The sequence below is a fragment of the Schistocerca cancellata genome, chromosome 3, assembly GCF_023864275.1.
Source record: "Schistocerca cancellata isolate TAMUIC-IGC-003103 chromosome 3, iqSchCanc2.1, whole genome shotgun sequence".
Lineage (NCBI taxonomy): Eukaryota > Metazoa > Arthropoda > Insecta > Orthoptera > Acrididae > Schistocerca > Schistocerca cancellata.
Genome location: NC_064628.1, coordinates 253,482,931 through 253,771,288, shown reverse-complemented (window position 1 = coordinate 253,771,288; position 288,358 = coordinate 253,482,931). Strand labels below are relative to the sequence as shown.

The following is a 288,358-nucleotide window of genomic DNA, read 5'->3' as shown; positions in this document are numbered from 1 at the left end:
CCAAGTAGGAATATTGACAATGTAGGAAAAGACAGACTGCTACTTCCCATACAGAAGATACATCAAATTGGAGATAGGGACGATTAAAAGACACCCACATATATCTTTCGGTCACAGCCTTCATCAGCAAACTGTGCATGAAGTGTGCTTGTGTGTGTGTGTGTGTGTGTGTGTGTGTGTGTGTGTGTGTGTGTGTGTGTGTGTGTCTTCACTGATGAAGGCGGTGACCAAAAGCTATATGTGAGGGTATTTTAATCATGCCTGTCTGCAACCTGACGTGTCTTCTTTACGGTAAGCAGCAATATGTCTTTTCCAACATTCTTGAAACAGTATATGAAATTTTTTAGCAAAGAAAATCTAAAACCATAAAAGCCAGTGTACAATAGAAGTTTTGTAAGTGCATTAATCTACAAAACGGTTTAAGAGTGAAATCAGACTGACAGAAAAAGCAGAAAAGAAAAAATTGCAACAGAGTGTGCATGTGGATTCTGGTATGGTTTTCCCTCTACAACACAGTCTGAAAAGATCTGCCTTAAAAAATGCCATTTCATACTCTACAGTCCTTCCATATAAGTTTTTAATACAAGAGACTAGTTAATCTGTCAATATCAGAAATATTTTTAGTAAACCATACTCATCCTAGTTCCAAATTTATTTTTGAGAACAAGAAACTTTACTCAAATAATTCACACTGCAACATGCAAATGCAACCATGTCTTTCTCTTCCTGATTCATTATTACAATACAGAAGGCATAAAAACTATGTATCTGCTAACAGTTCCCAAATAACCTTAGGAAACCACTACATAGCCCAGTATTTTGGTATGGTCAACATATATTTTTAAACCCAGATATATCAGCACCATAGAAGGAACTGATAAGAAAACACATTCTGCATAGTTTCTTTCTGATGTGGAATATTGTTGCTCCTTGCTACATCAATTTTTTTCTCTCTCTCATTGATAGGAAACTTGTTATATACATGATGATAAATTGATTATTGGCCACAGTACTTTGTAAAGCTTCATCTTCATTTGGCTCTTCAAACAATTTTGTGTGGCTATCACAAACTTTACTGCATTTTAAATGCAGACTTATGAATTACCTGGAAGTATGACATTTGGAAATTGGAACAACACATAGGGCTCCTGAATGTAATGTAAATGACTTTTTCTCAATTAATTTGTGAACTGATATTAAAATGCCACCTTAAATTATTGCAGCATCACAACTACCTTCAGTATCTAATTTTATTATCTGTCCAATATGTGAATCGTACATGCCACGACAATACTTCATGACATTCCACACATAAAAAAAAAAAAAAAAAAAAAAAAAAAAAAAAAAAAAAAAAAAAAAAACAGAGTTTGGAACTGTGAATAAACTTACATTATTTTTGATAACAAAAGCTGGCTGCAGTTAATGTTTTTGTAAAACGATGGATGTGACTATTTCAACAAGGACAGATATTCAGGAAAAACTTGGAATATAATAATTTTTGTTTCTCCACATAATAAAGTTTTTCCATGAGATTCCAATATCACATTTCCTGTGTATGTCACTGCTAATACTCTAACTATTCTGGGAAATATGGCTCAAATATGGTCTTATATTTACTAAAAATTCATCATTTCTTAAGACAAAAAAATCTAAACAAAGTTACACCACATGTCTAACAACATGTGGTCTACTGAACCTACCAACATCACACATCAGCTTCTGGTGACAGTCTGATCTGCAAAATTGCCTAAGGTATAGGTTAAGCTGATATGTGACAATTTGGTTGTAAATTGGTGAAGCCAACGAATGTGAACAGGAAATATAAGTTGTATTGGAATATTGATCTGTAGCGTTAGATTCAAAAGTGCCCGTTTATTATGAATTGGTGATGCAGTACTGAAGACTCCATTTAAACCACAACAAAGCCACAGCAACAAACATGAAAAACATGTGGGAGGATAAAAATCTTAACTGTGATTTAGTGTTGTCTTTTGTCAGAAAATATGCAGGATAGGAGCAAACCAATTAGTTTTAAGAAAATTGAAAAGTATTACTACAAAAGTTGTAAGATGTACGAGACACAGGGCTAAAAGTTCTATACCCATTAACATTCATCTAACACTTTTGTCGGCTCATTTTTTGTAGCAACTCAGTGAAGATAATTTTTCGCTATCCTATTAGAAATATGATCAGCGGACTCATTCATTTTTTGATAGTTTATTTTTGTGATTCAGCACCAAAAACTATGGTGGAACATACATAACCTTTGTGAGGTCTTAAAACTGATGGTAAATGGATTTCCCACTTCCTTTTTGTGTGCTGTTACGTGTTGCCATAACATGTAAAAAAAACATTAACACTAATTTCTGTTTTTATTTTGTTTTCTTTTACTTTATTTAAAAAATATTTGTTACTGATATTAAAGTTTACTTACCATATGAGAAAACAATCCTTGAAACTTACACAATAAAGATGTGAGCTGATACAGATCACAATAATGTACATTACAGAAGCAAAGCAATGTGTTCGGACAACAGCAGTAATCCCATGACAAACAGAAACTGATGGTTGTAGCAGTTTTCATACACTCGGTGCAGTGTACTACCACAAGATGTCAGGCATAGACTGAGATGGTAAAACATATCCCTAAAAGCTTTGAGAAACCCCCAAGTTAGTAAATGTGATTCCTAAGGACCACAAAGGACAGATTAATTTTGTGGTATGTGTACTTCCCAGGTCCCGTCCAGAAACCACACTGGTGGTAACCATACTTCCCAATAACCATTAAAACACCATTGTTTGGTGGGATATATACTTCCCACAGCCCTAAAGGCTATATTTGACTACAAACAGAAACTACAGCTGGTGCAGCGGACTATCAATTGATACAGGAGCATACAGACATGGTACCACATATTCCCTTAAATGCTGCAAAGAAATATGTTTAGTGGGAAGAATATCACCCACAGTCTGCAAAAGGGCTAAGAAATGTTGATGCAGGTAGTTGCTTCACATTTGTTCTCACATAATAAAATACTGCAAAAGTATTCAGTTGAAAATGTATATTCTTTATGTCATCAGTTTTTCAAATGGTCTAAGACAGAGTAATGATGCAAACTTTAACTGTCGACTTAACTAGTCAAATGAAACTGACACAGCACGAAGAGCTTACTGCACATTGTGTGCAATGCCTGGTGAATGGCAGCACAAGACTATTTTGCATAGGGGACCTGCACAGCTTAGTACAGAGGCTGGAGACATTAGATGCATGCCATGGCCAGTTGTTGGAAACAGAAGGCCAAGTTACTTGAAACACTGGCTCTTTTCTTCAACAATATAGTGTTTGCTTACTTTTGCTGTCTCCCACTGCCTGCCACAAACTTTTTATTTGAGCACTATTCAATTAAAATTGTTCACTTTGTTTTTTAACAAAGAACTTCTACTATTTCTCATTTGTTTACAGACCATCCTCCATTTTTGTCAGTTGGTTTAAGGGGAGGGGGGGGGGGGGGGAGAGACCAAACTGCTAGGTCATCAGTCCCTTCCATTTTTGTAAATCAGTTTCTACATCTACATCTATGTATATACTCCACTAGCCACCACGCGGTGTGTGGCAGAGGGCACAATTCGTGCCAAACTCATATTTGACCCCTTCTATTCCACACAGATTGCATGAGGGATAAACAACTGTCTGAACGCCTCAGTAAGAGCTGGAATTTCCCTTAACTTTGAATGGTGATCCTTGCGCGATTTGAAAGTTGGTGGTAATAATATATGCTCTACATCCTTGGTGAAGATTGATTTCCAAATTTAGTGAGCAGCCCCTTCCGTTTAGCATGCCATCTATCCGCAAGTGTGTCCCACTTCAAACTTTCTATGAGATTTGTAACGCTCTCACGATGGCTAAACGTACCGGTCACAAATGTTGCCGCTCTTCTTTGGACCTTCTCAATCTCTTGAATCAGACCCAACTGGTAAGGGTCCCGTACAAACGAATAACACTCTAAGACTGGACGAACTAACGTATTGTAAGCTATTTCCTTTGTTGAAGGACTGCATTGCTTCAGGATTCTACCAATGAACCGCAATCTAGAGTTCGCCTTACCCGTTACTTGTGTAATCTGATCATGTCATTTGAGATCATTTCAAAGAGTCACACCCAGATACTTGACGGATGTTACCACTTCCAAAGACTAGGCATTTATTTTGTACTCTTACGCTAATGGGGAGTTTTGCCTTGTTATATGCAGTAGGTTACACTTACTAATGTTGAGAGATAACTGCCTGTCATTACGCCACACATTTATTTTCTGCAAATCGTCATTGATTTGTTCACAACTTTCATGTGATACTACTTTCCTGTAGACTACAGCATCATTGGCAAACAGTCTAATGCCATTGTCAATACCATCAACCAGATCGTTTATGCACTCCCTGCGTCAGGAACAGCTGGTGCTACCCACAAGACAGCTCCGCCTAAACGGCCGGAATGAAGTCTGGTAAGTAAAAGAATCTGTGCTCCATCTTGAGCTGTACAATCCAGTTTCGAAGTGCTGCCAGTAACGCCACCCATCGTGCTTCTTCTCCCAGTGCTATCGCGTGGGCTGCGCTAATGCAGCCGGCACATCTTGTATGATCCCACGTTAGCAAATCGATCAGAAGTACCCATCATATTGATTAACTGTCCTAGGTAAGGCATGGCATCGTTCTGCAGACTTCAACACTGCAGCCACCACATTGAACTCCATCAAACTTTTCACACAAACATTCTAACAGAAATGTTTTTCACCACGGATCACAAAGCTCATCTGCAACATATATCAACACCAGTCCGTTTCCGACACTGTCAAGTAAATTACTGTCTTTGCTCCTCTCCTTGCATCTCCATACCTCAATGGTCAGTCAGTGTAGCTGGTATGCGGCGGACCCTGATTCAACTCCCAGGGATTTTCCTTTGGTGGGAGGTCTGATATGAGGTGCACTCAGCCTCATGAGGCCAGTTGAGGAGCTACTTGGATGAGAAGTAGTGGCTGAAGTGTCAAGAAAGCTGACAACAATAGGAAGAGCAGTGTGGCTGACCTCAAGTGACTCCATACGAGATAGAATGAGGCAATTGGTAGAAGATGACATGGTGCTCAGTTCGTCCCAACTGCCCCTTCAGGAGGTGACTGTGGAGATTTGATTTTTGGAGCACTGCCAACCACGAGAGTAAATACTATCCATTCAATAAACATGTATGCAACAGGATTTGCTGTACTGTTGCGGTAGAAATTAAGCTTATTGATCTCAATTTTATGTGGATGATAAGATTTTCGACTATGGCCCAATGGTTGGTTTTAACAATCCATTCAACTTCGGCGTTATGGTATTTCAGATTATACCTCGTGTTGCTGCAGTTTCTGCTATTGGTTTTACTATATGTAAAGAGATTATTACGTAGCGTGAGAACTGGGATATTCTATAGATTTTTGAATGCAGAGATAACCTAAAAAAATGAACAGCACTTGTACCCGCGTCTCCTCTTCTTTTTGTCCATTATACATTATGATTTCTCTATGAGAGCCTGAACTAATGAACAAAGCATTGTAATGAAGTTAGAAATACTCCTATGTTCTGGAACAGAAATCTATATGATCGCTGAGAAAAATATTGAACAGGCTGTGGAAATACTCCATTTAAAAAATCATTTTGTCTACAACCAATGTAATTAGCTGACATCTCTTCTTTCAAAATGATAGCTTACACAACATTGTTTAATTTATTTATTTATATCCCATAAATCCAACACAGCAAGACATTCATATGGATGTAGGATGTGTCAGATTATTACAAATTATACCAAAAGGAACACACAAAAAACCCTCTTGCAAGAGGAGTATACCAACGAGACAAAATACACATTAATAGGTACAGACAAAATTACACTAAAAAAATTAAAATAAAGGTAGATCTTAATACCTACATAAAACACATAGTAATGTTAACAATGATTCCAACTATCATAATGCATGTATATGAGATTTAATTAAAAGAAAAAATCAATTAGAGTTAACACGATTGAAATATTCTTCAACTGAATAAAAGGAATTATCCATTAGATAGGGTTTGAGCTGTTGTTTAAATTTGGGAAGCTTGTGGACAAGTGACTTCTGCAATAGTGGGAGAGCACTGAATGCCTTTAAGCTCATGTAGTGGTCTCCTCTTGTACAATGCTAAGGGGTTTTCTAGTACATCTTCCTCCTGCTATTGTGGATATGGTATGAATCCTTGGTTTTGTATGGATGCTCATTTTTACCAATGAAACAAAATAGGGAGTAGATATATTGATGTGCAGTTGTCAGTATCCCTAATTTTCTAAAAGATTTCTACAAGAATGTCTAGGTTGTATCTGCTCATTATCCTTGTAACTCTCTTTTGGGTAAAGAATACTTTTTTGGGAAGTGGCTGATTACCCAAGAAATCTACGCCACACAACAATAGTGCAAGGAAGTAATTAAAATAAGCAATTTTTGTAGTGAAATAAAATGTCGTGTGGTTAGGGCCTCCTGTCGGGTAGACCGTTCTCCAGGTGCAAGTCTTCTGAGTTGACGCCACTTTGGTGACTTGCATGTTGATGAGATGATGATGATTAGGACAACCCAACACCCAGTCCCTGAGTGGAGGAAAATCTCCAACCCAGCCGAGAATTGAACCCAGTCCCCTTAGCATGGCATTACATTGCGCTGACCACTCAGCTACCGGGGTGGACAGTTTTTGTAGTGTCTCAGTCACAGACAGTGCAACTAATGCAAATAGCGAATGTTGCTGAGCTGAGTTTTTTTGAGAATATGTAAGATATGTTCAGACCATTTTAAATTGCTGTCAATGTGTACACCCAGAAACTTGGACAGCTCATCTTTTAGTAACTTGCTATCATCATGCATTTAATACTTACTTGATACTTCACTTTTTTACTTACTTGGAAATGAATAAACTGGGTCTTGTTATCATTTAGTGTTGATTATTTTCAGATCAATTAAGTACTTCATTAAAGACAATACTGGCCGATTCCTCAAGATTTTGGTCGGGGTTATGTTGATGAGGATGGAGGCGTCATCAGCAAAAAGAGTAAAATTAGTTTTAAAGATAGTGCACAAGGGAAGGTCATTGATGAAGGTGAGGAAGAGAAGAAGGACAAGTACAGAGCCCCGAGGAACACATCAGCTAATAGAGCCCCAGCTAGATGACACAGAGTGCCCCTCAGTCACTCAACATGACCATATGCTTTCTTCCAGTTAGGTAGGATTTAATCCATGAACCAGCTGATCCACTTATACCATAATATTCCGCCTTTGCTAAGAGGATTTCATGGTTAACGCTATCACAGACCATCACATAAGATACCAACAGAAGATAATTCATTATTAAAAAAAGATTTGATGGGTGAAGAAGAAAATAGTTTGTTCTGTTGATACACCCTGTTGAAATCCAAAGTGGTTACTATTTAATACCTTATAATTAATGAGGCACTAAATAAGTCTTGTGAACCCATTTCTAAAGAATTTTAGAATAGATTGTTAAAAGGGAGATAGGCTGATAATTGGTAATGTCAGTTTTATCACCTTTTTTAAAGAAAGGTTTGGAAGTAGCATACTTTAGTCTCTCAGAAACAACCCCATGCTGGATGGATTCATTGAATATATGGCACAAAATTTTGCTTATTGGATTATAGCATTCGTTCAGTAATTTAGAAGTGATACCATCAATCCCAACAGTATTCTTCCTTTTCCATCTCTCTAATTAGATTCTCAATTTCATGTACTGTGACAGGAGACATTTTAATCTGCTTGGTTTTTTTTATTAATAACTTCTTGAAGGGATAACATGGCTTCATGAACAAGACATCGTTTTCTTTTTTTTTCAGTTTAAGCTGCTGATGCCAAAAAGTGGTTGTTTGAAATGTGAGTAATTATTTCAACATTATCATGAATTCTGTAACACAATGTATTAAACACTACGAAGAAGCACAGATACTGAAAAAGCAATGGTCGCAACAATATGAAAACTCGACTCCGAGATATTTCTAGTTGGCCTATAATGCCTTCGACGCATATTCCTGGTTCCAACTTACATAGAAACATAACACAAGTTCTTCAACTTTCAAAAAAGGAACGCCCGATATTATTCGCATTTTATGGAAATGTATTTTTGGTGTTTACCATACCACAGCACGTAAGGGCGAGGCAATATTTATTGCCACATTTGGAGACATGCACTATAAGTCACTCACGATACGTTTACATGAAATGGTACCACAGAATTACAGACAAGTTATTTACTAGCATAATCGGAAGCAACTATAACCGTGAACGAAGCATGCACACTACACGTAAATAAACATTTCGAAAATCTTGTCACGAGAATCTTTGAACGTGCGAGATGACTATCGATTTTTATTTGCAGTACTGACTTTGAAACAATTTAAACGTCAAAACGCCGGTATGTACATTGCAGGTATTTCAACGTCTTTCATAAACTTACCTTGTAGCTCTTCGAAGACCACATGTGCCACTAGAATTTTACTAAAAATTTCTCTATCGTATTGTGGAATATTTAGTTTTGTTTTCACTGTTTATATACACACACGAAAAAATCGAATTAATCCTTGCTCGCATTTTTCGTTACGCCATTAACACTCACTGAGTCAACTTCGATCTTTATTTCAAAGTAATCCCTCATGTGAGAGATTTTTTAATAGTGTCTGCGACCGGTTCACAAACAGATTCACACAACACTATTTAAAGTACATTGCTGAGATGTTTCAGTGACATAAAGCCTCTGCCGAAATTCAGTTTGCAGACAAACGCAGAAGAGGTATTTTCAAAGCGTGCGTCTCACCAGAGACCAGCTGCGCGCTGCATTTTCAAATACGATTTCAGCGCCGCAAGTGGTGTCAAATGACAGTATATATTCAATTAAGATATTCCGCGGAATTTCGCTTCAGTTACCACGACAGTCAGCATCATTTCAATAAATGCGAACCCATTGAAGAAATGAAATAAAACGCACAGTGTTATAAAGTAACAATATTCAGCTTACATTGATTTGGATTAAAAGAAATTTAGTTTCACTTCATTCATGTACTAGATGCAGCGTAATAAACAGGCTATTTACAATTATGTGAGCAAGAAATTTGAGCGGCAATGAGATGTCCACGAACCCGGATGTTGAAAGTTTGAGAAAAACTGCTCAAATCTCTGAGCGCAAAACATCTCCACAGACAAATCCTAGAGAGCCTATAGCTATATATGCGCTCTCATACAAATTGTAGTCGCAAAATGTGTTTCAGTTAGTTGTTTGATCAGTCTAGTTTTTCTCGTCTTTGCGTGCATACTAAATTATGAAATGACTGATATGCTTTAGTGTTGTAACGAATGTATAGCTGAATTTATTGGCATTAAAAAGTGATAACATTCAGCTTAGTGAAATGTATTCGTAGTTGCGAATATGAACTAACAACGGAATGACGACAAAGAAAATTTGTGCCGGATCAGGACACGAATACGAATTTCCCGCTTATCGCGAGCGGTCGCTGTACCACTTGGCTATTCGTGCACGACACATGGCCATACCCTAACTTCCACGTGTCGTCTACCATGTGTCTGAAACCTGTACTCGTACATCCTTTTTGAATGTTCCTGTACAGGGGAGACATTTTACTTGAATGTCGCTTGCCCGGTGTCGGCTGATAAATACGACATTGCAGTGCCTGTGTCGTTCCGAATTACGATATAAAGTTCCTTCGGACATGCATGCATGTCGTCACACTCAGCATACTTGACTTGAAAATTTAGTTTCACTTCACTCATGCATTAGATGGCAGTTTAATACACATATTATTTACAATATATGGGCAAGAAATTTGAGTAGCTGTGAGATGTAAACAAACCTGGACATTGAAGTTAAGATATGAGCAACATTTCTGAAATTTGTACAAATGGCTCTGAGCACTATGCGACTTAACTTCTGAGGTCATCAGTCACCTAGAACTTAGAACTACTTAAACCTAACTAACCTAAGGACATCACACACATCCATGCCCGAGGCAGGATTCGAACCTACGACCGTAGCGGTCGCTCGGTTCCAGACTAGCGCCTAGAACCGCACGGCCACTCCGGCCGGCCTGAAATTTGTGAACGCAAAACATCTGCACGACAAATCGTAGAGAGCCTGTAGCTATATACGTGCTCTCATACAAGTCGTAGTGTATGGACAAGAGATCATCTGTCGCGGGAAATGTGTTTCAGTCAGCTGTTTAATCAGGCTGGTGTTTCTCGTCTTTGCGTGCACACTGAATTCTGAAATGATTGTGACGCTGTAGTGCTCTGCCGAGTTTATTGCTGAATTTGTTGAAATATATGGTAGTAACACATGTTTATGGAAAGTTAAGAGCAATAATTACACCGACCATGATAAAAAGTCAACTTCATATAATACCAAAAGTCTTTAGTTGGTTACGGGTAGACGTCAGGCAGGGAATTGAAAAACCCAAACAATCACAAACAAAATAAAAGATACCTCATTGGCGACTCTTATACTTTATTGGAATGTATAGAATTACAGGCAGATCTAAAAAATAAAATAAAAACAATGAAAAAACTGTAAGCTCTCATAACTGGTATATTACATACCTGACTTACTCTAAAGAAATCCTTCTTCAGAACAGTGTATATAGCTTCGTGTGTATTCACTATTATTTCGTTCAGTAATTACTTGGTCATAGAAGTCGAAGATTCTAAATCTTTTGTAACTTCTTACTGTTGCCAGAAATCGTAATGTAGCTGTGAACAACTCATGTGGTAAAATTGTTTTCTTGCCACATTATGCGAGAAGTTACCTACAAGTGTCAATAGATATTAATGGCATCATGTCCATTTGCAGAAATGTTCTGTCAATCGTCAGGGTCGTCCTGTAACATGCGAAGTAAATTGCTATACACTATGTGATCAAAAGTATCTCGACATCCCCAAAAACATGCTTTTCCATATTAGGTGCATTGTGCTGCCACCTACTGCCAGGTACTCCACATCAGTGACCTCAGTAGTCATTAGACATCGTGATCCAGCGGAATGGGGCGTTCCACAGAGCTCACGGACTTTGAGTGTGGTCAGGTGATTGGGTGTCACTTGTGTCATACGTATGTACGCGAGATTTCCACACTCCTAAACATCCCAAGGTTTCTGATGTGATAGTGAAGTGGAAACGGGAAGGCACACGTACAGCACAAAAGCGTACAGGCCAACCTCGTCTGTTGACTGACTGAGGCTGCTGACAGTTGAAGAGAGTCGTAATGTGTAATAGGCAGATCTATTCAGACCATCACACAGGAATTCCAAACTGCATCAGGACCCACTGCAAGTACTATGACAGTTAGGCGGAAGATGAGAAAACATGGATTTCATGATTGAGCGGCTGCTCATAAGCCACACATCAAGCCGGTAAATGCCAAAAGACGCCTCACTTGGTGTAAGCAGCATAAACATTGGACTGTTGAACAGTAGTGGAGTGACGAATCACGGTACACAATGTGGCGATCCAATGGCAGGATGTGGGTATGGCAAATGCCCAGTGAACATCATCTGCCAGTGTGTGTAGCGCCAACAGTAAAATTCGGAGGCGGTGGTGTTATGGTGTGGTCGTATTTTTCATGGAGGGGGCTTGCACCCCTCGTTGTTTTGCATGGCAGTATCACGGCACAGGCCCACATGGATGTATTAAGCACCTTCTTGCTTCCCACTGTTGAAGAGCAATTCGCGGATGGCAGCTGTATAGTTCAACATGATTGAGAAACTGTTCATAATGCATGGCCTGTGGCAGAGTAGTTACACGACAATAACATTCCTGTAAAAGACTGGCCTGCACAGCGTCCTGTCCTGAATAATACGAGATGCATTCAAGTTCTAAGGCCTCCGATTTTTTTTCTAATTAACTACTCACCCGAAATCGATGAAACTGGCGTTACTTCTCGATGTAATCGCCCTGCAGACGTACACATTTTTCACAACGCTGACGCCATGATTCCATGGCAGCGGCGAAAGCTTCTTTAGGAGTCTGTTTTGACCACTGGAAAATCGCTGAGGCAATAGCAGCACGGCTGGTGAATGTGCGGCCACGGAGAGTGTCTTTCATTGTTGGAAAAAGCCAAAAGTCACTAGGAGCCAGGTCAGGTGAGTAGGGAGCATGAGGAATCACTTCAAAGTTGTTATCACGAAGAAACTGTTGCGTAACTTTAGCTCAATGTGCGGGTGCGTTGTCTTGGTGAAACAGCACACGCGCAGCCCTTCCCGGACGTTTTTGTTGCAGTGCAGGAAGGAATTTGTTCTTCAAAACATTTTCGTAGGATGCACCTGTTACCGTAGTGCCCTTTGGAACGCAATGGGTAAGGATTACACCCTCGCTGTCCCAGAACATGGACACCATCATTTTTTTCAGCACTGGCAGTTACCTGAAATTTTTTTTGTGGCAGTGAATCTGTGTGCTTCCATTGAGCTGACTGGCGCTTTGTTTCTGGATTGAAAAATGGCATCCATGTCTCATCCATTGTCACAACCGACGAAAAGAAAGTCCCATTCATGCCGTCGTTGCGCATCAACATTGCTTGGCAACATGCCACACGGGCAGCCATATGGTCGTCCGTCAGCATTCGTGGCACCCACCTGGATGACACTTTTCGCATTTTCAGGTCGTCATGCAAGATTGTGTGCACAGAACCCACAGAAATGCCAACTCTGGAGGCGATCTGTTTAACAGTCATTCGGCGATCCCCCAAAACAATTCTCTCCACTTTCTCGATCATGTCGTCAGACCGGCTTGTGCGAGCCCGAGGTTGTTTCGGTTTGTTGTCACACGATGTTCTGCCTTCATTAAACTGTCGCACCCACGAACGCACTTTCGACACATCCATAACTCCATCACCACATGTCTCCTTCAACTGTCGATGAATTTCAATTGGTTTCACACCACGCAAATTCAGAAAACGAATGATTGCACGCTGTTCAAGTAAGGAAAACGTCGCCATTTTAAGTATTTAAAACAGTTCTCATTCTCGCCGCTGGCGGTAAAATTCCATCTGCCGTACGGTGCTGCCATCTCTGGGACATATTGACAATGAACGCAGCCTCATTTTAAAACAATGCGCATGTTTCTATCTCTTTCCAGTCCGGAGAAAAGAAATCGGAGGCCTTAGAACTCGAATGCACCTCGTAGTGAACACCTTTGGGATGTTTTGGAATGTCAACTTAATGCCAGGTCTCACCAACCAATATCGATACCTATCCTCAGTGCAGCACTTAGTGAAGAATGGGCTGACATTCCCCAAGAAACCTTCCAGCACATGACTGAACATATACCTGCGAGAGTGGAAGATTCCAGAATAACCGATAGAGGGCGCCACAAACTTGTAAGTCATTTTCAGCCAGGTGTCCAGATACTTTTGATCACATAGTGTATCACTCACTATCCTGACGTCTTCCCACGGCTGAGAACAATGTGCGAGCCAAGATTTGGGATTTGCCCTAGACGGAATAGTTTGTGCTGTTCTAAAAAACATTTTTGTGAATATGATTACCTCAACATTGGAGTTGTGACTCACTTTAAAAGGTTTGAGCAACATAAGTATATCATATACACTGAAGTGCCAAAGAAACTGGTATAGGCATGCATATTCAAATACATAGATATGCAAACAGGCAGAATACGGCACTGCAGTTGGCAACGCCTGTATGAGACAAGTGTCAAGCACAGTTGTTAGATTGGTTACTGCTGCTACATTGACAAGTAATCAAGATTTAAGTGAGTCTAAACATGGTTTTATAGTCGGCGCACGAGCAGTGGGACACAGCATCTCTAAGGTAGCGATGAAGTGGGGATTTTCCCATACAACCATGTCAGGAGTGTACGTGAATACCAAGAATCTGGTAAAATCTCAAATCTCCAACATGACTGCGCCCCCAAAAACATCCTGCAAGAATGTGACCAACAACGACCAAAGAGAATCATTCAACATGACAAAAGTGCAACTCTTCCGCAAATTGCTTCACATTTCAATGTTGGGCCATCAACAGGTGTCAGTGTGCGAACCATTCAACGAAACATGATCGATATGGGCTTTTAGAGCTGGAGGCCCACTTGTGTACTCTTGATGACTGCACAACACAAGCTTTATGCCTCGATTGTTGATGACTAGAAACACGTTGGCTGGTCAGACGAGTCTCGTTTCTAATTGTATTGAGAGGATATATGTGTACAAGATTATGGTCCCTGCATGTCAGCAGGGTACTGTTCAAGCTGGTGGAGGCTCCGTAATGGGGTGGGGGGAGAGGGCTGTGCAGTTGGAGTGACATTGGGACCCCTGATATGTCTAGATATGACTCTGACAGGTGACAAGTACATAAGCATCCTCTCTGATCACCTGCATCCCTTCATATCCATTGTGCATTCTGACGGACTTGGAAAATTCCAGCAGGACAACATGACGCCCTGATGAGTATAAACACTCCCGCTGGCCACTAAACGCCCCAGACATGAACATTATTGAGCATATCTGGGATTCCTTGCAACGTGCTGTTCAGGAGAGACCTGCACTCCCTCATACTCTTAACAGATTTATGGGCAGCCCTGCAGGATTCATGGTGTCAGTTCCCTTCAGCACTACTCCCGACATTAGTCGGGTCCATGTTACGTTGTGTTGCAGCACTTCCACGTGCTAGCGGGGGCCATATGCAATATTAGGCAGGTGTACCAGTTTCTTTGGCTCTTCAGTGTATATTCATATGCTATAATTCCGAGTCACACACCACATTTTTCTGTTTGTATGTGTAAGCTAATCTGATAAAAAAAAGTGGTTTTGATATGGTTTTCACTAAAAGACTGATTCATGAGGAAGGTTTGTGTATAATTTTTTACCACTAAGCCAGTAAAGTTGCCAAGCTGTAGATGCTACCCGTGCAAAGCCAGGGTGGGTCACTAGTAGATACAGGGTGGTCAGAAACAGTCTGAAAAGCTCGTAAGGGTGCCACAGGGTAAGTTGTGTTAAGAAATAATTGTAAAATGTATACTTTTGCGGCCGGAAATGTCACAATTAATAAAATGTTATGGGCTATTATGCTGTGGTCAAATGGATTTCATGTTTAAGGTGAAATCCTCGACCACGGCATAATAGCCCAGAACATTTTATTAATTGTGAGAAATAATTGTTAAGATAAAAATTCGATACATTGCACAATTATTGAGCAAATTAGCATTGAAGTTAGTCAATGAAGCTGTTACACACGCAGATTTAAGCGGCCCGCCAGGTACAATTAGTGTCAGTTGTTCTCATAGCGTAGACAGTAGCATTTGAGACTACTCAGCCATTGTCTCAGGTTCGATACTTAGGCCTACTACCTTCACATGTCCAGTTATTGTATCACTCTCCTGATCGGTTGTAGGAAACCAAATGACATACATGTCTCTGGCAGGACACTTGAATCTGAGCATGCGACGATCTGATATGCTAATTAAGGCTTCGTACACAGTGGCCTGACAACGGTCGTCAGACACCATTGCCTTAGGTCACCCGGTAACATCAGCCGACAGAATGGTCTCAGTGTGTCCAATCTCCTCTGTCAGTTTTTGGCATGGTCAAGGAGATTAGGTTAGGTTAAATCTATTCTATGTATGAAGTAGGTCAGATTTTAACCTCATAGGGTGGGATAGATACTACGACACCTCTGTGCTTGGATACGAGTTCTGCATAGCTGCTACCGCTATTACAGAGATGCCAAATGCTTGTGAATGAGCTTTCCTGTCATGTAAAGAACATGGTTAGTACTATACACTCTCTCCTCAGTTATCACAATAACCAGACGAGTTTTACGAATACATGAGATGACGGGAGAAATGTTCTGTTAAATACTCGATATAATTCGTGGTGACATTGAAAAGCAAGTTATAAACACTCTGTTTCACTGTATTTATTTAAAGTTGTGCAGACATACATCAATTAACCTTCAGTGACTGTCATTTAGGACACGAGTGAAAGACAAGCATAAAGTGTAGCATAAGATATTATGCAAACCTAAAGCACTTGCAAGCAGAAATGCATACCGGACACATATTTGCAAACTGCTTCAGATTAACAGAATCACTACTCTACTGGCATAAAACTACAGTAAGAAGTAACAATAATTTGTAGACAACTAATGACAACCTACCACAAAAAAGATCTAGTACATCAGCTACAAGCATATAAAATGAACCACCCTATTCACTTGAACAAATTATTTTTTGAGGTTATAACCTATGCCCAAAATTTCCAATAAATATTTTGCCTACTTGAGTTTCAAATTAACCTCAGATTTCAGTCCATAGCTTCTGAACTATGTCCCAATTATGACATTTTCATCCTCAGGATCCCACAAACTCATTCTTTCTTGGACAAAACTTCACAGTTTCTCACGCTCCATATTTTGTGTGCTAGAATCTCAGTTGATGTGACCGAAGAAAAGAAACTGATTTGAATGTACCGATCCTCATCCGAAGTCTGTACTTTTGGGAGATAAGATTGGCTATAATGTTACCGAGCACATATTGGCGAACTGAACTGAAAAGATCAGCCATCTCTGGCCAATGTTGGTTGTTGGCGGAATCCACCAATATCGGAGCCACTGTGACCGCAGCCTAGCTCGGAAATGGCACAATATCATATTTTTTTCTTAATAGTTATTTTTCAGTACAATCTACTCTGCAACACTCCTAAAAGCTTTTCAGACTGATTCTGACCACCCTGCACACAGGGTGAAACAGAACTACACTCACAAACTTTCAGAGGGGGGACCAAGCACGGATTAATGAAGTTTTGTGGATAGGGTCAGTTGCCTAGAAGACCCAGGGGTCCTCTCTTGAAAGTTAACGAAAAACACCTTCAAAAACTAATCTTTCAAGCTGTTTTGATTCTTAAAAATGTAAAACAATTGCAAAATTGTGCTTTATTTTAGACAAAAGTGTTTCAAATTTTTTTAAATGTGTAGCATTCACAACCTTTTCTGAGTAACTGCCTCAATATAATTGTTAACACACAGCAACAAGCTCATAAGCCCTTTGTTAACACAGAGTTGATAAGCAAATTAAAAGCAAATAAACTGAAATTGGGGTAATATAATCCACTAAGACTCTAAATTCGCATGCTTACTATTACCATTCAATTTTAATTTAGTTTCAACTCTTTGATGGGGCGATTACCCTTCTCTTTCATAATTGTTTATCATCAGCTGAAAGGGGGGGGGGGGGTGTAGAAAATATCATCGGTGAGTAACATCAGTGCAGAAAGGTTGAAAGATAGATGGCAGAAATAACCTCTGAAGCAGTTTACATATTAGTAGAAGCCTATTGGTATCAAACATCGGCCTTAATTTGAGGAAAATGTGGATGTACACTTGGCACACAGCACTGTATGCAAGTGAATAATGGACTGTGGAAAAACAGGAAACGAAGAAAATCGGAGGATCTGAGGTGTGCTAATAATGAGGGATACTGAAAGTCAGGTGGCCTGATAAGGTAAGCAATTAGGTTATTCCGTCAAGGAGGGAAAAATGTGGAAAATACTGACAAGAAAATGGACCAGGATGGTGGAACTTGTGTTTCGACACTAGGGAATAGCTTCCATGGTACTAGAGTAAACTGTAGAGGACGACAAAGATTTGGAATATAACCAACAAATAATTCAGAATGTTCAGTGCAATTGCCATTTTGAGGTGAAGCAGTTGCCACAAGAACGAAATGGGCCACATCAAACCAGGCAGAATTTGGATGACTCTTCAAACAAAGTGATGGGAATTTTGAACATTTTTATTGCTTGTCTTTGGAAGATTTTGGACATTTGATCAATTTGACTGAATCAGTAATAAAGAAACAAGGCATTAACTATAGAGCTGTGGCATGTTCTAAAGAGAGAATGGAAATAACACAACTTTTTTATTTCTTTAAAGTTTGATGTATCTCTTCAGAGCATCTAAGAAAAGCATCTCAATGATTGTTCCTTAAGTTGCAGAGCTCTTAATGATGCACTGAAAAAAATATATTATTTATTTCAGATAGCTTTATTAATAGTACATCGTAGGAGGAAAAATGATTAACAAATTTTTGAAGAGAAGAACAGTTCTGGTGTGAAAGCAGATGTCCTCCTTGAACGAGGACTGCGATACCTGAAGTGAATAATATCCAGGTGAAGGGATCAGAGGTGATTGGCAAGACATTTGCACAGTGCTGTTGAATAGCATTATACTCAGCAGAGTGATTAGCATATCATTTTACATTTTTTATGTGGTAATCATTATATTTTAGATTCCACAATTTTGACTGTTCTCCTGTTTTATTTTTGCATCATCAGCCTTCTGGCTGGTTTGAATTGGCCTGCCACTGATGCCTCTCCTGTGTCACTCCCTTCAGCTCAGAGAAGCAATTGCAACATATGTCCTTTCTTCGCTGATTCTTCACAGAACCTCCTCAATCATTATGTCAACAATCTACCTAATTTTCAACATTCTTCTGTAGCACCATATCATATATGCTTCGATTCTCTTATGTTCCAGTTTTTCTCACTGCCATACAACACTGTGCTCCAAACATACATTCTCAGAAATTTCTTCCTCAAATTAAGACCTGTGTGTGATACTAGTAGACTTCTTTTGGCCAGGAATGACCTCTTTGTCTGTCCTAGCCTGCTTTTACATCATCCTTGGTTCATCTGTCATGGGTTATTTTGCTTCCAGGGTAGCTGAATCCCTTAACTTCATCTGCTGTGTGATCACCAGTTTTGGTGTTAAGCTTCTGGCAGTTTTCATTTCTTCTACTTCACATTGCTTTCTTCTTCTTTTAGTTTACTAAGTCAACATTTTGTACTCATTAGACTGTTCATTCCTTTCAACAGACACCATAATTCTTCTTCATTTTCACTGAGGATAGCAATATCATCAGCAAATCTTATTGTTGGTATCCGTTCACCCTGAGTTTTAATCCCACTCTTGAATCTTTCTTTTGTTTCCTTCATTGCTTTTTCAATGTGTAGATTGAACAGTAGGTGTGAAAAACTGCATCAGTGTCTTACACCCTTTTTAATCTCAGATTGGTTCTTGGTCTTCCATTCTTATTGTTCCCTCTTGGTTCTTGCACATATTGTGTTCAAATGGCTCTGAACACTATGGGACGTAACTTCTGAGGTCATCAGTCCCCTAGAACTTAGAACTACTTAAACCTAACTAACCTAAGGACATCACACACATCCATGCCTGAGGCAGGATTCGAACCTGCGACCGTAGCGGTCGCGCGGTTCCAGGCTGTAGCACCTAGAACTGCAGGGCCACACACATATTATGTATTATCCTTCTTTTCCTATAGCTTACTACTATTTTACTCAGAATTTTGAACAACTCGCATCATTTTACATTCATGAATGCTTTTTCCAGGTTGACAAATCCTATGACTCTGTCCATGCAGGTCAATTAATTTTTTATTGTCTGATGAGTCCACTCAAATGTATTAAGACAATACCTTCATGAACATTGAGACAAGTAGATTTTCTAGTGATCAGCACATAGATGTATGTACTTGTGAATTAATACTGAAAAATAGTTCACTTTTAGTTGTAATTGTGTAAAGATCCCCACTGGGAACTTTTCAACTGTTTATGAGGAATCTGGGTTGCTTTCCACTCTATTGTCAGACATCAGCGAGCAGTTTATAGTCTGTGGTGACTTCACTATAGATTTTCTAAAGGTTTCTGATAGGGAGAATATTTTTATTTTTATTTTGCTATTTGATAAACCATTACTTGGTTGTGAAACATCATGATTCTGCAATTTGTAACACATTTCAATATTACAGCAATGCATTATTTGCTGTAAAACAGTGTAAGGCTGAATGTAGTTCATGTAGTTGGATTTTTATATTCTTAAAATAAACTGTACAATATGTATAACCATTGAAAAAGTAATTTTTAGAATATAATACTTTAGTTAAAAAATTAATAAATCACTGATAAGCTCTTCATTGCACTTACTGTACTTATAGTACACTTGTATAGACAGCATAGGTATGACAAAACATTTCATGTAGAATAATTGTGTCTAGTGAACAAGTGGTTATCGTTCTACAGTTTTTAAGTTTCATGCAACATTTTACAAAAATTCTAAAAATTCTGGACATACCCATTCTCAGTTGCCATGATCTGATAACAGGTAAGTGTTTTTATATTTTGCATATGTTTGGGGCCTCAAACTCAAGACTACCTCTGAACATGTTTTGCCTTTATCTGGGATTTGATCAAAAAATGTCTCTTGCATGGCGGCCTCCAAATCTGGAGGCATTTGAGATTTTTAGCCCCCCCCCCCCCCCCTCTCCCCCTCCTCCCGTAGACCACAGGCCCAGGGCAGGCTGCCCTCTCTGTCCCCACTTAGTCTATCACTGAACCACATCAGTATGTTGAAAAACTAACTCTCATAAAATTCAGCCATACAAATTTATTATCAACTTCTCCTTCTGAAATCCAGAAAATTATACATTCTCTCAAAAATAAAGCTCATCTGGTTTTGAGAGTGTATCCAATAGAGTACTAAAATTTTGTTCTCTTATAATAAGCCTATCTTATCCAAAATATGTAACCCATTACTAACTCAAGGCATTTTTACAGAGAGACTGAAATACCTGTTTCACTGTTGACATAACTTTTCAAAATTTTTGAGAAGGTGTTTTATTCTAGAATAGTACCTCACATTAGCAACAATGATGTTCTTAGCATACAAAGTTTGGGTTTCAGACTGGTTTCTCTACTGAGAATGCCACTTACCTGTTCAGCAACAAAATTTTACATGCATTAAATAATAAAATAAGCATTGGTTGGTTTTTCTGCATGGTATCTAAAGCATTTGACTGTGTGAATTACAGTATTCTCCTAGATAAATTGAAATCCTATAAAACTTCAGTTGATGTTATAGCCAATTAATGGACAGTGTCACATATAATCAAAAGGATGCAGAAAGTTGTACTTAATAATTCAACCAAATAGGCTGGGGACATAATTCTGAATAATCACATTAGGGGATCCCCAAGGCTCAGTCTTAGGTCTTCTATTGTTCCTCATATGTGTAAACCATCTTACATCTAATATACAACAAGCAGAATTAGGTTTTTTTTTAAGACAGACAACACCAGTATTGCAATCCATCCAAGCATACATACAGAAGCAAAAGAAATGGTAGACAAAGTTCTTAAAAGTATCATTTTGTGACTGGTATAACCCTCAGTTTTAAAAAGACACAACATATTCAGTTCTGTACATCCACAGGTACTACACCAATAATAAGTGCAACAGAGGGTGAGAAAATAATAAATAGGGTGGGAATTTTAAAATTCTTAGGCATCTATATTGATGAAAATTTAAATGGGAAAAAGCACATTTTGGAACTCCTAAAACAAGTTAGTTTATCCACATTCCAAATCTTGGGGAGAGAATCAGTAAGTTGACATATTTTGAACACCTTCATTCAGTAATGTCATATGGAATAATGTTCTCAGTTAAAGTCTTCATTGCACAAAAACATGTTATAAGGATAATATCTGGTGCTCACCCATGATCATCTTGCCGACATCTGTTTAAGGAATTGGGCAGTCTGACTACTGCTTTCAGTATGTTAATTCCCTCATGAAGTTTGTTGTAAATGATAAACTACAGTACAAAAGAAACAATGGTATACATAATTACAATAGCAGAAAAAAGACAGTCAATTCTCCATGTTAAGGTTGTCTTTAGCACAAAAAGTGGTGCACAATGCTGCAACAAAAATTTTTGATCACCTATCCAGTGATACAAAATGTCTGACAGAGAGCAAAGTAAAATTTGAAAACAAACTGAGAAAGTTTCTCCTTGACAATTCCATAGAAGAAAAAAAACTTGCAGATGTTCAGAATGTAACCATGTGTAGAAATTACTTTGTGGTCTGACTGTAAAGCAACTTGTTCCATGTCACTCTGATCTATCATGAAAATGATCTGTGGAATATTTAACTAACTAGCTAACAAAACTCATTTTGAGATGGAATATGATTTAATTTACACACCTCCTGGAAGTACACTACCACCTCATTCTGGCTCAGTTGCAAGAAACCTCTCCAAATAGAGCGCGCATGAACAAATCTTTTCCTTCCAGCAAATACATTTCAGACTGCCCTACTCCTGCAGTTGAGATGGCAGTTCCTTCTGTTTGTGCATGGCAGAAATTGACAGCAAGAGTTGTCTTGGGCTGATAGAGCCCTACAAATAAAAGAGGTGTTGTGGAGCCCAAAGGACAGAGACAACAGGCATGAGGGTGCAGTAAGGACATATGCAGCAAAATGATGCCAATTCAGGAACTGAAAAAGAAAATTACATTGTTACTGGTTTTCTACCGAAGAGACAAGAACATTTCCCTCACTGTAATCACTTCTTGAATCTGGGTATCTGTTTTTCTTATTTTTGACTCAATCAATGCATTTAATTTTTCAAAATCATGTAACAGCAGTACTGCATTCTTTGATGATACAATTCTTTCCTCCACCAACACACTTTTTATTTCAGTTTCTTACTGTTTTCGATATTGCACTTGCCATATTCATGGAGTCCTAGCACTCACTAAGTAACCAGCAATTAGCAGCTAACACCTGCTGTAGGGTGAAAGCAGTACAACAGCTGCTTCGTGCAGAGGTGCACGAGTTTTCCACCCATCAATTATTGCACAAGGCAGCTGTGCTTAATCAATATGCACCTTTTCATATATCAACACTGTGCAGAATTTGTTCATGGTTACTCAAAATTGCACTGAGTAGTGTGATTTGCCATCTACATCATATGCACTGTGCTGCACCAAGCCTCTCATCTTGGTTTTGTGTAGCATAGCACAGCACACCTGGTGTGGACATGACTTAAAATGCACCATTTTGTGTCACAATGCTTCCCATACATCGCCATGTGAAGTTCTGTGCTCTTTTAAAATTTTCAGTACTCTATGTTTTGAATCTTGTTTTAAGCAACAACAATCATGAGAACATGTATGAGGCTACTAAGACCACATAAAATAATTATGATGGATGAAATGTGGTGAGCAGTCAGTTCTGCAACAGAACTTCAAATACTAAGAAAAATAAGTGAAACTTGATGAAATAACATTATGGTCAGCCTACATTGTCAATAGACAATTTAGGCCATATTTTCTTTATTATTATTATTATTTATTATTATTTATTTATTTTATGGCCTTCATTGGACCACTCTATTCAAAAATACAAAGTTGTAAACAAGTTGTTACACAGGGATACAATTTGGCTCAACAATAACTTAATATGATATTTAGGTAATATAGTTATTAGAGTCTATTCTAATATGAAAAGTGTTTTGCTCTTCTGTCTGCCCAATATTTTTTCATTCTTTCAGATATTTTCTTTCTTTCTTCATCTGAGACCACTCTTCCTGCACTCCTTTTATTGATTTTCATTTGTAGTCTGGTTTGCGGGTGTTGCAGTATTCTAGTTTTCTCTGTCTTGTTTTTTAGGTCATCTACTGTAATTTGGAGTTCTTTTATATCTTACTTAATTTCTGTGATCCATTTAATGTCACTCTTGCTATTCCACAATTTTTGTATTATTTTTTTTACTAATTCTGTTTTCTGGAGTTCTCATCAGATGTCCAAAGAATGAGATGCATTTCTTCCTGATTGTGCTCATGACTGGTTCTATTTTCTTATATACTGTTTCATTTGATGCTATTCTCCAATGTCTATTTATTTGCTGCATATGCTATTTCTGGTTGTACAACTGTTTTATAGTGTTTTAATTTTGCATCTATAGATAGGCTTTTTTTTGTTGTATGTAGTTTTGGTAATGTAATTTGCGTTGTTCAGTTTTTTAATTCTATTCTGCCATGATGGCTTCTCATTTAGATTGTATTTATTATTTCGCCTAAATATTTAAATTTATCAACAATTTTGATTTCCTGTTCTCCTATTGTAATTTTGTGTGCAAGTGGTGGATCAGTTAGCATAATCTCTGTTTTTTTCAAATGATATTCTAAGGCCTACTTTCTCTGCTATTTCTTGTAGTGATTTCACTTGTTGCCTGGCTTCTTGAACAGTGTTGGCTAGGAGAGCAAGATCATCAGTGAATCCCAAGCAGTTTAAGCTGATATCATCTTTTGCACTTCCAATTCTTATCATCTTTGGATTGTCCTTGTACCATTCTTTCATTATGTACTCCAGTGCACAGTTGAAGAGTAATGGTGATAGGCAGTCACCTTGTCTTAAGCCTGTTTTTATGAGGAATGGTTCCGAAATTTCTCCTCTAAACTTTACTTTTGATTTGGTGTTGGTTAGAGTGAGTTGTATTATTTTAATTAGTTTTGGATGGAGTCTTAGATTTCTTAAAATTTTTAATACTGAAGGTCTGTGGAGACAGTCATATGCCTTCTTAAAATCTACAAATGTTATTGCCAGAGGTTTTTTCCGTTTCTTGTAGTATGCCATAATCAATTTTAAACTAATCATCTGCTCTGCGCAGCTTCTCCATGGTCTGAAACCTTCCTGATATTCCCCTAACTCCTGTTCTAATTACTCCTTGATTCTTTCATATAGGATCTTGGATAGAATTTTGTATGTGCAATCTAAGAGAGAGATTCCTCTGTAGTTGTCTGGGTTGCTCTTATCTCCCTTTTTGTGTAGTGAGTGGATGATAGCTGTGGTCCAATGTTCAGGGAATCGTTCTGTTACCCAAATTTTTGTTAGAGCCATGTGTAAGGGGGTCTTGACTGTGTCACTTGCATATTTCCACATTTCAACAAAAACCTGATCTTCTCCACATGCCTTACAATTTTTTTGTTCTTTAAGAATTTTTTCTACTTCTTGGAAAGTTGGAGGGTCTAGTTTGTTAGGTTTGGTTTTTATTAAGGTATTTACGTTGATTTGTAAGGGTTCTTTGGGTTCCTCGCAATTCAGAAGTTTGTTAAATGCTTTTGTCATGATTTCTGCATTTTCCTTGTTACTGTGTGTCATTCATCCATCTTCATCTTTCAGTATTAGTGTAGGGGCCTCATATTGTTGTAGTTGTTTTCCAAATATTTTACAGTAGTTCCTGGACTTGGTTTTATGATAATTACCTTCTATAGAGTTAATAATATCTTTATGGAATCCTCTCTTGATTCTTCTAATATTTTGTGTGATTTTTTTTTCTTTCATTTTTTAGGTTGATGGCATTTTCTTCATTTTTATGTGTTTGAAACTTTAACCATGCTTGGTGTCTATCTTCATGGAATTTGTCACATTCTGATGTCCACCATGCATGTTTCCTTCGTGGGTTCAAGGGAGCTAGATTCTCTGCTTCTTTTTTAAGATTAGGCACTAGTTGTTCTAGATCATCTGTTAATTTGATGGTTTGTGTTATTGATTGGTATTTATTATTTTTAATTAGCTGATGTGGGTCAAACTTCCTTTTTATTTTATTAGTTTTTCCGGTCCTCTTCTTTAACGGAGTGAATTTGATTTTAATTTTAATCATATAATGATCTGAGCCTATATCTACTCCTCTCAGTACTTTAACATTGTGGGTCTCCTTATGAAAATTTTTGTCCATACAGACATGGTCTAGCTGCCACTCCTCCTTCCTCCAGTCTGGATGTTTCCATGTTTTAAGTTTACTTGGCTTCCTCTTAAAGTATGTTGATTTAGATATAAGGTTGTGTTCTCTGCAGAGTTCTACAAGTCTTTGACCGTTTTTGTTTGTAAATTTATGTGGCCTCCATTTTCCAATTATATCTTTATATTTCCTTTCTTTCCCCAACTGAGCATTGAAATCTCCCAATAAGATTTTTACATTCTTTTTATTTACTCTGTTCACAGTTTGCTCTAGAAAGTCCCAAAATTTATCTACCTCTTCCTTTGTTTTTGTTAGACATTTTTTTTCATTTATTGGGGCATGAGCATTTATTATTTTATAGGTTTTATTCATTGTTTTAAAGCTTAGAGTCACAATTCCTGGTGATTCTGCTTGGAAATCCGTTACTGAATCTATTATTTTTATGTTTACTAAAAAACCTGTTCCAAACTAGCGACATTGTTTCATTGCCCTCGGTCCTGGTTTCCCATTATAAATTCTGTATCCTTGTGATTCGAATTGGTCCTCTGTGGTGTTTCTCATATTTTCTTTATATGACTTAGCAAGTATTTATCTAGTACTGATTCTGGAGACAAACTTCAGACCACTGAGAAGTCTTCCAGGTAATCATGTTACACCTGAGGCAATTTTGCAATGTAAATTCGAGGTCACCCCACCCCACTCTCACCTGGGCCTTACTATCCTGCCCATGAACTCCTACGTGGGACATTAGAGGGAATCATGCTCCCCCTGGACCAATAAGATTCAAGCTTCCTCTCCCCTTCATCATCCTTTTATTACTAGAGCAAATGTGTGGGTTGCATCATTCGAGGTGTCTACCGTAGTGGAAGTACCATCACAAAGTGCCAGCAGAGCCCAGCCATAGCCCCCCCCCCCCCCAAGCAAAATAAAGAGGAGCCATTTAACCACATTTAGCCCCTTCCTCCCATAGTTAATTGCTCCTTACAATTTATAAGTAATTTGTTGCAGTTATACTGATTTTCCAAATACATCTTAATCCTGTGGTGTATGCAGGGCTGTGCTCCTGCATATTCATCCACCACACTTCAGTATATGCTACACAGGGCAGGAATGGCCCCTGCCTCACCTCAGAGGTCGTCTGTAAATAGTCACAGTACTGAGTGCAGTCAAGCCACCTACAGCTCTCACAGTGTCTGGGGCTGCTAGCATTGCCACTACAGGGCATTTAAGTTGCAGCTCACAGCACTGCAGTCAGGGGTCCTCTTTATGTCTGCATGGTCACATGTCCACTCGCCACAACAGCTGTATCCTTCTGCAGGCATCTGCTTAGGTCAGCACACCATGCTTCAAAAGTAAGTTACATTCTGGGCTCCAACAGCCACTCCAAGTCTCTGCTACAAGTCTCTGCTGCGGATACTGCATGCCACTCCTGCTGCGCACCAAGGTGTCACCTTGGCCTCGACATGAACCACATCTGCCACTGAACTTCCATCAGTGGCTCTCAAGGACATACAAGGCAGCATGCACGGGAGAAGAAACAACACAGCCACCAGTGCTGGCTGTCCAAACAACTGGAATGGAAACAATGGTGCATTCAGCCAATGCATAACATGTGCCTGAGAACTGATCATCAAGATGTTGAGTATTAACACAATCTTGCATTCTACAAGCACTGAACAGAACCAAAACTCTATGCGTAAAAAGAGCCTCAAACATAGCATGAACACATGAATAAAAATGCGAGATACAAAGAACAAGACTGCTGAGGAAAGGGTGTAGGATATATTACATCTGATATAAAAGAACAGGTAAAGCAAATAAACACTGCATAATAACTTCCAAAAGCTCAAGGCAAGGGACATGAATATACAGAAGCAAACTACCATACATTACAAGATATTGATCACAATACCACAAACACACCATGTCCTCATAGAGGAATGGCAACTGGCCCCCACATGCAATGCTGGACTGACCGTGTAAAAGCAGGACTTGCAGTGAAATTTCTATGAAGGCACAACCTGAGGCCTGGAAGAACACATTAGAGGATTGTTGATGCCAGCAGGAATGGTGAGACGAGCAGTTAGGTCAGCAGCAGTGCCAGCAGGGATGACAGGGCTGGCCACAGAGGTGGTAGCTGCAGGAGGTCGAGCCAAGATAAGGCCAGTGATGACAGGACTAGTGGCATCATCAACATGGTTGATGACAACAGAGGACCAAACATAAGAGTGCTGATGATGAATAGTCAGACTAGGAGGATTGCTGCAGCACCAACAGGATGGGTGATGACAGGAGGGCCTCCAAGGGCAGGGCCAACAATGTGTGGAGTGATGACTGCACTGATGTCATCGCTGACAGACTTGGTGACAGCAGGAGGGCTGCCCAAGACAGAACTGGTGTCAACAGGGCTGATGCCAAAAATGAGTGTTGGCGTCAATGATGTCACAGGCAAGAGCTGGGCTGAGAGTGGTGGAACTACTGCCATAGAACTCTGTGAATACAAAACAGAGGGCCACACCATACAATAACATTGCAAACAACCTGACTGAAGATGGGCTATCTTTGACGCACACAAAACTCCAGTCCAGAAACTGTTGACAATCAAGCTCACTCAGACGCTCAGAAGAAGACTGTCTGACCTTAACCAAGGATGTAGCGCATGCACTGCTTGGTCTGAGGTGCCTTTCACTACAAAAATGCACATTTAACCATCCCACAAACAAGTCACAGTCCATGTCCCCTGGATGAAAGTTTGGGAAAAATTGACAAAAGAAAAACTTCTGCACATGCACCGGCAATAAAGTGAGCACTGCATTGCATACCTTGAATGCCGTAAGCCATGAAGTTGGTGGTATAGGGTCCATTTCTCTTTCTGACCATCAAATGCCCAACAAGTCAGCACAGATGTGGGAGTGGGATGCTGAGAATTGGTTGTAGTAGCCAGAACTTGAGTGAGCTAGTTATGTCCTAAAGCAGTTTCTGTATTTGCTGCTCCTGTAACTGAATGACTACAGACAAAGGCAGTTACAATGATGGAACAGATATGCAAAGGCAAAATGACACTCTATCCTTATGAGCGAAGTGAAACCTGAACCTTGAATTACTGAAAACAACTCAGACAAATAGCATCAGCTGAGAGAATTCACACTGTTACAACACATTAACAGACATCTTGATCTACATTGAAAATTAAGACAACAACAAAGAAACTTGTTTCACTAACTTACTTAGACTGAGAAACTTGCCCTGTAGCACTCTAAAAATCATGGAATGCAACAAACACACTACATACAGACAACAAATGAAGCCTGAAAACACCGTCCCACCAAAATGAAGTAGCACACTAGTAAAAATCCACTCAGTTGAGAAACATATGAACAAACTTGAAAACAAAACCTGCGCCAGCAAAATGAACCAATACACAGCAAGGACAGTAAAACAGAGCTGAAGAATGCTGAAACATGAAACCTATTACCTCATCACCATTGAAGAGTATGCTAGATGAGAGGAGACAAGACAATGTCAAAAGGCACTTGTAACACATGTGCTAAACACACTTGTGTCAATGAGGTATTGCAAAATAAAGAAGAGCATTCAAATACCTCACAAAACCTTTCAACTCATCACCATTGAAGTATCCTGATACTAAGAAATGTTAAAAGACAGTTTGCAATGACAGCTATTTATTACTGATATAGAAAACTGAATTGAAATACAATATCTGTGGATGAATACCCTCACAACTGAAGTACAAACAGAACTTCCTCTTCTAGACTTTGCCTGAGGTGCACCTACATGATAAAGCTCACAATTCATGGTAGGCAGAGGAGCAAGAGAAGCCAAGTTTAATAGACATTAGGATCCAACCTGATACTCGGAGTATGTTCTTCAGACAGCACTACTTTCAGGAAGTTGGGCATTGACATTTGTTGGAGGTAATGACATAGATTATGATAGCTGCTGGTTGGATGACGTGTGGCATGGCACGGCACTGGGAAGCAGCAGATGGTAGTCCTGTGTAGCGTGAGTGACAGGTGCTCACAGTGATGGCAATGACTTCATATGGTGAATGACTGCTGCAGCCAGTGTGAAGCCCTGGCATACAAATCCTCCAGCATGGTCCAGTGGTGGCCAGAATAGTCTTCTGTGGAAGGATACCTCTGTGGTGTGTCGATAGCACATGATGTAGCATAGGAAAGTAGTGTCTTGTCTATAGTACTCTCTGTCACAATAGACATGCTGCCTATAGGCAAGATTGGCACCCTCAGATGCTGTGGCGGCTTGACTGTACACAGTACCATGACCCTGTTTACAAACAATGTATATGGTGAGCCAGGGGCCACACCTGTCCCACAAAGAATACATGTTAGTGTGGCAGTTGGGGACAGCACTGCATACATCACATTTCTATGTTACTTATTTTGACTCTTCTTCCAAAGCTCAGTTTGATGATCTTCTATTGGTTTTTTTTTTGTACTTTCATTAAGTGCCAGGGATTATTCTTAACAGACAATGAAACTATATGTTATTTTTCAGGTTATGTCCAAGTTACTACTAGTTAATTTATATTCTTGCTACTGATAGTCACATAAATTTTAAAATATTTATATTTTTCTTTCTTAATTCATCTATAAAGTAAATTTTTTTAGCTTCTTTACAAACTTGTGGCTGATCCTGGATGGAGTACCCACAATAATGTCCTACTCCTTTTACAAGGTAAGCACTTTTATAGATATTAAACTGAAATATGTGCTCTTCTAGCAATGGACACTGCTATGCAGTACATGTTTAATATTATCAGGAAGGTCAACACTAAATAAAGTTTGTATGAAAGTTATTACTTTGAGTATAATTTTGTACCCTCTGTACAGTAATTCCAAATTTGAGGCTCTTTTTCTTCACTGTCTAGGGACAAAAGAGAGGGTCTGGGTTTCCTAATTCATAGTAAAGAAGCTTTTCTTCAATAACAATATGTAATGTTTTTTTTTTCATATTTCTGGTTCTTGATAGCATACCAACATTTCACAAAGAAAATTCTTTTCATACGAAAGAGACCTTTGTTTCCATGATAACCACAGTTCATTAACATGTGTATAAACACAAGACTAAATATTCTCACATACACATTGCCAACTACTAACTGAGATAAATATTAAGTGCTGGGCTAACAAGTTGCATGCATGGTACATGTTGCCTCAACAATAACTGTAAATTGAATGCCTACTTTTCCACATTATTTGTTCTGTATGTTAGAATATGACTTTCTCGAATATTGTAGAAGCAGAAATGATTCAAAATACCATTTGTATTAATTTCCTGCTATTCAGTAGTAAATGATTTATACAAAGCTAAATCTCTCAAAGTTTACAAAAATGTAAGGATAAAATCAGTAACATAGTTTATTTTAAATAACTAAGAAACATAATATATAAAATTTCTAAATATGACACACGTGTAAGAAAATGAGTATTTGGCTTTTTCCAACGTGTGATTGTCTTTATGAAATATTAGGCCTGTTTTTGATACACAACAACAATTTTCCATTTGCTGAATAAATATGTTTTGTGAACATTTATGTAGATAATCTGTTGGCAGTATTTTGAAATAAGTGGCCATTTTGGTAACAATATGATAAATCAGTTTCTTAGCCCAAGAATTATTCATACAAATATGCAAAATTATTATTATTATTATTATTTTGTGTACATATTTGGAAAGATAGAAAGTTTTAGTAAATGCACCAGTGTATAACATAAAGATTTGGAAAACATGTATCACATAATTCATAGTTGAAAATCAGATAAATCATTACTAAAAAGAAGGTGATGTCACAAATTTCAGATTCCTCAAGAAGCCAGCATAAACCTCAGTTCATTGTACTGTGCATTGAAAGGTTGAATATCAGAGTTCAATATTTCATCTTCAAAGAGGTCACTAGAGATGCCACGCAAGTGTAGGATAGATATGACAAAACATATCACTCATGTTATTTTTCTGAGGAACCCTTCAAACATTTGCCTTATTTGACCTAAAAAATCACAGAAAATTAGAATCTGAATGGGTAGACACAGATATGACCCCCACTCCTTTCAAATGCAAAGTCAGTGGTTCAACATTAGTGACTTAAAAACATCAGTGGCTTAACAATAGCACTACCTTCGCCGGTGTAGATGTTTGTAGAATGAATGACTAGCACTGTGCGGGCACTTTGCTGTGTGCCCATGTCCCTTTAACAATGAGTTTAGGATGTCATGCTCCTACAGGGACCACATCTTCTTTTGTAGGCATTGGCATCATGATCCATTTAATGGTTTTCATTTTACAGCCTCCATTTTGTTTATTTTAGAATAACCCTAATAGAATTAGTCACACTAACATGTTGTAAGCAATTTCCTTTAGAGACGTGCTGCACTTTTCCAAACCACTTCCAACAAATCTAAATCTTCCATTTGCCTTCCCTAACATTGGGACTCAGCCAGGATTTGTCTGACAAAACCACAGGCAAGTCTAAAGTGAGCAAAATTGGGGGAGTATACACTGACAAGAAATGAAAGTGGGACGTACGTACTAAATATCTTGGAAGTGATAGGGCAGAACAATGAGAATATCAGAATCACAACAAGTTTGAGTAACCATGTAATGTTACTGAGCTGCACAGTTTGTGCCAGAAAGCAGGGAATGGGCAGGGTGTAATATCAGTCATGCAGCAGCAGCAATGCTCGGGCCTCATGCATCTTGAGGGAAGCAGCAGGACTTCAAAAGATAGGTACAAAAGCCAAAGTGTACTGTCTTGCTTAGCACTGCAAGTCAGAGAGTTTTCTTGCTTTCAGTGGGAATTTAAGAATTACTAAATCAAATGGATATTGTGTTAATGAAGCCAAGGACTGAGACTCTGAAATCAGTATAGGGGCACTGTATAGTTGTGTTTTGAAAATAAAGTTTGTAAATTTAACATTGTAAGCTGTAGCAAAAGTGAATGGACGAACAGCTGAAATCATGCAGAGTATTAGGGATTCAGGAGCTGAAACTGAGTTGTTTCATAATGGTAAAAATGTTGATGAGACAAAAGACTTTTTGGTGATGAAATCAGAGGCAGTAGATGGGGAAACAGAACTGAAACTGTAAAACCAAGGGGTTTATCAAAAACAGCTGCATTCATGGAAACCGTTGAAGGATATCAAGTAAGGAAAGTGGGTGGTGAAATAATGAAAATTGGAGATTTATGTGAAGTAATAAATCAGCAGCAGGTTGCAGATATAATAGTGGAGAATAATTAAATTTATGTAGAGAGACATACATGCAGAGGGACTGGGTAGAGTTTCCTTATTTATACTAGCAGATGTGTGAATTACTGGAAACCTACGGTTTTATATTTTTGTACTTTTGAAGGAATTCAGAATGATTTGTTGGAGGACAGAGAAGGGCTGTTCAAGTAATCAAGAAATAAGCTGCAAGAACATGATTATTTGTAAGTGATTAGATAGTAACATTTTCAAAAGTCCTAGAAAAAGCTCTGTACAACAGTATTGTGGCACACCTTGGTGACCTGAACATCATTAACAGTCAGCAGTTTGGTTTTCAAAAGGGAGTTTCAATAGATAACGCAATTTTCTCATTCACAAATGATGTTCTAGAGTCTATAAACAGCAAGAGGCTGCCAATTGGTGTCTTATGCGACCTATCAAAGGCGTTCGACTGTGTGGATCACCAGGTACTCTTCAAGAAGGCCTGTCATTATGGAATTACAGGACCTGTAGGGAACTGGTTAAAATTGTACCTCGAAAATAGGAAGCAGAAGATTATTCTAGATGTTTCAGATAGTGTATCACAATATATAGTGGACTCTGAGTGGGGAATTGTGCAGCAAGGAGTGCCACAGGGATCAGTGCTTGGGCCCTTGCTGTTCCTCATATATGTTAATGACCTGCCTTTATCCATCAATAAGCAGTGTAAATTTACAATGTTCGCTGATGATACGAGCATTGTGGTGGATAATGTGTCAACTACTGACGTAGAATCCGAGGTCAATGATATCCTTAAGGAAGTTCTGGGTTGGTTTAGTATTAACTCCCTTTCAATAAACCTGAAAAAAACCAACTTTATCCAGTTCCAGACAACCCACAAAAACGCAAAAGAAACAGTTATCACACAGAATGATCAGATGATAAAGCAAGTGTACTTACCAAAATTCCTAGGCATATACGTGGACAGTAGGCTGAACTGGGAACATCACGTTCTACAAACACTAAAACGGCTGACGTCGGCAACATTTGCTTTACGAATTTTGTCACGCTTCAATGACATTACCATCTCAAAGTCAGCTTACTTTGGCTATTTTCATTCAGTCATGTGTTATGGCATCATCTTCTGGGGCAATACACCTGCCACAAAGAAAATCCTCACAGCACAAAAAAGAGCAATGAGAATCATTTGTGGTGTACCCCCACGAACTTCATGTTGAAATCTTTTTAAACGACTTGAAATACTGACAGCAACATCTCAGTACATATATTCACTGATGTGCTTCATAATAAATAACCCCACTCTGTATGAAATGAATTGCCTACATCATGAACATAACACCAGAAGAAAAGAGGATTTCCACTGCGAGTTAAAGAACTTGACACTTATTCAGAAAGGGGTAAAGTACGCTGGAACGAAAATTTTCAATTCCCTACCCAACAGCATCAAAAGTATAAGGAGTAGTACATCAGTATTTAAACACAGCTTGGAAAATTATTTACTTGAGACATCACTTTATTCACTAGAGGAATTCTTTCAGAGAAATAAGTAAAACCCAGACTGGAAAGATGTTTTTAAATTTTTTGACACTGTTTACTGTTAAACTAATGTAATAATGCCCTAATGTAAAAATTCCTGTTTTTCTCATTTCCATTTTTGGGTCACTTTTAAACCCAAAGTGAGAAGTTTTGATTACTGTTCAAGGTTAAAATAGATGCAATAATGCCCTAAATATGAAACTGCTATCTTCACATTTATGTTGACTAGTTTTTAAGCTAATAAGTATGACTTTTGTGCACTGTTATTAATACTATAACAATGTCTATATTCTATGTATTTTATTATGTACATTGACACGTTCCACATCTGAGTGACTTGCTCGCATGTACAGATCTATGGAACAAGTATATAAATAAATAAATAAATAAATAGTACATTTTTTAACTTCAGCATTTGTCTTTTATGGCAGCAGACATACTCAGTCCAATTACCTAGAGACAAATTTATCCTCAGCCCAAGAAATGGCTGGGATTAAGAAACATTTGTGACATCAAGGCATATAAAAACCATAAAAAGTGGCCCAAATGTGTATGCTGCTTAATTTTCCTTAGCATCCAGATTAATTGATAGAAACTTCTCATTTTTGCTATTTTAATAGTTTATTGTTCTGGCAGTGGCCATATAGGCCATATATGATAGTAACCATATAAGCATTGCTTTGTTTTATTTTGTTTTCAGTTATATGAGTAAACACAGCTGGTGCAAAGCTGACATTCAATGAAAGGAAGACAGTTTTGGAGTAGTACATTAAGTTCAAAAATGTTAATGAGGTTCAACACCAGTGGCAAAATGAGTCTGGAACAGAGCCACTGACATATCAAACAATTGCACACTTTTGAGACAAATTTCAAATTGAAGGCTGTGTTATAGATAAACACAAACAACAATTTGGACAACCTGTAACATCAAAAAGTCTAGCAAACTCCCATGCTGTGTTACAACAGTTCGCTCGCTCATCACAGAAGTCTGTGAGACATGTGCCTTTGGAACCAGCGGGAGTCGCTCAAGTGTTCAGTGTATTTTGAAGACTGAGGATTTTAAGTATTATACCTCAAGATTGCTACATGAATGAATGGGAGTGAACCAAATATTTGTATGGAGTAATGCTGTAATTAATTATTTCACTCTGCAAAAATAAATTCGTGTAATACTACCACTATATTTCTACAGCTATCATTGCTGTTATTTTTTATGTTCGTCTTGCAAAATAAGAGAGGCACGAATCACCTCCTATCTGCTATTTGTCTTCATCTGCCTTCCAGAGTGTAAGCATCTCTTGTTATTCATTCAAACTATATTTGGAAATTCCAATTTAGTCTATGTTCACTAACTTTCACTAATGACATGTAGAGTTTTGTTATGATTCAGTCTGAAGATCAGTTTGGTGACATGTCGATTTGCATGCCATCCGCCTGCCATTATGTGCAGTTTTGCATGATAGCGAAAAAGTCAAACCTTGCAGTCTACATTTCTTTAATGAAGTCTGATTTATGTTTTCTAGTGTGACGCAAATTATTTTGTTGTATTATAATTCATACAATCACGGTCCACCATCACCAAACTTACTTGCTTGCCAACAAAGATTCTGAGCCTGACGACTATCAACGGAGGTAACCAAATTAACTTAAACTGACTGTCAGCAGTTGCGGTTTTGCAACATTGATATTATTTTTTAATTGTGCTTTTCACATTTTATTCCAGTGGTGGACACTGGTGTCTTGACTTCTGAACAATTAGACTTCAGAAGAATGTGACATCAACATTTCAGACAAAATTTCAAAACCTTTCATTTCCGATAGGGATACATTACATTCGTTACACCACGACATTACCATAACTTGTAAAAAACTTTGTCGTGTCATTTTATTATAGTCATTCTTTATTCTTTTTCGTGGAAACAATACTGGCAAACACTGAGAAAAAAATACATAACCTCAGTAATTAGAAGAATTGTACAAAAAGAATCTAACTAATTATTGAACATCTGATGCCGACACCAAACTGTAAAACAACAAGTAAGGAAGGCTTTGTCTACTTATTCCTTGCTTGAGCATAGAGTTGTCCTCTTTTACAAAGTGTGCGCATAAAAAATCAGATTCAACTTTAATTTTATAATAGTAGATAGTCTTAACAGTAATTAGTAGCTTAATTGTACGAGATAACTGCAATTGTGTCACACATGCATGTAATGATGCAGCAATGCTCAGTTGTTACATCTTATTAATGTCATATTTGAGACAATTCTTGCTCAGCAAACTTAGTTGTGTGCTGATATTAATTTTATTTACGTAATACATAACTTCAGTAGAGATCATGAAGTTACTTAACATGGACCAAAAATTAGCAGGAGATAGGATTTACAAATGAGAATTCAAATTTTGATACAGCTGTACATGTTGTGAATTGAATTGAACCGAATTGAATTTTATTTGATCCTGTAAGATTACATTGTGTACAGTAAATGTACGTGTTATATAGCACATGTCAAAGTATTAACATTCTTTATCACTTATTTTTCTACACCTTTAGCTTACATTTTTACATCACTGATAATGAGTAACAATATATACAAATTTAATGGCATAAGTATTCTGCAACACTGTAAAACTCTTTTTCAATGAGATAGTCTTTAAGTTTCTTTGGAAAGTCATTGTGAAGTACACTATCTTGCAGGTTTTTGGGCAGACTTCTTAGTAGTCTGATACCAGAGTACTGGGGTCCTTTTTCTAGCATTGCCAGTCGGTGGGGTATGCTCTGTACTTCATTCTTCTTTCTTGTATTGTGGGTGTGTACACTAGCATTTGTAATCCAGTCCTCACTACCTTTTGTGATGTACATTATTGTTTTGTATATATACAATGATGAAAAAGTTAAGATACCTAAATTCTTGAAACAGTTTCTGCATGTTTCAGAGGTCTTTCTTCTTAAAATGGTCCTAATTGCTTTTTTTTGTAATGTGAACACTCGTTTTGTCTCTTGTTTGTTTGAGTTTCCCCACACAGTCACTCCATACTGTAAGTATGGTTTGAAAAGTCCATGATACACTGTACACAGAAGGTTCTTGTCTGAATACTGTGATAGCTGCATCATTAAGAATATGACAGAGCTCAGTTTCTTACAGACATTATTAATATGTTTTTTCCATTTCAGTTCATTATCCACAACAATACATAAGAATCTAGCAGATTCTGCTTCTTCCAGCCTTGTTCCATCAACCTCTAAATCCATGCCTACAGCCTTTTCCTTGTTTTTAAACACTGCATGCATAGTCTTTTTTAGATTTATAACCAATTCATTTTCCAACAGCCATTGAGCTGTGACATTTGCAGATATGTATGCTCTTCTCTCAAGCTGTTCCATATTTTGGTCACTATTTAGTATTGTCATGTCATCAGCATACAATATTTTCTTTTCTTTCTCCTGAACACCTATATCATTAACAAATACATTAAACAACAATGGCCCCATTACCAAGCCCTGTGGCACTCCATATTTGATGGATTTGGTTTCTGATTGGTACGAGTTTCCTAATGATACATACTGCTTGCGGTTGCACAAGTATGATTTTATCCATTCACCTGGTTGCCCCCGAATTCCATAGTTGCTTAATTTTTGTATCAGCATTTCATGGTCAATGGTGTCAAATGCCTTTGAAAGATCCAGAAACATTGCAGAGACAACCTTTTTCTCATCTAAGGACTGTAAAATGTATTCTGTTAGACTGACAATTGCTGATTCTGTAGATTTACCCTTTCTGAAACCATGTTGTGAGGGCATGAGAATGTTATGTTTGTCCAAATAGTTAACTAATCTGGTATACATAAGCATTTCTAGGATTTTTGAGAAACCTGATATCAGTGAAACTGGTCTGTAGTTGTGGGGATCATCCTTTCACCCTTTCTTGTACACTGGCACTACCTTCGCTATCTTCAGTTTTTCTGGAAAAATTGCATCTCTGAAAGAACAGTTTGCTATGTTCAGCAGTGGTGTTATTATCTCCTCACATACCAGCTTTATTACATGATTTGATATTTCATCATCACCAGCTGATTTCTTGGACTTCAGTTTCTGTATAGTTCTCCGCAATTCATCTTCCGTGACTGGTCTTAAGAACATAGTACTGCATGATCTTTTTGGTACCTTAATACCCTTCTGTTTTTGACTATTTCTTTCCAATTTTAGGTTTTCTACTACAGTGATATAGTTATTATTCATTATGTTTGCTATTTCCATACCATCTGTGACCACTGTGTTGTCTATTTTAATTGACCTAATACCTTCTTCTTTGTTTGACCCATCTTTTTCCTTTCTTTCAGCATCGATTGCATTCCAAGCTGCCTTTGCCTTGTTTTTCGAGTTCGCTATAGTGGTGTCAATTGCTCTTGCTTTCGCTTCTCTTATTGTTTTTCTATACTTCTTTTTTAACATTTTATATTTTTCAGCTTCGCCCATTCGTCTCACGTCCTGAAGCTTCCTTCGCTGTTCTAGTATTTCACTGGTAATCCACTGTGTTTGATCTTGCTGCCTTTCTTGTCTCTTTACTTTGGGAAATGCTACATTAAAATGGTACTTAATTGTTGAAATAAATGCATCATATTTTTCATTTACACTCTGGGCCTGTAGGGTTTCATTCCAGGTTTCCTTACTTAACATTGTTCTAAAGATGTTGATATTTTGTTCACTGATGATCCTAATTTCTTTGGTTGTTTGTTTTGGTTCTGATACTGCGTCATTACTTCTGCAAAAGCTGATTAGTTGTCCATGATGATCAGATATTTCTGTCTGAACTACATGTGACTCATAGTTACACATATTAGTAATTATGTTGTCAATAATTGTCTCACTTTGTGAAGTCACTCTTGTTGGTGCAGTTATTGTCACTTTCATGTTATGCTGTATTAACAATTCTTCAAAATCCTGTCTTATTTTTGTGTCTTTTCCCATGTCAATGTTGAAGTCTCCACATATAATAAGATTTCTCTTCATATTCATTCTCAATAAGCTAGCAATTTTTTTTTTTAGAAAGATGCTAATATTGCCACATGGTGACCTGTACACACAAAACACTCTAAAATCCTCTGCCACTATACCAGTAACTTCAAAGTCTTTTTCTCTAGCTATGGGAAACGTAGCAGCTTCACTGTTAACATTCTTTGATAGAGTACCTGTTTTAATATATATACAAACGCCACCACCCTTATATTTAGATCTGCAGAAGTAATTAGCTAGTTTGTAGTCCTTTATTGCCACATTATGTATTTTACTTTCAGTTAGTCCATGTTCACTTATGCATAATATGTCTGGTCTTACTTCACTCAGGAGTACTTCTGCTTCTAGTTTTTTGTTACCAAAGTATTGAATATTTTGATGAAGTATTTTTATGTAATTTTTCTTTTGTTGATTTACATGTTGTGAGCTGTATTCTGGGGCAAATTCTTTAGTATCGTCTTTTTTTGTATGTTGCTTATATTTTTCTTTTCCAGCTGGAGTGTATGATTTTTCACCCCCTTCAGGCCATATTGTTTCCCTTGCATCTAATGATTTTGCAGACATCTGCAAACATTCTGCTGAACGTTACAGACCCCAGTCTATTTAAATGCAAGGTGGAATGCTTCAGCTCTAGAAACTGAATCACATGCTGAATGCAAAACAATTAATCCTACACTCAGTTACACCACTAGCCAAGAATTTTATATAAATACCATAACACTTAATAGTTTAACAAAGATGATCAGACATACATCAAATCACTTGTCATCAATTAATAGTAAAATAACAACCTTATGTAAGGAACAGTCAGCTGAATCACGTGATGAAATCTCAGCTCTGTGTGATGAAATGTGTACTAAAGGTGAAGCATCAACCATACGTAATAAACTGTCAGTGAAATCTGTAATGAAATAACAACTAAATTTAATGAATTCTCTTCTCAGATAATAAGCTTGAATACTCCCATGTCAAATTTAACCTTGCAAATTTAACCTGGCAAATTAGTCATTACAGTGTGACACAGTGACTACTGGAGTTACTGCTTTGAAAGACACACATAAGGGCCTACCCAGCACAATGAAACAATTGTCTGAAGAGCAATTGCAGATCAGCGAGTCATTCTGCCAGCTAAAACTCAAGGTGGAAACTTTTACTACAGAACATGAGGTTTAAAGTTAGATGTCAATTAATATACAGAGAGAAAACTTTGAGAAAGGTTATAATGAGTGGATTTCAAACAGGGAAACACATATTAATGAAAGGTTAAATTCAGAGCTACCACAGGTTTTAGAACAAACAGTAAGTGAAGTGATGTCACAAGGGGCAATATTGAGGTAGAATGTTAACAAAAACTTAAAGCGGTCAGTCAAACATGTACCCTATGGAATGGGTGGGGGGGAGGGGGAGCAGTGCCATATTTGCACTCAAACTTAATACGTAAATACTTGTTTGATAGCTGTCACAGGTATTAACAGAGCTAACACAAGCAATAAAAACAACAATAATAACATGAAGCACAACAACAATTGTGGTGCAGATTATTTCTCTACACCATGCTTAAAGTTTTGTTGTCACAGCACATCACGAGATGAGAACATCAGTCTGGTGGCACAGCCAATGACACCATCACTGTGTAACTCATGGCATATCAGACGCAGTCTGCCTGGCGTTAAAGAAATAGAATGTGATAGAAACCAGTCATTTACTGACCTTGCTCTGATCAGGACACAATCAGTAACCAAATGTACGTCACATACAATTACTTGGAATTTCTGTATGGCATGGTACCTTTAACATGAAGTGGCAAAGCAACCACCCCTTGTAAAATTAAGTGTGACCATAAATATTAAACTGTGGGATGGGGTGGAGGCAATCAATACAATAAAGTAAACCTGTTTAGTTATAATGATGATGTGGACATCCGAGAGAATCCAACAACAGATAATTCCAAATACCATGTTCAAAACAAAGATATTGTACAGGCTACAATATGTGCAGCCATGATAGGAATACCTACGATGGTCATGTTAGACAAGAGCACTATGTTGAGCATTTTGTCATCTAATTTATTCAATAAAATCCGTGACATCAGTATAGTATCCACGTATGCAGTACAGGAATGTAGAATTACGATACCAGAGCTCTTGGTGTGAAATTACGTAATGTCAAGATGCAGATTCAGATGGATATGAAAATAGGAAATGGAGTAATAAAATACCTGTCCCTAATTACTAGTGGATTAATAGGCAAATGCATTTTAGGCATTGATATTCTATGAGAGAAGGATGCAATAATTGACTTCTCTGCATGGAAATGCTTTTTAAGCATTGGTAGTTAGAAGGTTATCACAGACTAATAAAAACACAATTGAAGCATGGTAAATATGTCTAGGCTCCACTCAAGACTCAGATGCAATGTACCTTAAGCATATCCTCACACTGTACTCAGGTTGAAGAGGTTGAGAATTTGGTGAAATGTAAGATTGCTGAATCCACTACTATTGACGCACTACAACAAGCAGAATTGAGATGTTAGCTGAGATGTGTACATGTGTTTGGAAGAAAGCCTGGTGTATGGGAGTCTACCCATATGAGATCTACTGTCACAAGTATTCCTTTCTTTGGGCCAAGAGGGCAGCCATTATTAATGAAATCAAATGGATGCTTGAATGGAGAGTAGTTGAACCTTCCATGTCACCTTACTGTAGTCCATTATTATCTGTGGTGAAATCTGATGGGAGTATTCATCTGGTTTTGGATGCTAGGCCAATTCCAGATCCTTGTTCCCATAAGAAACCGATATCTTCTCTACTCTGAAAAAGAAACTGCAAATAGCAATTTTGTATAAGGGTCCTTATAAGATTACCAATAATCCTCATGAAGAAAATAGTGCCCTGGCACACCAAAAGGATTAGGGGGTTGTATGCCCACCATGACTTGAAGAGACATTTACATAAATGAATGAACTTATCTATTAAACAATGGAAAATCCAGGATGGAATAATGACAGTATTATGAAAAGGATAGGTTGCCACTCTCCACGTAGTGGAGATGCTGAGCTGCAGATAGGCACAACAAAAAGATCGTTAAACATGTAAGCTTTCAGCCAAAAAGGCCTTCATTGGAATAAGGCAATATACACGTAGACGCTCATGCAAAAATGACTCACAAACATATGGCCACAGTCCACTTATCTATGCTCAATGTCATATGTCATATCTTGTACACTGGTGTCCAAAATTAAAGCAACAAACTGCTGTTTCCAAATTCATGATATAATCATACTAACTGTCAATCTCATATGTGATAGCTTGTTCACTGGTGTCCAAAATTAAAGCAACAAACTGCTGTTTCCAAATTCATGATATAATCATATGAACTGTCAATCAGGCGTCCATATGATCATGTTCTGCATGGAAGATGGGATTCCGGTCAATGGACAGCCATGCCAACAATGATGTCAGACCACCTATTAATTGAGGTATGGTTTGCTGGGTAGCTGCACATTCACAATCGCTGTGTACACAGTCGCATATGGTGCAGTATGGCATGGAGAAGATGCCTGCCAGACTATCTGTTGTGGAGGGCCATAGAAAGAAAGGAAGCAGGACAGTCACTAACTGATTTGTCCCGATGGCTTAATGTGAATTGTTCTGTTGTTTTTGGACAGTTTATAGAGACCGAAACTGTAGCCCAGAGACCAGCGCAGGGCCAACCATGTGCGACTTCAGAAGACAGGACTATTATTTGGCTGTAAGGGGATGACATCATCGCCTTAGTACTGCACAGCAGCTGGCAAGTGAGCTTGCAGCATCTACTGGACATGTCATATTGAGGCAAACAGTGTGCAGAAAGCTTCATCAGAGTGGCCTTTATTGTCAGAGACCTGCTGTACGTCTACCTCTGACACATATTCACAGAGGGAACATCTAGAGTGGAGTCATCAACATGCCATCTGAATGGTCAAACAGTGGGCCAATGTTTTATTCATAGATGAGCTCCGATTTAGTCTGGAGAGTGATTCCCAATGGATTCACATCTTGAGGGAATGTAAAACATGATTTTGGGACCCAAACAATGTGGAAAGAGACTGATATCAAGGGGGATCCCTAATGGTGTGGTACAGGTGAACTGGCAAGGTTTAACTGCTATCAAATATTGTGATGAGATCTTGGGACCTCACTTGCAGCTGTTGTAAGGTGCTGTGGGCCCAGACTTCATATTGATGGACAATAATGCTCAACATCATAGAGCACAGGTGGTTGATGTTTTCTTGGAAACCAAAGATATTGCATGCATGGCATGGCCTGCTCAATTTGAATCACATAGAGCAAGTCTGGGATGCACTAAGGAGATGACTTGCATCACGTCAGCATCCACTAGCCACTATTCAAGACTGTGAGCACCTCTGCAGGAAGAAGGCATTATTGCCTCAACATGAGACTTATGACGTCCTTCACAGCATGCGCCATTGTTGTCAGGTCTGTAATGCTGCCAGAGGTGATCACACCACATACTGAGCACATTAACCAGTTGGAATGTGTGTGGAAATCTGTTAAGTTGGAAAAAATGAAGAATATTTTTGTCTACCATTATGCCTATTGCAGTTGTTTACATTCTGTATTCTTTAAATTATTTCTACTTTACTATCACCTGTTAATACTGTTTTGTGGCAAAATAAATGCAATATTGCACAATTTCCATTTGTTGCTTTAATTTTGGACACTAGTGTATTTGATGTAATTGTTAATTGTAATACACAATGGATTAACCATTGCTGTCTGTGGGGGATTTGATGCTATATGAGGAAAGCACTGTACAGAGTGAACTCTTAGAAAGATGATGATGTTAATAATCATTCACTTAAAAAAAGAAAGTTTAAATCATTGAAATTTAAGTGAGCGTAGCTCACACTGACAGGATGCATATTAAAATCCATTACTGCTAGGCTTTGTATTGCCTAGAATGTTTAAGGTATTGAATGGTATATGTAATTATGTAAATAATAGTTGTAAGAAGATCTGAACACAAATGATCTGGTGTTAATTTCTATGCCTCTTGCACAGTACAGTGTGGCTTCAGACGTAAGTGTATAAAAAGGGAAGTAAGGAAGAAGTGTCCAACTATAGACCAATATCATTAATTCCCACTTTTCGTAAGATATTCGAAAGCGTTGTCCTTTCTCAACTAAGTGCCTTTTTCACAAAACATAAACTGCTTGTAGATTCGCAGCATGGCTTCAGAAAAGAGCTAAGTACAACCACAGCAGTTACACAGTTCATCCATGAAGTTTACTGTCTGTTGGACCAGAAGATGCAGACTGCAGGTATATTTTTGGACAAGACAAGAGCATTTGATACAGTAAACCATAGGGTACTTCTTAAAAAGCTAAAATCTTATAGTATTGGGGATCAAGCCATGAATCTTCTAACCACGTACCCGTTGAATTGTAAGCAAAGCACTAAATTGTCATACAAACTAGATAATAAAATCATGAATGCCCAGTCCATCAGCGAACCTGTATTACAAGGTGTACTACAGGGCTCAATCCTTGGACCCTTTCTCTTCCTTATATATATTAATGACATTGCACAACCCATTAACTCCCATATCATAAGCTATGCAGATGGCATGTCTATCTTATTCTATGGGAGCGAATCTAAAGAACTAGAATCTCTTGCTACTAGTGGTGTAACAGAAGTAAGAAACTAGTTCAATGATCAGGGACTCAAGGTGAATGTCACCAAATCTCAACTACTGACATTTAAAACAGGCAGTTCTCATCACAACAATATGATTAGTGTGTGTAATATCTCTGCAACAGAAAATGATAACTGTAAATTCCTGGGTGTATACGTTGATGAAAATTTGCGGTGGACATACCACATTAATTTCGTATGCGGAAAAGTCAGTAGTGCCATATATCTCCTCAGCCAGCTCGCAAAGATAGTTCCTAGCCAAGCACTGAAATTAGTATATTATGGAACACTTTACCCCTTTCTCAATTACGGAATTGAACTATGGGGCTGTGCAGCTGATGTACATTTAAAAAGAATACTACTGCTAAAGAAAAGAGCAATAAGACTTATACATGGAATGGGACATAGAGATTCGTGTCATGAAGTGTTTGTGCAAAACGAATATCTGATAATATATTCTCTGTACATCTTCAAAATAGTTGTATTTTTATAAGTCAACCAACAGAAGCTATCAAGGGCAGTGATGTACACAATCACAACACTAGAACAAAGTGTAACTATTTCCGTAACAGAACAACGTTAAAAATGGCTGATATAAGTCCATATATCAGTGGTTTGATTTGGTATAACAAGCTACCAAACTATCTAAGAACATACATGGGAAATGTTTTTAAAACAAAATAAAAATCTTTTCTAATAGAAAAATGTTTATATTCTTTCAATGAATTTTAAGATAGTGATTGTAACATGAGGCATTAGCATATCAGTTGTAATGTGAAATGTAAAAAATAGACATAAGAAGCAACAGCTACAGAATATAGTGTATTTTATAAGTATAAATATAACCATAGTATTAAGTCTGACGTTTGCAAAAGCATCATTACGATGGCTCCACGCAAAGAAAATGTAAATAAATAAATAAATAAAAAACTGTAATAATTTGTATGGTGACTGCATCAACCTATGTGAGTAATGATACAATTTACTACTTCAAATTACTTGACATGATACTTGAACATAAAGGGAATGTACTTTTCCTCTAGGATGTTAATGTGTTGGTGTAAAGAAAAGAAAACCAAGACACTAGTATAGTCATCTGAGTAACTCCCTATGATGTGAACTATTTATTTATTGTAAGTTCTTTAGTGTATATGTTACATGGATAATCGGTCACCAAATGTTTCCTTCCAGTGCCTCTAGAGTCCGCAAATGGAATACTTGGCTCAGTAATAAGTGCTGTACAAACAAAACTTTGTACATATTCATGTACTTTATGTTACTGTAACACAGATTTAGGAAATGATTTAGTTTTAGTACTCTATAAAACTATGTAAATATTAGTCTTTGTAAAATAAGGTTTTGTGTGAGTACAGTTTGTTAGTTTTTCATGATTTTGTGTGTGTTTTACTCAGTTTTGAACCATTGATTTTCTTTTGTGTTTCCTTTTTTCATGTCCAATGTATTGGTTTGACCTGACACTGTGTGACAGCTTGACATTTTATTCTAAAAATAGGCAATATCTCCCTAACCTGTACATAACATGGTCTTTATACAATGCAAAAAATATGTGGTGGTCAGATCAGGACTGAATATAAAACAATATTAATGACTGTAAACTCACTCTGTTGTAATATGTGGTGATGATCCTCATGCTATGTGATATGCTATTGCCTTGTAAATATCCTAATTAGATTTGTGGTGTTATGAGCTCTTGGATTCCATGAGAGAAGATAACAGCATGGATTGTAAAATATTAAACTATTAGCTTATAATAACATGAATGTGGTTCTTAAAAACAGGATTTTTACAATATTGAATAATGACACAATATACAGGGTGAGTCACTAAGTATTGCTACCAAGAATAACTCCGAAAGTATGATAGGAACTGAAAAGTTTGTGGGACAAAAATTGCTTGGGACAATGGAGGCCATAATATGATGTTGGTTTTTTGTTGCTAGGTGGGGTGCTTCAGAGATATGAAGGTCAGCTTTGTTTTTTAAATGGGATACTATAGTTTGGTAGTTATTTTCTGATAGCGGCTATTGAGACGAATCCAATGATGTGTAATAGCAACGTCTTTGAGGGTCACTGAAAGTCAAAAAGGTGGCATGAACGTCCACTTGCAGAAGGCGTTAGAAGTGATGACCACTGTTATCAATGCAGTGCTGCAATCTCCTTATCATGGGTTGAGTGATATTCCTTGTCATACTGGCGCTTATTGAAACACATGCTCTGATAATTCTCTCTCACATATCTTCAGGTGTAGTTGGAATGTCTTTATAACCAATGTCTTCAATGTCTTTCACGAATCCCTACAAGAAAAAAACCAAAGGCGTCAAGTCTGGTGAACGAGCCGCCCACAACACATCTCCTCCGCATCCAATCCAACGATTTGGGAATTGTCTCTGCAACTCATTTCTAGCTATTAGCAAAAAATGTGCCAGACACCCATCGTGTTGATACCACAGTTTGTTCCTTGTTTCTAAAGGTATTTCTTCCAATAACAGACCTAATTTTTCTTGCAGGAATGTGGTGTACTTCCTACCATTAAGATTTCCTTTGATGAAATAGTGGCCTATAATTCTGTCCTCCAGAATCCCACACCGTACATTCACTGACCACAGTTTTTGGTGTGCAGCTTGCCTCAGCCAACATGGATTTTCAGTTGCCCAATAATGCAGGTTACGCAAATTAACATTTCCATGGTTTGTGAATGTAGCCTCATCAGTAAATAAAATCATATTAATAAATGTGTCATCCCTCTGAATCTGCAGTTGAGCCCATCACCAGAATTCAGTGTGACACATACAATCCATATCAGTTAATTCTTGGTGGAGACTGATATGGTAAGGATGATATTTATGGTGATGCAGAACACAAACAACACTATGCTGGCTCATGCCAGATGCCCTAGCGATTTGACATGAACTAATAGAAGGATCTCAAAAAAATGGTTCAAATGGCTCTGAGCACTATGGGACTTAACATCTATGGTCATCAGTCCCCTAGAACTTAGAACTACTTAGACCTAACTAACCTAAGGACAGCACACAACACCCAGCCATCACGAGGCAGAGAAAATCCCTGACCCCGCCGGGAATCGAACCCGGGAACCCGGGCGTGGGAAGCGAGAACGCTACCGCACGACCACGAGATGCGGGCGAAGGACCTCAAACCACAGTGGCAAGAGTACCAATTTCCATTTCCTCATTAGTAACTTTCCTTTGCTAGATATGTTTCCGATGCATTAAACATCCAGTTCTCATTTTATCATACACATATTTAAATGTACGATGTGTAGGGTGAGTACATTGAGGATTTCTTTCAGCTTATAAGTCTCTAGTCCTCACTGAATTTCATTGGCATTCTCTGTAAATGAGAAGCATATCAACTTGTTCTTTGAAGGAATACATCATTCGCATTCGCTCGATTCAGCAATACTAGTCTTACCGTTCCTATTAGTGTTGTATTGCGAAACCATCAAATGGTGTTTACACGTCAATGGCCGTATTTGGCAAATATTTACTATTTGCACGATATACGAGGGAGAATTGTCATAGCTTGTGCTTTAATAAGTATCAAAGTGATAAGGAATACCACTCAATTCATGATAAGAAGATTGTAGCACTGTATTGATACCAATGGTCATCACTTCGAAAACCTTCTGTAAATGGACATTCATGCCACCTTTTAGACCTTCTTTGATCTTCAAAGACCTTACTGTTACACATCATTGGATTCGTCTTGATAGCCACTATCAGAAAATAAGCACCAAACTATAGCATCCCATTTAAAAAACAAAGTTGACCTTCATATCCTTGAACGTCATATTATGGCCTCCGTTGTCCCATGCAACATTTGTCCCACAAACTTTTCAGCTACTATCATACTTTTGGAGTTATTGTAGGTGGCAATAGTCAGTTACTCAACCTGTAGACAGTGATGAACACGTCAAGAGCAGTGGTGGCACAGTCAAGCTAGCACTGTATGAGGGTGTGTTTTTTTGAATGCAAAACTAAAATGACCAGAACATACCTTACTATGGAAAGTAAGATGTCCTCAGTAATGGGTCATCCGCTGCTGGTGTGGTGCAGGTTGATGATGGTGTTATCTGAGTGTGGGATGCAACATCTGTCTGCACACTTCACAAAAAGACTCACACTGAGGAATGTGCTGTTTTTATATACGACAGTTAGTGAGCAGGTGGCATGATATAACCGAATCTGAGCAGAGGTGTCTGTACTGATTGTTGGTATGAGTGCTCAGTGCACTGTCACTGTTAAATTAAAATGTGTTTCAAAACAAGAATTGCCTGACAGATGCTAAGTATGTGCCCATTGTAAATATTAATTGAAGGAGTGACATTAATTGCATGAACTTGTTCATCATGAACTTTAGTAGTTGGATGCTGTATGTAAAATGAAAAGTAATGCTTTAGAAATGAAAAAAAAAAGATCTCTCTACCCCCTTCCCCAACCTTGCCCCCAAGTAAAACATGGGCCCATTTAATATACGAGGCGTGTTTTTTAAGTAAGTACCATTTTGAAATTAAAAAAAGATGTGCTAAGATATCTCAATAATTTTATTTTTACATGAAAGCCTGTACCTTAATCTACTTTTCTACATTTTTTCCATCAATATTGCGGCACTTTTCATAATGTTACACCAGTTTTTGAATACCCTCCTCATAGAAGTCTGCCGCCTGACTTGTTAACCACTGCATCACCACTGTTTTGGCTTCATCATCGTCTTGAAGATGCTGGCCGTCCGGTTGTTTCTTCGAGTGCAGGAACAGATGGTAGTCATTGGGCGCAAGATCGAGGCTGTACGAAGGACGATCTAGAGTTCCCCATCGAAAAGATGTGATGAGATCTTTGGCCTGGTTCACACATGCGGACGGGCATTGTCTTGCAGCAAAATGATGCCCTTGCTCAACTTGCCACGTCTTTTGTTCTGAATTGAACAACGCAGATTGTGCAATGTTGTAAGCTGCTGCACTTGAAGAAACACCTGGGCGGTCAGTGTCTTCAAGACGATGACAAAGTCTAAATAGTGGTGATGCAGTTGTTAACAAGTTAGGTGCACACTTCTATGAGGAGGGTATTCAAAAACTGGTACAATGTTATGATAAGTGCCTCAATATTGACAAAAATTATGTAGAAAAGTAGTTTAAGGTACAGGCTTTCATGTAAAAATAAAATTATTGAGATATCTTAGCACGTCTTTTTTGAATTTCAAAAAGGTACTTACTTAAAAAACACACCTTGTATCATAAACTTATGTTGTTATTTCTATTGGTGTAAAGAAAAAAATTATTTGTACCCTAATATAAGTTCCTGTTATTATAGTCTACATAGGTCATACTCTACATAGTAGTAATTCAGTTCTATAGTAGCTTCATGTGATCTGACAATGTGGTGTTGTATGAGGCAAATCTGAGAACAAAGAAGTCTGGGTGGGCACCCCACCTACTGTTCCAGTGATCATCTTTCCAGTCGAGAACCTAATTATGCATATGGGTCCTACTTCAGCTGATGACATCACGAGAACCAAATCCTTGGGTCCATCGTACCTGGTCATCATCAGTTACAACCATCAACCAGCACCTTAACACAACCTCTCATAAAGTGTCTCATTTCAGCTTTGTGAAGCAAGGGCAAAGTTTATTCATTTTAACCTTTTATATGTAATGCTGACACAATGAAGCAATAATTACAAAAATAGTTAAAATGATAAACTTTACATAAATCATCACTCGTTTCAAAACCATAATTCTTTAACAACTATTGTGAAAATTTGTTATGTTAGTTCAGTCTCCCAAAGTAAAAAAATGCTTATAATAACCGTAATAATAATGATCAAAGGCCCCATCACAGTCTTCTCCAGTTTCCTGTCAACTACGCCCAGATGCGGGGAGGGGAAATTGTTTATTTAAACAGTTCAGAGCATAATTGAATTTCCAGTTGTTCAACCTAACATGACATGATATGACACTAACAAAATACTAAAGTGTGTACAGTAAGAATATTGTATTACCTGTATCAATTATTTTGGACTTTTCACAATAACACGACAAACACAAGAAAATGTGTGACTCTTCATCTAATGCAATTTAAAGATGTAACTACCACATATCAACAAAGCAATGTAGATGAATGGCTTTTCCAGTATTGTTAACAATAGTGTCAAAGATATTCAAGGGGACATTGTAATTAATTATTTCTCTTTGCAGAGATACAATTATATAATACCACTATTACATTTATACAGCCCTTGTTGCTGTTATTTTCAATGTTCATCTTGCAAAATAAAAGAGGCATGAATCGCCTCCTGTCTGCTATCTGGCTTTTGTAACTCATTACTTGTTTGTGGTATATTTCAAATAATAACTGGAAATTCTGATTTAAGCTATGTTTTATTTATCAGACATGATATTACTAACTTTCACAAATGACATTAGGGTTTTGTTATGATTCAGTCTGAATTATGTTGTGAGGAGATCAGTTTGGTGACATGTTGATTTGCATGCCAACGGCCTGACATATGTGCTATTTTGCATGGTATAGAAAAAGTCAAACCTTGCAGTCTACATTTCCTTAATGAAGTCTGATTCATGTTTTCTAGTGTGGTGCAAATTATTTTGTTTTATTATAATTCATACAATCACGATCCACCATCACCAAACTTACCTGCTTACCAACAAAGATTCTGAGCCGACGTCTATGAATACAGGTAACCAAATTAACTTAAACTGACTGTCAGCAGTAGAGGTATTTCAACATTGAAGTCATTATTTTTTAATTCTACTTTTCACTTTCTATTCCTGCGGTGGACAATGTGATTTGTCCTGACTTCTGAACAATTAGACTTCAGAAGAATGCAACATCAGCATTTCAGTCTAAATTTCAAAATCTTTCCTTTCTGATGGGGATACATTACACTGAAAATGGTTTAATGGCATGGTGCACAACAACAATGTGTTTGCAGAGATAATTATGTGGTCCAATGAGGCGCAATTAAAACTCAAGCCACCACAACCCTAAGTACTGTTCTGATACAGATACTCACGTCAATGTGGACAAATCTATGAATTTACTGGAGGTGAACGTACAGTGTAGGTTATCTTAATGGAGTTTGATTGAACTGTTCTTCTTTATTAGCATAGTTACCAGTGAGGCATTCCTAGAGAAGCTCTAGACATTCATTTTGCCTGCCCTCCATGAGTTGTATGAGGCCAAAAGATTATAGTTTCAACAAGATAGTGCCTCATGATTACAAAATCAAGCCAAATTAACAAAGAACTTGGCGGGATCAACCCACTTATCGGTATGACATTACACCCAGTTGAGCCTGGATGCATGCACTGATTCTAAGGGCAAGGGTGTCATAAAGCCATTTTATCCTGTCCTGACCCACACTTGTAAGTGGTCCTTGATATACTTTATACTGGCACTGGAATGGAGTTGACGTTCAAACTGGTTTCACACATGTCCTGCTAGTGAGAGATCTGAGGACTTCGCTGACCATGGTTTAATGCAGCAGAATGGGGCAATACATAAGAACAAATCAAAACCAGGTCAACTGAAATCTGTGTTACCTGGACTGGTTGCTATGCCCAAATATAACTTCAATGTTCTGTGCTTTCAGTTTTTTATACTTGCATTATTCATAGCAAACAAAGAGTTTGGGGTGTATTTAGTCAACCTACTTTGCAATTTAAATGAATCTGCATGAATACGGTACTGTAAAGATCTTTGTAGTTGCCGTGTAATGTAAAGAAATACATCTACTGACATATTTTGAATACTTGTGAAAGAAGTAATAAATTTATCACATAGTACATTACAAGATTACTGGAAAAAACATGTTAGGAACCATCTAATTTTACATAAGTATTGTTCAGATGAATAAGATATCATACTACCCAATTAGAATGTTTATTTCTGTTAAATGATCATCACTCACAAAAGTTCATACAAAAACTCATCTGCATCTGCACTTCCATTATCAGAATTGTCAAATTTTAATAGTAATTTGTGATGATCTAGCGCATAACAATGTAAGAATTCAGTTCTAATTATTGTTAAGTTATCTAAGGAGCCTGGTGTAAGCCACATTATGAGAAGTGTTGCAAAAGATTTTGTAATGCCATGACTGTTATGGTATGTTAAAAAATTGTAATAAATATTGTAAAGTTAAATTTTTTTTCTTGAGTAAATTAGTTCATAGTTAGCACATCACAAATCATCTCACATTGCAAGAAAAAGAAACACAACGAACATTTTAATGGAGAAGCTATTAAGATAACTAAGTTACACCACCCATTATTCATCAGTGAAAAGCAAGGTAAGAATTGAAATGTGCCAATTTAACCTGGTAACATTTCAGTTTGGTTTGAGGAGCTGGGACCTGCAGTAAAATTCAAGCCATGTATACTAATATTTTTCTTAAGTTTCAGATTAGGATACACCAAATAATAATTATTTCAAAAAATGTTGTGGAACAATATGAATGTGAACATCTACATTATTAACCAAGAATGTGACTAGATATATGGACAAGGAACCAAATCAAAGTGAATAACTGGAATTAATTGTGAGTACATCGTAATCGAACTTAATCAGAGTTGTGATAAAAAAGCAGTAGGAGGAAATGTTAGTAGTTATTGCAGTCCAAAACTGGTAGACACATAATAAATAACATCATAAGGACAGCTGTAGGAGTTCCATTTTAGTACATTTTCTAATGTGGAGACAGTAGGTTGAGTGTATGTCATTGACATACAAGGATTTTCTTCATGTTTTGATGAGATCCTGATAAAGTGTAGGATATACTGTAGTATTTTGTAGATGATGATTATGATGAGGTGGCTTTGAGTTAGGTGTGTGATGTACACTTGTGTCATCTAGTATGTATTTGTACCTGGGAATAAGATGAAGGTTTGTAATGTGTTTAGTATGAGTTTGATGGCAATATAAAGAAGTATACTGACTTCATCTGATGGGTCCATGATAAATACATGTCTTGGGATAATGAAAATAGTACAACAGTTAATTTGTGAAAGATGATTGGAATAAAATGATGTTGCTGACTACGACTTTGTATCAACTGAGTGTGTCTTGTAGTAAGTCTAGACTGTTCGAGAGAATAATGTTTAAGGAAGAGTTAGGGATTGCTGAAACTGAAAGGAAACCAGAAAACTGCTTTTGGTGTAGAAAAGATGTGGGTGGGGGAGGGTGTGCTGTCTCTGGTAGTAGACAAAATATTTTACTGTTATGACATAATTTTGTAAGAAGGTAGAGTCCTAATAGAATACAATGCTCAGTAGTTGCGCAGATGACAGGGCACATGTGGTGAGAGTGGAAGTGTTGGAAGTTACGAGCAGGCATTTGTAGAGGAAATGAAGAGCACTGTTGGGGAAGTGCCATTCTAAACTGAAACCTAAGCTTATATGTTTTGTAAATATTCCTTCAAACCCACACTTGCATGGTGACCATTCAAAAAGATATGTCACCTCTGCTTTCATTAGTATTTGAAAAGAATGCCATCAAAAATGTAGTGATTTATATTCACCTGGCTTGTTAATCATTTGCAACTTTCAGAAAACTGACACAAGTGACGAATTTTGAGTGAAACCTACACGTTTCTCTTGTTGCCATATTAAAATTTGCTTCTTTTGCCAGAACACAGTGGTGTTTACACAGACTCCCCTCACTAACATGTTGAGCAGATGCAGTTGTGAGAGAATTACGAAACAGTGGTTTATTAAGTTTACTAAGTGAGGAACTGAGGAAAAGTGAGGTCAACAGCTTATGACAAAGTACATCCTCGGTACAAAAAAATGTGTCATGTCTTCACCTATGTTGTTCCAAAATCCATAACATTTCTTGTTTCACCAGCTATCGAAGGCCCTTAAAAATTACATTCTTTCACCGAAAAAGTCTGTAGTTAGTTGAATAACATGGTAATTAATGACTTTTGCATAAACATGTTGTGGCAAAATACTCTTCTCATTGTGTGCTATTATTTGCCAAATTTCATTTTGACGTCTGCAATCATGCACGAAACATGAGGAACTTTGTGGATGTTTTGCCCTGGCTTTATCGCTAACATGGCACGATCACAAATGAGTGTGCTATGTCAGATCAGTTTTCTCAGGACTGGTGACAGATAGAGACAACCACCAAGTCTAATGAAAAATTTGATATCAAACAATGGAAAATCCAGGATGGAATGTAACACTACCAGAGAAGGAAAGTTGCTACTCACCATGTAGTGGAGATGCTGAGTCGCGATAGGCACAACAAAAAAATTGTGTGAATCTTTTTGTTGTGACTATCATGACTCAGCATCCCTGTTATATGGTGAGTAGCAATTTTCCTTCTCTGGTATTGAAAAATTTGATATCTTAGCTAAATTTCATACACAGCAACATATTATGTAATTCTATTTTTCATTGAAGACTTTTCCAAATTTTGCACAATATCTTACTTCCACATAAGTAGCACATTAACTATGAGCATTAACACAATGATTGGCACATCATCATGAACCTGACATATAGAGCTATAAGTAAAGCAAAACTGATTTTTTTTTACCAAATAGTTTCTGTAAAACCATTTGAGAAAGACTGCAAGGCATGCGCCTTGATTCTGTCATTGCCGACCAACTGAAAGGTGGCTAACATTTATCGGCCGCTCCTACTAAACATACAAATGATCTCACCTAGCGCTTTGGATCAAAATTAGTCACTGCACATTGGCCATGATATCCTGTTTGGACTTTTAAACGGTACACTTTTCTCTCTACAGGGCTTGGCAACTCTAAGTCTCCCGGCCCTGATGGCATCAGACCACTACAGCTCAAATACTTAACACATCCTGCTACACAATTCCTAACAGCCATCTAAAACTTCTGCTTTCACCACAGATACTTCCCAAAAGTGTGGAAGACAGTGAATGCAATCACCCTACCTAAACCAGGCAAAAATCCCTTATTTCCCCAAAATTACTGTCCTATATCCCCACTCAGCTTCCTTGGCAAAGTCCTGGAATGCCTGATACTATCCTCACTACACATATTCCTCCAAGAAAACAACATCATTATCCACAAATAGTTTGGTTTTCGTACAGAACGTAGCACCACATCCCAGACTACCTGAATGATTGAGAAGATATGTCAAGCTAAGATGAATGGACTCAACAATGGGGCGGTACTATTAGATGTAGAGAAAGCCTTTGATCATGTCTGGCAAGACAGATTGCTATTTAAGCTCCACCAATATAACTGCCCTCTCCATCTCCTTAAAGTCCTAGCCTCATTTCTTCAAGGCAGGATTTTCTATGTAGGTTTACATAGGTGTGAGAGTAGTCCCAAACCAATCAAGGCACCTGTCCCCCAGGATTCTGTCCTGGGCCCTGACCTATATGGCATTTTCACAAACGACATGTCAAAGAGAATAAACAATCATCTTGTCCTCTTTGCAGATGATACTGCTCTCTCTAATTGTCACAGAAACCTCAGTTACATTGCTCTAAACCTAACAAGGCACCTGGAACAAATAACCCAATGGTGCACCATTTGGAAGGTAAAAATAAACCCTGATAAATGTCAAGCAGTAGTGTTCATAACTAGGAAGAGACCATGCAACCACCAAGTCCAACTTGATGGAAGGGAACTCCCCTGGAGTGATACAGTAAAATACCTAGGTTCCAAAATTGATCATCGCTTTACTTGGAACTGCCACATTACAGAAGCATGTAACAGAGGTTCAGCCGAACTTTTTAATATGTATCCCCTCCTAAAGGGTAATGGCCTTAGCACCAATATAAAGCTCTTACTGTGGAATATGGTGGTACTGCCAACCCTACTTTATGGCCATGAAGTCTGGGGCATTGCTGCAGGCACACACATTCATAAGCTCCAAGTGGTCCAAAACAAGGCCTTTCGAACAATTACAGATGCTCCCTAGTTATCGGTCAAATGAAGACATCAGACATGAGCTTAACATCCCCCTCATCTCATCTCACATCAAAAACAGGACTATCAAATTCTACAACACATCAGAAACTTTGCCCCACAAAATCATCTCATCATTAGGCCACGACACTTTCGAAATTAATTACAAACACCCCAAACTTACAACTACCTACCAATTTAGGCAATAATACACACATAACATACTATTAAAATGCACTTATACTAATCAAAGAAATACTAGGTATATCCAAAAACCCATCGGTGTTTCAAAACCCTTATCTGAGACAAAAAGAAGGAAAGAATCTTTCGGGCCTTCAAACTACATGGGCCTTAACCCAACATGCTATCTTCATCAGAGCAATTTTGAATTGCTGTGGGATCATACTTATAATTTTGTACCAGTATTTATAGGAAATCTAAATTAGTTGTCACATTATTTTTCAAATTTTGTTTGAGTAAGTGTTCAATAAAGAAGAGATTTTGTAATTTTCTCATGTTGTTACAATTACTACAAGCCATGTATAAGATACACATACATGTGAGGGTTATTTAGAGTCATGGGACATACACTGGTTAACATCAAAGCTAGACATGTATTACTTGATATTCAACATTTGTAATTAATTCTATTTTAGTACTGCCTGATGAACACTTTAACTTAGAAGAGCCAACTTACACTTCTTGACTATTACTATGCAAGTTTCAGCCCTGTCCTTTACTTGCACATAATGTCAAATACAAATGCTAGTTATATAAATATTTCAGGTGACATGCTTATATGATCCATATTAAATTGTTTTTTGTCATTAGGTTCTGAGTACTATTGAGAAAACACTTGTTACTGCTAAGCATTATGACCCCCACCCCCCTATGATTGCCAAAGTTGGTGGATACTAAAATAGTTTTGTCACAGCTCTAGTTGTGTTATTTTTGGTTTGACTGACAGTAAGAAGAAAATAATAAATAATTTATACTTTTGTCTCACTGGTGGTTTATGATGATGAAGTGTGCAATATTTGATGCTAAAGACTAGTTCTACTGCAACATATTGTACAGTAGGTGGAGGAAGAGACTGTTTATTTCACTTGATGTGACTTTATGAAGAGAGACATATTTCTGATACTGTTTAGCTACTCATTCTAATATTACGATCACAGAATACTGTGACTAAATAACTATTATATACAAGTACTTGAAAACTAGTACACCTTATCAATAAGTATATAACTCACATGTTCTCATAAAAGTATTAGTTGTTCATGCTGCGTAATGTGTCCAGCTATCTTTGAACTAAATTTTATGAGCTAATACTTTTTGAAAAGTGGAGACACAGCATTGATAAAATGTCAATGTACATACTTCCTTTTGGCATTACTTAATAGTAATATTATTCCTTTTGTAAACTGTGGTCCATAACTACTAGTAATAGGTACATATGCATCTCCACTGCTACTGTCTTTACTAATGAAGTGGTATGATGACTAGTTAGATCGGCAGAGATTATCAATATTATTTTTTTGCTTGTGCATAATTTCATTGTGTACATTTTTTATTTCCTGACTTCTACTAGCTACATTGCTAGTGAGGATACCATAACTGATTAACTTAAAAATGCCTGACTATTAGAAACTGCTGTTTTCTTCCTTTCAGTACTGAGTTACACATACCGTATATGTACAATATTGTTCCTTGTTAGCAGTAACTTCCTAAGTTTGATGAACTTAAGACAGATGTGACAGTAATTTGTTGTATTTGGTTGTCACTCAAACAGAAAAGCAACAAACTTTTCTGTGTGCATCAGCCGTTCCACAGACATGTATCTCTTTCTGTAATTATGCTCTGACTGAACTCTTGGTAATCAGATAATACAGTATTTCAGAAACTACCAGTTGAGCTGAGATGTAAAATGCCTGAGTGAAATTAATGAGAAGTGGGGCATTGTATGGTAACATTTCATATACCTGCCTTTGTACATGTGTACAAGTTAATGCAGTGAAAGGAAGACCATTGTGAGGCATTTGTAAAAAAAAATTACTTTATATTAAAACAAATTTTCATTAATGGACTGTGAGAACTGATAATTTAGCAATAAAGTTTTATAACATGAACTGAAAGATACTAGAGCATGCTGAAAAGCAATGCCTCAGAATGTTTAATGTCAAAACTCTTACAGTTTTTAAATAAAACTTTATTAACATTTACCTCTTTATTCTTCATGTCTTCTTATTTATTTCTGATCATAGTTACTCTGGCAGCGAACACATTTCTCCCTCTGAGAGACCAGTTTGTTGATACATTCACTGTAGAGGGTTTGCCTCTGTTGACAGAGCCACAGTCTCATCTCTGCTTGCACTGCTTCATCACTATCAACGAGAAGTCCTTGAAGGTGTTCTATAAGTTTTGGAAACAGACAAAACTTAGATGGCGTCAAGTTGGGACTGTATGGAGGATGAGCTATGAACTGAACCCAAGGCATTGGATTGTTGCAGATTTTGCAGATCTTGTGCTTTGCCATTGCCATGCTGATGGAGACGGTGTTACAACATGTGGATAAACTCTTTGAATTTGTGCTTTCAGTTTGCTGAGAATCTTGCAATACCTTGCAGAGTTTATGGTGTTGCCTTTAGACATGCATTCCAAATGCAACACACTATAGACATCTCAAAACATTTTATGAATGACTTTCCCTGCTGCTGACAAGGTCTTGACCTTTTTTGGTATCCATTATCGTTTGGGTGGAACTCCATTGATGCTCTTTTTTGGAGGTTAAGATGTGAACCCAGCTTCCATCACCTGTCACAATTTTCTTAATGAATGTATCACTCTCATGCTCAAAACACAAAATAAATTGTTAACAGATGTCCAGTCTCCACTGTTTCATGGGGAGTGAGCATTTGAGGCACCCACTGTGCACACAGTTTTCTGTATTTTCTACAATGGTGGACTGCATATGCCCTACTGATATGCCACAATTACCTGAGAGCCATGTCTATGTTATCCAATGATTTTCTCTGACAAGTCCTGATTCTGATGAGCTCATCCATTGCTGTATCCAGTCATCCACTGTCACACATGATGAGGTTAGCACCACCATTATGAGCATGAACAACCTAACACTGGTGTCAATACAGTCATCACCATACAAAGTTTTCATTATCCTATGGTTTTCAATTGGAGGCAGGTTTCCTGTGGTTAGAAACTTGACTACAGCAGACCGTGTCTCTTCACTGACATAGTTACATTACATACCCCTTGTTACATGGAAGAATTCAGAGCTGTCTAGTGGCAGTGGGTTGCAGCTGTGTCAACTGAGTGGGAAAGTGCACCGAGTAATATGCATGACACATAATACCTCAACCGAAACTGAGAACAGAATAAAAAAACTTAGAGGCACTACTTTCCAGCATGCCCTCATACATGTACAGACTAATGTTGATTGTACAATTTTATGAAATTCTTTTACTAATGATAATGAATTTGAGACCGCTGATGTGTAATGAAAACATACAGTACTATTAAGTAACTAATATTGTATACAAGTGTCTATATAATATTATTAATAGATAAATTACTGTCACCACTTTATTTTGCGAATAGGCACACATGCTATAATTACACTGCACAACAAATTTCCCACCCTGATGCATGATACCTTAGCAAAGCCTCGCGTTAATATGAGGGGGCTGGGCAAACGGCGGGCGGGTGTTGGAGAAGGGGGGGGGGGGGGGGGTGGCTTATGTAATGTAGCAGAACAGGACAATACGTTAACAGCAGATCGATACCAGGTCAACTATATCCATGATACCTCAAAAATTTACTAGGTCTGTACATAACTTCAGTGTTTGTGGTTTCATTTTTTCCCATACGTTATTCGTATCAAATAAACAGTCTGGGATATAATTAGTCAACCTACTCTGTTATTTCAGTGAATGTGTAAGAATACTGTACTGTAAAGACCTTCATGGTTGCAATGTAATGTAAACATACATTGTCACTGATATATTTCAAAAACTGGTGCTGTTGTTGTTGTGGCCTTCAGTCCAGAGACTGGTTTGATGCAACTCTCCATGCTACTCTATCCTGTGCACGCTTCTTCATCTCCCAGTACCTACGGCAACATACATCCTTCTGAATCTGCTTAGTTATTCATCTCTTGGTCTCCCTCTACAATTTTCCCCCTCCACACTGCCCTCCAATACTAAATTGGTGATCCCTTGATGCCTCAGAACATGTCCTACCAACTGATCCCTTCTTCTAGTCAAGGTGTGCCACAAATTTCTCTTCTCCCTAATTCTATTCAATACCTCCTCATTAGTTATGTGATCTACCCATCTAAACTTCAGCATTCTTCTGTTGCACCACATTTCGAAAGCTTCTATTCTCTTTTCGTCCAAACTACTTATGGTCCACATTTCACTACCATACATGGCCCCACTCCATACAAATACTTTCAGAAACGACTTCCTGAAATTTAAATCTGTACTCGATGTTAACAAATTTCTCTTCTTCAGAAACGCTTTCCTTGCCATTGCCAGTCTACATTTCATATACTCTCTACTTTGACCATCATCAGTTATTCTGCTCCCCAAATAGCAAAATTCATTTACTACTTTAAGCATCTCATTTCCTAATCTAATACCCTCAACATCACCCAATTAAATTCGACTACATTCCATTAATCTCATTTTGCTTTTGTTGATTTTCCTCTTATATCCTCCCTTCAAGACACTTCAGCTACTCTTTCAGGTCCTTTGCTCTCTCTGACAGAATTACAATGTCCACCTCAAAGTTTTTATTTCTTCTCCATGAATTTTACTTCCTACTTCAAATTTTTCTTTTGTTTCCTTTACTGCTTGCTCAATATACAGATTGAATAATGTCGGGGATAGGCTACAACCCTGTCTCACTCCCTTCCCATCCACTGCTTTGCTTTCATGCCCCTCGACTCTTATAACTGCCATCTGGTTTCTGTACAAATTGTAAATAGCCTTTCACTCCCTGTATTTTACCCCTGCCACCTTCAGAATTTGGAAGAGAGTATTCCAATCAACATTGTCAAAAGCTTTCTCTAACTCTACAAATGCTAGAAACGTAGGTTTGTCCTTCCTTAATCTATTTTCTAAGATAAGTCATAGGGTCAGTATTGCCTCACGTGTTCTAACATTTCTATTGAATCCAAACTGATCTTCCCCGAGTTTGGCTTCTACCAGTTTTTCCATTCACCTGTAAAAAATTCGTGTTAGTATTTTGTAGCCATGGCATATTAAACTGACAGTTGGGTAATTTTCACATCTGTCAACACCTGCTTTCTTTGGTATTGGAATTGTTATATTCTTCTTGAAGTCTGAGGGTATTTCACCTGCCTCATACATCTTGTTCACCAGATGGTAGAGTTTTGTCAGGGCTGGCTCTCCCAAGTCTATCAGTAGTTCTAATAGAATGTTGTCTACTCCCGGGGCCTTGTTTTGGCTTAGGTCTTGCAGTGCACTGTCAAACTCTTCACACAGTATCACATCTCCAACTGCATCTTCATCTACATCCTCTTCCATTTCCATAATATTGTTCTCAAGTACCTTGTACAGACCCTCTACATACTCCTTCCACCTTTCTGCTTTCCCTTCTTTGCTTAGAACTGGGTTTCCATCCGAGCTCTAGATATTCATATAAGTGGTTCTCTTTTCTCCAAAAGTCTCTTTAATTTTCCTGTAGGCAGTATCTATCTTACTCCTAGTGAGGTGTGCCTCTACATCCCTACATTTGTCCTCTGGCCATCCCTGCTTAGCCATTTTGCACTTCCTGTCAATCTCATTTTTGAGACGTTTGTATTCCTTTTTGCCTGCTTCATTTACTGCATTTTTATATTTTCTCCTTTCATCAATTAAATTCAATATCTCTTCTGTTACCCAAGGATTTCTACTAGCCCTCGTCTTTTTACCTACTTGATCCTCTGCTTCCTTCACTATTGCACCTCTCAAAGCTACTCATTCTTCAACTACTGTATTTTTTCCCCCATTCTTGTGAATCATTCCCTAATGCTCTCCCTGAAACTCTGAACAACCTCTGGTTCTTTCAGTTTATCCAGGTCCCATCTCCTAAAATTCCCACCTTTTTGAAGTTTCTTCAGTTTTAATCTATAGTTCATAACCAATAGATTGTGGTAAGAGTCCACATCTGCCCCTGGAAATGTCTTACAATTTAAAATCTGGTTCCTAAATCTCTGTCTTACCATTATATAATCTATCTGAAACCTTCTAGTATCTCCAGGCCTCTTTCATGTATACAACCTTCTTTCATGATTCTTGAACCAAATGATTAAGTTATGCTCCGTGCAAAATTCTACCAGGCAGCTTCCTCTTTCATTCCTTACCCCCAATCCATATTCACCTACTACATTTCCTTCTCTTCCTTCTCCTACTGTCGAATTCCAATCACCCATGACTATTAAATTTTCGTCTCCCTTCACTATCTGAATAATTTCTTTTATCTCATCATACATTTCATCAATCTCTTCGTCATCTGCAGAGTTAGTCGGCATATAAACTTGTACTACTGTAGTAGGCGTGGGCTTCGTGTATATCTTGGCCACAATAACGCGTTCACTATGCTGTTTGTAGTAGATTACCCACACTCCTATTTTTTTATTCATTATTATACCTACTCCTGCATTACCCCTATTTGATTTTGTATTTATAACCCTGTATTCACCTGACTAAAAGTCTTGTTCCTCCTGCCACCAAACTTCACTAATTCCCATTACATCTAACTTTAACCTATTCATTTCCCTTTTCAAATTTTCTAACCTATCTGCCCGATTAAGGGATCTGACATTCCACGCTATGATCCGTAGAATGCCAGTTTTATTTCTCCTGATAACAACGTCCTCCTGAGTAGCCCCCGCCCGGAGATCCGAATGGGGGACTATTTTATCTCTGGAATATTTTACCCAAGAGGACGCCATCATCATTTAACCATACAGTAAAGCTGGATGCCCTCGGGAAAAATTATGGCTGTAGTTTCCCCTTGCTTTCAGCCGTTCGCAGTACTAGCACAGCAAGGCCGTTTTGGTTAATGTTGCAAGGCCAGATCAGTCAATCATCGAGACTGTTGCCCCTGATACTACTGAAGAGGCTGCTGCCCCTCTTCAGGAACCACATGTTTGTCTGGCCTCTCAACACATACCCTCCATTGTGGTTGCACCTACAGTACGGCTATATGTATCGCTGAGGCAAGCAAGCCTCCCTACTAACTGCAAGGTCCATGGTTCATGGGGGGGAAAAACTGGTGCAAGAAGTAATAAATGTATCATCTTTCAAATAATATTGAAATAATTTACCTTTTTAATGTAAAGCGTTGTTCAGACAGATAACATTTTATATTTACACAAGGTAGCCAGAGTATTTCTGTTAAATTTTTGTCACTCACATAAGTTCACACAAAAAAAGATCTGCATTTCAACTATCAGAATTGTCAGACTTTAATTGTACTTTGTGATGAGCTAACAAACTACAATAAAAACATTCAGTTCCAATCACTGTGAAGTTTTTTAAGAAGCATGGTGGAAGCCACGTGACAAGGATGTTGTAGCAGATTTTGTAGTGTCATGAGTATGTTACATGGTGCTAGAAAATTGTTATAAATGTCTTAAAGTTATACTCTTTGTCTTAAGTAAATCATTTCATATGTAGTACATCACAAATCATCTCACATTGCAAGAAAAAGAACCACAGACAGCATTTTAGTGGAGGAGCTATTATATTATTCAGCAATGAACAACAAGTTAAGTATTGAAGTGTGCCAATTTAATGTGGTAACTCAACTTCATGCAGACAGTTCGTAAAGACATGTGCCAAGTGTGGATGGTTATTGTCCTGTTCAAAAAATCACACCATAGTACTGTCACGTGAGAGGAAACACATGGGTACACAAGATGTCTATAACATACCATTGTGCCATACGAGTTCTGTTGACACTACCTGCCATGACCTGAAGTCATACTTGATGGTTACTCACGACATGAAGTCAATAATAACATCATTGCATCTCTCCAAAATATTGGAAGAATGGAACTTCTCTCCAAGACCAGTGCCATATTCACCACCATCGGTCTTCCAGGGTAGTGCACAATCATGACTCTCAGCTGAACACAATGTCATGCCACTCGTCAGAAATCATCGTGCTTCCCAGCCACAGCACCACATCAAATGTAGTGTAGATATTACACTCTCTGGACTGTTTATGTTGTTGTTTCATGTTTGTCTGCCATCTAAAGATGAACATGTTTATTTACAATGACCCTGAGGGATCTTTCTTTAGATTAGATTAGATTAGATTAATTATTCATTCCATAGACCCATAAAAGAGGGAATCCTGAGTGTGGAACATGTCAGATAAACAGATTACAAAAATTTAATTAGAAAAACTTGAGTTTCATTAATTTTAATGATCCACAGTCAATAAACAGTAAAATTATGTACATGAATTAAATTTGAGCTTCTAATATTTACAGGTTTAATACTTACATCTGCTTTCATTAAATACATCATTCAGACATTTGCTAGTTTCTTGGCTATTACTACCAAGTAGTGTCAAAAATTAAAGTAAATTATTCATTTCAGTGATCCTCAGTTAAGAACAGTCAGATTACATACAAGATATAAAATTAAACTTCCACTATTTACAGACTTAAGACTTACATCTGCTTTCCATACATCCATCATTCACACAGTAGGTAGGTACTTGTATGTTACAACCAAGTATTGTCAAAAATTAAAGTATAATAAATTTTCATTAAAATGGTCTACTGCACTTGTTGAGAAACTCATGGATGGAATAGATGGAGTTGGCCACCAAAAATTCTTTTAAATTATGTTTAAATTGTGCCTTGTGTGAAACTAAACTTTTAATGGTTGCTGGTAACTTATTGAAAATATGCGTTGCTGAATACTGGACGCCTTTCTGGGCAAGAGTAAGTGATTTTAAATCTTTATGTATATTGTTCTTATTCCTAGCACTGATACTGTGTACTAAGCAGTTAGTTGGAAAAAGAGATGTATTATTTACAACAAACTTCGTTAAGGAATAAATATACTGAGAAGCTGTGGTTAATATGCCCAATTCTTTGAATAGGTTTCGATATGATGTTCTTGGATTTACATTACTCATTACTCTTATTATACGCTTCGGTACTCTAAAAATTTTTCTCTGTTTGTGGAGTTACCCCAAAATATGATACCATATGACATTATGGAGTGAAAATAAGCAAAACATGCCAGTTTTTTTATATTTATATCTCCTATGTCTGACATCATTCGCATTGCAAACACGGACTTGTTTAGGCGCTTTAGCAGTTTGTCAGTATGTTTCTCCCAACTGAATTTATTATCAAGTTGTAATCCCAAGAATTTTACACTCTCAACTTCTCCTGTTTCCACGTAATCATATTTTATACACACTCCAGAAGGAAATCTCTTGGAAGCTCTGAACTGCATATAGTGGGTCTTTTCAAAGTTTGATGACAGTGAATTGCCTATGAACCACTTATTAATGTCAGTAAAAATTTGATCCTGCCCTTTCTAAATTTATATTTGATTTACTATTTATTGCAATGTTTGTATCATCTGCAAATAAGACAAACTTGGCATCTGGTAATGTAACAGATGACAGGTCATTAATATAAACAAGAAACAGTAGTGTACTTAGTATGGAACCTTGGGGAACACCGCATGTAATTTCTTCCCAGTCAGATGATGTCTGATTGCCTACTGCTGAAGTGTTACATAATGACACCCTTTGTTTTCTATTAGTAAGATATGACTGAAACCACTTTGCAGCACTACGAGTGACGCCATAATATTTTAATTTACTTAAAAGAATGCTGTGAGTCACACAAATGCCTTTGACAGGTCACAGAATATGCCAGTTGCCTCTAATTTGTTGTCCAATGAATTAAGGACATTTTCGCTGTAAGTGTAAATAGCTTTCTCAATATCAGAACCCCTAAGAAACCCAAACTGTGACTTTGACTGTATGTTATTTTCACTAAGGAGCTTAAGTTGACGCTTGAACATAACCTTTTCAAAGATTTTTGAAAAAGCTGGCAAAAGTGAGGTCGGTCGGTAATTTGATGGCATTTCTTTGTCCCCTTTCTTGTGGAGAGGTATAACTTCAGCATATTTAAGCCAGTACGGGAATGTTCCTGTGACAAGTGGTTGATTACACAAATAACTTAAGATATGACTAAGCTCACATGAACACTCTTTTATTAACTTTGTTGATATGTTATCATAACCACTAGAATGCTTTGATTTCAAGGACTTTATGATGGATTCTATTTCTTTGGGTGAAGTAAGTGTCAATTCCATTTTACTGAGATTGCTTGTGTGCACTGGTCTCAGATATTCCATTGCATTATTTACTGAACCTGACAACCCCATGCTATCAATAACAGAGACAAAATACTTGTTTAAATGGTTTGCAACACAACATGCGTTCGTTACGAGGGTTTCATTTATTTTTAGAGCTATTTGTTCCTCCTCATTTCTGGTCCTACCTGTCTCTGACTTAACTATACCCCATATTGTTTTTATTTTATTGCTGGATGTATTTATCTTCTTCTCATAATGCAGGTGTTTAGATATCTGGATAACCTTCTTCAATATTTTGCAGTAATTTTTGTAACGAGCTATAATGCTAGTATCAAAGGTGTCCCTACGTATCAGATAGTTTCCTTTTTCTCTCACATGATATCTTTATCCCTTGTGTGATCCGTGGTTTCTTATTAGACTTCTGCTTAATTTGAGTTACCTTCAGGGGAAAACAATTTTCAAATAAGCTGCTAACTTTATTAATGAATGTTTTGTATTTTCCATTTGTGTCTTGGATGCTGTAAACATCCATCCAATTAATTTCTTTGAGCAATCTCCTAAATTTCTCAGTTTTTGACTGTTTTATTGGCCTTCTGTACTCAGTTCTGATAGATGTTTTACCCTGACAATTTTCAAACTTTAATGTTAGGTGTTGCATGTCATGGTCAGATAGCCCATTTACAACTGGTTTTGTAATGTGGCTTAGTTGCCTAGAATTGTCTATAAATATATTATCAATCCCCCCCATGGACCACGGACCTTGCCGTTGGTGGGGAGGCTTGCATGCCTCAGCGATACAGATAGCCGTACCATAGGTGCAACCACAACGGAGGGGTACCTGTTGAGAGGCCAGACAAATGTGTGGTTCCTGAAGAGAGGCAACAGCCTTTTCAGTAGTTGCAGGGGCAATAGTCTGGATGATTGCCTGACCTGGCCTTGTAACAATAACCAAAACGGTCTTTCTGTGCTGGTTTTGCGAACGGCTGGAAGCAAGGGGAATCTACAGCCGTAATTTTTCCTGAGGGCATGCAGCTTTAATGTATGGTTAAATGATGATGGCGTCCTCTTGGGTAAAATATTCCACAGATAAAATAGTCCCCCATTCGGATCTCCAGGCGGGGACTACTCAGGAGGACATTGTTATCAGGAGAAAGAAAACTGGCATTCTACGGATCGGAGCGTAGACTGTCAGATCCCTTAATCGGGCAGGTAGGTTAGAAAATTTAAAAAGCCCACACCTACCACAGTAGTACAAGTTTATATGCCAACTAGCTCTGCAGATGATTGTATTGTATTTTTTGTTGGTCCTATTGTCTACATAGCAGCTTATGCATAAGACATTGGACAAATCAAGTCATTAAGTATACAGGCTGAAGGTCATTTCAAAGCATACATATTTAAGGTTACAATAATACACTTTACACGTAAGTATTTATATAACACATTTCATAAATTTAAATATTCTTCAATGGAGTAAAAGCAGTGATGAAGAGATTGATGAAATGTATGATGAGATAAAATAAATTATTCAGATAGTGAAGGGAGACAAATATTTAATAGTCATGGGTGACTGGAATTCGACAGTAGGAAAAGGGAGAGGAGGAAACGTAGTAGGTGCATAAGGAATGGGAGGAAGAAATGAAAGAGGAAGCCACCTGGTAGAATTTTGCACATAGCATAACTTAATCATAGCTAACACTTGGTTCAAGAATCATGAAAGAAGGTTGTATACATGGAAGAAGCCTGGAGATACTAGAAGGTAGCAGATAGATTATATAATGGTAAGACAGAGATTCAGGAACCAGGTTTTAATTGTAAGACATTTCCAGGGGCAGATGTGGATTCTGACCACAATCTATTTGTTATGAACTGTAGATTAAAACTGAAGAAACTGCAAAAAGGTGGGAATTTGAGGAGATGGGACCTGGATAAACTGAAAGAACCAGCGGTTGTAGAGAGCTTCAGGGAGAGCATTATGGAACGATTGACAAGAATGGGAGAAAGAAATACAGTAGAAGAAGAGTGGGTAGCTTTGAGAGACAAAATAGTGAAGGTAGCAGAGGATCAAGTAGGTAAAAAGACGAGGGCTAATAGAAATCCTTGGATAACAGAAGAGATATTGAATTTCATTGATGAAAGGAGAAAATATAAAAATGCAGTAAATGAAGCAGGCAAAGAGGAATACAAACGTCACAAAAATGCGATCGACAGGCAGTGCAAAATGGCTAGGGGATGGCTAGAGGATAAATTTAAGGATGTAGAGGCACATATCACTAGGAGTAAGATAGATACTGCCTACAGGAAAATTAAAGAGACCTTTGGAGAAAAGAGAACCACTTGCATGAATATCAAGAGCTCAGATGGAAACCCAGTTCTAAGCAAAGAAGGGAAAGCAGAAAGGTGGAAGGAGTATATAGAGGGTCTATACAGGGGCGATGTTCTTGAGGACAATATTATGGAAATGGAGGAGGATATAGATGAAGATGAAATGGGAGATACGATACTGCATGAAGAGTTTGACACAGCACTGAAAGACCTAAGTCGAAACAAGGCCCAGGGAGTAGAAAACATTCCATTAGAACTACTAACAGCCTTGGGAGAGCCAGTCCTGACAAAACTCTACCATCTGGTGAACAAGATGTATGAGACAGGTGAAATACCCTCAGACTTCAAGAAGAATATAATAATTCCAATCCCAAAGAAAGCAGGTGTTGATAGATGTGAAAATTACCGAACTATCAGTTTAATAAGCCACAGCTGCAAAATACTAACACAAATTCTTTACAGGTGAATGGAAAAACTGGTAGAAGCCGACCTCGGGGAAGATCAGTTTGGATTCCATAGAAATGTTGGAACATGTGAGGCAATACTGACCCTATGACTTATCTTAGAAAATAGATTAAGGAAAGGCAAACCTACATTTCTAGCATTTGTAGAGTTAGAGAAAGCTTTTGACAATGTTGATTGGAATACTCTCTTTCAAATTCTGAAGGTGGCAGGAGTAAAATACAGGGAGTGAAAGGCTATTTACGATTTGTACAGGAATCAGTTGGCAGTTATAAGAGTCGAGGGGCATGAAAGAGAAGCAGTGGTTGGGAAGGGAGTGAGACAGTGTTGTAGCCTATCCCAGATGTCATTCAATCTGTATATTGAGCAAGCGGGGGAAAAAAAAAAAAAAAAAAAATTGGGAGCTGGAATTAAATCCATGGAGAAGAAATAAAAACTTTGAGGTTCGCTGATGACATTGTAATTCTATCAGAGACATAAATCGGTTGATGCTGTGGGAATTAGATTAGGAAATGAGACACTTAAAGTAGTAAATGAGTTTTGCTATTGGGGGAGCAAAATAACTGATGATGTTCAAAGTAGAGATGATGTAAAATGTAGACTGGCAATGGCAAGGAAAGCGTTTCTGAAGAAGAGAAATATGTTAATATCGAGTATAGATTTAAGTGTCAGGAAGTCGTTTCTGAAAGTATTTGTATGGAGTGTAGCCATGTATGGAACTGAAACATGGATGATAAATAGTTTGGACAAGAAGAGAATAGAAGCTTTTGAAATGTGGTGCTACAGAAGAATGCTGAAGATTAGATGGATAGATCACATAACTAATGAGGAGGTATTGAGTAGAATTGGAGAGAAGAGAAATTTGTGGCACAACTTGACTAGAAGAAGGGATCAGTTGGTAGGGCATATTTTGAGGCATCAAGGGATCACTAATTTAGTATTGGAATGCAGCGTGGAGGGAAAAAATGTAGAGGGAGACCAAGAGATGAATACACTAAACAGATTTAGAAGGATGTAGGTTGCAGTAAGTACTGGGAGATGAAGAAGTGTGCACAGGATGGAGTAGCATGGAGAGTTGCATCAAAAAAAGAGACCACAACAACAACATTATCAATGGCAGTCTTAGAACATTTGTATACCCTAGTTAGGAAATTAACAGTAGAAATTAAATTGAATGACAATGTAACTGATTTCAGTAACTGTTCACTGAGTGTTTTTCAAGAATTCTATATTAAAATCACCAGCAACCACTAGTTCTTTGTTTTTTAATTTTAGATGAGATAATAAATCTTCAAGACTGTTCATAAACATGTTGAAATTTCCTGAAGGTGTTCTGTTGTGGCTATTATAAAGGACCTATTATGAAATTGTTTCTCTGTTGCACATGCTTCTAACTGCTGTTCTAAGCAAAATTTATTAATGTCAATATTCTTAAATTTAAAACTGTTTTTAACAAATGTGACGACGACTCCTTTCTCCATCTTTTGTCTACAGAAGTAGGAGGCTAACTTAAATTCTGTAAATTTTAACATATCTATACCAGTGGTCACATGATGTTCACAGAGGCAGATTATATCAACTGGGTTCGATGACTCTAATTCATCAATGCACATAAGTAGTTCATTAATTTTACTTCTAAGCCCTCGAATATTTTGATGCACTAAAGATATTTGGCAATTCACATTTACCGAGATGAAATCGGGTGGAAATAAAATTTCTGCTGATTGCTGTAAATTTTTAACCAACAGCTGTGTTCGCTGATCCAATGTGCCAGGATTACGCCATTTGATTTCTTTATCAAACTGAAGGATTGTTTCAAACTTTACTTCTCTCAGAACTTGACTTCGTTCTGTCCTACCTATCCTAAAAAAGGTGCTGCTCCAACACCTATGACCACTGGTATATTACCACTCATGGCAGTGCCTCCTCCCTTACATTTCCTACTATTAGCCCAGCCAGTTTACCCTTCCCTTTCCTGTTGAGGTGTAGGCCATGTCTTGTATAATCCCACCTACTGAGAGAATCAACAGGAACCAAACCAATATGTGACCCCGTAACCAACCCAAGCAGCCGTTCCAACTCCAAATTAACTCCCCAAAAGAAGAGTTTAAATGAGGTTGGTAATGGCATCTCAGAACAGACAAACTCAACACTGGTATGTCTCGTTGCTGATGAAATCTTTGCCAGGTCACACTCTATATTGTATCCAGGATCTCTGTCAATACTATTGCCCAGCCCACCCAGAATAACCACGGTGTCTTCCTTGGTAAAATGTTTACAGAGTGAACCTAAATCCTCTGTCACCTGACCCAGACCAGCACTTGGTTTAAAAAAATTCGTGACTTGGTATTCTGATCCTAACCAGTCCTACAAAAGTTGGCCTACACCTCTGGCATGTGAACTACCTAACAACAAAAGTTTCCTTCTCTTTGTTGACTTTCCTACATTCTTATTCAATTTTCTACGGAAAGTTTGTTGTGCCTTCTCTACACCTACCTCTGTCTGAGGCTCATCAGCTTCTAACTGAAGTAACAGGTCAAACTTATTCTTCACATTCACCACAAAGCTGTCTGACAAAGTTCTAGGTCTGTTACTCCTGTTATCTGTTGCCACTTCCCACCTCTCTTTACCCTTCTCCCTCCTTAACCTGTTCAGATCTTAACTAGCCTGCTCTAACTGTGCCTGAAGGGCAGCAATTTTCCCCTCCTGTTCCACTACTTTCCTATCTCTACTGCATATCCTACAGAACCACTGATGAGTCTGCTCATCTTCCCCATTTCCCACGCCACCACAGTCACCCCAATGGAAAAAAAAACTACTGCACCCATCACACAAAACCCCGGAGCTAACAGTTCTATGGCACGTCAGGCACTTTTCACTCATGATAAAAATCTTACTTTAGCGAGAATAAGTCAAATTAAATTACAGGTCAAAAATATATTTAAAAAGAAAGATGATGAGACTTACCAAACAAAAGCACTGGCAGGTCGATAGACACACAAACAAACACAAACATACACACAAAATTCTAGCTTTCGCAACCAACGGTTGCCTCGTCAGGAAAGAGGGAAGGAGAAGGAAAGACAAAAGGATATGGGTTTTAAGGGAGAGGGTAAGGAGTCATTCCAATCCCGGGAGCGGAAAGACTTACCTTAGGGGGAAAAAAGGACAGGTATACACTTGCACACACACACATATCCATCCACACATACACAGACACAAGCAGACATTTGTAAAGGCAAAGAGTTTGGGCAGAGATGTCAGTCGGGACGGAAGTACAGAGGCAAAGATGATGTTGAAAGACAGGTGAGGTATGAGCGGCGGCAGATTGAAATTAGAAATTAGCGGAGATTGAGGCCTGGCGGATAGCGAGAAGAGAGGATATGTTGAAGGGCAAGTTCCCATCTCTGGAGTTCTGACAGGTTGGTGTTAGTGGGAAGTATCCAGATAACCCGGACGGTGTAACACTGTGCCAAGATGTGCTGGCCGTGCACCAAGGCATGTTTAGCCACAGGGTGATCCTCATTACCAACAAACACTGTCTGCCTGTGTCCATTCATGCGAATGGACAGTTTGTTGCTGGTCATTCCCACATAGAATGCATCACAGTGTAGGCAGGTCAGTTGGTAAATCACGTGGGTGCTTTCACACGTGGCTCTGCCTTTGATCGTGTACACCTTCCGGGTTACAGGACTGGAATAGGTGGTGGTGGGAGGGTGCATGGGACAGGTTTTACACCGGGGGCGGTTGCAGGGGTAGGAGCCAGAGGGTAGGGTAGGTGGTTTGGGGATTTCATAGGGATGAACTAAGAGGTTACGAAGGTTAGGTGGACGGCGGAAAGACACTCTTGGTGGAGTGGGGAGGATTTCATGAAGGATGGATCTCATTTCAGGGCAGGATTTGAGGAAGTCGTATCCCTGCTGGAGAGCCACATTCAGAATCTGATCCAGTCCCGGAAAGTATCCTGTCACAAGTGGGGCACTTTTGGGGTTCTTCTGTGGAAGGTTCCGGGTTTGAGGAGATGAGGAAGTGGCTCTGGTTATTTGCTTCTGTACCAGGTCGGGAGGGTAGTTACGGGATGCAAAAGCTGTTTTCAGGTTGTTGGTGTAATGTTCAAGGATTCCGGACTGGAGCAGGTTCGTTTGCCACGAAGACCTAGGCTGTAGGGAAGGGACCGTGGGCAAGAGATCGCTGAACCACCCGGCTGTTGAACAATAACCCACCATGATGTGCTTCATTTTAATGACTGCTTTACAGCCTATACCACATGGATTCTTTCCACCAAAACAAGCTTATCCATAATGCGCAAATGGGAACGTTCCCACAGGCAGCACTATCATCTTCCACCAGACCTACCATGCTATCCCTCCTCTTCCCCACACTACACCTCTTTTTGACATCCAATACTCAACCCGGTAGCTTGTTACTCACATCAGTTGCAGTCGTATTTGGCTCTTAGTGACCGAAGACAGTCCAATTCATGAACAATAGCATGCCATGCATGTCGAGACACGGATGAGAATTGCAGTGTTGCAAGTACCAAGCGACAGTTATGGCACATACAAGCACGTGCTTTAAAAGAGCATGTATCCTGCAAATTGTCTCTCTTTCTTTCTCATGTAAAATTTGTCATGTGCCACCATCATCACTGATGAAAACTCACAGCAAACTGAATACAAATTCAGAAAATAACTCACCACAATCATGTCTAATACTCGCATTGACTATAACATTCACAGTGGGTGCTCAGGACACTACTGAATGCTCATTGGCTGTCAGAGAATGCACAAAGAAGGTGCACAGAACAAGCATGAAGTCAACTGCTGTCGTTCGTGACTAAGTACAAATTTGTATGAGCTGCTGTGAGAATGTTTTCTACTTCTGAAGTAGTACAATGTCCGAAAGGCGAAAAATTTCTATCATCCTTTCTCACTGTGGGGTGTGGCTGTCTGTGACTCAGTACCTTGTCTATGTGGTAGGTGGCAATCTAGCCTTTCCATATTGTTATTCACTTTCAAACTGTTTGATTTAACCTAATGGCTTTCCTTCCATCCCACAGCCAATGCTGTTTCCCTTTGTTGTTATTCTCTACAACATAACATTACTCAAAATCATTCCTTTTCTTTCTGTATTTTCTGATGTTTTATTGTCACCTCCTGAACTGCATAGAATGTGACTTTCGAGCCATCTTGTTAGAAGTTTTAATCGCACACAACATATGGGCTGTGTGCCTGTGTGGTTTGTAGTTGCAGCATCTTGTTCCCATATTTTTCCTACTGATAAAATTATTCCTGGACTTCAAACTGACTACACTACCTCCCTTCGCCCTAACGTATTTTCACATTTTCCTGTACTGTTCTGTGCTACAAGTACTTCATTGCATCCCCTACCAAACTATCAACCTCCATTCCCTCTTCCTTTATGCAAGCACACACTTTACTGACCTCCGTCTCCACACATATCAACCCATTGATCTGCACCCTACTCTATTACTGTCTTTTTATTTTCTCACTTTATCTCATCTCATTTTTATGTCGTTTTTCACTGCAGGCCCTACTTAGTCAGGTTTCATCTTTTTTCATGATACTTCATCCATTTCGTCCTTTTTGTGCTTTCCCAACCATTTTTACACACTTTTAATCCTCCAGAATGGATCCTTGCTCCTTCTGTCTGCACCAGTATAGGAAAGTTTCACTATCCCTAGCCAAAACCAGACCCACATACCATTTCTGGGTTTCTGCCTGGCTCATGGAATCATGCCCTAAATGGCCTGACCATCAAGTTACCCATCTCTGGCTGCGACTCGTCCTCCACAATGACCTCTGTCTATTCAAATTCTGTCTGCCCACAGCCCTCACATACCTAGTCCTGTAAAACCATATCAGCCAGACCCAAATCTCTTTGCACTACCTCGTCTACATTAGTAAAAGTCTTATGCTCTACAATCCCAAATTCCTGCATCCCACCTCCCAGAATGACACACTTGCCCTCCAAGAACTAGAGCAGAATGCACAATGCAGCCTCACAAAACTGTCCAATCTCTGACCTTGGACTACCATTATGTGCCACCACTGTAGGAGCCTCCATCAAAGCTCCTCTGTATCCCTTCACAGTCATCAAACCTTGCCTTGCAGACATACACGCCCTCAGAATCTCCCTCCTTCCACCTAGAAGAATCCAGATCCTAAACAGACCCACAACATGTCAAGAACCTGTTTTCCATAAGCCTCAGTCCCACATAAGTATCAGTCCTTACCTTTTGCCCCACTCCAAACTTAATCACACTGGGATTCTAAAACACCTCTCCTTGTCCCCATCCCTACAGTGGAAATATTTTTCACCACTAACCCTACCAATCAGACCCAAACGAAAACTGATATGGAATCTTGCCTGAATCAGTTTATTCTTTCATCCAACCGTGATCCACCCCCACTGATTGCAAATCGTCCTCTGTTAACTTTTCAGAATTTCCTAATTTTGAACCTTGTCTCAGCATCATTCCTAAAAGCCTCAATATGCAAACCAGTCTTACATCCCCAAAAAGAACCACAATCCATCACCTAAAAACTGATTTTGACCTTATAATCTATAATCATACCCGTTAATCAAGGCTCCTCCACTATGGTTATGGTCTTGGTGAAAGGACTCAATGAACTGTCAGGCACATCAACCTACAATTCCTATTTAAGTGATACCATTATAGAAATCCATAAGAATTCCAGTCCCTCCGCCATCTCTTCCCCTCCCTGGGGACACTGACTTATCATAGGCACGTCTAGTTTCAGGCAGGAGAGTTTGGGTGCTTCAATAACGCATAGCTACTGGAAGGGTCACCCCAGCCATGCAAGTCTCAATAGAGGGGCCTGATGCAGAGCGTCCCACAACTTAGGGAAGGATGGGTTGTGTTTTTTCCAGAGAGTATGGGTTTCCCGAGCTGGGGCTGGCCAGCCCCGTCAGACCTCTTCTATTGTAAACTCTGGGCATACTTCAGAGACCATCGTTGCGTCCAGCGATGGCCCTTTGTGCATTTCGGAGATTGGGGGCCTTGGCTTCATTACCTGGAGCATGAGGAAGGGACACACCTCTCAAATGGAAAAAAACCCTCAATTTCAAGGTGTGCTATGTGATGTTGAGATGAATGGCTGTTTGAGGTAGAACAGTCTCTAGCGGGCAACTTATGAAGCAACTGCTGCCCCCCAACTGTGGAAAGCTTACTCTGGTGTGCAGGGCTCTGCCTGGGTTGACATTTGCTTCTCTAGTGGCTCATGGGATCCCTATGGAATAATCTAAATTCACTTCGCCTACTAACGGGACAGGTGAACTGTCAATTTGCCATAACACTTTGTTTGTTACCAAGAGAGCAGAGGGAACCTTTGAGAATGCCTCCCCTTCCTATTTTATGTACTAAAGTCCTTAAAAATTGTTAAATGACTTAGTAATGTAACACTTCACGTTGAAACTGCCACTTCAAGCCAGATATCCAAGCTTCTGGGATGCAAGGCCTTAGGTGACTAACATGCAGTGGCTGATTTACATAACACCTTTATCTTCTGCAAAAGCTTTGTAAATTGCTTCACTGTAATGGTGATGGGCCATAAGGAGTTGTGGAAGAAAGGAAAAATATGGGTATCATGGGCCTGTAGAACAATATTAAGCAAGTCAATAGCACACTAGAAAAACCGACAATATTTATTGTAACATTCAACACTCCATAATTACCTGAATACGTTCTTACGAGTTATATCCATCTTCTACATCTACATCTACATGACTACTCTGCAATTCACATTTAAGTGATTGGCAGAGGGTTCATCTAACCACAATCATACTATCTCTCTACCATTCCACTCCCGAACAGCGCGCGGGAAAAATGAACACCTAAACCTTTCAGTTCGAGCTCTGATTTCTCTTATTTTATTTTGATGATCATTCCTACCTATGCAGGTTGGGCTCAACAAAATATTTTCGCATTCGGAAGAGAAAGTTGGCGACTGAAATTTCGTAAATAGATCTCGCCGTGACGAAAAACGTCTTCGCTTTAATGACTTCCATCTCAACTCGTGTATCATATCTGCCACACTCTCTCCCCTATTACGTGATAATACAAAACGAGCTGCCCTTTTTTGCACCCTTTCGATGTCCTCCGTCAATCCCATCTGGTAAGGATCCCACACCGTGCAGCAATATTCTAACAGAGGATGAACAAGTGTAGTGCAAGCTGTCTCTTTAGTGGACTTGGTGCATCTTCTAAGTGTCCTGCCAATGAAATGGAACCTTTGGCTCGCCTTCCCCACAATATTATCTATGTGGTCTTTCCAACTGAAGTTGTTCGTAATTTTAACACCCAGGTAGTTAGTTGAATTGACAGCCTTGAGAATTGTACTATTTATCGAGTAATCGAATTCCAACGGATTTCTTTTGGAACTCATGTGGATCACCTCACACTTTTCGTTCTTTAGCGTCAACTGCCACCTGCCACACCATACAGCAATCTTTTCTAAATCGCTTTGCAACTTATACTGGTCTTCGGATGACCTTACTAAGGTTTGACCGTTTTTTCCCAACCAAAACCGATGCTTCAAATGTCAAAAAATTTGGTCATACCACTATGGTATGTACGAGGGTGAATCAAATATAAATGGGTGTTTGGACTCTGCTACTCACTCCAACTGCCATCTGGTGGCAGCTTCAAACTGGGCAGGTCAGACTGTGCAGTATAGTCTGCTCCCTGTTGGAAGAATTTGCAACCTACATGCAGAAGTGGATCTCTCAGGTCCTTTGTGTACGCAGGTAGGATTAGCCGTTGTAACGGCCGAGCAGGTAGCTGCGAGACCCTGTAGCGGACGGGCGTGTATGTCTTCCAGTTAAGCCAGGAGCCGCAGTTGGCATGCTGCCTGTGCAAGTTGTAAAGTTTAATGTAATAAACACTTATACCAGACAACTTGTTCCGTGTATTTATTGTGAGTGGAAACTTGGGGAGGACAGTAAGTCCTCTCGCACTATACATTCACACTCCAATGTGCCACCACGGGAGGAAGAGCCCACGCACATTTTTTGGTCCTCCGGGCCAGATACAGTGACCACGCGGAATTTATGTTCGCGTGGATTTATTTTCCGGTATTTGTGAACATCTAAAAAACCACGTGTGAGCTGCACACGTTATTGGTTTCGTTGTTGACTGCTATCAAGTGTCCCAAGGCCTGTTCGGGACTTTGACAATAACAGCCTTAACAACGGCGATCGGGGACATATTTGTGAACATTTAAGTGTCTGTAATTCAAACGTGAGAGGCACAGAAACATGTCAGTGCCAGCATCATCAGTGACGTCACCTCCTGCTCCCACCGAAACTTTGCGCCGTCGGAGACTGCAGTGCCTGCCACGCCAGCTGCCAGTACCCGTGACGCAGCTGCTGTTCCAGTCCGTACTGCCTCATATTGCCTCTGCAACCTGGTAAGCGCAACTGTTGGCTTCCTGCTATCATCTTCCTGGTCCTAAAATGTAGCCCTCAGAGAAAACAAAATTAGTCAAGCAGAGAGGTGTAGCAAAGGCCGCTCTCGCGCACTTAGCGAGCTTTGTGCAGTCTGCAGAGAGTGCCAGCATTGAAATGTTGGAATCAAAATTAAGTCGATTGGCTCGGATTCAGACTGATTTTGAGTCGTCTCAAACACGGCTGGAAATTGAAAGCAAATCAGCAGATCATAGTAAGGACAGGGCAGAATTCGAGGATTCATGGGACTTTGTTGAATCCACTATCAAGGGTTCAATGCAGCTTCCGCAGCATTTGGGCTCGAATCCATCAGGCAGTGTCAGTTCTTTGAAACTACCTGCTATTAACTTGCCAAATTTTGAAGGTGACTACCTTAAGTGGTCATCATACAGGGATACGTTTTTGAGTCTCATTATGAATAACAATTCAATTGATGACATTCAAAAACTTCATTACCTTAATTCGTCTTTGCAAGGTGAAGCTAAAGACCCTTTGAAACATATGCCTGCCACAGCAGGAAATCTATCGATAGCCTGGGGACTTATTACGCAGAGGTATAACCCAAAAATAATTGCAGCCAGACATGCTAAGGCTTTGTTGGCCTTGCCTACAGTCGGCCATGGCACAGCGAGCGATTATAGGCAACTAATTAATCACGTATGCAGCCATTTGAAGGCCTTAGGAGCACTCAAACCTGATGTTCCACTTCATGAAGTTATTCTTTCGGAAGAGATTTTGTCCAGTATGCAACCTACAGATTGTCATGAGTGGGAGATAAAGATTTCTGGGTCAACATTCACCACATTAAATCAACTAATAGATTTTTTGGAAACAAAATGTCAGATCCTTGAGTTGATCAGGTTCAGGGATAACACCTCAAGGGATTCGTAAGGAAACACCGATAATTCAAATCAAACGAGACATGTGAGGAGGGCTCATCTCGCTAATGCTGATACTGAGGAATCATGTAATTTTTGTAATGAACCTCATACTATCACTAAATGCAAAGGGTTTCAACCGCTAAATGTCGATGAGCGGCGGGCATATGTGAAAAAAATAAGCTTTGTTTTTTGTGCATCCGCTCTGGTCATTTCTCGACTAAATGCAGGATTTCTCCTTGTAAGACCTGTAAAGGAAGGCAAAACATACTGCTCCACAACCCTGCTGAATCAAGGAATGGGCAGAATAGTGAACCAGGAGGCCATTCCTTGGCCCATCAAGCTACGAACGGAAAGACATACACGCCCGTCCGCTATGGGGTCTCACAGCTACCTGCTCGGCCATTACAACGGCTAATCCTACCTGCGCGCACAAAGGACCTGGGAGATCCACTTCTGCACGTAGGTTGCAAATTCTTCCGACAGGGAGCAGACTATACTGCACAGTCTGACTTGCCCAGTTTGAAGCTGCCACTAGATGGCAGTTGGAGTGAGTAGCAGAGTCCAAACAATGGGATTTTTGTTCCTGAGCAACAACAGTCGGTAAGACCAGCCCGTTCTTCTAGTATAGTTGGGTGGGGTCATTAGAGGACAGGAGAACTGGCTGTTACTTATTTCCAACAGCTTCATCAGTAATGCTCACAATGTCAGAACAGATGCACCCTTTCACTTCATCACACATAATTCTAAAATTTCTTGCTTGTGAAGGAGTTCAAGTGATGGAAATTTTCTAGAAACTGACTGTACAGTTCGGTGATACTGTACAGTTCGGTGATTGAACATTGTCAAGGACACATAATATGCCTGGCATAGAGAGGAAGGATGACAATACACTCCTGGAAATTGAAATAAGAACACCATGAATTCATTGTCCCAGGAAGGGGAAACTTTATTAACACATTCCTGGGGTCAGATACATCACATGATCACACTGACAGAACCACAGGCACATAGACACAGGCAACAGAGCATGCACAATGTCGGCACTAGTACAGTGTATATCCACCTTTCGCAGCAATGCAGGCTGCTATTCTCCCATGGAGACGATTGTAGAGATGCTGGATGTAGTCCTGTGGAACGGCTTGCCATGCCATTTCCACCTGGCGCCTCAGTTGAACCAGCGTTCGTGCTGGACGTGCAGACCTCGTGAGATGACGCTTCATCCAGTCCCAAACATGCTCAATGGGGGACAGATCCGGAGATCTTGCTGGCCAGGGTAGTTGACTTACACCTTCTAGAGCACGTTGGGTGGCACGGGATACATGCGGACGTGCCTTGTCCTGTTAGAACAGCAAGTTCCCTTGCCGGTCTAGGAATGGTAGAACGATGGGTTCGATGACGGTTTGGATGTACCGTGCACTATTCAGTGTCCCCTCGACGATCACCAGTGGTGTACGGCCAGTGTAGGAGATCGCTCCCCACACCATGATGCCGGGTATTGGCCCTGTGTGCCTCGGTCGTATGCAGTCCTGATTGTGGTGCTCACCTGCACGGCGCCAAACACGCATACGACCATCATTGGCACCAAGGCAGAAGCGACTCTCATCGCTGAAGACGACACGTCTCCATTCGTCCCTCCATTCACGCCTGTCGCGACACCACTGGAGGCGGGCTGCACGATGTTGGGGCGTGAGCGGAAGACGGCCTAACGGTGTGCGGGACCATAGCCCAGCTTCATGGAGACGGTTGCGAATGGTCCTCGCCGATACCCCAGGAGCAACAGTGTCCCTAATTTGCTGGGAAGTGGTGGTGCGGTCCCCTACGGCACTGCGTAGGATCCTACGGTCTTGGCGTGCATCCGTGCGTCGCTGCGGTCCGGTCCCAGGTCGACGGGCACGTGCACCTTCCGCCGACCACTGGCGACAACATGGATGTACTGTGGAGACCTCACGCCCCACGTGTTGAGCAATTCGGCGGTACGTCCACCCGGCCTCCCGCATGCCCACTATACGCCCTCGCTCAAAGTCCGTCAACTGCACATACGGTTCACGTCCACGCTGTCGCGGCATGCTACCAGTGTTAAAGACTGCGATGGAGCTCCGTATGCCACGGCAAACTGGCTGACACTGACGGCGGCGGTGCACAAATGCTGCGCAGCTAGCGCCATTCGACGGCCAACACCGCGGTTCCTGGTGTGTCCGCTGTGCCGTGCGTGTGATCATTGCTTGTACAGCCCTCTCGCAGTGTCCGGAGCAAGTATGGTGGGTCTGACACACCGGTGTCAATGTGTTCTTTTTTCCATTTCCAGGAGTGTATGTGGAAAATCAGCAAGACAATCACCTCCTCAGACCAGCAGCATTAAAGACAAAAACACTCATGTGGTTTGAGAGATTCTTGAAGGCAATCAGTGGGCAAGAGTATGAGAAATTGCGCAACAGGTCGGCATAAGTTATAGGAGCCATCAAGCGATCATCACAAATGACCTAAAGTTCCGTGAAGTGTGTTTCAGATGGGTCCCTCACCTTTTGACTGAAAATCTGAATTTGGAGGTCTGTCAAAGTTTACATTAAAGTTGTGAAAGAAGATGATGCATTTTTGAGTAGGAGTGTCATCTGTGACGAAACGTGGGTCCTGGCGGATGAAAGGGGGGAAGAGTCCTAGTGAAAGATGAAACTTGGCCAGTAAGGCATTTTGGTCATCAATTTTTTGCTTGAGCAATGCACAATGAATGCTGCGTACTACTGCAAGCTATTAAAGAAGATGAGTGATGTATATCACTGCAAAAGACAAGACCCACCAATTCAACAAGCCATCTTCCTTCAGGACAGTGCCTGGTCCCATATAGCAGCTGTAGCGGCCTGCAAATTACAGGAAACGCGCAGGTCTCAACTTGATCATCCTCCTTCCAATCTAGACCGATTGCCCTGCGATTTCCATTTGTTTGGACCACTTACAGCAACTGACAAGGATGTGGAGGAATTTGTGTGCAACTGGCTCCTGATGCAACCAGCTTCATTCTACAATGTTGCGCTAAAAAATCTTCTTCTCAAGGGGAAAAATTTGTTTCTAAAGCCTGCAATTATGTGTGAAAATAAATTGTTAACTGCCATTTGTTTTTCAATAAATGATTTTTTAAATGAAATCCCATTTATATTTTATTTACCCTCATAATAGGAGGTCTAAGTGTGGGAATCATGAAGGCTCAGCTCACCAATCATGCACTTGATGCACACTTTCTTTAAAATGTATTAACTGTTCTGGAAATCACCTAATATGGAGCAGGGGGTTTATAATGAGGAAAGGAAAATTCAGGAGTTGAAAATTACGAGGCACATACCCTATGGTGAAGCTAAAAAAGCTTTTAAAGCTGTGCAACCTCCAGTGTTTGTTAGTTCTTTTGCTTTGGCCCTTAAGAAGCCAATTGCATAGTGTGATGATTCCACACAAACTCCGACCACAGATTCAAGTACCTGTTGGGTAAAAGTTACACTTGAGCCTGAAATCTTTCAGAAGCCATCAGCGATAGACTTGAAATCTCAGCTACATATCACTGCACACCATCAAAACTACACTAAGTTGTCCTCTCTATCCTCCAAGCAACTCTTTACAAAAGTAAGGAAAAACATCACACAAAAAGTAATTCCAAATCACAGAAAGTAACAACTAAACCCTCAGATAAATGAGCTCTCTCCCTATCTGATGGTGATTTTACTGTCAAGGATATTGATATCCACATGGAGAAACTGAAGAGGTAGACACTGTATAACATTTTCTTAACCTCTCACGTAAATCACCATCGCCAAGGAAGGACGACAAAAACATCCACTGATAACCAATGGCTCAACTTCTGAGTGGAACTTAAATGGATACCGATCACATTTGGAAGAATTACAGCACTTCATCCAGGAGGGACTGTTCTGCATCTGTGTACAACAAACTCATTTTAATGTCAACAACACAACTGCATTAAGAAGCTACCATCCCTGTAGGAAAGACGATGTTACTGGAGACAGGGTTAAGGGTGTTGTGGCAATTTTCATTGATATCAGATGCCACTCGTCTCCTGTCCTTCAAACCGTGGCCACACAAGCAGTTGCAGGGGAAGTTTCACACCGGTTAAAATCATAGGGTGTTCTTCATATCTTCCAACTTATGGTCTGTTGGGTGCAGATGCACTAACAGAACTCTTTCAGGCACTACCCCCATCCACTGCTTGTAGTGGAGACTTCAAAGCATACAATGTGCTGTGGAGCTCAGTTACCACTTGCTGCAGGGGTCGTTATTTCGACCACCTCATCCACTCACAGAAAATCTGCCTCTTGAACTCTAGTCAGATAACGTTCTTTTCCCCAGTTACAGAAACTGACCTTTTTTTCCTTCCAAGTTATTACTAACTCAGTTCTGTGGGAAGTGGCCACAGATCTGAGTCCATTGTGGATTCATCTGTTGACTCAGATGGTGGTTGACGGGAAACCATGGGGACAGACAGTTCAAAAGGAAAATTGGTCAAGATCTAGAATGTCTTTGAACAACAGGATTTTGCGCAGGAGATGGTGGACCACATCACTTGTGAGATCCAACGAGCTGCCGCAGATTCCATTCCCTAGTCTAGCAACAACCTCAGATGACGGCCTGTCCCTTGGTGGAAGAGGAAATGTAGCTTGGCAATCAGAGCCAGGTGCACAACTTGGCGGACACCATCCAACTGCTGAAAACCTTCGTGCTTCCAGATCTGTGAGAGCATGAGTGAGACGAGTAATAAAGATGATGAAATCCTGGAAGCAATTCGAAACTTCCATTAATCAGTCCACTTCCACCATGCAGGTTTGGGACTCAATAAGGCTGATTTGAGGCAAGGGGAGGACAGTTCTCCTTATGGTTTTGTTGAGAAATGGGGTCTTGGTGAACACACTGAAACACATGGTTCACATTTTCGCTGAACATTTTTTTTTTTACCATCACCGGTTCATCAAGTCAAATTCCTGTGTTCCAGGTGTTCTATAAGACTGTGGAGATTAGGAGGCTTCACTTCTTCTCGCATGATGATGGGATTTACAATCTTCCATTCTCCATGTGGGATTGGAATCAGCTCTGTCCATGGCCAGGAACTGCTCAGATTAATTATGCTATGCTCAGTCATCTGTACACTGAAGCCAAAGGCGAGCTCCTATCTTATTTCTGTCAGATCAGATTTGACGGACAATAAATCATGACTCGGAAGGAGGTAATTTTAATTCCATTATGAAAACTAATCTAGAATCACACTAATGCTAACAGTTATTGGAGTGTAGCCCTTACCAGTTGTATGGGTAAAACTCTTGAACACATGGTCAACCGCCAACTCGTCTGGCTCCTCAAGTCCAGAGGTCACCTGTGCCACTTCCAGTGCAGTTTCAGGTGCTACTGTTCTGCCCTCAATAACTTCATTCTATTAAAGATGGCGGGTGTGTTTCCTGACCTCAAAAAAGCATATAAAACCACTTGGAGGTACAACATCCTTCGTAAAATTCATGAATGGGGACTATGTGGATGTGTACCACTTCTTATCAAAACCTTTCTACAGAATCGGTGCTTTCAATATTGTATTGGTGAATCCATCTGACTGATATTTTCAGAATGCCCCCCCCCCGGCTGTGTTACATGGTCTCATGGTTTACAACTGCTATCAATGGCATATCCTCCACTGTCAGGAGCCCTGTTAAATGCTTTGTTTGTGGATAAATGCAGTGTTCTACTTTTCCTCCAGTCTCACACTGACAATGGGGCAACTACACCTGACCGTCAGGAGGCTGGAAGTTGGGTCAATAAAACTGGTTTTAGGTTTTCTCCAGAGAAGACTAAGTGTATCAGTTTTAACCATGCTTAAAGTTCTAACCAACCAGAGCTCATAACTGGGAACAATATTTTATATTTTAAGGACACTGCATTCTTTTTGACCATACTATTTGACTCTAAATTAACCTGGCTACTATACCTGTAAAACCTGTGGCTAAAGAGCTTGAAGTCATTGAATATTTTAAAATGCATCTGCAGAAAGGCGTGGGGAGCTGACAGGTCCCTCCTTCTGTGATTTTACAGGGCATTTGTCAGATCATGGCAGCATTGTTTATGGATCAACATGTATTTCAAGATGTTAGATGCTGTCCACAATGAGTGTATTAGGGCATCAGCAGGAGTCTCTAGAACCAGCCCAGTTGAGATTCTGTGAGCAGAAGTTGGTGAATCACCACCTTGGATTCAGTGACACAACCTTCTGGCTCAAAAGGCCCTGAAAATCTCATTGTTGATGAAGCTATTCGGGATATGTGATACTGAATATGTCAGGGATCTGGATTTATCAAACCACCGAATACACAGTCAGGGGTGGAACAAATTGCTGCCTTGGCATCTTCAGAGGCCCAAGTGATTTTAAGCTTGACACAGTACAAGAAAACTTGTACTCCAGATAACGTTTTCCTATTTGTGTTTTCTTCAACTTTAAATACATACTCTATCCAAACAGATCTCAAAAGGCCCAATGGTACCGACTGACCGCCATTTCATCTTCAGCTGATAGGTGTCACTGGATGCAGATACGGAGGGCACGTGATCCGCACCCTGCTTCCCAACAGTGCTCGGCAGACCCCGATGGTCATCCATCCAAGTGTTAGCCAAGCCAAACAATGCTTAACTTCGATGATCTGATGAGAACTGGTGTTACCACTACGGCAAAGCTGTTTGCTAACTTTAAACACATGCCACAGTTTTATCATTGTTTATACAGATAAATCAAAGCATGCGAATGCCTTCGGTTGTTCAGCTGTCTTCTCTGAACACTTTACAAATCATGATGCTGAGTTGTATGGCACTATGACAGCACTGGAATAGTTTCACAGGCATCACAGTGCAAGGTTTCTCATCTGTACTCACTCACTCCATGCGCTACAAGTGGTCCACCAACTGTATTCCAGAGACCAGTTGATTCAGCTCATGCAGCAGCTCCAACACTGTGGCAAGATGATGATCTTTTGCTGAGTACCTCGACACATCGGGATACAGGGAAATGAGAAAGCAGCCAAAGAAGCGTGTTGGGATGATGCTGTACATTGATTTGTCATCCCCTTGCATGCCATCATCTCATTATCTGACAGACAAATTACGCACCAGTGGGAAACTGAATGGTTAGAGGTGGTGGGAAATGAACTAGTCACTCAAATCAACCACAAAGGCATGCCAGACTTCATGACAATCCCACCGATGGAAGCTGCTCACCACACTGCACACAGGACGTAGCCATTTAACACATGGTTTCGTTCTGCAACAGGAGGATCCACCACTCTGTGAAGTTTAAAGGATGCCACTTTCAGTTCAGCATATTTTGGCAATGTGTGTGTGATATACTGACATCCTCCACTTACTCTCGACAGTTCCTGTTCCTTTACAACTTGGAACCTTGCTTGACACTGTCAATGCCAACCATGTGCCATCTAGAGGAATTCTTAGCTCGTTCAAAATCAGTGATGATATCTTCACGATCTGGTCTGATGGGTGGGGACACCCTATCCACATGCCAACCAGAATCTCAATAACTTCTGCCCCATTCACTTCACCTACTCTTCCTCAGCCCAAAATGGTATCTTCTTAGATGTCGACCTCCAACTCAAGGATGGCTACATCAGAAATTTCATCCACATAAAATCTAACAATTACCAACAGTACCTCTACTCTGAAAGCTGCCACTCATTCCACACCAAGAAGACCCCTACAAACAGCTTAGCCACTTGGTTTTGTTGCATCTGCAGAGACGACCAGTCCCTCTCCGAACATGCCAATGGTTTCAATGAGGCCTCCACAAACTGTAAATCCTCGCAAAACGTTGACCAGAAACAGATCTCTTGTGCCACGTTCACCAGTCACCTACTATCCCACACATACCCATTGCCCAGCCACACTCCTGTTCTGACTCAGTACCATCCAGGAGTGGAGCAACTGAATCACATTCTCTGCCTGGGCTCCAACTATCTATCATCTCGTTTTGAAATGACAAATTTTTGAAATGACGAGTATCCTCCCCACCCATCCCACAGTGGTATTCTGGTGTCCATCTAAACCACACAATATTCTTGTACATCCTTCTCCATCCTTACTCCCAACCCCTTGCCTCATATCCTTGCAACAGACTCAGACCTCCCACTACAACCTACTGCTGTACTGCCACTGTCATCTCCTACATCAGTGGAGGGTCACCTGTGAAAACGACTATGTGATGATGTGATCTACTAATTTAGGTGCAACAAGTGTGCAGCATTCTACATGACCACTAATTGCCTGTCTGCATGAATTCCACTGCCGAACTGTGGGGAAGACATGGCTGAACCACCCAGTTGTCAGCCATGCTTCCCAACATAATGTGCTTCACTGCCTGTGTCATACACATTCTTCCCACCAAAATCAGCTTTTCTGCAAAGCACAGGTGGGAACTCTCATTGCAACCTATCCTTCATTCCTGTAATCCGCTGGCCTCAGCCTTGATAGTCCGTGCCACCATTGGCTATCCCCTTCCCCGCTCCCACTCTAGTACTATACATGCCTTCTGTGCCACCAATACACCTAAGTAGTCCTTTCCTCTTCTCTATTTCACTCCTCTGCTTTTTCTCCCACTCTCCAACACAGCCTTCAAACTCGGCAGTAACAAGAGCTATCCTTTGCCCCCCCCCCCCCCCCCCCTCCTTTCCCTTCACCCTCCCACAGTGCGAATGTGTATGTTTCTATTTATGAAGGACTTTGTCCAAAAGCTGAAATGTTTCTAGTATTCTTTTTAATTGTGCCTGTCTACGACTCAGTGCCTCCTCTATGAGGTGAGTAGCAGTCTATCCTTTCCGTATTGTGATTTCTTCCTAGACTTTCCATTCTTTCATATGTGAAAAAGGAGTGTTATGCTTCTTTATCTAGCAACAATTTGCAATGTTCAATATACTGAAATGTTACTATGAAACATCACCACGAAGATATACGTAAAATGGGAGAAAAGCAATCGCTCATCTATAGTGAAGCGATGCATGGAGCACAATAACACAACAGAAATCAGTATTCAACTAGCAATAGCTCATTTTTCAGCAACACTAAACAAACACAACCACAAAGACATCCAAATTCCACACTCTTGTGGCCACGGCAAGATGCTGCCAGCTAGTGCTCAGATGCTAGTGGGAATACTATTTTCTGTTGTGTTATGTGCTCCACACTTCAATCCATTATAGTGCCTTTCCCTTAATTTACATATTGCTCCATCTAGGAATTTCCATTATTGTTATACACCAGAAAGATACATTATTCTTTACAACACTCATTTTGAAAACCATGCATGCTCCTGCAAGTACGCTGAACTTAAAACAGTTTCACGTGCTATGCAACCACACTACTTTTAAAACATTTTTCTGTCAATGATTTGTGAATACACTGAGCTCCTGACAATGGCCACCCACATTATCTTCATGGTATATAGCATGCACTATCACCTGCTTGTAAAACATGGACAAAAACTGATGAGATGTTATATATAACTTGCAAATTTGTACAGAGAACAGTTACTGAGTTCAGTCTTCAACATGCAGAATTGCCAAAAAGCCTCTCATGCTGACTCCCCCAAGTTGGTTACAATACAAACAACATGCCTTCAAATACAATACTATACCTACTTTTTTTATTGGATAACAAAATAGGAACTGTTGCTGTATTCTCAATCTGGTAATACCCAAATCTCAAAAATTATGCACTTACTGATCTGTTTCTTCACGACAGTTCATTTTCTCACTGCAACAAATCTGAAAAGCATATTTTGTATGTATATATATCTGATGAAGTCATTTTAATAACAGTATGTACAGGATAGATTGTTACTCATCACACAGACAAGACATTGTGTCACAGACAGGCATAAAGAAAAAGATTGCTAAAATATTAAGCTTTTGGACAAAGTCCTTCTGAACACGCACACAAAATTCTGAAAGAAGGACATTGTCTAAAAGCTTAATATTTTAAGAGTCTTTTCTTTATGCCTGTCTGCAACTCAATGCCTCCTCTATGTGGTGAGTCACAGTCTGTCCATTCCATATTACTGTTATTCCAAGCTGGGCTTTCCACAATTTGAAGTAGTAGTTTTAAAATACTGATGCCACTGCCCACCAGTATTCAAAAGATGCCTTTGACAACTACAATCATTTTTTATGGGGACTGAAGGGTGTAATTCAGCTCTAGTGAGTCAGAAGTGAAAGTGGCAATTACATTACAAACTTCAAAATTTTATTTAAAGTGTAGCATTCACCACAGCTGCCTTAACACATCACAGATGCCTCTCACTCTTCCTTTACATACAAATTAAAAAACAAATTACAGTAAAACTGTTTTCAGATTTGACATGTTTTATGTTATGTAAAGTGGATGGTATTTTACTAATTTTGGCACATATATTTGGTCCTGACAAATTATTAATATGCTGTAAACAAAATCTTCATTAAAAACATACATTGCACTGTTCACAGTTCACATAATTCAAAGGAAATTATAGCCTGATTAAAATTGCTTGTTGGTTGACACTTCAGATGTTGGAGCCAGTTTCCTCTGATCAGATGCTCAACAACACGCCTAAAATGTTCACTGTTGCCAAACTACCACAACAAATGGTAAGCCCATTTCCAATTCCTGTCTGGCCTACACACACACACACACACATTCACTCACTCACTCACTCTCTCTCTCTCTCTCTCTCTCCATACACATCGCTGACCAGACAATACTTTATCCTTTTGTATAATAATAATAATAATAATCACAGAGATCGGCCTATATTATAAGCTTCATGCTGCGTTGCATGAGACCTAACATTTTGGAGGCAACAAATCATCACTGTGAGGCATAGTGGTTAAAGTACATTCCTGACATGCAGCAGATCATGGGTTCATATCTTGTCAATGCTTTCAAATTTTTAATTTACAGTCTTTATCAAAATGACACTGACTGTTATTTTTATTCAGTTAATTGGTTTGACTTCTTTTAAAATTTCAAATTCTTTGCCATGTAATTTTCATCATTGCACTGTCATTTTTACTTGCTCTAATTTTTTTCTACCTATCTTTTTATTTTGTTTTGTTTGGAATGTGCTTACAACCTCAGTAACTGAGTGCCAACCAGAACTTTTCAATGGTCAATAAAGTGTCAGCTCGTGTAGCAGTGTGTGGATAAATTCAGGTAAACAATGAAAACTTGAAATTACAGTTTGCTTTTAATGCTGAAACTGAAATTTTTCTGACTTGATATTGCTTGCAGAGGTTAGCTTTAATTGCTGTGAGTAAAGCGAGAGTGATTACTAGTTCTGCTACAGTTTGATGATCGCCATTTTCTGAGTTACATTGCACATCATGAGACTGTGGTTAAGTTAGGACATGACTGTAAATTCTGGGCTATAAAACACATCATCCGCCGCATTTCAGTCATTGGTCACTTAAAATCAACTGTAGACAGAGCATTTCGTGGTCTCTTCACACATCACAGCAGCCCCTTCCAACACTACACTGCTCTGAGTAAATAACTGCTCTTGTGAAGTGATTTGCCCTGTTTGTGCATTTCGCCTTTAATGACGTGGCAATCAATGTGATAACACTGTAATGGCAAATGACAGATGTCAACTTACAAGTAATTTTATCATACTATATATAGTATGTGATGTTTATACAGAATAGATGCCTTTCGTCTGTTCACAAGGTAGAAATGAGATAGTACATCATAATGTCTTACTGATGGTCAAATGGAATCAATTTTTTATAAAATTAAGGTATTATCATGAGTGAAGTGTAAGTGGCGAATAGAGCCCATCAGATAAAACTCTGAAACAACAAAGTTGGTAGAGAGGGAGACTGATATGGCATATACACATACCATTTGCTGCTTTTAATGGCCATCACATCCTCTACTGCGTGCTTTGTTCACTATGTACCATTTCACTTCCAGTGAAATTGCTGGTATCTTTCCTTCTATCCTACAGGTTCCATTACCAGTTTCTCTTTTGTTTATTTTAGTGAGAGTAAAATTTCTGTTTATTATTTATAGGAAAACCACTTAAATTACCATACAGAATAAAAACTGTGAAAGACTTTTGGTCACACTTTTTTTTTTTCCAAAGAAGAAATGACAAACCACCGAAGCCATATGTCATACATAAACACACAAAATAATACTAAAAAAAGGAACAATGGAAGTTCAGAAACTTTGAGATGTATTATGACTCATCATTTACGATGATAAAACTTTAATTACATAGAAGAAACTTCACCAGTTGACAATTTTACTAATAATTTAGCATCCCATCAGATTTGAAGACAGAAGTGCAAATACAATGCACAGATGAGAGCCACGTCTGCAAGGAGCAAGTAATGTTTGTCCAAAGTGCACTCAACAATTACAATTACAAGCTTACCATGGAAGAAATCTTTAGATGCCCAGTAGTCACAAATGGTTCTTGTAATTAATGCTGCTTCTCTATCAGTGCTTAATTTATGATCTAATAACACACAACACCTGATGTGTGCTATGTATATATTTGCCAAATATTTTGTTGGAAATGGAGGCAATAACAACTTAAAAAGCATGGAAGGCGCAGAAAGCAATATATTCTGTGGTATATGTTAAATGAGATGTTTTGTGACAAATGAGTGAAGCACTCTGATAATTATTCCAGTAACTTGTCTGCTGAACAAAGTTATCAGCGCAGCAAGATGCACTTACAGGAAACAGCCATTGAACATGTTTGTTGTGCTGTTACACTGATCATTTCAAATCCACATACTTTCACGTAATAAAATTAATCAAAGATAACAGTTTTGCATAAATTCCTATGATCATTCACGAACTGAATACATAGAAGACGACAACAAGGCATGTCACACACTTTTCACAGAAGACAACAACAAGGCATGTCACACACTTTTTTAAGTGAAACATGCATGCCAATGGCAGATTTTTCATGCCTCAATTGAAGAGGGCTGGTTTCTGCACACTATGGATTAAACTGATCTGTATTTTTTTTGTTAGTATAACATGAAGGAGACAGTGAACAAGAAAAGTTTTCAGTCTGTGGTTGATGCAATGAGTGTTATTATTGATGATGATGATCATGATCATGATCATCATTGTCATCATCAAAAGGTACAATTTGGAAAAGCAACTGTAAGTGGTGATAAGACATGCTAAATTACCCTCCAAGTAGGAAATTGTATGAAATCCCTATACAAAGCAAACTGTGCTAATAAGATATAAAGTATATTTACAACCAAGTGGAAATGAAGCATTTGCTTAAGTGAGTATATAAATATCACCGTGAATATCACTGTGAAATAAGGACGATCTTTTCAAAAAGCTGCAACGATTCTTGTATTTCATTGCTGTACAGAGGATTTAATATTTGTAATACATCAAAGAAGAAAGCAACTTATGTTGTCATCTCAAGCTAGACATAAGGCAAAAATAATGGAACAAATTAATGTTACAACTCTTCCCATATATCACTGAAACATGCAAATTAGTACTTCGTATAAATGTTTTCAAATGGATAGCGAAGAATATAATACTAATGCAAATATTCCTGCAATCATATTTACGTAAGAAAGATCATAGTATAGGCATACTTTCAAATGTATGCCGAAACTGATAGCCAAAAGACACAAATCAATTCTGTGTGTGAAATCATCTTATACTCACTGACAATTTTCTGTCTAAGAATGAAGTAGCCATCAGCTGAAAGGTTAGTTTCACCATTTAAGTGCTTTGCTCATTTCGCCGGGTATCATTCTATTAGATGTGATAACTATTTTCCTTCCTTTAAAGTGAGAAGCAGGATTCAATACTTTCAGCCATATAGTTCCCCCTCTATGAGGTCCTGTGATGTTACAATTAATTGTGAAAGTGAGGTCATCCATAAATAAGCATGGAAAATTAATTTCATCCTATAATGAACAAAAAGAAAAAGGTTTTCCGCCCGTTTTACACAAAGTAATAATTGCCAATGTCAGTCCTTATGTTCTTCCTCCTTCCCCATTACCATAAATGAGTACAACCAATTAAAGCAATTTAAACTGCATAATAATTTGCGTTGCACCAAGAAACTGCTTCAGAACAACTGAAAGTTTCTGACAGTTATTGTCATACTTTGCATACCATACTGATACAACAAGGATGGTACTCTTTTTTACAAAATAAATAATTTATTCTGAGTAAGAAATAAATACTGTATTAAATACTAAAAAACTAATTATACATAATCTCATTTCTTTTTTAACATAATATAAAACAACAACAAATATCGTCAGCTGTATTTTTGCTTTAGCTGTTAGAATTGCTCTGAAATTTAAATGAGAACTCAAATATTTCATTTAGAACAAGAATTACCAATTAAACACTCAGCCAACATACAGCAAGGAACAATATCCTGCAACTTCAGGTATTATTAAACACTAGTGCAAGCTCTCCTCCACTGTTTGACACTTTCACCTCTGTAACTTCAACACAAAATGGTTTAACTGCTCTGTTTACACTTGAAACATCATTATATAACTTTGTAAAAGACAGTCAAATAGATAATCTGACAAATGTGACTGTTTGTAACATTTTCATATGTGACAGAAACATATTTCAATAGGGATGATACTTGACTTCCATTAAAATCTTTCGTATTGTTTCTCCATAAACTGGAGGAACGTTTTCAGAATTCAGGTAAACAGCTCTACATTCCAATACTCAAGTATCTCAAAAGTTAAATTTCATGGCTACACATGTTTAAGACAATACAAAACTGCCATGTAATAACATAATGTCATCTAGAAGAATACATACATTTAACTATTTTTTGTAATTAATTCAATTATTATAAATGTGTGTGTGTGTGTGTGTGTGTGTGTGTGTGTGAGAGAGAGAGAGAGAGAGAGAGAGAGAGATATTACATACAAACTTTCAATGTGCAGAATTATGTCACAGACCTGAAATAACTTTACAAAAGAATTTTTGCCGAGCTCTCTCCTCTACCTAGTTTCCCTTTTTACTGCAGAATCATTCACACAAAGAACTTTTGGAATGTTTCTTAATGCCAACATGCTATGGGCATTTTTCTGAATGAAACACAAAACACCTGAAACTGAAAACCATATTTTTTCATGAAATACAAAAGAAAAGCTGCCTTAATCATGTATTGCCATGAAAAATACAACCATTAGCTTTTCCTGTGGAAGTTAAGGCCAATACTTCTCACTCACTGCTAAGACGTAAAATCATGTACAAGAAACATTCCTCACAGCCAATGTATTATTCTCAGCTGTAACATAACTAACAATCATTTATTTTTTAAAGTCAAAAACAAAAATTTGCATAGTCTTGAAATTAATTTTGATTCTGCACAGATCTCCAGTGCAGGTTACTTGAAAATATTTATTTGAGTCTACAAATGTATCAGTGAATTGTAACTTTCCAACATTAACGGACATAACTAAAATCATATTTACCTATACTGCAGCCATTAAATAATGGTAGCTTCAAAATATTTTTATGGGCAACAATTTACTCATACAGAAACAAAATTACAACATTATTACTGTTACATACAATACTACACAAACACCACATTCCTTAATTAGAAGAATGTTCTTTTCCAAAAATCTCTCTTCAAGAGCAATTAAAAGCTTCTTTTACAGATGACATAAAAGTTAGTTTCCATAGTAACAACACACAATATGGGTTCAAAGAAATGAGTTTTAACATAAAAATATATTGGCACATTTCATGTTCCACTTTGATAAGTTTAAAAATGATTCTGTCTAGATTTTAGTAGTAGTACCCTATAGGTACATGATTTATGGTATGATGCTTACACAACCATGGTTAGCCAATTATTAATCACGCCTATCTTCCAATACATTCTTTACATACAGATGTTGAGTTACAAAGTTAAAAGCGAAAGACAGAAGTCCTGGAAGAGGCTTTAAGCCTCCAGTCACTTTCGCTGAGCTGGAGGCATGTACAACTGTTGCTGGATGCGTGGAGGTTTACGATCTGCACCTGCACTCTTTATGTACGGCCTTGTGCCACCTCGGCGAAATTCAAGTATACCTGTACCAAACAACAAACATTATCAAAATATCTTACCAAATTTATCAAATATGTATTGTATTAGCTACGGTTTACATTAACGTAGATTGCGGATTAACACTAGATGAATGAGAACTATATTAGAACACGCAAGAAATTTTAAAATTTGGTGAGAGAGGTTTATAGAAACTGAAGGAACACTAATTAGGGGTTAGAGAAGTGTAACAGACAAATGCCAAAATACTTCTCCTCAGGTGACTATAGGGTAATACCAAATGCCTGAATGGTACAACGAATTTTTACATCATTATGAAAAGGAATGTAGGTCGCAAAGTAACACCTGAACAGCTCAACGGACAAATAATTCTTCTCAGAGATAAAACAAACACAACGTAAATATGGGGAATGATGTAGACAATAAAGTAATTATGAGAAAGTGGATTATGTTCTAAATATCTTGGCAGCTTGAAAGACTATGGTGAAATATAGCAAAGAAAGCAGAATTATTGTACAGGGAGGGGGCAACGGGGAGGGGGAGGCAGCAGTGCTGCTTTTAGAATGATGCAATAATTTTCAACTAGTTACAGTGAGGAAGTTATTAGATGGACTATATCCTGGGAAGACAAGCAATCAGAAATTAAAGATTGGATTGCAAAGATTAACCAGACAGGGATATGGATTTGGATCATAGGCTAACAGTGAAAGATTAGAGTGTCCTTACAAGAAGTCGGATAGTAATAAGAATGAAGGGAAGTGAAAATTATATGACTGAACTATGCAAGAAGCGTTCTGGTAGTAGAGTGGATGATGAATGGAGTATTACTGTCCATCTCCAGCAATTTCTCATTGAAATTGATTATGTATGAGCTGCTTCTAGCTACAAGAACAATTTATGTATACAACATGAGCCCATTTATGTAGTGACTAACTGTCCATGGGGATATGTGGTTGAATTAGCTGTATTCCCACCATTGTCAAGCTTCTGTTACTGTCTTCTATGATCCTGTTCAAACATATAAATCTCAAATTTCTCAATTTTTACTTGTGTGGTCTTCAAGCCCTTTTTGAACTGCTCCATGTTGCTCTGCAGAGGGTCTACATGATGACTGAAGCTTCTACATCTACATCTACATCTACATTTATACTCCGCAAGCCACCCAAGGGTGTGTGGCGGAGGGCACTTTACGTGCCACTGTCATTACCTCCCTTTCCTGTCCCAGTCGCGTATGGTTCGCGAGAAGAACGACTGTCTGAAAGCCTCTGTGCGCGCTCTAATCTCTCTAATTTCACATTCGTGATCTCCTCGGGAGGTATAAGTAGGGGGAAGCAATATATTCGATACCTCATCCAGAAACGCACCCTCTCGAAACCTGGCGAGCAAGCTACACAGCGATGCAGAGCGCCTCTCTTGCAGAGTCTGCCAGTTGAGTTTGTTAAACATCTCCGTAACGCTATCACGGTTACCAAATAACCCTGTGACGAAACGCGCCGCTCTTCTTTGGATCTTCTCTATCTCCTCCGTCAACTCGATCTGGTACGGATCCCACACTGATGAGCAATACTCAAGTATAGGTCGAACGAGTGTTTTGTAAGCCACCTCCTTTGTTGATGGACTACATTTTCTAAGGACTCTCCCAATGAATCTCAACCTGGTACCCGCCTTACCAACAATTAATTTTATATGATCATTCCACTTCAAATCGTTCCGCACGCATACTCCCAGATATTTTACAGAAGTAACTCCTACCAGTGTTTGTTCCGCTATCATATAATCATACAATAAAGGATCCTTCTTTCTATGTATTCTCAATACATTACATTTGTCTATGTTAAGGGTCAGTTGCCACTCCCTGCACCAAGTGCCTATCCGCTGCAGATCTTCCTGCATTTCGCTACAATTTTCTAATGCTGCATCTTCTCTGTATACTACAGCATCATCCGCGAAAAGCCGCATGGAACTTCCGACACTATCTACTAGGTCATTTATATATATTGTGAAAAGCAATGCTAGTACACGTATTCTAATTTCTTCATGGGATGCTGAACTGGACTGCTCAAAGCCAAGCAGTATGGTTAAGTCAACTAACTATTTGATATACACACAATCACATTAATGTGTAGCACCTGATCTTTATAAATAGAGACCCAGTGTGAGCAGCACAAATTCTATTTTCCAAATTGCTCATATTTGCTCTTCAAGTGACAGATTAACACCTGCAGTTTTTCAGGTGTGAACTGGTGGAGCTTGACCATCTGTATAATGCATTGTTGTTCCTCTGCAAGCAGTTAAGACTTGGTTAAAAAGTTCTTCATCAAAAGGGTGTCAAATTTCCAGACTGTTTGCAGAAGATTTCTTGTGGGAAAAAAGCCACCAAATATTGTGAAGCTGTGAGCACACAGTCTTTGTTAGGCCCATTTTCTCATTGGAGATTTCTCACGGAATGTCACTCTGGCATACAACTTGACAAACAGAAAGCCATCAAAGGGACATCACAAGCATAAATGAGAAAATGCGCAATAAAACACTCCCAACTGTGAAGATTGTATTTCCAAATTTTTGATCACCAGTGAGAGGGAGAGAGCTTCCATTTTATTGAAAAACGTATCCACATAACCTCATTACACACATAGACCAGTCTGAGTTGACAGCTTTGTAAGAAAAGAAATAAATGGAATCTTCCCCACTACCTGAAAATTTATGAGACCTGCTGAATGAGAAAAAAGAAAGTAGCCATAGGCCATGAATGATGTGGAAAAAATCTTTAGGCAATGCAGCAGCTGTTAAAATGACACACTAATGAGCTGGCGATATATGGAATATAATGCCAGTATCAGCACTAATATGTATACACAGTGTGAACATTTCATAATATGTAACAGCAAAAACATATTTTCTTCCATGTGCACTGTAGGCATCAGTACAAGCCACTACCCCACAAAGAGGAAACCTGTAAGTTTCCTTGAGCTATGAGCTGAAATCAGACACAAGCAAAATCTTGAAGTTGATGTTCTGTATTTAAATAATAAAGACAGCTAAAATAATATACGCACATGAGGGTGTACTACATGCAATCATACACAGAAATATCAGCCGCACTGGGAGTGTGCGAATAAAGCCTGTAAGTGTTGTAAGCTTTCTTTCAAACAATGGATAATTGTGCACCTTTGAAGAGTGGTCAAGTTTAGGCTTCTAAAGCACTAAAACATGTATAAAACATTAAATAAAAATATTTAAGACATTAAACATATGGGGGAAAGTATCTCTGGAAATAGTAAAAATTCTCGTTATGAAAGAAAATGTTTGCTAATCATGTGCAACGGTACTCCAGTTCAAACATAATTGTTTGGACATTCTCTGTTCAGCGTATCTCTTCATCCTGAATTGCCTTTTCCCATCAGCTGGTTCCCGCATTACACAATGTATGTTTTCTTACACGTATGAGGCCTCCTCCTCTTATCTCGTGAAATACTCCCTTTATTATTTTGATTCTATATTCATACAGTGCCACCTAACTCACTGAGTATTTATTGTACAGGTAAAGCAAATTTGAAAGTAGCATGTCAATTACATGAACCATCTTCCATTCACACAAATAATATGACGGCATCTGGTCCTGCCTATTAGTGCCTGAGATATACAAGTTACACATTGGTTGGCAAAGGTTAAGGATGAAAGCAACTTTTGCATGATGTATCACTGCCATGTAACATAGCTCAATGAAACTTAGTCCCATGCATAGGAGGAAATGCTGTAGTATAGTACAGAAGATATCTGCAAGAAATACGTAATGAGACAACCAGAAATGACACTTTTATTCAAAGAAACTGAATTCACTGCAACTGATGATGACATTACAATGGTAACTGGGCGGGTGATCACCATGGACGGCAAGGCATGCCCCCGAACATGGTCTCATACTGGCTACAAGGTAGGTCAGGAGTTCTTTGTAGTAGAGTGTTCCATTTCTCTGCCAGCATGGCTGACAACTGCTAGATGGTCATTGGTGTATGTGGACATGCTGCAATAATATGTCTCCCCAACACAACCCATACATTCCTGATGGGATTTAAGTTGAGGGAATGGGCAGGCAAGTTCATTCACTGAATTTTCTCTGTTCCAAGTGCTGCTCTACCTGCAGCGTTTGACGTGGTTGCGCACTGTAATCCATAACAATGAAGCCGGGGCATAATGTACTCCTGAAATGATATACGTGGGGGTGGAGTACAGGGTCACGCTAATATCGACCAGTGGGCTACATTCATCACACTTAAATTTTCTTCCAGTTTCCCAATGATTCTTCCCCAAGTGAAGTCATCCAATCCAAATGATGGCTCTGGGCCCTGTTTTAATGAATCACACCATCATAGCGCAAAACTGCTTGATGACTGACACGCTCTTTTCCTGTTCCTTCAACTGTCTGTTGTTGTGGGGCCAGCTCCATTTTGAGCTATAGTCACCCTGACCTCATACTACATGATGTCCAGCTTTCTATGCTTGACTGGAAGACCTCTGGCAACATGCTCCTGCACTTTCATCCATTTTCACCAAGTTGTTAATATTTTACACTACATTATTTATCTTGTCCTTAGTTTTACACAGTGGTCTATTGTACAATTGTCAGTGGTTTTGAGATCATTTGCAGGCAGGAATTTGGCACTTGTGTCACAGCATTAAGATATTCTGTGGAGATGTTATAACCTCTCTGCCTGTCCTTCCACTTTCTGATCATCACTATGTCTGAATACTAAGCAATTACATGCATTTTCCCCAATCTTGTGAATACAACTTCTTTAAGGTGTTCCTCCTATTTAACCTTTGTGTCCCAGTGCAATGAGTTTTCAGATTAAAAAGGTTTTAGTTGGCATAAAACTACTGTAATAATTACCCTTACAAATCTGATGGCCAACATGCTGCTTCTCCTCTGACAAATGAAAAATGAGCTTTTCCCACTAGTATTAATCGCATACCAGCATTTGAAACACATTTATTTAGTGAAATGACTGGGTTGTTCACCATGTACAGTCAGTGACATAATTTACAAGACCCCTGCCTCATCGTTATGCTGCGCTGCTCCGTTATACTCTCTGTTAAATACAGCACAACATGCAAGGTGATGAAGTGCTACCAGTATACTGTCCAAAGGTGTGAAGCCGAAAAACAGTCCAAATACTGTGAAACTGTTTTACATAATGTGGGGGACTATATTGATGCTGATTCATTTATCTGCCCAATCTATTTGCTGTATTCAATAAGCTAACAAAAAACTGCGGTTTAGTGTGCACTGCACTAATACAAATGAATTACTAATTATCATGATAACATTATCAAAAAAGTATTTTTTAATCAAACAAACTATTCCACATTGTCACGGATTAACAAAATAATATGCACTTTCAGCTTCAAAACCATCTGTCTCTACATTCGGCACACAGTCATACTGAAATGCGCTATACAGGACTACCACAAAGGTAAGCAAATGTAGCACTGAGGGTAATACATAACAAAATTCAGTTAACAAATAATTCAGTACCACAATTAAATCAATACAATTGGCAAAAACAGAAAAAAAGGAGGCACAAATAAGTGTGGAATTCTGTAAGTTTTTCAGCTTTAGATCTACAGGACACAGAAGCAAGGTCATGATGAAACTTGCGGGAAAGAAGTTGTCTTAGGATTTCTATACTGATTGTTGATCTGCCTGCTAGTGGCTCTTTCACATAAGGGGTAAAAATCTCCAGCAAGATTAGAACTGAAAACTAACACATCCTTCTGCTTGAAGGGCAAACACTTTATGACTAAGCTATTGTACAATTGTGTCAAACAGGGCTGCCTTATTAGTTAAATAGTTTTGTGTTCCATGGATCCTCTGCACAATAAATCATAATGATGTAGAATGAGTCATTTTACATTCACATTGCAAGTTAATTTGTAAATATGGCCACATGCTGAACAATTACTAGGATTTTTTTAAAATTAAATCCAAAGCTATGTGTTAGTAATTCAGATCCACCACCTTTTATGCATTACATTAACAAAAATTCTTCTGTGGGAGAGGAGTAGTCGTCAAGAACAAATTTTTTCAGTTTGTTTTCAAATTTCACTTTGCTGTCTGTCAGACATTTTATATCACTGGGTAAATTATCAAAAGTTTTACTTGTGGCATTGTGCACCATTTCTGTGCTAAAGACAACCTTAATGTGGAGCAATGAATGTCATTTTCCTTTCTGGTATGGTAATTATGTGCATCACTGTTTCTTGTTGTCACAATGATGACAATGACAGAAATTGTACAGCGCAAATAACAAACTAAGCTGCAATTTCTGTTGGAATGAGCTTCCTGGACTCTAAATCATAAATCTACTACATCTGGGTCATCCCTCACATGAGGATAATTCAGAATATTTAACCTAAATTACAAGAAAATATCAAATGAATTTACCAGGATAATTCTCTACCAAACCAGGAAGTAAATCAACAATTACATGGTTGCCAAAAATATTCTATAAGATTGCCAATTCTCCATTAGACTAGTAACAGGCAGAATGTATTTGCTCAGGCAATGTGTCCTTGAGGTGACTGGCACCAGGAACACTCACCCTTCAAAGACACAGTGGTGCTGGCTGCCACTGCAGTGACTGGGAGTATAAATAACTAATAAAGGCCAATGAGTTTTATTTGCATTTCTGTAACTATGATTTGGGTAAAGTGTAGTTACGAATAATATTCGGATACACTGACTGCCACTTGAACATTATACATAAAGAGCATGGAAAATTATCCTCTGTAGCTGTTGTAGGTATTTTTGTTTTTCTGTCTTAACCCTCAAGCAGATGTGTCATTCTTCATAACACAATGGGCGTGCGGTGTACTTTGCACATATGTAAAGAATATCTGTCTTTTTTATCTTACTGAGATAAACATGTACGAGCAAAATCACAGTTTAATCTCCATTTAATAAAACGATGATTTAATAAATGTACATAATATGAGCTAAAGCACCTTTAGTTAAATAATAATGAAATAAACTTTCATTATATCACTCTGCTGCCATGAAAAAGTGCTATCCTACAATAATGACCTACTTGAAGCATTAAACAGTGCAGCTGCATCATATCCTAACCAATTGCTCATTTGATTACTAATTTCTCTTGTAGACTACCTCATTATGATACTGTGCTGCTAGTTTGTAATATGGGTCATTTTCTTGCATGTATTGTTAATTTTTTGTCACCTAGTTTGCTGTTTATTTTATGTTACTGCCACTCGTTTGTATGTAAGACAAACGCTTTATCACTGTTTGGCTGAAGCAATGACGAAGGAATACGTATGTGGTCGCAACTACAAAACAGCTACGGCACAAGACAGTGTTACTTGTGGTTGGTGTACTTTATACACAGGCATGTCCACTTAAGGGTTAAGCAAACTGCAAACTAAGAAACTAATTCACTGGAAGCAATTCACTTTAGCATCACCAGACACTATTACATTATGCATAAGTGAAATTAATTAACTTTAACATTATAAACGTGAAAACAGGCTTCCTTATAAACGCCTACATTGGTACCACCTCTACGACAAAAAAACAAATGAAAAAGAACATAGTACTGCTTGTGAATAACACGTTTTGTAATCAGATTTCATATGCTGCAAATAACCTACAGTTTCAGATCACAAACACAAACAACATAAGGGAATTTTTCACAATGACTGAAAAATAGAACTCAAAAGCCGAGTACATAATTAAACAAGTGAATCGCTGCAGTGCGAGTTTAATTCCAGATTCTGATAACATTGAAGAAGAAGCAGTTGTGATGAGAATGTGAAACAAGGAACAAAAAGTGTGATCAGTAATGCGTTAAATACATTAGTCAATTATTTATAAAAACCATAGAGACAAAAAGCATCGTCTAATTGTAACTACTACAAGATAACTGCTGGTGATGCTTTGTCAATAACAACAAAAAATGCCTGATGAATGAGCTTTTCAAGCACCAGACAGCTTAAGACAGAGAGGAACCAAAGTAACAAGAAGAGGTTATCTTAGGTGAGCGTGGGATGGAATGTCTATACAGTATCTCGCAGTTGGCGCATTTTCCTCTCAGTTGTTTCATACTAACATGCCTTTTAGGCTATCACAATATATGTGAATTATCAAGGTGTAACTGTTAAAACAGACTGCTATTTCGAACATCACGGCACTTGTGGTCAATCTGCCTCAGTGGACAAAACTAATTTTAATTTCATTTCATTTTGGAGACTATAGTAAATGTTTAATAACACTTTCAAGATAGTAACTGCACATGTTAACTTGTCTCTTGAGACAATTGCTCATCGGCTCTTGTTTAACTGGAAAGTTCTGTGTCACACAAATAGAGTGAAACCAGACGGACAAATAGGCATGGAGATTAGACAGCTCACTCTTTACATCACTGTGGAATAACTTGAAAAAGTTAAGCATTGGTAAGGCAATTGTTGTTGTTGTTGTGGTCTTCAGTCCTGAGACTGGTTTGATGCAGCTCTCCATGCTACCCTATCTTGTGCAAGCTTCTTCATCTCCCAGTACTTACTGCAACCCACATCCTTCTGAATCTGCTTAGTATAGTCATCTCTTGGTCTCCCTCTACGATTTTTACCCTCCACGCTGCCCTCCAATGCTAAATTTGTGATCCCTTGATGCCTCAGAACATGTCCTACTAACCAGTCCCTTCTTTTTGTCAAGTTGTGCCACATACTCCTCTTCTCCCCAATTCTATTCAATACTTCATCATTAGTTACGTGATCTACCCATCTAATCTTCAGTATTCTTCTGTAGCACCACATTTCGAAAGCTTCTATTCTCTTCTTGTCCAAACTATTTACCGTCCACGTTTCACTTACATACATGGCTACACTCCATACAAATACTTTCAGAAACGACTTCCTGACCCTTAAATCTATACTCGATGTTAAGAAATTTCTCTTCTTCAGAAACGCTTTCCTTGCCATTGCCGGTCTACATTTTGTATCCTCTCTACTTCGACCATCATCAGTTATTTTGCTCCCCAAATAGCAAAACTCTTTTACTACTTTAAGTGTCTCATTTCCTAATCTAATTCCCTCAGCGTCACCCGACTTAATTCGACTACATTCCATTATCCTCGTTTTGCTTTTGTTGATGTTCATCTTATATCCTCCTTTCAAGACACTGTCCATTCCGTTCAACTGCTCTTCCAAGTCCTTTGCTGTCTCTGATAGAATTACAATGTCATCGGTGAACCTCAAAGTTTTTATTTCTTCTCCATGGATTTTAATACCTACTCCGAATTTTTCTTTTGTTTCCTTTACTGCTTGCTCAATATACAGATTGAATAACATCGGGGAGAGGCTACAACCCTGTCTCACTCCCTTCCCAACCACTGCTTCCCTTTCATGCCCCTCGACTCTTATAACTGCCATCTGGTTTCTTTACAAATTGTAAATAGCCTTTCGCTCCCTGTATTTTACCCCTGTCACCTTCAGAATTTGAAAGAGAGTATTCCAGTCGACATTGTCAAAGGCTTTCTCTAAGTCTACAAATGCTAGAAACGTAGGTTTGCCTTTCCTTAATCTAGCTTCTAAGATAAGTCGTAGGGTCAGTATTGCCTCACATTTTCCAACATTTCTACGGAATCCAAACTGATCTTCCCCGAGGTCGGCTTCTATCAGTTTTTCCATTCGTCTCCTTTCATCAATTAAGTTCAATATTTCTTCTGTTACCCAAGGATTTCTACTAGTCCTCGTCTCTTTACCTACTTGATCCTCTGCTGCCTTCACTACTTCATTCCTCAGAACTACCCATTCTTCTTCTACTGTACTTCTTTCCACCATTCATGTCAATTGTTCCCTTATGCTCTCCCTGAAACTCTCTACAACCTCTGGTCCTTTCAGTTTATCCAGGTCCCATCTCCTTAAATTCCCATCTTTTTGCAGTTTCTTCAGTTTTAATCTACAGTTCATAACAAATAGATTGTGGTCAGAATCCACATCTGCCCCTGGAAATGTCTTACAATTTAAAACCTGGTTCCTATATCTCTGTCTTACCATTATATAATCTATCTGCTACCTTCTAGTATCTCCAGGATTCTTCCATGTATACAACCTCCTTTCATGATTCTTGAACCAAGTGTTAGCTATGATTAGGTTATGCTCTGTGCAAAACTCTACCAGGCGGCTTCCTCTTTCATTTCTTACCCCCAATCCATATTCACCTACTATGTTTCCTTCTCTCCCTTTTCCTACTCTCGAATTCCAGTCACCCATGACTATTAAATTTTCGTCTCCCTTCACTACCTGAATAATTTCTTTTATCTCATCATACATTTCTTCAATTTCTTCATCATCTGCAGAGCTAGTTGTCATATAAACTTGTACTACTGTAGTAGGCGTGGGCTTCGTGTCTATCTTGGCCACAATAATGCGTTCACTATGCTGTTTGTAGTAGCTTACCCGTACTCCAATTTTTTTATTCATTATTAAACCTACTCCTGCATTACCCCTATTTGATTTTGTATTTATAACCCTGTAATCACCTGACCAAAAGTCTTGTTCCTCCTGCCACCGAACTTCACTAATTCCCACTATATCTAACTTAAACCTATCCATTTCCCTTTTTAAATTTTCTAATCTACCTGCCGGGTTAAGGGATCCGACATTCCATGCTCCGATCTGTAGAATGCCAGTTTTCTTTTTCCTGATAACGACGTCCTCCTGAGTAGTCCCCCCCCCCCCCCCCCCCCCCGGAGATCCGAATGGGGGACTATTTTACCTCCGGAATATTTTACCCAAGAGAACGCCATCATCATTTATCCATACAGTAAAGCTGCATGCCCTCGGGTAAAATTACGGCTGTAGTTTCCCCTTGCTTTCAGCCATTCGCAGTACTAGCACAGCATAGCCGTTTTGGTTAATGTTGCAAGGCCAGGTCAGTCCATCATCCAGATTGTTGCCCCTGCAACTTCTGAAAAGGCTGCTGCCCCTCTTCAGGAACCACACGTTTGTCTGGCCTCTCAACAGATACCCCTCCGTTGTGGTTGCACCTACGGTACGGCTATCTGTATCGCTGAGGTACGCAAGCCTCCCCACCAACGGCAAGGTCCATGGAACATGGTAAGGCAATCAGTTTCGATGAAATGATGTTCGTTAAATAAATTAAACATTTTGAATGAAACCTAAAACATTTCTTCCTATAGTATTTCTGTTTTGAAATCACCCGTACACAGCTAAATAGAGCCAAATACATCTAACTGAAGATGTCTTTGAGTAATTTTGAACATTTTGGTAACCCACGATCACAGTGGGGAGTGTCCATCACTGCCGCCTTGTCTATCCTAGTGCAATGCAATCCCCAAGTAGCATCCTACACAATCACCAAGGAGCTCAGTGCTGGTATGGTTTCATGAAAATAATCAAAAAGTGAGTATAAAAAATTTTACGAATCACAAGAAATGAAACATGGGAGTTTCCTCAGAAACAATACGGTTTAATTTTTGCTTAAGAAGCAAACTACTTCATAGTAGTCCTGAGGGATGCAGGACATAGGGATTGGCCAAGCTATGTTTCTGGTACAAAATACTGTAAGAACGCCATATTCCATATGCAGGTGTAGAGTTACAATAGCGGTTTGCTAAAAGTTTATCCCATGAGGAAGAGCTGTAATTGGCCACACTCTGACATAGTTGGAACTTCACTTTGTGGAAGAAGGTAAAAAATAATGCATACTTATTTTGTCATAGGTGCCAACACTCAATAGTGTTGTGACTCGCCGATCATTCAAAGCGCCGCCGCGCAATTATGCGCGTCCTCTACGTGCGGCGCTGTCTGCCAGCCGTGCAGCAGCTGCGCCACCTAAGCGGCGAGCTGAGCAGCGGCCGCTAGACTGGGACTCAGTGCTCATTTGAATGCTAACGTGTACACATGTCTTGCTTGTCAACTTACTCTGTGACTTATATGTGTTGTGTCATTCTGAAATATATGTGTTAAACTTAACGTTATAACAATTGGCGACGAGGTAGTGGATTTTTCCTTTTCACTGTTGACCCACAGGGTTCCATGGCTACTGTCGAGCAACTATTGCAAAATCTCCTTGAACAGCAAACGCTACTAACAGCGGCAATTCGCGATTTCGTCGCGGCGTCAAATGCGGGGCGTTTCTCGACGTTGGCTATACCTCCTTTTCCTCCTTACGACGAGACGGTGGAAGACTGGTCCGATTATGAAAAACGTCTTCGACAGCACTTCTTGGCATTTCATGTCACGGACGAACAACCATGTAAGTCTCTGTTCCTTTCCTGGATTTCACCTCAAATGTATCGGTTGTTGTCGCAATTGGCTCCTTTGAAGGATCCTGTGTCCTTATCCTTTGCTGAAATGTGCTCACTTCTGTCTGTCTATTTTCATCACGCTTGGGCTGCTGAACATCACGACCTCAGTCAAAAGTGTCAATTTGTTACTGACGTTCACAAAGAATCCTATGCCGATTCCATGGTACGGGATGCTATTATCCGGTCGGCGCCCGACAAAGAAGTTCAGCTGCCCTTCAGTTGGCGAATCCGACTCTAGATGAAGTTCTCTCCATTGCGCTGTCTTTTGAATTTTCTCGCGCTGCTGGGGTGCAAATAGAGGCGTGGGGTGATGTCGGGGAAATACAACTGACGTGGCCGCAGTGCGCTCATACGCGCAGCCTCGGCCTAGCCGTAAACAACCCGCTAAGAAACTGCAGCAAAACCCTCGGCAACTTCCTTCATGTCCGCGGTATTTTACGAAACATTCACGCGAGGATTGTCCCCAACGTTGGGCTGTGTGTCACAATTGCAAAATGAAAGGTCATGTGTCTTCCGTTTGCAAATCCGACCGCATGCATGATGTTCATGAACATGACGCTCATTCTGATTCTGTGTTGTCTGTCAATTGCGCTTCTTCCCTTTCAGGGAAGTTATTCCTCACTGTCCAAATCCTTGGTCGAGATGTTCGCATGCAAGTGGATACCGGTTCTGCTGCCACTATAATTCTCAGACGTATCTTCAGTTGGGTTCTCCACTCCTGTCACCTGTCACTCGGCAATTACAAACGTACAATAAACAGAAGATTTCTCTCTTGGGACAGTTTAATGCTGAGGTATCTTACAAATCCGTCGTTCGCACTGTTCCTATATTTGTGATCGACCAGAACAACGCAGAAAATCTTTTTGGTTTCGATGCCTTTCGCATTTTTGGGTTCTCCATAGATGACTCTGTCAATATTGTCTCTGATGCTATTCCTTATGCTCAACTGGATTTCTTGTCAACGACATTTTCGTCCCTTTTTTCTGCTGGGTTAGGCCGTGCAAACGACTTTGAAGCTCATATCACGCTCAAACCCACTGCTCGGCCTAAGGTTTTTCGGGCTCCGTGATTGGGTAAAACGGGAGTTGGATCGTCTCACTACTTCAGGGGTCTTGCTTTCTGTCACTTCCAGTGAGTGGTCCTCTCCTGTCGTTGTCGTTGCTAAGCCAAATGGTGATATTCGTCCCTGTGGTGATTTCAAAGCCACTGTAAATGCTCAATGCCTCATTGACACTTACCCTATGCCCTGTCCTGAAGAACTGTTCACTAAACTTGCTGGAGGCCAGTATTTTTCTAAAACTGACCTCTCAGAAGCTATCATCAACTTCCTCTTGACACTGCTTCCCAGCAGTTTCTGGTCCTTAACACGCCTTTCGGCATCTATCAATACCAACGCTTGCCATTCGGGATTGCTAGCACCCCTGCTCTCTTTCAGCGATTCTTGGAACAATTATTGCTCCCTGTCCCGGGGTGTATCAATTACATGGACGACATTGTTGTCACTGGCTCCACCACTGAAGAACATCTTCAAAATCTCCGCACACTTTTTCATGTCTTACAGACTGCCAGTCTTAAGTGTAATCTTCAGAAATCACAATTTTTTCAGGCATCTATCACGTACTCGGGGTTTCAACTCTCTCGGGATGGTATTCGTCCGCTTCAGTAAACTGTCGCTGCGATCGATGCCCTTCCTCATCCTACATCTGTTAAGAAACTGCAGGCCTTCTTGGGGAAAATAGCATACTATCACAAGTTTTTACCGTCTGCGACTTCAGTGGCTCAGCCGTTGCATCGCCTGTTGCATAAAAACGTGCCTTTTCACTGGTCCGTGTCATGCGAAGCGGCTTTCCAGAAATTGAAGACTATGCTGAAACAGGCCCCGTGCCTGGCTACTTATCGACCTGGCCAACATCTTGTTCTTGCCACAGACGCCTCTCAATACGGGGTCTGTGCAGTCCTTGCACACCGTTTTTCTGACGGTTCGGAAAAACCCATTGCTTATGCCTCCAAAACACTCACGGATGCCCAACAAAAGTATTCTCAAATTGAGAAAGAAGCTTTGGCCATTATTTATGCTCTTAATAAGTTTGGTGTTTCTTTCTATGGCTCAAAATTTCATCCATCAACGTCACTTCCCGACAAGGCTGCACACCGCCTCCAGCGTTGGGCTCTTTACTTGTCTCGTTTCAATTATGAGATTCATTTCCGGCCAACGGCTCAACATATAGCTGATGCTCTGTCTCACCTACCCATGGGTCCTGATCAGGCATTCGATAGGGACGAACTTGTGTGTTTCCACCTGGATGTTGCTGAGCAGTGGGTTGTGGACGGGTTTCCCATCACTGGGGACAGGCTGGCGGCTGCTACGGGTTCTGACCCTACCCTCTCCCGGGTTTCACGCTGTATTCATAAGGGTTGGCCAGATCGCCCGTCCGCTAAGACTTCTGATCCGTTGCGGAACTACTACGCTTTGCGCTACCGCCTCACGGCTAGGGATGGTGTTATCCTCCTCTCCACTGACAATGCTTCACCGCATGTTGTAGTACCTGCGTCTTTGCGTGCTTCGGTCTTGCGCCTCCTTCACCAAGGACACTGGGGTGTGTCTCGCACAAAATCTCTGGCGCGCCGTCATGTGTACTGACCTGGCATCGACTCTGAAATAGCACACATGGTCGCTGCCTGCGGCCCTTGTGCGTCAAAGGGCCGCTGCCCCGAAGTCATCTTTGTCACCGTGGCCTTCGCCTGAGAAGCCCTGGGAGCGCATTCATGCTGACTTTGCGGGACCCTTTTTAGGTACTTATTGGCTCCTCGTAATTGACGCCTACTCTAACTTTCCTTTCATTGTCTGTTGCACGTCGGCTACCACCGCGGCAACCACCAGTTCTCTCGCCCACAATTTTTCTTTGGAAGGCCTCCCCTCTACTCTTGTTACAGCCCCGCATGCTACTTCATCTTCTGCGGCCTTCCACCTCACGGCCGCTGGTGCCTTCACTTGGCCGGTTCACCGCCAACGACCTCGTCTGGGTGCGGGGATATGGCAGGCGGCCAAAATGGAGCCCGGGCCGCATCTTAAGACACCATGGCAGACGCCTGTATGAAATCCAGATGGACACGGGTGTTGCAGTGCATCATTCGGACCAGCTTTGGCCTCGTGTGCCAGCAACGCCTGTTCCAAATGCCGCTACACCACATTTGGCTCTACCTGACGCTCGGGATCTTGGCATCTCTCAATACTCACAACGCAGCCCTCTCACTGTCATTGCAATGCCAGCACAAGAACGGACGCCACCAGGAGACGTACCCATGCAGGAACTGGATGACCATCCTCTGTCAGAGCAAATCTACTCGCCTCCTCCTCCAACGGACGCCGACACATCGCCCATGTCTCCTGTCATATCAACTGGACTTGCCGCAACGGGCAGATTGGTGCATGGGGTCCCAGCAGATTCGACCCCTACGTCTCCTGTCATCTCGAACCGTTATCTTCGGGGACACTTCCGTCTGTACGGGAAGCCTCCTCCTCGAGACTTTACGGCTAGTCAAACAATGCCTATGGACGTTAGCCATCTCCAGGACACCTCCATCAAGACCAGTGCAACAATTTCAAAGGGGGGAAAAGTGTTGTGACTCGCCGATCATTCAAAGCGCCGCCGCGCAATTACGCGCGTCCTCTACGTGCGGCGCTGTGTGCCAGCCATGCAGCAGCTGCGCCACCTAAGCGGCCAGCCGAGCAGCGGCCGCTATACTGGGACTCAGTGCTCATTCGAATGCTAACGTGTACACATGTCTTGCTTGTCAACTTACTCTGTGACTTATACGTGTTGTGTTGTTCTCAAATATATGTGTTAAACTTGACGTTATAACAAATAGTTTCTTTACGAAATTTCAGTCACCAACTTCCTCTTCTGAATGCGAAAATATTTTGTTGAGCCCAACTTACATAGGTAGGAATGATCATCAAAATAAAATAAGAGAAATCAGAGCTCAAACAGAAAGGTTTCGGTGTTCATTTTTCCTGCGCGCTTTCGGGAGTGGAATGGTAGAGAGATAGTATGATTGTGGTTCGATGAACCCTCTGCCAGGCACTTAAATGTGAATTGCAGAGTAATCATGTAGATGTAGATGTAGAAGCTTTGACACTACTGCATCAGTTCACACACATGGTGTAATACCATTGAGTTGGTAGCGTTCGAATTTTTTGTGCTCTGCATTCAGATATAATCTAATGTTGTTATTTTTTCCTTTTGTTGTCACAGAAGTATGTGCCATCAATGACATCAACATTTGTTTGACACTGAGAAATACAATGGAATTATTTACAAAATAAATAAGCATTTCAAAAATTATTACAATTAGAATTCCAAAATACCAGTTTTAAAGGTTCGAAGCATAAAAAAGCAAATCACCACCAGCAATGTGTGAAGAATGTGAAACTGAACTTACAATGCAATGATTCATTCATTTAATTATCTTCACCGCTTTTGAGTTCTATTTTTCAGCCACTGAGAATAATTCCATTGCACGGTTCACTTTCGTGATTTGAAACTATATGTTATTCACAGCATATGAAATTTGATTAAAAAACGCAAACGGAAACCTGTTTTCAAGTACGTAGCATTAAAAGTGATTAGTGCTATTTACACACAAAGTTAACAGCATCTGGTGATGCTAAAAAAAGTTAATCACTTCCAGTGAAAGAGTTTTTTAGTTTTCAGTTTGCTTAAGGGATAAAAATGAAATAACTTACAACAGCTACAGAAGAGGATACTTTTACTTTACATGTGGCAAAGGTGTTATCGACCATACGCCTGCTCTATGAGCCTCTTCCACTTCCGCCTGTCCAATGCGCTGTTTGTCCAGTTGCTGTTGCTGTTCATCCTAGTTGTGTCCTCCCGAATGTTATCCCGCCATCTGATCCTATGTCTCCCTCTTCCTCTCATTCCATCTATTGTTCTGCTGAATGCCATTCTAGGTAGTCTATTAGCTCTGTCATTCTTGCTATATGGCCTGCCCAATTCAACCTTCTCCTCTTGAGCACTTCGACGATGTTACGGTGTTTGTAGAGCCCTCTTAATTCTTCATTTCTTCTTATTCTCCATTCTATGTTATTTTCGTCGTATACAGGTCCAAAAATTTTCCTTAGCACTTTTCTTTCGAATATTAACAGTTTTTCCTCATCTTTCTTTCTAAATATTAATGTTTCACATCCATACAACATCACAGGTACAATGGTCGATTGATATAAGCGGATTTTAAAGTTATTGCTAAGTGATCTTTTTCTTAAAATTTTGATGAAACTAAAAAGTGTCTTGTTTGCTGTTGATAAACGTGCATCTATTTCTATATCTGTTCTGTTGTTATTACCAAAAAGACTTCCTAGGTACATGAATTGGTCAACGGTCTTGAAATTGAATTCATCTACAGTCAGAGGTGCATCTTTTCTAATTTTCTTACTTATCGGCTGGTACTCTCTTTTCTTCACTAACATGTAATCCTAATTTCTCAGCAATTTTGTAGTAATTTTGCATCATTCTGATTAATTCTCTTTTGGAACTACTACTTAGTGCTACAGCATCTGCATAGGCAAGTCTTGTAATGTTCACATCCTGTAGCTGGATCCCATGTGGACAGGTTTTAGAAAATTCTCTATCCATCTTCTCTAGGACAAGGTTAAATAAAACAGGTGAAATGGCATCCCCTTGTCTCAGTCCCATGTACACCTTAAAATCTTCAGTTTCTCTTACCGGTCTCTTTATGCGACTAAGTTTCATCTATACATATTTTAACTAATCTGATTAATTTTGATGGTATTTTAAATTCCTTCATTATATTTAGGAGTGTCTGTCGGTGTATGCTATCATAGGCCTTTTTAAAATCTACGAATAGTATGTGGACATCTACATTGAATTCCCACGCCTTCTCAGTAACTTGTCTTAGGGTGGATAACTGATCTAAAGTGGGTCTGTTTCTGTGGAAACCGCATTGGTAGTCCCCAATCAGTTCTTCTGTTATTGGTATCAGCCTGTTTAATAGGCAGCTCAATAAGATTTTGTAGGTGGCATCCAGTAAGGCAATTCCTCTGTAGTTATCACAAACAGGTGGATCATTCTTCTTAAATATGGGGCACACAATTGCAGTTTTACAATCTGCAGGAATGGACAGAAGAGGATAACTGCCAAAATAATTTTCCTAGCTCTTTATTTATGAAGTTCAAGTATTAAAAAAAACTTTGAGAGTATATATAACATAAAGGAATTGTCACAATTTAACTGTACATAGATGTCAATCTGTAAAATTATCAAATTGTTTAGCTAGAACACATGAGTATAATTTCTACTGTCATCCAACTGGTTTGAATTTCAGAGAAGTGTAAAAACAAAAAAGCAATGTTCACAATATGAACAAAGAATCACCTTTTATGAAGGAAATATATCAGCAATTACCTGAAAAGTGGTTCTGATTATTCTGTGGAGGCAGTGAGTCAGAGGAGCTGCTGAAGGCACTGGATGACTGTATACTCTGCCCTAAGCCTTCCTAGGAGCGAAAAACAATGCAATTAAGAACATGAAGTATGTAAATTCAACTTAATTTATCATTTACATTTTAAATATGTCTAGCAATGTATGTAGTAGTTGTTATGTAAAAAGGCAAGGCAAAGAATTGAAATTTTACAAGATATAAACAAAGAAATAGTCAATGAATTTCTGCTTTATCTGATGCGCTTTAAAACAGCCAATACACAATGGCCAAACTTGTTACTTACATCTGTAATTGGTATGCAGTCATCCTGGAGAACTTCCTCATAGTTACCATATTCCACAAACCTCACAACACAAGTCCTATCTGACACACCAGTAACTTCCGCATTGTAATACTGCAAAAGATCGTGCCAAATTACCAAATGTAAACACAAATTATTCTTTTGTAACTCAGTAAGATATTGCCATTTATCTTTACAAAATACACTAACATAACTATCAGGTAGTTATAATTAAAGTGCAGCTAGTCACGGATGCCCAATGTGAGCTGTAATTATTGTAAGGCAGCAAAACTAGGTACACGTGCTAATGCATAATTGATTTATGGGGGAAAAAAAAGTTCCAATTTTCACGATCATGTGCAGATCTGGGACTGTACATAGTTTGACAAGCCATAATGTGAGTGAACAGTATGGCCACTGAGAAGTGAGACAATATATATGCTTTCAGCAAAACTGTTATATGTGAACAATCGCAACTACAGTGCTGCAATGAAAGAGTATCACTGACTGAAAGGTTCGACGAGAGGCCCAATGTCGTTAAATGGTTGAAAGAAGATGACAGTAAAAACTGAAAACATGGGTGACCTCGGTGTGGCACCTGGAAGGCACCTATCCTATTGGAAGTTATTGGTGAAGTTGCTGTTGCTGCAACTGAACATGCAGCATGAGTCCCAGGTAGTGCTAATGCTTGTGCTCATGCAGTGTCACAAGAATTGTCCATCCCATGGTAGACACTGCGGAAAGTTTTATAGTCTATTTTACACTGGTATTTATTCTGAAGTTGTTGACAAGCGGCCAGACAATATACTATGGAGTGATAATGCCCATTTGCCACTACAGTGTGCAGTGCATACACAGAACTGCCAGATTTGGGGTACTGTTAAACCACGTGTTGTACACAAAGAGCCACTGCATTACCAGTATGTGACTGTGTGATGTGGATTCACACGCTCTTTTATTCTCAGTCTGTTATTTGAAGAGAACACATCAAGAAGGCCTGTCAGGTGCACCAGGACATCTGCACACTATCGAGACCTTTTTGTACAGCAAGCAATTCCTGCTTTCCCATGCAATATTGAGCAACACCTCATATTGCTCACCCGGTGAAAATCTGCTTAACGCAACTTTCCACAGAGAGGTTTCCCAGATGTATGGCCTACAAGATCACTTGATCTGAACCCATGAGACTTTTGGTCTGGGGATATCTAAAAGAATGTGTTTACCAGGGACACAGTCAGTCTCTATTCAAACAGAAGGCCAGTATACAAGAACACATTGCTCGGCTTCCACTGGGCCTGTTGCAAGCAACTGTTGATCACGCTGTTTTACAGATGCAGCATCCCTTCAACATCCCCGGTGCTCGCATTGAACAAATTGTGTGAGCAGTGGTTAGGAATAATTCAACAGTATGCTTTTATCATTTGTTTGGGCTTTTCTGTCAAAGTCCCATTCCTAATCCATTTTATGGAACCATTTCTTTCTTAAATTCACAGTGCCAGATTTGCCCCCCGTGGCCAAAATTGGAACTAATTTTTTTCCAGCATACATCAGTTTCACATGAATGCAGCAGAATATTTACCAAATTTCACTTTTACAGCCCACATTGGACCTCTGTGAGTAGCTCCATTTTAATTATAACCGCCCGGTACTTAGCAGGCAACATTTTTTTCCCATACGTGACAACCAAGAAGGAATTAAGATATTGCGTTCATGGTTCCACACCAAAATTTAAAAATCCAGGTTTTACAGGAGATAACCAGTATACCGCTTGATTAAAGCCATACCCCTTGTGAATAATGCTGCACAAATGAAAATAAAAATTTTTATTTCCCTGTGAGAGCCTTCCTAAACATTAGTTACTTAAAACAACTATTATTAAGACAGAATAAATTATTGTGATGATCCACGTGCAAATTCATACTAGCTTACCAATCAGTATAATAAATTATAAGACACATTTAACTGCTAGCTCTCTGGCTGAACAATTAACTACGGCTCACTATACTCAAGAGTGTACAATTCAATTAGCTGGGTAGAAACTGCTAAGGCTACTGAAACTAACTGTTGAATCAAGAAAATTCATACTGCCTTGTCTTCTTTTTATCAATCAGTTATGAGTCCTCTGATCATTATATGTTGGCATATCACATGAAATGTATACAGAGTGTACTGAAAAGGACTTTACAGCTATGAAGATTCATACAAACTTACTCATGTGACTTACAGACATAGTCTTGTTATCATCTTGAAAGAAAACTGATCAAGTTCTGACTCACACGTTACACTAGTACAGAAATGCGGCACTGCAAGTGCTACCGGCAGTCACAGCAAAGATGGCTGCCTTACCAGTTCCAAACATGGTCACTGTGTGTGTGTGTGTGTGTGTGTGTGTGTGTGTGTGTGTTTGAGTCGAAGTCTGCGACAACTGTGCAAAGTAATTTTCACACTGAGTATGGTAAAGATCCTCCCAGTAGGCTTACTATTCATGAGTGGCATAAATGTTTTATTGAAACTGGATGTTTGGTAAGACGTAACAAATTCACAAGTCGTCCCCATGCATCTGACAACGTAAACAGTCCTGCAAAATAAACGTGGGTGCTTCTTGAGAGCTGGGTGTCAAAATCGACCCAGTGTGCTTCACGAGAGCTGGACATCCCATGTAGGACTGTTTGGTGTGTCTTAAGAGAATGGTTGAATCTCAACCCGTACAAGTTTACAATGGCGCAAGATTTAAAAGACGGAGGGGACTGTTCATAATGATTTTTGTGTGCAAGTGTTACATTGGTTGGATGAAAGATTTCACTGGTAAGATTATCTTTAGTGATGATCGACTTTACACTGAATTGGTCAATTTAATAAACACCACTATAGTATCTGGGGCAGTGAAAATCCACGAATATTTCTGGAACATGAATAGGATAGCAGAAAATGGAATGTGTTTTGTGCACTGAATAACAGCAAAGTTTATGGAGCACTCTTTTTCCAAGAGAAAAGTCTCAAAAGAATAGTGTACTTAAATATACTGGAAAACTTTTAATCTCCCAGATCGATAATGATGATCAAGAAAGCACCATACTTCCTCTCCAATGTCCAGGATTTCCTTGATGTCCACTATCCATGTAATCTGATGGCCCAACTGATTGATTAATTGAGAGGGGTATGGGACCAAACGGTGAGGTCATTAGTCCCACGATTCCAAAGTGAGTTACAGAAGAAAGAGGGTCTGCCAAAAGTGGACGGATTCAGTCAGGGTAGTCAAATTATAAAATAATGAACATTAAACATACACAGTAAAAGCATAAAAGTTGAGAGCAAATCTAAAAACTGGAAAAAAGGGGGTGGTCATGGGGCACAGATTGTGAAGACTGCAAAAGAAGTCCCAACCACAACCAACCCATCCCTGCTCCAAAACTAAAGGAGAACTTTATATCTGGAAATAAAAACCACTTTCACGGAGGAAACCGAGGACCAGGTCATCAACCATCTGTGGATCGTCTGCTAATATTAAACTTAAGGAAGCAGGAAGACTATACTTAACACAAAGAGCTGAAAGAGGGGACATGCCACCAATATGTGAGATATCGTCAGTCTGGCACCACAACCACATTGTGGGGGTGGGTCATTAGGTAGGAGGAAACAATGGGTGAGCCGGGTACGACCAATGTGGAAACGGCATAAAATGATGGACTCCTTCCGAGAGGAGCGGAAAGAAGAGCGCCAAACTGCAGTAGATTCCTTGACTGTGCGGAGTTTATAACTATGAGCAGTAGCGCTCCAAATGGCATTCCACTGTTGGGCAAAGTGAGATTTGACGTAGGAAATGGAGGGGGGGGGTGGGGGGTGTAAGTATCTGCTTCTCTAGCCAAAAGGTCAGCCAATTCCTTCCCTTGGATGCCCAAATGACTTGGGACCCAGAGAAAGATGACTGAACAGGTGGGACACTCAAGGGCAGATAGAATGTTATGGATAACAGAGACCAAAGGGTGACTAGAGTTGCATCGATTGATAGCCTGCAGGCTGCTCATGGAGTTGGAAAAAATTAAAACACTGTGGAGGGAGGCCTGAGAAACAAAAAGGAGGGCCCTGTGAACGGCTAGAAGCTTTGCTGTGAACACACTACATGATCCTGGCAAGCAAATGGTGCTCGAAGCCAGTAGGAGACGTGAAAGCATATCCCACCTTATCAGCAGTCTTAGAAACATCAGTGTAAAACATGGTGGCACCCTGGAACTCCACAAGGATAGCACATACAAGACACTGGTAAAGCATAGGAGCAACAGAGACCTTAGGACCCTTGAATAGATCAGTCCTAATCCGTGGTCTAGGTACCATCCAAAGGGTGGGGGGGTATGGGAGGAAAGACACAGGGTGCAGTCCAGTGAGTGCAGATGGAGATCCCAACAGAGGGTAGCGATACGCATGCCAACTGGCAATCCCACCTGTGGGTGGTATTAGGATGGAGACATCCCTCGTTGGCGAAGAGCACAGGGTACATAGGATGGTAAGGGAATTGGCGTATGGTGATTGCATAAGAGACAAGGAGTTGGCTCCGTCGAATGTGTAGAGGGGGAGTCCCTGCTTCTGTGAGAATACTATCAACAGGACTTGTGCGAAAGGCACTGACAGCCACACGCACCCCACAATGATGGACAGGGTCAAGGAGTTTCAAAGTGGAAGGAGCTGCTGAGCCATAAATCTGACTTCCATAATCTACTCTGGACAAGACCAGAGGATGGTAAAGATGAAGAAGAGTGGAACGGTCTGCACCCCAAGATGTGTGGGCCAGGAGGCGGAGAGCATTAAGCTTCCGCATGCATGTAGTCTTTAGGTGGCGAATGTGGGGTAGCCATGTCAGCTTATTATCAAAAATAAGACCCAAGGAACCGGACTGTGCTACAACATCAAGGAGCTGGTTGCCTAAATAACCCACGTTTTGGAGGAAGAAAGCTTGAAGCCATGGGCTGTGGCCCACGCAGAGGCCCATCATATAGCGCCTTGGAACTGGCGCTCAGCAGATGCTGGTTGGTTGGTTTGTGGGATTGAAGGGGCCAGACTACTACGGCCATCAGTCCCTTTCTCCACGAACTTGAAACACCCACAAGGAATAAAAACAAACAATGGAGATGACAAGAGACAACACAGGACAAGAAAGACACAGAAAGAAACCAGAAAAAAGGAATTAAAATCACACCGAGTGTGACAGTGGTTGGCCGACCATAGGAACAAAAAAGGAAAAGCCAACCACCAAGAAATGCACTAAAAACCCCAGTCTAAAAGCGTAGGCCAAAGGCCAGACAAAAAAAAAGAGAAACGCTTAGATCAAGCGATAAAACCCCATGCACGAATAAAACTCAAAACTGAATCTGCCAACGCAATGTCATCTGATAAAAGTGCAGGAAGCGTATCAGGCAGCGCAAACGTCAGCCTGAGCAGAGTTAAAAGTGAGCAGTCCAACAAGATGGGACCACTGTGAAAACTGATCCGCAACGACATAAAGGTGAGTCCTTGCGGCGCAATAAATAGCTGTGTGTCATCCAGGTGTGGCCAATGCGCAGCCAGCAGAGGACCACAGAGTCCTTGCAAGAGACCCGCAAGGAGGAGTACCACGCACCAGTAGCCTCCTTGATGGCCCGAAGTTTGTTGGGTGAGGGAAGGGTGCGCCGTTCTTCACCCCAGGTACGAAGTACCTTCTGCTGCAAAACTGACCTGAGGTCACTCTCTGAAAGGCCAATCTCCAAGGCTGGTGCACCAACAGCATGTTTGGCCAGCGTGTCAACACATTCATTTCCTGGGATGCCGACATGACGCGGGGTCCACACAAGGACCACAGAGCAGCCACAATGGGCAAGAGTATGGAGGGACTCCTGGATAGCCATCACCGACGAGAGTGAGGGAAACACTGGTCGATAGCTCGTAAACCACCCAGGGAGTCACTACCGATAACAAAGGACTCACCTGAGCAGGAGCGGATATACTCTAGAGTGCGAGAGATGGCGACCAGCTCAGCAATGAAAACACAGCTGGCAATAAGTGTTGTTCATAATGATCCCCTACAGTAAGAGCATAACTGACACGACCAGCAACCATTGAACCGTCAGTATAGCCAACATCAGAGCCTTGAAACGGATTGAAAGAAAGTGGCAGCGGAGGGCCACAGGAGGACTGAGTCCTTAGGACCCTGGGCCAAATGAAGCCAAAGGCATGGGCGGGGCACACACCACAGGGGTATACGCAGACGGGCCCAGAGAGAAGAGCTCTGACGCGAACCGCGATCGTACACCCTGACCGGGGCCGCCATTCCGGAAGATGGACGACCGACTGAGGGGACAGGAGACAATCATTGAGATGCCTGGGCAAGCTACAAATGTGTGTAGCGTAAGCGGCCAGTAATCGTTGGTGCTGGAACTGTAATGGAGGGACGCCTGCCTCCACAAGTATGCTGTTGACAAGGCTTGCCAGGAAAGCTCCAGTGGCGAGTTGGATCCCGCTGTGAAGGATGGGGTCCAGCAACCGCAATGCGGAAGGGGATGCCGAACCGTAAGCCAAGCTCCCACAATCTAGACAGGACTGAATTAACGCCTGGTACAGCCGTAGAAGGGTAGACCGATCGGCACCCCAGCTGGTGTGACTCAAGCAACGAAGAGCGTTAAGATGCCGCCAGCATGTCTATTTAAGCTGCCGAATATGAGGGAAGCAAGGCAACCGGGTATCAAAAACCTATACCAAAAACTGATGCCTCTCCACCACAGCAAGAGGTTCACCATGGCTCAGGGTGAACAGTGCATCGCCGGCAGAAATGCATAACGTAGGTCTTGGCAGCCGAAAACTGGAAGCCATGCGCTACAGCCTAAGACTGCGCCTTGCAGATGGCGGCTTGCAGCTGCCGTTCAGCAGCTGCTATGCCAGTGGAGATAAAGTATAGGCAGAAGTCGTTAGCATACAGAGAAGCTGAGACAGACGTTCCCACCGCCGCAGGAGACATACGTTCCCACCACCACAGCGAGCCCATTAATTGCAATTAAAAAGAGGTAGACACTTAAGACAGATCCTTGCGGTACCCCATTCTCCTGAACTCAGGAGGAACTATGGTAGGCCACAACTTGCACGCGGAAGGAACGAAGTGACAGAAAATTTTGTATGAAAATCGGGAGCAGACCCCGAAGACCCCAAACATGAAGCGTAGAGAGGATGTGATGTCGCCATGTCGTATTGTATGCATTCTGCATGTCAAAAAAGACGGCAGGCAAAGGCCATACGGATGGCAGACTCCAGGCACACCAGATTATCGGCGGCAGAGTGGTCCTTACGGAACCCACTCTGAGACGGAGCCAGAAGGCCCCAAGACTCAAGTAGCCAACTCAACCTCTGACTCACCATGCATTCGAGCAACTTGCAAAGAACATTGGTGAGACTAATGGGGCGTAGTTGACCACCTCCAGTGGGTTCTTGCCAGGTTTCAAAACGGAGATTACGATGCTTTCCCGCCATTGCGACGGGAACTCACCCTCAACCCAGATACGGTTGAAAAGGTGTAGGAGGTGTCGCTGGAAAAATGAGAGATGTTTGAGCACCTGGCAGTGGATGCGATCTGGCCCAGGAGCCGTATCAGAGCAAGCGGCTAGGGCACTTTGGAATTTCCACTCACTGAGCGGAGTATTGTACGATTCAGGGTGGTGCATGTGAAATGAAAGACTCCCACATTCCAACCGCTCTTTCAGGGAGTGGAAGGCCAGTGGGTAGCTCACAGAAGTGGAACTCCGACCAAAATGCTGTGCTAAGCGGTTTGCAATTGTGTCGGAGTCAGTACAGACTGCTCCATTCAGTGAAAGCGCAGGTACGCAGACAGGGGTCCGATAGCCGTAGAGTCGCCTAATCTTGGCCCAAACCTGCGATGGAGAAGTACGGAGGCCAATGGTGGAGACATACCTTTCCCAGCACTCCTGCTTGCATTGGCGAATGAGGCGCAGCCTCGCGCATGGACCTGCTTAAAGGTGATGAGGTGTGCCAATGAGGGATGCCGCTTGCGATGCTGGAGTGCCCGCCTGCAATATTTAATCACCTCAGCGATCTCGGGTGACCACCAAGGTACAGTCCTCCACCGAGGGGACCCAGAAGAACAGGGAATGGCAGATTCTGCTGCAGTAACGATGCTGGTGGTGACCGAGTAAACCACCGCATCAATGGCGTCATTAGAAAGAGGCTCAATAGAGGCAATGGAGGTGAACAAGTCCCAGTCAGCCTCATTCATAGCCCATATGCAGGGGCGCCCAGAAGAGTGACGCTGTGGCAGTGACAGAAAGGTCGGAAAGTGGTCACTACCACACAAGTCGTCAGGCACACTCCATTGGACAGACAGTAATAGGCTAGGGCTGCAGATCGAAAGGTCGATGGCTGAGTACGAGCCATGCGCCACACTGAAATGTGTGAAGGCACCAGTATTTAAAAGAGAAAGGTCGAGCTGTGCGAATACTTGCTCAACGATGCTGCCTCGGCCTGTTGCCGCTGATCCACCCCACAGAGGGTTACGGGCGTTGAAGTCGCCCAGTAACAGAAAAGGTGGCGGCAACTGGGCTATCAGTGCAGCGAAGACATGGTGCAGGACATCAACATCTGGTGGAAGACAGAGACTGCAGACAATAACAGCCTGAGGCATCCACACCCGAACAGCGACAGCCTCTAAAGGTGTTTGTAGAGGGACAGACTCGCTGTAAAGAGAGTGAAGGAACGTAGATGCAGACGCCACCAGATACCCTCTCATAAGCTGCCCGGTTCTTGTAATAACCCTGATAGCCACAGAGGACAGGGGTTCACATCGCCAGAAACCAAGTTTCTTTAACAGCAATGCAGAGGAAAGGGTGAAGGCTGAGAAGTTGTCGGAGCTCAGCAAGAGGGTGGAAAAAACCACTGCAGTTCCACTGGAGGATCACATTGTCCATGGCCGAGAAAGGCGTGAAGGGACCAAGGAGGCAGATTACGCCACTGGGTCACCTGCTGCCATCGATCGAGTACCGACATCCATCATGTTCATGTTTGAGGGACCGGCGAGATCTAGGCCCTCAGCGGACACCAGAATCTCCACCGCATCCTCAGATGCAGAGCTTGTAGGTAGCGGTGGAGCGGGTGCCACCACAATTTCCTTGGTCTTAGGGGTCTTTGATTTCGATTTCTCATGCTGTTCCTTTGGTTGCCCTTGCTGGGAGGGCTTCTTTGATTCAGTTTCCGAGACTGAAGAGAACCGCAAAGCCCTACAACCAGCTACCTGGGGCTTCTTCAGCCCCTGACGGGTGTCTGGTTTGCCACTGGTAGGAACCTGGGAAGGGAGTGACCCAAGGGATCCCTTCCAAGCAAGAGAAGCCAAAGAAGACTTACGCTTCTCTGGCTTAGAAGTGGGGACTGGTGACTCCGATGGTTGGGGGGGATGCTGCTCCCGAGGTAGGTGGTGCGGGAGCAACAGGGAGGGAAGTGCTCCCCACCATCAAGGGGGCAGGTGTGGTCCTTCGGCTCTGAGAGCTGACTATATGTGGTGCAACGGATGGAGCAGTAACAGGAGTGACAGTGGCGGCATAAGATGGACGTCATGCACATGGGATGAAGCCGTTGCAAATTTCCGTTTAGTCCCAGTGTAGGTCAGTCAGTCCAGGATCTTCTATTCCATTAGTTTCCATTCCTTCTGTAGAATCTTACAGTCTGGTGAGCAAAGGGGGTCACAGATGGGAGGCGGGGCACATGGAGTATTGGGATGGGTTGGACGACCACAATTGGCTGGAAGCACAGTGGGAAGACATATGGCCGAACTTCCAACACTTGAAGCACCGCATCGGGGGAGGGATATATGGCTTGACATCACAGCGGCAGACCATCACCTTCACCTTATCGGGTAATGTGTCACCCTCAAAGGCCAAGATGAAGGCATCGGTGGCAACCTGATTATCCCTCGGACCCGGTTGGACGCACAGGACGAAATGGACACCTCGTCGCTCTAAGTTGGTGCGCAGTTCATCATCACACTGTAAAAGAAGGTCCCTGTGGAAGATAATGCCCTGGACTGTATTTAAGCTTTTATGGGACGTGATAGTAACAGAAACATCCCCCAGCTTCTTACAAGTGAGTAATGCCTGTGACTGGGCAGAGGATGCTGTTTTTAATAGGACTGACCCGGGCCCCACTTTTGACAAGCCCTCCACCTTCCCGAACTTGTCCTGTAAATACTCAACAGAGAACTGAGGCTTCATGGACACAAAGGATTCCCCATCAGCTCTTGTACAGACTAAATACCTGGGCAAATACGTCCCGCTGTCGTTCACAGCCTTTCGTTCCTCCCAAGGTGTGGCCAGGGAGGGGAATGATTTGGGGTCGTACATATTTGCATTAAAGTGAGCCCTCGAACGCTTGGAGACTGCTGGTGGCTGGCCATCAGCAAGAGAAGATGTGCCACGCTTCATTGCGTGTCATCCACCCTGATGCCACCTACTCCAACCAAGGGCCATCCCCACAGACGCCTCCCAGCCACAGGAAGGGCCACATGGCAGGATGGCCATTGTCGGGATTCCCGATGCCCCAGGGAGATAGGCATCTACTCCTTGGCATACGTGGGGAGTTAACGGCACAGGCATCAGTAAAGTGATCCCAACCAACAGGGCACATGGCGGCGTCACCACAACGGACTGGCTACCGTGCTGGATATTAGGTGGCAAGTGGTCCATGGTCGTCGTCAGCACAGAAAGCGGCACTGCAGAGTGCATGGCGGAAATCACACCCAGGAATGTATCCTCGCACGGAGAGCGAACGGGACTGCAATGCAACGACGAATAAGCTGGCTAAAGGTCTCAATGCATGATGGACACAATGCACCAAGTAAGGCACCCTTCCCCAATTGGCTTGCTCTTCTGAATAATTTTGAAATATGGTGGTCAAACCCAAGAGGGGACCATCACATAAGGGCCGAAACGTCTGAGACTCCTTTAGTTGCCTCTTACAATAGGCAGGAATACCACGGGCCTATTCTTACCTCCGAACCCGCAGGGGGGGCAGCAGATGCTACCTAGTGGGAGCTGCACCAGATGCAAAAATCGTCAATGTACAACGACGGGGTAGCCAGAGGCCCAACAGAGGTCACAAGTCCATTGATGACAATGAAGAAGAGTGTGACACTTAGCACAGAACCCTGTGCTAAGTGTACCTGTGTGATACCATTCTCCTGAATCTGAGGGGCACCGAGTGAAGTGCCAACTCAAACCCGGAAGAGCTGGTAAGATAAAAACTCGTGGATAAAAATCGGAAGGGGACCACGGAAGCCCCATTCATGGAGGGTACCTAAAATGAGATGGTGCCAAGCCATGTCATACGCCTCATGTAGGTCAAAGGAAACTGCGAGAAGGTGCCGGCAGTGAGTAAAAGCCTGTCGGATGGCTGATTCCAATCAGATTAAATGGTCAGTTGGAGATCACCCTGCCTGGAAGCCACACTGATACGGTGACAAAAGGCTCCGAGATCTGAGTACCCAACATAATCTGAAGTTGACCATCCTTTCGAGCAGTTTACGAAGTACATTTACAAGGCTAATGGCGCGGTAGCTGTCTAGAGACGTTGGGTTCTTCCCGGGCTTAAGGATGGGGATAATTATACTGTCTCGCCATTGCGATGGAAAAGCACCCATGAGCCAGACGCAGTTGAAGATCCTGAAGAGCTGTTGTCTCTGAGGAACATCCAAGTGTTGGATCATCTGATTGTGAATGGAATCTGGCCCTGTGGCTGTGGCTTGTGAAGAGCTAAGAGCCTGCACCAATTCCCATTCTGCGAAAGGTGCATTATAGGGCTCAACATGATGCGGGATGAAATGGAGAGGGGTCCGTTCAATTCTGCGTTTCTGCTGGAGAAAGGTAGGAGTGTAGGAAGCAGACAATGATGCCATCACAAAGTGTGTCACTGGGTGTTCCGCGAGGACCAATGGACCAGTGCACAGAGCCTCTTGGAGGTTCAAACCCTGGACAGTTGACTGTTGATGGTGGTCCAGAACACTACGGAGCTTTGACCAAACCTGCGATGAAGAAGCATATGTACCCAGGGAAGAAACATAGCACTCCCAAAATTCATTTTTACTACGCTTAATAAAGTAACGAGCCTTAGCACAAAGAAGTGAGGAGGTGGGTCTGGGAAGGGTGTCGCTTAAATTGCTGCAGCACCCATCGGCAGGCCCTGGACAGAAACTGCGACGTCCTTGGTCCACCACAGTACCGGCCAAATGACGAGGGGGCCCTGTGTATACAGGAAAAGCAGTGTCAGCAGCGTGAAGCAGAGTGGCAGAGATGCCCTGCATGACTACATCAATGGAATTCGAGAGGGAGGTGTCAAAGTGGACAGAAGACATGTTTAAAGGCCAATTAAAGTGGTTGCTGTCACAAAGGTCAACATAGGATTACCAATGTAGGGAAGCCACGAAGGAAGTGGAGGAAATCGTGAGATTGATAGCAGAGAAGGTGCCATGAGTGGCACTGAAGTGGGTAGGGGAACCATCATTAAGGAAAGACAAATCGAGGTCCATGATAAGTTGGTCGATTAGCATACCCCTACCCGTTGAAGTGACACACCCCCACTGTGGATGGTGGGCACTGAAGTCACCAAGGAGGAGAAACGGGGGCAGGAGTTGCTGGATTAAGGTAGGTAGTGCAACATAAGCAAGTGGCGTACCTGGATGGAGGTAGACATTGCAAATGGTGACTGTCAGAGTCGTTTGCACCCTCACTGCTATCACTTCCAAGGTGGTACATAGAGGAATCCAGTCACTAATGACATCGGAGCGGACCAAAGTGCAGACCTCACCAGATGCTATCCTGGGGCCAGCACGGTTCCAACAGAACACCCGATAACCATGTAAAGTTGGAAATTGGTCATCACGGAAATGCATTTCTTGAAGAACGAGACAGAACGCAGCATAAGAGGAGTCAAGATGCATCATTTCTGAAGGGTGACAATAGTATTCATTGCAATTCCACTGGATGATCGTGTGGCATGACAAGGAGAAGTCGACGAGGAGGTCAGGTCACTTGGTCAGCAGTAGTCACCGACAAGGATGGGGTGACATCCGTAAATAAGATGTCAGACTCAGGATGTGAGGGGTGAGATGGCACCTCTGGGGGTGGCTTGTCTTGAGAAATGTCTCTTCTTTTTCTCTTTCTGAGGTGGAGGAGGGTAGGGCACAGGGGGAGTACAGGCTTCTGCAACATCGGGAACCGAAAGAGAGCAGGTGACCTTGGGGCGCACAGATGGTGGAGGGGGGAAGGAAGAAACAGAGGCAAAAGTTGAAGATAGTAACACTGGATGGAGTCTCTCATACTTTTGGAGTGCCTCAGCATAAGACAGGCGATCCAAGGACTTGAATCTTCTTCTCCTCTCTTTTGTAAGCTGGGCAATCCGGCGAGCAAGGAGTGGTGGTCAGCACAACTGACACACACAGGTGGCAGAACACAGGGGCTTCCGTAATGGACTGGGTGGCCACAGTCACCACACAAAGGGTCTGCTGTACAGCGTGAAGACATATGCCCAAAACGCAAGCACCGAAAGCACCGCATAGGTGGAAGGATGTATGGCTTCACGTCACATCTGTAGCACATAACCATGACCTTCTCTGGGAGGGTAGCCCCCTCGAAAGATAGAATGAAGGCGCAAGAATTGGTGTGGTTGTCTTTGTGACCCTTCTGTACACGTTGAACAAAATGAACACCACGCTGCTCCAGATTAGCCCAGAGTTCCTCGTCAGTTTGCAGGATGAGGTCCCTATGAAAAATTACTCCCTGGACAATATTCAGAGATTGGTGAGGAGTGACAGACATCGGGACATTGCCAAGATGATCACAAGTATGAAGAGCTGCGGATTGGGTAGCAGAAGAAGCTTTCAACAGCAGGGAGCCCGACCACATTTTGCTAAGAGATTCCACTTCACCAAACTTGTCCTCGATATTTTCTACAAAAAACAATGGCTTTGTGGCAGTGAATGTGTCTCCATCCATCCTAGTACAGACAAGGTAACGGGGAGAGGGTTTCGGCCCAAGATGGCGAGTCTGGCCCTCCTCCCATGTTGTAGCCAGGGAAGGGTAGGGTGCCGGGTCATACGAGGCAGCATTCAAGGATCCTTCACCATTCAAAGGGATGGCCGTTTGAGAACTGCCAAATTTTTGCAGCTTGATATGATTCATGTACCAAGCATCCGCCCTGATACCAGCCACTCCGACCAGGGTCTCTCCCCATGGGCGCCACCCAGCCACAGCAAGGGCCATCAGGCATGGCGGCCATTGCCGGGAGTTCCGATGCTCCACAAAGATAAGCAACCACCCCTTGGCATACATGAGGAGGGAACAGCTCAGGTATCAGCAGTGTGATTTCTGTGTTGTCAGGGGGCTCAGCCATATGGGTACTTAACAGCCCCACCACACAGACTGGCTACATGTGCTGGTGACCTAGCAGGGTGGAAGGGGGCTACAGTGGGGAAGGGAGAGGGGAAGGGAGGGGTGAGAGGAATCCACACAGTAGATGCTAGGGAGTGAGCGAGTCCCCCCTCCCCCCCCCATATGGCTTACACTAAAAACAGGAAATTTTGGAGTGGAGGTCAAACCTCAAGTGGGGACCGAAATGCCAAAAGGGTGAAAGAACAGGCAAAAGGAACAAAACTGCAACCAATACAGGAAACCAGGTGGACAGCCATGTCGACATAAATCAGAACACCGAGAGAGGGGAAGGAGGTGGCACGAGGGAACGAGTGGGGATATGGAGGGAGCGGGCAGGAGGAAGAAAATGCAGGAAGGGAATGAACAATGAACAATAGGCCGCAATAACTCAGGGCCCCATGTGCAGCATGCATGAGCTCAACAAAAGAACCTTAAGCCCCTGGGGAAGGGGTGGGGGGGGGGGGGCAAAGTGCACAAACTGCACAGTCCCTACGTTCACCAGATCTGACACCACTTGACTTTCTTTTGGGATTTCATCAAGGATACTGTGATTTTTCCACACTTACTGGCTTCTCTACCAGAGCTCAAAGAGAGACTCTCCCCTCGCAACTGAAGAAGTCACACCTGACATGCTGCAGCAAATTTGGTAAGAAATTGACTTCAAATGGGACGTGTACCCTATAATAACTGAAGCCACATTTAACATGTTTAGGTATAACATAAAAAACTTGATGTATTTTGCTATAAAATGACACCAAAACCATACCTTTGGTTAAATGAATGAACTAAATATGAGTTTTCATATCTGCAAAGTTGTTTTGGATACACATCTTGTATTACTCACATGTCTTCTAAAAAAAAATAACATTCAGCTTACACATTCTTACCAACTGATCTCTCTCAGCTTTTTGATGGCTGCCACATTACAGAAATTGGCCAATTCCTGAAGTGTACGGAAATAGAGACGCCACGCCATAAGAATGTTTGCACATGTAGGTGCACCCCCCCCCCCCCCCCCCCCGGCCACACACACACACACACACACACACACACACACACACACACACACTAGCGATTAAGACCATATGGATAATAAAATGCTGACAGACAGCATATTATCTTCTGTCTATGCCTTCCACAGATGTCAGTGCAGATGGGAGCATGTTAATGACCCACTCCATCAACAAGTGATGTCAGAATTTCCAAATCTGCAAACTCCCCCCGCCCCCCCCCCCCCCTCCATACACACACAGACACACACACACACAGACACACACACACACACACACACACACACACACACACTCTACACAGTTTTTAATTTTCCTTATTAATGAGTGTGGAGTGTGTCATATTCAAATACACTCACCAAGCAAAAATCCTTGGTAAAACTTTTCTTAGGCGACTGTCTACAGCTGCTGATTATTTTGAAAAATCATACATGCACCGTCAGCTGTGCAGTTGTATATTTATTCTCTACCAGCTTCAGAAGTTCTCACGAAATATATGTTACATAACTGTGCTAAAGTACAGAACGTTTATACGGATTATGTTCAGACTGGTCCTTACAACATTTATGTATGCCCTATTTTTTGTTGTGTCATATTTAACAAAAATCTATTTTTGATCCATTGATGTATCATGTTTTTCTCCTATGAAGATGGTTGTTTATAACTGAAAGTGGTGGAGAATAAATATACAATTGTACAGCTGACAGCACAAAAAGAAAAACCCTTGGCAATACATGGAATCAAACCAAGAACTTTCATACTACAGTTAGACAAGCTGACTGCTCAGCTTTAATGGTGGATAAATGGAAAGGTATCTCAACATTAGTAACATATTTCCTTAATCCTTTTGCTCCTGCAGACTTGACTGCTGTATGTTATGCCAAATGACAACTTGTTATCACCTAATCTTGTCACCTGTTGCACCTTCCTTGCACACTACTGAATATTTCTCGAACATCACAGTAACATTCAATTTTATCACTAGCATCGCAAAAAATAGTGTTTTTATTGCAAGTTATTCATATACTTAAATTTTATGAATTTTAAACTTCTCATGGATGAGTTACCGCACTGACAAATTACATGCAAGACTTGCACCTTCCCAGAAGCATCTGACATGATTTAGCAGCATATGACAAGAATGAGACGATTTTTTCAATTCCCCACCATAGTTCAATGCACCACCAGAGCTACCCGTCTGTAATACCTAATTTTCAACATGTATTACTTCCTGTGTTATCTTCAAAACTTAATATTATATTTTTGAAAGTAGTTAAATCAATATTTTATCACTCATATTGGGCTAATATTTGGTGTGGGACGGACCCTATCATATCACAGCTTGAAGGGATGTTATGGTTCATTCTACGGTATTGTTAGTCTACACAATCCTGTTAAGTTGTTTACAAGAGATAAATATACTGAAAAATTTGTGATACTGTAGTAATATTAGTACAAACAGAAAGATTATGTTACAGCTCCCCTATCCTCTTTGTTTATCAGTGACTTCTTGTCTTTCAAATTACTACTTGTGTATTTAGAATAGACAATTGACTTGATATTAGCTTCAATTCAATGGTTCACAATTACATTCCATAACTTCTTAAATAAATGCTTCATATCCTTTCCTCTTCATTTATGTTAGCACAACAATTTATTAAACTTCAAATCCAAGTACTTTGAGTGAGGGAACACACTTTGGAAGAGTATGGATACATTTCAAGCAAATGAGGCAACCTGCAAAAGTGTAGAATCAACATGTGCCAATACCACATGGAACGGTGTGGAAATTTTTGCCCTTCAGAAATAAAGAACTATTTATAACATTTGTTTAACTCGTTCAATATATGTGAAATTGTTTCTTTTTATACCCAACTGATTTAAAGCCTCCAGTATGAAGAGATTTGGAGAGAAGATGGACTTTTTAAGTTTCTGAACACTTTTACAACCTTTGCATGTATTTTCCCTTTTGATATGGACTCTAAACCGGGTGATCTTAAAATCTTATTTTTATTTTATATATATTTTTAAATAATTTTTAGAGAAGTACCAGTTTAAATTACTCCTCCCTCTATTGTGACTTATGATAAATGGATCTTCCTTGTGACGTAAGTTTTGAAACATGGTACAAAACATTATGGTATGCTGCATATTTTGTAATTTTTGGTTTCATGGCGCACTTTCTACTTTTGAGACGGTGGTGGTGGTGGTGGTGGTGGTGATTGTTGTTGTTTGTCTGTGTGTTTGTTTGTTGGTTGGTTGGTTGGCGGTTATGGAACTGAACAGTAAGGTCATCAGTCCCTTGATTTAGGGGTAGTTCATCCAGAATTAGTGACATCCATGAGGAAGTGTTCTGATGATGGAAGTACTTAAGAGGAATAAGACCGAGGCATTGAAGGCAATACTGATGCCACAGCTGAGTGAGAATTTATGAAGAAATGTAAGGATTGGGCCAGTTTGTAAGTCAGAGCAGCTGAGGGGTGTCGCAAGACTCATCCATGGCAAGAAAAGCTCCACCCTACATATGACACCTGCCAGCTCGAAGAAGTCAGAAGGCAGTTACAGAGTAAAGAACATCTTCTAGTCGCCAGATTCGGAACAGTAAAAATGAGAAGGCTAAAAATGTAACAGACATTAGTTGGACCATCAATAATAAAAACATAAGGACAGAAATAGGTAAGACAGCACATGGGCACTCCCAGGGCTCTGCAAGCAGCAGGATTCACCCCAATCACAGCCATCCCACCCAAGCTCCAATGTAGTCAAGGCATTAAAGAGCACCCATTATTCAACAGACTTCTACCTCTACAGTAGAAAATAGGGCATGGTAGAAAATGAGACAAACCACATTTAAAAGTAATTAAAATATAAACTTCCATATCCAATTGAGCATAGGTGTTATCCGCATCTGCAAATTGGTCAATGACCTAATGGAGTCACTGAGTCATTACATATAAAAATGCAGACAAGAGAGGCAAGTTCAATAAAGGGAATGGCTCAGTCAGTGGCCGTAAGCTCCGCTATAAAAACACTACATGTTCTTGGAAACAGAAGGGGATGTAGAAAAGTATCATGTCTTACCCACAGGTTTTGAGCTGCCAACACACTGAAACTCCTGAAGAACTGAACAGATGCTGAAAGGTCATGGGGTTGACTGAGACTTTAGCACCTTGTAATAGACTGGTCCCAATTCGTGGCTTGAACACCAGCCAAGAGCAGGAGCACACGAGAACACAGGGAGCATATTTCAGGGAGAAGAGTGAGAAATACTGGCAAAAGACTGTGAGGCACATTCCAGTAGGTAATTCCAACCAAGGGATCAGGAGGTTGACACCAGCAGTATGCAACAAGAATGGGATATATTGGATGATCATGGAATTGTTGAATGATAGTTACATAAGAGACCTAGAGTGGGTATTGTCAAAATGAAAGAGGTAAGATCCCAGTTTCAACAAGGAGACTGTCTATTGGACTAGTCTGGAGGGCACAAGTGGCCAGATGAACTCCACACTGATGAACTGTGTCCGGCAACTTCAGCTGAAGGTGCTGCTGAGTCATAAAACTGACAACCACAATCTGGCCAGGACGAGACTGGGGCCCAATAAATAAAGATAAGAGTAGATTGATCCACACACCAAGAGGTGTGGGCAAGGGAGCAGAGTGTGTAACTAGTGTTTAGCTGATGAATATGGGGCAGCCAAGACAGCTTTTTATCAAACAGAACAACTCCCCCCGGGAACTCAAATGAGAATCCTTCGAGGGAAGGCGACATTCTTTTTGAAGAACACTGTTGAGAAAATGTAGAGAACTGCCATCTGAACTGACTACCGAATGATTCTACTGCCGCTAACGTACACTGCATGTAAGGACCATGAAGATAAGATATAAGAAATCAGGGCTCATATGGAGGCATATAGGCAGTCATTTTCCCCCCGCTCTATTTACGAGTAGAACAGGAAAGGAAATAACTAGTAGTGGTATAAGGTACCTTCCGCCACACACCATACAGAGGCTTGCGGAGTATCTACGTAGATGTAGATTGTTAGATTAAGTGCCTAAAAATGTGCCATGGACAACACTGAAATGGATAAGAGTACCATCAATGAGGAGACACAGATAATTGTTGGTAAGAAGCTAGTCAGGTAGAAGGTCCCAAGCTGACAAAGTGATACTCCCTCCAGAGGGGTTGGTGGGCATTGGATTAAGGTTGTCAACTCAAGGTAAATAAGTAGCCTACCTGGAGGTATGCGAACATTGCGTTGGTAGTCAAATCGCTATTGCTTTCAATGTGGTATGAAGGGGAATCCACTCACTGACCACATCTGTGCTAACCAATGTATGGATCCCTCCAGATGTCCTCTCAAGGCCAGTACGGTTCTAACAGAATGCATGATAACCATGTAGCGTTGGGGAATGCCATCAGGACAATGCCTTTGATGTGGAGCAGCAAAAATTGCAGAAGAGGAGGAAATAAGGCATAGCACTGGCAGGTGAAGGTAATATCCATTACAGTCCCACTGAATGACCATGTTATGGGTGTTCAGGTAAAGCATGAAGAGGCTTGAAGGATAGGTCACACCCCCTGTGACCGATGAGAGTGGAAGTACATCAATGAGCATAGCATTGTTTCAGAATCTAACAGTATTGTGGGTTCTGACACCTCTGGGGTCACTGGAGTAGCCTTGTCCCGATTCCTCGTCCTCATCCTTGTCCTACTCCTCCTCCTCCTCCTCCTCCTCCTCAGCAGCTTTTGGTGGCCAGGATTCTTCCAAGGGTCTCTCAATGATGAATCAGATGAAGAATGGGTAGCCTTGGGATCGACGACGATGACGACGTTCTTTCAGATGCCACACAGATGGCCGATTCAAGCTCGTCCCGTGTGGTGGGATGGTTCCAGTACACAGTGACTTTCACTGTGCTCCACAAAAGGTAGTCAGATCAGGTGAATAAGGAGGCCAATCAATCCCTGCATTAGTAAATCTATTCATGAAGTATTCATCAAGAAGGTAAAACATCTATTCAGTGCAATGTGATCTGGCTCCATCTTACACGGATCACTCTTGTGTGGTGACAAATTGTTCCAAAAATGTAAATGTAACATTCACTAGTGATCATTTCTCACATGAAAAATAGGTCAAAAATGCCTCTGCTGCATACCACAACCCAAATAGTAACTTTGGGAGAACACAGTGGTTTCGTTTCACACACTGGGATTTTTGGAACCCCAAAATCGCTAGTTTCGTTGATTCACAGATCCATTTAGGTGAAACAGCATTTCATTGCTGAACCAGATGCAGCCTAGATCAAATCCTCCATTAGCAATTATTTTGAGAATCTGATTAGCAAGGTCAGTCCTCCACCACACAGCTCGTTCAGGTAGGGCCTGGTAGCTTTGGATTTTGAATGGAAACATGTATAGGTTCTGCCTCACTGTTTTCTACATGCAGAATGCTTTGAAACAATCTCTACTGCAATTCTTATTACGAGGGTTGTTTTTTAAGTAAGGGCCATTTTTATTTTTTAAAAAAGATACAAATACTTTTGTAAAAAAACTTATTTTCTGATTCTACACAGTATTACCTATTTTTCTACATAGTTGCCTTGTTTATTTAAGCACTTGTCATACCGTACAACTAAGTTTTTAATTCCCTCTTCAAAGAATTCGGCCGCCTGCTCCGACAGCCAAGAGTTCACGGCCGCTTTCACTTCATCGTCGTCATTGAAGCGCTGCCCGCCAAGATGGTGTTTCAGGTACCGGAAAACGTGAAAATCGCTAGGAGCAAGGTCGGGGCTGTATGGTGCATGGTCCATAACTTCCCAGCCAAAAGAATCAATGAAATCCCAAGTCTTTTGAGAGGTGTGAGGCCTAGCATTATCGTGCAGGAGCAAAACTCCTTTTGTCAGCATGCTGCACCTTTTGTTTTGAATTGCTCTGCGGAGCTTCTTTAGAGTTGCACAGTAGGCATCTGAGTTGATTGTCATTCCTCGTGGCATAAAGTCCACTAGCAAAACACCGCGCCGGTCCCAGAACACAGTTGTCATAATCTTGCGCTTTGACAGCGTCTGTTTGGCTTTGACCTTGACGGGTGAGGTTGTGTGTCGCCATTCCATTGATTGTCGCATGCTTTCGGGTGTGATATGGAATACCCATGTTTCATCTCCAGTGACAATTTGACTCAACATGTCATCCCCTTCTTCCTTATAACGAATCAAAAAGTCCAATGAAGTGGCAAATCTCTTCCCTTTGTGGTCCTCTGTGAGGAGCCTGGGTACCCACCGAGAACACAGTTTCTTGAAGTTTAGGTTTTCAGACACAATTTTGTACAAAACCGATCTTGAAACTTGTGGAAATTCCAAAGAAAGAGTGGAAATCGTGAATCTTCTGTCCTCACGAATCTTTGTTTCGACTGTAGCCACCAAATCATCAGTGATCACAGAGGGCCGGCCTGAGCGCTCTTCGTCATGGACTCTCTAACCCATTGACGCACTTTACCTTCACTCACTGCATTCAAGCCATAAACTTCTGTTAACTGACGATGAATTTCTGCAGCTGATAGGCTTCTCGCAGTCAAAAAACGTATCACTGACCGTATCTAACATGCGGCGGGCGATTCAATAATCGTAAACATTATAAAGTAGCACAGCGATGCGTACACGTCAGCTACAGAGCTGCAACTTGCATCAGTGTGAACGGGAAGGATGCCGGCAAGTGGCGCGGTGGCTTGTTGTGGCGTCCGTGCGAACTATGGGACTATACGCGCGAACGGCCCTTACTTGAAAAACAACCCTCGTATTCCAGAAACCATGGTGACATTTTCAGATGACATTCCTCACTAAATCATCAGTCAAGCTGCCTGCCCGTTGAAATTTGGCCAAGAGCTTGTAACGGTTTTCGCATTGGGTACTTTTGGAACATTAAACTGCACCTTGCTGCCATAGGACTGAGTTATAACCTGTGGTGTTCCAGTACCAGAAGAACACGTTGTTCAATGGAATACATGATTTCAACCTATTCCTTTGGTATGCTAACCTCCATTCTCATAGAACTGATTGCTCTGAGCTATGGCACACTATTTACAGCCACTAGTGATGTGATTAAAGTGCCATTTGTTACCAGCTTTTCAAAGTATTTCGGAACTTCTCTAGAACTTATGTCCAAAATTATTACAGGTTCCACAGTAAACATGACTTTTGTTGCACAGTCTGTCAATCTTAATTTGCGAGATATTTTATTTCGAAATTAGGGACTCTTTAGCTGCACATCCTGTATTATCCTTTTGAACCTTTCTGGACACATCGGACAAAGTGTTCGACTCACCATCTAGATTATCCTGTAGCTCCTCATCTGTTTGAACCATAAGGTCTTGGTGAAAGATAATTCATTGGACCTGTGTGGGGCAATGGTCACATCACTGAGTATTTACAGGTTGGAAGTGTAGCAGAGCAGCTTGAATCAACAGTGAGCCACTGCTTGTTTCTCCTAATGATTCATCACCTCCAAATTTACAATGAAGAGCCAAAGAAACTGGTACACATGCCTAATATGGTATAGAGCCCTGCAAGCATGCAGAAAAACTGCAACACAACATGACGTGGACTCAACTACTGTCTGAAGTAGTTCTGGAGGGAAGGGACACCATGAATCCTGCAGGGCTGCCCATAAAAGCCGTAAGAGTATGAGGGGGTGGGGATCTCTTCTGAACAAGACTTTGCAAAGCATCCCAGATTTGCTCAATAATGTTCATGCCTGAGGACTTTGGTGGCCAGCAGAAGTGTTTGAACTCAGAAGAGTATTCCGGGAACCACTCTGTAACAATTCGGGATGTGTGGGGTGTCGCATTGTCCTGCTGGAATTGCCCAAGACCATTGGAATGCACAATGGATATGGATGGATGCAGGTGATCAGACAGGAATGTGTCACCTGTCAGAGTCGTATCTAGATGTATCAGGGGTCCCATATCACTCCAATTGCCCATGTCCCACACCATTACCGAGCCTCCACCAGCTCAAACAGTTCCCTGCTGACATGCAGTCTGGATCAGATAAGCCATTGTTTTGACATAATTTGTTTCATGTGTGAAATGTCCACCCTGATGCTACCTACTCCAATTAAGGGCTCTCCTCACAGTTGCCAACAATGTGCACAGAAGGACATCTGGCATGATGACCATTGCTGGGATCTACTCCTTGGCATATATGGAGGATCTAACAGCTCAGGAATCTACATCTACATCTACATCTACATCCATACTCCGCAAGCCACCTGACGGTGTGGAGGGTACCTTGAGTACCTCTATCGATTCTCCCTTCTATTCCAGTCTCGTATTGTTCGTGGAAAGAAGGGTTGTCGGTATGCCTCTGTGTGGGCTCTAATCTCTCTGATTTTATCCTCATGGTCTCTTCGCGAGATATACGTAGGAGGGAGCAATATACTGCTTGACTCTTATGTGAAGGTATGTTCTCGAAACTTTGACAAAAGCCCGTACCGAGCTACTGAGCGTCTCTCCTGCAGAGTCTTCCATTGGAGTTTATCTATCATCTTCGTAACGCTTTCGCGATTACTAAATGATCCTGTAACGGAGCGTGCTGCTCTCCGTTGGATCTTCTCTATATCTTCTATCAACCCTATCTGGTACGGATCCCACACTGCTGAGCAGTATTCAAGCAGTGGGCGAACAAGCGTACTGTAACCTACTTCCTTTGTTTTCAGATAGCATTTCCTTAGGATTCTTCCAATGAATCTCAGTCTGGCATCTGCTTTACCGACGATCAACATTATATGATCATTCCATTTTAAATCACTCCTAATGCGTACTCCCTGATAATTTATGGTATTAACTGCTTCCAGTTGCTGACCTGCTATTTTGTAGCTAAATGATAGAGGATCTATCTTTCTGTGTATTCGCAGCACATTACACTTGTCTACATTGAGATTCAATTGCCATTCCCTGCACCATGCGTCAATTCGCTGCAGATCCTCCTGCATTTCAGTACAATTTTCCATTGTTACAACCTCTCGATACACCACAGCATCATCTGCAACAAGCCTCAGTGAACTTCCGATGTCATCCACCAGGTCATTTATGTATATTGTGAATAGCAACGGTTCTATGACACTCCCCTGCGGCACACCTGAAATCACTCTTACTTCGGAAGACTTCTCTCCATTGAGAATAACATGCTGCGTCCTGTTATCTAGGAACTCCTCAATCCAATCACACAATTGGTCTGATAGTCCATATGCTCTTACTTTGTTCATTAAACAACTGTGGGGAACTGTATCGAACGCCTTGCGGAAGTCAAGAAATATGGCATCTACCTGTGAACCCGTGTCTATGGCCCTCTGAGTCTCGTGGACGAATAGCGCGAGCTGGGTTTCACATGACCGTCTTTTGCGAAACCCATGCTGATTCCTACAGAGTAGATTTCTAGTCTCCAGAAAAGTCATTATACTCGAACACAATACGTGTTCCAAAATTCTACAACTGATCGAAGTTAGAGATATAGGTCTATAGTTCTGCACATCTGTTCGACGTCCCTTCTTGAAAACGGGGATGACCTGTGCCCTTTTCCAATTCTTTGGAACGCTACGCTCTTCTAGAGACCTACGGTACACCGCTGCAAGAAGGGGGGGCAAGTTCCTTAGCATACTCTGTGTAAAATTGAACTGGTATCCCATCAGGTCCAGAGGCCTTTCCTCTTTTAAGCGATTTTAATTGTTTCTCTATCCCTCTGTCGTCTATTTCGATATCTACCATTTTGCCATCTGTGCGACAATCTAGAGAAGGAACTACAGTGCAATCTTCCTCTGTGAAACAACTTTGGAAAAATACATTTAGTATTTCGGCCTTTAGTCTGTCATCCTCTGTTTCAGTACCATTTTGGTCACAGAGTGTCTGGACATTTTGTTTTGATCCACCTACCGCTTTGACATAAGACCAAAATTTCTTAGGATTTTCTGCCAAGTCAGTACATAGAACTTTACTTTCGAATTCATTGAATGCCTCTCGCATAGCCCTCCTCACACTAAATTTCGCTTCGCGTAATTTTTCAGCTATGTGATTCCTGTGTTGTCAGGGGGCTCAACCGAAAGGGTACACAATGACCCCACCATGACAGACTGCCTACTGCATTGGCTTTGAAGTGCAAACATGAGCCTAGGTAAGCAATTTGCACAGATGATTTTTAACACAACTTGCAGTAGATGCTATTTAAGATGTCAATCCACATACAGAAAAATTTGGAAAATGAAGATCAAATCCACAAGGAGACCACAAACTGCTTCAGCCAGCAAGTGGTGAATGCAAGAATATTCCAAGAAAGGAAAGCAGAACATACGGAATAACTGTGTCAACATCAAAGGCTGCCACCATGAGAAATAAAGCGAGGGAAGGAAGGATAGTCAGAGATGAGATATTGCAGTACAGGAAAGGAAGTAGATGTTGCAACAGCTTGGAGAGCCATGCACGCCACATGCGTACTCATGTTAGTTTTGGGGAATGAGAGTGAGATCTTTAGTGCTCATATTAAGATCTCTAACGAGACGAACGGGGTTGACAGTGGTGAAACAATAAAAAATTAATTAACAATTAAAATATAACAATTCCCCCCCGACACACACACACACACACACACACACACACACACACACACACACAGAGAGAGATAGAGAGAGAGAGAGAGAGAGAGAGAGAGAGAGAGAGAGAGAGATACCAAATTCATGTTTACCACCAGTTCCAAAAAAGCTTTGAACACAAATCAGAATAATTAAAGTCAATGATTTAAAATAGCACAACAAAGGCCGGATGGTCACTGGGTTAATAATTGATGAATTGTTCAAATGTGTGTGAAATCTTATGGGACTTAACTGCTAAGGTCATCATTCCTTAAGCTTGCACACTACTTAACCTAAATTATCCTAAGGACACACACACACACACACACACACACACACACACACACACACACACACCACACACACACACCCAAGCCCAAGGGAGGACTCGAACCTCCGCCGGGATCAGCCGCACAGTCCATGACTGCAGCGCCTTAGACAATTGATGAATTAGCCACTTCGTAACGCAGCGAACTCCCCAGCCTAATAGATTATGCTGGAGTCCAAGCACTAAACAAAATCTCGAAGTTTTTCAAATACAAAATGATTCTTGGCCTTAAAAGATAGCGAAGTTAAGATCTATTCCAACCTTTGCATAGAACTTTTAAATGAACCAGACTCATCTCTCACAAGAAATATTTCACATGATCCCTAAATGCCTTGTTGCTTGTACTTGATTACTGAGGTGTTGCATTGCTGAGCAAGTTAAAGAATGGCACAGAAGAGGTGTGTGGATTTCATTTAGGGTTGACACACCATGTGGAGTCACAACATTTCTTTTGGGTGGCAGCTCAACCATCTCAGCCCAGAGGCCTGGAATAGGGCTCGTCTGAAAGGGTCCGATGTTAATATTTTTAAATAGGAAGGTCTTGCAGATGCTTACATCATGCATCTACAATCAAGCTTGGGTCACACAAAGGGCCTGCAAAATTGAAACAGGCATTTCACTTGAGCATGTTGTGGTCAGCACATAGTTGTGCCTCAGGTTGATCAACTCTGTTCTTGGCTACAGTTTGTTGGTGGTCAATCACTCTGGTGAAGAGAGTGCTTCACAACCTGTGCCATCTGAATCCTTCCCTCCAGCACCTTCATTTCTAAACTACATAGACAGGAATTCTCCTTGCAACATGTTGTTCTCTCTTGTAATCCTCCTGCCCTAAATATCCATTAGACCAGTGTCCTCACAGTTCCACCAACTGTTTCCCTTCATAATCCACACCTCCACTTCATCTTAATTGGTGCCACACCTCACTGGCTAGCCTGTGCATCTATTACCTCTTCTTCCCATATTCCTATCCTGCTACATAGCACTGCCTCCCTTCAAGCCACTACCTGCGCATCCCCAACCTGTCCTCTTACTTTCTGCCCCTCTCGCCTTCCACTCACCCCATTCAACTGCCACCTTGCCCCCGTCCATCTGCCGCAATGTAGGTGCGTGTAGTTTTGTGTGTGTGTGTGTGTGTGTGTGTGTGTGTGTTTTATGACAGTTTCCCTAAGGATTTGTTTGAAGTCTGTTTTTGCCGCAGCTGTTATTAATATAATGTTAAGAGTAAGAAATCACATCCAGTGTAGGGCCTCAGTAATGGTGGAGTAACACCTGAAACTCCTAGTGTAAGCAACTAAGGAACAGTCAGGATTCTAAGATACAAACAAGGTAATGGTTGCCTATACACTTGAAAGTCTTTCCTATGCAGTTGGTGAGGACAACACTAACAAAACAACTCAAGCATGTACAAAGCTTTCTAAATTTCAAGTGGGAGAGGAGATTAAAACAGCTTCCTTTCATGAGTTTGATAACTCTATTGTCAGTGAAGTGAAATCCAAAAGGTTCGAAGGGATTTCTTTTCTTTTCCTATGAGGTGCCTCGCAGAACTGTAAGGTAACCTACCATGACCAGGTGACATATCATGTGATATGACAATGCAGAAATCAGCTCCTGTGAGGAGAAAGATCGTTTGTATGCTTCATCATAGGTGGAACTGAAGTACCAACTGCCACTGTCAGTGGAGGGATCCTGTCTTGCTGTAGCTTTGGCAAAATGTTCCACCACTGTCCTGTTTCACACAACACCAAGTGGCTAGATACTTCCCACACAATCATAAACTTAGCTCACAGGCTGTAATGCCATGTGACAAAACACACGCATGCGCCTGCCCAAGACCTCAAAATAAAGAAAATACTGATAACCAAAAATTGTGCACTCTGATTACAAAGTCACAAGCTCTTGATAGTGAACAACCCACAATGGTGATCACTTTTTTATATCACTTTTGTTTCGAGTCCCTTTAATTTTTAGCTGTAGTTTAATCTGTCAATGAAAATTCTGAGATAAGAGAAACATTTTTTAGCTGTATCTACAGTACTCAAGTATTTAGGAACCAAAATCTGGAAACAGACTTCGGCTCAAGTAATTTTGAGAAGTTTTAATTTACTCAAAATAGAGACAATTCCTTCTTCTTCCAAGTGGATCTGTGGGGGGTCATTTCTCCAAAAGTTGGGACTGAGGCAGAATGTGAAACTTCTGTTAGCAGAAGATGTGGTCAGTTTCCTATGCCATTGCTGTCAACAGCCTTATTTTTTGAGGTTGGGAGTTCACTGCAGAGTAGTGTCTGGAAAGCCAAAACTTTGGACTGCCATCACCACCCCTTCCCCATATGGTAGAAGCTTTGATATGAGCAAACAGATATAGCTTCGTCTTGGTCACAGAGGCATTTTGCTATATGCTCTTGGTGCCTTTCATTTAGCAACATTTTAGCTGCTCAACACCTGAAACAGAACTGTGCAATACCACTTGCATGTGCACACCACTTCATTTGCGTCATCAGAATGACCGTCTCCCACTATGGCCACAAACTGACGGTTCTGCCATGTGGCAAGATTTCACTGTGACCTCACCTTTTTGTCACCAGGATTGGTATACTGTGGTTCAATACTCTTTCTTTGGCTTAATAAAATTCCTCCTATTATTTTCCATCTAGCACAATACAGACATCTGCATAGAAGTAAATTTGCATAGCTACTGTTCACTTTGGGTAAAGTTTCTATTCACTTACTCTTCTTTACAAATGTTTTATGTTAGTAGAGCGAGCCCTCAGCTTAATATTGTAACCTATAATTTCAGAGTACATCTTTTTTCTTTCTATTAAACCTGCCACTTTCTTTTTTTAGTTAGCATCTTTCACCCCAATCTTCCTCATTCTCCATACTAATTAAGGACCCCATATGGAGGAACGTTTCCCATTGGAGACTGACTGACTAATCATTATAAGAATCTCGGCAGCCTGTTGATCTTTACCACCCCTGCAAACTGGGTCCAGTTTCTTTCATATTAGGCACTTGGGGTGGTAGCGCTGTTAACGACCAGTGACAGAGTGGAGAACACAGTCCATAGTGTTCAAAAACTGTTGCCTCAGTATTTTCTGGCTCTCGCTAATAACTCAACACTTTGTCCTTGCCGCCCTAAAGGCTGCGAGACTCTGCAGTTGGCCGGCTCTTGAACCTATGCAGAGCTGTCTCTGATTGCTGAGTAGCATTCATCACACCACCACAGGACAGGGTGAGTTTGTAGTTGGCACGAAGAGTGTGGAGTAGTTGCTTTATCAATACAGTGAATGATATTTGTAACATAATCCACTCATTCTTGGATGCTATCACAGTGTTCAACAGCAGCAAAGTGGCTTTATGTTACCCAGTTTACCATACAGAATGGCCATCAATGGAGGCTTCCTTTCTGGCACTACTTGGTGTGGCAGGTGAATCCAGATTGGTAAATGGGACCTTGTAATGCAAGTCACTGACCAATTCCCAATGAGCAGTGGGTATAGTTGCTGAAGAGAATATTGAGAGGTCTATAGCAATTAACAATCCTGTTGCACAATGCACCCTGTTCAACAGGCCTATATTTGGTGATATTAAGATGCTCTAAACATCTCTATCTCTAGTGCAGGTAGATGCTGACTCAATAATAGATTGAACGAGTTAAAAGATGATACAGCTGCACTGATACACTCACTGCCTGTAATCTGGTGGTGAGGGAAAGGGCGAAGAGTTGTATGCATTGTTTACAAAAACAGTAACTTTGCCTTTAGTTCTCTCCCTGGTACAAATGTCCCTTGTTATAGAGGCTGTGATCACGTATCATACAGGCATCAGAAAGTCTCTCTCCAACAATTCAGCCTTTCCTGTGTTAGAAAACTTAATTCCTTCAAGTGTTTACTGAATTCTTTGATGGTCCATTATAGTGGGGGAGCCATCTTACAATGGAAATGCACCTACTCGTCATTACCGATTTCAAACGAATTTATGTTAGATGCAGGGCTACATGCACGGCTTGGCCAGTAATGAAAGTGACAGAAGTGGGAGTTTCAGATGGCCTAGTAGAGAAAATGATGCTTCTGTTACAGGTAGGGCGAGTCACCAGCCATTTATGTTAGCATACTTTCCAGGCAGCAGTTGGTGCAGTGGACAGTATACAGAATGATAATCTGAGGGTTGTGGGGTCAAATCCCCACTGGGAAATTTTTTTTATTTTCAATTTTTATGTTAGTTACACTGCAAAGAAATTGAATTAATGTTCAGTATATCATATTTCTGAATATTTTCACAAAAGGAAAATTTGGGATTGGAAATAAATTTCCAGGCAGATAATATAATGAATGCATACACAAGAACTTTGTATGTATAATTGGATAGCTTTGTTATTTTACAGTTGATGACTTACATTTGCTGGTCTGCCATTCATTTTAAAAACAGATGAAGCAATAATTTACTCAGCTTGTTGCAAAAGTTATAAACGACAAACTTTTACAATTATGTGTTTACATTCATAAAAGGTTCACACTCATCACATGCCAGGCATAATGCACCATGTCGCCATGCAAATACATTTTGATGCAGTCTTCTCGGGATGTGGTTTCTTTTCCTCTCTTGATGAGATAACAACAGTTTTGAAGCTTTTTGGTTAAATTCTTTACATGACCACAAAAACAGACATCACTGAGTTGCACCAACAGAGTGTGTTTGGGGGAGGATGGGGGGAATCACGTTAATGCTGCATATGGTAACCTTTCATCTTAAAAAGTCTCATCAAGTAATTGAGGGTTTGTTTGTCTTCCCCACCAGTACGTAACAGATGAAATTTGTTCTCCTACATCAGTCAAAAAATTTCTGTATAATGATGATGTAAGCTTCCCAGATCCTGACAAATTAATGGTAACATTCCTTTATTTTGCCACAGACTCATCCATTGTTTGTTGAATTCTCGATAGAAGAACACCTGTGCTCTCTTTGTAGATGTACACAGACTGATCACAATAATTTTCCGGAAAGATTTATAGCATATTGTGTATAACATGAATGGAATACTTTGCCATGTAAGTAACATAAAAACTGAAAATAAAAGAGATAGAAAAAGTTTATACGTATCGATTTGACCTCACCATCCTCAGATTACCATTCTGTATTCTTTACACTGTGCCTACCGCTGCCTGGAACACTAACAAAATGACTTAGCGGTTCACCATACCAGCACTAAAAAGACCATTATTTTCTAAATGCTTGGCCATCTGGAGCTCCCACTTCTGTCACTTTCATTTCTGGCCAAGCCCTGCATATAACATAAATTTGCAAGAAATTGGTGATTACAAGTAGGCGCAGTCACCTTGTTAGCAGTGAAATTTTTCTATTTCTTGCTGTAGCCCTGAAGAGTCTGAACGTTTGAGGCTATTAGGGGTTACTCGATTCAATGCCAGTTTTATCAGGAGGAATGACTGTTATCTGACCTATCACACAGGATTACAGTTGCATGGTCTGAAGGTTTTACAGCAAACCTTTTCAGTCTGTTGTTCTTGGTCCTTCGCTTGGATTTTGGGGATGCTGGTAAGACTGTTTAATCAGATGATTGTTTTCTCGTACTTGTATGCCTGCTGTGAGGTTGTGTAGTTGTTCCTAATATTATGTTCTATTAATACTGCTGGTACTTGTCTAGACATACCTGTTGGTTTAGTCATTAATGCAGTTTTGCAGATACAGGTGCAGGTTCTTGTACTTATATCAGCTGTTACTGTCTGGGTGTCTTTGGTAGTCTTTGATACATACAGCTTCATTGCTGAGGTGAGAGTCTTCATGAAAGTAGTCAACTGAATGCTCTTGAATGCCTCCTTCCCTGTACAATGCAGGAAGGATTGTGTGACCTAGAGTTTCTCTGCCTTCTTTTCTTCTATGGTTCCCACACATTCTCTGCTACACAGTGGATGTTGGGGGCAATTCACACACATCGGAAGGGCAATATATAGAGTATTTTCTTTACCGGCAACCAAACTATATTCCTGCATTCTGGTTGTCATTTGCATCCCTAGATGACGTGCCCAAAATTTCAGTATTTCAAGCACTGCATTGTGTTAGCCAATGCCCAACTTTTAGATCACTAAAGCATTCTGTGATGTAATCTAGAAAATTTGGTATAATGAACATCAAAATAAAGAAAAGAAATTGGACAGTAACTGCCCACATTATCTATTTCAGCCATTTTGTAAAGGGGTTTCACTAAAGAGTATTACAGTCTGTCACAAAGATGACTGCACCTGACACACTGCACAGGTGACTGAGTACGGTTCACTGTTCTTCATAATTTTACTTGAAATTTCGGCACACCCATAGGAGTATTTACTCTATAATGTTGTAATAACTGATTCAATTTCATTTCTGCTTGTTTCCAGTAGCTACATGCAGTGTTGTTGACTCTGAACACCAGCCTCAAGAAATCTGTAAATACATATTCACCAGCACCACTAAATTTCTGATTTAACTTGCCATTTATTGATAAGAAGTGAGTGGGTGTTAATATAACCCAAAAGACCACTACAGCCACTGAAAATGTTTGTAGTTGATATAGGATTCACTGATATCCTATGAACAGCTATGGTAACAAGTGTCAATAGAGTTAGAATACCACTCATCTGAGCACGCTTTATACAACCGTATTGTAGCAGATACTACAGAGGTTGCTCACGAGAAACTATTTACACTTAACAGTCTATCTGATTGGTACGGAGCACTAATGTGGTGTTAAGCCAACAGCTGAGATCCTTACACACTGTGACATAGAGAAGCACGCACAAAGTTTACACTTACATAAATCCTAGCTCAGGATCCCTGAGCTTCCCAAACCTGATCTTAGCCAAGGAAGACTGGGTTTTCTGATGGCCTCATCATTATGCATGGCACAGGAGGCACTTGTGGCTTACTGAATGCTACACACAATGATCTTTCCATTCTGTAGGCAAAAAATCTGGGTGTGAATATCCGTTGTTAATGTAGAGTGTGGATACATTCAAATTAGGTAAGGACAGGAAAGTTTTGCGAAAATGATAATGTGAAAAATGAAGTGAAATTGGCAGCTTTTAGCAAAATAGGTGATTTTTTTTTCCTTCAAAATATTGTGAAATTTGTCCTTTTCTCATGTAATAAGTGTTACAAATCTGAAAACGAGTCTACCAATAGTAGTAACTGACTGTTACTGAATGTTGAAATTTAATTTTGCCTTCCTTTTTTCCTGAAGGCTGTGGTTCATGTATAACCTTAAAATGACAGCTCATTTCCCACATAATGGACTATGATGTGACATTAAAAATAGCACCGAAACCAGAAAAAAAAATTATGCAGAATTTGGCAAAAGATAAAATCCAGTCTGGCAAAAAAGTAAAACAGAATCTGGCAAAAAGAAAAAAAACACACCACAATCAACTAAATCTGGCTCATAAAAAAGTAACACTGTATCCAGCAGATAAAAAAGTAACACCAAATCTGGCAGGAGTAACACCAAATTAGGCAAAAAACTCTAAATATGGAAAAAAATAACACGGAATTTAGTCACAAAATACAAACAATTTTGTCCCGTCCCTACAAATAGATATTCGTGGGTGTTCCCACTATCTCATCACTTTTGTGCAATCTGCTAAACCCAATTTCTGTTACTGCTGTTCTGTTTAAAATAGTACACAAGGCATTACCAGTCTGAAAGTCAGGAATCATAAAAGTCTGCATTACAAACATATTTCACTCTGATGGAATTAAGAAACAGCTCTTTGAAGAACAACACATTTTCCTGAATGCCACATAGAGTTGCTGCACTGCACCAGGCAAAAGGAGGTCCAATGTGACATTAGGAGTACCCATGACTTTTGTCACCTAAGTGTGTCTCGACCAGTAAACATCAATTTCTAACTTTTTCACTCTAGTCATGAGAAGTAATACAGCAATGAAGTTCTTCAAAACCTGTATCTTTGCAGCTTAAGTCTCAAGAATGCACTATAAAATTTATTTTACTAGTAGTCCCACTGAAACATGCCCATTTCGTAAGCATTTAATAACCAATTCATAACTCTTCCCATTCTGAATTATAAACTGCATCTCTCCTCAAGAAACAGCAGTGATGTGCCATGTGCATCGATATTCAAGTCTAGGATTAATAGTTTGTGACTTCACAGAAGAACTAAAACTATTATTGACATAGAAGAATTCATCCCTACTGTCACAATGGATCCCCTGCATTTCATTCCCTGTTCACTATGAGGACATATTATTTTCTTTACAAAATGCAATTTAGTTGTTTGTATTGAATATCAAAACAGAAAATACATACCACATGCACTGCAACTAAGTGGCATGAATTCTGAGCAGTTATTTCAAGCTCTGCATGGAAATTCGGCTATGCATGCGTACGTAGCCACTGCAGGTAGAAACCTGAGTGGTCATTTATCTAAACTGATTCATGCCACTCAGTGCTTGGCAAATGGATGTGAGTAAACTCATCTGTAGCACATGAGGGAAGGCACAAACAGTGTACCCAATATGTCCACCACAATTAATGGAGAGTGTCACAGCCGACAATTTAACACGTCCACAAGAGGAACACACAATTTTGTTCATAACACTGTTTGCTGTACTCCTTTCTAATGGATACTACATCACACGATAAAAATGTGTTGAAGGTAAATTTCATTTTAGGTTGTCACCTTCTTACATGTTGGAAAGTAATGTGAATACTATTTAGTGTCATTTGAGAGCTGTCACAAGAAGGTAGCTCCAAAAAGATTCCTGTCATGTTAATGTAAAACAATGTCCCCATTCTCAATGTCATTCCCTATTATTACAATCACTATTTTTTATACTGCTATAGCACTGAAGAGCTTTTCGTGCTTTCAATGTAGTCCACAGTCAGCACTTATTACAACCTTATAGTCAATGCAAGTCAGCTGATCTATGGGAGTTTGGAAAATGCACATCAGTTGGGGGGATAAAGCAGTCATTTCGAACAACCAAATGTGATGCAGGAGACACTGGGAACATAATAGTAGGACCAGACCACATCAAATCAACAAAAACTTCGGCCCTCCTCATATATATATATATATATATATATATATATATATATATATATATTTCCTGATGAGGCAACAGTTTGTTGCGAAAGCTTGGATTTTGTGTGTATGTTAGTGTTTGTTTGTGTGTCTATCGACTTGCCAGCGCTTTTGTTTGGTAAGTCTCATCATCTTTCTTTTTAAATATATTTTCCCACATGGAATGTTTCCCTCTATATATATATATATATATATATATATATAAACAAAGATGATGTGACTTACCAAATGAAAGTGCTGGCAGGTCGACAGACACACAAACGAACACAACATACACACAAAATTCAAGCTTTCGCAACAAACTGTTGCCTCATCAGGAAAGAGAGAAGGAGAGGGAAAGACGAAAGGATGTGGGTTTTAAGGGAGAGGGTAAGGAGTCATTCCAGTCCCGGGAGCGGAAAGACTTACCTTAGGGGGAAAAAAGGACGGGTATACACTCGCACACACACACATATCCATCCACACATATACAGACACAAGCAGACATATTTAAAGACAAAGAGTTTGGGCAGAGATGTCGCGAAAGCTTGAATTTTGTGTGTATGTTGTGTTCGTTTGTGTGTCTGTCGACCTGCCAGCACTTTCATTTGGTAAGTCACATCATCTTTGTTTTTAGGTATATTTTTCCTTCGTGGAATGTTTCCTTCTATTATATATATATATATATATATATATATATATATATATATATATATATAGAGGGAAATAATCCACGTGGGAAAAATATATCTAAAAACAAAGATGATGTGACTTACCAAACGAAAGCGCTGGCAGCTTGATAGACACACAAACATACACACAAAATTCAAGCTTTCGCAACCAACGGTTGCTTCATCAGGAAAGAGGGAAGGAGAGGGAAAGACGAAAGGATGTGGGCTTTAAGGGAGACGGTAAGGAGTCATTCCAATCCCGGGAGCGGAAAGACTTACCTTAGGGGGAAAAAAGGACAGGTAAACACTCTCGCGCGCGCACACACCACACACACACACACACACACACACACACACACACACACAGACACAAGCAGACATTTGTAATGGCCTTTACAAATGTCTGCTTGTGTCTGTGTATGTGCGGATGGATGTGTGTGTGTGTGTGTGTGTGTGTGTGTGTGTGTGTGTGTGTGTGTGTGTGCGTGCACGCGCGAGTGTATATCTGTCCTTTTTTCCCCCTAAGGTAAGTCTTTCCGCTCCCGGGGTTGGAATGACTCCTTACCCTCTCCCTTAAAACCCACATCCTTTCATCTTTCCCTCTTTCCTGATGAAGCAACTGTTGGTTGCGAATGCTTGAATTTTGTGTGTATGTTTGTGTGTCTATCAACCTGTCAGCACTTTCGTTTGGTAAGTCACATCATCTTTGTTTTTAGATACATTTTTCCTGTGTGTACCTTAGAGTACACAAAAATTACAAAAATTTTTTGCTCTTTTGATGCATACATAATTTGTTTTTCACATTTCAAGAAATGAAATCGCTCTTTATTCTTAGTGTGCCATGAAACAAAAACAATCTTATTTAAGATAAATGTGTAACCATCCTGCGTGTACGCCTTCTCAGGACACAATCACAAGAACAATCAAAAATGAAGTAGCAGGTGCCTTTGCACCAAGAGGATTAATTTTCAATTTCTTAGAATTATTCATTTTCAAGAAACCTGCCACCAACTATGCGAACTTGCACTATTAATTATTACAATTTTAACCAAGCCAGTTTCACAGACAATCAAATCTTTTGAGGAAGTGTGCTGTTTTCGGTTTGCCCATCTGATTTATTATTCAATGAGTACGGTTTAATTGAAGCCTGAAATGAGGGGGGACGGGAGGGGTGGGGTGGGGTGGGGGTGGCAGAGAGAGAGAGAGAGAGAGAGAGAGAGAGAGAGAGAGAGAGAGAGAGAGAAGTAGTAGTAGTAGTAGTAGTAGTAGTAGCAGCTGCAGCAGCAGCATGAATCTCTTAAAACAATTTTTGAATTACTGGACATGGACAGTTTAACTTATTTAATTTTGAAGTATTATCTGTCAGCTTTCATCTTGAGATTTTTGACCGAAGTTTGTTTTAACGATTCTCCTGACATTTGGCCAGCACCAGTGGCTGGCACTGTCAAAGATTCACCCTCCCTTGATGGTGGCAGACTGGCGTGAAGCCTGCAGCTGGAGTTTATATGTAGCAGTTGCACCAGTTCCTGAGGGCTTTACCATGGACATTACATTGTGGTCCTCCCCTTGTTCCCTACAGCACGAGAATCCAGGAACCACTAACCTTTATGCTTTCTTCATTCTTGCAGAAACTGTTGCCATGTTTGTGGATTTCTGTGGTTTCCCTGACCAAGCAAGGGTGTAGCTCCTCTCCAAAGCAAGAACCTCCCTGCCTGAAAAATTTTACTACATGGCTGGTCTCACACAGGACATGCTCCACTATGGCCAGTCTCTCCACCTGTCCCATCCTGTAATACCATTTACGTTTAGTGATCCTGGTATTGAAGGCTAGTGCGATCACTACAACATATATTTTTCCAAATGTGCGCGATTTGCACTGCATTCCATGTTGGAGTGCACAGCTTACCAGCATGATAGGATGGCGTCATGGATAGCTGAAACATGGGCTTAAAGGGCCACAGAAGCAAAATCCAAAATACTAATAGTTCCATAAGATAGTAGCAACAATGACGTGTCATCAGAGGGGCAACTCTGGATGCCACCACTGCGATCAGAAGCACTCATCTCACCAACATGTGGCAGCCCCATGCTCCTAGGAGATGCAGCCAGCAAGATCTAATCCCCTCCAATCTATCACATGTTCGCAAATAGACGTGTTCTTCCGCTGACACAATCTAGATACTGCACCAATCTGAAGGCCACTGTCTTATGGAGCTGACCTTGAGATGCCAGCCATCCACCACAAAGCAACACTGCAACTTTGGCCTCAAGGAACAATGGTGCCAGGACTGTGGTATTCACTGGCTTGTTATTGTGTTGGTTTTGTTGCACAGCCATCAAAAACAGCGGTCCTTTCCCAGACAAAGACTTTCTTGCCAATGTACATTCAGTGAACTTATTTAGTTAAGGACAGCTAATATAAACTTTGTACAAACTACTTACAAGAAGGTAACAGACAGTTTAATTCATGTGAACCTGCTGAATGCGAATATCTTGGCATCAGCTTTGCTAGGTAAAGATATACTACCTATTAGGGACAGTTGAAATTTTGTGACTCAAACCCGCAGTCCCCCCCCCCCCCCCCCCCCCCCCCCAGGGCGAGCGGTTGCCTCAGTACTTCGGCTATCCATGTGCACATCAGGGCGAACCCAAACTGCCGTAAGTCAAACTATTTACATCGCTATACCACAGAAGGGGACAAGTAGAGAGATCCACCTGTTCTGCAAAACAGATAAAGAGGCAGTAGTGTCACATCTCAATAAGAAACTTGAAATGTCTGGTTCTTGACAGAAGCATTTACAGCTACGCCTTAAGTGTAAAAGAATAGTTGACAATGCACTCTATAGATACATACACAGAAGAACAGTTTGTGATGGGAGGAATCCTAGATGATAGTAGTGTCATTGTAAAAATTCTTCTAAAGAAACAGCAACTTCTGCATTATGTATGTAAAATGAAGTATAGGGATACAGATAGAGAGATACTGAATTGAAAGGGTTTGGCTGTCAAGATGGCAATGCACGAAGCTTTCAGTAACTACCACAGCATAATCCAATCAAAAGATCTCTAAAAAAACACAATGAAATTCTGCTCGCACGTAAGGGTTGTTTGTGGCACTAAAGTCGATGTCCAGACACTCGTGAAAAAGATAGGAACTGAAATTGATAGTAGCAAAGCAAAAGCAGAAATGCTGAACTACATTTTCAAATGTTGCTTTCGAAAGGAAAATCCAGAAATTTTGCCCAAATTTAATCTTTGCTCCACTGCAAAGTTGGGTTAAATATACATTTGAGTCAGTGGCACTGAGAAAACAGCTGAAATCACTAAAACTGAACAAAGCTATAGAGCCTAGTAGAATCCCTATCAAATTTTACATACCATTTGTAACTGAGCTAGCCACCTTTTAACCATTATTATGCCACATATTCCTCAAATAAAAAGCTTTGCCCAGCAGCTGGGAAGTAACAACAAGTCACATCTGTCTATGAGGAGTGCAGAAGACATTCACCAATGCTTGACGTGCACGTGCACTTGTAGAATCTTATGGCATATTCTATGCTCAAATGTAATCGTATCTTTGATCAGAATAATCTCCTCTATATCAACCAGCACAGCATGGAGATCAAGTGAAATTTATCCTGGATTGAGGATTCTTGGTAGGGAAGGACACAGTGTGTCATCAAGGATGGAGAGTTACAACAGATGTAGACCTGACTGAAGGTGTGTCCCAGAGTAGTATGCTGTGTCTTGCTGCTCGTGTTTTATACTGATGACCTTGCAGACAATATTAACAGAAACTTCAGACTTTTCACAGATAAGGCAGGTCTCTATAGTGAAGAACTGCCTGAGAAAAGGTGCATACATATTCAGTCACATCTTGATAAGATACCGAAATTGTGAAAATATGCTACACTTATTCAGAAACATAAAATTTTGCATGTGACAAAATAATAACAACAACAATAATAATAATAAAACATAGTATCCTATGACAACAATATGAATAAGTCAGAATCAGAAAACTCGTGTAAATACATGGGTGTGACATATGGCTCAGTCGTAGGTAAAGAAGGTGTCAGACTTTAGATAACTGGTGGAAAGATAGGGAAAGGCAGTCAGTCTACATCAGTTCACAAAGTCTACATCAGCTCACAGAACACTTGTGATCCATCCTAAAATATTGCTGTAGTGTTTGGGACCAGTACCAAATAAGACTTAACGGAGGATATGAAATGTATACGAGGACAGGCAGCACAAATGGCCACAGGTTTGTACGATTTGTGAGACTGAGCCACAAAGTACCAATATGAAACGCCTATTAGGCCTACTACAAACAAAAAGCTTTGTGTTCCAAAATAGTTTCACATTTCATTCATGCGCTCCAGTTTCTCAAGCACGAGGTCAAAAAGTAGTCGTGTGAAATTTTTTTTATAAATTTGGAATCATCATATTCCTCCATAATTTGTGTGATGTCCCTGTTTCTTCCCTTTCCTCGTTCTAACAAACACTCTTGTCATCACTAATTCTGTAACTATTCCTGCCACTGTCTAAACTTATTCTCTGGTTAATTTCACTAACTCTGCCACAATCAACTGCTTAGTTAGCCTGCGTTTATTCTCTGGTTAGGCATTATTATGTGTTCGTACAACACGTTTTCCATGCTACTCCCATAATAGAACTTACCGTATTTACTCGAATCTAACCGCACTTTTTTTCCGGTTTTTGTAATCCAAAAAACCGCCTGCGGCTTAGAATCGAGTGCAAAGTAAGCGGAAGTTCTGAAAAATGTTGGTAGGTGCCGCCACAACTAACTTCTGCCGTAGAATATGTTCTGAATTTTTTCCTACCTGTGAGAAGAGATGGTTGCTAATAGGAACTTTATGAATTGTGAATCACATGCAGTATTCTCTTCACCATAAGAATAATACGAATATAAACATTTTGTCATGTATTCTTTCGTGTTTGCTGCTATCTCATTTAAATCTTGTCTGCCCAATAAACTACGAAACTAGGGTGAGACAACAGCAAACGCGGAAGAATATACATATCATGTCATGATTATATTCGTACTATTCTTATGCCTAATAGGATACAGTCAGAATTGAAGCCCGGCAATTGACTAGATTTTTAAATCTAAGATGACTTTAATTTCTGTGCAGAATATAATGTACTAAAGAGGCGTCTGCAAAGATTTTCAAACGGAGAAAAGTTTTCACTAAACTCTCGTTCAGAACATCTTCCATCATATGCAGCCTATTATTTGGTTCTTGTTGATCATTATCAAAGAAAGCAGCAGTGTAAGTAACAACAAATAGCAGTCTCTTGCCATTGTTTCACTAATGAGACGATTCCTCTCTCTTCTTTTTTTAAAACTGTAAGCGGCGGTAGCGCGCACAAAAGCAACCCATGCCGCGAGCGGCGACAGGCCGTAAACACTCATTATCAGAATGCAACGAACAGTGCGTGACCCAGTACAGTAATGCATTTTCAGCGTAGAGTGACGTAAACACCTATAACAAAGAGAACGGTACTTATCAGATCAAAGAAAAATAAGCAATCAATTCAAACCAGACAAAGCACGTGAAAAAGGAAGGGTACCCGTATAACTACGGACGGAGCACCTGACGCATAGCAATGACTAACTGTAAAGCTTAACTGCTAAGCTTACGACTCGAACCAAACTACTGCAGCTGTATCGTCATTTACTCGACCTAAATTGTGTCTCATATTACAATGGACCAACTTTGTTTCAATTTGGAGGTGTGGCCTAAAACTTTTCTCTCAGCTTGAATTTTGAGTCTCAAACTTCAGGTGTGGCTTAGATTTGGAAAAATTTTTTCCCTTGATTTCGAGTCTCATTTTTCAGGTGCAACTTAGATTCGAGTAAATACGGTAGATGGGTGCTACTGGGATCTGTACAACTGGCCATTACTAGTGTAGCAGTCTGTCCAAAAATTTTCTATCAAAATTTCATTTTCTTGGATATACCGAGAAGTTAATATGTAATCTTTATTACCTGTTATTCCTGATAGTAGTTTATTTCCACTCTGGTAGTCTGAATCTATGGATTTCGCTGGAAATTATAACGCTGATCATTCACAAACCCAGTCAATCACATAAACAAACAGCGATTGACATTCACCCGTTCGGCTTTATTCTGCTCAGCTCGTATACCCCGTCCCCTTCTGTCTACAGGAAAGTTTATTTCTAAATGCGACAGGGATTCCACTGGCAGAGACATGACATATACTATGCACGCATCCAAAAATCCATAAATGGTCCATTCAGAAATAAACTTATAATAAGTTCAAAAATGTTCAAAAAGCAGCAGAAATGTGTTTCAAAATCGTATGAATAATCGATAGACCAATTTGTGCTGGATACCAAGCGCTTCATGAAACAAGGCTTTTTCTTGCTCTCTGGGGCAGATACCCCAGTTTGCCCCCATTGAATCTGGCAGCTTGCGCGTGCCAGTAAAATTTTTCTGGATTGCTGCTTGCTGCTACTGCTTGTACATCTAACAGCCACACTTCAGTAGCCAGAAAAGGGAGAAGGTACTATACATGCACGACACTTTGCGTATGCGCATGAACCCACTCGCAACTGCTGAAACGAATCTAATGTAAACAGTTGTGACGTCACGCTCATCGGAGGCAATTTGTTGTTATGAAGCATTGCACAGTCTTCCTAAAGCCTTTGACATATTTTGCTGTTGGCAGACGCTTGTATGAACATTGTGTTTTGTTGTTGTATATGGTGCATTTCCTTTGCAACTTAAGTTTCATTTTCGTTTATTTTCCTCTCATTCATGTTTTACTGCTGCAATATTATTCTGCAGTAGTGGGATACAGTAATATCCTTTGTTAGAGTATTGTTTTTTATCAGTCAAAATTACAAAAATTTAACTGAAAACTTAAACAAAACAAAAAATTCTCTCAGAATTCTAAAAAATTACCGGGTTTTTCCCAGTTTTCTCCTGGATGAAAACATTCCCAGGTTTTTCCGAGATCTTCCAGTTGTCCTGGGTCTTATAACACCCTGTGATGGCACTGAGGGCATATAAACAACCCCAACAGGGCATTCAGAGTCAGTGTCAGTCAGTCAGTCAGAAGTTAGTGTCTGAACAGTCTGTTCCAACATCATGAGGCATCCACTTGAACATTAGCACGAGCCTTGCGTGAAGAAATTTCGTGTGGACTTCACACAATTATTGCCTCATCGATTTTGGTTTCATGAATTTTTGTGTGCTGCATGTATTCAAAATCAATATGGTGAGAGGAGTAGGGAGGGCTGGAAATGCTAGGAAGAGAAATGCAGACTACAGATAACTTATTTATGACTATTTTCATGTTACCCATTTCTGTCGTTTACAGGCTTTTGCTGCAATTGTGGACAAATTATTAGAACAAAAACTAAAAATCGTATTTAAACCATACCCCACATGTACTATACATTTCTTTCGATCCCAAATCTGATTCAGTAGTATCTCCTCGTTACATATTCGACCTATCCACCTAAACTTCAGCAAAGCCTGTGTTCTCTTCTTGTATGAACTCCTAATCGGCCATATTTCACTTCCATACAAGCCTACGCTCCAGACAAATACCTTCCGAAAAGACTTCTAACACTTCAATCTATATTTGCTGGGAACAATTTCTCTCGTTCAGAAATGCTTTTCTTGCTTTGGCCAGTCTGTACTTTATATCCTCTCTTCTTTAGCCATCGTCAGTTATTTTCCTGTCCAAAGAACAATATTTACCTACTACGTTTTCGTAATCTAATTCCCTCAGCACTGTCCGTTTTCATTCGACAACATTAGATTACTACTGTTTTACTTTTGTTGATAAGCATTCATCTTGTAACCTCTTTTCAAGACACTATCAATTTCATTCAATTGCTTTCTACGTCCTTAGCCATCCTGATAGAATTACAACTTCATAAGCAAATCCCAAAGTTTTTATTTCTTCTCCCTGAACTTGAAACCCTTTCCAAAATTTTCCATGGTGTCTTTTACTGCTTGCTCAAAGAATACATTTTACCATTCAAAAATGAATCTCAATTAACTGTGGAAAAGAGCTGTATTATTCAGTGTATTTGACTGTTGCAGCTTTCCTAGGTCTCCATTTGTAACATTTTCAAATATAGTTGGGTTGTATTAAATGAAAAGTGTCTTATTCCAACTTGATGATTTCATCTGGGTAATGATAATGGAATGTAGTCGAATTAAGTCAGGTGATGCTGAGGGAATTAGCTTAGGAAATGAGACACTTAAAGTAGTAAAGGAGTTTTGCTATTTGGGGAGCAAAATAACTGATGATGGTCGAAGTAGAGAGGATATAAAATGTAGACTGGCAATAGCAAGGAAAGCATTTCTGAAGAAGAGAAATTTGTTAACATCGAGTATAGATTTAAGTGTCAGGAAGTCGTTTCTGAAAGTATTTGTATGGAGTGCAGCCATGTATGGAAGTGAAACACGGATGATAAATAGTTTAGACAAAAAGAGAATAGAAGCTTTCGAAATGTGGTGCTACAGAAGAATGCTGAAGATTAGATGGGTAGATCACATAACTAATGAGGAGGATTGGGGAGAAGAGGAGCTTGTGGCACAACTTGACTAGAAGAAGGGATTGGTTGGTAGGACATGTTCTGAGACATCGGGGGATCACCAATTTAGTATTGGAGGGCAGCGTGGAGGGTAAAAATCATAGAGGGAGACCAAGAGATGAATACACTAAGCAGATTCAGAAGGATGTAGGTTGCAGTAGGTACTGGGAGATGAAGAAGCTTGCACAGGATAGAGTAGCATGGAGAGCTGCATCAAACCAGTCTCATGACTGAAGACCACAACAACAACAACAACAACAACAACAACAACTTTTAGATATTGTCCATCTGCACACAATATAATAAATATATCATTTTGCATGTTTGCCATCTTCGTGCAACTGTTGTTGTTGTTGTTGTTGTGGTCTTCAGTCCTGAGACTGGTTTGATGCAGCTCTCCATGCTACTCTATCCTGTGCAAGCTTCTTTATCTCCCAGTACCTACTGCAACCTACATCCTTCTGAATCTGCTTAGTGTATTCATCTCTTGGTCTCCCTCTACGATTTTTAGCCTCCACGCTGCCCTCCAATACTAAACTGGTGATCCCTTGATGCCACAGAACATGTCCTACCAACCGATCCCTTCTTCTGGACAAGTTGTGCCACAAACTCCTCTTCTCCCCAATTCTATTCAATACCTCCTCATTAGTTATATGATCTACCCATCTAATCTTCAGCATTCTTCTGTAGCACCACATTTCGAAAGCTTCTATTCTCTTTTTGTCTAAACTATTTATCTTTTGTTGTTGCCAACATCGAGTTTTTCTGTTACACTATCTTCTAAGAAAAGTCATACCATCAGTATTGCCCCCTGTGTTCCTACGTTTCTCCAGAATCCAAAATAATCTTAACCAAGATCTCGGCTTCTATCAGTTTTTCAATTCTTCTATACATAATTCATGTTAGTATTTTGCAATCATGACTTATTAAACTGATAGCTTGGTAATATTAATGTAATATTCTGTCAGCATCTGCCTTCTCTGGAACTGGAATTATTGATCTCCAGTGTTATTCAATAATTTCTGCTAGAACTTAGTCATTTTACCTATGTTCATCTCTCAAAAGTACCTTTGTTGTTGTTGTTGTGGTCTTCAGTCCTGAGACTGGTTTGATGCAGCTCTCCATGCTACTCTATCCTGTGCAAGCTTCTTCATCTCCCAGTACCTACTGCAACCTACATCCTTCTGAATCTGCTTAGTGTATTCATCTCTTGGTCTCCCCCTACGATTTTTACCCTCCGCGCTGCCCTCCAATACTAAATTGGTGATCCCTTGATGCCTCAGAACATGTCCTACCAACCGATCCCTTCTTCTGGTCAAATTGTGCCACAAACTTCTCTTCTCCCCAATCCTATTCAATACTTCCTCATTAGTTATGTGATCTACCCATCTAATCTTCAGCATTCTTCTGTAGCACCACATTTCGAAAGCTTCTATTCTCTTCTTGTCCAAACTATTTACCGTCCATGTTTCACTTCCATACATGGCTACACTCCACACAAATACTTTCAGAAATGACTTCCTGACACTTAAATCTATACTCGATGTTAACCAATTTCTCTTCTTCAGAAACGCTTTCCTTCCCATTGCCAGTCTACATTTTATATCCTCTCTACTTCGACCATCATCAGTTATTTTGCTCCCCAAATAGCAAAACTCCTTTACTACTTTAAGTGTCTCATTTCCTAATCTAATTCCCTCAGCATCACCCGACTTAATTCGACTACATTCCATTATTCTCATTTTGTTTTTGTTGATGTTCATCTTATAACCTCCCTTCAAGACACCACCCATTCCGTTCAACTGCTCTTCCAAGTCCTTTGTTGTCTCTGACAGAATTACAATGTCATCGGCGAACCTCAAAGTTTTTATTTCTTCTCCATGGATTTTAATACCTACCCCGAATTTTTCTTTTGTTTCCTTTACTGCTTGCTCAATATACAGATTGAATAACATCGGGGAGAGGCTACAACCCTGTCTTACTCCCTTCCCAACCACTGCTTCCCTTTCATGCCCCTCGACTCTTATAACTGCCATCTGGTTTCTGTACAAATTGTAAATAGCCTTTCGCTCCCTGTATTTTACCCCTGCCACCTTCAGAATTTGAAAGAGAGTATTCCAGTCAGCATTGTCAAAAGCTTTCTCTTAGTCTACAAATGCTAGAAACGTAGGTTTGCCTTTCCTTAATCTTTCTTCTAAGATAAGTCGTAAGGTCAGTATTGCCTCACGTGTTCCAGTATTTCTACGGAATCCAAACTGATCTTCCTCGAGGTCGGCTTCTATCAGTTTTTCCAAAAGTACCTATTCATCCCTATTGTATTCCTTTCCCACCATTTCAGTCAAATGTTGCCTAATGCTCCATCTGAAATTCTCACTAAGCACTGGCTCATGCAATTTTATCCACAACCCGTCACCCTCATTTCCCACCATATTAAATTTCTTCGGAATTAATCTGCAGTTCACAACCAACAAATTATAGTCAGAGTCCAAACCTGCCCCAGGAAATGTCTTACAGTTTCAAATCTTGTTTATAATTTTTTTTCTTACCATTACATAATCAATCTGAGACCTCCCAGTGTTTCCAGATCATTTCCAATAACTACCTAAATGAAGTAACTTGCATCTGAGATTTTAAGAATATTTCTTGTATAAGGTACATCCAATAATATCTGTAAACACTAAATAGAAAAAACTATCATTTAACAGAAGAATAAAAGCTTCCTAATCATTCCTCGCAGTATGCACAACCAAGAAAATCTAACTAAATATTTAGTGAAAAATTAATTTCCTTTCAACCCATCAACAGAAAGAAGAAAAACATTTTTCACGAGATACAAAGATGTTTTTGATTTGTTGCTTCTGCAGGATTAAATTTATCTCGCAGCAGTGTTCTGCTGCATATGAAATTATAGCACAGTAGAACAGCATTAGGTCTATGTGAGGTCCAGAAATATAACATGTTTAAGCACCTCCACTCTTACCACCTTCACTAACATTTACTCCTTTGCTACCACTATTCCATGACCAAGAATAACTAGAATGACCAGTTTTGCTGGTGCAAGAATTAGTTTCATAATTTTATAATTTATACATGATTGACTCTCTCTCTCCCAATACACACACACACACACACACACACACACACACACACACACACACACACACACACACCTCTCTTTGTACCCACTGTGTAAAACTACATTGGATCAGAGCAATTTTGAAACATGAGGTTTTCAATGCTACGAACTTGAAAATTCATATAGTTTGTCATATAAAAAGGTTCTATTGAGAAGTTACAAGTAATTTTTTAGGTTCACATGTCAATTTGACTCACCACATTGTCCTCCCAGTATTTTGCCATGCACTTGTCTCCCTTCTGCCATCGCCACACTTTGTTGTCCGCGATGTAATGGTTGGAAGGAGAACTATACATGCCCTGTCCTGGATTGCTATAATTGCTACCAGTTGAGTTGTGGACATTATTCGAGACTGCAGGCTGTACTGGGTCCTTGTAAGCTGTAAATTCTGCACCACCATACAACTGCTGAGTTTGCTGAATCCTAGGAGGTGGAGGTGGAGGTGTGTAACTGCTGTATGTATCATGGCCTATTCCACTCTGTGGAAGAGTGCCAAATTTGCTATTCAAAATATCCTGTTGTGGTGGGTAATTCCTAGTATTACTCATTCTTTCAAGCCTGTTTCCCAAAATTCTGCTGTCTGTATCAGGTTCAAAGTTCATTCCAAATCCTCCAGCTCCAGCATTATTTGAGCGCGACCTGTTCTTATTCATTTCATACCCAAGTGAAGAAAATGTTTCATGGTTTACATAATCGTCCCTAATTTTGCTATTTGAACTGTTTGGAACAGAATTTTTTGATGACCAAGTGTTGGTGTTGTACTGTGTTTCTGGGTAGGAGTTAGCCCACGGCTGTCCATAAAAATTGTCGTTAAGTTGTTGTGACTGTGGTGGTTGTTGGTGTTGTTGCTGTTGCTGGAACCTTTGCTGATTCTGAAAACGTGGTGGCTTCTGTTGCTGTAATGTGGAACCACTGTTGCCAGCAGACGATGAGTGACGGCCACGATCACTGTCCCTTGCTGATGCATTAGAAGAGAAATTCCCACCACTTCGTGCATCACTTCCATTACTCCAAGTCATATTATTAGCTGTGTTGTTAGCTCCTCTTGATCCTCGATTACTTCTTGAACCTCCACTGTTACCACCTCCACTAACGTTTCCTCCTCTGCTGCCATTATTGCGTGACTGAGAATAATTAGGGCGATCAGTTCTGCTCGTGCGAGAATTGGAATTAGCTTTGTTTGTCATGTCAGTACCAAACTGCTTCTTATCAGGATTTATGTTGTTGGATGTCATAACATTGCCACCACTAGTATTGCTTCCAGTGTTGTTGCTGATGTTACTTGCATTTCTATGCTCACTTTCTTTCTCTGTAAAAAAAAAAAAAAAGAAAAAAAGAAAGGGATAAAAAACATAATTATGCAGAGTTAAGATATAAAATATGACATTGTTACAGAGACGAGCATATCATAAATCTAACAAGAATAGTCTGGGAGGTGAGTCTTTGGTACTGACAGCTTAATAATGTCGTTTCGTTGCCAACTGGCAGCCTGATGCCAACCAAGCACATAGCATGAGCCACGATGCCGCGCTGCAGAACTAGCGCACACACGTTTGAAATTACTAGTGTGTGCCTCACACGTAACTTGTACTGTAGTTTTGCTTTGTTGACCTAGAAACTGAATCTGTAATTCATTTTGTTTTTAGTGTTTATTCACTTCTATTTCATTTCAAACCATGTCCACTGTGATGAGTGGTACAAGCTGACTACCATATTTGAATGAATATAGGTTGTACTCTTTTTCCTAAATTTTGTCTTGAAAAATCATGGTGTGGCCTATAATCAATGTTTTCTCCCTCAGATCATAAATCATCAATTTGAAAATGACATATACTATATTTTGTGGATTGAAATTAATACCACTACATGTAACTGCAGTTACTTTCCATCAAAGACTTAAGAAGAAAACAGCAGAAATGATTATAACTTGTCTGCAAATACAGTACTACCCCCCCTCCCTTCTTTTCTTTTGAGTGGGTGGGGAGAGGGGAACATGTATATATTTCAAACTACTTTCCCCTACATGAATCATTGCAGCGCTATTCGACACACCAAAATAGACCAGTGTTTCGTCTGCACTCCTTATTTGGGAATGTAAATAACAGTTTTTGCCTTTAATCTGGATCATGTAATGCTGGAAAGATTCTGAAATGTTTTCATAAGTTTGGGGCAGTGTTTGTGGAATTTTAGTTCTACAAAGATATTATTTCACTGCATAAATGGTCAAAACCACTCATACAAAACTTTAAATTCCACGTTTATGTGCTATTTCGCAGTCTTCAATTTGAATCATTTCATTTGTAATGGGATATCCACATTCCCTGTTCTGAACTACGAAGTCAACCACATCTTTTTCCAGATCTGGATATTTTCTCTTTAGTCCTCAATATGACTTGTTTTCATCTACACGAAATCTACATCCAGCTCCTGCTTTCTGTGTTCCTTTGCATAATGCGTAGCTGATAATCCGAAGTTGCTCAATTGTTATGTAAGGTTGCCAACATAATTTAATGTCTGCATCATGTAGGTAGTAGTAGAACCACAGTGTAACATGGTAGTACTTCATAATCAGAGGTAAATTTAGTAGTGTGGCCTGTATTCAAGATTTAATTTTCATTATAATCTTGTGTCAAAAATTTAGGTGCAGCCTATATTCATACAGAGCCTACATTGGTTAAATATGGTAAATGAAACCAAGGAAGAAATGCAGGTTGTTAAGACGACTGCAACAGCTTTGAAAGTACATTAGAATACAGTTATAACAATAGGGAAAGAACAGTACTACATTGATTGTGTTGGGAGTGCCACAAGTAGGCTGCAAGCGCCAGGAAAAATCAGCCAAGGAAGAACAGGGTGTATACATGGACAATACATTGATTGTGTTGGGAGTGCCACAACTAGACTGCAAGCGCCAGGAAAAATCAGCCACGGAAGAACAGGGTGTATACGTGGACAAAGAAAAAAAATCCCGGATTTTTCCCAGATTTCCTGGTTAAAAACACACTTTCTCCCAGGTGAAAATACACTTTTACCGTGTTGAGTGACAGTATACTTTTCCTCGAAACTGTAAAACTTATCAATCCTTTGAATGGCAATGGTTTTATACACCGGCATAGAATTTCTCAGTCGTTTAGAAAACGAAACTCAGAAAAAAAGTCCATGTACACTGCATATTTTCGTAGGAAAGCATAAATTCAAATTCCACCAAACACCGCATGTTACTTTCCAAAGCACTGAAAATGAGATTGCGATGCGCTTTTGTAAGCCAGTCATAGCTCATGTCACATAGTCTCGCCAGCCGATACAGTGGATATTCAGAGCTTAAGACACGTGATGTAGTCAGCTAATAATATTATCACTAATAAGTGGCGCACACACACAAATAGGAAAAGTTAATGGTGTAAATTAATATACATGGTGTTGCCACAAGAAAAGCAGAGCTTTCACATATAATAATGGTCTCGATGATTAATAAGCTGCAAGAGAAGCTAAACTTTCACGTATAATGTTGATCTTTTTTGCACGTGTTACACTTTAAGATACATCACACAAATGTACCAGTAAAATTTTTAATACCGACAGACACAATTGTCTGATCTTCTGGGGTCGAACTTTTTCCAAATGGCCGTCCTCAAATAGTTGATTTTTCAATGAGAGTCAAATGCTCTGTGATTTAAGAAATTCATTGCACATTCTTGCACTTAGTTCATCTTGCATAAAAGGAAATTTACTTTGAAAGTACTGCTTTTCAATCAATCATTCACAATATTTTCCCGCGACCTGTTAGAAAGAGGTTCATTTCAGCAGTTGCCAGAGAACTCCAGATAACAAGCATCACCGCGCTTGCGCAGCTACGATGACGCAGGAAGCCCGTACATGAAAAACATTAAAAGATCTTACATTTTGTCATAAAAGAAACAAGACATCAGAGGAAATTAGTGAACCATACAAAAATGCATAATTCGGCTTAAAGTGCACATTCGTATGTCCAGATTCAGTTGTAAATTTTCTTGGAGTACCAGTACTGTATTATCTCATTTTTGGTTCCTTATTATGGCATAATGCCATATGTGCTAGAAGATGAAAGCATGCTCTTTTGAAATGCAGTGAACAGTTGAAACTAGCCTATAGTGTGGAATTAAATCCTTTGTTTCAAATAAATTGACTGACTCAGCGGAAAAAATTAATAAGGCCATATTTCTTTAGCAAACCGACAAAAATAACTTCATTGTTCAGCAAGGGATTAATGCTTGACTGAAATTGCCGCCCGGGGCAGATACCCCGGTTTGCTCCCAGTGAATATGGCAGCTTGCGCGTGCCAGTAAAATTTTCCCGGGTAGCATCTTGCAGCTTGCTTATACAGCTAACAGCCACACTTTTGTGGCCATAAGCGGGAGAAGGTACATGTGCGACTCAACTGCACATGCGCACGGACCCGCTCGCAACTGCTCACACAAATCTAATGTAAACAGTTGTGACGTCATGTTCATCGGAGGCAGTTTGTTGTTATGAAGCATTGGATAGTCTTCCTAAAGCCTTTGACACATTTTGCTACTGGCAGACATTTGTATCAGTACTGTGTTTTGTTGTGTACATGGTGCATTTCCTTCGCAACTAAGGTTTTATTTTAGTTTTTTTCTCTCGTTCATGTTTTATTGCTGCAGTATCATCTGCAGTAGTGGAATGCAGTAATATCCTTTGTTAGAGTGTTATTTCTTCTATAGCGAGTTTAGATGAGCCTGGGTTCATGCCAGCTATTTATCAATGTGTAGAGACTGGAGTGATGGGATGCCCGAGAGGACAACAGCTGTGTTTGTTGGAAAAAGAGGGTAGTTATTGTTTTACAAGCATATGCATCTGAAGGCCTTGTACCAAACTGCCTGTTAAGACTTCATTAAAAAATGGCAGGAAATTATCATGAAGACATGAACAGAGTAGTTTTTCAGAAGTTGTTCCTTGTTCATGATCAGACAGCAATTTTGGCAACAAGAAAAGACAACATTATTCAGTGGCTGAAAAGACAATGTGTTAATCTCGGAATATTTGAAGAATGCTCAACTGCTCAAAATTATAGCAAATAAATAAATAAAAAAATAAAATAAAATAATTCTCAACATAGATCACTGAAGACATAGCTAAAAGCCACAGGCATGAAATTGTTGCCATCAACCAAATCATTGTCATTTCAGTGCTACTGAAGTGGTAAGAGCTCAAATAAAAACTTACATTGCCGATAACAATAAAAAATTCACTGTATCTGAAGTTGAGACTTTCCTTGTGGAAGTTTTCAATCAAGTGACTAGTGAGACCTGGAAGGAAATTATTAAGAGCACAGCAAAAATCATCATAAAGACAGCTGAAGACAAAGGTATGATAGAAGATTGCATGTAAAATTTTGTTATTTTTCTAGAAGGGAGCAGTGACAGCTTAAGCAGTGAAGAATAAAACTAATCGAAATCAGATTCTGACAGCGATGTGAGTGTTGTTTTTCCATTAGCATTACTACAATAGACTCGCCAATTGGAGAGGACAGCATGTCATTGACTAATTGTCACATTGTGAATACATTCTGCAGATTATAATGGTTGATATACTGATAAATGATTCTGTCACTTTTAGTGCAATTAATTAATAATGCAAACATTTAACAGCGAGAACAAAAACTGTGAATGTTCAACAATATTGTGAAAATAGTTTGAATTTCTATTGTTAAGTATAACAAATAATTTTATGATATTCTGGCATACTACAAGCACTTTTCAACTCTTACAATTTACAAAGGGTGGTCAGAAATAAACTGAAATGCTTGTATGGGTATTGCAGGGTAGGCTGTGCTGAGTAACAACTGTTCACAAAAAATCTGATACATTGAACCGTTTCTGAGTTAATTATCATCAAAGTTAGTCAATCAGATTTTTGTGCACGCAAGTTCAAACGGCCTGCCAGATACGATGTCACCAAATGTATGGTTCGTTTGGTTTCCTAAAACCAAACAAGAGAGTGATACAAAAATTGGACATCGGATGGCAGTAACAACTGAGCCTGTGCCACGGGCGGAGTATATGTGGGTCACTTGAATTTGCATGTGCAATGGCCTGATTGGCTAAATTCAATGCTAATTAACTCAGAAACAGTGCAATGTATCAAATTTTTTCTTAAAAATTATTTCTCAGGACAACCATCACTTTAACACCCTTACAGCCTTTTCAGATTGTTTCCGACCATACTGTATATTACAATTAGTAACTGTAAATAAATTCATGCATAAAAATACGACCCACATATTGCCACGGTTTTTGTTTTTACCACTAGATAATGCAAGTAGCAGTTACTGGGCATGAGTTGCCTAAGGTCATATCCAACAACACAGCCAGCTGGCCACAAGAACTGTCAAAATCAATCATTCATCTCACCTCATGGACTGTAGCATGATATTACTTCAAAATGCAAATGAATTCAGTTAAAACAATGGGGTTCACTTACACAAATCAAACTTTGTCAAGATAAAAATGCAGCTACAGTGTATGTAGCTGTTATGTTGCGTTGTGAAGTTGGTAACTGTTTAATGAATGATGGGAAGCGAAGACAACGAATCACAGTTCAGATGTCGGTAGCCAATGTCATTGTTTGTAATGTTATATGTTAAATTAATAAATGTAGCTGATTTACCAAAATTATTGTGGCAAAAAATATAGTGAATGTACGATGTTGGTATTAGTGCAGTGAATCATGATAAATGAAAAGGACTACTTGGGAGCAGTCATAAAAATCAACTGTGTTGTGAGCAGAATTTTGTGTCGTCATAATGAGAAATACTCCAAGTGAGCTGTTACAGGCATATTACTATGGTCTTTGATTCCTGCTAACGATGTACTCCAAAGACGTGAATATTCCTTAAAAACTGGAAAGAAATTTTGACAAACAGTTCTGTAAATATGATTTCTGCTTGTTTCGCTCGCAGTAGTTGATGATGTAGTCATAAAAAGCAATGAAGTAATTTTAAGAAACAGTACAATAAATATTATTGCTGCTCCTTTCACATGCAGTAACTGAAGATGCAGTTTTAGGTTCCTGTGTAACCACATATTCGACAATGGTGACATATTTGTAAAAAGCAACACAGTAATTCTGAGAAATAGTATTGTAAATATGATTACTGCTAGTTTAACTTGAAGTAATTTAAGCTCTTTGGTTCCTGCCTAACCACTTACTAGAAAACTGTAAAATATTTGTACAACACACACAAGAAAGTAGCTTTAACAAACTGCAAACTGTACTGTACTGTACTCATTTCACTTGCAGTAATTTAAGCTGTGCTCTCAGGTTCCTGCTTAACCACATAATCAAAAAGCATGATATTTTCATAACGAACAAGAAAATATTTTTCACAAGTGGGACTTAACATGATTGCTTTACTCAGGATTGTAAATATTACGAACAATTTCCATGAAGTTCATAAATAAGTCAGTCTGCTGACTGCACTTTTTCCTCCACATACACTCAAATAAGTAGGAGTTGAACATGTTTCTGCAGTGGTTTCTTTCATGAAAACATTGTTTTATGGCCGCCCATGACCCTTCTACCATATTGGTATGAGCTCCTGTACCTTGACCTTTGAAACTAATTGCGTGGTTGACAGTTAAGGATTGAAAACAATAGGACATTACTGTAGTGCTAGGTAACATACTATTTTCAATCATATTCAGGAGAATATGTTTTGATCAAAGAAATACTCTGTGGTTACTCTCCCCACACTACCAAACACCCATCTGCTGGAAACACATTTATTACCTATTCCATACTACTTCTTGCCAAGCACAGACTCATCAGTCTTAATGAGCAACCCAACTCCTCCAAGCCTGTTGCCATTCTTCACACGGTCCAAAACACGAACTTCATGGCATAAACTGTGCCAATCGACAAGTGTGATCTGATATGTGCAGCTGTTCAGCAATGGAAGTGGTACTCCATTTTTTAACCCACAAATAAGTTATTTTCAATATTTTTCCCACAGTGAGCCTGTTTCCCTCAAACCAACTTTTTTGACTAATACTAATTTGAGAAACAGGAGAAGCCTGTTAGAACAACCACTGCACACCATCACTTCTGTCTTTCCGGGCTACAATCTTCACAGGCTCAGAGAATTTCGTGCACAACTTCTGTTTACCAATGAATCTGTGATCCAGGCACCATCTTGCTGTCTTGCCCTACCAATTAAAGCAACTACAATGAAATACGAAACAATATACCAAGAAATCCCACAAGATTCTAAGAAACAAACATACAAAAAATTATTACAAAAAATCAGTAAGAAACCTTATAGGCCATAACTGCGAGATCTATAATCATCAAACTCCTAGTCTCCAATTAGAGAAACATAAGTAATCAAACTGCTTCTTGTGCAAAAACAAAACAAAATTATATCTTGCACTGAAACAATCATTAGAATCTGTGATTCTCATCGGTTACCGTGTATTATCACCCAATTGGCTAAGAGCAATGGAAATAACAATGAAACAAACAGACTACTGCAGCACGCAATGGGTGAGCGAAGTACACTGTAACTGCACTTTAGCCTTGTCACTTTCGTAATCACGCACAAATCTGTCTTTTTCTTAAATGTTTAACAACACAATAATAATCAAAAACTGATTTATTTATGATGATGAAATGAACAACAATAACTGGTGGTAACAGTCAAAGCAATAATTTAATTTTCCTCTGGTACATCTGAAAGAAAGAGAGCTAACAGTAACAAGCTTGTAAATAAATCATCATCATCATCATCATCATCGTCATCGTCATCATCATCATCATTATCATGAGCCAACTGATACTCATTGCTGGTATACTTCTCAGATTTTCCATGTATGAGGGTTGGAACTTAAATAGTGGCAACTATTCCAGAATGAGATTTTCACTCTGCAGCGGAGTGTGCACTGATATGAAACTTCCTGGCAGATTAAAACTGTGTGCCAGACCGAGACTCGAACTCGGGACATTTGCCTTTCGCAGGCAAGTGCATGAGGTGACACGATAAGTACAAGTGATCATGCTAACTCACCTCCTACAAAATTAAGCCTGTAATCAAATGAAGTGAGCAGGCAATGGTACGCACACAATGGGAAGTTCAAATAGTGTGCTGTCTTCTAAGGTATGACCATATGTCAGTTTTATTGTAGCCTTAATCCCAAATGAAGTCACTTGCTACAGAATGTCACTGAAGATCTGCTCTTTTTATTTTAACAATACGTCATAATGACTGGGCAAACAACTTAAAAGCAAGGGTCAGACAACTTAAAAAGTGAAGTCAGCCAATCTAGCAACAACACATAAAATGGATTATCCAATATCCAATCAGTGCACAGTGTGCAATGGATTTTGAAATATGCTTAGTAAGTTTGCAAAATGCTAACAGTATGAAGGAGGTCAATTTCCAATGGCATTACACTAACTCACATGAAACATATAATAGTTACTCATTTTGAACAGAGTAGAATAATAATCATAAAACAGCTCATGGAATATGATCAAAATGGATGTAGCCCAAGTCTTAATCAGAAAATTGTAAATGTTTAATGTAGTCAAGAGAAATAAGTTGTAATGATCTTAAACACCAGTCAAATGAAGAAATGTCCAATTTGATAGGGAATAATTGTCTAGGAAATATGCTTAAGGTATACAGATGGGTTGACCTTTCATTTTTACACTGAATATTTTGATGACTGTTCTGACTGTCTTTTTGAGGTGCTACAAATGCTGATCTAACGTGCTCACTGTTTGGACTCCATGCAGATTCCATTTTTCATAAAAGAAAAATGGAATCATAAACACGTATATGCACCCGTAGAATAATTATCTAGCAGCCCAGAATCTCACATTATAAGCAGCTTATGTTAAAGTTTACCTGATGACACAGGCAGCTTGTCTTCCAAAAATGCAAAAAGTTGAACTTTTCCAGATGGTTTTGGAGGTGCACCACCGTCCTCTTCACCTCCCCTCTCTCCTCTCTTTTTTCTTTCACGTTCATCTCCACCTTTGCCTTTTCCTTCAGATCGAGGTCGTTCCCGACCACTATCATCTCTCCTTTGTCCATCCACTCGCCGCTGCGTAAGGTACATGTTAAGAAAAATTAATTTTGGAAAGGTTGTCATATTTAGGAAACACGCTGGGTAAATAAACTAAATCTAACAAATACGAAAACAGATCAAATGGTCAACAACTTCTGAGGATAATCACACAATTGACCATCAACTAGCTCCTTTCCCATCCCACCACCCCATAAATTAGCTTCTGCCATTAAGAAATTAAATTCCAAATATTGCTTGCATTATACTATTTTACACATTTTTGTGAATTCTCACTTTGTCATTCCATCCTTATGAGCATACATTCATTCTTGTCAATAAAATACATCACAATTTTGTAGAAGCAAGGCTGGAAGGAAGACTAGGGTTTAATGTCCCATTGACGTAGAGGTCGTCTGAGATGAAGCTAAGCTTAGAATATTTCAAGGATGGGGAAAGAAATTGGCTGGGCCCTTCATAGGAAATGCTCTAGCCTTTCTTGGAGCAATTTCGTGAAATCACGGAAAACTTAAATCTGGATTGCCAGACATGGCTATAAACGTTCGGCCTCCCAAATGCGAGTGAAATGTGGTAAACACTGCACCAACTCACTACATATGACAATTTTGATGCAAGGACATGTCACATAACAGACCAAATTGAGATAAAACAAAGGCTAATAAGAAGTAATACTTCCAAGCTTTCAAAATCAAATGTATGATTCTTGCTTTGCTGAATCAGACATCCACTGGAGTGATAAAATACTGAGTATCTCTTTAGATCTTTTTGCATTATGCCTTCTATACTATTATTTAATTTTCAAGTTCCTATAATACTGTGTAAATACATCTGATTTTCAATCTAAAAATTAGTAAATATATTACATGCATTAACTGTTTTAGAATTCAAAATTTGTTAACATGAAATCACATACCTGCAAAACTTTTAAAGCTCTTTGAACATTATTCCTGTTCTGACGAAGTGCGTATTCAGCTTGCTCTACAGTAAAACCATAATCTACAATCTGCTGCACGTTGTGATCCAGTAACTGGGAAGAAAAAAAAAATGTGGCTGTGAATCTCAGTAGCTATGGAGTATTAGCCTAAATATAATAACAATTATGGAAATTGCAGGCTAGAAACAAACAAAAGTGACAACAAGCAACTACTGACATTCTCAGTTAGTTCCTCCTGCCTTTTAACAATATATAATCATAATCCTACATTGCAATAGTTCCTTTGTTTTTACAGTTATAATCTGGCATTGTCTGTACTTCTTTCACTCTAAAATCGGATGCTGTTCAATGATCACATTCTGGCCTTGTCCTCTGCTACCAGTCACTGAAAAGCACTGAATGAACTGAACTTTCACTTTTATTTTTTATATTAATTGCATTCATTTATTATTATGATCCCACTTCACAACAATTTGTTGTCACAGAGGTTCAGTTTTCTGCAAATGCTTGAAAAAACTAATCTCAACAATTCTCTCTCCATTAAAAGTCAGTATGCTTTCACTAACGCACTAAATTATTTTGTATTCCATATCTAATGAATATGGCTTTTTGTTCACCAATCTGATGGCATTGTGCTGTCTGAACGTTTTCAGTGATAGATTATTTGCTTGAGAATCATTGAGATAATACACATATTTAAGTGAACCAAAATGTAAGCAACATATTGTCGTTTATGATGCATTACTACTGTTAATTTCAAGTATCACAAAGCAAACAGTAATGAGCCACTGTCTCCTTCCTTTTTATATAGGGAAGAATTTGTCCATGCCTCTTACTCATAAAAGATGATTTATATTCTTTTGGGTCCTGTTAGTTTGCACACAATAAACACATATAGTTTCATAAGACTTCACTCACTACGCACGTGCGCACCCACACACACACACACACACACACACACACTGGTGATCTCTGGGCCTTTTTCTGTACTGCAACTTCCCATTTGCTATCCTGCAAAACTGAGTCAGCATCCCTCCATAATAAGTGAGAAGTTGAGCTCAGAAAGAGGAAGAGGTGTTAGTATTGTGCTATGCGTATTTCTAGAAAGGAAAAAAAAGAAGGAAAAAAAAAACAACATAAAGTGAAGGTGTTACGTGGAATGTTGGATATTTTATTATTATAATTATTATTATTTATTTGTGTACCATTTTTTAACAAACCCCTACTCTGTTTAAGCTAACTAACCCTTCGATGTGTAAAATGTATTGCATAACAGGTACTTTTTAGCTGCCTCTTTAAATAAGTGTATTTTTGCAATTTCTTTGATCTCTTTTGGTAATTTATTGTACAGTTTTATTACTTGGTAGAAAATTCTGTTTTGAGTTTTATGTTTTTTTTTCTTGGTAAATATAAGTTAAGTCTATCTCTTGTTGTATGGTCACAGACAGAGCTTTTTGTGCAGTAATTACCAATGTTATTTTTGATATGTACAACTGACTGGTAAATGTACTCACACGGAGCAGTTAATATACCCCGTGTTCTGAACAGATCTTTACAATGAAGTCACCTAATATTTTTGGTTATTATTCTTATGGTTCTTTTCTGGAGTTTGAAAATTGTGTTCATATTTTATGCATTTGTTTGCCAAAAAAGAATGCCATAGCTAAGAATTGAGTGTACATATGAATAATCTGTAACTAGAAGACACTGCATGTTACACACTGATGATAGGATTCTAAGGGCATAACATGCTGATGACATTCTGTTTGCAAGTACCTTTGTGTGTTCATACCACTTCAACTGGGAATCATTATTCATTCCCAGAAATTTTGCCTTTGTTACACAGTCTATAGAGGTGCCCTTCAAACTGAAATTTTTGGCATTAGTTTTCTCTATGTTCAATGTCACTTTATTACTTATTGACCAATCATAAACTTCCTTGAGAGTTTCATTTGCTTTCTCGGCAAGGAGATCTCTTAGTTTCTCAGTGACTATAATATTGCTGTCATCTGCAAAGAGGATTTTTTCACCCTGAATAACACTATTGGGAAAGTCATTGATGTATATCAGGAACAGTATTGGTCCTAATAAGTGTTTTACTAAATATTTAGATCTATCTGAAGTATGTGTTATCTCTACTCTTTACACCCTATCTGTTAGGTATGATTGAAACAAGTCATTACCTACCCCTCTTATCCCTAATGCTTCTAATTTATTTAATAGAATCTTGTGGACGACTGTATCAAATGCCTTAGAAAGGTCCAAAAATATGCCTGTGACACACTCATCTTTATCAAGAGCATCAAGTACAACCTTTGTGAATTCTACTATGGCTGACTCCATACTTTTGCCACTTCGGAAACCAAACTGTGATTCGCTTAAAAGATTGTATTTATTCAGGTAATTCATTAATCTGTCTTTCATAATTGCTTCTATTATTTTTGAGAATGCTGACAGCAGGGAAATGGACCAGTAATTTTCTATGTCTTCTGCATTGCCTTTCTTAAGCAAAGGTACAACTCTTGCTTGTTTTAACTGCTCTGGAAATTTCCCTGATGTGAAGGATTCATTTATTATATTTGTTAAGGGGTCTTGTATAATCCCTTGCATTGTTTCAGTACACACATTGGTACTTCATCTAAGCCTACTGACTTTTTAGTTTTTGAACAGTTTTATTGACTTCATTCTCTGTGGTTGGAAGTAACATCATTGTATTTAGTGCAACATTATTTACAGGTGTTGTATTTGTTTGGGGGAATTTTTACTGTAATTTCTCTGCAATACTTGAAAAATGCTCGTTTACATAGTTTGCCTCTCCCCATTTCCTTTTTTATAACATCCCAGACTGCTTTGCTTTTATTCTCTGCATTATATACTATTTTGTCATTAAATGACTTTTTTGCCGCAATCAGCATCTTCCTATAGATCTTTTTGTATCTATGATAGAAATTTAAGAATCCTGGATCCCTGAGAATCTTTTTCATGGAAGTGAGGTGTTTAAGTGTTTGGGAGGACTTCTTAATACCTGCTGTTATCCATCTATTTTTGTGAGATGTTGATACAGACATGCATACTTTTGGAAATGCATTTTCAAAGTTCAATTTCAACAATGTGGAGAATTTAGAGAATTTCATATTCACATTGGTTTCCTTATACACTTCATCCCAGCTTTGTTTTTCTAGTTCTTTTGAAAAATCTTTTATTTTGATTTCTGATGGATGTCGTTTGTAGGCTTGTAGTTTAGGGAAAGATTCAATGCCTGACTTTACTGTTGTTATTTGACAGCATTGGTCTGATAGTCCGAGATCTTTTACAGCTACATCACATTTTTCCCTGTCCATATTTGTGGCCACATGGTCAATGACTGACGAAGTCGTCGTGGTAACCCTTACTGGACTATTGACCAACAGGGACATGCCAAAACTCTGAAGGATGTTTATGAAGGTGCTGCTGGATTCATTTATGATGTTAGTGTTGACGTTAATGTCCCCACACAGAATTATGTTGACCTTTATACTTAAGACTTTATCTAGAACTTCTGTTAACTTATTGAAAAAATGTCCACACTACCACTGGGAGATCTACACACACACACAAAATGATTTTTTTTTTGGTGATATCAATCCCTGTTAATTCAATACCTGATATTTCAAAGTGTTTCTCTTCACTTACGGTACTGAGGTCACGTCTGGATTTGAAATGTGTGCACGAAATGAATTACAAAATGTCTTACAAACGTTGTCAACAATACTAATTTTAAATGGACTATCGTCTCCAGTACTCACAGAGTTATCACTGAAGCATAGCATTCTCAGAAGTAGACAAAAACTATCTCGGGACATGACTTCGCTGAAAACTGGTGTGTTCAAAAGTGTATCTCTGGACCAATAATCACTTAATTTTAACTTCTTAACTTGCGCCATTAGAATGCAAATGGCAACAAAATAATACATTTCCTCAAGTCCAGTGTCTTTCCACTTTGACAGTCGAGATTTCTCAGATTCTGTAGTATTTTCTCTGGTGTAAAGGTAAAAACGATTTGTTTTGTCTGCAATAAATTGCAACAGTTCTTCAGACATAAATATCGGAAAAAATGAAAGAATGCTTGGGTCAGTACCTAGTTGACATTTATGTCCTGAACTCGAGTCATCAAAGTAGTGGTTTAATGACTGGAAATCTGTTTCTTTCCAGAAAACGTGTCACTTAAGCACACTCTTTTCTGAACCGTTTCACTGACACTTTCTGATTCCTCAGATTCAGAGGAACTGCTGACTGTAATTCTTGCTCTCCCCTCTGATGTAATGGGCTGAAGGCTACAGCTTCGATATTCTGTTAAAGAATCTTCGATGTGACGTCATAAGCGAGTGACTGCATGTGAGATCGCTCTCCAAGTTTTTATAAATTTTTAGGTTTCAGATACATATTTTAACGGTTTTTGTGATAATATTTACTATATAAGTGACTTATTAGTGGTTTCTTCATTCACCTCTGCCTTTCTTGTGCTGTGACCTGATATTTGTGAGAGTTTCGTATCGAGCAACGTAACCTCTTACCTGTGTTTACATTCCGCGCTGACCAGTTGCAGCTGTAGCGGCACATCGAAAGCTAAGTACTAATTAATTGTTTGTGTATAGTGGTTTATTTAGGAACTTTAGTAGTCTTCACCCGGTGTTTTTTGTGTTTTCTGGTGAAATAATTTCAGAAGAACCTTTTGGGAACTGTTTTCAGCTTCGTTACTGTGTCATTAGACATTTGATTCTCTTTCTGTATTAGTCTTTTGTTATGTTCACATTTGTTGTTTATTAATACTGTTAATAATAGTAGTTACTTCCCTTGTAGAGTAAGTTTGTGATTATTGTAGTCAGGTTTTTAACATCTTCTTATTGTAGTAGCGGAACTTAGAAAAAGTAAAATTTTACCATGAGTGAGGAGCGTGGGCTTTGCCGTAGGTTCGTGAGTAGTGGATTGCGGTGTGAGACTTGTTCGAAGTATTTTCACTGGGGGGAATGCAGTGGGGAAGCCGGTGGGCATTCTGGTGAGATCCTCTCCTAGAACTGCAGGTTATGTAGTAAGAGTAAGTTGATAGAGGAGCAGGAGCGTAAGATCTGTGCCCTTCAGGCGCAGTTGAAAAACGCACAGGAGGAGCTAGATAGGATGAGGAGGGACAAGGGGGTTGGGGAATGGGAGCTGGCTGTTGGCAAGAGATCTGCTAGGAGAAGAAGATTTTCAGATAGTTTTACTATTGGTGTTTACAGTAGGTATGACCAACTGTCAGAGTCTAGTGGAGAGGAATCTCTAGTAGCTGTAGATGTAGGAAGTATGCAGCAGACCTCAGTAGTTACGGTGGCTAGAACAGTTGCCAAGTCGAAGAGGAAGAAGAAGGTTCTCCTGTTAGGTAGTTCTCATGGCAGAGGTGTAGGCCAGCAGTTGCTGGAAGTGTTGGGGAGTGAGTACCAGGTCACCAGCATTTTGAAGCCTAATGCAGGATTGGCTCAGGTGACTGTTAACATAGGGGGGTTATGTAGGGATTTTACTAAAGTGGATCAGGTAGTGATTGTGGGTGGGGTTGTAATAGTATTGATAGGGATGGGGAGTATGGCATAGATGGTGACCTGCAAAAGATAGCCACTCAGACTGGCAACACGAATGTGCATTTCGTGGAACTGTTTCAGTGTCACGATCGGTCTCATCTTAATACAGCCGTCAGGTGTAATAACATGAGACTTGGCGGTGCGCTGATGACAGAAAGCATGGGTCACATTTCAGTGGTGTCGGTGGAGTCTATCAGCAGGACGGGTTTCACTAGACATGGCCTGCACCTCAACAGGTATGGGAAGGGGAGGTTGGCAAAGCTTATAGGTGACAGCATAGGTGGGGTTGGTGGGATCACTCATGGGAAAATTCCTGCAGTAGTGGGTGTTAGAGCTGCACCTTTTTTAGATTGAAGTCAGCTGATAGATATTCCTGCTTAAGGGAAGTCTCTCTAACAAATGAACCACTTTTGACAAAGCTTAGGTATCTGAGTAATGAGGGAATTAGTATATTTCATCAAAATATACAAGGTATTAGAGATAAAGTTAGTGAACTGCTTACAGATGTTGACTCTGAAATTATTGGTATATCCGAACACTTCTTAAATAAGAAGATAATTCAGAGGCTTCCTTTACCAGGATATAGGTTGGCTGGCAGCTTTTCGAGGTGTGGGGGAGTAGCCATGTATGTGAAAAACGGCATCCCATTTGAGTCAGTTGATGTTTCAAAGTACTGCACTGAAAAGGTGTTTGAATGTTGTGCAGGTGTGGTTAAATTTAATGGAGCTAAACTTCTAACTGTTGTCATTTATAGATCCCCAGACTCGGATTTCACAACATTTTTGCTAAAGCTAGAGGAGGTTCTCGGTTCATTTTACAGGAAATACAAAAAGTTAGTTATATGTGGTGACTTCAATATAAATTGTATAAGTTATTGTGCAAGGAAAAGGATGCTGGTAGACCTCCTTAATTCATATAATCTTATGCAAACCGTATTCTTTCCAACGAGAGTGCAAGGGAACAGTAGAACAACCATAGACAACATTTTTGTTCATTCCTCATTACTAGAAGGGCATTCTGTTAGCAAAAAGGTGAATGGCCTTTCAGATCATGATGCACAAATTTTAACTCTAAAAGATTTTTGTGCTGCAACATGTGTTAAATATAGTCATCAGCCGTTTAGGAAAACTGATCCAGTTGCTGTAGAGACATTTGTAAACATTATCAAGGAACACGAGTGGCAAGATGTTTATAGCGCTGATACAGTAGACGATAAATATAATGCTTTTCTCAAGACTTTTCTCGTGCTCTTTGAAAGATGCTTTCCGTTAGAACGTTCAAAACAGGGTACTAGCACAAACAGGCAGCCTGGGTGGCTGACTAGAGGGATAAGAATATATTGTAGAACAAAGTGGCAATTACATCAAAACGTTAGAAACAGTCAAAATCTAAATGCAGCAGCCCATTACAAACAGTATTGTAAGGTGCTTAAAAATGTTATTAGGAAGGCAAAAAGTATGTGGTATGCAGATAGAATAGCTAAGTCTGAGGATAAAATTAAAACCATATGGTCAGTCGTAAAGGAAGTGGCTGGTCTGCAGAGACAGGTTGAGGATATAGAATCAGTGCGTAGTGGGAATGTCCGTGTTACTGATAAGTCACATATATGTACAGTATTTAATAATCACTTTCTGAATATAGCAGGTGAACTAAATAGAAACCTAGTCCCAACAGGGAATCATATAGCGCTCTTAGAAAAAAGTGTTCCGGGACTGTTACCTGAAATGCTCCTCCATGATACTGACAAGAGGGAGATTGAGTTAATAATTAAATCACTGAAGACCAAGAACTCTCATGGATATGACGGGGTATCTAGCAGAATACTGAAATATTGTTCTATGTATGTTAGCCCAGTACTTAGCCATATCTGTAACTTTTCCTTTAGGAGTGGTCGGTTTCCTGACCAATTAAAGTACTCGGTAGTGAAGTCACTTTATAAAAAGGGAGACATTGATAATGTTGACAATTTTAGACCTATTTCTATGCCATCGGTGTTTGCTAAAGTTATCGAGAAGGTTGTATATACAAGGTTACTGGAGCATTTAAATTCACATAATTTGCTGTCAAATGTTCAGTTTGGTTTTAGAAATGGTTTAACAACTGAAAATGCTATATTCTCTTTTCTCTGTGAGGTTTTGGACGGCTTAAATAAAAGGTTGCGAATGCTAGGTATTTTCTTTGATTTAACGAAGGCTTTTGACTGTGTTGACCACAAAATATTACTGCAGAAGTTGAACCATTATGGGGTAAGGGGAGTAGCTTACAATTGGTTCGCCTACTACTTTAAGAACAGAAAGCAGAAGGTAATTCTCTGCAATATTGAGAGTGGTAGTGATGTTCAGTCCCAATGGGGCACTGTTAAGTGGGGCGTTCCCCAAGGGTCGGTGCTGGGGCCACTGCTGTTTCTTATTTATATAAATGATATGCCTCCTAGTATTGCAGGTGATTCAAAAATATTTCTGTTTGCTGATGACACCAGCTTGGTAGTGAAGGATCTTGTGTGTAATATTGAAACAGTATCAAATAATGTAGTTCATGAAATAAGTTCATGGCTTGTGGAAAATAATTTGATGCTAAATCACAGTAAGACTCAGTTTTTACAGTTTCTAACTCACAATTCAACAAGAACCGATATTTTGATCAGACAGAATGGGCATATTATAAGCGAGACGGAACAGTTCAAGTTCCTAGGCGTTCGGATAGATAGTAAGCTGTTGTGGAAAACCCATGTCCAGGATCTTGTTCAGAAACTAAATGCTGCTTTATATACCATTAGAACAGTATCTGAAATAAGTGACACTTCAACACAAAAAGTAGTCTACTTCGCATATTTTCATACGCTTATGTCGTATGGTACTACCGTATTTACTCGAATCTAAGCCGCACCTGAAAAATGAGACTCGAAATAAAGGGAAAAAAAAAAAAAATTCCCAAATCTAAGCCGCACCTGAAATTTGAGACTCGAAATTCAAGGGGAGAGAAAAGTTTTAGGCCGCACCTCCAAATCGAAACAAAGTTTGTCCATTGTAATATGAGACACAATTTAGGTCGAATGAATGATGATACAGCTACAGTAGTTTGGTTCGAGTCGAAAGCTTAGCAGTTAAGCTTTACCAGGTAGCCATTGCTATGCGTCAGGCGCTCCGTCCGTATTTATACGGATACCCTTCCTTTTTCACGTGCTTCGTCTGGTTTGAATCGATTGCTTATTTTGCTTTGATCTGATAAGTGCAGTTTTCTATGTTATAGGTGTTTACGTCAGTCACTCGAACCTGAAAATGCATTACTATACTGTGTCATGCATTGTTTGTCGCATTCTGATAGTGCGTGTTTACGGCCTGTCGCTGCTCGCGGCATGGCTTGCTTTTGTGCGCGCTACCGCCGCCTACAATTTAAAAAAGAGAGGAATCGTCTCATTAGCGAAACAATGGCAAGAGACTGCTATTTGTTGTTACTTACACTGCTGCTTTCTTTGATAATGATCAACAAGAACCAAATAATAGACTGCGTATGATAGAACATGTTCTGAACGAGAGTTTGGCGAAAATTTTTCTCCGTTTGAAAATCTTTGCGGCCGCTTCTTTAGTACATCAAATTCTGCACAGAAATTAGTCATCTTAGATTTAAAAATCTAGTCATTTGCCGTGCTTCATTTCTGACTGTATCACTATTAGGCATAAGAATAGTACGAATATAATCATGACATGATATGTATATTCTTCCGCGTTTGCTGTTGTCTCACTCTAGTTTCGTAGTTTATTTGGCAGACAGGATTTAAATGAGATAGAAGCAAACACGAAAGAATACATGGCAAAATGTTTATATTTGTATTATTCTTATGGTGAAGAGAATACTGCACGTGATTCACATTTCATCAGGTTCCTATTAGCAACCATCTCTTCTCACAGGTAGGAAAAAATTCAGAACGTAGAGTTGGCCATATTGACAAAAATCCCAGTATTACCAGTCGGATTTTCGTAGTACATTGAAATTCAAAGATGAACAATACGGAATTTGTATTTACTTCGTTGGATTATGAATGAAAAAGCAGTGGTCGAAACTCGGGCGGAGAAAAAAAGCTCGTCTTCCAATTATTTTTTTTTAAATTTTATTTACTGACGCAGAGGTTTTGGCGCCAGTATTTGTCTTTGTGCCTACAAACGATGCCTGTGTAGCGCTACATATATTCGACGGCAGAAGTTAGTTGTGGCGGCACCTATCAACATTTTTCAGAACTTCCACTTGCTTTGCACTCGATTCTAAGCCGCAGGCGGTTTTTTGGCTTACAAAAACCGGAAAAAAAGTGCGGCTTAGATTCGAGTAAATACGGTACGTTTTGGGGTAATTCTCCTGATTCAAAAAGGGTATTTTTGGCTCAAAAACGGGCTGTTCGAGCTATTTGTGGTGGAAGTCCGAGAACCTCTTGTCGATCCCTATTCAGTAGTCTGGGAATTCTGACATTGCCCTCACAGTATATATTTTCTTTAATGTCGTTTGTTGTTAGCAATATTAGCCTATTCCCAAGAGTTAGCAGCTTTCACTCAGTTAATACTAGGCAAAAATCCAATCTGCATGTGGAATGCACTTCTTTGCTTCTTGTGCAGAAAGGAGTGCAGTTATCTACTGCATCCATTTTCAATAAGCTACCACAAGAACTCAAAAATCTTAGCAGTAGCCCAAACACTTTTAAGTCTAAACTGAAGAGTTTCCTCATGGCTCACTCCTATTCTGTTGAGGAGCTCCTGGAAGAGCTAAAAAATTAAGCAAATTCCAGTGTTACATTGTTGATTTTCTTTATTTAAACTTATGACTTGTCACCTGAATATGTTTTTTCATATTTCATTTTATCCGTTTCTAATATCGTGTTATAATTTCAAGTATTGACGCGTTCCATGACCATGGAGATTTCTCCTTAATTTGGTCCCACGGAACAAGAAATAAATAAAATAAAACTCATCATCACTGCTAGCAACATCAGATAATTCACACTCACACTCACTGTCACTCCTAGTGAGCATTTCATGATCTCTTTATCTGTGCAACCATGGCAACATGACATTTCTCGTGTAGAAAACAAGAAAACTGACTAAAACACAGGAAGTGAAGTCGAATTCTGCAAAGAGGGAACACAGCAACAAACATATATGTACTCTCGAACTTTACAGTCAGACCACTGAACAGCTACTGGAAGAGCAGGGCAGAAAGACAGCTCTGCATTTTTACACGTCTGTTGCGCTCAGGTAGCTGTGACTCGACGCGCTTACACTCATCCCTAGCGGTGAAAAGGCCAGTGGCACGGTACGCGTCAACATGTCCTTAGCACTGTACGGAAACCCAAGGGCTGCACTTCAACACATTGGACGTGCCAGGGGAACGGTGAGGCATGACAAGTTAACACATTCCCAGGAGTCAAAGGGTTAAATACATTTGCTATGTGTGACTCATATTTATACCCATCTATTCAATTCAATACTGATGTTATCCTGTTCTGTAGTTAGCAGTCCTGTTTCTCATTCCACTACATTCCACATAGGTTTAAGTCTGTTGTCGGAATTACTGATTTCTGACATGATGTACATGTTACTTGATTTTTTAATAGTTTTTGTTGGTAATTTTGAGTAGTTTTCGTAGTGAGCAAGCACTGTAATATCTACTTGTTCTTGGCAACAGACACATTTCCACTTTCTTTTCACAAGGTTATTTAATCCTTCTAGTGATCCATGTTTCTTTTCAATTACATTTTGATAAGGTTCATTCTGATTATCTTTTACGAAAAATTGTTTTCAAATAACTACATAAATTTATCGTGGAATAGGTTAAATTTTATGCCAGTATTTGATTCATTATAAATTTTATCCCAGGTCATCTCTTGTAAACTATTCTTAAAAACTTTGTCCTAGTGTAGTTAATTATTCTAACCGATTTTCACAGAGGAAATACTTACTGCAAGGCACCATCTGATCTATCCTAACCAACTGTGCATCATGATCAGAAAGAGCATTTGTGACTGGGTAACCGTTCTTTTCTTGCTCTGAACTTCACTAAAGAAGACATCATCACTCAGGGTCTCACTGTCTTCATCAAACCGAGTTGGAAAAATAATTACAGAGATCAAACTGCAGGGTCCCAAAAATGTTTCCATAGGTTTTTCACTATCAGAATCTTTTAGAAAATCTGCACTGAAGTCGCCACTGGCTATTAATGTCTTGCTGCTGTGTGCAGATAGTGTAGTAAGGAGTCCAGATTCCTCACAAGCAGTTCAAAATTTCACAGTGGGTATCTACATACAGTTACAATAAATGGTGAACAATTTTTGTATTAATTCACAAGCACACATTTCTAAGTACGGTTAAGTTTTAATTACAATAAATTTTACAAGTATTTCATCACTGATATATAGCTTGTCTTTTGATTCATGTGTGTATATAAGTGGTTATTTTACAATAATTTGTGTCTCTTAAAGGTACACTAATCTTGGGAGGCAAAAATGTAACAACTAATTCATAAATTATGTGAGGGATGAAAAACTAACAATTTCTTATTCTTCTTTTTAATATATGATGGCTCTCTCATCATTTGGTGAGCTAATGTTATTCTTACTGTCAAATGATAACAACTTTCACAGTAGTGTCATGACTGTATATGTTGGACTCTAGCATTATCCTAAACTAGGAAGTAAATTTTCATTGTAAAAGTCAACAGTCAATACAATATCAGCAAGAGAAAGAAAGAGTTCAAAGTTTTGGCCAAAAACTGAAAGTGTTACTAGTAGTGTACAGTTGACACAAACATAACTGACAAATACATTAAAGGTATTATGTACTGGCTTGCTGCATTAAGTTCGTATAATTTTTCCTTAAGTTTAATAAACACAACAGATATACATAACAGAGACTTTAATATATTCTCCTTCACTGCAACAGTCTGCCAATGCTGGCGTAACTTTTCAGTTCTGCAATTTCAGAAATCTCGCGGTTTTGAGGTGAAGAAATCATCAAGCCACATTTTAAGTGCATTTTCATCTGCAAAGGAAATTCCTTGAAAACTGTTTGTTAGAGAGCAGAAAAAGTGATGGTGTTTTTTATCAGTCTACCAGAATTCAGGCAGTCATATTGTAGAGTAGCATCACTTCAGGTGCTCTTCCTGTTCTCTGTTCTTGGAATGCATTTGTAATATCTCACTTGTTAATAATAAATGTCAGCAGTGATGTTTACACCTCGGGGAAACAATTCGTAGTACACCACACCATCACAGTTCTGAAAGATGCATATCTTTTGTGGATGCATACAGTTATTTGTATGGGGAGTTGCTGCTTTGTTTGGGTTCAACCATTCCTTTCTTTTCCTTATGTTAGCATAAAGACACCATTTCTCGTTACCAGCAATGATGCATGCATATATGGCCAGCAGTTGATTTTTGTGAGTTTGGTTTGGAGTATGTGGCACCCATACGTCAGATTTTTGAACCTTCCCCATTGCATGCAAATGTCGTACAATGGTGGAGTGATCCCAGTCCAACACATTTGGCAGTTCTCGAGTATACTGATGTAGATCACAGTGGTTCAATGTGTTCAAACGATCTTCATCAATCCCCGCAGGTCTTCCTGAACGTGTAGTCACTAATGCCAAATTCATCGTCCTCAAAATGAGAAAACCATTTTCTTGCCGTGATCTGTCCAATGGCATTATCCCCATACATGGCGAAACTGTTTCTGGCTGCTTCCCCTATCACCCATCTATTGAATTCTAACAGAAGAACATGTCAGAAATGTTTGTATCTCTCCACTTGTCATTCCCTTTTGTAGCATCCATTGCTCCACTTGCTATCTCCAAATGACAGTCAATAAATAGTGTATTTGCCTGATTATAAGACGAGGATTTTTCCAAACTCATCATACGAAAAATATGGGGTCAGCTTATATTCGCAGCTAAGTTATTGCTGCTGAGATCACCATTTTTATGTTGTTTAATACATTAATATAGGGCTCGTCTTACATTTATAAATTAAGCTTTTGCTATTGACGATTTGTAAAAATTTATTTTGAATAATCCTGAAGGGTAGTGCATATCAAACAATTACAATGAGTGTGAGGAGGGGTGTGTTGGGCAGGCAGATATTTCACTGCGCAGCCAACCATGGGAATGCATTCAGCACTCTTTGGTTTCCTATGAACTACCATGTTTAAACTGCAGTTTGCCTGAATCCATCTGCATTCAGAATTTAATTGCCTTTAAAATTGAACAAATATTCAACAATAGCATACATTGTTGCAGAGACGCTGGAAGTCTAGATGGGAGACAGTGTGTACGTATGTGTTTCATCCAGCAATGTTGTCACTGTTCACCATGAAGTAAGATGGGAATGATTGGGGAAGTGTCAACTGCTGGTTCTACACAGCCAATGAGAGAGCAGTTAATCCAGTTTCTGACCAAACACATATCAGGAACTTTAGGAACTTTGCAAGAGTCTTTGGACATTCTTTCTTTCTGGGCTCAGTAGGGAAGAGGATTTTATCATCCATATTGCCCTTACACAAATAATACAGCCTCGTTTTTTTTTTTTTTTTTTTTTTTTTTTTTCAGCCATGCTCATGTCACTGTTACTTCATGATCAAGTTGAGGAGGAACTCGACAGGTTAACGGCTTTGGATGTGACTGACCCTGTTTCATCCAGTCATGCGCTACATCAATTGTAATTATTAAGAAACTGTCTGTGCCAAGTTTCACCTTTGCGGCGATTTTAAAGTGATGATTAATGCACAGATTGTGATCAACACATGCCTTATCCCCTGAAAACAAAACTGGCAGCAGGAGTGTATTTTTCAAAGGAGGATTTATTGGAGGCATATTTACAGGCTCAAGGCTGTGCTCGCCCATGGCAACCCTGATGGTTCGGAGCGGCTTGTCACATTTGCCTCAAAGCTGCTCAACACACTACAGCAGAATTATTCACAAATCAAGAAGGAGGCTACCGCTATTACTTATGCAATCATGAAGTTCCATGTATTTTTGTATGATGTGAAATTTCATTTTGTCATGGACCACAAGCCTTTACTCTCTCTTTTCCACCCCACCATGATCCTGCCAGATATGGTGTCCCCACAGGCTGCAACAATGGGCTCTGCTCCTCAACTGTTATTACTGCAAAATTCACTTCTGCCTGATGGTTTACCACTCCACTCTCTTGCTCTCTGCCTATGAGTCTCGATCTGAGTTTCACCCAAAAGGAAATTCTTTGCTCTTATCTCAATGAGGAAGCTAAGAAGGCAATTGATGTCTTTCCTATTAGAAGCTCTCGTGTCGTACACACTATCAGTGAGAGCCCTATTCTCAGCCAGCAGTGGTAACAGATCTAGTTGGATTGGCCAAGTCAACCCCTGGCCCAAACACAGTCCTCATCCGTAATTATTTAGTGCTGCAGTACAGGCTGACTCTTGTTGACAGGGATCTTGACAACAGAATATGCTGCACCCTGGATGGTCATTTTTGCTTTTCTCCAACAGGAGCTTCTTTGGTTGTTACACCTCAGCCACTGGGGGTAGGGGGTGAGGTGGAATGAGATGGGAAGGGCCTGGGGTGTGCAGTGGGGTGACCTCTCAGCTTACCTCTCTCCCCTTAGTCCGGCCTCCTGCACTGTGCTCCCCCTTGCCCACCCCTCCTCCTTCATCGTTGTCTTTTCCAGGATAATCAGCAGCCAGTGGTGGACAAACATCTTTCAGTGGGTGGAGCTACTGGGTGGACTGCAGGAGCCATCCCTCCTTGTTCCCACTCCTGCCCTCCAAGAAGCCGAGCTTCCACACGGCTCGCATTCTGGTGTCGGTATCTCTGGCGGTTAGCATCACACTGCAGGATGTCTGCCCAAGGCTGACTCACCATTGCCAGGGCTACTTATGGCCCTATGCTCAGCAGACAGGGTACTCTTGTCAAGTGTTGCAGGCAGCATTATCTGATGCCCAGGACGCAATGGATGTTGCCTCACACGGCAGCCATCAAAACAGGAGAGGGACGTCAAGGGTTGCACCGACTCCTCCCCCCCCCCCCCTCCAAAAAAAAGCAAAAGCCTGTGGTAACCCACCATGATACCTGTTACCACTCATTTTATACCGGTGCCACTGCCATGGTTATCCATACATACTGCGAGGCGCAGACACGAGCTGTTGTGATTCAACTCGCATATGCTGGCGCCAGGCCATGCAGGGCCGGCCATCAGGCAGTGGTGCGATAACACATCAGAATACAGCATTGCCTCTAGGCCTGCACCTGCTGCCGACAACCAGCGTCACCTCAAGACACCGAGCAACAACTAACTTCACACAAACCTGGAGTGGAGCGGACTCTCGCTCATTTTGCTATTGTCGTAACTAGACTCTGTTCTGGGGAGGTGCTGCGGTTTGATCATAGACTTAGCCTGGCTTTGTACTCTGAAACTGAATAGAATATTGAAATTGTGTTCACATTAAAATGTTTATAACTTTGTGTATATTCTTATCTGTGAGGAATGTTACACCAATGAGAATGCAATGCAAAATGCATTACAAGGTGCACACGTCAAAATCAGCTGGTAGCTCACTGCAATGAGAATTTTACTGCCAGAAACAAGCAATGCAGTTTTTTAATCATTTTCTTAAGGTTATAGAGTTGTATGTCAACAAAATGTGTGAAAGTTCTGTAATGAAATTGATACCATGGCTTCACTGTTGAGGCTTTCCATGTTTAAATTGCACTTTCATTTGAATTATAATGTATGCTGAAGCAAAATATAAAATTACTGCCTAACTCTCAATTTACATCACAATTTCAGTTTTGATTACAATCATTAGCTCTGCATGTTAGTTTTAATCTCAATACAATGCAGAAAAATATGGATCCTCCACTATCCACAAGCAAAAGCAGCATGTGCGCCAGCACAGGACATACCCACTATATGGTGATTAGTAATCAATCCTTTTTATAATATTGACAAAAAGTCTGTGTGTGCACTATCCTCATAAAAGCATAATTGTGCATTCTGTGTTTATTTTCACTGTATTATGACGACAAATTCAATATCATTTTAAGATGATCTGTGGATGAATGGATAAATAAATGATAACAATGGTGGAAATTCCTCAGACTTGCTGTGGCCACAGGACAGAATGAGTGTGTGTGTGTGTGTGTGTGTGTGTGTGTGTGTGTGTGTGTGTGTGTGTGTGTGTGTACTATTGCTAGGAAAAGAGCTAGTGCTTGAAAGCTAACGTGAATACTGTTTTATCAATCTGCTATAAGTTATTGGTAGCCTTTCCCTTAATTTACAAAAATAAATGATTTGCACTTTGAACATGACCTGATGGCTTTCACAGAATGATTTTGAAAGAGCCAGCTCTTTCATTATGATGTACAATTTTCTCAGAAGAGTTTTCAGTACGAATCCCACAGGCTTCAAATTTCTGCTGTTAATCAAATAGTGAGCACCTGTGAAATCATTCTGTCACGACTAAAATTCCAGTACAGTACAATGACTGATGCCCTCAAAACTGTTCAAATCTCTTAAAAGTTCTTCTTCCACAAACAACTTTTCATAGAGACTGAACTTTTGTTTCTTGATATCACAAGTTTCTTTTCCCTCTGCTTCTGAACATATTCTCAGTATTGTGCAAAGAGAAACACCACACAAATTTTCTATTGCATTCTGTGATATCAACAATGTTTTGTCCATTCAGAGGTTGCCTTTAACATTGTGGAGGCATTTGTACATCTTGCACATAACTACATTTGTTTGTCTTCGGCCTTATCGAACTTGAGTCACTATAATCACAAAGAAGAACAGTACAAGTACGTGATGAAAATAAATGATGTGTTGGCAAGTGAACAACACTTCCAAAGTGAACACACAAATTGCTGATTGATACCACTAAAGCTGCAAAGCTGTGGTGCCAGCAGGGATGAAGTACAATGTTGCCAAGCAAACCACGTCAATGATAGGTGTATGTAAGTCACTGCTTTTTATGTGGCATCTATATGGTAGCCATGGAAAATATGAGACTGTGGTAACCGTGAGCATTTTAAGAGTCACAAACCAAGATGGACCAAGTGAAAGGAAGATGGATAGTGAAACAATTAATATTCAGACATCACTTTCTCTGTGTCTTAATACAGTGCTGCTAGAAAGTTTTGTGCCATCTTCATGAACTTTTGCAACCAGTCAATCAACAAAAAAATCTCTTGAAATGCTGTAATGTGCAATGGCACTAATTACATACAAAAGCAGAAACAAACGAGTAACATTCAATTTCATGACTATTTTGCTCCTGCATGATTTTCAAATAATAATTTAGTAACCTAATCTCAATACCGTATGTCATTGTGAAAGCCAATCTACAGAAAAACAATACTGGATTCAAATAACACATTTCTTACAAAGATCAAAAAGAAAAACCTTGAAGACATATATGTGGTCTTGCCAATGTGTTTGTCTAAAGTACGCATTTTAAGGAACAGCTCAAAATACTTCTTTACTAATGGCTTCTATGCTGCATAAATATATGGTTGACAAGAGACAACACAGTTACAAAAAGAACTGTTTTATTCATATTATGAACAGAAAGGGTAGACTTTGATGGGCTTCTTTAACACTTGTTACTGCCTGTAAACTTTGGAACAAAAATGAGACACACTGTGAGAAAATTGTGTAGCAGCAGTTATCTCATTCTTTCATAACCCGTAGTTTCACATACATGAATACACTGATGCCAATAGTGTACAGTCATTGAAGACTCTTTGAAATTACATTAACGATATGCACCACATTAAAATTAGGGAAAAAAAATTTTTTTTTCTACACAGTAACTTCAATAACAGTCTAAAACAGCTTGATGTCATTAACATATTTCATCGATTCAATCAACTTTTACTACTGCTTGTTGTACAAAGATTCTTGCTTTTATTGCCTTGCTTTTGTAGATATGGTACTATCTCAAAAACTTCCTGCACATCACAAGCTAATGAAAAAGCATTATATAATTAAAAATGTAACATCTGCAAGATAGTACAACTACCCAATACTGGGAATTACACAACAAAAAGACTTCTAAAACACTCACTTGTGGCAGTATTCGGAATATTGAATTCCTGTATATATTCACATAGATTAGGTGACATGTGCAGGATGTTTCCAAGAAATCACTCATGAGTACATAAACATGCTTGTTTTGTCCTTTGTTAAAGGACTCTCAGGTTTATTGTAAGACCTCATTTTTAAGATTTTCATACATAATCACAGAGCAACTGCCAACCAATCTCAAATGGTATAGACTTTTTTACCTAACCGTCTTGCTTGAGGCAATGAAGTATTTATGGGTTAAAGAAATAATTACCTTGTACGGACAGTCATACAGTTAGTAAGCAATGTGTAAGTCCAAGATTTTAATATACATTCAGAGCCTTGGGGACCAAAATTTCACTGCATCACTATCATGTTATAACAGTTAAATATACTCTGAAGCAACATGGAGCCACTGAGGTTCTGATTTCAAGTTAAACTCATTGTCTGAACTGAAGAATGGGAAAGACATACCATCTCCAATGAAATGATGATTAGTAATGGACTATGTTGGTAAAAGTAGGCTTCAAGTTGACAACTGCTATACTAAGTAAAATCTGCTCAAAATTACCATTACCATCAGTTATCTTTCCATCTATTATAAAATAACAGTCTTAAATTTGTCTCAAAATTATTTGTTCAAAAGTAGTTTCTTATTATTTGTTAAATACTTCCCAGAATCAGCAATAAAATGGAATGCTACCTCTGACAGCAACAAAGAATTTATAGTTATTAACTTTACACATAACCTTACTTGTGGAAGGTATGTCCATGACTAGATGTTGACCTTTCTGAATAATACAAGGACTCTACAATCAGTTGCTAAAATCTATATCTGTTAGTTACATTTAAAATTATGGTCTTCATGTTGAAGTAGGAAGTTATTAACTTGGTGGGAGAACTGGAACAGGATGCACTCAACCTCGCGAGGCCAGCAGAGGAGCTACTTGACCTTGCAGTACATTTCTAAGGTCAGGAAACCTTACGATGATCAGGAGAGAAGTGTGCTGACCACATACCCCTCCAAACTGTATCCAGTAATTCCCGTGGCGCAGAGGATGACGCTCAGTTTAGTCCACACCCATCTTCAGCCAGGACATGGAATTTTACATTTTTTTACCTAAGAGCATTAAGGGATCATCAACTGGAAATGAGTCTCCCCCCCCCGCCAATATCAAACTATCCCATCCTCTGATTTTAGATTACCCCATCCTGAGGGATATTTATTTCACACTAACTAGATATGTAAAACTTAACACTTGATTTAAATTTGTTGAGCCATACAGAGAAAGCACTACTGCCCAATAACTATTTTAACACGATTGCTCATTAATTTAGGAAACAGCGTTATCCATTTAAACCTTTTTATACTGAATTGTCATTCTCATGCTGTCATTTTTGCTTTAATCTAAGCTCCAACATCCATTACTTGTGAGCTTGCTAGGTAAGCAGCATTATTAGTGAACTGAGTGTGTGCAGGCCGAAAAGAATACAGGATTTTAAGCATGTCTTTCAAACAAAGCAAAATATCATCATTCCTTAAGAGCAGTGCATTATCAGAAACATGTGCGAACATTGTCAGTCAGAATACTAACAGTGATGCTAAAAGAGTTAAAGTGGACGACGATTTTAAAAAAACAAAATGGTAATGATAGTGCTAACAAAGAGACACAGAGCAAGACTTTGGAGACAAAAAACTGTGAGAAGGTAGGAATGGGAGTAACAGTAGGCTTGAAATTAAAGTGGGAAATCATGATGGTGCACCACTTTTGAAAACTGGCAAAATAATAAACCTTGGTTGTCTGTAAATGAGAAAAACTCGGTAATACGCACAGTACACTCAGGAGTTCTTGAACTTAAGGTGGAAAGAATGGAATATATGCACATCAATGTGTTTTAGCTGGTGTTTCTGCAAATAATGCCAAAATACTAAATGATAAAACAGGTGATCAGGCAATGTGCAAATCGCACATGAAATGCATAGAAATCATACATAACAAAGAAATGCCATGTGTAGAAAAATGTGTGAGTGAAAGTGAAAAGTTGTGGGGAAAGTAACATCAAGAAAAAATAATCACAACTGCTTTCTTGTTCAGATATGCATATGTAATGGATATTATCATTCAAATAGTTTCCTGCAGCAATCGAACTACCAAAGTTTTACGGTTTATCAGTTGGTTAATATGCTTCATTCTGGCCATGAAAGCTGAAATATTATAATGTTTATAGGAGAAAATCTTGATTACTTCATTACAGAATTGGGTACAAACTTTAATATCATGAGTGATAAAAGTACAATTTACAATAACATATATACGTCTCTTCTTTGGGGGAGTTGCTTGCAATTATTTTTTTGATACTGTTGAATTACAAGTTGGGACACGAGAAGGTATTTTCAGTACACTGTTAGTAGCTTTTGAAAAGTGTAACTTTAAATACGGTGCATTAAAACATTAACTTTTAGGTATTGAAATAAATGTTCCCTCTCTTCAATCATTGTACAAACTTCCAAATGGCAGATACTGAGGTAACTGATGGCAAGATATAAGAGCAACTAGAATCGCTTTGTGTGGTAAGGCATCAGGACCAGACGACATTCATGTTAGACTACACAGATTATGTGAAAAAACATGCTGCCCCTTAGCAGCAATTTATAACACATTGCTGGAGCGAGAAAGGGTACCTAGCAACTAGTAAAAAAGCACATTTCATTCACACATTCAAGAAGGGTTGTAGGACAGATGTACATAATTATAGGCCTATATCATTGACACTATTCTCCCATAAAACTGTAGAAGATGTTTCATATTGATGCATTATGATGTTTTTGGAGAGCAAAAATCTCCTCTACACAAATTCAACATCAATTCCGCAAACAGAAATCTCACAAAACTCAGCTTGTTCCATTCCTCCAACAGATTCACAGAGCTGTTGACATTGAAGCTCAGTTTGATGCCGTGTCCCTCAACTTCACAAACGCATCTGACACTGTCCTGCACTGCCATTTAAGGAAAGAAGTACGAGCTTACCAAGTATCGGACCAGATTTGTGACTTGATCCAAAACTTCCATGCAGACAGAACTCAATGTATTACTCTTAACATGACAAAATTGACAGATGTAAATGGGGTTGCCCCAAGATAGTGTGACAGGACCGTTACTGTTAACAACATATGTAAATGATGTAGTAGAATATGTCGGAAGGTCTTTAACGTATTGCTCATGTATAGGAAAAGACATCCACTATTGTACAATTACAGTACTAATGACACACTGCTGGAACCAGTAACCATCATAAAATATCTAGGAGTTTCTGTTCAAAGTTATTGTAAGTGGAATAGCCTTATAAAACAAATACATAGTAGAAAAAGCAGACGCTAGACCGAGATTCAAAGGAAGAATCTTAAGGAAACGTAATGAATCCACTTAAGAAGTGGCTTACAAGACATTTCTACAACTGATTCTCGAGTCTTGTTCATCAGTTTGGTATGCTTAGCGGATATGGTTGATAGGGGAGACAGAAAGGGAGAGGGGGGAGAGAGAGATGGGGGGAGAGAGATAGAAAGAGAGATAGAGGGGGGGAGAGACAGAAAGAGAGATAGAGGGAGGGAGGGAGGGAGGAGGAGAGAGGGAGGGAGGGAGAGGGAGGGAGGGAGAGGGAGGGAGGGAGAGGGAGGGAGGGAGGGAGAGGGAGGGAGGGAGAGGGAGGGAGGGAGAGGGGGAGGGAGGGGAAGGGAGGGAAGGAGAGGAGGAGAGGGAGGGAGGGGAGGAGGGAGGGAGGGAAGGAGAGAGAGTGTGAGGGAGGGGGAGGAGGAGAGAGGGAGGGAGGGGGAGGGAGGGGGAGAGAGGGGGGAGAAGGGGAGAGAGGGGGAGAGAAGGGGAGAGGGTGGTCCAAAGAAGAGCAACACTTTTTGTCACTGGATCATTTAGTCAGTGCGAGAGGGTTACATAAATCCTCAACAAACTCCAGTGGCAGATGCTATAAGAAAGGTACTGTGCATCATGGAGGGGTTTACTGTTGAAATTTTGAGAGACAACATATTACTTCCTTCCGCAAATCTCTCACGAAATACTCAAACCAAGAAAATTCAAGAAACAAGAGCCAATACAAAGGTTCACCGACACTGACTCTTTCCATGACGGATTCGTGAATGGAAAAGGGAAGGGGAATCAGACAGTGGTACCAGAAGTACCCTCCGCCACAGTCCATTAGTATTGATGCAGATGAAGTAAATGTAGTGTCAGTTGAAAAATGTTATCAGAATAATATATAATTGTACTGCTTATATATTTATGTAACAGTTCTACTAAACCAGTTTATGTCAGTGACTGTTGTTATCCCACCCTGGATTTCCCGTTGCATGATTGTTCTCAGTGATAATGTAAAGTTATTGCTTTCCGGATTTTAGAAATTCTACAGGCTTTGCATTCGTGAGAGCCATACTACTGGGCTAAAAACGTAAGAATGTCAGCTGAAGAAGGCATTGAAATCCGATGATTTGTGGTAAAAAACAAAGTATAGTGACTGATTATAGTGTACGTTGCTTTAATTGCTTGCAACTACTTAGCCAAACTAGTGACAGTAAGTAACCTATCTTATATGACAGAACAATTATTTTTCTCAACACTGCCTGGCAGTTTTAGTGATTTAACTATTATTATTAATTCCAAAGCAACTCACTGGCTTGTTGCCTCCTCCGAAAATCTTCTTGGCACCACCACGAGCTGCTTCAGCGATAGCATCTTTCCTTTGCGCTTCGAATTCTGCGTTTTCTCTGTTTTCCTTCTCCTTCGCTGTTTCTAGGGACTTAAGTGAAAGGCAATATTAAGAAAATAATTATAATAAGGCTACATGTTGAAGAAAGAAAATAATTTTTGTCAATAATGAAGGTTGTGTAAGTGGTGCTGACAATATAATTTGAACCATCAGTATTTTATTACACGCACAACTGTTGCTTGTTGCTGAGTTGGGTATGTCATTCAAGAAGATTAATAAATGCTCCAATAACGTGATGAAAATTGTGAATATAATAAATGTTATCGAAAATTTACAATTTAAATAGTGTACAGGTACAAATTTCCAACAGACTGACAAATCATGAAATATGCATATCTCTCAGTATCACTATAGACCAGAAAGTTGGTCTTATGAGACATGAGAAGCAAATATGCCACTAATCACAACTATTGCAACACATGGAAGTGACCACATGGACATTTAACAGATCATGTGTTTCGGGGATCATTCATTTTCATTAGCTCCCTGGTATTCTATTCGTTGACAGTGCAATTACACTTGCTTTTTTAAGCTCTTATTCTCTAATTTTCCCTTCCCAGTTCACCACGTATCTGCCTACACCCTTTGTTTTCCTACCTCAGTTTGCAGTTTAACTCTTCTATCGCTCACTCTTCTTTGTGTCTACTCACCCAACCAACACCTGAACATCAAACCACCATGGTATGTGGTACCACACAGCAGACATAAGGAGACTATGGCAGCACAGGAGAGGTTCTGGGCTACTAGATGTACATACTAACAAACCTCACCTAATCTGGTCATATATGCTGCTCCCCTTCTTCATACATACCTGCCCATCAACCTGCAACCCACATTTATTATTTTTATCTTTGATCTCATTGTGTTTTCAAGTCAATTTTAGCTTGTTTTCATCCTCAGGTTTCATCTTGTTTCCCTCAAGTTTAATCTTGTTTCCCCATACTTCATGCATTCAGACCTTTTTGTGATTTTTTCCTCATATTTTGATGTATTTCTGTGAAGTTTTTCGCATGTATTCCTAATTATTTATGCATTTTTATCCTCCACCATGGACCCTTGCTACTTTTATCTTCTCCAACACAGAACAGTTTCTTTATCCCAAGCCAGAACTCAGTCCCACATACTGTTCCTGTGCTGTTGCCTGGCTTATGGAATTCCATAAAATTACCTGTCTCTGGCTGCAAACGCTCATTCCACAATGGCCATCTGTTCAGATTTCACCAATACTTAACCCTCACCAACGTATTCCTGCAAAACCAAGTGAATCAGGCCCAAACCCCTTCCAATACCTCCTTTCCACCTGTAAAATTATCCTGCGGTGCAATCCGGAATTCATGTATCCCATCTCACACACAAACTCTTGCCCTCTAGGAACTACAGCAACACGCACTATGCTGCCTCACAAAATTCCCCAACCTGTTCACCTCTTACTTCCACTATTCACCACCTCTACAACAGCCTCCAAACCTCCCCCACATCCCCTCATAGCGATGAACTATGCCTTGCAGACCTACTACATTTACCCCACCCTCAAAAACTCTCTTCCACCACCACCATAAGGAATCTAGAACCTAAACAGATCTGAAACACAGTCATGAACTTCTCTTCCAAAATCCTTAGTCCCACAGAAATAGCAGTTCTTCCCAAAGGCCTTACCTTTCGCCCCACTCCCAAATTCAGCCATGCTGTACCTATTAAAGACCTTCTCTACTTCTTCCAGTCCCTACAGTGGAAACACTTTTTTGCCACCCCAGTTCACTCCTCGTCCAACCGTGATCAATCTCCATTGCCCCCGTATCAACCCCTGTTAACTTCCCAGAATTTCTTAACCTTGAACCTTGACTCACCATCATTCTCATGTCCCTCAACACACAAGCTAATCTTACATCTGCAGAAAGAACTGTAATCCACCATCTAAAAACCAATCTCGATCTTATAATTCTACCTGCTGACAAAGGCTCCACAACTGTGGTTTTGAACCGCAAGGATTACCTGGCAGAAGGACTCTGACAGCCCAATTTCCAGAATTCCAGAAGGATCTCCAGTTCCTCCTCAAATCCTTAGTTCCATCCCAGGACCTCTCCCAGGAGCTGTCTCTCTCCTCACACCTAACACTCAATGCACTCCTACCTTCTACATGCTTTCTAAAGCCCACAAACCTACCATTGTGGGTGGTTACTGTGCCTCCACTGAGAGAATCTCTGCCTCTCATGGATCAACAACTCCAGCCTATTACCTGCAACTTCCCTGCTATATAAAAGATAAACCAACAATTTCCTCCAACTATCCACAGCTCCTGTTCCTTTACCACATGGTGCACTGATCATTATTACTGATGCCACTTCCCTTTGTACTAACATCCCTATGGCCAAGGCCTTGCTGCTATTGAACACTACCTTTGTCAACATCCAATGGATTCCAAACCAACAATCTCCTTCCCGGTAACCACGACTCACTACATCCTCTCCTTTGAAGGGATCACCTGCAAACAAATCCGGGATACCGCAATAGACACACACAATGCAGCATTCTATGCCATTCATGGACCATCTAGAGGAACTGTTCCTAACCACCGAGAATCCCAAACCCCTCAATTGGTTCAGATTCATTAATGACATCTTTGTGATCTGGATCGAGGGTGAGGACACCCTCTCCATACTCCTCCAGGACCTTAACACCTTATCCCCCATGCGCTTCACTTGGTCCCACTCAACCCAACAAGCCAACTTCCTTGATGTTGACCTTCACCTCAAAGATGGCTACATCAACATCTCCATCCATGTCAAACCTACAAACCAGCAGCAATGGCTCCACAGCTGCCATCCATTCTATACCAAGAAGTCCCTTCCATACAGCCTATCCACCTGTGGCTATAACATATGTAATGATGAGCTTTCCCTGTTGAAGTATACCAAGGGTATTACTGAGGCCTTCACAGTCTGTAATTACCCTCCCAACTTTGTACAGAAACTTAAATGAGTAATCTTACCCAGACGCATGGATTACATCACAGCCCACATCCTGTGATTCCTGATTCAAAAACTAACATGTTATACGGAGGTGATAGTAGAACTTTTGGTTTGGTCACCACATTGGTGTGGGTGTGGAGGGGCCCCATCCCGGCAATTTGTACAGAAACAGATCTCTCATACCTTACCTCTCCAGTCACCCACCACCTCACCAAATCCTACCATCCGGTCACAGAGAAGCATTTCACTTGTGACTCAGGACCACCCACGACTCAGCCAGGGTTTCAACTACCTTTCATTGTGCCCTGAAATGAGCAATGTACTACCCGGTATCCTTCCCACCCCTCCCACCGAACCCACACAATATCCTTGTCCATCTCTACTCAACCCATGCTACCAAACCACTCTACTCAACCCCTGCTACCAACCTCTAGCTTCAAGGCTCATGTCCCTGTAAAAGATCTAGATGTAAGACCTGTTCTGTACATCCTCCCACTATGACCTAATCCTGTCCAGTCACAAGTATCACCTATCCCATCGAAGGCAGAGCTACCTGTGAAATCAGTCATGCAAAGCTGCAATAATTGTGCTGCATTCCACGTGTCCATTACAACCAACAAGCTGCCTATCTGCATGAATGGCCACCAACAAACTGTGGCCAAGAAACAGCTGGACCACCCAGTTGCTGAGCACACTGCCCAACACAATGTCCTTCATTTCAATGACTGTTTCCTCAAATTGTGCCATCTTTATCTTTCCTACTAACACCAGCTTTTCTGAATTGCGCACATGGAAACTCACTCTGCAATATATCCTATGTTCCCATAACACCCCTGGCCTCAACCTTTATTAGTCACTGTCCTCCACCTGCCTATCCCTTTCTGAGTTCCTACTCCAGCACTACACAGCCTTCACATTCCACCAACGCACCCACAGGCTTTGACCTTCTCTCCTTCCCTGCTCGCCCCCCCCCCCCTCCCCGGCTAAGCTCACAACTGCACCTAGCTGCCCTACCCTCCCCCACCTCTTTCTTGGATGCTCCCACAAGTAGCACTTTACCGATCCCCACCTTACCCTGCTATCATTTCCCCTCCTGCCCCAACCTCGTCCTTACTCCCACAACCAGATTGCTTCTCCCATCATGTGCTGTAGCTCACAGTCTGGCCTCAGCAGTGAGACAATGGTCTGTGCATGAGAGCTGCCTTTGTGTGAATGTGTCTGTGTATATTATCTAATTCACAGAGGAAGGCCCTTTGGCCGAAAGCTTACTTGTTTAGTAATATTTTTGCTGTGCCTATCCGTGACTCAGCATCTCCACTATGTGGTGAGAAGCAATCTATTCTTTTCATAATACTGTCATTCATTTGTCTACATATTCAAAATTACTTTACACCACAAGTCTTAAAAAGTAATCAAAATTAATTTCACAAGAATCAAATATCTAAAAAAAATTCCACTGTCCATTCAGAGTGATGCCTACTAATTTTCACAGACTATCAGTAAAAAACTACCTTAAAATTTCGATCCTGATGGTTAGGCTTCAGTATTTTTTGACCAAATGGAATCCATGGTGGTGGTCCACCTTCTTCCCCAACTCTGCCTCTGGTATGTTTTGCTAAGGTCTGAAAATGAAAATTGTACCACATTATCACATGTTATTCAGTGTGATAATTTTATGCAATATATTTCGTAATCTGATGAGAACAACATAAATTATACCCGATTCAGTTCCCATTTTTCAACAAGGTGTGGAACTTTTCCACCAAGAACTTCAATAAGGGAAGGTCTAAGCAGGAGATAACCATGTGACATAGGGAGCTGGTCACCCTTGAAAAACAGCTTTGTTCCTGGTGGTGTATCCAAGCTATAAAATGAAATATTCATACACTCAGAATTAGTGCATGCACACATTTAATAAAAAAAACTAAACAATTGTAAGCTATTAAAAGGGATCACACAAAATTTTAAATTTCTGACACTTCCAGTGACATGGAAACATTTACTTGTATGGCTATAGCTGTACAGACCAAGGCCCGGTTGGAAAAAAAACATACAATTTCGACATAATGAATATGAAGACAATTGACAAGAAACAGCTGTAAAGTCTGTTACAACTGCACAAGTATCAGTAGACAGGAAGGAAGGCATGTAAGAGTTTAATGGCTGAGTGGTATTTAGATCATTAAGGGACATTAACTTAGATTGGAAAAGGATTAAAAGGAAATCAGCATTGTTCGGTGTGAGGAAACAGTGGCTGCCAAGACAGTCAGAAAAATCTGCCTTGAACCAAAATTTCCTTCCAGTGCGTGATCGAAGATTTCCATTAGGATGGCCATATCAATACCCATGTATAGTATACATACAATTCTTGCAAACCAAGTTGACACTTGGTGTGGTGGCTGATGTGAGAGCTCCCTATTAGCCACCTCACCACATGTTGACCTGGTTGCGCGAAGAGTATGATGCAGAATGCTTTTCCAGTTTATCTGTTTCATTTCCATTCTGGTTGTGGAACAGTAAATTGGCTGTGCAACAGTAAATACATAAATTTCCAATTTTAGTGGAACCGTGGAGCCTCTGAAAAAATTTAAATTAGTGATGAATGTCGTGTGTGTGATGAAGAACAGACAAACACATATTTCTTTGCTGATACAGGGAATAAAGAAGTGTGTTTATTGTATAATGAAACAATAACCATGTTCAAGGAGTACAATCTGAAACAGCGTTATAAAACAAAACACCCAATTTGGCTGCAAACTTTCCAAGGAAGAATGCAAACTGAAAGATGTGGAGTATGTGAAAAGGTTGAAGAAGCAACAAACATTGAAACTTCCTGGCAGATTAAAACTGTGTGCCCGACCGAGACTCGAACTCGGAACCTTTGCCTTTCGTGGGCAAGTGCTCTACCATCTGAGCTACCGAAGCACGACTCACGCCCGGTACTCACAGCTTTACTTTTGCCAGTATCCCGTCTCCTACCTTCCAAACTTTACAGAAGCTCTCCTGCGAAACTTGCAGAACTAGCACTCCTGAAAGAAAGGATATAGCGGAGACATGGCTTAGCCACAGCCTGGGGGATGTTTCCAGAATGAGATTTTCACTCCGCTGCAGAGTGAAAATCTCATTCTGGAAGCAACAAACATTATTTACAAAGCAAACAACACTTCAAAATAGTGCTACAGAAGCAAGTTTCAAGATATCCTATAACCGTAATAAACGCAACATGCCTTTTTTTCGATGGTGGGTTTATGACGCAATGTATGGTAGAGTGTGCAAGCATATTGTGTACTGATGTTAGAAGGAAATTTGAAACCATTTGACTGTCAAGAAGGACTACAGTGCAGTGCATTGACTTAATTAGCGGTGAACTCACAGAATAGCTGAGGACTGTGAGTGAGGATTTTGTTTGTTTTTCCTTGGCAATGATCGAGAGCACAAATAATGAAGACATTGCAAAATTACTTATATTTATCTGTGGAATTAATGAAAATTTATCAGCATAGGGGAATTACTTGCCCTAGAATTAAAGCTGGAACCACTGGTCAGGACTTGCTTGAGTTTGCTGTGAACTGTGCGGATAAAAGTGACTTGCCCTGGAAGAAAATGGTAAGTATTACAACAGATGGGGCCAGAGAGTTCAGTGGGAAACGTGTTGGTTTGGTAAAGCTTTTAAAAAACAAATTATAAGCACAAGACAATGTGACATCTCGTCTTTTCATTGCATTTTGTTTCAGGAGAGCCTTAGTTGTTTCAGGAGAGCCTTAGTAAAGCTGCACTAGAGTTAAAGCGTGTGATCAATCCTGTTGTTGGTGTTGTGAACAGGATTGGATCAAGGGCAGTCCAGCATTGATAATTCAGACCTCTTCTTGAGAATGAGAGGTCTGAGTACATAAATATAATTTACCGCAACATGTGAGGTGGTTGAGCCTGGGCAAAGTGTTAAAAGGAGTCTGGGCATTGTAGAATAAAATCCTCTTATTTCTGGACACAAAAGAAATATCTCATGGTTTTGCTACAAAAACACGATGTTGGGAGTGGAGATATGAGATGATGTTTGCAGCTGATATATATGAAAAATTTAAGAATAGAATATGACATTGCAGTGAAGGGGTTATTTGGACATGAAATGTGGGAGCATGTAAAATCATTCAAAGCAAAACTAGGTCTATTTGCAATGCAAGCAGTTGAAGGCAATTTTCGTTTTTCCTTTTAGTAAGAAAATAAAGTGCCCGAAAGTGTTTCTGCCAAGATTAGTGACCATCTGCAGAGTTTGGAGGACGGGTTCACAGGAAGATTTTAAGACTTTAAGAAAACTGAGCCTCAACTCAATCTGCAATCTTATCCTATCAATGCTGATACTGACACAACATGTGAGTAGCTGCAACTTGATCTTATTGAATGCAGTCAAATCACACTGAAATTAATTTTTGTTGTTGTAACCTTAGTTGTCAGCTTAAAAATATCCACGTAAGAAAAAATTTGCTGGAAAAAATGCTGGAAATTTTTTTTTTTAAATATAGAGGGCATTTAAGTGTAGAAAAGTATGACAGGATACGTTTGTGTCTTTATTAACCTGGTTCTCAAATTAAATGTGCTTGCAGATGTAAATTATGTGAAATGAGCGAAATAGATAAACTGAATAAAGCAACAACTATTTTATTTGTATTTATTCATTTTTATGCTACAATTTATACCTTCTCCGAAATACAAGGTTAACTAATGAGCACAACCGTTTTAAAAAGTACAGCCCTCCATTAACCTCCACTTCCACAAAATGGCCTCCCCAATACAAATCAATTGTCCAACCCTGCTCTAGGTGAATGATTTGCGCAAATAATTGAAAACCTTAATCAGAAAGAATGAAAGCCAATTTGAAGCTCTCTCTTCCCAACTGATAGGATGTGATTCAAAATCAAAAGCAGTGGGTACAGAGTATGATGATACTGCTTACAACAACAGAAAACAATGACAGGAAGTAAAATAATAGCTAAATAGAATAGCAATGTTATTAGCATCAAAATAGATGACAGAAAAATGAGAAGAAGAATGTAACACAGTGAATACAAGTTCTTCTGAGACCAGGAACTGATATTTGTGCTGTGTAGTGTGTCAATAGCAGTTTGGCTCAAATGGTTCAAATGGCTCTGAGCACTATGCGACTTAATTTCTGAGGTCATCAGTCGCCTAGAACTTAGAACTAATTAAACCTAACTAACCTAAGGACATCACACACATTCATGTCCGAGGCAGGATTCGAACCTGCGACCGTAGCGGTCGCTCGGTTCCAGACTGTAGCGCCTAGAACCGCTCGGCCACCACGGCCGGCCAATAGCAGTTTAATTAGAAATAAGTAAATATAATAATTTGTCTAAAACAATGAGACTGTTCCACTGTTATCTTTTATTTTAACTTTCTGAAACATAAAGAGTAGTTTAAAAATATTCAGAAACAAGACAGTAGAACACATACTGTAGAACTTCTAAGGCTAACTACCACTCAAGTTCATTAGATGATAGTTCAGTAAAATTAGTTGATTATACCATCATGATATTTTGTTAATTGTTCTGTTTAAAATTTAATACATCAAAAAATTAAGTCACTGCCTCTTTTTCCTCATATACCAGTCATCAAATCTTTGTTGCTAAATGTTTAGCCTAGTTAAGGGTTCATGGTGCACAGTTTGTAGTTGTAACGGCTTTCAGGGGCAACAAAAATTTCATTTTCAAGACTGAATTTAAAATGCTTTCATAATCTGCTCATTAAGAGCTATAATTTTATATTAAAGGTTTAACACAATAAGTCAATATTATGGTTAGAAAGTGTGCTTATATTTTGAGGCAGTGTAACTTATAATGAGCTAATTATCCAGACTATATTGGTCCAGTATTTGAGAAAGATAGCACTTGGCAGTTTCTTGCAGACTTTACACATAATTTCAAGTCTTCATGAAAACTTTTTGTTGTGTGCACCACCCACAAAATGATGAAAGGAAAAAAGTTTGCCGCCTACCACCTTTTGTGCTCTTCATGCAGTGAGGCTGCAGCATCAGGCATGATGTTTTAATTTTTTATTACTACTTTACTATTAGCTCCAGTTGCAAGAAATGTTGTGCACAGTATCCACGTACTTCACTGAATGCAACTGCAAAATTATGCTGTTGTACAACATACAATTCGAGAGATATGACATTTTATACATGGGAATTCAGTTCCTTAAAGAAACGGGGTTTGGTTTTATTGGTAGTGTTCCTTTTTGACAAAGTCCGTGTTTTCAAATTCTGATACCTTAGAATTAAACTTAAGGTCTTTCAAAATCTTCTGCATCAGTGTAAATTCATCTAAAGAACTCCATTATTTTCAGAAAAAGTGATTATTGGAGGGCAGTGAATACAGAGGATGAAGAATAATACCACAGAAAGACTTAACACATCAGTCCTAGCAATTGACAATGTACACAATTTGATGTTATAATGCAGTCACAACATAAATGAGTTACCTGATTCGAGGCATGTATTCAACTTCAACTGCTTGACAGCTAATTTGGCCATCTGTAAGAGATAATTTAAGCATTCGAGGAGCCGCTTTAGAATCTTCATTTGCTTTTGGGGCTGATATATTCCGTATCTTCTGTATCTGAACAACAAAACTTCCAGGTATCTGAAATGTAAGGAAGGTACTTTGATAATCTGACAAAAAAGAAAATTGAGAAATATGAAAATGGTTAACTGACAATTAACCAATAAAAACTTCTAGACAAACCACTGTTTTCTTGGTCGATACTCAGAATTAACACGACTATGTGTCAAATTACACATATGAAAGATATGAGGTTCAATCCCGTCAGTCCTCGAATGTTTTCCATCGCTTATTGCTTCTTTCACCTCTGAAAGTAACTTGGTATGCAACAATGCCAAGTTGCTCTGTGGGTCAAGGTCAAAATGAAATTGTACAGTCTTTCCTACATGGCTGTTCAATTGCCAGATGGAAGAAAAGGGATATCATTTCCAATAAAACTATGTCTAGTAAAGCACTGTGGTGTTCAATTCAAGCCTAAGACTGAGACATTATTTACCTTTAATTACAATTAACAGTAATCAGTCATCCAAATAAACCCACTTGATTGTGCAATAGATGGCATTTGACTGTAATAAAAAGCTGTTTCATTAAAATACAATCAACTGTGAAATTTAATGAAAAACCTGAGAACCTCCCACCAAGTTTCTCTCTCCACTCTGCCCCCATCTTCTCCTCTCTTCTTCACCTACTCATGCTCATTCACTTCAATGATCCGTATGACTTTCTGTGGCCTGTTGCCTCCTACTGTCATTTCATGAGATCTTGTCAACTCCCAAACTTTTGACATGCCCATACCATTATAATCGTAGTTTTCTATGATCACCATAATGCAGGTAATAAAGAAAAGACAGGTGAAAGGATACATATTTGTGGGATGAATATTCACAGAAGCAGGATAGTACTTACTAAAATAGACAGAGTAAGGAAAAATGGTGATAGGAGTAGTGAAAGAAAAGCCCATGCAATTAATTCGCAAATTAAAAGAATAACCTAGACGGAAATAGAAACAAAAGTTACAAATATATTCTTGAAGTCATGAAGAACTTATTTCCTTTGTTGACATTTTTCATGATTCATGCAATGCCTCTCAATACTTACAGTTTCATATTTTGTTTTGTTTAAATCTTCTGGGAAGCCCGATGTGCTGATTTCTCTCAAGTCAATCTGGAAAAGTTTGCAATCAGAATATTAACCTATTTAATGCAGTGACACACAATATGAGGAGATATGCAGTAAATACAATCTATCATTTTCTTGCGACCTCTACATTACTGTCTATGAACAAACAATATAGGGCCACTAGGTAACTGAAGCATATAATAGTATAAAAGACATTGACATACCATTTGTTATTCAGATATGTGAGCAAAAATTAACTGGCTGCTATTTTGTAGCACTTTATGCGGGACATGTCATTTATACATTCAACAAAACTGATATTTTCCATTAAAATTGCAGGTATCCTGAATGAGGTGGAGAACGGCCTACATGTACATACTTAGAAGCATCAATTAAACAGTATTGGACTATACTAAACATAAGGTTACCATCTTTTTTCTGTAATCACTCTAAGCACAAGTTCCTGTAGAATTAAAAACTATTATAAATTAAACAAACTCATAATCATAATAAATTATTTTTTGGAGTATTTCTGCATCTGTTATGAGAGTTTTACATTTTTTTTTATTTTTTTATTTTTGCACCTTGTGCTTTGTTGGGAGTCCCTTTATTTGGCAGCTTGCACTTGTATAACAACAACTTGTTTTAACAGTTCCTTTTAATGTGCAGCTGCAGCCACTGAAGGTAATTTTGCCTTTAGTGGTACCTGTCTGTAGACAGGTGTCATTTAGCTTGCTTTTAATGTGGGTCTAACTTACCTACACGAATAGTTAGATAATTTTTTTACTAGTTTTCACTTTGTGGCTGGCGTATCTCTCAATCGATTTCATAGTGTGAACATTTTTCCTTAGATTTGTTATTTGAAAGTTAACACAGTTTATTGTGATGTAGTCAACTGAAGCCTTCAGTTTCAACAATAAGATTGCAGATATGTTTACACCGTGAGTCTCCTGGCCTATTCAGTTGTACTTTAACATGTTACTATGTCATGTATTGAAGTGTTTGTAATCTTATTTTGTATTTTTGTTTCCTAGTACTTTACTACCACACTTTTCTTTCTTTTGAAACAGATTACATGATGACAACTTTCTATTACTCCAAATCAGTTATGATACTATTTGTGCATTGTGAGACTGAAACATACAATAAAATAATTTAGTTTTTCAGGTTGGCCATTATGTTCAGATTCACAAAATGAGGTAGTGCAGTGGTAATAATCTGGACTTATCTTCTGGCGGACGATGTTTCAAATCATGGTCTGGCAATCCACATTTAGGTTTGGCAATCAATATTTAGGTTTCCCACAATTTCCCTAATAGTTAATGTTAATGAAGGGATGGTTCCTATGAAATGTCACAGCTGACTTCCTTCCCCAATCCGAGCTTGTGTACGTTCTCTAATGCTGTTGTTGTCAACATGACATTAAAACCCCAATATTCCTTCCTTCTATTTTGTTATCTTATCCTAAATACTTAACTGGAGCAGATAATACTAATGTAATCTCATTGAGTTAACTCAATATTTTAGTTTCTTTACCCATTCCTTCCTTGTTATATGTTAACATAAGTGTCAGGGGTAATACTGTTACAATTATGCTTCTGAAAGTCACCTATCAGGGGAAAAAAATCCACAAGAACCTGTGTTTGAAACACAGTTCTGTACAGATGTAAAACAAGAACAATCGGAAAGACAAAGAATTATAAATCTTTGAAATGTGTTGCTACAGGATACAGTTGGAGATCAGATTAACTTACCAAGTAAGGAATGAAGACATCCTACAATGAAAAGATTGGAAAAAAAAAAATGGAAATGAAGTCCCATGCTTCTTTACAGAGCGTAGGGGAACGATGCGGGAGATCCGCACCACCTTACTAGGCAAGGTCCTAATGGAGGTGGTTTGCCGTTGCCTTCCTCCGACCGTAATGGGGATGAATGATAATGATAAAGACGACACAACAACACCCAGTCATCTCGAGGCAGGAAAAATCCCTGACCCCGCCGGGAATCGAACCCGGGACCCCGTGCTCGGGAAGCGAGAACGCTACCGCGAGACCACGAGGGCGGACTTGAGAAGATTACAAAAGTAAAAACAATAAATGCCTAGTTAAGAACATAATGACTGAAGAGAAAGAACAGTTGGGCACACATTATGACATAGGTCATTGTTGAGACTGTGAAAGAAGGGTTGGTGGAAGGAAGAGTTGCAGCAGTAGAGTTAGATATGTGTAATTTTACACTGTTAATTGTTGTCATTGACAAATTCATATAGCAGCAAAGAAGAAAGGAAAGGAGGGATGGAAGGAGGGAGGGCAGAGCTTAACATTCTGTTGACGATGAGTAACTAGTGGCAGAGAAAAAGTTTCGAATGAACAACAATAGGGCAGCAAATCAGACTCTTGTCTTTTAAAATGAGTCATCCCAACACGAAATGGAAAATCGGGGATGAAATAATAGCAACACGATTTGGCACCTGGGGAACAGGATTTGCAATCTCCGAATATCTAGTGTTTGTTACTAGTATTGGTAGATGTACAGATTTCTACTCAGCTTGCTTTCTATTAATAGTTTAGGTATGGACTGAAGGCATATGTAATAGGATAAGAAATGTACACAATAGATTATACTGCTCTAAGTTTGTACATCAACAAAAATAATCAAGTTTTGAAAATAAAATATCGCTGGGTAGGTAAAGAGATCTACTCGCCATGGCAGCATGAGAAAACAAACTTGTTCTTAAAGCTTGCACATTTCCATAACTTTTATACATGTTTTCTCCTGCCGCTGCATGGTGAGTAGATTTTCTTATGTATCCAATTAACACAGTGCCAGAAAAAAAATTAGCACACCCTTTTAGAGGTTTCCAGTTCCCAAAAGATGTATTGTTGCAACAGTGCATATAGAGCACACAAAATGATTACATCCATGCTGAAACATCCACATTAATACGTGGTGCAGTATCCACAGGCGGCAATGCAGTTGCTAACTCTGGCATCCATTGATTGCACAACTGGTGAATAATGTCCTGGGATATGTTATTCCACACTTGCTCGACCTATTCACATCGTTTTGTAAGAGTCGTCGCTTGATGAGTCACATGCATCACTTCTCGTCACACCATATGCTACATGTGCTAGATTGGAGACAAGTCTGGAGCTTGTGCTGGCCAAGGTAGTTGTGGCACATCATGAAGAGCAATTTGAGTTTCACGGGCAGTGTGTGAGAGAGCATTATTCTGTTGGAACAACACATAACATTCCTGTTGTAAGAATGGCAAAAGAAAGGGCCTAATAACATTCCATACATACCAACACTGGTTAGCATTCCCCTCAAACAAATCTAAGGTGAACAAGTGTTGTAACTTATAGCACCTCAGACTATAGGGCATGGGGTGGACCCAGGGTGTCTTGGACAAATGCACTCTATGAGTCAGTACTCACCAGGTCTACACTGCACGTGCAAACAACCATCACTTGGGTGCAGGCAGAATCTTCTTTCACTGCTGAAGACCGCAGTTCACCATTCCATCTTCAAGTGATCTGACTATACCAGTTGCGCTGTGCATGTCCATGCTGAGGTGTGAGTGGAAAATGGGCTACGGGTCTGTGTGCCCACAGTCCCACTACTAATAACTAGTTTGCAACAGTTCATGTTGACACATCTGGGCACACATGGCCCTTGCAAAATGACAATCCTGGCAGGCGTCTGTGCTGCATTGACGTCCAGAACCTTGTCTACAGGTGTGAGACTATTCACTTGCCCACTGATACCAGCACCACTGCACAACTGATGCAGCACATCCAACTTGTATGGCAGTTCTCCAAAAGGACCATCCCACCACTTGGGAAGGCCACAATTTCTAACTTCTCAGTTGGCTAGAGGAATCATGAATGCGTCTCCGTGGCATGGTTGCCTTCTTGCTCCACACATTTGTACACACTGAGCCGGCTGTGAGCATTCCCTATTTCAGGGAAGCTGGCGATCTAGTAGCTACGCCACTACGCTATCTGTTGGCAGATGGTGCTGAGACGGTTATCAGTACATCTAGTATCCTCCAGATGGCATATGCCATCATTAGATCTACATCAAATTCATCTTTTCAGGTGTACTAATTTTTTTGCTGGTAGTGTATTACATGCCTTGAGTTTATGTTTTACAGTTTTTACAATTGAGATAAGAAGACTGAAGAGAGGAGAGGATGTCATATCATGTAGTTTTAGATAGACTGATAAGTTGGTGTGATTATTTGGAGAAAACCTGGATAATAATATGAGGGCTCACAATAAGTACAAGGACCAAGGTAAACAAATAATCTGCAAAGCTTGACTGCACGTGCATGAGTAGTTAAGACATCAAAATGCAAAACTGAGTAACTGTCAGATAAAAGATACATATTTAGCAGAGTGAAGAACAATACATATTTAGTAGAGTGTAGTACCTGAACAGTGATTTTTGACTACAGTTTACAGCCAATCAGAGGAAAGAGAAATCAGAGGAAAGGAAACGAAAACAGAGAAAGATGAGGAAAGAGAAACTGTAAAAAAGGAAGGGGAAGAAGATTTAAAAGATTTAAACTGATTTGAAGGTTTTGTGGAAGACATTAATAGCACTGTACAACAAGAGCTGGAACATTTTTCATATCGGTCTGTTAGTCAATTTGGCTCAACATTAAGTACACCAATGGAGAAAGTAAAAAACTTTAAATGCTTCTGTTGCTGAGCTTATCGTAAAAGAGCAACAGAACCGTTATGAGACTGGTAAACTGCAAACTATGTCTGAAGTATCTGAGCAAGAGGTAACATTAATGAAACATGAAAGTCAGTGTGTCCAGCATGGATCAGAATCATTAAACAAAAAGGCAGTTATGGACATAACAGATGTTCAGATGCGGGTTGTAAAAACGCCAAGAGAGAGTGATGTGTTGGTTGACAGTTTTAACTGGAGATGAATCAGAAGAAGATGTAAGAAAGCAGCAAAAGGAATCACACAACAAGGCCATCAGTCGAATAACACAACAAGGCCATCAGTCCCTCGATCCATGAGTGGTGTATCCAGAAGTAGAGATGTCTGCCGAAAATGTTTTCTCATCTAGTTGGGAAAAGCGAGAAGGCTAAAAATGTAATGGACATCCTTTGGACTGTCAATAAGAATTGCAAGATGAAGGTAGTAGTGTAGTCACCTTGTTGTCATCCCCAGGGCTCTGCATCTGACAGGAAATGTCCCACCCATGGCTGCACCACTCCTGATCCATTACTATCAAGATCAGCCGCTATTCAACAGTGTGTGACATCTACAATGGAAAACTGGGTGCAGCAGAAATAGGGCAAACCAAATCTAAAAGTGATTAAAACAGAGTAAAATAAGGATGAAAGAATGGCATGGCCAAGGATGTGGGGACAGGGATCCCCCAGACACGGCATACAGTGGGAGACGCCACAATATCAACTGACCTGCCCCTGCTCCAGAGGTAGATTAAAACTTTATTACTGAGAATAAAAACCACTTTCATGGAGAAAGCTGAGAACCAGTTCAACCATCCATGAAAGGTTCCCCAATATTAGAGGTAATGATTCTGGAATACCATACATAGCAGAAAGGGCCAAAAGGAAGGGGCATTCCACCACTATATGAGCTACTGTCTATAATGCTTTACAAACAGAATGCAGGTGTGGCTTTTTACACAAAATAAAACTATGGGTTAACCTGGTATGACTGATGTGGAGATCTCAGAGGACTGTGGACTCGTTCCAGAAGAAGTGGAAGGAAGAGAGCCATGTTGCAGCAGTCTCCTTGATTGTGCAGAGTTTATCAGATGGGGTAGTAGCCCACCAGATGGTGTTCATTTCTGAGCAGCAGAGATATTATGTGCACCCGCAAATCCGCACTTGGGATTGTCAAAGGAAATGGGGAGTAATTGAGTGATCCTCTAACCAAACAGTCAGCCAATTCATTCCCCAGGATACACACGACGCCGGACGCAACGAAGACAACTGAGCAGACAGCGCAATGAAGGCCAGCTAGAAAGTCATGAACAATGGAGACCAAAGGGTGGGAAAAATGGTATCAGTCAATAGCCTGGAGACTGCTCACTGAGTTAGCACATATTAAAACACGCTCAATGAAAGCCCGTTTAATAAAATGAAGACCTCTGCTAATGGCTATCAGCTCTGCTGTAAACATGCTGCGTGTTCCCAGCAGCAATTGGCGTTCTGTAGCAGAAGGAGATGTAGAGGCATATCACATCTCATCCAAAGCTTTAGAGTCATCAGTATATAAGGTGGCAGCACCCTGGAACTCATGAAGAACTGTTTTAACAGATGCTGAAAGATCATGGGTGCGATCCGAGACTTCAGGACCTAGGGAAGACATCAGTCTAACCCATAACCTGGGCACCATCCAACGGATGTGTGCGAGAAAATACACAGATCACAGTCCAGGAAAAGGAGATGGAGATCTTGGCAGAGGGAAGTGAGGCGCATGCCAACTAGTACTCCCACCCGAGGGCAGGTATCACAAGAACACCACCCCTCATACGCAAAGAGAATGGAATAAGCTGGATGATCAGGGAACTGTTGAATGCAATTTACACAGCAGGTCAAGAGTTGGTACTGCCAGAACAAAAGAGGTAAATCCCTGCTTCAGCAAGGAGACTGTCTACAGGACTGGTCCGAAAGGAATCAGTGGCCATACACACGCCGCAATGATGGACTGGGTCTAACAGTTTCAAAGCTGAAGGAGCACTGGTAACCATAGTCCAGTTGGGATGAAACCAGAGCCCGATAAATACAGACAAAAGTAGCACGATCCACACTCCAAGTTGTGAGGGCACAGAAAAAGAAAGTGTTAAGCTTCCGCATGTAGCTGGTGTTTGGGTGATAAATAAGGAGCAGCCAAGTCAGCTTTTTATCAAAAAGTAGGTCCAAAAAATGGGACTACACTACAATGTTCAGGTGCTGTGTATCTAAGTAGATTTAGGAGGGACCGTGATATGATGGCAGAAATGCACGACCTACATTTCTGTTGGAAAGAAATGGAAACCATGGGAGAGGGCCTATGCAGAGGCCTGCCAGAAGGCACCTTGGATCCGGCATTTAGCAGAGGATACCAAGTGGGAGCTGTACCAAACGCAAAAATTGTCGACGTACAATGCAGGGGTGACCAGCAGCCCAACAGAGATCACTAGCCCACAGATGGCAATGTGGAAAAGAGTGACACTCAATACAGAACTCTGTGGGACGCCGTTCCCTTGGACCTGTGGGGAGCTGAGAAGTGCCGACTCCAACCTGGAAAAACCAGAGGGATAAAAACTGATGAACAAAAATAGGTAGGGAGCCTCAGAAATGCAGTCAGAGAGGGTAGGTAAAATGTGATGATGTCAAGCAGTGTCATACACCTTAAGCAGGCCAAAATAAGACTGTGATAAGGTGTTGGCATTTAGAAAAAGCCTGTTGGATTGGCACTTCCAATCTATGTAAATGGTCGGTTGTTGATCGTACCTCCTGGAAACCACACTGATAAGGAAACAAAAGGCTCTGCGGACAACCATCCTCTCAAGCAGCTTACAGAGTATGTTGGTTAGGCTAATCAAACAGCGACAGTTAAGAGACATTGTGTTCTTGCCTGGCTGACGGATTGTGACAACTATGCTATCTTGCTGTTGGGAGAGGAAGGACTTTGGAGCCAAATATGGTTGAAGACCCTGAGGAGATCCTGCCTTTGGACAACATTCACATGGATGATCTCATTGTGAACTGAATCAGGGCCTGGGGCTTTGAAGTAGTTCCCAGTCAGTGAAGGGTTCATTACAGGATTCAGCTTGGTGGGGGTTGAAACATGCGGTGATGCCTTCATCTTGTCACTTCTGCAGCAGAAAGGTAGCTGGGTAAGAAGAGGATGCCAATGCTGTCGCAAAGTGGGTTGCTACTTGTTCTGCAAGAACCGATGAATTGGTACAAAAGACTATCCTCAAGGACAATATACAAAACAGCTGTTGATTGTTGGTGGCCCATACGACCACCACCTCAGATGAAGAAGCATATGTCCACAGAGAAGAGAGACAGCGCTTCCAGCACTCCTTCTTAATGTGTTTGATTAGACTGGGAGCCTTAACACAAAGTCACTAAAAAGGAATTAGGTTGGCATGCGAAAGATGATGTTTGAATCACTGCAGGGCTCATGGATGATCCTTCATAGCTAATGCAATGTCGTGAGTCCCCCATGGCACGAGCTGACAGTGGTTTCTAGAATTTGCACCAAAATTCTTGAGGCATTACAGATTAAAACATAAAACTAAATTTGCTGTTGAGGCATTGTTGCCCAACATCGAATGTAGGGTGCTGAGAAGGTTAAAAGTCCACTGCAGAGGGCCTAAAAGTGGGCAGTCCAGCAAGATGTAGACGACAGTCATATTTGAGCCACAGTGACACCGATGTGGGTCTTCGCAATGGAGGAGGTGGTCTTGTGTTAGCCACATATGGCCAATGCGTAGCCGGCAGAGAACCACAGAGTCCCTACGAGAGGCCCGCATGGAGGACTTCCACACATTCATAGTCTCCTTAATGGCACGCAGTTTGTTGTGTGTACTGAGATTATGCAGTTCTGTCTCACAAAGCTGAAATACCTTGCGGCGTAATAATGATCACAGGTCAGTTATGGGGATGCTGATCTCCAGAAGCGGTTTCCGTGTAGCCCGTTTGGCCAGCCTGTCGGCAAGTTCATTTCCTGGGATTCCGACATGGCCTGGGGTCCACACAAACACCACGCAACGACTACACCGTTCGAGGGCATAGATAGACTTCTGGATGGTCGCTACCAAAGGGTGGCGGGGGTAGCACTGGTCGATAGCTTGTAGGCTGCCCAACGAGTCAGTATAGAGAAGGAACGACTTGCCAGGGCATGAACGGATGCACTCAAGAGCATGAGAAATGGCCACCAGCTCTGCAGTGAAAACACTGCAGCCATCTGGCAATGAGTGCTGTTCAATATGTCCTCCATGAACATACACAAAGCCAACGTGACCCTCAGCCATCGAGCCATTGATGTAAACCACTTTGTGGTGCCAGTACATGTCATGAAATGAGAGGAAGGGAAAGCATAGAGCCACAGGGATAACTGAGTCCCTAGGACCACATGAATGGTCCAGCGAAGCTTTGGCCTAGGTGTACACCATGGAAGTGTACATGAATGGACCTGGAGTAAAGGTAGTAAAGGCAAGGGCTGCACTTCAGACAGAAGAGATCAGACGCGAACCACAATCTTAAACCCTGACCTGGGTCTCTGACAGAGGAGATGAACCGCCGTGGGTGGGGAAAAAGGAGACAGTAATTCAGGCACTCAGGAGAACTAAAAATGTGTGCAACATAACTTCCGGCCTCCACCAGGACACTAGTCACCGGACTTGTTCTAAAAGCTCCCGTAGCCACCCGAACACCACAGTGGTGCACTGGGTAAATGCAACGCTGAGGACGCCATCGAACCATAAACCAAACTCCCATAGTCAAGGCAGGATTGAACAAGGGGGTCTGTAGAGCTGCAGCAGCATAGAGCGATCTACACGCCAGTTAGTGTTGCTCAGGCAACGGAGGGCATGGAGGTGCTGCCAGCACTTCCACTTCAGCTGACAAAGATAAGGAATTCACATCAATTGGGCATCGAAAACCAGTCCTAAGAATCAATATGTCTCCACTGCAGTGAGCGGATCGTCGTTAAGGTAAAGTTCTGGTTCCAGATGAATGGTACAGTGCTGACAGAAGGCCATGACACACGACTTTGCGGCTGAAAACTGGAAGCCGTGGGCTAGAGGCCATGACTGCAACTTGTGGATGGCTCCCAGTAGGCACCGCTCAGCAACACCAGTACTGGAGGAGCAGTACGAAATGCAGAAGTCATCTGCATACAGAAAAGTGAAATGGACAGCCCGACAGCTGCTGCTAAACCGTTAATGGCCACTAAAAATAGAGATAACACTCAATACAGAGCCTTGCAGGACCCCATTCTCCTGGATATGGGGGAACTATGGGAGGCACCAACTTGGACACAGAAAGTACGGAATGATAGGAAATTTTGGATAAAAATTGAGAGCAGGACTCGGAGACCCCACTCATACAATATGGCAAGGATATGCTGTCACCAGGTCATGTCGTAAGCTTTTCGTAAATCAAGAAAGACTGCAACCAGGTGTTAGCGTCTGGAAAAGGCTGTTCGGATGGCAGACCTGAGGGAAACTAGATTATCAGTGGTAGAGCGACCCTGGCAGAAACCGTCCTGGCATGGAGCCAGTAGGCCATGGACTCCAGGACCCAACACAACCGCTGACTTACCATATGTTCTAACAGCTTACAAAGAATGTTGGTGAGGCAGATGGGCCAATAGCTATCCACATCGAGTGGATGTTTGCTGGGTTTGAGCACTGGAATGATCGTGCTCTCTTGCCACTGTGATGGAAAGACACCATAACACCAGATCCGGTTGAAGATGACGACCGGATGTTGCTTGTAGTCGGATGAGAGATGTTTGATCATCTGACTGTGGATCCAATCTGGCCCAGGAACTGTGTTGGGGCAATGTACAAGGACACTGAGGAGCTCCCACTCTAAATGGAGCATGATAAGATTCACTGTGACGTTCAGTGAACAAGAGGGCTTTCCTTTCCATCCGCTGTTTGAGGGTGTGAAATGCTAGAGGATAATTGTCTGACGCAGAGGCTCGAGCAAAGTGCTCGGCAATTGCATTTGCATCGGTAGATAAAACGCCATTGATGTTAGTGCCAGTGACACCTGTCAGCGTCTGGTACCCACAAACACATCTGATCTTCGTCTACACTAGGGAAGGTGACGTATGGCACCCAATGGTCGAGATGTACCTCTCCCACCATTCCTGTTTCTGTCTTTTATAAGCTGCCGAACGCAGGCATGGAACCATTTAAAAACTACTGGGTGCTCTAGGGAAGGGTGCTGCTTATGTCACTGTAGAGCTCGCTGACGCTCTTTAATGGCCTCAGTGATTTCCGGCGACCACCAAGGTACTGACTTTCGCCGGGGACACCCTAAAGAACAAGGGATCGTGTTTTCCACCGCAAAACGATCATTCTAGCGACTCACTCAATTACCACATTGATGGTGCCATGTGGGGGGGATTCAACGGTTACAGCAAAGGTGAAAACTTCCCAGTCTGCCTTGTTTAAAGCCCATCTTGGTAGACGTCTGGAGGAATGGCACTGTGGGAGTGACAGGAAGAGGGGAAAGTGGTCGCTACCACACAAGTCATCATGGGCTCTCCAGTGGATGGATGGGAGAAGTCCTGGGCTGCAGAGGGATAAATCAATGGCCAAGTAAGTACAGTGAGCCACACTGAAACATTTGGGGGGGGGGGGGGGGGTGCGGGGTACTTATGAGGCAGAGGTCGAATTGAGACAGGAAAGTTTCGACACCTCTACCTTGGCCAGTAAGCACAGTGCCACCCCACAAAAGGTTATGGGCATTAAAATCTCCCAAAAGTGGGAAAGGTTTAGGGAGTTGTTGAATCAGTAGAGCCAATGCATTCAGGGGTACTGCAACATCTGGAGGAAGATACACGTTGCAGACAGTTATTTCCTGCTTCGTCCTTATCCTGACAGCCTAGCTTCAAGAGGGGTTTGAAGGGGCACAGGTTCACTGTATACTGAGTTCAGGACATAGACACAACTCCACCTGATGCTCTATTATAGTCCCTACGGTTCTTGTAATATCCCCTATAGCCATGGAGGGCAGCGACCCGCTTTGCCGGGAACCAGGTTTTCTGGAGGGCAATGCAGAAAGGAGGTGTAAAGCTTAACAGTTGCCATAACACAGCCAGGTGGTGGAAAAAACTGCAGCAATTCCACTGGAGGATGACATTATCGTGAGGCTTGGAAGGCATGAAGCACACAAGGAGGCAGGTTACGCCTCAGGGTCACCTGCTCCCACTGACTGAGTATTTGTATCCATTCCTACTGTGGATCAGGCATGAGTGAGATCCAGGTCCTCAGGGGACGTTGAGATCTCCACCTCATCTGCAGGTGCAGAATTGGTAGGGAGTGGTGGTGTTGGGTCCACCAGAGGGTCCTTTTTCTTGGCAGACTTCTTTGTTTGCTTGCCCTCTTGCTTCTCTTTAGGGGCTTGCTGGGAGGACTTCTCTGAAGTAGCTTCAGGCATGGAGGAAGACCGTGAAGCTCTTCGTCCAGCAGCTTTTGGCTCCTTTAGCAACTGGTGAGTGTCCACCATGGAATTAGTGGAGACCTTGGGAGAGAGGATCCCAAGGGACCCCTTCCGCACAAGAGGAGTCAGAGGAAGCTGTTGCTTCTTCGACTGGGGGGAGGGGACGGACGTTCCGTGTTTGGGGGGGGGGGGGGGGGGCCTTGCTCCCAAAGTAGGTACTACCACCAAGAGGGCGGATGTATTCTGGAGGGCCGGAGGGCCCACTATTTGTGGCACAGAGTGTGGTATGACTGGTACTTGTGATGGCGACGGAAATGTAGCTGCAGCATATGTGGACATCGACTGAACGAAGTGTAATCATTCAAATTTATGTTTGGCCCCTTCGTAAGTCAACCAGTGCAGGGTCTTGTACTCCATGATTTTCCACTCCATTTGGAGTACTGTGCAGTCTGGTGAACAGGGGGAGTGCTGCTCTCCACAGATGAAACAAGTGGGAGGAGGTGGCACATGGAGTATCTGGATGCAGTGGACGACCGCAGTCTTGACATGTGGTGCTGGAAGTGCTACAGAACTTAAAAAACCGCATAGGGGGAGAGACTTATGGTTTAATGTCACAGCAATAAACCATCACCTTGACCTTTTCAGGCAATGAATCACCCTCAAAGGCCAAGATGAAGGCACCGGTAGCAACCCTGTTGTCTTTGGGTCCCCTGTAAACACATCGGACGAAATGAGCACCCTGCCATTCTAGATTGGCGCGGAGCTCACTGTCAGACTGCAAGAGGAGGTCACGACGGAAAATTATCCTCTGGACCACATTGAGGCTTTTATGGAGAGTGACAGAAACAGGAATATCACCCAGACAGTCACAAGCGAGTAACGCCCGGGATTGGGCTGGGGATGCTGTCTGAATCAAGACTACACTGCTTCTCATCTTGGACAGTGCTACCACTTCTCCAAACCTATCCTCAAGATGTTCATAAAAAAACTGAGGCTTCATAAATAGAAAGGAGTCCCCGTCCATTCTGCTACAGACTAAATACAGAGGCGAATATGGCTCTCTTCTTTCTGTAGACATATGTTCTTCCCACGGTGAAGCGAGGGAGGGAAATGATTTTGGGACACATCTGTCAGCATTGTACTCGATCTTGCCCTTCTTAGAGACTGCTGGCACTCTATGGGCACCAGCAAGAGACGATTTAGTCCGCTTCATTTCACATCATCTGCCCTGATGCCACCCACTCCGCCCCAGGGGCACCACCCAGCCATGGCAAAGGCCACCTGGCATGATGGCTGTTGCCAGGAGTCCTGATGCCCCAAGAAGACAGGCATCTACTCTTTGGCATACATACTCCTTGGAGTTTACAGCTCAGGCATCAGCAGTGCGATCCCTGTGTTGTCAGGGGGCTACCACTAAATGGGTATGTGACGGACCCACCACAACAGACTGGCTACTGTGCTGGATATTGGGTGCAGAGAAATTGAATAATATTGTCATGGGGGCAAAAGACGACAGGAGACAACAGAAGAAGATGACAACAGTTAAATTGCAGGTGGAGATGCAAAGCCATGACAAGAGGTTCAGGAGGCCGAATCTAAGAGCACTATGGATAACTTGTGCACCACGTAAGGCGTCCTTCCCCATATGCCCGCGCTTCTGTAGAATATGGAAAGTGGCAGGTCAAACTTGGGACCTGAACTTACAGGGCCGAAAAGTGTGAGACTCCTTTTGGTCACCTCTTACAACAGGCAGGGATACCTCGGGTCTATTCTAGCCCCCAGACCCGCAGAGACTGTTAAAGGGGCTGTTGGTATGGAGCATGGGGACAGATGAAGAGCAGATAGCCCTGGGACCCACAGGTACACTTCTCAGGCTGGGTGCAGGAAATTGTTTTCGAAAAAGAAGAGAAGTGTGGTGGGGAAATTTTGTTTAGGGAAGGTAGGTTGGGGGGGGGGGGGGGGGGGGACGACAATATTTGTGATGTTAGGGTAAACTGGCAAACATGGAGAGTGATGATCCGCCCAGTTGACACACTACAGTGAACGTTCACAAGGACTATGTTCGTGGAGTAATCATACACAGTTGCCGCATTCTGGGTTAGCTGTGCTGAGGGCTGACATAAGCTCAAAGCGTTAACATCATACAACACTTCATAGACAGCAGGACATATGGTTTCGAAGCCAACTGTACAACATGAACTTAGCTTCCTCTGGGAGAACATTCCCTTTAAAGGCTAAGATAAAGGCACCTGGATCCATACAATTATCCTTGGACTCTTTTTGTACAAGTCTGCTAAAATGTATGCCTCGCTGTTAGAGATCAGTCTGAAGCTTCTCAACTGTTTGGAGCATAAAATCTCTGTGGAAGATGACTGCTTGGACCATGTTCAAAGTTTTATGTGGGCCAGCAGTCACAGGTATGTCATCTACACAATCACACAGCTGAGGAGCTGTAGGTCGGGCTGCAGAGAAAGTTTTGTTTAATAACGAGCGATTTCACAATTTTTCCCTGAGACCCAACTTCCCAAATTTTTCTTCAATATTTTTGATAATAAATAATGGTTTCATTGCAATAGAAGTATCTCCATCATTCCAAGAACGTACCAAGTATTGAGGGAAGTGTTTCACATCCAGATGTCTGGCTTGTCCCTCTTCCACAGCATGTCTCTCTGCAGTGTAAGAATCTTTGCCGTCTGAAGAGGCTGCTGGGGCATTGTGGAAGAAAGTTTAGTTTGCTTCATACGTGAATCTTCCATCATGGGTCCACCCAATCCGAACAGGAGCTTTTCCCATGGGTGCCACCAAGCCACAGCAACAGTTACATGCCCAGTACACCATTTCCCGGAGCCCCATGCCACAGCGATGATGGGCGCATACTCCTTCACTTGTGTGGGGAGTTTCCAGCTCAGGCACCAACAATGTGATCCTTGCACAGTTAAAGGGCTACCACTGCACAGGTAATTGACGACAGCCCCCTTCCCACAATGGAACAGCTACGGTGCTGGCTTTTGGGCCTAGTTCCCTAGCACGAAAGAAAGGGTGTAAAGACAGAAAGGCACAAAAGGCGGAATATATGGCACGCTGGGTGAGCTTGCCTGCATGATCCACACTTCTGTAAAAATTTGGAAAAGGGACAGCAAAGCAAACCCAACAAGGAGATTACATAGTTAAGAATGAAAAGTTATAGAATGCCACAAGGAAAGAAAACAAGTGTCCAAAATCACAAACCAGATCCAAGCACAATTGACATCAAGAAGACAATTCAATGGAAAGGCAGAGAAGAGAAAAGAATAGAATAGTAGGACAGACTAGCAGCACAGAAAGGGGAAAGACTGTACCAGAGAAAATAGCAGTAACATCTAGAAATGTGTTTAAGATTATAGAACAAAGTGAGGTCAACTAAAGAGAATGTAGTAGCTAGAGGAAAGAGTTAATGTTTGCAGTGGGCAAAGACATGACATACAAATTTCCAGAGTTTGATTCTCATAGGAAAACCCACTCAGTCCTATCTTTAAGATATTTCCAAGGTGTTTTAACATGTCAGTCTACCTGGTGATTTTGCTTTTAAAACACTACCGGTTTCCTTGAAGGACTTCAGCCAATGATGGATAGTTTTTGCTGTAGGTGGTACACCACCATACTTACGTCTAAAATTATGTTGCACTGTTATAGCTGACTAAGTTTTCACAAGCCAAATAACACACTGGTCTTTCTGTTGCAGAGTACACATTGTTGCTGAGTTGCTCTGCACTGCACTGCACACATGCCTGGACTGAGCTGAGGGAACAGAGGAAAAAAACAGCAATGGTGCCGTCTCAAGGTCAAGCAGTCCTGCCAACAGCAGGAGAGGCGAACTTGGAGAGTTGATGAATCCAACACCACAGACTAGAATAGTGTATGTCACTTTGTACAGATTCTAGGACACATTAAAACTAGGGAGTTCTTTTTCAAACACACTGTATTATCCTTAGTTCATCACAACAGGTTATGGGGCCAGATTTGAATGTTTCAAATTATGAGAATTAGATTACCCATTTGCTGGATTATTTTTCATTTACTAAGGGTATTCATGTGACGGAAAGATTCATGGAATATGGAAAACAATGCTTCAGCAGAATTACAGTAGTCATACAAACATTCTTAAGTTGTCACATGAAGAAGTCGGAAACAAGGAAATGACAGATTCAACTGTGTTTAAAGTACCATCACCTTAATTCGGCTGCAGATGGTACACACCAACATCCATAATTACCGGAAGAAGAACCATTCAATGCTTGCTGATGTTGGCAACAGGACAAAGCATGGACAGCTCATATCATTAGAACAGCAATTGAAGAGGAACCTGCTGTTCACATAGAAAAGAAGACTGATGCAAGAGAAAACTTGGACACCCTGGTATCAGCTGAACAATCTTCAATGCAATGATTATAAACATTGTTCAATTGTTTCTTTGAAACAACAAAAATGGTCTCACACCTGAAACAAAACACTTGACACATTGCAATCCTTTCCAATGACTTACATGACAAACAGAAAAAAGATCACAAAAATGCAACTTTGTCTCTCTTATTTCTACATCATCCTATTTTGAAAACTTTAGGTCCTGACTACCAGTTATTTAGGTCAACTTGGTATTGTGTTCCTGAATCTGGGTAAATGACAAAGCTTATTATTGCGAAATTTGTGTTCGATTGAGAATTCCCTAGCTACACATGGAAGGAAAGACTCAGTCAGCCGGCACTTTCTACGCAAAATCAAAATCGGACAAGCAACTGTGAAAACAGAAGAAACTCATAACACAATGGAATAAGTCAAAGAAGAATCTTGTTCATTTCTATGTTGCAAGAAACTTGAACATATTATTGCAAATTCCTAAAAATGTTTGGCTGCAGACGAAATGTGGCGACAGCTAGCAGTAACAGTTCTAGTTCCAGTTTAAAAATAATAGTTCTAATTCAAGTTTAAAAGTGAACAGTAAACCACATACATCTTTCGCCACTGGCTTGGCATCCATGCTAATTTTAATTGGGCTGATCCTTAGATTTCAGAATCTGGCACAAAATAAATGGCATGTTGCTATGTTTGAAAAGTTTCCAGATCCACAATATGCACAGGAAACTGGCAATGGAGTTACTTTTGCATGTGGGACAGGCAGTAATAATATTGAAGTATACATAAACAACACATGAATACCTTTTTAGTTGATGTTCGGTGTGTACAGTCAACAAAACAAAACTGTCCATAGCTCAGGTACCTTCGGTTGTGTACAACTCTCACAATGGTATCACAACACACACTGGCAATGGCGGCAGCAATAGATGTAACACACTTCTAGCAGTGTATTTGTTCCTTCTTGTTATAATTATTTTACGTAAAGACATTTCTGATTTTCTGTGATTGTGTATAATTACCACACATTGTTTTATATGTACATTGCAATAGTTACTTTCATCAGTTTGAAATGACGAGATGCTTCTGCCTTGAATACACAAATAAGAGCAGATCTGTACAGCAACAAGATAGCCACACGTCAGCATTTGAGGCTCCAGAACTCAAGTGAAGTAATTAGGATTCGTATCCCTCCAATACATTGTATTGTTTGTTCATATTTTAGAAGCATAATACAAATATAGCCACTGTATGTACCACAGACATGAACATGACAAACAGTCATTTACTGCCAGGATGTTTCAGCATACGCAGGCCACAAGAGAGAGTGTGCCAGCACTCATCCGGTGTGATGATTCCAGTGTGTGAGAAACAGCAGTTAGTTGCAGTGTTCAACCTCACTGTGCCCAGAAGTAGATAAAGGGTGGTACGAGATGGGTAATTAGCCAGCAGCAAGGGTCAGAATAGCAAACATGTTGGGGCCTAAGCAAGACAACATGTTAGTAGGCACATGCATAGAAGGTACAGTTTTGAACACCGTCCAATTCAACAATGAGACTAATGTCCTTGGATGTTCACATACTGTTCACAATCACTTATGGGTTGCTGGTGTTAAGAGCCCATAGAACTGTTAATAAAGAGACCCTCTCCAATGATAAACTTTATACACTTGCCTTCTCCAGATTGAATGTAGCCTGTGAGTAGCACTGGGTTACCTTTTGAAATAAGTCAATATTTACCTCAGTGAATGAAGGTCCAGTTATTGTCTACAGGCCATGGTGAGCACATTACAACTCAGTATAAGATGCAGCATTCATGTATTGGCTGCATCACAGTCTCATGCATCAGTTTGCATTTTGTATGTCAAAATCCTAGTGAAGTGAATGTCTCTGCTATATGGAAAGAGTTCAATTTCCCACAGGCTGTTTATAGCAAATTCCATTTTTACTGCTCTCAAGATGGCCTCTCTAAATAACCTAATAATCAAAAATGACAGTCGCAGTTCTATTCAGCCAGTTGTCAGAGAAGCTGCAGTGGGGCGTCCCAATTGGGAATGAATGGAAGGGGCTAACAAGTTCCGGTATTCGCCTTATAAAGAAGGGAATCCTCCCAAAAACCTTGGTCAGAAGCTGGGGATTGGAACCATACTAATTTATTTCTGGTACGTAATCCTTCATTGAGGACATTATCCCAGACAAGAATTTTATTATTGTTTATAAGTGAAGTGAATATATATTGTATGATTCTTACATATGTTTTGACAGTCGGCAGCTTTATGAAATATTATTACAAATTATTTGCTGAATGCTAATTTCATGACATCAGCTGCCATAGGTATAGGTATGTTACCCTATTTTGACATATAAAAATTTGTGCCACACTGGGACTTGAACCAGGACTTCCCAATTATCAGATGTGTTCCCCTTAACCATTTCGGCTATCCGTACTTGCTCCCTTGCTCAATCCAAACCTCCATATACCACTGTCCAGTTCCTTACATTGTAGTCTTGCACACTTCTCTCCTTAACCTCAAAATGCTATCCAATTTCCACTCAGGGGAATGACACTGTCACAAGGAAACTAGACCATTTTTATCATCATATGTCCCACCCCATGTTTTGATACTTACATATTATTTGATGATCAGAAAATCAATTGTCAAATCATATGTAAATCCCATAAGCCAAGACAGGGTGTATATTAGAAATGGTCTAGATCCTTTGCCACAGTCTCATTCTCCCTGAGAAGAAATCGAATAATTTTGCAAGCTTAAAAGGAGACATCCATAACACTACAATATAAGGAAGTTGACAGTGACATATGGAGGTTTGGATCAGGCCACGCAGTGTGCGCAGATAGCTGAAATGATTAAAGCCACTGCTTGCAATAAGCTGGAAATCTGGGTTTGAGCCACAGCCCGGTACAAATTTTCATATGTCACAATCATTATTTGATCAGTTACTCTCTCCTACATTTGAAATATAAGCTTCGTAAAGGATAAAATTTTCCTAGAAATCTTATTGATCTGAAATCAGTAACTCCCTGAAATAATAATATATTGATTCACTCCCATAAAACCAATGTCCTAAAAACAACTTGGATGAAGGTGATGATTTTTGTTAGCTTGTACTAGAATAGCTCAAGTAATATGCATCAGTGTTTTACTCATCAAGACAAGAGAAGCTGCCACAGAAAGGCTTTTGGCACCTACCATGAAGCGGACATAAAAGAATATTGGCCCGATAGTACCAGACTCAAAGTCTGATTCAAAGAATGACGACCAGGCACTACTTGCACAGTGACACTAACTCCACCTTCCAACCACACATCTTATCACCACCAGTTACATCACTACATATTTCGTGATCACTGTTCACACCCTATACTTCCATGTATAAGGTTTAATTGTATTTGTTTCCAATGTTGTGTGTAAGACACCTCATTGGTAAGGTACTAAGTTGCTGCTATAACCCAACAAGGGCATTAACAAGGCAAAAGTGTTGCCACAATTTATGACGTGGCTGTATATCCTGAAAATGCCCTATGTGTGATTTAGCCATTTTCTATGTGGGCAGTTGTGCTTTGTCAACTGTACTTGATGCAAAAACTAACTCTTTCTGATCATCAAGCACAAAAATGAGATATAATGTGACTATTGATAACAAAGGTAGTATCATTCGGCACCAAAGTGAAACAGTCGCAACAGGGAAACTAGCTGGTTCGGTGTACATTACGAATAAACTTATTTTTTTTTAATGCACATTGACAAATAAAAGTTAACATAGTAACTTCAGAAGAACAATTCCACCAGGTTGGCTTGAGAGATATGGTCATCAAGACAAAAGTTATGTATGCAATATGCTCTCTCTTCAGTATATCAGTTAAGTGTTCTGATACCAACTTGTTTTGAGATGGATGTGTTCTTGGCAAATCCCATGGCAAACCATTGGTACTTGCAGAGGTCACATGCAAACAGTCAGCGAGTCAATTAATGCTGATGTTAATGGATCAATGTTTGTTGATTCTATAGATGGCTTTATTACTACATGATTTTCAAAGATGATTTTCATTTGGATATACTTCATCCCAAATAAATCTGAAGTAGCCAAAATTTTGAAAACATTTTGGACAATGTATGATGCTGCTACTCGTAAAGTAATAATGTTTTGGACTGATGGCAGAGGAGAGTTTAATTGTAACACGGTAGCTGCAGTGCTACAACACCAAGGTATTGAGTTTTGCCTTACACATCCAGATTTTCCTGACGAAAACAGTGTTGCTGAACAAGCAAAACAACTAATAATAAAATTAACTTGCTCCATGTTATCACTAGAAAGTTACCTCAAATAGGAATCACTGGACGGGAGGTGACACCCTCTCCAACGAGCACTGTTGTGAAAATTTAGAGAACCGGCATATGAGGCTGACTATAGAATGATTCTACTGCCACCAACATACATTTCTCATAAGGACCATAAAGATACGATCATACACATTAGGGCACACATGGAGGCATACAGACAGTCATTTTTCCCTCATTCTAGTTGTGAATGGAATACAAAAGGAAATGACTAGTAGCGGTACACGGTATCCTCTGCCACACACCTCATGGTGGCTTGCGGAGTAGGTGTGTAGATGTACATATACCTAAATCATTTTGGGCTCAAGCGTGTGACACAGCAATTTTTCTATTCAATCATACTGGGAAGTTCAGTGTTCACAGTAAAACATCTTTCGAATTGTGGACTGGCAAAGTATTCAACAATTTTAGCTATTTACGCATTTTGGGTCAAAATGCTATGTTTAACTGGCAGAAAAATTCCATGCCAAGATGGATGATGTCACTGTATCTGGCCATTCTGTTGTTTATGTAAAAGACAAAGATAGTTACAAAGAGTAAATTCCATCAAAATGTCGTGTAATGAAACCACATAATGTTGATTTTCAAGCAGACATTACGTACAACTGGAAATTCAATTATGCTGGAATTTAATTCCATACCTGAAGAAATAGAAGAGAGAGTGACTTAATTAGTAATTTTTGACCAAATGAGACCATTAAATTTAATATTGACCAAACTCAGACTGGTAACTAAGCATATTCGGGGAACTACAAAATCGCCATCCACTCCATAAAATACACTCCCAATAGGTTTTAGTGTTTACAAATTACATTATCAGGCTCCCACATCTGAAGAAACACATGCATTAATTTGACAAAAGCAAACCACAAAGAGCTTGCACCAACAAACTTCAACAAAGCTATGGAAAGTCGTGATTCTGAGTAATGGTTAAATCCAATAAAGAAGGAATGAAGGCCTTCGAATAAAATAATGCCTACAACTGTCTAAAGGTTAACATGTTATCAATAATTGATGGTTACACTGCAGGAAATATAAACTTGATGGATCAACTGATCGATATCATGTTTTCATACCATAATACCGACTGCAGCTGAAGGAAACTTGAAGCTTGGTCTATTCAAAGTTAGAACTGCATTTTCATGTGGCAACTTGGGCACAGAAATATATATGACTCAACCAGAAGCATCAAGTCATGTTTGTCACCTCAAGAAAACAGTATACAGACTTAATCATATCATTGTTGGGATAATAATTTTGACGGGCAGGGACTACTCAAGAGGACGTCGTTATCAAGAGAAAGAAAACTGGCGTTCTACGGATCGGAGCGTGGAATGTCAGATCCCTTAATCGGGCAGGTAGGTTAGAAAATTTAAAAAGGGAAATGGATAGGTTAAAGTTAGATATAGTAGGAATTAGTTAAGTTCAGTGGCAGGAGGAACAAGACTTTTGGTCAGGTGAATACAGGGTTATAAACACAAAATCAAATAGGGGTAATGCAGGAGCAGGTTTAATAATGAATAAAAAAAATAGGAGTGTGGGTAAGCTACTACAAACAGCATTATTGTGAACGCATTACTGTGGCCAAGATAGACACGAAGCCCACGCCTTCTACAGTAGTACAAGTTTATATGCCAACTAGCTCTGCAGATGATGACGAAATTGATGAAATGTATGATGAGATAAAAGAAATTATTCAGGTAGTGAAGGGAGATGAAAATTTAATAGTCATGGGTGACTGGAATTCGACAGTAGGAAAAGGAAGAGAAGGAAACGTAGTAGGTGAATATAGATTGGGGCTAAGAAATGAAAGAGAAAGCCGCCTGGTAGAATTTTGCACAGAGCATAACTTAATCATAGCTAACACTTGGTTCAAGAATCATGAAAGAAGGTTGTATACATGGAAGAACCCTGGAGATACTAAAAGGTTTCAGATAGATTATATAATGGTAAGACAGATATTTAGGAGCCAGATTCTAAATTGTAAGACATTTCCAAGGGCAGATGTAGACTCTGACCACAATCTATTGGTTATGAACTGTAGATTAAAACTGAAGAAACTGCAAAAAGGTGGGAATTTAAGGAGATGGGACCTGGATAAACTGAAATAACCAGAGGTTGTACAGAGTTTCAGGGAGAGCATAGGGGAACAATTGACAGGAATGGGGGAAAGAAATACAGTAGAAGAAGAATGGGTAGCTTTGAGGGATGAAATAGTGAAGGCAGCAGAGGATCAAGTAGGTAAAAAGACGAGGACTAGTAGAAATCCTTGGGTAACAGAAGAGATACTGAATTTAATTGATGAAAGGAGAAAATACAAAAATGCAGTAAGTGAAGCAGGCAAAATGGAATACAAACGTCTCAAAAATGAGATCTACAGGAACTGCAAAATGGCTAAGCAGGGTTGGCTAGAGGACAAATGTAAGGATGTAGAGGCTTATCTCACGAGGGGTAAGATAGATACTGCCTACACGAAAATTAAAGAGACCTTTGGAGAAAAGAGAACCACTTGCATGAATATCAAGAGCTCAGGTGGAAACCCAGGTCTAAGCACAGAAGGGAAAGCAGAAAGGTGGAAGGAGTATATAGAGGGTCTATACAGGGGCGATGTTCTTGAGGACAATATTATGGAAATGGAAGAGGAGGTAGATGAAGATGAAATTGGAGATATGATACTGCATGAAGAGTTTGACAGAGCACTGAAAGACCTAAGGCGAAACAAGGCCTTGGGAGTAGACAACATTCCATTAGAACTACTGACAGCCTTGGGAGAGCCAGGCCTAACAAAACTCTAACATCTGCTGAGCAAGTTGTATGAGACAGGTGAAATTCCCTCAGACTTCAAGAAGAATTCCAATCCCAAAGAAAGCAGGTGTTGACAGATGTGAAAATTACCGAACTATCAGTTCAATAAGCCACAGCTGCAAAATACTAATGCGTATTATTTACAGACGAATCTAAAAACTGGTAGGAGCCAACCTCAGGGAAGATCAGTTTGGATTCCGTTGAAATGTTGGAACACGTGAGGCAATACTGACCCTACGACTTATCTTAGAAGCTAGATTAAGGAAAGGTAAACCTACGTTTCTAGCATTTGTAGACTTAGAAAAAGCTTTCGACAATGCTGACTGGAATACTCTCTTTCAAATTCTGAAGGTGGCTGGGGTAAAATACAGGGAGCGAAAGGCTATTTACAATTTGTACAAAAACCAGATGGCAGTTATAAGAGTTGAGGGACATGAAAGGGAATCAGTGGTTGGGAAGGGAGTGAAACAAGGTTGTAGCCTCTCCCCGATGCTATTCAATCTGTAACTTGAGCAGGCAGTAAAGGAAACAAAAGAAAAATTCGGAGTAGGTATTAGAATTCATGGAGAAGAAATAAAAACTTTGAGATTTGCCGATGACATTGTAATTCTGTCAGAGACAGCAAAGGACTTGGAAGAGCAGTTGAACGGAATGGACAGTGTCTTGAAAGGAGGGTATAAGATGAACATCAACAAAAGCAAAACGAGGATAATGGAATGTAGTCGAATTAAATCGGATGATGCTGAGGGAATTACATTAGGAAATGAGACACCTAAAGTAGTAAAGGAGTTTTGCTATTTGGGGAGCAAAATAATTGATGATGGTCGAAGTAGAGAGGATATAAAATGTAGACTGGCAATGGCAAGAAAAGCGTTTCTGAAGAAGAGAAATTTGTTAACATCGAGTATTGATTTAAATGTCAGGAAGTCGTTTCTGAAAGTATTTGTATGGAGTATAGACATGTATGGAAGTGAAACGTGGATGATAAATAGTTTAGACAAGAAGAGAATAGAAGCTTTCGAACTGTGGTGCTACAGAAGAATGCTGAAGATTAGATGGGTAGATCACATAACTAATGAGGAGGTATTGAATAGAATTGAGGAGAAGAGGAGTTTGTGGCACAACATGACTAGGAGAAGGGGTCAGTTGGTAGTGCATTTTCTGAGGCATCAAGGGATCACCAATTTGGTACTCGAGGGCAGCGTGGAGGGTAAAAATCGTAGAGGGAGACCAAGAGATGAATACACTAAGCAGATTCAGAAGGATGTAGGCTGCAGTATGTACTGGGAGATGAAGAAGCTTGCACAGGATAGAGTAGCTTGGAGAGTTGCATCAAACCAGTCTCAGGACTGAAGACCACAACAACAACAACAACATACGAAAACAGAAAAATTTCTGATAGCTATTTACAAGAATGATAGTCTCATTGCAGAATCAACTCAACTCATAGTATAATGACTTTGTTTTTATATTTGTTAAAGGTAGAATTCAAAATATTAGTAGGATCTTTACACTCATTTTGAGGCAAGCAAGTAGAACAAGAATCTGGCTTGTTTAGTTCACAGAAAGCATACAGAGAGAAGTTTCTACATTGTTTTAACATGGTTGATTCAAAACCATTAAATACTCCTTCCGATAATGAAGAATTACACAATGAATCTAACAACACTCTCAACAGCAACATTCATTACTGTTCAGCTGTGGGATCATTAATGAATCCGACACGCTCTAGTCATCAAGATTCTGCTTATGCCATTTCAAAAGTTGTTCAACCAATGTCTAAATCCACTTCTTCCAACTGGAATGCCGCAAAATGCATTCTAATATAGCTTTGTGGTGCCTGGGACATGGGTCTCTTCTACCTGTGCTGTTCCACATAGGATTTATTCACACGCTTTCCCTACATGTGCAGTACTGAATTTACTTTGCAGGACAAAAGTAGCCTCAAAATATGTCCATTTGTTTCACATATTCTACTGTGTGAAACAAACACACCATGCTTAAAAATAACATGCATAATAAAAACTAATCACAATTATTACATAAGTGATGAAGTGTGAAAAAATCACACTGAAGTAGACAGCAAATCAATCTACTACATCTGTGGAACTGAAAAGAGTCTTTGCTCTCAAGAATTTTTTTCCCCTTTATTTCATGACTAGTTTCAATCTAACAGATCACATCAGATGTGCCTGTCTTCCACGAAAATAATTTGTGCACACAGGATTTTAAGTATATTACTTTTTACCAAATTTCAAAAATCACCTAATAATTATCACCATTTCAAACTACACTGACTACTGGCAGCACTGCTCAGTCAATCTAGAAAAGTATCTAATGTAAGCAATGCCCTATGTATAGAATTGCAATATGTGACAATAACTAGCTTCAGTGTTTTACTGTGTGGGAGTCCTTCAGGGAATTGAGGCATTACCTAAGAAGGAAAGACATGAATGTTTGTAAAAATGCTTCTTGCATGTAAAGCTTTTTGTTTTGGCCTAATTGCATTGGTTACCTGTTCAGAAAGTGTAGATGAAATACTTTTGCTCGAAATTATTTTTTAGTCACACTTTTTACTGACTGCTTCATACCAACCAGTCTGCAGCTACTTTTCTGATGATCCTACAACTCTTCGTTAATTCCAAATTTGTAGATTGACTGATAGCAATTCTCTTTCTCCATTTTTTCCAATCTTCTGCAAGTTCTTCAGTTCACAGTATGTTGTCAGTTTCACATCTCACTTTTATTTCCTGATGTACTGAAGTCTCTGTCTTCCTCATGCACATTCCTGCTATTAATTTCACAATGAATGGTCACTGTCTGTATATATGTCCCACCCTTTAGTCCTCCATTCCTCAATAGTCCTACCCCACAATCTTTCCTCTCCTGTGTTGTTGAAGACTTAATCATTGGTCACTCCTCTCTGTCAATGAAATCTTTTCACTCTTCTCCAACACTATGCCTTAAAAGCATGTAGTCTTTTCTGTTCTGACTCCCCTACTGCACAGAGCTCTGAGCCATATAGGACAACACTCCAAACAATGCTTTTACATAATGTTTCCCTGTGTTTAAACTTAGATTTTTCAACATTAGTAACTTCTTCTTCTTCTTATCCTTCTTGAGTGCTGTTTCAGCTTGTGGAATACATTTAATCTACTGGTATGATCTACCATTTCTGTGACTCTATTATCCAGGTACTCCAAGCTGGTGATTCGCTTCAGATTCCCTCCATCCAGAAGTAGGTTTGCCACTTTCAGAACTTTACTATATACAATAATTTCATTTTCCTTTTTTTTTTTAACATGATATCTTTCTGAAAATACAATGTTTATGTCTTCTATGGCTTTTTGGAGACACTTTTCAAATTCGGCTAACACTGCTATATCATCTGCAAATCTAAAACTTTGATTTGGTTTGCACATACAATTATTCTTCAACATATGTATCTTTACATTATTTACGGCACCTTCAATGTCTGCCAAAGACATTTATTTACTCTCTTAAATTTTCCATAGATATCTTATTTTGACAGCTGCTGCTACAGTCCTGTAAAGCTGCTGGATTATTTTTCTCTCTCAGTTATCCAACTTAACACTTTGGCGACTAAGCTCGGACCACAAACTATGTCGAAAAAACCATGCCCAAGTATAGCTGTAGCAGCAATTTTCTCACCGCACAAGCGACCTATCGCTCGAAAACTGAACACATTTCTTATGAGGGCAATGTACAGATATTTCTCTACATGTCCCTTAACGGGTGCTGCCTTTTGTCATCAATTTCGGGAATTATTTTGAAAGAAACACTAGCGTATGTAGCAGCTGCTGCCATGAATGGCTGAGCCAATGTGTGATTGTGTTGAACAAGTATGTCAGATCTGTACAGACAGGACGGCATTTTGGAAGCTTTAGAGGAATAAATTGCTCAATAATTTGTCTCTCACTTTTTTTGGAAGGATAATTATACTTTCTTTGCCATTATTTTAAAATCTGTAATAAATCAAAAAACTAAAGTAAATATTGATAAAATCTTGAGGCTTGGTATTTTTATTGTGTATTACTCTTGAAAATATATCAATTACGTATGTGGCAGTAGCACTTTGATTAGTACCATAAATGGCCAGTTTTCTACGCCCGACATTCTCCTAAGTGGCTGGTCTTCCCAGTGTTAACGCACATTAAAATTTACATCACTTTAGTCAAGTCCACACCGCCAAAAGACTTTCCCAAATTAATAAAGCCTACAAACAGTAATGATTTAATTTTATTCTCAGAATATTCACTTTAAGTAAATTATGCGTGTTTTATATTTACTAAGTTTCTTCAACACAATATTAACAACAACAAAGTGGTGGGCACCTCGCCAAAACTCTAGTCCACTCTATAGCTCTGGCAGCAATACCTGTGTTGTTCCACATAGGATTTATTCACATGCTCTCCCTAAATGTGCAGTACTGAGTTTACTTTGCAGGACAAAAGTAGCCTCAAAATATGTCCATTTGTTTCACATACTCTACTATGTGAAACAAACACACCATGCTCAAAAACCACACGCATAATAAAAACTAATCACAATTATTACATAAGTGATAAAGTGTGAAAAAATCACACTGAAGGAGACAGCAAATCAATCTACTACATCTGTGGAACTGAAAACAGTCTTTGCTCACAAATTTTTTTCCCCCTTTATTTCATGACTAGTTTCAATCTAAGAGATCACATCAGATGTGCCTGTCTTCCTAAACCAGTACACAAAACGTAAGAAGCCTGTGCCTATCTTGCCAACAAGTCTGTTATGTTTTGCTTACTAGTTTAGAAAGATAGCTGTATCTGATGATGATCTCGTACATCAAAAGCAATCATGAAGTAATGGGAAAAAACTGCTGTTAACATAGAGTGCTCTCAATTCCACATATTACATAACTAACTTTAAGCATTTTCCACAGAAGATTGTGGTTATCGGCACCTACAATGACAGTGCAAGATGACAATGGCAAACACAAAAAGAAGACACCAACATGTTTGCTCACTGGTTGTCACTATTGTAGCTGTCCTGTAAATAACTGGCTGTCAATCGTTTTCCTATTCACATCCAAATATAATGAGTGAATCATTATACACCTTTGCTTGCCAATAACTATCTTGTAAGGACAAGTTTGAAAGCACAATTTGTAGAAAAATAAACGCTAGATATTGGTCCTATAATGATGAATGTTAAGATAGCAAGGAAGCAATCACATAAATATTCCTGATAGCCTGTTTACAACTGCAAATGATGGAGTGAGGGATAAATTTTGACATAAACAGATTTTTTCTTTGTATTATGGTGAGGACATCTTTGAAAACTAAGTACAAAAAATTAGGATATTCAGTTGGACAGTAGCTCTTCTGACAAAAGAAAGACAACATTATTAATCCTTGTGCTAGTGTGGTGCATCAATCATTCCCCCCCCCCCCCCCACCCCAAATGTCTTCATCTTACGGAGACCCACACACATCCCAACCCCTTCCACTATTTTTACACACAAATTAAAACATTTTCAGTAGTGTATATACACACAAATAACACAAAAAGTAAGAAATTCCACATTGCTATGAGGAATTCCTGTAATAGAACATACAGAGTTTAAGGTTTTCAAATTTGGGGTTTATGACTTTTGACGTTTTCAGTTCTATAAAATGCCTGCAAAAAATCTTTTTGTGCAGTTGTTTCAAATATGTTACGCATTGCAAATAGTTTTTTCTGACAAGTGTGCACAGAGCGAATGGCACAGTTCCTTTGAAGCAAGTTGATATTATTTCTCACAAATACCATGGGCTAGCACATTTGCAGGGTTGGCAAAATCAGAATTTCAAGACACTTTTGCACAGCAACACTGAAAATGATTCTTTGAAAATGGACAGAGTTGTCTGAAAACATAAGTGAAAACAAGCAAGTAAATGAACTTTCCTCATTCTGAGTCTGTAGAGATATTTTTATAATATACTGCAGTACTCAGTTTCTGCACAAGGCTCAGAAAGTGTTTTTCTCAAGAAAGATTTTCACCTTCTTTCAGCCCTACAAATTTAATAAGCTTCACTGATTATTTCATCACCTCATGATAATAAAATATTGCTTAGATGTGACTACGAAATATTGGTGAACTTATCCGCATTCTGTAATGCCCCTTATACTCTCACACAACACTGTGGCATCATACACGTAACTAAACATTTGCTACATCACAGAAGATAGCTTCGATCTTCGGTTTATCATCCGACTCCCCAAGTGCACCACAGAATTGAATAAATTACCTCCCCTACTTAGAATCTTATCCTGCAGTCAAACTACTGGTCTGACACTGATCTGTGTATATCGAGACATGTTACTACGAGACCTTCTCGGAAATCAATGCAGATATAGACATTAAGGAAGTACGCCTGTCGTGTTTATCTCTTTTTATTTTGAAGGTGACCTCTGTGTGTGTGTGTGTGTGTGTGTGTGTGTGTGTGTGAGAGAGAGAGAGAGAGAGAGAGAGAGAGAGAGAGAGAGAGAGAGAACAAGCACACATATGTGCACACTAGGCATATTACATTTTCCCACTTCTCACCATAGGAGAGTATGTCCAGCATTGTCATAGATGATCATTTTTGTGATCCAGGTGTTATGATGTGTAAAGAGGCACAATGTTGGATGGCTGTACTGTCCTCCAAGTCTCTGAACACAGTAGGGCCCCCAGTCAACATTATTGTGATACTGCACTCCTTCACAATGTGTGTCTCTTCAGCATTGCATTTGGCGCACACATAATTTTTATCGTTGACAATGTGCAAATGCATTGAACAGCACAGGTGGAAGGACTCTTAGAACAACAGGATATTCGGCAAATGGACAGGCCTGACCGTTCCCCTAATGAGCAAGTCTGGGATACGTTGGGAAGATGTATTGCAACACATCCAAATGCACCAATGACCATCCAGCAGTTGTCATCTGTGCTGGTGGAGCAATGGAATGCCCTAGCAGATAAACTCCTAATCAAATTAGTGGCCAGCACAGAAACACGCTACAGAGGATCCACTGCTGCCCGTGATCATCACATATCCTATTAACAACCATTTCCCAACTTTTGTTATGTCCAGGAGACGTGTGTGTGTGTGTGTGTGTGTGTGTGTGTGTGTGTGTGTGTGGTTGCCTCATTAGCAAACTAATCAGAGAAAGCTGAAGTTAGTATAAAAATGCTGGAAACTATCATACAATTTAAAATATCAGCATAAAGATCAACTCCGCAAATAGTTGTTATCCAGGCGTCTGTGTATTGGAAAGGAAGCAACTGAAAAGGAACTTAGGCAGAAATAAGTCAGGAAAATAAAGATAGTAAGCGATTTAAAAAAAAAAAAAAAACCTTTTGAAGCAAGAGTTTCCATCATGACCTGCTTCTCTGAGAGCAAGTATGTATGATAAAATTCTGCCCATGTGAAGCTACAAACATAGCCTTCAATAGTACTGTCAGTTCGATTAACAGGTTTCTAACATACTGTTTGATGACAGACTACACTGCCTGGATATATTTCACCTACTAACAAGCATCTAATAGTAACAGCAAATGCTGAGATGAAAAAGTATATACTATCCATGACTATGACCTGATTACCAAAGTGGTTTATATAGATTCTGATTGTGGTAAGGTTATCTCAATGTGGCACTGGTCTTCAGTGTGTCACTACATAGTGCTAGGATTCAACCAAGAGCTCAACAGTGTTGTTACCTTTAGACAGAGATGAACCATGAGAATGGGGCATATTTGGACTGGCCAGCATGAAATCATCTAACACACTGTACGGATGTTAGAACTATAAGGGGCGTTGAAAAAGAAACAAGCCGGAGTTGGAACACGCAAACCACTGACAGGAGGGTAATATTGAGGTGTGTGTAACGAGGTATGATTTCAGCCAGAGTGTGGAAGTTCACAGCCTGTCGCCAGAGGGTACGCGTGCACGTCACATGACTATACAGAGCTAGCAGCAACATGCATCAATCGTCCAAAGCTGCCAGTCGCATTGCAAACAGTGACATGGCCGCATCAACAGAAGGGCAGAGAAGTGTTGTTCATTTCCTGACAGCAGAAGGAGTAGGAGGAAAGGACATTCATCAACGAATGTCACAAGTGTACAGCAAATGCTGCATGTCCCTTGCAAGGGTCAAGGCGTGGCAAAAGTGCGTCACGGAAGGACGGGAGTCATTAGTCGATGACGCACCATCTGGAACACCACACTGCATTACCGATGACGTTGTCAAGCTGGTGGATGCACTCATTACCCAGACCGACGAGTGACAGTGAAAGCCATAGCCGCTGTGGTTGGATGAGTGTCTGAAGTGTTCACACCATCATGAAGGAACGACTGCACATGTGCAAATAGTGTGCCCAATGGGTGTCCCACAGTCTTCAACTATACCAGAAAGCATGTAAAATGGTCCACTGTCTTGCTCACTGCAACACTTTGCTCGGGAAGGGAATGCATTTCTGGCACGAGGGGTGGCAAACGGTTCACCTTGGACAATAACGTCCAGCTGTAGGTGCAGAACTGGTTAACATCGCAGTCATGGGAATTTTACAAGACAACCTTTCACTGACTCCTGTCACAGTGGGACAAGTGTTTCAACAGGCAGGGTCAATACTTCTAACATACAGGTACTGGTTTCTGTAATTATGCCTCTGGCTCATTTCTTTTTTAAATGCCCCTTATATAAGCAATCTTGTGAAATGGGAATATTGCAAAGGCAACAAAGTGTGAAAATAAAGACAATGCTGTTCTCATTCATTCAGCATTGATGAGCTGTTTACAAGCGGAAACAATGCAGCTGGCAAGTATTGATATGGTAATTGTCTTTGACTACTGGGGTACAGGCCTACTAAATTTTCTGACAAGAGTAACCATAAACATTTCTTTTCTTTCACATATTATTTTAAAGACCAATATAAATACATTTCATGGATGTTAGGTTTCTGACACAAGCGAGTGGGGTTATTAATGTACCAACAGCAGTAAGCTTCTTATGTAATATAATCACAGCATTCTAACTCAAGTAATATGGGATTACCGAAAATTGTAGCACCACAGCTACATTCACACTATGCAAACCATTGTGGAGTGCATGGCAGAGGCGATGTCCCACTGTAGCAGTTATTAGGGTTTCTTCTCATTCCAATTATATATGGAAAGCAGGAAAGGCCTCTGTGTGTGCTGTAATTATTATAATCTTGTCCTCATGATCCCTATGCGACTGATCTATAGGGGTTTGTAGTATTTTCCTAGAGTCAGTGTCTAAAACCTGTTCTTGAAACACTGTTAGCAGACTTTCTTGGGACTTGAAGAGCCTATCAGTTCAGTTCCTTCAGTATCTCTGTAACACCCTCGCATAAGTCAAACAGACCTGTGATCATTTGTGCTGCCCTTCTCTGCATACGTTCAGTATCCCCTAATAGTCCTAATTGGTACGAGTTCCACGCACTTCAGCATTAGTCTAGAATGGACCGCACAAGTGATTTGTAGGCAATCACTTTTGTGGACTGATTGCAGTTCCCCAGTATTCTACCAATAAACCGAAGCCTACCACCTGCTTCACCCATGACTGAATCTATGTGATCATTCCATTTCATATCCCTAAAAAGTGTTATACCCAGGTATATGTATGAGCTGGCCGATTCCAACTGTAGCTCATTGAAATTATGGTCATAGCATACCAGGTGTTTTTTTTTTTTTTTTTTTTTTTTTTTTTGACATAGTCCACATCAGTTCAGGCAGGCTAGGAAAAAATCTTATCTTCACAGTCTCAGATGTTATTAAATTTAGCATATGTTAAAATGAAGGACTAAGTAAGGTACACGTATTTTTTTTTCTCCAAAAAAATTTCTGCTCCGAGATACAGCCCTCCAAAGATGACACTGCACATACCGTTTTGAAGATGCGAATTTTGGAAAAAAATTTAAAAGCTGTATCTCTGGAACAGTTCTACATATTTTGTTGTTTTTTTCTTTTTTTTATTTGAAAGATAATTGCTTTATGATTACAAAGAAATCCTCCATTTGGACTTATCTGTCAAAGTTCTTTTACTATAATGTTCTGAACTTTTCTTAATAATATGTGGATTTTTTTTTTTTCAAAAATGTCAATCCATAAAATTGTGATTTTTTTTCTGTTGATTAGTATCATATAGTTCTACATTTCATGAAAAGGAGAGCTTTTAGGTTGAACAGGTTTTATAAACAATTGAAATTTTTGCCATACATAATACCTGTTTTATTAACACATTATCACATAACATGCTCATAAAAATCAAAACCTACCCTAATTTAACACAATTTTAGTTTTGAAAGATGAGTAAGAGACTCATTTCTCAAGCACTTTAAATGGTTCCAAAATGTATGAGGAAGGTCCAAAGACTTAAAGGTTTCAATTTATACAATTTCCGTGCACTCTGTTTTGTACTGAAATTAGCCAGTCAATGAACTACAAATGTGTTCCACTGCTTCTGTATCTTCTTTTGATATAGAGTGATGCCTTCCTGTTGAACCAATAGGAACTGGAGCACTTACAATTTGCAAAACATTGTGAACAGGAAGTGAGCACTAATGGCGTTGTTGCTGTCCTTCAGCTGGAAACCTATATCCAGCAGCTGATCCAAGTGGTAGCACAAAGTTCACTACGGTTTTGTCTAACTCATAACTGGTGTCTATAATCTCTGCAATCCATCAGTCACAGTCATACTCAAATGCCACAAACATTCCCCTTTTCAGGTTGTGAATCTGAATATGCCCTGCTGTTTCTGAGGTGTTGACCAAATGAACAAAATTTCTTCTTTCTTCCTCTTTAAAGTGCATGCAACACGAGTTTGCCCCATCACTTTCAGTCCAAAAATGTGTCTTCCTAATTCCTTTTACAAGAGTAGTTTGTTTGGACCATTCTTCTTTTTTCTGTTCACAGAATTCTTCGATTTCCTCTTTGGACAAAAGAATGAGGGCTGTGGATGTGTAAGATTTCATGACTCTTGTAAAATCCTCTGCATTCTGAATCGCAGCTGTATCTGGTCTGGAAAGATTATGTTTTGCTTCAGCAGGCCACCTACACCATCACAAGGCCCCTTCCAATGACCAGTAGCACTGTATACCCATTCAGTTGGCGCAAGCGACTTACTCAATTCAAACAGCTGGTAATGATATTTAAAATAACTAGGAGCACCATCATAAATAATGATAATCTTCACTGCCTCTGTTTGCAGTTGAATTTTGTGCATTGCTAGCAAAGCATGTGCTGAGTCATGTCTTGTCACTTACAACTGCAACACCTCTGGTCTTGTTTTGAAAATATGTCACTCCTGTAAAAATTGAAACCTGGTCATTACTCCAATGATACCCTTGTACTTCTTATGGGAAAATAACAGACCAGTTCTCTGCAAAATCACAGCGAAGCGCGAAACATAGTTCTTTAGCTTGTACACACCCTTTCACTTCTGCATTGTGTTACTGTTGCAATTTCTTCAGATGCTGGTGTGTTACTGCTTTCACTGACCATTTACCAAGTTCATCAATGAAACTGTCAAAGGCAACAGTTTTCTTAATTAGTTTATTTTCCTCCCATGTTGCATATTTCTGCAGAGTTATCTGCTACATCTTCCAGGCCCATATTTCTGCAGAGTTATCTGCTACATCTTCCAGGCCAAGTGTCCGTAAAGACAGTCCTCCCTTTCCAGGGCAGTCACCACATTCTTGAAACAAATGTCTTTCGCTTTACGTCACAGACAACTAATGACTTCACACACCCAACCAAGGTGTCAAATGTCACGTGCTGCAGTAAGTTCTTCAAAGTTACCATACAAAGTTAAAAATTTGCACAGTACACACACAGACAGACATCTCTAGGTGGGTGTGGAACTACCCACTTAGTGCATCAAATCTTGATCTTCCAATATGTGAAGTTGTATAACTGCTCTTATAAATTGCAAAAGTTTCTTTAATACTGCGAGTCATGTACCTCTTCACTTTCACAACTTTTTGACCCTCAACTGTTGCAGTTATAGTGTCTTTTTTGTTGGCACTCTGGGGAGAACAGTCCCAGTTATGTTCCAGATGAAATGACTGCACTATATGAACTTGAGCCAAGCTGCCTCTACAGGATGACCACAACAGGGATCTGGTCTTCTAAAGACTTCATTTACAGACCTCAAATTTCTTGATTTGTGTACTTTGTACTTTGATACCGATGGAACATGGTTCAAAATTGTTTTCCTAGAAAATGTCTCTTAAATAATAGTTAAAACTTGTACCTTTTCACTGTAGGATGCACAATATTCAACAGCTGAACTGATATTTGTGAAAAATTCCTGGCAAGAAGGGCAAGAGTGCTTTGGTTCATTTTCTTCTGGAGATGGAATTTCTACTTTGAAGTGTATGGTTAGTTTTGCTGTAGTGTATTCATCCGTATTTTTAGTAATTTTTCTGTGTTTTCCTGATGGTTACAGCTTATGACTCAACTTCAATTACCATGGTTTCTTAACAGGACTACACACATAACTCTGTAGCTGACTGATTCAGGGTATTTAATTCTTCCTCCACTGATGGAAAATCTCCATTGTCAGCACCATGGGAGGCTTTACCTTGTTCAGATACTATCATTGTTGTTATTCTGTCAAAACATTTAGAACACAAAAAGTTGTCACTGGAAACACCTTCATTTGAAATAAGAGTCTTCAAATGATAACACTTATTCCCAACCTGAATAAAGTCTTTTTGTTTGTTTGTTTGTTTGTGTTATATATCACTCTTTTATGGATGTACAAATAATCAGCACACTTCACTCTCCTGTTGCCCCAGTCGGAAGACATTTCAAACATTCCTTTTCACAAAACACACTACAACTGTGTAAACTGGCAAATTCCTCAAGAAAACACAGAACTCACTGGATGGTCTTAAATTTCTTAAAAGCCTCTTCAGTAAACAAATTAGCACTGAACAACTACAATACAGAAACCTGCAATGAATGACCACAACTAAGAAACAGACAAGAAACTACAACAAAGTATAAGAAATATATGCAACAATGAAAATGAAAAGAAATAACTGCAACAAAGAAACTGATAAGAAATAACTGCAAACAAAGACAACAGAAACAAACACTGTAACAAAGAAATTAGTAATAAACAACTTCAGTGAAGACATACATTACCCTTGAAAGTTAAAAACATGATTTTTTAGACTAAAACCTCTCCAACTTACAAAGTGAACGCTCTCCTTTACAGGGAATATAATACTACCTGGTATTAATCAACATGAAAAAAAATTGTTTGCTAAAAAAAAAAAATTTTTTTTTTGTTAATTAAAAAAAAATTGAAATGGCAACAGTAAAAGAATTTTGACAGATACGTCCAAACAGAGGATACCATTGTAATCATAAAGCAATTGTCTTTCAAATAAAAAAAAACTCTAACACAATATCTACAACTGTTACAGACATGCAGCATTTAAAAAAATTTTCTGACACTCACATCTTAAAAATGGTGTTTGCACTGTCATCTTTGGAGGCATGTATCGTGGGGCAGGAATTTTTTTTAGAGAAAACAAAAAATGTGTTTCTTACTTACTCCTGAATTTTATCGCATGCTAAATTCAATAACATCCAAGAGTATGACGGTAACCCCTTTGCCTGAAGCGACACAGATTATGCCTTTTCCAGTTTGTGAAATCCACGATTTTACATTCCTGAACATTTAAAGCAATCTGCCGATCTTTGTATCACTATGAAATCCCATAATATTTATGCAGCTTCTTTCGGACAGTACTTGATTACAAATAGCTGCACCATCTGCAAAAAGTCTGGCTTAACTATTAAAATTTTCCGCAACGTAGTTAATATACAACATGAATAGCAAGGGTCCAAAAGTACATTACTGGCCATCAAAATTGCTACACCAAGAAGAAATGCAGATGATAAACGGGTATTCATTGGACAAATATATTATATTAGGACTGACATGTGATTACATTTCCACGCAATTTGGGTGCATAGATCCTGAGAAATCAGTACCCAGAACAACCACCTCTGGCCTTAATAACGGCCTTGATACGCCTGCGCATTAAGTCAAACAGAGCTTGGATGACGTGTACAGGTACAGCTGCCCATGCAGCTTCAACGCCATACCACGGTTCATCAAGAGTAGTGACTGGCATATCGTGACGAGGCAGTTGCTTGATCACCATTGACCAGACGATTTCAATTGGTGAGAGATCTGGAGAATGTGCTGGCCAGGGCAGCAGTCGAACATTTTCTGTATCCAGAAAGGCCCGTACAGTTCCTGCAACATGCGGTCGTGCATTATCCTGCTTAAATGTACGGTTTCGCAGGGATCACATGAAGGGTAGAGCCACGGGTCGTAACACATCTGAAATGTAACGTCCACTGTTCAAAGTGCCGTCAATGCGAACAAGAGGTGACCGAGACGTGTAACCAATGGCACCCCATACCATCACGCCGGGTGATACGCCAGTATGGCGACGACGAATACACGCTTTCAATGTGCGTTCACTGTGATGATGCCAAACACGGATACGACCATCATGATGCTGTAAACAGAACCTGGATTCATCCAAAAAAATGACGTTTTGCCAGGTTCATCGTTGAGTACACCATCGCAGGCGCTCCTCTCTGTGATGCAGTGTCAATGGTAACCACAGCCATGGTCTCCGAGCTGATAGTCCATGCCGCTGCAAACATTGTCGAACTGTTCATGCAGATGGTTGTTGTCTTGCAAACGTCCCCATCTGTTGACTCAGGGATCGAGGCATGGCTGCACAATCCGTTATAGCCATGCGGATAAGATGCCTGTCATCTCGACTGCTAGCGATACGAGGCCGTTGGGATCCAGCAGGGCGTTCTGTATTACCCTCCTGAACCCATTGATTCCATATTCTGGTAACAGTCATTGTATCTCGACTAACGCGAGCAGCAATGTCGCGATACGATAAACCGCAATCGCAATAGGCTACAATCCGACCTTTATCAAAGTCGGAAACGTGATGGTACGCATTTCTCCTCCTTACACGAGGCATCACAGCAACGTTTCACCAGGCAACGCTGGTCAACTGCTGTTTGTGTGTGAGAAATCTGTTGGAAACCTTCCTCATGTTAGCACGTTGTATGTGTCGCCACTGGCACCAACCTTGTGTGAATGCTCTGAAAAGCTAATCATTTGCATATCACAGCATCTTCTTCCTGTCGGTTAAATTTTGCATCTGTAGCACGTCATCTTCGTGGTGTAGCAGTTTTATTGGCCAGTAGTGTACTTCCCTAAAGCACAACTGAAGCTACTTCTACGTCTGATGATGACTATGATAGATTATAATCAGAAGAGGGGCTAACTCAACCACAAATTCGGTAGAGAATCTGATACAGCTTCCATCAGGCTTGGAGCTTTGTTCAATTTTAACAATTTCAGCTGTTTCTCATTCCACTGACAATAACACTTACTTCATTCATATTTCAGGGGTACAAAGATTAAATTAGGGCGCTCCTCCCATGATTTTCTTTCCAAAGGAACAGTCATAAACAGAGTTAAGAATTTCAGCTTTTGCTTTGGTACTCTCAATTTCAGTTCTTGCCTTATCCGCTAGTCGGGACATCAACTTTGATGCCACTAACAACCTTTACGTACGACCAGAATTTCTTTGGGTTTTGTGAAAGATCATTTGACACACACAGACTTTCACCCATGACATCATCCAGATGGTGGATGTTACTACTTAAAGCTAATTCAATATGGTGACTATGCTGTCACACATTACCCACACAACCAGACACAAACAACACGAATAATATGTAACTGCAGAAATAACATGAAACTAATGGGACATACAGAAATGAGCCAAACAAAAACCTCAACAATAAAAAAAATGAAGAAAATGGATATCCAAAATTTCACTCGATCTGTATAGATGAAAATACCAAAAACCCATACGTAATTCCAAAACTCGGTACAGGAAATTTCACTTGACATATGTAGCTCAAACGAAGCCCACGATACCAACAAAACACAAATAACAGAACTAACTATTATCAAAACACAATCAAGTCAAAATAACTACAACACACTCCCCAATATCTACCACCATGAACTACTGACGTACAGCAACTACCAACCCAAACCACAAACTCCTGAAAAAACTACTCCAATATAAATTTCAGAACCCACATCTCAAAGAACATTATGTACATAAACACACTGCACTTCTCACAATAAATAACAAAAATCATAAAACGACTCTTATGGCGCAAACTAAGCTGACAAATAAATCTAGGATGACAAGCGCATGCACACGCGTGCGCGCGCACACGCACACACACACAACATTACTGAACCAGAGACCTCTTCCAATCAACCTCTAACTACAGGGCTATTACAAATGATTGAAGCGATTTCATAAATTCGCTGTAGCTCCATTCATTGACATATGGTCACGACACACTACAGATGCGTAGAAAAACTCATAAAGTTTTGTTCGGCTGAAGCCGAACTTCAGGTTTCTGCCGTCAGAGCGCTCGAGAGCGCAGTGAGACAAAATGGCGACAGGAGCCGAGAAAGCGTATGTTGTGCTTGAAATGCACTCACATCAGTCAGTCATAACAGTGCAACGACACTTCAGGACGAAGTTCAACGAAGATCCACCAACTGCTAACTCCATCCGGCGATGGTATGGGCAGTTTAAACGGGTCGGCCTACAGTGAGCGAAGAAACGGTTGAACGCATGCGGGCAAGTTTCACGCGTAGCCCGCGGAAAATTGGCTCATGCCACAACTGGAGACCGACAGCGCCGACTTCATCTTTCAACAGGATAGTGCTCCACCGCACTTCCATCATGATGTTCGGCATTTCTTAAACAGGAGATTGGAAAACCGATGGATCGGTCGTGGTGGAGATCATGATCAGCAATTCATGTCATGGCCTCCACGCTCTCCCGGCCTAACCCCATGTGATTTCTTTCTGTGGGGTTATGTGAAAGATTCAGTGTTTAAACCTCCTCTACCAAGAAACGTGCCAGAACTGTGAGCTCGCATCAACGATGCTTTCGAACTCATTGATGGGGACATGCTGCGCCGAGTGTGGGAGGAACTTGATTATCGGCTTGATGTCTGCCGAATCACTAAAGGGGCACATATCGAACATTTGTGAATGCCTAAAAAAACTTTTTTGAGTTTTTGTATGTGTGTGCAAAGCATTGTGAAAATATCTCAAATAATAAAGTTATTGTAGAGCTGAGAAATCGCTTCAATCATTTGTAATAACCCTGTATTGTCATGCCAGCACCACATGAACTTGTCCCCGATTCGAGAAGCAGCGACTATGGCCAATTTAATAAATCCACCACACTGCTCACACTTAGCACATTCCATTGCCAAGGCCATATAACTGGAGAAATTTAATTGTAGCAGCCACATTGTCACCCATAGAGAAATTAATGAGTAACCAGTAAATTTCGTTGTACGATTTGTACTTACTATCAACAAAAGACACAAAAATTAAATTTCAAAGCATTAACAACAAACCAATGATCCTAAAACCAAAAACAAATCAGTAGCCAATAACTAACGGCATTAAGATAACTCACTGACATGCCAACACAAACAACCTCCCAAAACACTGAATAAGTCTACTGCCACACTAACATCACTCACAAACAATTTAAAAATAGAAATATAACACCATAAAGTGTGCCACCATTTACGTCAACAGGCTGTCTGCAAACATGATCCATTTCAAAGATGCTGTGTTACTATGATAACAAACACAAAACAGTTACATCATAGGTGAAAGCCAACAGGTGGTACCACAGTTTTCAGTTGAATGTAAACTATGTAATTTAGTGCAAGATATGTCTCTTATGTCTCACTTTATATTTTAGTTGCTTATCTTCATTGTAGGTCTATAATGATGACAAATTCTTATCATCATCATCATCAGATGATCCCTGTATACAAAAATATGTAAATAATATACGTTCCATATGAGTAGCAGAGGAGAAAAGTACTATCTTTTCTAACAAAGTCAAAATTCATTCTGAACAGGGAATTTTTCATACAGGATACGTGCATTATCCACAATATCTCGTTCAAAACCCCATAAGTGTATGGCAATTTCAGAGTTATATCACACTATAAACACAAAAATTCTGAATGTCACCTTCAGACTTGTCAGAATGTATGACTCTGAGAAATAATAAATGTGAAAATTTGTTTTATGAAAGAGAAAAGAGGTCTCAGATAGTACAGGCATTCGATACAACTCAAAACAGATGTGAAGAAAACAGAACCATGTGAAAGGAAAATTACAGAAAGGCTGGGAAAAGGGTGAATACATGAGATAGGCAACCAAGGCTGAAAATTTAGTGTACTGTAGTTAAAATCAATAACTACCAAGAAGTCCAAACCTGGAAATAGTCTATGCTGAAATACTGTGACCAGAGAAGAATTCTACAGTCAATGCAATTACAATATAAATGCCCAACAAAACATGAGTCCAATGCTATATCAGTCTTTCTTAAACAACCGAGATTCAGAAACCGAAACAAAGTTGCAGGAAATTTTCCAGGATAAATTCACAGTTTGATGTTAACTGTCAATTTTTTTATATAAGCACTGGGCGCCTGAGGCTGTCACACACACAATCTATAATCCACATTGCACCACTTTTCTTAGCCGTTATATCCGACACCTATATGAACCGCTGAAAGGCCAAAGTGTTTCACATCAACACACACAGTAAAGCCTGAAAAGTAACACTATTAACAGTTCACAATAAATCTAATAAAAACATCTGACACTGCAGCAATCGTGTCTTCTTTTTTTTCTTCCTGCCCTGTTATCTGGTTTTTCAAACAGAAGAGCTATCTGATATGGACAAAAACTGTATTATAATACTGTGAAAAATGATATGTCCAGATCCACCCACTGAGAAAAGACGAGACTTCATTCTTCAGCCACTGTAGAATCTCATCTAAAATGTGATGAGTACAATGAAGACCCCACACTTGGATAATACCTGGATTCCTACCCGTGGCATTACCCCAGAGCCTTACATCAGGAAGCTGCAAACTACAGTGTTTTCTTGTTCTGACAGTAACTAGTGATTGTACTTTTCACCATTTGAAACAGTCCCCGATCCCACAAAAGTTCACAGCAACATGACTCAGATCAGCTTCACCTGTTCATATGTCCTCTGTTCTGTCATCAACACTGTCATCCACTTCATGTTTTGAATTCATATTACCATCACATCCAACTCATAACCTGAATCAATGGGCTCCATCACATTCATTCAAAAGGTATTTCTTCAAAAGACATTCTGATGTTTCGATCATTTATTTTCAGAACTCACTGAGAATAACCCTTCTGTTCAGGTTGTTTTTAATCATGAGATGGACCTAGTAGAAGCTCCAGATTGTGCAAATTAATTATGAGACACTGTCAAGAACAACCATTATATATTATACCAGAATTTATGCAATAAACACAAAATGTTGAGAAAGGCATGTGACAGACAACAATCACAAAACTGGTATCATGCATCTGAGAGATGTCACGGTGAGTTTACTGTGGAGTCACTGAAGGTCAAAAGTGTAATCGACACCCAGCATTCACAGCAAAAAGCAACCACTCCAGATGAAAGGTACACAGAGAGAAAAGCCAAGAAAGGGAGTGGATGTTCACTAGGAAGTTTGACAGCTGTTTCAAGTATGTATGATATGAGTCAAGAGTTAAGTCAATCAGTTGAGAACACAGAGAGCGAATCACAGAAAATCATCTGCTGTGACAGCTTATGACATTTTGGTACACACAGTACATCAACAAGACACGGTAAATGTCTGCATCTACACTCTACAAAAAAAATGTAATGTGCATGGCAGAGGGTACATCCTATTGTACCAGTTGTTATGGTTTCCTTCTGTTCTATTCACATATGGAATGCAGGAAAAATGATTGTTTGAATGCCTCTGTGCCTACATTAATTAATCTAATCTTATCTCCACAATCCTGTGTGAGCGATACATAGAGTAGTAGCCTATATTCCTACAGTCATCATTTAAAGCCGGCTCTTGAAACTTTAATAGACTTTCTCGGGGTAGTTTATACCCATCTTCAGGAGTCCTCAGTATCTCTGTGACACTCTCCCAAGAATTACACAAAACTGTGACAATTCGTGCTGCCCATCTCTGTAAATGTTCAATATCCCCTGTTAGTTCTATCTGGTATGGGTCCCACACACTTGAACAATGTTTTCCAGCTGGTCACATAAGTGATTACAAAGTAACAGTAAGATTAAAGAATGGAAGTAGCGCCGTACTGATCATGATTCAAAGTAATTTTTATTACACAGTAAATTAAAAAACTGTGTATTACCTAACTGACTCACGAGTACAAGCAGGTCAGTCAGATTCAGTGAATGTGTTACCTTGAGGGAATGTGGAGCTGTTTACAACACAAATTTTATGTTCTGTAATTCACCTGATGGTTGGCCTAAAAGTTTGTAGATGCCTCGACCAAGTTGTTTAACCTAAGTTTTAGTTTTTCTTTTTTCATTGTTGAACAATTTGGTAAAACTGGTTAAGCACAAAGAAATAATTTCTGCAGCTGTGCAGGTATTCTGTAATTACTAGGTATGGACACGAAACCAGAAGAGCCGGTCGCATTGTACATGCCAAACAGTTTAAATTCTATCCTGTATCGATTAACTATAATAAAAATGGGTGCGTTTATGTAACTTGCAAATAGTCACTTAATATTTATATTAGAAAAGCAACAATACCATTGCTTAACACAAATCAAGAGCAGTTACAATGCTGATTAACTTATTTAAAACACTTTGGTGACTTACGTCAAGCGCCTTTTGAATAATTTGTTTAACATCAGTTATGCTTCCATTATCTGTTATTTGGCCGACAGCTTCTTCAGAGAGATTCCTGAAAAATGGGAAATAGAAACTGCCATGTGAGCGCTATTATGTTCTTCTAAACGTTCACATGCATATAACGATAAAAAGCAATTTCACAGTACTGTTTTATGGTGTCCAATGGACTTGTAAACTTGTCAATTATTGCGAATTAAAGCATCATTAACAAGCAGTGAAAACTAACCACCCTCGTTCCTTAAGCGCTTCGGTGACTGCCATCTTCTGTGGTGATGTATTAGGACACAAATAAAAAGAACCGCCTACGGCGTACGAGGCATGTTAGCATCTTTGTACAAGTTAATCTGTTAACAAACATTTGTTCTGTTTATTCACAGTCCAAAAAAGCATACGTATTTGTTTTGATACGTATATACACATAGCCCTGTATCAGCTCAGACAAGTACTACTTGCTTCCATATTTGGAAAGCAATCAGAGATATATTTCAATAATGATGTTCCGTCCTTTTCGTTGGAGGTTTGCGAGCAGTGTTCAGCGCGCTTTTACTACGAATAAATAACATCTACAACTGAGAGACTGAAATTATTTAAATGGTGATCAAAGTCCTGAAAACAAAAGTGCCGCTTGTTTAAATGTTTTCAACAACGTGAAACGCAATTTTTACAATGCTCAAAGAGTCTACCTTTCATCATTCATGGATTCTTCAGGGAAGGAAGCAAATCCTGAAACGTGTACATGGATTGCACATCGGTTGAGATCTGAGCGAAAATTTTTTCTTTGGGGCGAAATATTTTTTAATTGGGTACAGGTAAAGACTTTTGTCAATTATTTAAAATGCTATGTAAAAACTTTTGCGCAAAGAAGTTTAGGCCTATTTAACTACCAGGGACTTGAAAATGGAGGGAACTCAGTGTTACTGTATGATGAAGGAACTTTAAAATAGTTCTAGTTTATCAGTACAGTGGAACTAAACACTGAAAGAGAATGGAGGAAAACGCCTGTGTTAACTTCTTCACATATCTGATTTCGTAATGCATCAGGTCATTTTAGCGATTGTTCTTATAACGGAAAAGAACAAAATATTATAGGACCTTTATACGACGAGAAACCATATCTTTGCTATGACGAATACCATGAACTATTTTCCCATATCAATCAGGTGCATACGAAATATTATTCTTATTATAACTATTACTTACTTATCATACAGCTTTAAATGGGGATCCATCCTGACAGAAACAAATGTACACGATCACATTTAGCTATTCATCGCACAATTATTTGCGATCTAATTGTGAAGAAGAGTAATATCTTGAGCTGATTATTCATTATAAACACTGCTATAATGAGGTGTACTCGAGGATTATTCATGTGAAGGGTTTTGATAGAGATCATTATAAACGCTGTCATAATGAGGTGTACTCCAGAATTATTCATGTGAACAGTTTTGATAGAGACTGCTTGAAACTGCTGATGAAATGTTTCTCCTAAGCACTTATAATCGTCAGCGAGAGCCTAATACAGATGGACAAAAGCGTTCTTTTCAGGGATCAGATTAGAACCGCTCACTCACTGAAATGAAACAGCTTTTTTCGTTACTCATCACTAACCATACACTTTCTGAAAACAATGAAAGGAACGCACGCTACCTTTTTACTTCAAGATCACTGTACCTGTATTTTTACCTTGTTTTAACCTGTTCTGAAGGAACATCGAAAGATGATAAATAATTCTGCGTTGTGTCCCTTGTAGTTTTAAAATTTCCGAATATTTCTAAATTTCGTTTGCAGTAGAAGTTACAAAAAAAATCACAACAAAATACATTATTTTAATCAAGTTGTGAAATTATAAAAATAAAACTCTCTCCATTTCCTCTCATTTATATGGAAAACAAAATACAACATGAGTACTACAGAACAATAGAAATTATTTTTCCACTTCTCTCTATTAGCTAAAGTCGTTGTCTATAATCAACATGACAATATATGTCTAGTTCAAAAATCGCTGCAGATTTTCAGCCATGGCTTCCTTGGAGTTTTCTGATGTTATCGTCGAAACCCTCTCAAAGTGAAGAATACCCTTATGTTATGGTAGTGATTAGTAAATTTTTGATTACCTTGTGTTTCAGCAATTTTGTAAATGGTACATCCACTTTTTTTGAAAAATATAACTGCCCTCTTTGAACTGCAAAGGAGCTAGGATCTGGGAGTATAAGGTGTTGAGTGAAAATAATGTTAGAAGTAAAATTATTTATTTATTTATTTATATGAGAGAGATTTTTAAATTACAAAAGCAAGTGATATTAGTGTGTCAGAGAGGCTGAATCTGAAAACAAATCGTTAGCTTAAGAAAACAGAATAAACAGTAGGATAAGTAAATAACAAAAACTTTAAGAAAACTACACTCTCAGCTGAAAAGGTAAGCAAAAATGTTACCTGACTGGTTTGGACAATCATGGAAAGCAGACATTTGAATTAATGTACATGCCTGTGAAGCAGATGCTTGCACCAAATAAAATCAATCCCCACACAGATAATTTAGTACTGAACTTTAAAACTTCATACACTCGACCACAAAGCAGCCAAAAGGTAATTGTTATGTCGCTGATATGTACAGGGTAATTATAATTAAAGTTAAAATTTCAAACCGCTGCAGAAATAATACCACTGGTCAGAATGACGTCAAATTGCAACGGAATATTATTGGAGAAGGGGGAAAACACATGGTAGAAGAAAATAAATAGTTACAAAATATAGCAACAAATGGCGCTATAAGCATCATAATTTTATAATGGTCGACTACAAATGACAAATTAATCATACAACAATGTCAAATAAGGTGTACATTCGATGTTAAACAAACTGTACTACTCAGATGCGCATGGGTGTACAGTTGTGATACTGTTAGTTACGTAAGCCCATCCACCAAGCCAAGGTCATATCACATCAGATGGAAATGATAGGTTTTTCATTGTCCTGAGACCAGAAACCGCACAAAAAGCATCACTCACTTCGGTTTTTAACTGTCCTGAGGCCAACAACCGCATAAAAACCATCAATCAAAATCAAATCAGATTGTTAATTTCTGTGTGACTGGCGGAAAACATGTTCAATATGCTGTCCACCATTTTCTGAAACAAGTTGAAATCGAGAAACATCATGTTCCACAACTGATCGAAGTGGTCAGGGATCACGTTCAGATTGTGTTCGCAATGCATGCCTTCAATGCAGGTTAAGTTTGCAATCGGAACACTGAACATAGCATCTTTCAGATAGCCCCACAGCCACAAGTCAAATGATTAAGATCAGTTGATAGGGATGGCCAGGCTGTAGGGAAATGGCGGATGATAATTCTAGCATTTCCGAAATGGCGCTTCAGCAGCTGCTAATTGAATATATAGAGTGTGGAGGCGCTCCATCTTGCATACAAATGATCCCATCCATACATCCACGCTGTTGGAAAGCTGAATTACGTGCTCATGCATAGCACTTACCAGTGACTGAGAAATAAAATTAATGAATTAACTATCTGCATAGATGAATTAGAGTCTTCAAACCCAGCTGACATAATCTGCCTCTCCGAACATCATGTGACCACTGGTATAGAACTTTTAAGTGTTACAGGGTTTAGGTTAGCATCTCACTTTTGTAGATCAGAAATGGAGAAAGGAGGAGTTGCCACATTCATCAGGAACTGTCATAAATTTAAGAACATAGACATTCATAAATTTTGCCTAGAACAGCATATGGAAGCATGTGCAACAGAATTAGATTTCCACAAAAAATCTTTCATAATATTAAGTGTATATCGAGCACCTGCAGGTAACTTTAATCTGTTTGTAAACCACCTTGAAGCTGTACTGGCCCATTTAACAACCAAAAACAAAGAAATAGTGGTTGCTGGTGATTTCAATGTAGATTTCCTTAAAGACTCTCCCAATAAGAACTTATTTGAGTTAGTAACACTATCATTCAACTTAATTCCCACAGTAAAGTTCCCCACTAGGATAGCCACTTGCTCACAAACAGCCATTGATAATATCTTTATAGAAAAGTCAAATGAACAAAATTATATTACAAAACCAATAGTCAATGGCCTCTCAGACCATGACATGCAGTTCCTTCTGTTAAATGTTAATACTGAACAGAATATAAAATCTGTTGAATCTGAGCTCAAGAGGGTAATCAGTAAGCCAAAAATTGATTATTTTAGGACACTCCTCAGGGACATTCACTGGACTGATGTTTACAGTGCTCATGGCATGAATGAAAAATATAACATTTTTGCTAATAAAGTGCTTACCTTATTCGAACACTGCTTTCCCCCAAAACTTACCAAGGTTAGAGCAAAGTCTGCAAAGAAGCCATGGATTACTCGAGGAATAGGGGTATCTTGTAAAACCAAAAGAAAACTGTATCTGTCAATCCGAAACATTTCCAATGTTGATGCTATAGCACATTATAAGAAATACTGCAAAATATTAAAGACTGTAATACGGATGTCAAAGCAAATATATTACAAGGAAAAGATAGTCATATCAGATAACAAAATAAAGACAATATGGGATATAGTGAAGGAGGAGACCGGTAGAACCAGACATGAAGAGGAACAAATAGCATTAAGAGTAAATGATGCATTGGTGACAGATGTGTATAGTGTTGCAGAACTTTTTAACAAACATTTTATAACTGTTACTGAAAAGAAGGGGCTGTCAGGTTCGGTAGATGCTGCTATGGATTACCTTAGACCAGACATTTCAAGTAACTTCCATAATATGAATTTGACCCTCACTACCCCAACAGAAATAATGTCCATCATAAAATCTTTAAAATCAAAAACATCTAGTGGGTATGATGAAATATCAACAAAGTTAATTAAAGAATGTGATTCTGAGCTAAGTAACATATTAAGCTATCTGTGTAACCAGTCGTTTATCAGTGGAATATTTCCTGAATGGCTGAAATATGCTGAAGTTAAGCCACTGTTTAAGAAGGGAGATAAAGAAATAGCATCAAATTTCCGTCCAATTTCATTGTTGCCAGCATTCTCAAAAATTTTCGAAAAAGTAATGTACAGTCGTCTTTATAACCATCTTATCTCAAATAACATACTGTCAAAGTCACAGTTTGGATTTCTAAAAGGTTCTGATATTGAGAAGGCTATCTACACTTACAGTGAAAATGTACTTAATTCATTAGAGAAAAAATTGCAGGCAACTGGTATATTTTGTGATCTGTCAAAGGCATTTGACTGTGTAAATCACAATATCCTTTTAAGTAAACTAGAATATTATAGTGTAACAGGAAATGCTGCAAAATGGTTCAAATCTTATATCTCTGGCAGGAAACAAAGGGTGTTATTAGGAAAGAGACATGTATCAAGCTATCAGGCATCATCCAACTGGGAGCTAATTACATGTGGGGTCCCACAAGTTTCCATTTTGGGGCCCTTACTTTTCCTTGTGTATATCAATGACCTTTCATCAGTAACATTACCAGATGCCAAGTTTGTTTTGTTTGCCAATGATACAAACATTGCAATAAATAGCAAATCAAGTGTAGTCTTAGAAAGATCAGCCAATAAAATATTTGTGGACATTAATCACTGGTTCCTAGCCAATTCTTTGTCACTAAACTTTGAAAAAACACACTACATGCAGTTCAGAACTTGTAAGGGGTGTCCCAAGAGTATATGTCTAACATATGATGACAAGAAGATAGAAGAAGTGGACAGTGTTAAATTCTTGGGATTACAGCTTGATAATAAATTCAACTGGGAGGAGCACACCACAGAACTGCTGAAGCGTCTTAACAAATCTCTGTTTGCAATGCGAATTTTGTCAGACATAGGGGATATAAAAATGAAAAAGCTGGCATACTATGCTTACTTTCATTCCATAATGTCATATGGGATTATTTTTTGGGGTAATTCATCAAGCCAAGCTAAAGTTTTCCGGGCACAAAAACGTGCAGTAAGAATTATATGTGGTGTGAACTCAAGAACATCCTGCAGAAGCCTGTTTAGGGAACTAGGGATACTAACTACAGCTTCCCAATATATTTACTCCTTAATGAAATTTGTCATTAAAAATATATCACTTTTTCAAACCAACAGCTCAATTCATGGAATCAATACTAGAAATAAGAATAATCTTCACAAGGATTTAAAGTCACTTAGTCTTGTACAAAAAGGTGTGCATTATTCAGGAACACACATTTTCAATAACTTGCCAGCAGCCATAAAAAGCTTAACAACCAATGAAATTCAGTTTAAGAGAAGCCTAAAGGATTTATTGGTGGCCAACTCCTTCTACTCCATTGATGAATTTCTTAGTAAAACCAACTGATTTGTATATAAGTACAACATAACTTCTGCACAATTTCAGTGCAGTAATGTGTTCACTGAAAATTTGTGTGTCTGTGTGTGTGTGTGGTTGTGTGTAAGTATAATCTAACTTCTGCACCATTTCAGTGCAGTAATGTGTTCATTGTAAATAAGTATTTCAGTAGTTGTATTACATGTTTATTACCTTATAAATAAATAAAAAACTTTTTTATTTTAAATTCAGTGCATTAGTATTTGTAAAATGACTCTTAGTGTTCATTAAAATATGACGATCATTCCACTTGGGACCTGTGGAATGGTACATTAGCTTATTTGTTTTAGTTGTAAATATTTGTCATGTATTGTTGTTTTTCTGACATGTTCCACATCCAGGAGGACCTCCTCACTACGGATCAATTGGAATGAAAGTAAATCTAATCTAATCTAATCTACAGGTAACAGGACTGGAAGCACATGTCTCTTCGAAAAAATATGGTCCTATGATAAATCATGGTCTAAACCTGCACCATACAGTGACCTTTTCAGGACGCAATGCTACTGGCTGATTTTCATGTGGATTTTCCATTGCCCACATTCGACAATTCTGTTTATTGACATATCCTGCCAGATGGAAGCTGGCTTCGTCTATCCACAAAATCTTCCATGGTCAATCACTGTTCACTTCCATGCGAGCAAGAAATTCTAAAATAAAGGTCTCTCTGCTGGCAGATCAACAGGAAGCAGCTCATACACGTGGATATTTTGAATGGCTAGCAGAGAAGGATGTTTCATAGGATTGTATGCACCATGCTCACAGATATGTCCAATGTTTGGGCAATTCTCCATGCTCTACACGTTTGCAAACCACCACTCGTCTCCTCCTGCATTGCTGTGGTCACAGCTTCCACTGACGTCGAATAAATTCGTTTCCTTCTTCCACCAGGTTGTACAACAAAAGAACCTGTCTCTTCGAATTTTTGAATCATTTTCTCCAGACCCATGGCAGTCATCGAACCAACGCCTTTTTTCAAACCCTTCACTGTCTGGAAAATATGCAGAGCGACGTGTGCACAGTCATTATTCTTGTAATATAGCTTTACAAGCAGAGCGCGATCCTGCATTGAGACTGTCAAGGGCAAGTCGCAGACGAGAAACAAGAAAAAGCTGTATACATGACGTGTTTATACTTACTTCAATGGGTCGTGCACATGACAGGTGTTCCCATTTACACATTCCAACACATACAGCGCCATCTATTGATCAATTTTCACACTATTTTTTTTTCTTCTGCCATACGTTTTCCCCATTCTCCGATAATATTTTGTTGCAATTTGACGTCATTCTGACCAGTGGTGTTATTTCTACAGTGTTTTGATAGTTTAACTTTAATTATAATCATCCTGGATATAAAATAATGTACACATCTGTGAAGCAAGCTTTAACACCAACCAGCTACTTAGTAAATAAAATTTCAAAAAATTCACAGAGGCAAAAATCATAACATTATACACAGAGCTGTGAAACAGCCAAAGAGAGACATGTACAGGATGTGGCGCTTAAATCCGAATGAATGAAACTTCTTTTTAAAAGCAAATTTATTAAAACAAAACACAAATGAAAATGAAAATCCTTTTACTAACAAATAGCGGTATCTTTCAAGAGTAACATTACTCGATGTAACCCCCTTCAACCGCAATGCCGCCAGTAATCTTGTCCTGAAGCGATCACGAGCGCACTTTGAAACAGCGCTGTCCATATTCACGAATGCTGCTTCAATAGCAGTGTATAGAGATGTGACGTTAGGGTGTCTCGTCTTATTGGTAAATCTTTCGACTATCCTCCAAACATAGTAGTTGAGGGGGTTCAAATCCAGGCTATTCGTGGGCCAGAACTCCTTTGGCGAGAACATGTCAACGTTATCTGAGAGCCAGTTTTGGACTAAATGGCTTGTATGAACCGGTGCATCGTCCTGTTAAAAGACATATTGTCTTTCCCAAGGCCACAATTAACACCCATAGTTTCACAACATTTGTCATAACTTGCAGATAAACTAATTTGTAACATTTTGACCCTTTTCAAAGAAATATGGCGGCATGATGTCACCTTCAGTGCAGACAACACCTAGGACGTGAACCCCAGATGGCTCCAAAGCATTATACTTGGCCACAATATTGTAAACAGTCGATATCGGGTGCCCGAAGAATCTACAGAGTCCACCAGAAAAATGTATACACTCTTTGTCAGGCTCTAACGACTTATCGATACTGTCGTTCGATGTGAGTAACGAGTGTGTTGCAGTATGGGCTTTGGCTCAACAGATGTTAGCACTTTCATCTCGGGATTGAGAAAACAAGATGGCTGGAGCATGCTTGACATTCAAGCAACGAAAATGTATTGTGAAGTGGTTTTTCAAGTTTGATAATGCTATTGAAGTGCAACGTCAGTGGAGGTGGGAGTTTGAAACAGAACTGCCAACCCACCAAGCAATTAAAGGTATACTTGACAAGTTTGAATTGCATGGAACGATTTGTGATATTCACAAAGGAAGATCAAGAAGAGAGGGTACAGCTACAAGTCCTGCATCGTTGGCTCTCGTGTTGGAAACGTTCGTTAATTCTCCACAGAAGTCTGCTATGCAATGTGCACGTGAAGGGGTGTTAGCACTACAAATGTATGAAGTATTCTGAAAACTGCAAAGTGGAAATTTTACATTCCATGACTACTGCATGGGATTAATGATGACAAACCTGATGCTGAATGCAATTTTGAGAATGGTGTCGCCAAATGGTAAAACTGATGATGAACAATTCATGAGGAAGGTAGTGTGGAGTGACGAGGCACAATTTAAACTTAAAGGAACCGTGAACTGGCATAACAGTGTTCACTGGGCACCGGAAAATTCTCAAGTTTATGTGGACTGTGTTGTTTGGGGGAAGAGACCAGACAGAAAGGTCACTGGTCTCATCGGATTAGGGAAGGATGGGGAAGGAAGAAGGCTGTGTCCTTTCAAGGGAACCATGATGCCATTTGCCTGGAGCAATTTAGGGAAATCACAGAAAACCTAAATCAGGATGGCCAGATGTGGGATTGAACTGTCGTCCTCCCGAATGAGAGTCCAGTGTGCTAGCCACTGTGCCACCTCGCTCGGTAATATTTATGTGGATAAAGTGGTCAATCTATTAGCGATTCATGTGGGGTGTGGACTATCATCTAGGGCCTTAGTACGACACTTTTTCTTTGATGCTACTGTGACTGGAGAAGTGTACCTGGGAATGTTACACACATCAATTTCGGCATGTATACATGCGCTTTATGGAGCTGATGAAGAGGTCTTCTACAAACAGAATGAGGCGTCACCACACTATCACCTAGCTGTACAACCTTGCTGGATGGCAGTTTTCCGGGGCATTGGATTGGACGAAGAGGGCCCATTGAGTTCCCTCCATGGTCGCCAGATCTAACACCTATGGACTTTTGCTAGTGGAGAACTGTGAAAGTTAACGTTTATCGACGTAACCCACATACGCTGGAGGAACTTCGCCAGGAGATTACAGTGACATGTGCAGCGATCACCACTGTAACATTGACTGACGTAGTTGCGGCGACCGCTCGTCGTTCTGTTATGTGTATAGCCGCCAATGGTGAACATTTTGATCATTTAAAGTAACCATGTACTACACTGTAGTCTGTAGAACATGTGTGATCAGTTATTAAATCTAAAATAAACATACAAATAATATTTTTCGTTCCTTAAACTGTGTATACAATTTTCTGGCGGACTCTGTATTACAGTGGGCGGATGTCCAGCAGGAAGACTTCCGATAATAGCGGCTCTTCGGTTGTACTGCGCAATTGTTCGTAACACTTCGCCCATTTTGAGGTTCTGACTGTTTACTAGATGTTTATGGCTTTCAAGAACGCCAACCGCGACCTCCAGCGGAACTACATAATGGCGGAAAATTCAAACTGAAATTTGTCCAGATTTAAACTCCGCATCCTGTCTTTCATTAACAGGTATAATCATAGTAAGTAAAGAATTTAAACTAATGTATATATCTGTGAAGCAGGCTTTTGCTTTTTGACTTTACACACATAGCTGTGAAGCAGACTATTTCACTAATGTGCATAATCATAGGAATCGGAAAATTTGACATATATTAGTCTATGTAGCAGACTGAGGGTGTGACGAATTTCTTTTATGAAAACTAAATCTCAGACAAGCGAATGGCCTGAAGAATGAAATACAGTAATGGCTCGATTTTGGCTCACCTCCCAGACAGCTGTTTGGCAAATTCTGAAACATACACACAGAATGCAAATTAAATTTACACTCTAACTGAATACAACAGAAACATGAAGGTATACAACTGAGTCCATTTGGCCCACTGGTACAAAAATAAGACAAATTTCAAGAAGCACTTAAATACAGGAGACAACAGTCACTAAATTTGAATTTTTTTAAAAACACATCTGCCTTCTGAAGCTGGACACCCTCTTATAATTAACTGAGTATTTGTTTTAGACAGATTCTTATCGCCAGGATGCTGATCCACACAAAAGCATCAGCCAAACATGACCAATAGAACGACACAAATCAGTTTAATGTAAAATAACAAACAACATTCAGAGTCACTGCAAAGAGAGAGGGCATATCACGCAAATCCCAACTAACACTCAAAGAAACAATGTTGTTCATGGGCATCCTTATATCAGGATGAAGCAAGACATGCGCAGTGTATGAGGCCACGCCCATCAGCCAAGGCAGCAGCAAGGCACAAGAAGTCCAACTCCAGAGTATGGCTTGTCGCTGTACAGCAGGGTAAGGTTGCAACTCCCCAATAGGCAGCAGTTCGGCCTCCAATCATTGGCCAAGCAGACACAATGAGCAACCACCACACCTCCGAGGAACGAGACAGTATCCTATGCAATGTTCCATCAAAACAGCCAAACCCTAGCCGATCTCGACTGAGTTATGTGTGTGCTTAAATCCCTGTGAAGCTAACCCAGGCGCCACCACTCAGGTCATGAAGAAAGTTGTAGCTAAGCAACACTACGGAAAGAGTTTACGCAAACATGGACTCGATATTGTGAAGTGTATGGCTTGCTTTTGACCTTATAAGCAGTTTTCTGTGCCGGTATTGACTTTTATATTGTGTTTACACAAGATTTCAAGGACGTGGAAAGCATGGAACATGTGAAAAGTTCGAAATCATGAGAGCTGATTTCTTGTTTGAAGTACTGTTCATTATTATGGCAGTGATTTTAAACTTGATATTATATTTGGTGAGAACAGCCTTTACCCATTTTGAAATATTGTCTTCAGTATATCTATCTTCAGATTAGGAGCAGTAGAGACTACAACTTTCTTTGGGTCTTCTCATGTATAAAATGTGTTATGAATGTGTAGAAACTAACGTTATTTATAGTGTTCCATCCGTCATTGCCTTTGCAGTGGTTAAGCCATTTTAAATTTTATCAAATAACTGGATGTCAACGAGTGTGATAAAATTTTTCCATCTAATGTCATGATTTTAATTAATGTGCACAGCTTTGTAACTTGCACAGATTTACTTGTGCATTGTTTCAAACGAAAATTGTTCGGAGATGAGTGAGTCATAAAAGCAAATAAATCAGGAACTGGTCGAGAACCAAATGATAATGTCAGGCTGGATACAAATTCAGATTCTTTTCGATTCCATTAAGGAAACTTCGTCTGAAAAGGAGATAGTCTGTCAGGACGATGCACTAGGAACAATTTCTCGAATTTCTGCAGGATCATTAGTTGATTGTGATCTTGATTGGCTCCCTGACACACACACCATATCAAGGGTACTAAATATCTCTTCAGCTGGCCAAGGTGGCCGAGCAGTTCTAGGCACTTCAGTATGGAACCGTGTGACCGCTACAGTCGCATGTTTGAATCCTGCCTTGGGCATGGATGTGTGGGATGTCCTTAGGTTAGTTACGTTTAAGTAGTTCTAAGTTCTAGGAGAATGGTGACCTCAGATGTTAAGTCCCATAGTGCTCAGAGCCATTTGAACCAATTGAAATATCTCTTCAGGTTCGATGAGGAACCAGAAAAACAGGACGTTATCTGCCAACAGTAGCAGCCTTTTCCTTTTTTGTCTAGTTTTTGACTTTCTTTTATGCAAATTCGACATGGTTGACTTATGTCCTGCATGATTGAAAAATATGTTACATGGAAAAATTAAAATACTTATTACTAGGTTGCACTACTTAAATTGTAAGTACTTAAAATTAAAACAAAAGTTCGTGAATTGTATTCCCTAATGCACTAATACATATGTGAATATAATAATTTAATATTCGTACTGTTGTTATTGTAATGAACAATATCACAGTGAGCCAAACTCGAATGGAGAGTGCTGAATTAAGAAAGTATCAAGTTGAACTATGAGCTGAATTTGTGATCGAGTTAAGAGCGCTGTGAGCCAAATCAATGAGCAAGCAGAGGTGCAATGGGCAGGATGATTCGTGAGTTGGGACTGGTGAGTCACTCCCTTTCAATTCATGCTCCTGCAGGCGACCTACTGAGCACTTCCACTCCACAGAGCATCATCATCTTACATGATGGACTGGCGTGGCAGCTTCTACAAGCCATCTTTTCAAACAAACAGCGGAAATAAAAGGTGAGAAACTGTCTTCTCTGTCAATGCAGTATTCTAAAGAACTGGTCTTTCTTTGCTTTATATTCTTTTCATGCCTGACAAAGCTGCTGACAGCCGTAAAGTATATAAATACATAAATAAAGATTGCCTAAATATATTTTTCTGCAGCTTAGTGTATGTCAGTGTTCCACTACCTGTGTTGCAAGGCACACTGGTATACTGCCACAAAGTGAAGGGTGTGATGCTAACATTTACATGTCATTGTAAGAAATTAAGGAATTTCGATTTTAAGCATATGCAGTTTTTCTGTTTTTAAGAAACTATATGTAATTTATTTCCTTTATTTACTCAATATTGTTGTTAGATTGTGCTTGTTTTAGGTTGATTGTAGTCTCTCCTATACCACTGCACCACCTATGTCACTAGGTTGATAGTACTTTGCAACAACACATTTTTTGTTTATGTGTGTAGATCCATAGGGTATAAAAGAGAACTGTTGCAGACTATCGATGGTCGAACCCAGAACTCCAGTTGGCAGAGCTGAAGCCGGGGCCCACGCGCCCTATTTTGTCAGGAGGCCGAGCAAGTTCAATAGTGTCAAGGGCAGTGCAGAGTGATACAGCTGTATTTGGTAGCATTGCTTTATTCACATAATTTACAGTAGTTTTATGGGTGCACCATAGTGTTGGCGTGCCACCCACAGTGCTGTTCCGCGAGTTCAGTCGGCTCAGCAACTCCTGGTATGCCGACGCTGCTGCTCCATCATCAAGGCCACTCAGCTGGGAATCGGACGCACTCCGCCCTGTCACCGTCCGCCGAGGCGTCGCGTCTTGCACCACATAGCTGCCCGCGATTCCGGAGACTGTTACAGTCCCTGGTCCCCGCCACCCTTCGCCCCATTTGGCCTGCTCTGTCCGACCATGGGACGAAGGTGGGTGTACTGGACTGGTCACCCATGGCCCATGGGCCGCCGCTGTTCCCAGGACAGGACTGGACTCGAACCTGTGCCCTCCTGGATGCTGTGCCGCAACTTGCTGCTAGTGGTGCTTGCTGGATGGCAACACCCGCCACCGTCCCTGGCGCTGTGGCAGCACTACTGTGCCTCCTGCAGCTTATGCCTCATCTGGACCCTGGTACGTCAGGTGGTAAGCGAACGTGGCTCATCCTGGACCCACTGTAGACTGCTGTCACTGCCCTCCTTCAGGCAGACTATGCACTATCCAAGTACCCGGCTGCCGTTCCGTCCCACCCTGGTGTTATGTGCCCAGAGGCAGAATACAGGCCAAACAAGTACATAGAAACAAAGTACAGATTTACACAGAATATTTACAACATCACTGCTAGGCTGGCCCCTATAAGTGTAGACCAGCATAGGTCTGGCACACCCCCTCAAGATAAAAGTGCCTGACTATTTATACTGCTTTTCCCCTCACTTCTGATGTAGTGTCAGAGAGAGACAGAAACTATGGCAGGGGTTAATTCCCATTCGTCAGCCACTTACACATCGTCCTCCTGGCTCTGGCCTAGTGCCTCGCCTTATACATCACAGTAACTTAAAGCAACGCTGCAGTTCCCTGCCTCACTGTAGCTCCACTCCAAACAAAACCTACATCCAATACGCCGCTGCAGCTCTGTGCCATGTTTACTCTGCCTGGCCTACTGGTTGCTGACTATGACCACACACTGCCAGCGGATCCAGACTTTCATTGCCCAACCGTGCCTTTACTGAATTTTAACAAAATTCCCCTTTCCTATGACTAAGACCAATACTAGAACAGCAGAATTACAGTGAGTAATTACTTGATCCAGTCTCTTTGTGTAACATTTTTATTGGCAACACAAACATACATGTCCATCCTGGACATTCCATTGTCTGGGAATTACAGTTCAGTTTTATCACAGCTGTGTTCTGGAGTAGTGTAAATATTGTGATAGCTACATCCATATTTTCTATTACAGCGTTATTAAAGAATTTTTTCTTTCGATACAGACAAGTTCATTGTATGGAGTGGTCCATCCTCGAGTGCAAGTGGTGAAACCATCGATTCTGAAAAAAAAGAAACTGATTTTAGCTTAAAGGCAATACAGTGGTAATTATTTATCATATAGTTTTTTTGTGTGGTAACAAAACATACTAGATCACTGCGTATGGTGGAAAAATTCAGTAATGCTGCTGTGGTTCCCAGTAAATTGAAATGACATTTGTCAACAAAACATTCTTCTCTGCGAAGTAAATATGTGAGTTATTGTCATCAGTTGTTGGCAGAAAATAAGAAACAAGTGATGCTCATACTACAGCGGTATGTGTTTCACAAAAGGTCCACGAAGCTGGCTACAAGGTAGCCAAGCTTATCATGAAGGTCAAAAAACCATACACAATAACAGAAAGATTACCAATGCTTGCTTGTAAAGATATGGAAAAAATAATCTGTGGTTCAGAAGTTGCTACTGAAATTACAAAAATTACTCTCTGCTCATACAATCAGCTGTATAGTTAGCAACATGTCTAGTGACAACAAAGACATTTTGCATGAGAAAATAAAGAGCAGTCGGACGATCTCACTTCAGATTGACGAGTTCACCAATACCAGTGCTCATGCACAACTTTTTTTCCACATAAGGTATGATGACAGAGATGTAATTGCAACTTTTTTTTTGCAAAGAACGACCTGAACGAGTGACTGGTGAAGAAATATTTCGTGAGACTGTTGAATATTTGGTCTGTAAGGAATTAATTTGGGAGGATTATGTTCATGTATGTACAGACGCAGCCACTTCTATAACAGGTCGAATGAATAGGATTTGTGGCTAAAGTACGTGAACTGTGACTCGATGTATAATTATGGATCCAGGTTTCGTCATCAGTCACAAATCGGCGCAAAACGTCTTGCGGATCACACTTAAACATAGTGAGATATTGTGTTGAAATGTTGTGCCATATGCGCTTTTGGTCGACTGGGAGCATCGCAGCACCCACCTCGCCCACAGATTCTTCATAGCCAATTCTCCAAGCAGGACATTATACACTCGCTCAGTTGAGATGCCTGGAGTCCCAGCAATCTCATGAATTTTTATTCAGCGTTGTTGCAGTACCATATCACAAATTTTATCAGTGGTTTCCATTGTGGTGACGTCAAATGGACAGCTGGAGCGCGCATCATCTTCGGTGCTTGTTCGATCATATATAAATTCATTAATCCAAAAGTAAATGGTCTTCAATGATGGTGCAGAGTCTGCGTGAACTTTATCCATTTCAATTTTCATTATGTGGCAGTTCAACCCTTCAAATGAAAATGTTTAATAATGGCACAAAACTTGGTTGTCTCCATTTTCTATTATAGTCGACACACTGATCAATTTGGATGGCTGTCAACAAGGAACTGTAACTGCACATTGTTGAAATTCTTTATTCAATCCTTGGAATAATCAAGCTTACTAACGGTGAAGGTGCAAGGAAAATGTTTCATTCTTTAATGGAAATTTACCAGACTCATCAAACCACACTCATACTTTTCAGCATGCCCTTGCACTGTGGACAGTACTCAAGGTGTTATTTATAAGTTAAATTTTTGGATATAGACAATTGAAAATGGATTGTGTGAGATATTTTCAGCTGTATGGGCCCTTACTGATGACAATAAGGAATGTTAAAGAATATTTAGTACTCTTGAAGCAGAATGTCAAAAGTATTTTGGACAGAGTGCTGAAGATTTTGACTGGTTTTATGATCCAGGAGAAGCATCATTGGAAGCAAGATATCAGATGATTTTGACCTTGTTATAGCTGTCATTAGTTTGATATGAACTGACTAGTCTAAGAAGCAGTTAAGTGTCAAGTCCAAGATAGGTTTAAATGGAATTTCTTATTCCTCCACATAGGTTGGACTGATGAAACCTTGGAGTCATCTTGCTAAAAGCGACTGCAGACTATTTTTCTGCAGAAATATTCAAGACATTTGATGAGTCGTTTCCTTAGATTGGTCATAGTCATTAATATGTACTAAACTATCAGTCATGTTTTTTTTGTTCTTTGTAGGTGCACATCATCTGTGGATCATAATGTTTTAAAAGCAGGCGTTAGTGTTCTTTCAGTAACAGACTTGTGAATTACAGATAACACTGCACTAAGGAAAGCACCTCAATGAATACGATTCTCTACAATTGATATCCCACTCATAAAAACATAATTCTGGATTGTAAGAACTTAGAAATCCCACAAAATAAAGCATATCAGCACATAACAGAGATTGAATTGTGATATTATCTATGGTGATTTTGCCTCTGAGTTAACAAGTGTAGAGTTGTGTTCCAACCATTATCGCATTTTTATTATACCTTATCATGTTTTCCTTACCGAAGAAGACTTAGAAATTGGTCCATAGAAAGAGGATGATGATGCCATTGAAACAGAGGATGACACGCGTAAAGCTGAAATACTAAACACCTTTTTCCAAAGCTGTTTCACAGAGGAAGACTGCACTGCAGTTCCTTCTCTAAATCCTCGCACAAACGAAAAAATGGCTGACATCGAAATAAGTGTCCAAGGAATAGAAAAGCAACTGGAATCACTCAACAGAGGAAAGTCCACTGGACCTGACGGGATAGCAATTCGATTCTACACAGAGTACGCGAAAGAACTTGCCCCCCTTCTAACAGCAGTGTACCGCAAGTCTCTAGAGGAACGTAAGGTTCCAAATGATTGGAAAAGAGCACAGGTAGTCCCAGTCTTCAAGAAGGATCGTCGAGCAGATGCGCAAAACTATAGACCTATATCTCTGACGTCGATCTGTTGCAGAATTTTAGAACATGTTTTTTGCTCGAGTATCATGTCGTTTTTGGAAACCCAGAATCTACTCTGTAGGAATCAACATGGATTCCGGAAACAGCGATCGTGTGAGACCCAACTCGCTTTATTTGTTCATGAGACCCAGAAAATATCAGATACACGCTCCCAGGTAGATGCTATTTTCCTTGACTTCCGGAAGGCGTTCGATACAGTTCCGCACTGTCGCCTGATAAACAAAGTAAGAGCCTAAGGAATATCAGACCAGCTGTGTGGCTGGATTGAAGAGTTTTTAGGAAACAGAACACAGCATGTTGTTATCAATGGAGAGACGTCTACAGACGTTAAAGTAACCTCTGGCGTGCCACAGGGGAGTTTTATGGGATCATTGCTTTTCACAATATATATAAATGACCTAGTAGATAGTGTCGAAAGTTCCATGCGGCTTTTTGCGGATGATGCTGTAGTATACAGAGAAGTTGCAGCATTAGAAAATTGTAGCGAAATGCAGGAAGATCTGCAGCTGATAGGCACTTGGTGCAGGGAGTGGCAACTGACCCTTAACACAGACAAATGTAATGTATTGCGAATACACAGAAAGAAGGATCCTTTATTGTATGAGTATATGATAGTGGAACAAACACTGATAGCAGTTACTGCTGTAAAATATCTGGGAGTATGTGTGCGGAACGATTTGAAGTGGAATGATCATATAAAATTAATTGTTGGTAAGGCGGGTACCAGGTTGAGATTCATTGGGAGAGTCCTTAGAAAATGTAGTCCATCAACAAAGGAGGTGGCTTACAAAACACTCGTTCGACCTATACTTGAGTATTGCTCATCAGTGTGGGATCCGTACCAGATCGGGTTGATGGAGGAGATAGAGAAGATCCAAAGAAGAGCGGCGCGTTTCGTCACAGGGTTATTTGGTAACCGTGATAGCGTTACGGAGATGTTTAGCAAACTCAAGTGGCAGACTCTGCAAGAGAGGCGCTCCGCATCGCAGTGTAGCTTGCTCGCCAGGTTTCAAGAGGGAGCGTTTCTGGATGAGGTATCGAATATATTGCTTCCCCCTACTTATACCTCCCGAGGAGATTACGAACGTAAAATTAGAGAGATTCGAGCGCGCACGGAGACCTTCAGACAGTCGTTCTTCCCGCCAACCATACGCGACTGTTACAGAAAAGGGAGGTAATGACAGTGGCACGTAAAGTGCCCTCCGCCACACACCGTTGGGTGGCTTGCGGAGTATAAATGTAGATAGATGTAGAATGTGCAGAAATTTTTCTCTTCTTCAAAATCGAGATCAAACATTCTCCAGTCATCGACATAACACTCATTAGTCTGTTACCATTAAAGATAAATAATTTGAGGAATGGTGGCTAGTATGGGACAGCTTTTTTGCTGTCTTGAGATAAGATATAAATACACAAAACCTTTACTTGAACAATTCTTCCAAAATGACTCACAGCAAGAAGAGTTTTACTAATATTAGACTTACAAATTGAGGTGTTAAAAAAAGTGTTGGGTAGTATGAGCCATACAATAAGATGTAAGTGCTTTTGTGTTTCGTAAATAAATTAATCTCTTTATCCACTATCCAGTCAGATTAATGTGAGCACCTATCAGATATCTGAATAATTAACTTTTGCAGCACAGACAGCTGCGGGGCATGGAAGAAGAGAGTCAACAAGGTTCTGGAAGTTCCGACAGGGATGAGTAGTATGGTAAGGATGGCATGAGGACAATTTTGGTGTTAAATTGATATCAAAATCATGATGATGATGAGTCCCATACTTCTGTTACAGAGCGTAGGGGGACGGCGGGGGAGACCCGCGCCGCCTTACTAGGCAAGGTTCTAGTGGAGGTGGTTTGCCATTGCCTTCCTCCATGCAAATTAATTAAATTAATCAATTAATTTCTCCAACCCCACCTGCTTCCACCCCCAGATGATGTTATGTGTTTTCCTCAGCCTGCGTGCAGGTCCCCCGCCCCTCTGCCCCCTACTCTATTGGCGGGAACTACGAATTTTTCTGAAAATTTGTTGGTCCCAGGGCTGTGCTGATGCCCCACCTCGTCCCTGCCCCATCTGAGAATTGGTGGAAATTAAAAATTGCGGTGTCCTTTCCAGGACTCAAACCCTGGTCCTTTTGGATGGAGAGGCCATGGGCACCCCCAACACATGGAAACTGTCAAAAGGCAGGAGAGGACGGTTAGGTTAGTGTTTTTTATTTATTTTTGTTGGGAAACGGAAGCAAACATCGATCTTAATTACTTAATTAATCATAAATACTGGCGCTAATTGCACAATTGTAAGCATAGTGCTATACAAGGAGTGCCTAAAATCAAAATACAGCTCAAAAATTGACGATGCCACGCAACTGGTGTTAGCCTGCTGGGGAAAGATTTCACAATACCACTTGTAACTAGTGGCAGATGTGCTTAAGCTCTATCCTTCACCTGCAAACTGGCGAGAAAAAAGGATGGAATGGAAAGTACCATCTTCATATTTTTTGGCAGGAATTGTGTTCCACTGATGAGACGCTTGTGTTGGACAGAGAGGAGTTTAATAAGTGTATTACTTGTAAGCTTAGGGCTGAGGACTAACGCTGTTGACGCCGAAATTCGCTACAGACACCTCCCCACGCATTGCTCGACAATCCCAGCCCAGGTAATTGTAGCATATAGAAGCTAGTACAATTGATGGAAAGTTCTTCACTGTTCCAATTACACATCGAAATTGTCGTGAAAAATACCAGCACTCGTAATCACCAGGTCATAATGCAACACATGTACTGGGGAGAATCGTCATCTGAAAAGATTGCAGATGGGTGACCAATGAACGTGCATTCTCTTTGATGTACAGTAGGGGACTAGCGAAATTATAGGCTCTCCTACCTTTCCTCATCCCTCCCCTCCATCCGTCCCTCTCTCCCTCCACCTGTGCTGGGGACACGACTTTTTCAAATGGCACTGTCCGCCCCCCCCCCCCCCCCCCCGCCACTGCCCCACACACATCACCCTGGTCGGGGAAAAGCTGCGTTGGCGACCTCACACACAGAGTAGGCACGCCCCCAAAACTAGCTATTCTGAATGTGAACATGCTTCACTGTAACAACTGTATTTAACATCAATGCACCTCTTATAATAGAGCACCTATTAAAAAAGAAAACACAATTGCAATTTTAATAAATGACCTCTTTCCACAAAAATAGGTGCCGTCCATTTTATTTTAATTTTATAAGCAAAATCGGTATAGTTTTTATGTTCGACTGCAGAATACAATTTTCATCTCATTATTTTGCGACGTCCAATGAAGTGGGCTATACACCACCTATACATGTCCATCCTGCATAAAATCGGGAAAAGAAACTGCCAATATTTAGCTGCAAAAACTACTGATCAATGCAGAATGTCCTCTTTATTTTGAAACTGTCACTGGAAAAACGAAAAAGCAACAATTTAAACCGTGAAGGAAAACATTTGTGTTAAGCAATTTCTTTCAGCTTGATGGACAAAGTACACGGCATGAGAGTCAAATCAGTGTCTGTAAATATACTGCTATACACATGTGTATAACAAACAGAATGACAAACATTTCAGACAAGTGGAATAATATTTCAGAATACAGCCTTTCACACCATTTGCCCACATGTCGGAAAAAACACAATCATTTTACATTCGAAAACAACAAACTATAATTCAAGAGGACTTTGTCATTTTGTACACTATGGCAGGTCTCGTTTCACCAGTGCAATGCTATATCATACTGGTGTTTATGAAACAAATCGTGAGGACCTGTCTTGTAATAGAATCTCCTATAAGATTTTACCGCATCTCTCTCTTCCGATGCATCAAAAGCATCTACATGCTTACAATTGACATTTTTGCTCCACAACGCCACTGTACTTCTCTATCTACCATATGCAGGCAATCACTCACAATAGCAGCAGATTCTTGCATTCTGGTTTTATAAGCACTTTGATCATCACCACTTCTTTCATGGAACCTACTCACATGTCGAGAAAAACACTATAATTTCGAGGTTCCACAATGAGCTATAATTCAAGTGGTGTCTACTGTATAATTAGAGGTTATGAAGTATGAAATAACATAAGACGAGTGATACACCAATTTTTAAACACGTGAGGATGGTTGTAATAATAAAAACAGTCATGATTTCATGAGAATAGATACATCTAAATTCTATTAGTTTTATGAGCAAATGTGGTCTAGTTTTGAGAGAATTATGTAGTTCCAAATTTTAACTAGTTATATCTCTCTTTGTAATAGAACTTCCTGTAAGATTTTACCACCTCTCTCACTACCAATATATAGAAAAACAAATACTGTCTGCGTATTGTCATTGATCATATTACATATACATTATCACTTCACTGCTGCTGGTGACCAATGGTCGAAGTTGCTAGCACAGATCTGTGTAAAGCTTTGTCAGCTGTACCAGAGGAAGATCATATCCAACACACTATCAGTCACACGACAGGGTTCCTGTATTGTTCCTTCACAATCACTTTAATACACTGTTTTTTACAACTGTAACACATCCAAGCAGTGAACATCTACAGCTTTATACATCGCCATACATTTTGTTTTTCTATCAGGACTTCGTGGTCTGTATCAGGTGCTAAACTGACATTAACAAGTTTAGATCCATTGACCCCCACAGAAAGCTGAACATTGTATGGTGCAAACTATGGAACTCCCACAAACACACAGGTTGGTAGAAATAAAACACAGAGGTGATGTTTCTCACTGACAAAAATTTAGAAGACATCGCAACATATGGAAACTGGAAGAGTTTGCAACATTGTAGAGTGTTTCCAACAGCTAACTTAAAGTGATGACCTATATAGTTAATCTCATCTTCCACTGCGATGGGGTAGCGGATGTCTTGGTGTTCCATTTCGAAGAACATTGTTTCCTCAGTTTGCAGTCACGCACACGATTATAGTTCCGTTGCTGACCATCACCTGAAGGTGCTGTTCACAACATGCACAGTCACAAGACAGGGTTCCTGTATTGTTCCTTCAGTTGCTACTGCACATCGTGTGGGGTTTCTGATGCCTACCACCATACCCTCATGGTCGCTGGCCCTACCCAGCCTGCCTTGAGGCAATGGTCCAGGCATCATCACTTCACCAGCACAAAATGGCGTAAAGCCAATAAAACAATACAAGACAGATGAAGACCACCCCAAATGGAGAGAAGTCTTCCGAAGTGAGAGTGATTTCAGGTGTGCCGCAGAGGATTGTCATAGGACCGTTGCTATTCACAATATACATAAATGACCTTGTGGATGACATCGGAAGTTCACTGAGGCTTTTTGCAGATGATGCTGTGGTGTATCGAGAGGTTGTAACAATGGAAAATTGTACTGAAATGCAGGAGGATCTGCAGCGAATTGACGCATGGTGCAGGGAATGGCAATTGAATCTCAATGTGGACAAGTGTAATGTGCTGCGAATACATAGAAAGATAGATCCCTTATCATTTAGCTACAAAGTAGCAGGTCAGCAACTGGAAGCAGTTAATTTCATAAATTATCTGGGAGTACGCAGTAGGAGTGATTTAAAATGGAATGATCATATAAAGTTGATCGTCGGTAAAGCAGATGCCAGACTGAGATTCACTGGAAGAATCCTAAGGAAATGCAGCCCGAAAACAAAGGAAGTAGGTTACAGTACGCTTGTTCGCCCACTGCTTGAATACTGCTCAGCAGTGTGGGATCCGTACCAGATAGGGTTGATAGAAGAGATAGAGAAGATCCAACGGAGAGCAGCGCGCTTCGTTCAAGGATCATTTAGCAATCGCGAAAGCGTTATGGAGATGATAGATAAACTCCAGTGGAAGACTCTGCAGGAGAGACGCTCAGTAGCTCGGTACGGGCTTTTGTTAAAGTTTCGAGAACATACCTTCACCGAAGAGTCAAGCAGTATATTGCTCCCTCCTACGTATATCTCGCGAAGAGACCATGAGGATAAAATCAGAGTGATTAGAGCCCACACAGAAGCATACCGACAATCCTTCTTTCCACGAACAATACGAGACTGGAATAGAAGGGAGAACCGATAGAGGTACTCAGGGTACCCTCCGCCACACACCGTCAGGTGGCTTGCGGAGTATGGAAAAAAAAAGATTGTAGAAATAAAAAGTGGTACTGTTATCTTATTGGTGAAAAAAAAAAAATGTGGACGGCCATGCAGCATATGGAAACAGGACGAGTCTGCAACATTGAGGAGTGTTTCCAAACAACTGTCTGAATGTGATGACCTCTTCATTTAATCCCGTGCTCCACAGTGACATGTAGCAGATATCCAGTGTTCTGCCAAGGCTCTTTCCATCTCAACCAAGTGGTGTCAGTCAATCACTATGTGTTAATCAACAGCATACCAGTGGACAGGTGGGATACGAAAGACACTGTTGATATGGGACAATGTACTGTAATATGCACTGCAGATGATAGTGTGACCAATTTTAGCAATTTTACCAGTTGTTCCATAATTTCAACACCAGCCAAAGACACAGCAGAATGCTTCCCAATTTCTGTAGGATTGCTAAATCATCTCTCCACTACTTTACAAGCACCATATACTAGATTGGGAATGCAGACAGATGACTGTGCAGTACATCTATCTGGTCATATACACCAAAGCATACCAGGCAGAGTCCTATACCAATGCAATTAGATTGTTACCAGCATGTCGATCATAGCGCTGAATTTACGATTACTACTGGCCATCTTTACTTGTGTGGATGGATGTCACAGAATATTCTCACATTTGTGGGATAAAGTTGGAGATAGACCGATCCCTCCCACATTGTCCTTGATAAATTTTCCCTGCAACACAGCTGCCAATTTAATATGTAACTGACCAAAAGTATGAGTGTTCTACACACACTACATTCCACGTCTCGTGGAGAAACAGGACGAGCCATGTCCATAACTGATGTTCAGCGAAGACTGTTTTGCATCAGTATTACCTGTGACATCCATTCAAAAACACAAGATCTCTCCAAATGCGTGCATGTCAAGGAGGGTAGCACCCCTTATCGGTCTGTAGTAGACATGAGAGTGTTGCGGTGAGTGTAACAGATGGTCAAGAAGAAACGGGTGGTTTGTACATGATGGAGCTCCCGATGGATGGAGTTTGAAATATCTCACGTAAATCAACTGTGCTATCAATTCTGAAGTATTACTCCACTGTCTGTAGTCAGTACCATGAAGGTACCAGCATGAGAGAAATGATTATAGAGCCTAGATACACACTCCTATTGCTACAAGGTTCTGCACTTAAAAATGCTATATTGTTAAAGTCATATGGTTTCTGAAGTATTAATTGTGCGGAATACAACGCCCTTGATATTCTAATGCAGGATATATTTGTCCAGTATGAGACATACAACCACCCTGCAAGTTTCCTACCTGAATCACTACAGTGACAAACTTTAAAAATGATAAAACTACTTCCCTCCACCCTATTCTGGTACCACAGAAAGGCTTTGTCAGTGTATATCCGCCATTGGGGCTGCTTATAAACCAACTAGAATGAAATCAGGAGACTGCTGTTCTGTCTTTTAGGAAATTAATGGATTTTATACGTCTTTTGAAGTCGGATGCATGCTTACCATCAATCACACTTCCTGTGTCAGTCAAGCTTATTATTAATAGTAGTATCAGTTTTGCCACATGCGGCAATGTCTCACTAAGAAATAGAGCGAGAAAAAATCGACATGAATATGTCTGATAGTTGATACATTGAGGTAGCATCCATGCTCTGCTGAACGAAAATGCACACGAAGAAGCAGCAAATTCTTACGAGGGAGTAAACACCACGATCAGTAGCGAAAGGAGATGTAACAGTCTTATTATTGTTTACAGTAGCATCACCAAGGCTCTGGTACCATTCCTCTTGCACAAAGAAGTCCTAGTCTGATATTAGGTAGTTTTGCTCACGTTCGTCCTAACACCACGTCTCTCGAATACACGCCCCTCGAACTATTTATTAATGGTGATATATGTGGCATCAACCCACTCTGTTACAGATCGCTCTAGGGAATGCCTTAAGTCTGATAAACACATTGATTCTTCTCCTTAATACTTAAGAAATAACATAGTTTGTGAGAACCAGCCGAAATTCGGTAACATCTATATTCGACTGCATGTGTGAGAACATGGTTATTGACTGGGATACATATGTTTCGCCTGCTTTAATATAGCGCCTCTGTGTAGTACTTATGTCGCCTCTGTTGAAGTATGTGTTACGAAAACCCACGTAGTTTATAGGGGAAGGGAGAGAGTTAAAACTGAATTCAGCCAGAGTGTAGTTCTTAACCTTTATTTGGTTTTGAGTATCCGGGGACCCCAACCTACCACAATTCCCCGCATTTCATGGCATTTTTTTCTAATTTTGCGTATTGTCAGTCAATTTACGTAATTTTGCCAGTTTTTGCGCGATTTTTCATATTTCGTCCTATTTCCCTCAATTTTATGTATTTCCCATCAATCTTTCGTAATTATACTAGGTTCTCCTCGATTTTTACCGATTTTATGTCACTTTTTCATAATTTTTGTTTTTTCCGTACATATATGGTCATATTGCTTGTATACTCATGCATTCTTTGATTTAATACACGGATATTCTTGTGTCCTACACACTAGCCTACTAAAAAGGTCCTAAGATTTCTCCTCTTCCCAATTGTCTACATGCATGCATTTTGGATAGGAGGATCATTAAAAGTTTAGTAACACTCGCCTCATACCTAGATGAGACTCAACGAGTGGTGAAGATTGGAAACTGTTAGTGTTGAAACAAATCCGTGTCCTGCTACACCACAGTATTGGGACAAAGTGGGCCTCAGTCCAAAGTACCGTTATCCAAGACGTCGGCGATGATGTCATCCAAGATAGCGCCAATGACGTCATCCAATATGGCGGCGAAGCCGTCAATCAAGATGGCGGATTTTGGTGGGAAGTTTCAATTGTGGCGGGAAAGAGCCACGCCCCCCTCCCCCAGAAAAATGGCGCGAAGTTCAAATTACAGCAGGATAAAGCACCATACACTGGTTATCTCTACTAAACAAAGAAGATGGCGGGACAAATTAGACCGTTAGAAGCGCCGCTTAGTGACGCCGCCATCAGCTGTCAAACCGCGCACAGACCCCCGCTCAGGTCCCGCAGGCATGAGACGACCACATCCCTTTCATACTTCGTTCCTGAGAAATTACTACCCAAATACGTGTTCACCTAGACACAGCTCCTGGTGTGACTGGCCAGGCACGCGCGCTCCGTCGCTCCCGCGAGTTGCCGCCACCGAACGCATGTGAAAGTTGACTCCATACAGTCTCTGTTAAACCGACGTCACGGAAGTCCAAGGCGCGCTCACGACAGTCTCATATACGAGACATCTCCATGCACCACTTGTCTTTATGGCGGATGACAGAATAGCACAGCGCTCATTGCTCCTAGTGTGACGTGACACACGCGTTTAACCATACTTAACTACCTAGCGTGACTGACACAACACCGCCAAGTGCACGCCCATGATTACAAACTCATCTAACAACGTTCCCAATGTTATTCTTACGTCACATCGCTTTGTAAAAAAAATAAGAGCCAAGTCGACCTCTCGGGAATTGTATACTGTCCCAGAAATAGATAACGCTCACTTTCTTCATGCCTCAGCTTGTGTGCACAGAAATTCTTACCCTAACAGAACCTGTTTACGAAAATAACGCCAAATGCAATCTTCCCAGCGCTCCTAACGTCTTACCCTTCCAGATTTCAACTTACGCAAACGTTCCCACCGCTATGTAGAGACTCCTATATCTCAGCACAAACGATGTGAATGAATGGAGCATCTAGATTGGGTCATATCGAATTTACGTGGCGAATTACTTATGCCACTGGTATCGAAGCACCATCCACCTATTCTTTCTTGGACTTCCAGCGGTTATTTTTGACGGATCGCTAAATTTCATTCACAGTTAAATAAGCATAATTCTCTCCACATTATCAAATACATACCAGACTCACATGAATATTTGCAAACCGGGAACATATTTACCACTGTAACTACAGTTAAATATTACTATTGCTGCTACAGTCGGACATCAATCAATGTACAGGTAATCTCTCCTCTTAACGACTGTGCTTCAGTATCATCCCAGCAATATATCACCGAGTACTGTGTCGATCTAGTAAACATACAGTTCATATTCCCCACCATACAAAATCACCCCTTTTACATCAGTGGGCCGAAGTCGCTCTCAGAACTGTTCTACAAATTCTCGATCGTTTCCCCCCCGACATAAACGCGTTACTGTCTCTTCGTCCTTGCCTGCTTGCTTTTCTATGCACATCTCCAGGCTCGGCGATTGCAAGAACACACGTATTTTCGTCATTATATCATACCATTTTCGCTATACTTCTCCATATCAAGCACTAGGCGGCGTCCTACCGATCGCTAACGCAACATAATTCCCGACATATAGACTCTAAATCATTTCTCTACAAGCACTAAACTTTAGCTACGTGGAGCGTGCTCTAGACCACTGACGAACTAGAAACAAACACATGAAAAATCATGTTTCCACCCGCAAATACCGATCTCGCTGAAATAAAATACAGCAAATCATCCATATAATTTACAAGCCAACTAAGGTCTTTCCCACGTCAAGAGAACAGACAAACATATCTTCTACATGCCAGATGCACACATCACATTCGATCCTCTCTCAACTAAATAAAGACGTGCGAATTGTGCAGAAGCAGACAACCGAACTATTTACATGGGAGGGAATAACAGTCCAACGCAAACTCACCTCCATACACAATCTTCTCAAATTTCCACTTGATCACGAAATCTGCCCATCTTACGATCGCGATATCAATTGAACGTCATTCGACAATGAGCAAAGTATCGTAAATACACCCTACTGAAGGCAGTGGCTCTCGAAATTGAAATATCTGTACCTGCCTTAGGACTGGACATACCCTTCTCTTTGCTATCACAGTACACCAAGTCATATCCATACCTTCCCTACAACAGGGCATAGTCATCTCCTTTCCAAAAACACGTACTTTATAAACCTAATTCTCAAATACGTGCATATCACGCACCCACCGCTACTACTAAGTACAAATTCCAGGCGGGAAGGAGCGCGGCTCCTCGGCACGAATCCGCCCGGCAGATTTGTGTCGAGGTCCGGTGAGCCGGCCAGTCTGCGGATGGTTTTTAGGCGGTTTCCCATCTGCCTCATCAAATGCAGGCTGATTCCCCTTATTTCGCTTGAGCTACACTATGTCGGCGTTTGCTGCGCCAACAAGTTCTCACATATGCATACGTAACCAAGAGTGGATGGGTTGATCGATTGAGGTACAGCTGTAACGAGGTATGATTTAATGGTTGACTGATTCATTCTAGAGAAGGAGAAGTTGCTGGAGGTCAATTCTTTTTTCCAGTGTTCTGTCCAGATGCATCAGCCATGTGACACAGCCCGCGTTCTACTGGTATACAGCCACGTGTTCCATATGTGGCGATCATTGAGTTTAAACGTGTCAGTCATCAGAGGACTTCCATCTCATGTGTGATGAAACTTGACACAGTCCTCTAAACAAACTTTTATTTATGCGATCCCCCCTGTCGCATCTTGGGTGTAAAATCTAGACTTCAGCCTCATAGCTAATTTAGCGATAGAAGCATGTGAGGTGCTGCAATCCCCGTGTACACAATTGCCTGACAGATGTGGTGCTTACAGAGTTAGTGACATAATGACTTGTAATTTTCACATGTAGGACGCTGCTGCTAGTGTGTTTATCTGTTTCCATGTAGGATGTATTCCCCACTGCTAACGATCATTTTACACTCCTGGAAATGGAAAAAAGAACACATTGACACCGGTGTGTCAGACCCACCATACTTGCTCCGGACACTGCGAGAGGGCTGTACAAGCAATGATCACACGCACGGCACAGCGGACACACCAGGAACCGCGGTGTTGGCCGTCGAATGGCGCTAGCTGCGCAGCATTTGTGCACCGCCGCCGTCAGTGTCAGCCAGTTTGCCGTGGCATACGGAGCTCCATCGCAGTCTTTAACACTGGTAGCATGCCGCGACAGCGTGGACGTGAACCGTATGTGCAGTTGACGAACTTTGAGCGAGGGCGTATAGTGGGCATGCGGGAGGCCGGGTGGACGTACCGCCGAATTGCTCAACACGTGGGGCGTGAGGTCTCCACAGTACATCGATGTTGTCGCCAGTGGTCGGCGGAAGGTGCACGTGCCCGTCGACCTGGCACCGGACCGCAGCGACGCACGGATGCACGCCAAGACCGTAGGATCCTACGCAATGCCGTAGGGGACCGCACCGCCACTTCCCAGCAAATTAGGGACACTGTTGCTCCTGGGGTATCGGCGAGGACCATTCGCAACCGTCTCCATGAAGCTGGGCTACGGTCCCGCACACCGTTAGGCCGTCTTCCGCTCACGCCCGAACATCGTGCAGCCCGCCTCCAGTGGTGTCGCGACAGGCGTGAATGGAGGGACGAATGGAGACGTGTCGTCTTCAGCGATGAGAGTCGCTTCTGCCTTGGTGCCAATGATGGTCGTATGCGTGTTTGGCGCCGTACAGGTGAGCGCCACAATCAGGACTGCATACGACCGAGGCACACAGGGCCAACACCCGGCATCATGGTGTGGGGAGCGATCTCCTACACTGGCCGTACACCACTGGTGATCGTCGAGGGGACACTGAATAGTGCACGGTACATCCAAACCGTCATCGAACCTATCGTTCTACCATTCCTAGACCGGCAAGGGAACTTGCTGTTCCAACAGGACAATGCACTTCCGCATGTATCCCGTGCCACCCAACGTGCTCTAGAAGGTGTAAGTCAACTACCCTAACCAGCAAGATCTCCGGATCTGTCCCCCATTGAGCATGTTTGGGACTGGATGAAGCGTCGTCTCACGCGGTCTGCACGTCCAGCACGAACGCTGGTCCAACTGAGGCGGCAGGTGGAAATGGCATGGCAAGCCGTTCCACAGGACTACATCCAGCATCTCTACGATCGTCTCCATGTGAGAATAGCAGCCTGCATTGCTGCGAAAGGTGGATATACACTGTACTAGTGCCGACATTGTGCATGCTCTGTTGCCTGTGTCTATGTGCCTGTGGTTCTGTCAGTGTGATCATGTGATGTATCTGACCCCAGGAATGTGTCAATAAAGTTTCCCCTTCCTGGGACAATGAAGTCACGGTGTTCTTATTTCAATTTCCAGGAGTGTATATAGACCTCTTGGAGGGATGGTATAATTTCTGAACCGTGATCAGATGTGAACAGTGGACGCTATACATCTCTGCAAAGCTATATTGAGCTCGTATCACGCAGAGCAAGCATTTTACAGAAGTAGTTTGGTTTCGTTTTATGGTTCGATAAGATAGTTCATCGTAGAGAAACCGGGAAGAAGGATGTATTTCATGCGATTGAAATATATTTCTCACAATGCAATATTACACTACTGGCCATTAAAATTGCTACACCACGAAGATGACGTGCTACAGAAGCGAAATTTAACCGACAGGAGGAAGCTGCTGTGATATGCAAATGATTAGCTTTTCAGAGCATTTACACAAGGTTGTCTCCTGTGGCGACACCTACAACATGCTCACACAAGGAAAGTTTCGAACCGATTTCTCATACACAAACAGCACTTGGCCGGCGTTGGCTGGTGAAACGTTGTTGTGATGCCTCGTGTAAATAGGAGAAACTTGTACCACTTTCCGACTCTGATAAAGGTCGGAGTGTAGCCTATCGCGATTGCGGTTTATCGCGTCGCGACATTGCTGCTCGCGTTGGTCGTGATCCAATGACTGTTAGCAGAATATGGAATCGGTGGGTTCACGAGGGTAATACGGAATGCCGTGCTGGATCACAATGGCCTCGTATCACTAGCAGTCGAGATGATAGGCATCTTAACGGATGCATGGCTGTAACGGATAGTGCAGCCACGTCTCGATCCATGAGTCAACAGATTGGGACGTTTGCAAGACAACAACCATCTGCACTAACAGTTCGACGATGTTTGCAGCGGCATGGACTATCAGCTCGGGGACCATGGCTGCGATTACCCTTGACGCTGCATCACAGAGAGGAGATCCTGCGATGGTGTACTCAACGACGAATCTGGGTGCACGAATGGCAAAACGTCATGTTTTCGGATGAATCCAGGTTCTGCTTACAGCATCATGATGGTCGCATCCGTGTTTGCCGACATCGTGTTGAACGCACATTGGAAGCATGTATTCGTCATCGCCATACTGGCGTGTCACCCGGCGTGATGGTATTGGGTGCCATTGGTTACACGTCTCGGTCACCTCTTGTTCACACTGAGAGCACTTTGAACAGTGGACATTGCATTTCAGATGTGTTACGTCCCGTGGCTCTACCCTACATTCGATCCCTGCGAAACCCTACATTTCAGCAGGATAATGCATGAATGCATGTTGCAGATCCTGTATGGGCCTTTCTGGATACAGAAAATGTTCGACTGCTGCTCTGGCCAGCACATTCTCCAGATCTCTCACCAATTGAAAACGTCTGGTCAATGGTGGCCGAGCAACTGGCTCGTCACAATACGCCAGTCACTATTCTTGATGAAGTGTGGTATCGTGTTGAAGCTGCATGGGCAGCTGTACCTGTACAAGCCATCCAAGCTCTGTTTGACCCAATGCCCAGGCGTATTAAGGCCGTTATTACGGCCAGAGGTGGTTGTTGTGGGTACTGATTTCTCTGGATCTATGCACCCAAATTGCGTGAAATGGTTCAAATGGCTCTGAGCACTATGGGACTCAACTCCTGAGGTCATTAGTCCCCTAGAACTTGGAACTAGTTAAACCTAACTAACCTAAGGACATCACAAACATCCATGCCCGAGGCAGGATTCGAACCTTCGACCGTACCGGTCTTGCGGTTCCAGACTGCAGCGCCTTTAACCGCACGGCCACTTCGGCCGGCAATTGCGTGAAAATGTAATCACCAAGTCAGTTCTAGTATAATATATTTGTGCAATGAATACCCGTTTATCATCTGCATTTCTTCTTGGTGTAGCAATTTTAATGGCCAGTAGTGTAACAACGCTACAATCCATACGACTGATAGTTCGGAAACGTAGGCGATTTAACATTATAGACCGGTTTTAAGTGTAGAACGTTGTAGCCTTAGGAGCGTGTGTGTTTATGTTCTCTCTCTTACCAATACCCTCCAGGTACCGATCCTAGACTCTAGAGTTGATTGCTTGGATGATTTACGTCTGGAACTAAATTGTGTATAAAAATGAATACTTTCTTGTTCTTGTTAACTGTCTGCTATTACACCACAGCACTTTGAAATCTGTTACTATACATCGATAAGGAGCGCTAAGCTCGTCGACATGGGCCCATCGCGAGAAAACTGGTGCACTTCGACGGGTTAGGACTCGGAAAGCTCGATTCATTCACGAGACTTGGAGTTTAGCGGTCTTCTTCTTCTGATCGGTTGAAGATTAATTCAGTAACGGTGCTGCATGGCAGGTTGGTCAATGACAGTGTGAGGGTGGTCTTTCTAATTTTACCCTAAGACACGGAGGATGCTATGTGACTCCCATACACAGAGAATTAGATCGTAAATTAAGTACTATGCTCGAGGTCTTAGAAATATGTAGAGCACTGTCTGGTATACTTTGATGATTTATGTGTTCGAGAAATAACAATGAATGCGTGTACTGAGCGGTGATCTATCCATGTTCGCAATGATACTCGCAAAGTAGAGAAGGGATGGTTTAGCTATGACAATGAAATTGGGGAAACATGCTGTCACATGATTGACCGGTGTTGCAGTTACTGTAAAATTGGTAAGATTGTTCGCGCTATCAACTGGTTGCTTAATATTACAGGACATGGGTGGTGTCTTTTCCATCCCATCTGCGCATTGGTGAGCTGTTGGTTACGACATAATGAATGACTGGCAAGTCTTGTTTGAGCTGGGGAATGAGTTTTGTGGATGGGTGACAGCTTCTGGGGGTTGCTAGCAGCGAATCAGTGATCGCGTACATGAGTACAAAATGGGGAATGCAGAGCCATCATCTATTCCGTCATTGTGACAGATGAGTTTAAATGTAGAGGTCGCCAATAGCTTTTCGACACGAGTTTGGAAATTCCCCACAACGCCGCCAAAGTCTTCTAGTTTCCTTATGTTGTAAGTGTCTTTTATTTAAAATCATCCACTGTGTGTCGTGTGTTATCGTCGTTACAGTAAGAAAATGATTTACACCGTGCGATGTCTAGTTTCCTGTGAGAGGCCGTCGCTCACAGTGTCTTAATGTCAATTTAGAATCTGACACAGGCATCGAAGTAATGGCAGAAAAAATGAAATCTTTGGTGTTGTACAAAAGTGCATTAGAAAACAGTGTTTGGAACAACTAAACAGGACCAGAAGGAGCGTCTCATCCGATCATTGGTCTAGAGTATAGGTGAATAAACTTTAAAGTAGTCTCTGGGGTGCCTGTATATTTAATAGGATCGTGTTTTAGAGACAAGAGCAGTAGCAGTAGCAGTTTGATGCGAGGGTCTGGGTACACCGTTAGGAATGTTTGGATGGCTGCACGCTACGCTATTCTGGGGAAGTATTGTGAAATGTCTTTCTCCGCACTGGAGCGTGCTGGGGGACCACTGCAGCTATACATCATTGCATGCCCATTGGACCATAGGTGACTTTTAAATAGGATGAACTTTTATAGTTCATAATTATTCTATGTTGAGGGGTAGAGAATAATGATGATATGATGTCTGGCTAATTGATTTGAATGGACGCGGTTCTGTAGTACTTGTATCTAGTTTGGGGACATAGGACATTGCGCGCAGTTCTGTCGAATAGTCAAAACACACTCCTGTTGCAGTAAATGTGGTCGTTCTATTTCTACATGGAGTGCTGAATGTGTTTTATATGTGTTTCTCCGACATCTGCTCAGTTCCGACTTAAATTGGAGCGATCACATACGCGAAGCTGTAGAAATGGGTGCGGCTGCAAGAACGTAGGGTGTGACTAAAAAC

At 40.2% G+C, this 288,358-nt stretch overlaps 1 protein-coding gene across 1 annotated transcript; it reads right to left on the bottom strand.

The window, feature by feature from the left end:
* Positions 1–91,766: 91,766 nt before the first annotated feature.
* Positions 91,767–253,997, bottom strand: LOC126174901 (tudor domain-containing protein 3). Its single transcript, XM_049921324.1, has 13 exons — positions 253,741–253,997; positions 253,482–253,566; positions 208,845–208,910; positions 207,667–207,827; positions 202,891–203,035; positions 202,683–202,793; positions 198,107–198,232; positions 174,738–174,851; positions 173,644–173,842; positions 163,934–165,045; positions 115,865–115,975; positions 115,545–115,635; positions 91,767–96,783 (listed from the first exon to the last, which is right to left on the bottom strand). Exons 1-13 carry the CDS (start codon positions 253,773–253,775, stop codon positions 96,668–96,670), a joined length of 2,472 nt encoding a protein of 823 aa, XP_049777281.1. The 5' UTR covers positions 253,776–253,997; the 3' UTR covers positions 91,767–96,667.
* Positions 253,998–288,358: the final 34,361 nt, after the last annotated feature.

Coding starts and splice junctions, on each gene's coding strand:
- LOC126174901 (XM_049921324.1), bottom strand. CDS start 253,775: ATGGCAGTCACCGAAGCGCTTAAGGAACGAGGGTG. Junction 165,046..173,643: donor CAAGCTGCCTGTGTCATCAG/GTAAACTTTAAC, acceptor TTTTTTTTACAG/AGAAAGAAAGTGAGCATAGA. Junction 115,636..115,864: donor ACTGCATACCAATTACAGAT/GTAAGTAACAAG, acceptor TTTCGCTCCTAG/GAAGGCTTAGGGCAGAGTAT.